This window comes from Culex pipiens, chromosome 2 (assembly GCF_016801865.2).
Source record: "Culex pipiens pallens isolate TS chromosome 2, TS_CPP_V2, whole genome shotgun sequence".
Taxonomy (NCBI): Eukaryota; Metazoa; Arthropoda; class Insecta; order Diptera; family Culicidae; genus Culex; species Culex pipiens.
The window spans coordinates 133,417,650-133,701,469 of NC_068938.1; the positions used below are offsets into that span (position 1 = coordinate 133,417,650).

The following is a 283,820-nucleotide window of genomic DNA, read 5'->3' on the forward strand; positions in this document are numbered from 1 at the left end:
TATCGACCATTGTTGCGAATCGAGGATCTACTGGAATTCTGACGATCAAATGGTCGTCTCTTTTTCAATTCACGACTTGTAAAATATGAAATGTTAATCTATTTTTTTTGTTTTTTTTAAGAAGCCAGACTGGTTTTAAAAGAAACGTTCTAGATTTTTTGGCTATTAATTAAAATGTCGGGGATTTGAGATAAGAGGAGCTTTCGGATATGTTACTTTAAATCTTGTATTCAATTCAAGTTAGGTAGTTATCCGCAAATGAATATTTGGACTTATATGAATAATTGAACATTTTGGACTTATGAATAACACACAACTGTGCATTTATTCTAGAGTCAGATCCATACAGCGTCAGTGTTTATTTGGTCGAAGTGTACTAATTCATTGGCAGATCCGATTCTAGTTGTAATGTACGACAAGACTACTGACGGACGTGACAGGACGAGGGCCCAGTTTAGAGGTTTCGACATCAACGATGTGCGGCTGGATCACCCTCCCAAAAAAAAAAAAAAAAAAAAAAAAAAACTATTTGTTGAGGCATGTTTTCAGAATTCTGATGGCGGCTGTTGAATTTTTCTACATGTATGCAACCCCTTAAATGGGGGGAGGTGTCCACGTGCTTCCATCCCGCCAGTTCATATGTGTATAGCCTTAGTGTTGTGTTAACTGGATTTGATATTTTGTGAACCACACCGTATGCTGTACTCGACAGATATGGACTGGTTCCCGGCCGGGCTGATGGGTCTCGCAGCTGGCTAGTTGAACGTACCTGTTAGAACATCAAATCATGATGTTTTATCCTTTTGTTTCCTTAGTAACAGGAGAATAGTTAGTTCAGCAAGGGAAGCAACAGTTTGATCCGTTCAGCTGTTGAAGCAATTGCTTTCGATTCAAACTTGTGCTGAACATTGTTGGACTACCTAGACTACGGTTGAAAGGAAACAAACACGAGGGTACAAAGGGATAAGCTCCCCCCGGATGGGGCTAAATTGTGGAACGCTCCCAGTGAGTTTTGCTGAGCTGCTTTGGACATTTTAGGTAATAGTAGTATGAAAATATGTAAAGCTCGGTATTAATTCACTGGGAGGTCGTGTGCAAATTCCCGTGCTTGTGAAGTTCTGTTTCTGTGTCACTGTTGTGTTAGCTTGTAACATGTTCGACATGACACTAATAACCAGTAGTGATTGCGGAAATTTCCAAGTACGGGAACACGACGAAAATCAGACGACCCGAAGAAATAGTGAAAGTGATAGTGAAAGCAAAATAAATAAAGTGTCTATAAAGAATCATGAAGTGAAAATATTATTATAATTATTTATATTTAATATGATATTACACTTTACAGCTGAGTTGAAACTCACTATCAGAATCTAATGTTTTCTTGTGTTCTCTTTTGTTCTTTTCGTTTCAAACTGAATGAGCGAGCATCTGACTTGCTAAGCAGCCGCAGGATACAACAGACGACGGAGGAGCAAAAAAACACCAGCTGTGATCAATACCACACCGACTGACGAAGATTGATACCAAGCTTGGTGTTCACGGCTGGATGTCCAACCGAGAGACCTCAAATGTCGCAGGGAAGTATTAATTAGTATCGTCTTTTTATGTTTGATCCTTTTGTTAATACAAATTTCTTTGCAGATACAAACCACTTTAAAAGTATGCCTCGCGGCCTGCTTTGATCTTTTGCTTATTCTATCCGCTTTCTACCCCCAATGTGTCCTGCACGGAGAACCTGGGGTAGCTTATGGTTGACCTGGGGAGCCCGAGGAATTATGCCGTAGGTGGCTCGTATAGTCTTACTCACCTATCCTCGCGGCAAGGTCTTCCGTAGGTCTACACCCGAACATGCGACGTGGGACTGCATGAATCTTCAGCTGCTGCCGGAAGGGTGTATTCCGAAATTACCGAATTACCGTATGCAACCCCTTAAATACTTATTCTAACCCCATAGTATTTGGAAAAAAAATCACAGCAAAGTTTACCCTATATGGCAACAATAGCTTTATTTATTCAAGTATAGACCTAAATATACTCAAAAACATGCAACAAAAAATAGTATAATGATTAACAACAATAATCTCCAGTTCGCCGAATGTTCGTATCACCCACCAATCGTTACAACCAGCCCTTTTCCCCATATTCTAATCCACCGGGGCTAGCACGATGGCAACACGCGACGGAATATACACGTGCATAGAGTTCCGGCGACCGTTCCAGCCCTCCGGGAATGTAAGATGCTCTACGTTTTTGTCGATCCGGTCGAACCCACCAAACTCCTTGTCGTCGGTGCTCAGAATCACCTTGTACTTGCCGGGCCGTTCCACCCCGATGCGGTAATCGGTGAAGCTCTTGTTGCAGTGGAAGTTGAACACGAACAGCAGATTGTTCCGCTCGGCCGCGATCGTTTTGTCGTCCTCGTGCTTGCAGCTTACGTACGCCGGGTTGCAGTTCAGCCAGTGGTGCTGCTCCTCGGTCATGTTCATGACACGATCAAACTCGTTCAAGAAGCGATACTTGAGATTTTGATCATCGATCAAGTGCCACTGACGGCGGGCGTAGTGGAATGATTCGTTGTTGCCGATACGCGGAAAGTCCAGCCACTCCGGATGGCCAAACTCGTTGCCCATAAAGTTCAAGTACGCTTCGCCGCCCAAACTGTGCGTAATCAGACGAATCATCTTGTGCAGTGACAAGCCACGATCGATGATCAAGTTCGCGTCAGACATTATCGACATGTGGGTGTACATCTCCTTGTCCATCAGCCAGAAGGCGATCGTTTTATCACCCACCAGGGCCTGATCGTGGGACTCGGCGTAAGCGACCGTAGTTTCCTTGTACCGGCGATTCGTCAGCGTATGCACAAGATTTCCGATGTTCCACGCCTCGTCCGACGTACCCTTCAGCAGTTCAATCCACTTATCTGGGATTGCCATTCCCAAGCGTGCATCGAATCCGATGCCACACTCGGCCGTGGGACGACACAGCGTTGGCATGCCACTAACGTCCTCTGCGATGGTAACCACGTTCGGATCCAACTTGTGTAAGAAAAAGTTTGCAATGCCCAAATAGATCAACGCCTCCGTGTCCACGTTCAGCCCAAAGTACTCGTTGTAATCCCCGGAGAAACCTTCGCCAATACCACGCGAATGATACAACATGGACGTAACTCCGTCGAAGCGATACCCATCGAAGCCGTACTCGTCACGCCACCAACGCAGGTTCGACAGCAGAAAACGTAAAACTTCAAATCTGAAACAAAACCAAACGGATTAGAATCACAACGTTGTACAAAATCTTCAAATCTCACTCTGAATAGTTGAACAAGCGGCTGTCCCACAGCGAGTGCTCTCCGCGCGATCCATCGTGGAAATAGCAGGCATTCGTCCCGTCAAACTGGTTCAAACCGTCCTGCGTGTTCTTACTGGCATGCGAGTGGACCACATCCAGCAGCACAAACATGCCCAGCTCGTGCGCCTTGTCCACCATGTACTTCAACTCCTCCGGCGTCCCGAACCGGCTCGACGCCGCGTAGAAGCTCGTAATCTGATAGCCAAAACTGGCGTAGTACGCGTGCTCCATAATGGCCATCACCTGGATCGTGTTGTACCCGACGTGCTTGATCCGCGGCAGCACATTGTCGGCAAAGTTCTTGTACGTACCGACGCCCAACTCCTCCGTCGCAATGCCCACGTGGCACTCGTAGATGCGCATGGCGCGGGGCCGTGCCGGCTTGCGGTGGCGGAACATGTACTTCTCGTGAGCCGGAGGGTGCCAAACGCGCTGCTGGTAGTTGACGCCCAGCGACTTTGGCGGCGGGACCACGTATTTGGCCCACGGCGAGAGGCGATCGACCAGCTGGCCGTCCTGCTTGCGCACAATCACCTTGATCTCAGACAGATGCTTGATTGGGCAGGAACCGTCCTGGTTCGGGGGAATCTTCAGTTCCCACTTGCCGTAGGGCAGCTGCTTGTACGGGGTGGCCTCCCATTGCCAGTTGTCTGAAAGTAGATAGTGAGAAAAGATATTGATAAAAAGGATTCTAAAATTCATTATGTGATAAATGATGTATTATGACAAGGCTGTACGGATTTTTTCCTTGCCATACGGAATTTTTGTACGGAATTTTTCGCATGATACGGATTTGTACGTAATTTGAACAAATTTTTAAAAATTGTTTGTCTTTTTTTATTTGGCCAAAGCTTTTGCTAATAAGAAAGTTTTATTTAACAGTCAGTTTGATTTTCAAGGGACTTGGATAGTTTACGAGGTTTCTTCAGTCCAAAGTTGATTATCAATAATTCTACTTTATCAATACACTCAAACCCCGATGGTTTGACACCAACTGTTGTCAAACGAACGGGGTCACGTTTTAGTTTGACACCCCTTTTACACGGAGTTCACACACACTACTAAACGTCTGTTTTGAAAGTGTGCGTGAGCGCCGTGTAAAAAGTGACAGTTCGTTACTTTTTAGTTTGACTTTGACCAACCAACGGGGTACAAACTAAAAAAGTGTCAAACGAAAAAGTGACCAACCACCGGGGGTTGAGTGTACAACCAATGCGCCATGGGTTTCCTATGTACATTGGTCCTTTTGAAAAAGTAAGCGAGAATTCTCAGGTGAGTTTTCAAAAAGCCGTAAGAGCCACCGTGACCTCTTACACTAATTTTTGTTTTTCTCGAAAATGAGACAAAATTTCATTTATTTTTAGTTTGGGGCACTTGAAGGACGTGTAGATGAACAATCTCGAGCGTTTTGACGTAGACTACGTCTTTGTCGAAGGTACTGGGGTGCCATTCCAAAAAACCCGGGCCGAAAGCCCTGGATTACTGCGTCATCCGTCAAACGCTTATATCTTCCTTCCCTCTAATCGAATCGACACGATTTATGTTCCATTCGATTCGAAAATTATTCAGCAATTTGCTATAAAACTTTCATTGTTGGCAAAATAGTTTAACTATTAAAACAATTGAATGTTTTAAAATGTTTTCAAAATGCAGAGATTTTGCAAGCAAAATGAGCGCTTCCCACTCACGGACGGGAATGTCAAGTACCTATTTTGAGGGGAAAATCACCCGAGCAACGCGACCGAGTGTCGGTCGCGAAAAAGGAGGGGAAGTAGCGGAACGAAACCATATATAAGAACGCGCGCTCAGCCCATTCTATCATTCACGTCTCAGACGTCGGACCGGCAGCAGCAGCAGGAAAGCTCAGCCCAGAGCAGCAGCAGCAGGAGAGAGACCAGAGCAGCAGCAGCAGGAGAGAGAGGGACCAGAACTGCAAAAGAAGCGCGCCATCGCCTTCTCGTCGTCACCGTCAGCCAGTTGCCTCTCGATGGCCGGACCGTTTGGATCGTCCCACCCGGGACGAGGCAGCAACAAGATGAGGCGCGCGCCTGCGGCCTTCTCGCCGAAAAGTTGCCTCTCGTGGGTCAAGCCGTGGTTGTGAAACTTCCAAATTCTAGTTGTTAAACTTCCCAACTCTTCGGAGTTGCCTCACTCCCCGTCCCTCGTCCCACCCGGGGCGAGGCAGCGCAATGAATAATTACAGTTTAAATTTCAGGAACAAAATTTGGTTTTCGGGGGCGACGGACTGCACAGCTTTCTGAGGCTGCTCTCGCCCCCAACCCCTCTCCCTCCCCCTCATTCTGCTACCAAACATTCATTCGGTTCACAAAAAAAATTGTTTTTCGTTCTTCTCTTTCCTTCCTCCATTCGATGTTGTCTAGTCAAAGATTTATCAACACATTCAAAGTATGTTTACATGGTAGCTGCGGTTTTGTTCGCATTAGATTTGCCATCTCTTTCTAGTAACGTCATGATTCGAATTCCCGGACGCTTCGAAACCCGGACACTTCATCTTGTTTCATGAATTATTTGGATATAAGTTCACATTATGAATGTCAAAACTGTGTTATTTGATGAATTCCAACATTAACTTTCATTTAAAGTTTGTTTGAACGCTGTAACAAACGCCAAAACAATTAAATACAATAAAATTATAAGTTTACCAAAAATGCGAAACATTTCAACTGAAATATTTCATAGGCGTTCGAAGCACCGGGAAGGCAAAGCAGAAATTTATGGTTTCGATTTTCTTAAATTCTAGCAAATTTTTATATAAACTATCGATTGTTTTGATGTTAACAGCTTATTTGAGACCTAAAGAATGACATTCACTAACATTTCAGTCCAAATTTGTGCGATTCATAAGTAAAATCGAGTGTCCGGAATTCGAAGCAAAAGTGTCCGGATTTCGAATCAGCTTTTATCAGTGTCCGGGATTCGAAGCACAACAAGTCATTTTAATTTTAAAATTCTGATGAAAAATTGTTACAAAATACATATTTTGCATGCTTTTTCTTGAAACTGACTGTTTATACTACATCCTGATGATATTTCTACATTTCCAACTTATTACATGATTTTTTGCCAGCTATAACAAAAATAATATGCTACTAAGTGTCCGGATTTCGAATCATGACGTTAAAAGTCAACTCGAGCCAAACATTTCATTAGGGCACAAAACCAAAAACCGCGATTCGAGAAAATCGCTTGCAAAAAATGGACAACTTGTTTCAATTCCTACTGATGATACGACAAAACACATCATTATCCTCAACTCTGCTTAAATGCTTCTTAATTTTTGTTGATTTTCGCAATAAAACTCATAATTTAAGAAAATCTCGCTATTAGGCCCTTTTAACTTTTCAACTGTTGTTCATAATGGGCCCTTTCTAAATGCAATTTCGAAGAGAGCTGAAAAGGCACTAAAGCGCTGTCACCGCATTGTTGATTAGAATGATGTTTAGAAATAATGAGGAATTCAGTAGAAATTTTGATAATTGGTGAAGTTTTGTGATTGAATAGTGTAAATAAGGTACGTGAAACATAACAATTTTTCTAAAGTGTACTGAACAGCAGCCGCGGGACCGTATTAAATATTGTTTTTTGACGAAGTTTTTCTCTGCAGAAATCCTTGGTGAAAAGTTAACCAAACTTTTTTTTCAGGTGAATTAGTGTCAATGCATGAAAAGTTCACTTTATAACACAAAAAGTTCCTCAAGTACGAGAAACTAACGAAAAATAAAAGGGCACATTTGAACTTTTTTTTTTGGTTTGCAGTGAAAATGGTTATGTGCCCTTTTGTGTTTTTGATTTTTTCAATAGGAAATTGTTTGTTATCAATCTGATTCTTGGAGGGCATGTAGGGAGTGTACTAATGAATGGAATAGTGGAATAATCCCGAATGTTTACGTTTTGGTTTTGTGCCCTAATTAAATGTTTGGCTCGAACTCTATCGGAATTCAATTCGAATCGTATATAAATTCCGTTTCAACAACCGGTACGTACACGGTCCGATTGGATTTAATAGGTGTCGGGGGGTCCATCTCGCATTCACGATCTTATTCGTTAATGTATTTCAAGTATCTAGCTAATTCATCAAAATTAAAAAATGGAAAACTCTGTGTCCACATATCAAAACTTTACGTAGTCTACGCCATTCCGGTTATGTCTGTGACATAACTACTTTGACTTTTTGATATTAATTTTTCATAAGTAGGTCGAATACCGATGCAAAAAGGACTTTGTTTACCAATGGCTCTTACGACTTTTTGAATATTAATCCGAGAATTATTCTTTTCAAATTCCATACAAAACAATGATTTTCCAATGTATCCAATAAAAGGTTCAAAGGCTTTCTAAAGCTTGTTAAACCATTTGAATTAAAAAAACCTAGAGTTTTGTTTAAAAGGTCCTATAACACCAACCAACAAAATTTCTGCGCAGGCTCAACTCGAGGGGAAGCATGAAGTTTGGGGTCCCCAGAATCACGTGCACTTTGAAGTTTGTATGGAGAATTAGTGCTGTTCGCTACTCCCACATATTGCATGCAATTTTTGGATTGTATGCAACAGCGACGAACCGCCCTAATTCTCCATATTTTTTTTTGGAGAAAAACCATTCGGCCCTGCCTAAATATTTTTGAAATATTCAAAGTGCACGTGATTCTGAAGACCCAAAATTTTCCCTCGAGTTGAGCCTGCGCAGTCATTTTTTTTTCAATTTTTGAATTTTTTTCTTAAAAGAAAACTTGACATTTCAAAAACTTTCAAACTTTCAACAAAAAATGGAAGAACATGAAGATTTGATTCTGCAAATCACAGTTTATTTTGTGAATATTTTATAATATGCATATCATAAGCACTCTGATACAAAGTTAAATTTGTGAGCTGCATAAACGACACAATTTTATATTTTAAATCAACATGTTCCAAATTTATCTAAATATATGACACTTTTTGTCATATCATGGTTTCATATCGGCAAATGGACCGCAGTAAGCCGGGCGTGCGGACAGACGTGTTTTTTCTGCTGTCGTTTTTTCTACAATCGGTTTTTAGAAAGAACGCGAAAAACGTGATTGAAATTCTTCGACCGTTTTTTGTGTTTGTACCAGGGGGGCGACATCTATATCTCACTACAGGCAGCTCACCCGTAGCCAACACAAGCTGTCAACTTCGGCACCAGAACAAAAGAACAGAGGGCTTTTGGTAATTTGATTTGGTTAACCGCGGTGGATTTTCTTGAAATAATTCGAACTGTCAAAAATCCACCAAAGGATCTACCGGTGGATACTTTTCTACCACAGTTTTTTGTGTGATCAATGTGGTAGATGTTTTGGTGGATTTTTGACAGCTCGAATTATTTCAAGAAAATCCACCGCGGTTAACCAAATCAAATTAACAAAAGCCCTCAGCTGTTCGTTACGGAACCAAAACAAAGCAACTGCGCACTGTAAAAAAAAAGTACAAAAACTGCAGGCATAAAATGGAAACAAAGTAATTATTGTTTTTATGTAAAATTTTACCGCAATGTACGTTTAAAAGTTAGTGAATGTTTGTGAGGTGATTTTTATCAATTTATTAGCAAAATAAACTACTAAAGTAGGGATTGTTAAGAACACATCGGGCCGATGACCTCATTTAAAGTTGTACTTTTATCACATGAAACGTCTGTGTAATTTGACTTTTACTACAGTAATTTTTATAACAAAAATTGAATTATTAATAATGATTTTGTGAGAGAAAATACTGGGTGGGACAATTATGCGTAGAAGTACGATGGGACAAACAGACTTGATGTTGTTTTTTATAAGTTTTATAAGATTTTCCGGAATCGGTTCCAGAGTGGCTAATGTTGTCACTTTTTGGCGTAAGAACCTTCCTTGGACTTATACGAACCCAACGCAACAAAGAGCACCTCGATCCGACGCTCCGTACTGAACTGATTTGCGTTCGAACAAAACCGGCGATTTTTTATATATATACATAGATTTATAATTTTTAAACATAATTAAAACTTTTTTATATAGACAATCAATAAAGCCGTACTATGGAGTCTCGTCGTTGCTTTTTGCGAGGCAAGGCCTGCTTCGATCGTGTTTGGCCTGCGTCGTTGTTTCGCGCGGGAAAAGAGGAAGAAAAAGTGTTTTTACCCAAATGCCACTTATTCATCATTATATACACGCTGATCCCTGTTTTGCCTGATGGGATTGGAAGTTTACAGATAGTTCGAGGATCCGTCTGGTTCTTGTTCTATGTTTAGGCGGGGCCAGACAATGCCCAATGACCTCGGAATTGGGCCGCTAGGATCTCTGCCATTCTGAAATGGGTCATTGGAAGCAGCGCGAGGGCTGTCACCACCTAATACCCGGGACCCAACCCAAGTCTGATACAAATTATACTTTCCCATAATTTCGCTGCCGGCCAGCGGGTATTGGATTGGACCACACACACACACACACACACACACACACACACACACACACACACACACACACACACAATCAATAAAGCCGTACTATGCAAGAAATACTGTAACATGCGAAAAGCGCACACACTGTCACAGTTAGTAGAAGTGTCAAATGGACTATAAATACAGCCATGGATGGACGTTTCCGCAATTGGATTGAGCAACTCATCAACAAAAACAAATTGCAGCTGTTTGGAGATTCGGAGAAAGGCTCTCATTCGTGTGTCGTGCGATAAAAGCCTTGACGCTGAGTGTCAAAAAAGCGGTGAAATGTTTGGCCCTAATGGGCAACTAGCAATTTGCAAAACGGGAAGAGTGATATATTTCTGGAGTTTTTTTTTAAGCGAAAATTTAGTTTATTGGACCTTTAAAAGAACTCCAGATTAATTCCTTTATTTCTTATTCAAGAGGAAAAAGTGAATTATTCTTGTCCACCAAAATTGTAGATAATGACAGCATATATCATTCTCAAGTGGCAGATTCCTACCAGATTGGGTGAAATGCACAATTTCCATAAATTGGGTACTAAAGCCCTATGTTAAATTTTTATGTACAACGGTAAAAAACACGATTAAAACCCAATTCTGATCACTTTTTTTCATTTTGATGCAACAAAAATTATTGACAAGCCAACATTTCTTCGATGGATCAACTATGGTCCCCTTAGAATGAGCTGTCAAGTAGGACATTTACTGTCAAGAAGAGCCGAGAAGTTTATTTTTAAAAATTGAATTTAAAATCCATTTTAAATCCATTGCGGCCGTTCAAAGCGTCATTGTACTCAGAAAAATAAGGTTTATCGTTGTGAACAATAATATCACAAATTTTAGCTGAATTTTAGGACCCAATTAAGTTTGGTAGACCCAATTTAGGTACTAGGACCAATATAGGGACATTAGGGTGGTCCAAATTAGGGCTTGCTCGGGGCTATTCCCTGAAGTTTTTTACCTGTGGAAAGCGCAATTACTATCCAATTCATACCAATTCTAGGGACTAAGATCTTCATAAAATTTGGAAAACCATTGGAAAAGCCTAGCCTCTGCCTCGATTTTTTAGGTCAAAATAAGTATCTGTACCAATTTTGATCCAATTTAGGGGTTGATGGTGAGCGCTGTAGTTTTTATTGAAGAAATTGAGAAAATGTTTGGGGAAAACATCGCTTCAGATTTTTTCTGGCAGTTGAAGCTAGTTCCGCCAAAATTCATCCAAGGGTAAGATTCTTGTAGGAAAATCTATTCCCTAAAGGTCTAAAACATTGTCGAAGGGTGCAAGAAAATTCGAGTTGACTTTCCAGTTTAACCTTGTTAAATCAATTGTTTCTGCTTAGAATGTCAAGAAATAAGAAACGTTTACTAACATACACCCTTTTATTGACCGAGCAAACTAATCTCTTGATAGGAGTGCTGTCATGTCGATTGCTTCCTTGATAAAAGATTATGTCTTAATTGCTTGCGTTTTCTTATCAATGACTTTGACAATGTGAAACGTTGGCACAGTAGAGACAAGTAGGACAGATGGCTGATTGTCGCTTTATTTTGCAAACAATTGTGCATTTGTTTATGCATTATTTTATAGGAAGTGTCGTAATTAACTGATCACTAGATTGAGCTCCTTTATAATAAGGACGTCATAATTAATTCATGAACTAATCTGTTACATGCTGACATGAGTGGATAATCAAGTCATGTTTTAAGGTTTATGTCGTATCTTCCATCATTTGATCGGGCAGAACACCTTTGAAATTAATTTGATTAAACGATTAACTAAATTCAATTAAGATCTCTCTACTCACTGAAATCCCCGGTCAGGTACAGCTGCTTCGCTCCGGGTGCCCACTCGCGAGCTGTAACACTGTTGTCCGCACCGATGTGCAGCCCGTAGTACTTGTATCCCTGGGTGAACTCCTCCAGTCCACCCTCCATCTGCTCGAAGCGGGCAATCCAGTTCTTGAGCTCATTATTTCTAAAAATAAGAGAGAAAAAACGGCTTCGTTAGCGTCCTGTTTGTTTGAGTTTTCGCAGATGCTCTCAACGGTGCGGCCGGTCATATGCGTTTCGACGCCGGTTATTGCATAACGAAGTCAACAACAAGACAACAACAATTCTTCTTCCAAGTCGCCGGAGTTGGTGCGATAATTGGTGGCCCCACACAAGTCTTATCAACACTTTCAACATACGGGTGACGACGACGCTGTGCAAATTAAAACATTGTTCACAGCCAGGATGATGATCTTCACTCGGGGTGCCCTTCTTTCTTTTTTCTAACCCGGCGCGACCTTGAATTGACATTGGCAGTGCGTTTCTTCAATTATTATTTCTTTCCCCGATTACATTGCTTGCTCCAGGCGACTCAAACGTGCGGTCTCCCTAATGGGAAAGGTGACTGCGTGGACCACCTCACGGTGGTGGCCTGCACCAGTCTGGCAAGGTCTCAAGTTACAGTAATTCGACTCCACACAATACCTCTCACAAGATTTGAGGTTATTCCAACGAAAGTTCGTCTTACCTCCGGCGGATTTCCGTCTCGTGAAGCCGCAGATAGCCATCAAGGTCCAGCAGCTTCTCGATGCCGGGGTTGGCCGGATCGACCGGGAGTTGCTGCGACATTCTGGATTTTCAAAGAACTTCACTTGCACCACTGCTCTGAACTGACCACGGCAACGACTGGCACTACACTGAGATGATGGTGATGATGATGATGGCGGCAGTGTGTTTTGGATGAGCCGGGCCGGGGACTTGCACTTGCGGGGTACGACCTTCGAAACCTGCGGGCAGAAACACGATCCGATCGTTGCGAGGGCTAATCCTCGACTGACGAGCGGACCGAATGCACTCAACGAAGTGCACTGCGCTCGGTTTGTTGGTCGTGCCGAAGGGAATTGTTTACATTTGGATTGTGCATAAAACTGCAAGCTGATAACAGAACCGCTGCTCTCCGTGTCGAGCTTCGCGGGTGTACACGTTGGGCGTATAAACAAAAGATGCACCTGCTCCCTTCCTCCCACTGTAGTTATTTCACCCCCTTTGCCGGTGTTGTTTCGGGGGTGGTGGGTGGCGACGTCGCGACGCCCGACTGTTTTGACACACCCTTACCAAAAATCATGATTTTTTGAGTTCCAAATCCCACTTTTCATACGATTTTTTGAGTTCAGGTACTACAACCATAAAAATGGTTATATGGGTTGAACTGAAAAATTCGTATGAAAAGTGGGATTTGGAACTCAAAAAATCATGATTTTTGGTAAGGGTGCATTTCGATGTGCAGCGATCACTCATTTTAGATAAACAAGGAGGCACTCACTTGTAATAGGGTGGTTCCTCGAACAATCAGTTTTTACCCTCTAATGGCTACACTGAAACCCCGATGGGTTGACACCAACTGTTGTCAAACGAACGGGGTCACTTTTTAGTTTGACACCCCTTTTACACGGAATTTACACACACTATCAAACGTTTGGTTTGATAATGTGCGTAAGCGCCGTGTAAAAAGTGACAGTTCGTCACTTTTTAGTTTGACTTTGACCAACCAACGGGGTACAAACTAAAAAAGTGTCAAACGAAAAAGTGACCAACCACCGGGGGTTGAGTGTAGCGAATTTTGGGTTGCCAGTTCAGTAAAATAAATAACTGAACTCGATTCAGTAATCATCACATTTAAGGCTGGTATGCAGATCGGAAGGAAAGGGGTCAAGAAACAACTTTACGAACAGCAGAACAAACGAGAAGGAATGATTTCTTGGGGCTTTTCTTCACCCTCTCTGGCTTGCTTTCGCTGCCGCTGCTGCCCATTTGAATTTTTTCTTGACCGGTTCCTTCCAAAGTGCGTATACCGCTTTACTGAAATAAACGGTACGGTAATAAACTTTACGGTAATAAACAAAAACATTGCTGAAAAATCAGCAACTGCATATCTGTCAAACTGAAATGTCACTTCTGACTTATTGTTTGGATGCTGCCGAGAGAAAATCCTCTTTAAAATGTGTGTGTTTTTTTTAATTTTGTATTGTGATCTTTAGAAACAAAGGTAAGAAAAATGTTAATAACAAATGCCTCGATACTAACCACCTGTTTTTGAGGTTTGGACGATTGATGAAATAAATGATTTAATGCTGAAATTTCAGTTGTTTTGACAACCATTTTACTGAAATTTCAGTAAATCATCTGTCAAAGTGACAAATATCAGTATACTGAGAATTGGGTACTAAAGCCCTATGTAAATTTTTATGTACAACGGTAAAAAACACGATTAAAAACCATTTCTGATCACTTTTTTTCATTTTAATACAAAAAAAAATTTGTGTGAGCTGTCAAGTAGGAGCTTTTTCTGTCAAGAAGGACCGCGAGGTTAATTTTTCAAAATTGATCTAAAAATTAATTTTAAACTCTTTGTGGTCGTACAAAGGGTCATTGTACTCAGAAAAATTAGCTTTATCGCTGTTAACAATAATATCAACAATCTAAGCTTCATTTTAGGACCCAATTCAGTAAAATCTAAATTACTGAATCGTTTACTGAAATTTCAGTAGATAAAAATTCAGTAAAAGTTTATTTATTTTACTGAAAATTTGGTGTGTGGAGATCAGAAGGAAAGGGGTCAAGAAATAGCTTTACGAACAGCAGAACAAAGGAGAGGGAGCCTTTTTCTTGGGGCTTTTCTTCACCCTCTCTGGTTTGCTTTCGCTGCCGCTGCTGCCCATTTGAATTTTTTCTTGACCGATTCCTTCCGAAGTGGGGCCGAACAATGCCCAGCGACCTTGGACTTGGACCGCAAGGAGCTCTGTCATTCTGAAATGGGTCGTTGGAAGCAGCGCGAGGGCTATCACCTAGAGATCCTAAATAGGGAGACTGGTCGAAGTGAATTTGACGTACCCAAACAGACACGAGTTTGACGTATCCAAACGAGCATTTGCCTTTACGCCAAGCAAAACTTATGATATATCAGTGTTGCCAAGCTCAAAACATACGTTGCCAGATCGATTTAACAAACTTAGACCAGTTTCCCTATTTAGGGTCTCTACTATCACCACCTAATACCCGGGACTGAGATGAGCTGTATCAGCATTCGGCATATACAAAGTCTGATACAAATTATACTTTCCCATAATATCGCTACCGGTTAGCGGGTATTGGATTGGACCACACACACACACACACACACACACACACACACATAACTTTTGAACTGTTTTTCTAAACTTCATAATATTAACTAGGGTCTTATGGGACCCCAAGACGGATCGAATGAGGCCAAAACGGTCTAAATCGGTTCAGCCAGTCCAGAGATAATCGTGACACACAGACATTTGTTCAGAATTTGATTCTGAGTCAATAGGTATACGTGAAGGTGGGTCTACGAGGTCGATATAAGAAGTTCATTTCTCGAGTGATTTTATAGCCTTTCCTCAGTAAGGTGAGGAAGGCAAAAATCCGGGGAATCGATTGGTGATGGCTTCATCCACCGCAAAGGCAAAGGGTCCTTTTTGCCTCAATTCCCCATTTTTCAAAAAAAAAATCTTCAAAATCGCTCTGTATTTAGAAAGGAGGCTTTGTGATGCCATCCAAAATACACTTATGTTATGTGAAAATGTCCCAGGAATCCAGTAAAAATTGTACCACCGACTTGAAGCAGTGCACATATAGTCGCTCTGGCACCAATCGAAACGAGCGATTTCCACTCTCGCCGCACTTTTTCTCTCCGCCTTTTTCTGCCAAGCTTTATTTGGTATTACATACTCGATCATGTTGTTTTGATCGACGATTTTTTTTTGTAGAGGGATGAGCACATTTTTTGTTTATTTAATTAAAAAAAAACATAAATAAAATATAATATTTTAATCTGCAGAAACGGCTATCATCATCATCATCCAAAACCTCCGAGGGCAACACGCAAGCGCTGATGCTATTTAGTTTGACAGAAAATGCGGAGAGAAAAAATTCGGCAAGAGTGGAAATCGTTCGTTTCGATTTGGTGCCAGAGCGACAAAATGTTATCAGTGGCGTTTATCCTCGCGTTCAACAAAACATGTCGTTACACTCAGAATTAAAGTTGATATGTTTGCGAAGCCGGTTCCTTCCTATGTGCGTATATGCACTTCGGAAGGAATCTGTCAAGAAAAAATTCAAATGGGCAGCAGCGGCAGCGAAAGCAAGCCAGAGAGAGTGAAGAAAAGCCCCAAGAAATCGTTCTCTCTCCTTTGTTCTGCTGTTCGTAAAGCCATTTCTTGACCCCTTTTCTTGGGAGATGCGTATTGGCCCTAACCAGAGAGAAGTTAAAAACAATACTCTTTGGTCTAATACCTCCTTAACAGGCTATCGTAACCAATAAAACAACAAAATACAATTCTGATTCACTAAATCGTTGTAGTTTCATTAAAATTATTTATTACTTAGCGAATCCGCAATGGATTTTTATTCGGATTTGGGGCACCCTATTGCGATTCCATCAAATTCACCACGGTAACTCACGGCCAGTGTGGTGAGTTTGCGATTTTGACATTTTAGGTCTATTCCCGTACCTGCAGAATTGCAGAATTTCTGCAGCTTCTGCAGAATTCTGCAGCCAGCATAAGTCACTTTTTTGCAGCACGTTCCCGTACTTTTCAGCTCGTTCTCTTCATCTCTCTCTTTTGCAGAAGTTCTGCAAGGAGAGAAGCCGCAAAACTTTTGCCTGGGTAGCGCGTTCCAGTACTTTTTCTGCAATATTGTACACAGTTGAGTGGATTTACTCAAATTGGGTATTAAAGTTTTTTTATTGTTAAAAAAAGGGATTGACAAAAATTGAATTGAAGGAAGTTTCCCTCTAGAACGGGGACTTATTGTTTTATGCAACTCAACATTTTATTTAAAAGATGCTTATGCGACGACTTATGCTTAGGTAGAAATTATACATTGGAAACAATTCAAAACTTTTACATTAGGTAAAAAAATAGAAATGAGAGTTGCAGGTAAGTTCAACAAATCTAATTTAAAAAAAATGACAAACAAAGGTTTAATATAGAAGGGATCATAAATACATGTTTTGATAACAGACCATTTGAAGGATTTTTTATTCAGGATAACATAAATAAATTATGGATGTCACATGGAAGAACAACGGTGACGCAGCAAAATTGAAAAATATTAGAAAGTATATGAATCACAAACTCAAAAATATGGAAACACATAAATTTAAAAACTCGGAAATTAAGAAATTCATAAATAAAAATATTAAAAAAAACTAAGAATTTTTTATTGAGAAACTAAAAAAACATTAAATCAGGTATTTGAGAAATTTGAAATGCAAATATTTATATCAGAAAAATAAAAAAAAAATCACAGATTCAAAGCTTAAAAAATTCAAATAATTAAAAATTAAGTAATTCAAAATGTTAAAATTAAAAAAAAGCTTAGTTTAAAAAAAACAAAATATAAAAAAATAAGGTTGAAAAATATAAAAGTTCAGACCCTAGTTCAGATCTCAAAAATTCAAATATTTTTAATTCGAAATAAAAAATCAAAAGTTTGAATATTTAAGAGTTTAGAACATCAAAATTCAAAATCTACAGTTAAAAAATTCAAAGAAATTATAATTTAAAAAAAAGTAAAATTTGAAAATTTTGTATAAAAAACAAATTAAAAAATCAATTATAAAAAAAGATTCAGTTGGTACTCTGTTATCCGAAGACCTCTTCAAAATTTCTAATCTCTAAATTCTCTAAATATGCGTTTCTAACCTAGAATATGACTCCAAAATATGTGTATTTTTTATGATTCAAGATGGCGGCAAATTAAGAATTTAAGAATTCAAGTATTTAAGAATTTAAGAATTTAAGAATTTAAGAATTTAAGAATTTAAGAATTTAAGAATTTAAGAATTTAAGAATTTAAGAATTTAAGAATTTAAGAATTTAAGAATTTAAGAATTTAAGAATTTAAGAATTTAAGAATTTAAGAATTTAAGAATTTAAGAATTTAAGAATTTAAGAATTTAAGAATTTAAGAATTTAAGAATTTAAGAATTTAAGAATTTAAGAATTTAAGAATTTAAGAATTTAAGAATTTAAGAATTTAAGAATTTAAGAATTTAAGAATTTAAGAATTTAAGAATTTAAGAATTTAAGAATTTAAGAATTTAAGAATTTAAGAATTTAAAAATTTAAAAATTTAAGAATTTAGGAATTTAAGAATTTAAGAATTTAAGAATTTAAGAATTTAAGAATTTAAGAATTTAAGAATTTAAGAATTTAAGAATTTACGTTGCAAAGTAACCGCCGACAATACAAGTCGCATTCTCAACACCAGTCCGCAGTTTGTGTGCGCGTCGCCGCTTTTTCAAAATGTGCACCGTAGACAAAAACAGTGTGGTTCTGGATTTTTGTCAACTCCAAAACCAACCAAGCCCAAAGCTTGTAAAAAAACTTCTCGCTGACCTTCAAATAAACCAAGAAAACTTGCGAGCATTGCAATTATGCAATAGAAGAAGAATAGCCGTGCTGCAGTTCGCCGATTCAGCAATGGCCTCGTCCATCATCGACAAACCTCTGGTATATCAGGGTTGCAAAATCCCGATTTACCTGGACAACAACGCTACGGAAGTTCGTGTGCTTGACCTACCTCTAGGCATAAGCAATGATGACGTAGTCAAAGTGATGAGTAAATACGGCGAAATTTTAACCATCACCAACGACCGCTGGATTAACTTCTTCCCAGGGATCCCAAATGGAGTTCGGACCCTGCGGATGTTGCTGAAACAGCCAACGCCGAAATCAATCACTGTAAACAACGCTGCTGCAGCAGTGACGATTATAGGCAAAAAATCGCTTTGCAAACTCAAAGCAAAGAACAAAAAATGTGGGGATTCGAGTAAAAAGGTGAACCAAAAAAGCAGTAAACCACCGAATGAACCTGAGCCAAGCAGCAGCAGCAGCAGAAAAAGCAACAACAGTAAACCAGACCAAAATGCAATGGAAACAAGTGAAATTGCCGAAGAATCTAACGATGGATTCGAGACCGTGCTTTCTAAGCACACTCGCAAATCCCGGAAGCGCTTGCAAGCATATTTGGACGCGGATTACGACTTAAGAACAAAACGAAGAGAGATGGCTAAAGAAGAAACAACAGATGAAGAAGATGAAGATGCCATACAAGCAAAATATTATTACAATAAGTGTTATGAGTTAACGGTTAAATCCTCGAAGGAAGAGGACGAAGAAAAAAGTAAAGAACTTGATAATTTAAGATCCAAATTTGCCCGTAAATATTTGAAACTAAGACAGAAATCGTTAGAAAAAAGGCATGGTATCAATCATTGAAATATAGCCAGACAAGTGATCAAAAACTTTGTAAACTTTCCTCTTCTACTATCCACCTTGAAGAGACGAATGCACAATGGTGTAAAATCTCTATAATAAAAAAAAAAAAAAATTTAAGAATTTAAGAATTTAAGAATTTTAGAATTTAAGAATTTAAGAATTTAAGAATTTAAGAATTTAAGAATTTAAGAATTTAAGAATTTAAGAATTTAAAAATTGAAGAATTGTGGTGCAGAGTATCGAGCAATTAAATGTGAGAGTGTGTGCGTGCAACATGGAGTTAAACTTTTCAAAAGGCCATGGTAACCTTCACAGCAACTTCACAGAAAGTTTAACTCCATGTTGCACACACTCTCACTTTTAATTTCTCGATACCGTATATTTTTTAATAAAATGTATATCAATTTTAAATAATATAAAATATGATGTGTAAACAACGTAACATATGTTTCAGCAAAAATTGTATGGTCATCAATTATATAATCAATTATATTTATTATTTGTTTGGTATAGTTTATGATTCCTTCATTGAAAGTTCAACAAAATACATTGAACATTTTGGTTCATATAAGAATACAAATTGGTAGCACCATCACAGGTACAATTTATTATTTGCCAATTAAATTTACCTAGTATTTTAACACACATATTTAGTCTGTTCAAAAACAATTTAAGATCAAAAATCAATCCTTAAACAATAAAACCAGACATTAAAAAAATACCCCAACATCCATCAATTCCAAATATACATACGTCCCTTCAAAAAGACTACTTAAATTTAGTAATAATAAAACATAAAATTTATTACAACTACATAATAATAAAATGCTTGATTTAACCCAACTTGCAAATTTTATGCAAGCGTGTACTCACACCAACTTGCAGTTACTTTTCAACACGAAAGAGAAGAGAGAGCTTGCAGAAAAGTACGGGAACGGTTTTGCTGCAACTTCAGCCTCTCTCATTGCAGAAATTCTGCCTGGGATAAAAGTTACTTTTGTTGCAGAAAAGTACGGGAACGCTCTGCTGCCGTTTTTGTGCAGAATTGCAGAATTCTGCAGTACGGGAATAGACCTTTTGTCTGTCACATTTTTCGCTAGCGGCCACGGAAAGCTCGCGAGTTGAGTTGAGATTTTCAGTCTACAACACACGCGATTCGCACTTGTGCGCGGCGTTTGGTCGTGGGCAGATTAATTTTAGAGGATTTCTCTCTTCTCCCCCCTCGACTCGACTCGACTCTTCCCTTCACCGTGGGTCGAGTTGTGTGAAAATCTCGTGATCGTCGTCGATTTCGCTAGTGGTGCTGCTGCCGTGGGTTTTAAAACTGTGCTGTGGTCGGTGTGACACCGGAAAATGAGCGGAATGTTACGTCTACCGTCGCTGCTGGCCAAGAGCGCCCTGTCCGCGGTAAGTGCCCCGTGGGGGGAAAAACGGAACTGATAGCAACGCCTGCTGTTGCGCGTACCTTGCCAAGGAGTTTGGTGGCGTAGCCAAAACTTCCGACGTTCTCTTTTTTTGTTATGTAATCTTCCGATTATTTGCAGCAAAAATTAACGAATTTTCGCCTGATAATTGAAACATTCAACGGAAACGAGCGAACTGAAGCGTAGCGAGAAATTATTTGCAGTGAAAACTTATCAAAACTATGATAAATTTAATTGCTTGAAGCTTCCAGAAGCCAGGTGAAAAACGCGTCAGAAAAAGTGCCACCCAAAACAAGCCTCTTTGGAGAGAGAGGTTATGTTATGTCAATGATTGCGAAATTCAGTTTTCCGAATGAAATTATGTTGCGTTTTTCCGATAACCGATTTTCCAGAAAAAAAAACAGTTCGTAAACTCTAGATTAAATTTTCAAAACAACCTATCCCTCATGGGTTTCCTATGCAGATAGGGCCTTTTGAAAATTTAATCGAGAACTAATGTTTATCAGAATCGAGAATGGAATTCAATGAAAAGCATGTTGTGCTAAATATAGATTATTTTTATCATGATAGACGATAGTATTATCGAGAATTTGAAGTAATCAGAAATCAATCAAATAATATCTTTAAAAGCGCAGTAATTCCCAATATTTTAATTTTCCTTATTTATAAAAGTATTAACGTTTCTTGGGTTACTACAAATTACAGTATGATTTTTTAACAAAAATGTTGCATAACTAGTTCATAAATAATAAGATTTTTTCCTTAAGTTGTTAATCCATAGTTGAAAAGAATCAATGATAAATAAGGAATTATGTTTAAATTGATTTGTATGTTGTCAACAACACTATTGCGTGACGCACTTAAAAAACGCCGAATTCAATGAACACAAGCTCTGTGTTTAATATCATGCCAATCAAAAAAGATCCACTGCGGAATGAAAATAATTTCCTCGGCGCTTGACTTGCGTGACATACGCCGCCAATTATTTCCACCAAATTAATACTTATTTGACAATGTGATTCAATTTTGAGCTTGAAATTGACACGAAACCTTGGGCGTCGGAGAAGATAATAGTTGTTAATGTACACTGCCGTTCTACGCATAATTGTCCCATGTTCAAAAAAGTGCATTTAAGAAAAACGCGATTGAAATTTTTCGTCCGATTTCTGTGTTTCTACGTATAATTGTCACGTGGGTTCCTATTCGCCCTATGTGTCCCTAATCGCCCAAGTTAGCAGTTTATCATCCTTATTTGTGATTCTTTTGCTATACAACAGGTAAACAAGACATAATGCTTAGTATAACTAATGATTCCGTGTAAGAAAATATCTGGGTGGACAATTATGCGTAGAAGTGCAACGATGGGACAAACAGACTTGGTATTGTTTTTTATGAGTTTCCGAACAAAGTACCAGATTTTATGTGTTTTTCTTAAAGTACACATCAGACTAAACTTAAAAATGTTATAAAGTTAAAATCGTCCAAAACTGACATGGGACAATTATGCGTAGAACGGCACTCGAACAATGAAATTCTTTATTCGACCTCGTAGACCCACCTTCATGTATACCTATCGACTCAGAATCAAATTCTTAACAAATGTCTGTGCGTGTGAATGTCTGTAAGTCCGTGCACCGAACAATATGCACACGTTTATCTCCGGACTGGCAGAACCGATTTGGACCGTTCTGGTCTCATTCGATCCGTCTCGGGGTCCCACAAGACCCTGGTCAATATTATGAAGTTTAGAAAAGTACTTCAAAAGTTATGCTAAAAAAACGTTTTTGGCTACACTTCGGAAGATTGTAAAAAGGGTGTTTTTTGTAAGAAAACCCGTCATGCTATATATTCTTATAAAGGTGTTTGAAAGACCGTTCCAACGCTTTCAAAAGATTAAAGATCTGACTACCCCATCAAAAGTTATGAGCACTTAAGTGATATTTATATACTTTTTTGAGGACGGATCTCAAATATTTTAATGATAAAGTTGTCCGGTTCTATCATGCGACCCATCATTTGATTGGTAATCAAAAGACTTTTTCAATAAGCCCAAAAGTTTGAAGATCTGTAAACCCTATCAAAAGTTATAAGTACTTAAGTGGATTAAGTAACGTTTTTGTCATGAGTGTTTAGTATTTCTACACGCAGAAAAACAAGGCATATTTGAATCAACAGAACATTTTGTTGATTTGAAAATTAAGATTTTTGTTGAATCAACGCTAAACGTCAAAGCAACTTTTTCAAAACAACAAAAGATTTTTGTGGAATTGAGAAAATCAAGGTTTGTTTTTAATGGTTGTTTCAGGCCTATTGTACAACCCTAACTATTATGCTTTGACAATTTGCATTTTTTAAATGTAAACTTGAACCATTAAGTCGCAACAAAGCGTGTCAAATCATAATTTGAGACAGAAGGAAAATTTAAAAATGTAGGATGAATTAAATTAGAGAAAATTTACAACAAATGCTCAAAATTGCCAATAAAAAGAGCAGTATTTCGGAAACTTTTCCAGTAGCCTTTGAGAATAAGAAGGGGTTGCCGATTGTCCACGCTTCATACAAAAACTTTTTCTTTTTTTTTCATGGAAAATTGTCCACATCCAAAATAGTGTTCACCTGGGTGCTGAATAGTGGTTCGCAAAACGGCCTCAAATTTGAACTGTCAAAGTGGAACCAATTTACTGTTCGCGAAAAGTGGAGAGTATTGTTATCGATCAAAAATTGTTTTTTTTTTCAAGAATGATTTTTTTTTTTTGGCTTTTGTGGAAGAAGTCTTAAGAATCTTAAGAACATTGAAGGCGAGATCGTATTTTTTTTATAATAATGAATGGAAGTTGTTTATAGAGTCGATGCGGTTGTACCATACAGAAGCTGTCTTAGTTGTTTGATTCCGTTTTCAAACCTACTGATTTAGTGAAAATCTTTTCTGTTTGTTGGGTCAGCTTTGCTAGAATTAGCGATGATTCTTCGCTGGACCAGGAAGAGCTGCAGGATTCCAAAATAAGCCAAGGTATTTATCTTCGACATTGCAAAATGATGCTCTCGTCGCAGTTCTTTCCAGCAAAATTATGTAGAAAACAAGACAAAATAAAACGCATACCACTGATTTTAAAACAACTCATCTACCAGTATGAAAATAGTCATGCTTGTGCTTGAACAGCTTCCTAGTTTGTAGATGTAAACAAAGTGGGATCATTCGAAAATCACGTTACAAATTCTCTCTATTCATTACCCAGGGCCAGTACAGATTGTCTAGGGAAACAGATTGGCCAATGTTTCTGGACACCAAACGCGCTGGACACCAAACGCCGCGCGCGGAGCTTGAATGAAATATTTGCAAATATCTCGGCTTTGCGTGGACATAAATTGAATATTAAAAAAAGCAAAATGATCTCCGTAAAATTTTCTATAAGCATAATGCATTAGTTTTGGGTCCAAAATTGCTTGGCTCGTTTTGGGGAGTGATTTTTGATTTTTTTTAGCTAAAAAATATAATTTTTTCTCCCTGAAACGCCCTGCCATGCCCAAACACAAGCTTTTTTGGACTAGGTAAGTGATAATGTTCAACAAACAAAAAATGTCTTCATTCATTTCGGGTCTCCTACGAAAAGCAGAATCTCAAAAGGCCGAATCCCGTAAGGCCGAAATTCAAAAGGCCAAATTACTCGAAAGGCAGAATTCTCATAAGGCCGAATCCCAAAGGGCCGAATGCTCAAAAGGCCGAATCTCATAAGGCAAACCGCGCCCAAAAAGGCGGAAACGCATTCCAAACTTCGTTTGTAATGCGTTTCCGCCTTTTTGTGCGCGGTTTGCTATTATTATTATTTTAAACCATAGTTATGTAATAAACATTGCACAGTGGTCCGAAACCGAAATCTAGCGTGACAAAATTGATAGCGGCCACACGTTAAGATTTAGAGCTTTGGTGTCTTCGGGACAAATGATCAGGGTCAATAGGGGCATCTTTTGGTATGGTGGACATTAGGGTGGTCCAAATTTTAGGGTGGTTCAGAATTTTTATTTGGCGGGATGACGAAATAGCGCTTTGGTGTCTTCGGAGGAGTTGTAGGGAACACCATTCTGAGCAACTTTGCTGAAGGGCACAAAGCTCTATCTTCAAACGGGAAGTTCCTAGAGCCATTTTTGTAATTTAGGTTGAGGTGTTTATGACAAAATGAGTTTTTTGAATTTATCAACTTAGGCTTATGTCGTAGCGAGTTGGTGCCTTCTAAACATTTGAAGAGCTTATAAAAACACACATTTATCTTCCAAGAGAGCGAAAATCGAACCTTTTAAACGAAAGTTATAGCCAAAATGTGAATAACTCGAAAAGGTGGTGGAGTTTGACCTTGCTCTTAGAAGCATCTGAAAGTACACATTCTACAGTACATTTGCTGAAAATATCTCGGAGGTCTTTTTTGTTTAACTCATTTAATCTTAATTTGAAAATGAGCATTTTTAAATCGTTTTTTGCCCATAACTTTTGATAGAATTGGCCGAAATTCGTTTTTCAAGAACAAAAATGTTCATTTTGACAAGCTCTACAATTGTCTAGAAGGGCCCAAAAATTTACAAGTTGATCTAGTGGTTGTAAAAGAAGAAACAAGTTTTTACTGAAATATTTCAGGAATCAACAAAATAATTAAATTTATTCCTGAAATATTTCAGTAAAAACTTGTTTCTTCTTTCCAAAGCGCTATTTCGTCATCCCGCCAAAATAAAAATTCTGAACCACCCTAAAATTTGGACCACCCTAATGTCCACCATACCAAAAGATGCCCCTATTGACCCTGATCATTTGTCCCGAAGACACCAAAGCTCTAAATCTTAACGTGAGGCCGCTATCAATTTTGTCACGCTAGATTTCGGTTTCGGACCACTGTGCATTGGTTTCGAAAAAAAGAAGGCTGCTAACAAAATTTTAAAATATTCTATTTATTTGCCGCAAAACAATAATTTTAATTGTTTGAATTATTTGAACTTGGTGACGAATGATCAAATTTCGGTTACCGTCACCATAATTCAATCAACAACAAGATTGAAACACTTTTGAAATGTTTTAATTCATTCTACGCTACTCATTTGTATGCATGGTAACAATATGATCGGTAAAGATAAACAGAATGTACTCATTATGTACTTATTTTGCATAAAATTATAAAAAAGAACACAGTTCAGTTCAGTTCAGTTTACTGTATCTTTGAACATCATAATTAGGCTTAGTGATTTTTCACGCTCGAAAACTGCAAATTTCACAGGGACCTAAATTTGAAAACACCAAATTTCACTCAAATTTTGCGGAACTTAACAAATGTTAAAATAACTCTGAAATCCTATGTTTGAATCACAGAAACTACTTGTTATGCTTCATTATATATTATTCTTCAATAAACTAAAAAAAATCTTTTCTAAATTTGAAGACGACTCAAAAAAAATTTCTTAATTTTCAAAAAAAATCCTCCTGGTTTATGGATGGGCTCTATATATATTTTGAAACAAAATGTAGGGCACGCGTATTTTCAAGCTAAAATGTTTTCGCTAATTTGCTTCTAGTATATCATTTTACATTTTATTGAATTTCATATCAAAGCAACATTTAACAATCTTGTCCAGTCAAAATGAGTTTAAGGGTTTTAACTCACGTTTCAAAAACTAAATTTAATATCAATTTGCAAAAATAATATAATTTTTAACAATATCAAAATTACTATTCTAAATGAGTCTTTTATCAAACAAAAAGTAGTATTTTTCAACTTTCAAGGGAATCATCCACCCAAATAAACAAATATCGTTAAAATTAAACAGGCCCAAAACATAATTTAAGTGTTTTTAAAAAGTGAATCCAAAGATAAAAATACTCTTGATTTTATTTTGAATAAAACAAAGCTTGAATCTATAAATTTCTTTCAAAACTATACATTTTAAATAAAAGAGCAGTAATTTTTTTAACCAAGAATAAAGTTGATGAAAAAAATGTGTTTCATACAAAAATGACTATTTTAAATCGCTAATAACTTTTCGAGTTTTACGGCTTTGGTATGTTCTATAAAGTTGTAGAGTATTAAATTTCCTATGAGAATCTCACTTTTGAGAATATTTGGATGGCAGTAGGGCACCCTGCAGACAACCCCGTTAGAAAGCTGGGGTTTTATTTTTTTCCCATACAAACTTCACTTTCGAGTATCAACGGGTAAATGTTGCCCAATTTTGCTCATATTTGGCCCAGAGTCCTAAAATAGCTCAAGGAACAATATTCAGCTTGTGGAGCGAGGTTTTGAGAAAAAGTCCCATATGCTGGGCACCCTAATATATATTCAAGCTTTTTAGTTTAAAACTAATAAAATTTAATTAAATAGTCTTTTTGGATGAAATATTTATTAAGTTGTTATTTCAAAAAATGATTTGAGAAAATTTATAAATTTTACGACTTTTACGCCGTTTACGAAATCGTCAAAAATCACTAACCCAATGTTGTTGTTGTTGAAGATTTTATTAGGGGAACTTTAACTCTATGGTTCATGCGCTCCCGTAAACTAACCCTATATTACTAATTAAATCAGGGTATTCACTCGCTTTATTTTACAGTAATTCATAAGATTATTTCTATTCCTTTTTGAGTTTGATAAATTATTTTGAGAAAAATAGTTACATTTTCACACAAACATAACATTTCACGGAATTTCGCGGAAAAAAACAAATTTCGCGGATTTCACGCTGTCCGCGAAATCGTGAAATTTCACTAACCCTAATCATAATCAATGAAAATCGTGAAAATGTGAATTAAATTCTGAATTCCGTAATCATTCTGCCTTTCGAGACATTCGGCCTTTTGAGACGTTCTGCCTTCTGGGCAAAAGACAAAATTCGGCCTCTTGTATTTCGGCCTTCCGAGATTCTGCCTTTTGAGTTTCGGCCTTTTGAGGCAATCCCTTCATTTCATCGTATGATGAAATTGTCGTTTTCTCACTCTTGGAATTAAGTCACCACTTTTAGCATTACTACTATGTACTATGAATTGTTAGTAATGCTTTTGCAAAAAAATATCAATTTTTTAAAGTGTTCTGCGATAAAATTACTCTTCAAGCTAGATTAATTTATTGTTATCTTCAGGTTGATAAGACCAACAGCAAACAAGCGGAGATATAAATTGCGTATTCTGATGTTTGATGTTCCCTTTGCAGTTGTTGCCTTTGGGCACGTGTAAACGATTACAAGACTGATACTGACCGAAAAAAATCTCTCTCCTATTCCAGACTCGTGGCCTGGCGGCGCCTTCCGCCCAGCGAGGAGTGCATTTCACCGTGGGCCAGAACAACGCCAAGTCGAACGCGGACGCCATCTCGAAGGAGTACCCGGTGGTGGACCACACGTACGATGCCGTCGTGGTCGGTGCCGGTGGAGCGGGTCTCCGGGCTGCGTTCGGTCTGGTGGCCGAGGGCTTCAAGACGGCCGTCATCACGAAGCTGTTCCCGACGCGTTCGCACACCGTTGCGGCCCAGGGCGGAATCAACGCCGCGCTCGGCAACATGGAGGAGGACGACTGGAAGTGGCACATGTACGACACGGTGAAGGGATCCGATTGGCTTGGAGATCAGGATGCGATTCACTATATGACGAGGGAGGCACCGAAGGCCGTCATTGAGTTGGAGAACTATGGCATGCCGTTTTCGCGTACTCCGGACGGCAAGATCTACCAGCGTGCATTTGGTGGTCAGAGTTTGAAGTTTGGCAAGGGTGGTCAGGCGCATCGATGCTGTTGCGTTGCGGATCGTACCGGCCATTCGCTGCTGCACACGCTGTACGGCCAGTCGCTGAGCTACGATTGCAACTACTTTATCGAGTACTTTGCGATGGATCTGCTGATGGAGAATGGCCAGTGCGTGGGTGTGATTGCGCTGAACCTGGAGGACGGTAGCATTCATCGCTTCCGGTCGAAGAACACCGTGCTGGCTACGGGAGGTTACGGTCGTGCGTACTTCTCGTGCACATCGGCGCACACCTGTACCGGAGACGGAACTGCGATGGTTGCCCGTGCTGGATTGCCCTCGGAGGACTTGGAGTTTGTGCAGTTCCACCCGACGGGTATTTACGGTGCCGGTTGTCTGATCACCGAGGGATGCCGAGGAGAGGGTGGTTACCTGATCAACTCTCAGGGTGAACGCTTCATGGAGCGATATGCACCGGTGGCGAAGGATTTGGCCTCCCGTGACGTCGTGTCCCGTTCGATGACCATCGAAATCCGCGAGGGTCGCGGTTGTGGCCCTGAGAAGGATCACGTTTACCTGCAGCTGCACCATCTGCCCCCAGAGCAGCTGGCCCAGCGTCTGCCCGGAATTTCCGAAACCGCTATGATCTTTGCCGGCGTTGATGTGACCCGCGAACCTATTCCAGTACTGCCAACTGTCCATTATAACATGGGCGGCGTTCCAACTAACTACAAGGGCCAGGTGCTGACCGTCGACGCCAGCGGCAACGACCATGTCGTGCCCGGACTGTACGCCTGCGGAGAATCCGCCTGCTCGTCGGTTCACGGTGCTAACCGCCTCGGAGCCAACTCGCTGCTGGATTTGGTCGTGTTTGGCCGTGCCTGCGCCAAGACCATTGCTGCCGAACATCGCCCGGGTGAGAAAATCGCCGACATCAAGTCGAACGCCGGCGAAGAGTCCGTCGCGAATCTGGACTGGGTGCGCAATGCAAACGGTGCCATTCCTACCTCAGAGCTGCGACTCAACATGCAAAAGACTATGCAGACGCATGCGGCCGTGTTCCGTGAGGAGAAGACCCTGCAGGAGGGCGTCCGCAAAATGGGCGAAATCTACAAGACGATCAAGGACGTCAAGGTGTCGGATCGGTCGCTGGTGTGGAACTCGGACCTGGTCGAAACGCTGGAGCTGCAGAATCTGCTGCTGAACGCCAACATGACCATCACCGCCGCCGAAAACCGAAAGGAGTCACGTGGTGCCCATGCGCGCGAAGACTACAAGACCCGCGTCGACGAATACGTAAGTTGTGGTAGTGTTCGTTCCATTCTAGTTCCGCTTCTAACCCGACTTTCTCCCCCACAGGACTACAGCAAGCCCCTGGAGGGCCAGCAGAAGAAGCCCGTTGAGGAGCACTGGCGCAAGCACACCCTCACCTGGATCGACCCGGCCACCGGCGCCGTCAAGATCGATTACCGCCCGGTCATCGACCAAACCCTCAGCGAGGAGTGCAACACCGTTCCGCCGGCGATCCGTTCGTACTAAGCGGCGCTTCTCTTCATCCGTTTGCTTCATTACAACTCAAGCCCAAGCTGCATCACAACGGGTGTGATCGTGACTGGTTCGCACAGCGAGAGAGAGAGAGAACGTAGAAACCGGCAAAGTGATAGAGTATTACTTCTAAACTGTAAGTAATTGAGCGAGAAATGTTTAATTTTTCACGGTCACCGATTAAGATGGAGGTGTGTGTGTTTTGCTATCTGCTGATCTCGCGGGTCAATCCGAAGCTGATATGGCTAATCTTGCGCACGCGCCATCCCACACATGACAGCGTTGCTGATTGCCTTTTCGTTTTGATTTCCCCCTAGGTCCAACCAACCAATCACAACGATAGCGCGCGCATCAAAAGCCTCGAACAGCAGCGTACTCTTCATTGCAAACATCAGCCTCAACATCGCTTCGTAGTACCCAGGGATAACAATAGTTACGAACAAGCTACACCAACACCAGCTGTGTTTAAAAAAAACGAACGAATTCGAAATTGTGCTTAAATTAAAGTAGAATGGAACATGAGAGGAAAAAGTGGACATTGCGTGTGTTTTGATGAAAATTATTTATTGTAACACTAGACAGACGGTCGTACTTGTACGAACCAGTAGTGAGAAAGAAATGAAAAAAAAACTTCAAACTAATCGTAGCTTAGTTTTGATTTTTGGATTTGACTGAATCCGGTACTTATTCATGGTTTGGATTAAAAGTTGATGCTGAAGTGTTTCCGCGAAGTTATTGTGTATTCCTGGCTACGTACGCACCTTTTGACCTTTTTTTCTGTTCCTTGATAGATCTTTCCGTTTACAATTAGGTTGGAAGGCAACAACAACTACTACAACAAATAAACACTAACGTACACAAATAAAACGTTATTTATTGTAAGCGCTGGGTTGTGTTGGTTTCTGTGAAAGAAAGTCCTGATCGAAATTGAAATTTGATTGAAAAAGACTGCGTTCCTGACCGAATGCGTTCTTATCTAGGTTTATGATTCTCTTAGAAAAACGGTACTTAATCTACCCTAAGGTGGTTGAAGCCTTCCTCACATTGATATAGTTATATTTTTCATTTGATAGGGTTGTTAGATTTTCAATCTTTTGGGGTGTTTGGGAGATCTTCTGATTACCCACCAATGATGGGCCGAAAGTGCCCGTAACTTTTGATAGGGTTGCCAGGTCTTCAATCTTTTGGGCGCGTTGAGGATTTTTTTTTACCTATTTAACGATGTGTCACATGATAGATCCGGACAACGTTTTCATCAAAATATTTGAGACCCGGCCTAAAAAAAAAGTGTATAAATAACACTTAAATGTTTATGACTTTTGATAGGGTTGTCAGATCTTCAATGTTTTGGACTCGTTAGAAAGGTCTTTTAAATACCTTTCTAAAAATGTATAACATGACGGGGTTTCTTACAAAAACCACTCTTTTACAATCTTTCGGACTTTTGTTAAAACCGTTTTGCCTTCCTCACCTTATCGCTTATAAAATCACTCGAAAAATAAACTTTTTAATTATACCTCCTAGACCTACCGTCATTTATACATATCTACTTGGAATCACCAGCTGAGAAAATGTCTGTGTGTTTAGCTGTATGTAGACATGTGTACCGAATCAATTTCACTGGAATATCTCGTCACTGACTGAGCCGATTTTGACCGTATTGGCCTCATTCGATTCGTCTCGGGATCCCATAAGTCCCTATTGGAATTCATAAGATTTAGTAAACTACATCAAAAGTTATGCCTGAGAAACTGCTGCATATTAATTTTACAATTTGCAAAAAAGGGTGGTTTTGCATGAAAACCTGCCATATCATATATTTTTAGAAAGGTTCTGAAATGACATTTCTTGTGTGTTGAGAATTTTCAAGATCTGACTCTAAAATTACAAGCAGTTTAAAAAATACTCTGAGTTTACATAACTTCAATCTATTTCCCCACGGCGGTGTATGTAAAAACTTGACAAGAAGTCTGTAGGCAGTCTGTTTTTTTTACTCATCACTTATTTTTATTAGGACCTCTTTGGTGCTACGATCACGTTAGGGGCGATCCATAAACCATGTGGACACTCTATAAATTGACCGAGCCACGTAGCCCAGTGGTAACGCTTCCGCCTCGTAAGCGGTAGATCGGGGTTCAAATCCCGGCTCGGACCAACACAACTGGTGATCTTTTCCCTTCTGGAATCGATAGCTCAGTAAAGGGAAGGCAGTGTATCGTCACTGGGAAAGATTTACTTTACTTTACACTCTATAAATGAGAAGAAGGCACCAACCACCTAAAGGTGGATTAAGTAACGTGTTTTAGCATATCTTTTGAAGTACTTTACAAAACTTCATAATATTAACTAGGGTCTTGTGGGACCCCAAAACGGATCGAATGAGACCAGAACGGTTTAAATCGGTCCAGCCAGTCCGAAGATAATCGAGTGCATTTTTTTCGGTGCACGGACTTACAGACATACACACACACACACAGACATTTCGACGGTAACATTTCAAAAGGCATCATGTACATTTTGACACTTTCTGGGTTATTGCATATTCTGAAAGCACTCCTAATAAGCTACCTCTCCACCAAAAATGAGCAAAAGTTACTTCAGTAAAGTCTGTTTAATCATGATTTTAAATAAAGTAACATAAACAAAATCTCTGCCATCAGCAGTTCCTGTTTATATAGCCCTGTCAACCTGTCAAACAAAAGACTACTTCTAGAGTTTTTTTTTATTAGGTCCTATAAACATATGAAAGACAATAGTTTATTGGTCCTTTTCAAAAAAAACTCTGGACTTGAACCTCGTGACGAAAAAAAAGCATCATGAAAAAAGCGCCATGTACATTCGGCGAAGAAAAACGAATCATAACAAAGCGTCCCTCTCAATGACAGCAGGGTGATATAGACGTTGTCACCAAAAAAGTTATGTTTGATTTTCTCAAATAAAATTACGGAAATAATGTTTTATTGAATCTGGATGATCAAGTATCAATAAAAGCAAGGCTTTTCATCGCGTGTTATCATTAGAACATCTTATTTTTATATTAAAATTGGAATTGAAAATGGATGCTCAACATTCAAATGCGTTTTTCTCAAAAAGGATGGTGTGTACATGATGCTTTTTGAAATGTTGGCATCGATTTGTTCAGAATTTTATACTGAGTCGATATTTATACGTGAAGGTGGGTCTTGGAGGTCGAATTAATAAGTTCGAGTGAGGAAGGCAAAAATTGCAGGGTGGCCACTCAAATTTAATTTCTGTAGTCCCGAATTTTTCAGAACCCCAAATACAGAGTACAGTGTATCATGGTTTCGCAAATTGATTGTTTTTTGTATTTTTTATTTGGATGAAACTTTGTCCATGCATTTCCTATGTCAAAAGAAGTCATTTTGCATCATTGCTTTTTCCATACAAGCACGGGTATGAATCTTCAAGCAATTTCAATATGGCGACTTGTATCAGAAGATTGTGAGGCATTTTCGCTAGTTCTCACTGTTCTGTGTTCTGCGTGCACGTCCGCAAATATCGACCACACACATACTAACACAAAGCGCCACCCCAAGAGGCAAAAGGTAGTTACAAATATTTTTGGCACTTTTGTTAAAAAATATGCGGTTTTGCAAAAACAAACAACAAAACCAACTTTTAAGGGTAGATCAACTATCAAACTTGTAATTCGTTGCTGATTTGTTAGGATTTTTTTTTTTAAATAAAAAGTTTTTTGCAGCACCCCTTTTGGGCGGACATTTCTGTCACCTTTTGATTCCTTGGATTAGCCATGAATAATTTCACAGTGTAATAAACAGGGCAGCTACCACCACGCGGCGCCACCGTTTCGATTGAGAAAATGATACAGGTTTTTTCAGACGAGTTTCAATCCCGTGTTTTGGGGCATTTTGGGTATGTAAATGTATGAAATTTTGTATCTTGAGAAGGGATTTTCTGCTCGATTCAGTGTCTTCGGCAAAGTTGTAAGTTTTTAAATCATATGATTTGCCTTTGAATTTGTCGATTGTTCCTGACCCTTTTTTCTCCTTGATTCTTTGGTATTGTTACAAGGACTTTTCTTTCTCCAAAATAAATCCAAACGTCCAAACGCGCCGGTTGCTGCTACTGTGTTAAATCGAAATTTTATTCCTTTCTTTCATTCCTTGTTTAAACTAAAATCTACAAAGTGAGAGTATGCTCTTGCCGTATTTTTATTTTGTTTATCTGTCTCAAGCAAACTCGATGCAGCGCAGTGAAGAAGAAGCGTAGACTTACTCGTAGATGTCCTCCTTGTCGGCAATGTACTGCACAATGTCGGCCGGTTTGAACAGCTTCTCCGCGTCGCCGTCCGGAATTTCAAACCCGAACTCATCCTCCATCGCCATGATCACCTCGACGTGGTCCAGCGAGTCCAGGCCCAGATCGTTGATGAAATGCGACTCCAGGGACAGCTGTTGGTTGAGTGGGTGGGTGGGTGTTGGAGAGAAACGAACGAGATAGAGAGAAAATTAGGGTTAGGTGTTGAATTTGCTGTTGAAAAAAGCGGTCTTGGGGTAGAAGTGTATCCTCGAAAAGCAAGCGACTAGTAGGAGGACATCGAATTCTGTGGCAAAATTGAGTAGGGGCAGACCGAAAACGACGTTTGAATTCATTGTATTTTTCGAATTATGAGCAACAATGTAATACATAACCATCGTTAATAAAGACAACTCACTAACAAACATTTTGTTTAATTTTAGGTTCTCAACCCTTTCAAGTCTGATTAAAAAAAAATGGTTAATGATGGGAAAATGGTTCTTACGACCACACAAAAATTATAGGCTTAATTCGGAAATTTTCATTTTCCACGCAATGGGGTCCTAAAATTAGACTTAGATTTGTGATATTATTGTTCACAACGATAATGCTTATTTTTCTGTGTACAACAACCCTTTATACGACCCTAAAGGATTTAAAATTGATTTTTAAATCAATATTCAAATATTACCCTTGCGACCCTTTTGACAGAAAAGGTTCTACTTGACAGCTCGTTCCAAGAAGTGAACCATCAAAAAATGTTGTCTTGTTAATATTTTTGTTTGTATTAAAATGAAAAACCCGATTTAATATCACCAGAGGTGAAATAGAGCCCTTCTTACAAAATTATGAAACTCCGACAAATATATTGGTGCAATTATTTTTTCAGAAACAAAATGATACCACCCAGTGAGAATTTGACCTAAAGCTTCAATTATTTTTAGGCTAAACCTCAAATGCCATTTTTTTAAATTTCAGAGGTACATTATGGATCGCAAGATATTTAAATTTAATTAAGAAAAACATATTGGATTGACATTATTAGAAAAAAATAAAGGGTACTCAGTCTCTAATTTTAGTCTATGATTAACTTAAAAAAATATGTATCGCTATGGTACTTTGTCGATCTATTATGAGAAGCCAGAAAGAACATTTTCACGCGCAGCGTTAAACGCGCAAGCGTAAATGTGCTGGCGTTTATGCTTCGACTTGACGACTTGTCGATCTTTCGAGCGAGAATGGGCTGGGACTTTGAATTTGATGTTCAGTATATGATTCTGTATAAACCAAAAATGTAATGGGTAAAAATAAGACGAAAAACACTAATATGGCTATATGTCTGGAAATACATTTTGGAAAAGCTTCAAAAATTTGGGCCCAAACATTTTATGGCGCATGTTTTCAATGGATTTTTGTTTGAAACTGAATTCTTTTAATTTGATAGTATTATCTGTAAAATTGTTTTTTTTTATTTTTTTTATTTTTTTTTTTATTTTTTTTTTTATTTATTTATTTATTTATTTATTTATTTTTTTTTGGGATGGTGATCCAGCCGCACATCGTTGATGTCGAAACCTCTAAACTGGGCCCTCGTCCTGTCACGTCCGTCAGTAGTCTTGTCGTACATTACAACTAGAATCAGATCTGCCAATGAATTAGTACACTTCGACCAAATAAACACTGACGCTGTATGGATCTTACTCTAGAATAAATGCACAGCTGTGTGTTATTCATAAGTCCAAAATGTTCAATTATTCATATAAGTCCAAATATTCCTTTTGCGGATAACTACCTAACTTGAATTGAATACAAGATTTAAAGCAAGCTATCCGAAAGCTACTCTTATCTCAAAACCCCGACATTTTAATTAATAGCCAAAAAAACGGTACTTGTAAAACCTGTCTGGCTTCTTTAAAAAAAAAAACAAAAAACAAAATGAATAACAGTTCATATTTTACAAGTCGTGAATTGAAATAGAGACGACCATTTGATCGTCAGAATTCCAGTAGATCCTCGATTCGCAACAATGGTCGATGCAATCATAATCCGGCAACCGTTAGTTCAACAGATCAACGAACATAGTCCGATATCATTTCACTATTGATTGATCGAGACTCTATGGAAATTTTGACAAATCATAATGGTTTTTATGCTACTTGAATGAAAATCGCCGATTCTGATAGAATTACTAAATTCACTGTTACTAATTTTGTCCCTATATAACTAAAGGCAAAGTATTAAAAGTTGATATTTATAGTTAAAATCCTAAATTCTACAAAAACTAAATTTTTAAAAACCCGCATCCTAACCTGACACCCACATTAAGATTAGAGAGCCTGGAGCTTATTAGAGAACGGACATCTCAAACCAAAAGTACCAATCGAAGCACGAGAACTGTCAAACGGAGGTACCAATCGAGCATAAGACAAAGGATTTTGCTCGATTGGTACCTCCGTTTGACAGTTCTCGTGCTTCGATTGGTACTTTTGGTTTGAGATGTCCGTTCTCTAATAAGCTCCAGGCTCTCTAATTAAGATAGGGAAAAATCACATATGTAGCGGTTCATTGTACAAATGTGATATTTCCACTATCGGAGAACCTCCTTGTCTCGATGACAGCTTACCGGCCATCGATTAAGCCCTGAGACTGCGCCAAAGTGGGTTCTCGCAGCATGAAGTGGTGTCCATGTGTAAAAATGGAAAAGTAAAAAAAGTAGTGCCAAACAAGCATCAAACCTATGACACTCATTATGACAAAGCCCAGGGAATGTTATCTGTAAAATTGTCCAAAAAATACCTCTAAAAATGGCTTTGACCACATTTATTGGTCGAAAATTGTGAATCGAAAAATAAAATGTTCGTCTCCGACCCCACGGCTACAAATCTGACTTATAAAAATTGTGGGTTTTACGAGCGGTTTTCCAATGATGGAAGACACAAATTTTTAGGAGCGGATACAGACATCGCTCAAGTATTTCAGAAAAAGAGCTCTCAAAAATCAGACTTTGAGTTCCGGGTTTCGGGCCAAAATTCAATCGAAAGAGCGCATCTAAACTTTCAATTTAGTAATAGGATTTTTTCCTAAGACTATTCCTCGCCGTGCACGATTTTTTTAAGATTTCTGAGAAAAGCGTTTTCCCAAAAGCAAACCTTAAACCTTTCTTTTGTAAGAAAGGCAAAAAGTTATCAGAAATTATTTTTAATCGTGTTTTTTACCGTTGTACATAAAAATTTACATAGGGTTTTAGGACCCTTTATTGTTGTTTATTTCGAGGTTCTTGAATAAGATTTCTGAAAATTTAGATAGGTTGAAAAAGTTTGATCAACGTTTAGAATGTTACCAGGAGCTATTACGAAGGTAATCAAACAACAAAGGAACCTTCAAATCATTTAGAGGCTTGGTGGTGGAAGTGTTAAATAAAAATCCACTTGGGGCAGAATGGGTCACCCTTTTCTTGCCTTACCAAAACAATCAAAATTAATTAAATTTGAATTAAATGAATTCTTTTACTCCTGGTAGCTTCACAAATCACGGTTAATGCAACATGAGTTGATTTTTTAGTTGTTTTCATGATTATTTGTAAAAAAATAGTGTCTTATTTTAACATATTTACAATATTTAAAAAAAAGTTTTGTTATTTTTATGAAAATGATCAAACTTCATAGAAACTATGTTGGAAAGGTTACTTAATTCATTTCTTATCACCCTTCAACGTTGTTATAGACGAAACTTATTTTCTAAGGTGGTCCATTTGCCCCGCACCCTGGAAAGTTAGTCGAAAAAACATATTTTTTAAAGTGCATCAAAAGTAGTTTTAAGTCGTCTATTTCATCAACCAAGTATATAACATTCTAAAGCATTAAGCCTACTACACTAGATTCATAAATTTGTATGTTTTTGTAAGGTTTTCGGTACATTTTTCATAGGCGGACCCCTGCTCCTTACCCAAAACAAACGAAAAGAAAGATTATTGAAAATCATATTTGAAAAGAATGAAAGAAACCCTTGGATTATCGGAAGGCCTTCTTCTAGGCTGGTACCCCCTGCCAACCCCCGTTGAGAACCACTGCCTTAGATTAAGGAATAACAAATGATTATACTTTGGATAGTGTTGCTGTCTGAAATACTGAGAATTTATCCAACCCATCAAATTTGCCACATGAATCCGAGTGTCGTAAATTGCGTTCCTACCTTCTCCGGGTTGACCTTGTCGTAAAGCTTGAGCACCAGCAGCACGCGCTCCTTGATCAGCTGCAGCGTCAGCGGTTCCTTGGCGCTGTAGCTTCTGGTGATGGCCAGTTGCCAACGGCCGGTTTGCTTTTCGAGGATCAATCAATCAACCAACCGCGCAGAGGAAAACAGAGACCAGACAGAGAGAGGGGGGAGAAGAAAAAAAAAACAAAACATTAGCGCACCTTATCGGCAGTGACTTTGTCGTAGGCGGCCACAACTTTGAGGACCCGATCCCGGACCTCGGCCAGCTTCGGCTTCGACGAGTAGTCCCGCTGGGACCAGCACTGGGGAGCATACTGCGTGGAAATAAGAACCAAGTTATGTTAGGCATATGACTCGATATTACATAAACAGTTTGCCCCACGGGCGCAGTTTCGGCCTTTTTTCCTCAACTTTGCATGATTTCTAACCTCAAAGTTTGACAGAAGCTGCTGCGACTGGGGCAGAATCCTCTGATTACAGCTCTTTTGCTGGGGCAGGATCGAAGACGACGACGACGACGAGACGGTGCGGATGGCGAGCGAACGGAAAAGCTGCGAGTTCCGGCAGACCAGCCCGCGGACACTGTGCACTAACGATGCCATCTCTTACGTCACTTGCGCGCACGGAACGAAAACCGGACCGGAATTGTCGGATTACGGGCTGTTTTTCCGGAGAGACCGACGAAAAAGTTGGCGATTCTTCGCGAAACGTTCCTCTGGAAAGTGCCGATCGAACTGGTCTAGATCGGTTATGTAATAGAGCTATCTAAGCCCGATCTCACGCACACTAGCTTACCATTTGTTTTTGCTGGCGGGTACAAATTTTAACCTAGAAATCCATCGTGTACGTACACGCAATACATGCGCACGTAGATAACTCTATTGTGACAGAGAGCGAGCAGTGACAGCGGCGGGGGCTAACTTCCGCGAGGGTGGCTGCGTGCTTTGCGAGAGATGATGGTTTGTCAATTTGTGGAGTGGTCGTCTTTTTGAATGATCCCTCTTTTGACGTAGGACTACGAAGTTGTCAATAAAAGTCGCTGGTTGGCAGCTGGACTCACAATACAAACGTCCTCAGTTCAAATCCCGGGGTGGATGGGAGCTTAGATGTAACAAGAGGTTTGAATTGCCTCACCGTTCAAGCCATCGGACACCTAGTTTTGAGTAGGAATCTGTATACCTATCTCAATAGAGCCAAAGTAATGAAGAGCGAACAATTTGATTTGTGTGAATACAAAGAGACGAGTTGTTCCTTTTAATTCCGCTATATATTTTTAATATCTTGACAGATACGTATTTCGTCTACTACTTGCAGACTTCATCAGTGTTCTGTTCTCGACTTGATTTGATTATTTTTTTTAGGAATCAACTGAGTCCTAAAATTAAGCTTAAATTTGTGATATTATTGTTAACAACGATAAAGCTTATTTTCCTGGGTAAAATGACCCTTTCCACACCCACAAAGGATTTAAAATAGATTTTTAATCAATTTAAAAAAAAACTTCGCGGCTCTTCTTGACAGAAAAATTTCTACTTGACAGCTCGTTCCAAGGGGACCATAGTTAATCCATCGAAAAAATGTTGTTTTGTCATTTTTGTTTTTGCATTGAAATAAAAAAAGAGATCACAAATGGTTTTTAATCGTGTTTTTTACCGTTGTACATAAAAATTTTCATAGGGCTTTAGGACCCTATTAAAATCGCAGAAAATCAGAAAATATGAACACAACAAAAGTATCTTTTATATTCATTGAACCATTTAAAAAAATTACATCCAGACTTCCTTTACTCATCTCTTTACCTTTGTCTTTACCGAAGTGAAGGACGTATTAGACTACGGCAAACAAACAAACAAACTCGCACTTTTTGACAGTTTTGTTTGTAGAGAAGACAGTCTGCATATATTTTGCCTTGTTTGTGAGTTATGGCAAACTGTCAAACACGCAAACAAGGCAAAATATTTGTTTGTTTGTTTGCCGTAGTCTAATACGTCCTTGACAGTGTTTGCGTGCAACATGGAGTTAAACTTGCTGAAGTGCCATCGTAAACATCACAGCAACTGGATAGAAAGTTGAACTACCTACATGTTGCAGATTCAGTTGCCGTCACAAAATGAAAAGGAAAAATTCGTTAACGGTTCAAAAGAACTATGTTTATTTTACTTTCTTGCCCTTCTTCTTGTTGACCTTCACCTTGTTGTCTTCCAGAGCATCGTCGTTGGCTTTTCGCTTTTTCGATGCGGATTTTTCACTGAAAAGGAATTTAAAATGTTTAAAATAACTTACAAGCTTTGTGAACAACACTGTCTTACCTAACGGTTTGCATTTTTGCAAACAGGTCCTCATACTCCGAATCGACGTCTCCCTCGCTCTCATCACCCTCTTCCTTCTCATCCTCCACCAGAATCAAATCGTCGTCGTCATCTTCCTCAACGGGCTTTTCCTTGTAATCGGCACACAGAATTTGCGTTGGCTTCGACTTGGCGTAGCACTGGTACACCATGGCCGTCTTCTGCGCGTTGTGCACCCGCACGTACCGATCCAGACACGAGCTGAACAGATAACTTCCGGTCGAGTCCACCCCGACGCCGGTAACCGTTCCGGTGAATCCTTTGTACACGTGTACGTGATTCTTCATCTTCCTACGATCGAACGCACGCGCCCCCACGCTGGTCGTTCCTGCGTACAGCAGATCACCGTGGCTCGCAAGACACGTAAAGGACAACTGATCGTCCGGCGGAGCGAACGCCTGCACCGGGCGACGCTGCACGGCTCGCAGATCGTACACACGCACGTACCCGTACCGCGAGCACGACGCCACGGTGTTACGATCCACAAACAGGACGTCATTCTCCCAGACAGGTTTCTCCAGCTCCAGCTCCTTCTTTACGTTCTTCGCCGTAAAGGTCACCTGTTGCGTTTCCAGGTCCCACACTTTGACGATCTGCTTGAGCTGTTTGCCACCGGTCACCATCTGGTTCGGATCTTCGGCGCAGATGCGCAGCTTGGCCAGGTTGTCCCCGACGGAGAACTCTACGGTTTCCGGGTATTTTATGATCTTGACCGTGCCCTTGTCGGTGCCGGCAATGATGCAGCTGAAAGTTTGAATGAGATAATCGTTAGCGTGTCAAGAATCTGAGACGACTCAACTCACCCATTGGACCGTCCCAACCCGACGACCTCCCCGACCTCGCCAACCTCCAGGCTCGAGGTGTTGTCCTCGCTGTTGCAGTCGAACACCTTAACGAACCCATTGGCACGACCCACCAGAATCTCGGTGCGATCTTCGTTGCCGAACGCCAAACACGTCACCTTGGACGTTTTGTTCAGCACATTGATCTGCTGCAGGTTCTTCTGGCTGTACGGCTCCTCCTGGAAGGGTTCCAGCTCTGCGAAAGAGGCATCCGATTAGCAACGAAGCGCACGTGGTTTGTTTACCTGCATTTTACAACGCACTTTTGAACGATCCCGTGTGTGTTCCGACGTAAATCAGGTGCTTCCCGTCGTACGACGAGCACTTGGCGTTGGTGGTGGAGAATTTCATCGCGGTTTTGCGCACTATTTCACCAGTAAAAACTAAATTTTTAAATCGGACCGGCTGTGCAGCGAGCCGTTTGCGACCGCGAATTTGTAAACATTCAAGCAGCAACAACACAACGTGCTCGCGCGAGAGAGAACTGTCATTCAATGGTCAGGACGCAGCCGCGCGTGCCCGCGCGCATTGTTAGCCCCTCGAACTGTCAAACTCGCGATGCGCTGATGACGCGCGATGAAATCCGCTGGTCGGGAATCGCGTAAAGTTTGTAAATAGTCCGTGTTTTTTTCGACGGAGCTTCTACCGGATTAAGGATTACCATGTCGGAACCGCGCAAGAAGAGCAAGAAATCGGTGAGTTGAATTTGTGGTAGCGGATGGGTTCAGTAACGCAAAATGTTTTGGTCTTTTTGCAGAAGGAGGAAATTGCCAAGGAGTTTGACCTTCCGGAGCGGAAAAGCAAGATCGCCACGATTCTCAAGCAGGATGGTCAGGCGTATTGCATCTGCCGGTCGTCGGATTCGTCCCGGTTTATGATGTAAGTCGCGAAGGGTTGTCTATGGTTCGGATGATTGACGTGATGTTTCTTCTACAGAGGTTGCGACGCCTGCGAGGAATGGTATCACGGAGATTGCATCAACGTAACGGAGAAGGAGGCCAAACACATCAAGCACTACTACTGCCAGCGATGCAAGGAGGAGGATCCCACGCTGCAGACGGTGTTTCGGCTCGTGCCGGTGCAGGGTCCGACGCCGAATCCCGAGGAGAAGAAACCGCCGAAAAAGACCAAGGAGAAGGGCGCGTCGAGCAAGTCGGACAAACGATGCGGCCAGTGCGAGGGCTGCAAGGCGCAGAGTTGTGGCAACTGCGACGCCTGTCTGGGGCAGCACGAGAGCGGCCGCAAGCAGCGTTGCGAGATGCGCGTTTGCACCAACACGGTCAGCAGAAAGAAGGATCGTGAAGCCAAGTCTGCTGCGAGACCAAAAAAGAGGAAACGATCGCTCACACCGGAGATATTGCTGAATCCAGCGTTGGAAGGCGATCGTCAATGCTACGGACCAGGCTGCATCATGACGGCGAGGCCACAGTCCAAGTATTGTTCGGACACCTGCGGAATGAAGCTGGCGACGAGCAGAATCTACCAGGTACTTCCGCAGCGCATCCAAGAGTGGTCACTGAGTCCGGCAATTTGCGAGGAGCAGAACAAGAAAGCCCTGGAAGCGATCCGCCAGAAGCAGACCGTCGTTCGGGCCACCCTGGCCGAGCTGGACAAACGGCACGCCGAACTGGACCTGTTGGTTGACCGCGCGAAGCGTTGCACCCTGGATCCGAACGCCCTCGACAACAACGACGCCGAGGACGAAATGTCCATGTACTGCATCACCTGCGGGCACGAAATCCACTCCAAGACCGCCATCCGGCACATGGAGAAGTGCTTCAACAAGTACGAAAGCCAGGCCAGCTTCGGCAGCATCTTCAAGACCCGCATCGAGGGCAACTCGATGTTTTGCGACTTTTACAACCCGGCCAGCAAGACGTACTGCAAGCGGCTGCGGGTACTCTGCCCCGAGCACAGCAAGGACCCCAAGGTGAACGACACGGACGTGTGCGGGTGCCCGCTGGTGCGGAACGTGTTCCAGCTGACGGGCGAGTTTTGCAGGTGAGCCAAGTTGTGCATTTTTCCCCAATTTACGTGGCGAATATAGCACTCGAATCACGATCGAGATTTCTCAATCGAGAAATTACAATCAAAATTAGTAGCAATTTCAAAAATATAAAAAAATCAAGACATCCAAAATATAAAAAAACATAAAATAAAACATAAAAACAAACAATTAAGGATGTTTCTAGGTCTTGAATAAATTAAAAAATTTATAAGCTTCAAAAAATTTCAAATTAAGGGTGCACAGCAACGAAGGAAGTTGTTGTCTTCTTATTCCAAAATTGTCAAACTTACGGACCCAATCCTGCAACAACGTGATTGTAAAAATAGTCAAACTTTTTTGTAAATTACTTTGTGGACAGTACCTGGGTGCTGAATAGTGGTTCGCAAAACGGCCTCAATTTTTAACTGAGCAACTCTCTACGAAATCGGCCGATTTCGACCATTTTTATTTTTTGTCTTTTTTGATTTGACTCAAACTTTGTGGGGGCCTTCCCTATTACCAAATAAGCTATTTTGTGTCATTGGTTCACCCATACAAGTCTCCATACAATTTTGGCTGCTGTCCATACAAAAATGGTATGTAAATATTCAAACAGCTGTAACTTTTGAGTGAATTTTCTGATCAATTTGGTGTCTTCGGCAAAGTTGTAGGTATTGTTGAGGACAATTGAGAAAAAAAATAGGTACACGGAAAAAAAATTGCAGATTTTTTTATCAACTTTTTTTTTCACTAAAACTCAATTTCCCAAAACACGTATTTTTTGATTTTCAAGATTTTTTGATATGATTTAGGGGACTAAAATCCGCAACTTTTGAGCTATAGAGAAACATGGTCAAAAAATCTGCCGCCAAGTTATGAATTTTTGAAAAATAGTGATTTTTGGAAAAAAAAAATCCCAATTTCATGCAAAAACAAATTTGAAGATATTTTTTAATGCAAAATTGAATTTGCAATCGAAAACTACTTTACAATTTTTTTGATAAAGGGCTTCGTTTTCAAGATATAGCCACCGAAAGTTTGATTTTAGCAAAATATTTGCAGTTTTTCGATTTTTAAAAATAGTGACCATGAGCGACCATTTCTAAAAATATTTTTTTTGAAAAGTTCAGAAAATTTGATAAATGGTCGCTCATGGTCACTATTTTTAAAAATCGAAAAACTGCAAATATTTTGCTAAAATCAAACTTTCGGTGGCTATATCTTGAAAACAAAGCCCTTTATCAAAAAAATTGTAAAGTAGTTTTCGATTGCAAATTCAATTTTGCATTAAAAAATTACTTCAAATTTGTTTTTGCATGAAATTTGGATTTTTTTCCAAAAATCACTATTTTTCAAAAATTCATAACTTGGCGGCAGATTTTTTGACCATGTTTCTCTATAGCTCTATAGCGGATTTTAGTGCCCTAAATCATATCAAAAAATCTCGAAAATCAAAAAATACGTATTTTGGGAAATTGAGTTTCAGTGAAAAAAAAGTTGATAAAAAAATCTGCAAATTTTTTTTTCCGTGTACCTATTTTTTTCTCAATTGTCCTCAACAATACCTACAACTTTGCCGAAGACACCAAATTGATCAGAAAATTCACTCAAAAGTTACAGCTGTTTGAATATTTACATACCATTTTTGTATGGACAGCAGCCAAAATTGTATGGAGACTTGTATGGGTGAACCAATGACACAAAATAGCTTATTTGGTCACAGGGAAGGCCCCCACAAAGTTTGAGCCAAATAAAAAAATACAAATAAAATCCATTTCCGGTTTTGGTAGAGAATTGCTCAACTGTCAAAGTGGAACCAATTTACTGTTACTGTTCGCCAAACTTAGAGAGTATTGTTATCGATCATTAAAAATTGTTTTGTTTTGTGAAAAATTTGCGGCTTTTGAGGACCTGAAGTTGAAATCAAGAAATCTTAAGAAAGTCGAAGGCGAGATTGACATTTTCTATATTATCAATGAAAGTTGTTTATGGAGTCGATGCAACATCCAGAAGCTGTCGTAATTGTTTGATTCCGTTTAGTGAAAATCTTCTCTGTTTGTTGGATTAACGATGTTTTTTCGCTGGACCAAGAGCTACATGATTCCAAAATCAGCCAGGGAATTTTTCTGTGACATCGCAGAATGACACTCTCGCCGCAGTTCGTCGTTACCCAGGGCCCCGGCGATGGCCTGATATGAGCTACCGAACAACATTGGCAATATGGCGTCGTTTGTTTACAAACATGAGATTGTTTGTGGACGAACCGAAAAATCTACTTTTTTGTAAAAAAAATTCTATAACCATAACATTAAGTTTTACAAAACAGACAAAATTTCGTTAAATTGTAAACCAGAATTTGTTTAATTATTATTTTTCAATTTAAACCTCTTTTATTGCGATTCTGATCAAGATTGCACATCAAATCATTGTGCCTTTAGTGTATCTTTAATTTTCACATCGATTCGCTGTAGATTCGTGTTTAAATTTTGAAATTTAGCATAAATTAAAATAAGTTGCAAAATTGCAAACTTCAGCCATGTGCAACAATTTCCACATCACCCATGCGGGAAACCGATAATGGGGTAATTCATGCGTTCCAAACTGTCAAAATTCCAAAACGTCATTGCCAATCTTCGGTTCGCTGCTTTTGTTCGTGTTTGAAGTTTCGGGCCGAGACTCTGTCGTTACCCGTAAAAAAACATCTTCCAACCGATCTAAACTTAAAAACACACACAATTTTACAGCAAAAAATAAAATAAAAACTAGACAAAATAGAACACATACCACCTATTATAAAACAGCTCATTTACCAGTAAAAGTCATGCTTGTGCTTGAACTGCCTCCTACTTTGTAGATATAAACAAAGTGGGATCATTCGAAAATCACGTTACAAATTCTCTCTTTTCATCACCCAGGTTTAAACCTTTATTTTTTTTAAATTTAAGAATTTTTGAACTTCTGGTTTTTTTTAAGAATTTTAGAATTGATTAAATTTTAGAGTTTCAAAATGTAAAAATTTAAGAAATTTCAAAAAAACCAAAAAGAAATTCAAAAAATTCAACAAAAAACATAAAAACCTCAAAATTAAAAAAAGAACTCAAAACTTAAAAAAAAATATTTTTTTTTAATTTTAGAGTTTATGAAAATATTTAAATTAAGTAATTTGGAAAATTAAAAATAAATCATTAAAAATTGTTAATACTGGAATTTTTAAATTTTGTAATGTTTGAGTTAAAGATTTTTAAATTTTTATAATTTTTTGAATTCCTAATTTTCGGAATTTTTGAGATTTTTAATTCTAGAAATTTAATTTTTTTTGGATGTTTTGAATTTTTAATCCTTTTTTGTATTTTGACGTTTTGAAAATTTGGAATTTTCGTGTTTTAAAATTTTTGAACTTTATTTTTTTTTATTTTGAAATTTATATTTTTTTTTTTATTTTAGAAGTTGAGAATTTAGAATTTAATTTTAAAATTTTTGATTTTGTTTATTTTTGAGCCATTGAATGTTAGACTTTTTTTCATAAAGAAAATATAATTTTAGATTTTATAAATTTGAAAATATGTTAATTTTTGAAAATTTCAATTCAAGAATATTAAAATTTAAGAGTTTTAGAATTCTAGAAATTTAGAATTTCTTATATTTTAATGTTTGAATTTAGAAATTTTCAATTTTTTTTAATTTTTTGGGTATTGGATTTAAGAATTTTTGAAATATGAATTTTATAGTTTAAGAATGTAAAAATTTAAGTAAAAGTAAATCTTTGCTTGTTCCTGAGGGGAACACCTTTGCAAAGCGGATTCAGTGACAGTTTATTAATCAACTCAATGTTAACATGTTAAGCAAGGTTAATGTTAACATTCCATAGGAAGCGCTGCCAAAAATTTCGGTCTAAAATTTAAAAATTGTTTTAAAAACAAAAAGAAATTCTAACAATCCAACAGTTTTTAAAAAAAGCTCAATAAATTAAATTATACCAAAACTTTTAGAAACATCTATTTTAAAAATTTAGAGATCTCAAGCAATTAAAATTTTAGTAATTTGGAATGTTAAAAAAAACATAATTTAAAATTTTGAATAGAATATTTTAGAATGTTTTAATGTATGAAATTCCTCCGTGTACGCACGAGTGCAAGCAGCAGTCAAGTGCTCAGTGCTCCATCGTTTTTTCGAAATTTTTCGCCGTAATTTACCGTGATTAGCCGCGAGTTTGCTCCACCAGCATGCCAAGGGCCGGCCGTGGCCGTGGCAGTTCGAGTGCGGCCTCGAAAAACCCGCGAAGTTCGTCTACCGGCCGTGTGCAAAAAGGTAAACAAAACAACGCCGTGTCGACCGCCATCGCGCAGGGGAGAGTGAGCGCAGAAGGAATCGACAAAAAGTTACTACATCCCGGATATGTTCCGAGATCACCAGTGCGAACCCGTTCCGGTACCTCCGGTGCCACGACCAGTGGCACATCATCATCCGCCAACATCCCCATCAGGAACGAGTTCCAGATGCTGAGCGACGATGAAGAAAACAACAACAACAACACCGACGGTAGCAGCACTACCGACGACGACGACGATGATGGTCGTGCACGGAAAAAAGTGCCGACGTCAAAAAAGAACAACTCTCCAGCGGAACGTAGACCACCTCCAATTTTTGTTTTGGACACGTTGGCGGACGATGTTGACGAGTTGCTGCACGCTTACCAGGGGAACTCAAATTTGAGTGGATCCAATCAAAACGGCGCAAACCGTAGCCATACAAATTTGACATCGAGTACCCGAACTTAATTTTAACATGGTGAAGCCGATGTCAAATTTGACATGCGCTGGGTACCGGAAAAATCCTCCAGGAAAGCAGAAAAATGGTTCCGGGGGACGGATATCGGTTCGGAATGATAGTGAAAAGGAAATTGTCATCCTGGGCTAGTTTTTTGTTGATTTTATTTGAATTTTAATTGCGTTAAATTATAATTTTCAGCATTAGGAGCAACGGTTCCTCCTACCGGAGGATTGCCACCCGGGACATCTTGTTTGGCGGAATTCAACGGAATTGACTACGGATGGACGAGGACTAGCGAGTGACACTTGTCGACATCGTTGGAGAGTTCGGTGGCAAGGTTGCGCGGGCTATCGGTTCGGACGATTAGAATAACGATTACGTTCCAGCGGCCGGATGACGATGCTCTTATCGAGCGGATCACCGGGGACGATCTGCCAGTGGTGAAAGACGGACAGGCAGAAGGCTTGGCCTTGGGTGTGCGTTCGCAGGTCGGTGTCGAAGCCGAACGAATCGATGGCGGGGAACCGGAGGCGGGTGCATCCTGGGTGGCGTGGCCACGTCGCCGGGCAAGGACGGTGTTCACGGAGGAAACGCAATCGGCGGGGGCTTGCACTTAGACGAAGAGATACGGTTCCATGAGGCGGGGTGTGGCCATGAGGAAGGAACGTTCCGAATGGGTTCTTCGCAGAGCGGTCCATCATGAGAGCCCAACCGGAAGCCTTGCACGATGGAGTCTTTGACGGAGCAGAGCTGGTGACGCGAGCATATCCCAGTCGTAGTTGACCTGGAAAAACTCGCCTCGTCCTCGACCAGACCCTTCTCCAGCGGTTCTGTAATCATCGTTCTTTTTGTTGAACGCCTCGGTGAACCACTTGAGCGAACTCGTCTCGACGACACTCTCGCAAAGGCCACCACCTCTCGGAATCTCGGAACACATTGCACAGGTGCATCACGCAGTCCAGGTAGAGTTCACCGGTGCCGAGATCACGTGCTCGCCGGATTCATACAATCGAGTCGAGAGTAATGGGTAAGATTTGTTGACCTTGCGCAGGCCGTCCATTATTTTCGGGTGTTCCGACGGGTTGACCGGTTCGATGGCGATCTTGATGATGGACTGGGTGTTTAACTTGAGCGGCCGGTAGATAAACACGTCCTCGTTCATGTTGACATGGATGATAGTCGAGGTTTTTAAGATGCACAGGTTGATTCTGGCGATGATCATCTAATTCCCTGGACGCGGTTGAACTCGACCTTATAACGCGCCTCGTAGATCAACAACAGCCCGACCTACAGCATATAGGAATCTTTCTCGTCCACGAACGAGTAGTTTTCACCAAGCACTCGAACCTCCTGCCCGGCGTGCAACGTCCCGCTCATAATCCGCTCCAACACCTGGACAAACGTACAATCTTCGAGCTGTGCACCATCAACTGCGCGTTCTGGTCACAGCTCAGCATGTCCTGGCAGATTCCGTGTAAATTTGGCCAATCTTCGTGTTCAACGCACATGTCCACAAACTTATAAAAATCACCAATGAACCGAATATAAATCAACCTCAACAGCGACCTTATGTTGTACTTGATCTCCTCCTTTGTCACGAGAATTTTCAGCATTGGCCAGGGTATCCACATCCTCGACGACCTGCATCAACAGCTTGCTCAGCGGTTCCAAAATAAATTTCACAATGCTCTTCTGCGCGGCTTCTTCGTAAACTTCAGGTTCTAATTGTGCTGGCGTGCTGCTTCAGGATACTCTTGCCACGGTCGTAGCTATCGTTGATGTCGGGGCGCGAAAGCTTAGAAGACTTGATTTTTCGCAGGCCAACTTGCTTGACCATGCCCCACTCACGGACCACGTGCGATGCGATCAGCGTAGCCTGCCTCGGATCACTGCTTGTACCTAGAATCAAGAAAAAAAAAACATTAAAATGACCTAACAAATCATTGTACCACCTACCGGAAGTTATCTGGTCATCGTGTCCATTGTGGCCAGCAGCTAGTGTTTGGTAACAAGGTACCAATTCCAAGGGCAATTCAGTGAGCAAAAGAGTTCCTCAATTTTGCCCAGAGTAACGAGAGTTTCTCAATGTTCCTCCGAGTTACTCCGGTTGATTTTCACTGTTCCCACCTACATAGTTGAACCTTGTGTTTGGAAAAAAATAACAAGAGGCCGTTGCTAGGGTTTGTTTGTTTTGGTAACTGACTTTTCGAAAGAATATTCCCGTATTCCATACGATTCAAAATCCATAAATGGCCGGAAAAGGGCTTTTTCACGCGCTTTGTGAAGACAGGCCATGAGTGGATGACCAGGGGTGACCGGTTTACCGTTGCACCAAGGAATTCGTAGAAACCAGATGGTAGAAGCGCGCAAAGGTTAAGACCGTTCGTAGCCTGTCCGTTTTTGACCGGTTTAAGCTGTTCCTGATGCCGCTGCCCTATCAGATCCCGACCCCAAAAAAAATGCCATGTCTAGAGTGGAAGGAGGAACAGAAACTACAATCATGTGCCCGGCAATTTAGGCTTCCGGAATGACCAGGCCACCGTCCAGAACCATCGGCACTCCCAGCTCCTCGTTTCTTCAAATAGGCAGTTCAAAGCCAGACCTAGACATCATGAAATCAAGATCTTCCAGGCCACCAAAGGAGCCACACCAAGAGCATTTTCTAAAATTGTGAAGTTGTTAAATACATTTTATAAAATCCTTCATTTTGTAGTTTATTTTGAAGTTGAATCTGGATTGGTAATAATAAAGCAAAATATTTTCGTTTCGATTGTTGAAGCTGGAGGTCTTTTGGGGACAACGCCAAGATCTCCTCATGCAGCGTTAATTCTGGAAAAATGTAGAGGCCCATCGGGGAAAAGTTGTTATAGAGAGGGGCCGGTAGGTGGAACTCAGCCCTTGTGTGGCGATTATCCAGATCGATTATGGGAAGAAATCTATCGCTTTTTAATGTCGCTGTTGGGCACGAGTTGTTACGGAGAAGAATCGGTGGATTTAGTTTAGCTACTGATAGATGTTCCATCAACTCTTGCACGGCATCTGGTGCAGTGTTACTCCGCTCTAGAGAGAACCAGGCTGCAACTCCTCCAGCTCAGTCAGGGCCACGTTTTCCAGCGGGGAACCAATAAGTTGCCGAACTACATTTACCGATTACTCCTCATTACAACTCGGACCTCACAGCGGCTTCCAGAAGAGAGGAAATAGCTTCCCACAACCGATTCGTCTGCAAACGAATTGCCAAAATTTGCTGCTGACTGCCTTTCATTTCTTTTATTGTTTGCAAACATTTCCTGACAGTGACTTTTCTAAAATCAAGGTATGGTATTCAGGTGGGAATGCAATTTTCTCTGGAGGAAGCTGAGAAACTCGGAGTTACTCCCAGAGTTTCTCACTGAAATGCCCTTGACCAATTCTGTTCCGGTATGTAGGTGGAGTGGCCAAAAGATAGCCCATGTGGATCCTGCTCAGAATGTGCAGATGCCTTCCACCCGGTAAAGTCCGGCGTCGGAACAATCACCTCCACGTAAATGCGTCTCTGTTTGTGCAGTGCCTGGTCCTGATCGTCACACCGATTGCTGGCACTGTGCACGCTGTTATTTTACTGAAACCCATCCGTCCTGTCGAGCACTTGGTTTGGTTGGCGTACGAAAACGCTTCGCTCCGCTCCGAGTCGATCTCGCACCCCCGTCGCCGCCGGCAAACCACGCGCCCGAGATAGTCGCGGTTGCTTGAGAGCAGGGTGGTAGCTAGGCGAGCGAGCTTGTTCAAGGTTTGGATCGTAAAGTTCCGACGGCCAGTGGTGACCGTTACCATCAATGGATTCGCTTAGAACACCAAGAAGTAACCGTAAGAAATCAGCTTTTCCTCCAAGTAGCCGTTCAACTCTCCGGTCGGGTCGCGACGAGCTTCCGTGTTTTGCAGAATTCTGAACAGCTCACGTCGGTCCAGGTTGCTGTAATTCAACTCGAACCGGTTCAGCTCTGCACCCTAGGCTTCCCCTCGCAGAACCGCTTCAGCTCGGCCAAATTGTCATCGAACAGAGAAAGACCGTAGAAAAACAGACGCGGAGTGCTCAGCAGATTAAAGTTGAAAAAATTGCGCAGCTTCGTGGCCACGAATTGATGCCACAGCTTCCAGCTATTCTGCCGACACTCCTCGCCGCAGTACATGGAAAAGACGCAGCCCGGGAAAGGAATCAAGCTGTTGCTGAACTTGACTCCGCAGTGGCTGCAGTTTTCGTAGCACAGGTTGAAATCAATCGCCGTCAGCAGCTGTTCCGCATCCATAATCACGTCCCCCGGATTAAAGTCCTTTTCGGCGACCAGGATTCGCCGGTGATCAACCCTCATTCCCTTTGCCAGAAAGGGAATGTTCGGGTTGGTGTCCAAATTAATTACGATCCGCGGACTTGGAACCATGCCCTTCAAACGGCCAGCGGCAATCTGCTGCTTGCAGTTCAACTCCCTGACCCGCAGCTTCGGCATCAATTTTCCGGTTTTTTGGCCAGATCGATGTTGTACAGTGCAAACTCGTACTCGCCGTGCTCGAAGTAAACCGCCGACCTTCAAATTCAAAAAAACATACATCAAAACCTAACCTCAATCAAACAACACACGCCTCCCGCTCTACCGATTCCCGTATCCCTTGGCCAGCTGGGACGTATCCTTCTCCGCAAATCACCATACCAAAGCTTCCCCAGATAGAGCCGGTTGCCAGTGTTGCGAAAGCGGGACGCGTCGGCGTCGCACTTGCCTTGTTCCGGAACCAGCGGCAGATCCCGACGCTGGTCCATAAAGTCCTGGTACAGCGAAAAGTCGGCCCGGATGGCCCCACGCTCGAGGAGCATCTCCTGCAGTAGGTCGATGGCACCGGTCGCCAGGGGTGGTGGAAGCAGATTCGGATTCATGGTTCGGGCAAGATTACTCCCTCTCAATCACAATCCGGTTCGATTACAAACGGATTGGCAGCCGCGAACCTCCCGTCCCAACCTTTAAGGTTTCTTAATATTCTTCCGGAGCAACACCTTTTCCGGCTGCGCCATGTGGCAAAGACCGTAATCGAGCAGAGAATTTGCAGGGCGGCAGATTACACCTAACCGGAATGGTCATCCGGGACGTGAACTAGCGGTCATCCGGGACGTGAACCGCGGCCGGGATTATTAAGGGAACAAGTAGTCGCCCAGATTGTTGCCGAACTTTTGTGGCGAAACTGGTGTGGAGTTGTTGTGCAGGAGAACGCGCTGAATCTGCGGCCTGAACCGGCGATGCCGTCAGCGGTCGCTTTCGACTGCTTTCGGCGGTCCTTTTACCGGCGAACATTTTGATGGGTGATGGTTCCGGCGGGACGGTCGTCTTCCAGGAGGGTCATCGACGAGTATCAAGTGCTAAATATGGAGAAACAAAAATATAAAAAGATGATAAAACTGCGAAAATTCCGGAAGTATTTGTTGATTTTACTCTTGTATGGCAACGCCCCGTAAAACAAATTTTGTTGCTTCTTGGCTTTCGGTTCCTCTCGAGTGTTAATCAACTCGGTGCGACATGAATGATGCTGTAAAATATACAAATAAGAGATATTTTCAATAAAAGATTCAATTTAACAAACTTACCAGAACACCCACTTTGAAAACGCTAAGTCCCCAGAACTGTCACTTTTTAAATTTCAGCAAAGTCACCAAGCAAAATGAAGTTCGGTTCAGTGATCTCAAATTTGCGAAATAAAATCAAAACAAACCCATCTTAAATTTGACATCGCTGAACCGAACTTCATTTTGCTTGAACGAACTTAAAAATTGAGTTCCCCCAGTAAGCGTGTGGAAGGCCTCGGATATTGTCTCAAAATCGGTAAGTCGACAGTGCAAGTGATTACACTGAGCAAAAAGGATTTCGACCTGGTGTTTGAAGAATTGAAGCGTAGCAACTTCAACTTCTACACATTCAACCCCGAGAAGCCCCCTGTTAAGGTCGTCTTGCAGGGTTATCAAGACCGTCCGGTCACCGACCTGAAGAAACACCTTTCGGACGCCGGAATAAAGCCACGGGAGATAAAAGTGCTCTCGCGCAAGACAACGGTCACGGGTGTGCACACTCTGTACCTGTTGTACTTCGACCGCGGCACCGTCAAGATCCAAGACCTGCGGCGGACTAAGACATTGGACGGTTTTTGGGTAAACTGGCGGTTTTACTCAAGGGCATTTCAGTGAGAAACTCTGGGAGTAACTCCGAGTTTCTCAGCTTCCTCCAGAGAAAATTGCATTCCCACCTGAAAACCATACCTTGGTTTCAGAAAAGTCACTGTCAGGAAATGTTTGCAAACAATAAAGAAATGACAGGCAGTCAGCAGCAAATTTTGGCAATTCGTTTGCAGACGAATCGGTTGTGGGAAGCTATTTCCTCTCTTCTGGAAGCCGCTGTGAGGTCCGAGTTGTAATGAGGAGTAATCGGTAAATGTAGTTCGGCAACTTATTGGTTCCCCGCTGGAAAACGTGGCCCTGACTGAGCTGGAGGAGTTGCAGCCTGGTTCTCTCTAGAGCGGAGTAACACTGCACCAGATGCCGTGCAAGAGTTGATGGAACATCTATCAGTAGCTAAACTAAATCCACCGATTCTTCTCCGTAACAACTCGTGCCCAACAGCGACATTAAAAAGCGATAGATTTCTTCCCATAATCGATCTGGATAATCGCCACACAAGGGCTGAGTTCCACCTACCGATTCCTTCCCCGATGGGCCTCTACATTTTTCCAGAATTAACGCTGCATGAGGAGATCTTGGCGTTGTCCCCAAAAGACCTCCAGCTTCAACAATCGAAACGAAAATATTTTGCTTTATTATTACCAATCCAGATTCAACTTCAAAATAAACTACAAAATGAAGGATTTTATAAAATGTATTTAACAACTTCACAATTTTAGAAAATGCTCTTGGTGTGGCTCCTTTGGTGGCCTGGAAGATCTTGATTTCATGATGTCTAGGTCTGGCTTTGAACTGCCTATTTGAAGAAACGAGGAGCTGGGAGTGCCGATGGTTCTGGACGGTGGCCTGGTCATTCCGGAAGCCTAAATTGCCGGGCACATGATTGTAGTTTCTGTTCCTCCTTCCACTCTAGACATGGCATTTTTTTTGGGGTCGGGATCTGATAGGGCAGCGGCATCAGGAACAGCTTAAACCGGTCAAAAACGGACAGGCTACGAACGGTCTTAACCTTTGCGCGCTTCTACCATCTGGTTTCTACGAATTCCTTGGTGCAACGGTAAACCGGTCACCCCTGGTCATCCACTCATGGCCTGTCTTCACAAAGCGCGTGAAAAAGCCCTTTTCCGGCCATTTATGGATTTTGAATCGTATGGAATACGGGAATATTCTTTCGAAAAGTCAGTTACCAAAACAAACAAACCCTAGCAACGGCCTCTTGTTATTTTTTTCCAAACACAAGGTTCAACTATGTAGGTGGGAACAGTGAAAATCAACCGGAGTAACTCGGAGGAACATTGAGAAACTCTCGTTACTCTGGGCAAAATTGAGGAACTCTTTTGCTCACTGAATTGCCCTTGGTTTTACTCCAAGAACCCGACGGACGTAGCGCAATGCCACCGTTGCCAGAAATTCGGCCACGGCTCGTGGAACTGCAACCTCCGGCCCCGCTGCGTGAAGTGCGGTGAATCACACCTCTCCGAGGCGTGCGCACTGCCACGAAAAGCGGACTTGGGGGACAAGGCAGAACAAACCAAGCCGCGCGTAAAGTGCGCGAACTGTGACGGCAACCATACCGGCAATTACCGCGGATGCGTCGCGCGCAAGGCCTACCTCGAGGAGCAGGAAAAGAGGAAGAAGAAAGCCCACCCTCCTCAGCGAAGTACGAGCGCAGCCGTTCCTGCAGCTGGACAGCCTACGGTTCCAGCGGACAACCCAGCGATCCCTCCTGGATGGGGGCGTTCGTTTGCCAGCGTGGTCGCTGCCGGTAGCGGCGATGCGGCCCAGCAAGGAGTCACCGGGGAAGATCTCTTTACCCTGCCGGAGTTCTTTGCTCTCGCGGGGGAGATGATGACGCGGTTTCGGAGCTGCCGTAACAAGGCGGAGCAATTTCTGGCCCTCGGGGAGCTGATGATCAAGCACATCTATAACTGATTATTTTTGTCTGTGATCTAGTTTTAAGCTTTCTCTTTATCTATCCTTTTCCCATTGCACTTTCTGTAAGTTTTTTGAAAACTTTTTCTTACTCTTGTCTATTCCATAGTTATAAGCAATAATTTTTCGATTGAATTACGATGTAAAACACAGCTGAAAGGAACACCAAAACTCTGTTATATACCTAAATGAACTCATTGTAACTTGGATTATTCACAAATAAAACCGAATTGAAATTGAAATAATGTATGAAATTTAGCTTTTTTTCAATTTCAGATTTTTTTTATATTTTTATTTTATTTTAGAATTTTATAATTTTTAAAACTTTGCTCTTTTAAACATTAAATTTTTGAACTTTTGAATTAAATTTTAGAAATTTTTATTTATTTATTTTATTTATTGAATTTTTGTTTTTATTTTATTTTAGAATTTAGAGTTTTGAAAGTTAAGAATTTTTAAATTTTAGATTTTAAACCTATTAATTTCGGATTTTTTGAAGTTTTTTTTATGTTTTTTTTTGAATTACTGATTTTTTTAATTTTGAATTACGTTTATTACATTTTTTGAAATTATTTATTGAATTTTAGTGTTTTAGAATTTAGAACCCTTAAAAAAAAGAAATTCTAGAATTTTTAAATTTTAGAATTTTTGAGTTTTTGAATTTATAAATTGTTGAATTTTAGATGTTTAAAATTTAAAGAATTTTTTAAATTTAATTTTTTGAATTTTAATAAGAACACCATTAATTAGTTGCTTATTTCCCTTCTTCCAGAGCACCCAAAAAGTCCTGCTTCAAGCACTACGTGTGGGAGAAGATTCGCCGGGCCGAAATTGACCTGGAGCGCGTCCGGCAATGGATCAAAATGGACGAACTGGTCGACCAGGAGCGGCAGGTACGCCAGGCGATGGCCTCCCGGGCGGGCGTCCTCGGCCTGATGCTCCACTCGACGTACAACCACGAAATCATGGAGAAGCTGTGCAGCGGTAAGCTGCAGTGAGACATCATCGTGAATCCCAACAGAACAACATTTTTTTTTTCATTTTCAACTCATTTTATTCTTTAAGAATTTTTCTTACCCAATAAATATATTAGCCCTTAAACTAGAAACGAGAACTTGTGTCACGTGGTGTTAAAAATGGGCTCCACCATTTCGTCCAGCTTGGTTTCGGTGTGGTTGTGGATCAGCTTGAACAGACCGGTGCCGATGGCGGCCGGCATGCCCAGGATGATCCGCTCCGAGACGCCGTCGATCGAGTCCGTCTGGCCGTAGTAAGCCGCGTCGAACAGGTGGTCGGCCGTTTTCTCAAACTGAAAAGAAATTCCTTGAAGAATTACGGCATTCCAACTAAGAACAACCAAAACTTACCGAAGCCAAATTAAACACCGACTCCCGCATCTTGGCCAACCCGTGCCGCGTGATGCCCAGAACCTCCCCGCGCGACGTCATCTGACTGGCCAGCAGCATAATGTGCCGATGATCGACGCTCATGCCGTGACCCTCCATGACGTCGGTAATTTCGTTCATGATCGTCGTCCGCGCGGCTTCGATGCCCAACGTTACGTACACCTCCAGGATGTTGTTGCTCTTGGTGCGCGCTCCGACGACCCCGTACGTGGCCATCACATCGCGCAGTCCGTACCCTTCGACGCACAGCTTGTACGTGGGCGGACCATGGGCATCGTCCACGGCAATGACGGCGCGAGAAACCTGCGGCAACCCGGCTACGACCACGTTCGGAATCGCCGACAGCAAACGCTGCAGCTCGGCGTTCAGCGCGTGGCTGTGCTTGGTCGGATCCGGACGGATGATGATGAGCGAGGGTCCGTACACTTCAACGTTTTCCTGCTTGAGTTTGAGCTTTGATGTGCAAATTCTGGAAGACAAATCAGATTTCAAATTTGTTATTTTAGAAGACATTCCGAAAATACTCACGAATATCTTATAGTTTCCGCGTTGACTTCCAGCCCGAGCACCCGGATTCTGTCCAGATCAAGCTTGATCAGCAGGAAGCAATCGTCCGACTTGTACACTTCTTCAATGTACGACGAAATCTCCCCCAGAGTCGTCTTCTCGATCCTAGCCTTCACCTTCCTGGCAAACTCCATGCTAGTATTATCGGCAATCTCCGCCGTAATGATCGGCGTCGAAATCGCCTTCGTAGCGTTGATAATCTCCACAATACGGGGCACACCCTGCGTAATGTTCATCGAGGCGACACCCGCAAAATGGAACGTCTTTAGCGTCATCTGCGTGCCAGGCTCGCCGATACTCTGAGCGGCCAGCGCTCCCACCGCCGTACCGGGCTCTGTAATGGCCTTGTTGTACTTGTCCCGCACCTGCATCAGGAACTTCTCCAACTGACCCGGCGTGGTCCGCTCGACCTCTAAGCTAACCTTCGCATCCGTATTATAGCGGCTCTGAACGGAGTGCAGTCGTTCGCCAAACTTCTTCAGGAACTCTCTGCAAGAAAAAAAAACCCCGTATCAAAAAACCAAACTCTCTTCAACCCGACCTACTCCAACTCACAAACACTCCTTCCTAAAATCCGCCCGACACCCGTCAAACTCGGCCGTCTGCAGTATCTTATCCCCCGTCTCCAGAATCTCCGCGCCCCTCAGCGGCGCCTCATCCCGGCACGGGAACATGTTCCGCACGTGCATAAACTGCCGCTCAATATCCACCGGCTTGTTCTTCACCTCCATAAACACCGGATCCAACCCATCGGCCCCATACGTAAACTCAACCACCTCACCGATGGCGTTCCGCACCGTTCCGTCGTACTGCACCACCAAATCCTCCAAACACTTGACCAGCCGCCGCTGCAGGTAGCCCGTTTCGGCCGTCTTGACCGCCGTATCGACCAGACCCTCGCGACCGGCCATCGTGTGGAAGAAGAACTCGGTCGGCGTCAACCCCGAGTAGAAGCTGTTCTGGACGAAGCCGCGGGCGGCCGGGATTTTCGCTGGAAATAGATTAAACAGAAATTTAAGTGCTTATAACTTTTGATAGGGTTGTCAGCAGATCTTAATTTTTGGACGTGCTGGGAAAGTCTTACAAATGTCTTTTTAAAAATATATAATATTAAGGGCTTTTTCTTTTTTTCAAAAACCACTTTTTTACAAATTTCCGGACATAGGCAAAATCGTTTTTAAAATAACTTTTGAAGTATTTAATTAAACTATATCATTTTCAATTGGGACTTAATATTGGACAGATCGAATGAGACCAAAACGGTCAAAATCGGTTCAGCCAGTACCGTGGTAGTCGAGTGCAAATTTTTGCTAGAATTTTATTCTGAGTCGATATGTATAAGTGAAGGTGGGTCTAGGAAGTCTACCCCCCAGACCCAATGTCACCCCTGTTGACGTTAGTTCATTTTTCGAGTGAAAAATGAAGGCAAAAAAGTTGAGTTTGGAAGAATGTTGATTTTTCAACAAGTTTTGATGTGATTCCAACAAAAATAATTAATAATGTTGATTTGAAGCATTTCCCTGCTCTTTAACTTAAAAAATATTCGTAGAAGTTTATGTAATAAGTTGCAAAATGATGGTGAAGTTGTACATTATTCCAATGAGCCTCTGTTGAGTTTAATAAATGCGATGAGTGTAGAAAAAATCGAGTGAGCAACAAGATGCATTCAACTTTTTCTGCATTTGAAAATAACACTTTTGCATAGGAATTTTCAGTGCTATAATGAACTTTTCAGCACTGCTATTTCTGGTGAGTGTAGAATAACAGGAAGAGTATGTTATTTGAAATCAGATTTGCAAAAAAAATCTTATTCCTCCAGCTCGTTGAAAACGACATGAAATTACTTTCCAACGTACCGTCATCAGAGGTGACATTGGGTCTGGGGGGTGAGATTGGGTCATACAAATTTCTTCATTTTTGTATGACCCAATCTCACCCCCCAGATTCAATGTCACCCCTGATGACGGTATTTTAAATTGTTTCTGCTTTTATAAGGCAATTAATTTCCAAGAAACATCATCAAATTCATTTCATATCAAATGCGATTATTAATAATTTCGAGAAAAATTAGAATCTTGCGCTCCAATTAATCGCCGCAGAAAGATATCGTCGCAATGTGAAAACCCTGGGAAACCTAGAGAGTGCAGGAGAGTAGGCCTAGACAATTTTTTAAAATTATTGTTAACTGTCAATCTGAGATATTCGTAGGGACTTTTACTGCTGGCTGACGATTGCTCGTTGGTTTTGGCTGCGGTTGTCTGGTTTCTGGTGGGGGAATCTACGGTTCTGAGACCTTTGTGGCCAGCTTGATGGAACCGGGTTCCTGGTCGGCACAGCGGGCATTGCTGGCTCTGTCGGGCATGCTTCCCCATCGTTGGAGCACTTGACGCCCAGCTATATGCTAACCCGGGCATGCTCAGAGGGGACATTACCTGACGGTTAAGGTCAGTTGCGTGAGGGCTATCGGCCCTGATTTTGATTACGCTAAATGACACGAGACGATGGTTAAGTGTGAGAAAATGACGAAACATGTAACAAAACATGGTTCCACCAAAAATTACTTCTCTTTGGTTCCAAGAAACCCATGTTTAAGTATCTGATAAGAATCTTATAAAAAATTACCCCACAGACCGGTGGCCGGGGTACGGTCCATCGATAGATCCAGTTTTGTCAAGAATTTTGATTCCATTGCTTTTTCCATGCAAAACAATACTCGAACAGCAAAAAAAAATCCATGAGACGGAACATCGAAACCGGTTCCACTTTCTTCGGTGGCCACATCCAGAACCGTATTTAGGAAACAGCGTTAACTCGTTGGTTAACTGACCATGCGACGTATGAAACTTTTTAATTTTGAATGGAGAGCGTCTTCAGTGTATTAGTGTATGTATTAATTTGTCTGCTGGGCGGTCTGCGGTTCCCATGTTCCCCGGTGGTCACAACCGGAATCCGTTTTTGGCAAAACATCCCCCTTACTGCGTTACACAATAAAAGAACGCAGTTGCGAAAAAGCCCCAGGATTGATACATTTTTCAAATCAAACATGATCCCTGCAATAGAAGGAAGGAGTTTTATTTTTAATATTAAATATTATTTCCATCTGAAAAAAGACTTTCGAAACGAAAAAATAGCATAAATTGCTGATCTGCACTGACAGCAATGTAAAGTGAAAATCAAGCCGATTGCTGCGATCAATTGAAAAACTCCTTGCGCTCCTATGTTTGGGACCCCTTCAAGATAATCACCAAAACTGATTATTTCTCAATACGCGCAATAATTTATCTGCTATCAATGATTTTGTTAGTATCATTTATTTTATACTTGATTTATTTGACTCATTATTTGTGAATAATGTGTTAACGTTTCTCGTAGATAAAGAAATCAAATTAAAAATAATATTTTTACTAATGAGCAACTGTTCGAGATTTCGGTCATTCGATTTTTTTTTTGTATTTTTTAATCCGGCCGAAACTTTTTTGATTCTTTCGGTATGCCCAAAAAAAGTCATTTTGCATTATTAGTTTGTCCATATAATTTTCCATACAAATTTGGCAGCTGTCCATGCAAAAATGAAGTATGAAAATTCAAAAATCTGTATTTTTTGAAGGAATTTTTTGATCGATTTGGTGTCTTCGGCAAAGTTGTAGGTATGGATAAGGACTACACTGTAAAAAAACGATACACAGTAAAACAAGTTTTTGGTGATTTTTAATTTCAATTTTTGTCGCTAAAACTTAATTGGCAAAAAAAACACTATTTATATATTTTTTAAATTGTTTGATATGTTTTAGGGTTGATGTGCCAATTTTTCAGAAATTTCCAGGTTGTGCAAAAAATCTTTGACCGAGTTATGAATTTTTTAATCAACGCTACTTTTTTTCAAAAAAAAATCGAAATATTGGTCGCAAAAATTTTTCAACTTCATTTAAAAATCAAAATTAAATCAAAATCAAATTATTCGCTCTACAGCATTGCCTTGGCGTTCTCGATTGCGAGATTCCTACTCGAAACTAGGTGTTCGAAGGCTTGATTGTTGAGGCAATTGCAAACCTCTTTTTACACCTTAGCTTCCATCCACCCCGGGATTCGAACTGATGACCTTTGGACAAGGGTCCTGATTGTTCAAAATCAACCACTCCATTCGCGAGCACAAAAAGCAGGCGACGCGATACTGCCCTGATGAATTCCTACTGTTTGTCACTTTCTCACCATTCGCTCCCGAACACTCTCGCTTCTACTCTCCTTCTCTCTCTGATCGGCTCAGTCTCCGAACGGCTCAGGCAGGCCGAACGTCACCGATCACTCTGAACTGAAAACATTTTTTCTCTGATGCGCTGCGTTATACTCATTCATTTGGGTTGCCTAGAATCAATGTTATCAATTAAATTGTGCATTTATTTTGATTTCATAACATTATAGACACCATTCAAAGAAACTTCCACCAAGAAAAAATCAAATTGATGACAAACTGAGGGCGTGAAGACAAAAAGACTGCCGCGCTGGCATTTTGTGAGAATGGCTCTTCGCTGAGCATGGTAGTGTGTGAGTGTCGTCGAGCGACGGAGTAGGCAAAAATTTTCACGATGTATTTGTTCGCTGAGTGAACAGTTCGGGCCACTCGCTGGCTGCTTGCGAGTATCATTCGCTCATGAATGCTAGCGGGTTAGAATAGGCGACGACTGGATAGGCGATGAGTGAGTGGTTTCTGTTCATTGAACCGAAAATCAGGACCCTTGTTTGGATTGTGAGTCCAACAGCCTACCAGCGACTCCACCGAGACAGGACCCAGGGAGACGAATCCTGCACCTGGACTGAGCTAACGACCTAACCTTTTTAGGTTAGTCCGGGGCCAACATTTACTTCCCTTCCGACGGAAGGCGTGATCAGACAAATCTCGTCTCGAAAAATGCCACCGGGACCGTCTGGGATCGAACCCAGGCCGACTGGGTGAGAGGCAATCACGCTTACCCCTACACCACGGTCCCGGCTTTAAAATGTAAAATCAAAAAGAACTTCAGTGCAATTTTAATAAAGTGCAGTGTTTTCAAGTTAAACTCATTTTTAGGTATTTTTTTTTTGAAAATAGCCGCAGTTTTTCATTTTTAAAATCTAGTACACCTTTTTTGCCCAGTCTCGAACAAAATATTTTTGAAACGCTGAGAAAATTCTCTATATTTTGCTTTTATGAACTTTATTGATACGACTCTTAGTTGTTGAGATATTGCCATGCAAAGGAAAACAGGAAAATTGATGTTTTCAAAGTCTCACCCAAACAACCCACCATCTTCTAATGTCGATATCTCAGCAACTAATGGTCCAATTTACAATCTTAACATTCGTGAAATTTTCCGTTCATTTCGAAAACAATATCGAAAACTAACATTCAATATTACGCTTTTTTGAAATCTTAGTCTTGATTAAAAAAAAATATTGTTTTCGAAAAGATCGGAAAATTTCCCGAATGTTTCAACCAACTCTGGAGGCAGCTGCAACGCTTTTTTCTTTTGACAAATCCCGCCAAGCGATAACCATGTTTCATTGTGATCATATTTCTTGAAAGCCTAAAATTCAGATGACGATGAGATACTTACAGAACTTCTCAAAGTGCGGCAGCGCCCGATCCTCGAACCCGTTCGGCACCCGCTTGCCGTTGATGGCCTGCTGGCCGACGCAGGCAATCATCTGCGAGATGTTGATGTTCGAACCCTTCGAGCCGGACTGTGCCATGATGAGGGCGCTGTTCGTGGGGTGCAACTCGCGGAAGCAAGCTTTCGCAGCCAACTCTCGAATGCTGGACAGTTCCTTCAGCATGACCGCTTCGAGCGTTTGTTCCGCGGTGCAACCGGGTTGACACTGGAGCGTTCCCTTCTTCATTTCTGCGATGTACTCGTCACACCGGCTGTAACCGTTTTCGAGGAGTTTTTGCTTTTCTTCGAGTAGTTTGCGGCTGGGTGTCACGTCACCGATGCCGAACGAAAAGCCGTGGTTCATCATGAAGTAGGAGGCCATTCGGGCTAGGCGCCACATCGAACGGATGGCGTGTTCTTCGCCGAAATCTCGCAGTATCACGTAGAAGATGCAGTTTTTGGTGCCTGAGCCCATCGTGCCCTTGTCCATGGCACCGCACATGACCTGCGAGTTGCGGACGACGACCCACGAGTCTTTGACGCACATGTCCTTGCCGGTGGTGTAGTTTCGACCTTTGGTTGACAGGTTGGCGTTTACGACGCTGTGTCGGTTGGGTTTGAGGATCAGGCTGAAGATTTGTTTGCCCGTCCAGAGTTTGCGCGGTTTGATGATGGCTGGTTTGGGCAAGTCGATTTCCATGTTGGCATCTGGGCCGGACAGCATGCACGCCGCAAGTTGCATAACCTGTTCCCGCGTGAGGAACTGGTCCTTTTGCGTGAGTAAATATCCTCCGGTGATGAAATCCTGTGTGGCCGCAATCAGCAACTCTCCGTTACGCGGCGTAACGAGGTTTGATTTGTTGCCCATTAGGACCAGCGCTTCGGCGCGAGCTTCTTCGGTCTGGGGCAAGTGCAGATTCATTTCGTCCCCGTCGAAATCGGCGTTGTACGGTGTGCAGGCGCACTCGTTGAAGCGGAACGTCCTCTGGGGTTGAACCTTCGCCACGTGACACATGATACTGAGCTTGTGCAAGCTGGGCTGTCGGTTGAACAGCACCACGTCGCCGTCCATTAGGTGGCGTTCCACGATATCACCGCATTTTAGGTCTTGCGCGACTTTGTCACGATTACCGTAGGCAAGATATTTCTTGAAGGCGCTGCCCTTTTGCTGGACGTAGTTTGCGCCGGGATGCTTTTCCGTGCCGTTCTTGATCAGTTGGCGCATTCTGTTGATGTTTGCGGTATTGACGCGCTCTGGGAAGGTTAGGATTTTTGCAACTCGATCCGGGACTCCAACTTGGTGAATCATGAGGTTGGGGTCGGGGGAAATTACGGTACGAGCGGAAAAGTCCACTCGCTTGCCGGAGAGGTTACCACGGAAGCGACCTTGTTTTCCCTTTAGTCGCTGCACGATTCCTCTTGTGGGCTTTTTGGGCATCAACGACAGCGGGATTCCGGACAGTTCGCTGTTGAAGTACAGCGCACAGTGCAACTGCAGGTAGTCCCAATCCTCCTGGATCAGTTCAATTTTGCCTCCGGACATCATGTGCTTCGTGATCACGTCGCTGATCAGGAGGATTTCACTCTGTTTCATCGTAAGATCGTCCTCGGTCGTACCGGCCTTCACCTCGGAAACCACCGAAGGACGGATGCAAACCGGTGGAACAAACACTCTGGTAACGATTAAATCCGCCGGATTGGACTCGGGCGAGGTCATTCCCAGCAGCGGAATGTCACTTTTGGGAATGTTCTTGAACAGATCCAGCACCTCGAGCGGGTTCAACTCTTTAATCAGCGAGGAAGGCCCAACGGTTTGCGAAAGTTCCCGATTGCCTTCGATGGCCCCGAGCATTTCGTCGAGCGCGCTCGTGACCAGCGGATCGGTGGCCTTCTTCCCGCGGAACGGCTCGTGCACGATCTTCATCAACCCGGCTCCCTTCTTAACCGGACCATTCAAGCAGCCACAGCACGGACATTTCGTGTTCTTCTTCGCCTTCTTCAGCACCTGACTGTGGATCGACTTCTTCGCCAGGTACGACAGGTTCGGATTCGTCAACCGGGCGCTAAACTGCTTCTTTTCGTCCTCCTTCAGCATTACGCGCGAGCAAATCTTACAGATCGACTGCAGAATCGTGATCGTCGCGCGGAAGTGGCCGACGTGGAAAACCGGCAGCGCCAGATTGATGTACCCGAAGTGGCCCACACAATCGTTGAGGCCCTTCTTGCAGGTGTCGCACGTTGCGTCCTTCTGGCTGACGCCCATCCGCCGGTCCAGCACGCCGTACGACACCGGCGTCCGGTTCGCATCCTGGTTGTACAGGTTCTTCGCGACAACGTGCAGATGGGACTCCTGCTGGATCAGCTCGGCACTATCGATGCCGAACGAAACGTGCGAGCTGCAAAAGGGCGATTAGTTAAGACTTTCTCACAACTTCACTGTTAAAACTTACATCTTTTTGATGACATCCGCTTCGCGGAACTGCTCTTTCGGCATATTTGAAGCGCTTTTGCAAAAAATTCACTTTTAAACTTTAAAAATTAAGGGAAAAAGTTTCTTTCATCACCCGGCTGAGAGCGAAAACACACCTCACGTCGCATCAACACCGAATCGTCGCGCGTGTGAGAAAAGTCAAAAGCTGGGCTGCGTACTTGACTGTACGGTGGGCGTGAAGTTGGCCCCATTTGTTTTGGTTTATTACCGACAGACTGGCACCACTGTTCGGCATAAAGAAAAATCTACCAAGAAGAGAATCACGGCAAACTTCAAAGTTGGTGAAAAATCGAATATTTTACTGTTTAAAGTAGTTGAAATCGATTAAAAGCTAGTGCAAGTAGTAAAACTAAGTCGAGTGCATAGTTTGCAAATATTTTCCGGCGTTGATCGTTCCAAATCGGACGGAAATCGACATTTTTCACTTCGCGTACCTTCTACCAAGAACAATAACACCAGTAAGAGCGACAAGAAGAAGCCATGGTGGACGTCGCGAGACAGCTGCTGGACGAGCTGATGGGAAGGTATTTTGGGAAGTTTTCGTATTTAGCCCAAGATTCTTGAATCAGGTTTAGGCAAGGCTTACCTGGTTTGAACCATTTAAAAGTGGTGATGTGAACCCGAACCAGAAAAATGAACCGAGCCTAGCCCTAAGAGCAAGAGAAGTCAATCAGCTAACCGATGTAGAGCCAGATTTGGAACCAGCGACATCCGCCCAGTCAACTCAAACGGAATTCAATTCGAATCGTTTACGTATTCCGTTTCAAACGCAACAACCGATTCCGTGTACGTACTGGTTGTTGCGTTTGAAACGGAATACGTAAACGATTCGAATTGAATTCCGTTTCAGAATTCCTGATTGAGTTGACTGGGCGATTGCTCTGAGCAAAAGAGCGAGCGATATAGCATGAGCAAAACAAATTCTAATGCTAATTAATTGCAGGAACCGCAACCTGGATCCCTCCGTGAAAGGCAAGGCACTGAACTGGGAGGATGAAGAGTTCTGCACGTTTTTCATGGTCAAGTTCTGCCCGCACGACCTGTTCGTCAACACGCGGGCGGACCTCGGCCAGTGCGGCAAGCTCCACGACGAGGAGGCCAAGCGGCTGTTCGAGCAGTCCAAACCGACCCGCAAGAAGATCCAGTACGAGGACGACTTCCTGCGCTTCTGCAGCAACATGATCAACGAGGTGGACCGCAAGATCATGAAGGGCAAGCAGCGGCTGCTGCTGATGAACAGCAAGCTGGAGGGCCGGCCCGTGTCCAAGCAGCAGGAGCAGGTCAACACGATGACCGAGAAGATCAACAAGCTGCTGCGCGAAGCCGAGGAGGCCGGAATCCGGGGGGACGTCGACCAGGCCCAGAGCCTGATGCAGATGAGCGACCAGCTGAAGGAGGAAAAGGACGAGCTGGTGAAGCAGGCGGAAACGAACGGCTGGTCGGTGACGGCGGAAATTGCCGCCGCGCAGGAGAAGCAGATGGAGGTGTGCGAGGTTTGCGGGGCGTTTTTGATTGTGGGCGATGCCCAGCAACGAATCGATGACCATTTGACGGGCAAGCAGCATTTGGGGTAGGTTTTTGGGGAATGTTTAGTTTGATGGGGCAATCTCTGAGCTATCTTCTTGTTGCAGCTACTCGAAATTGAGACAGGCCGTCGAAGAAATGGAAGCTAAACGGCACAGCCCGGTTAAAGTGGAGGAACGCCGACGGGATGATGATCGGAAGGATCGTAGGGATAGACGGCGTGATGAACCGAGATCGAGGTAAAATTTCAAATTTCTTAAAAAAGAGTTGTTGGTTATTATGATCCTTTAGGGAACGCGACGACCGGTTCCACCGCGGCGGTGGCGGTGGCTTTGGAGACGATAATAGACGACGCGATAACCGACGAGACCACCGCGATCGCGATTACGAGCGCTACGGACGAGGACGCGGGGGCGGCCATGGAAGTGGTGGTCACGAAGGCCGCGAACGCGAACGTCACCACAAGCGTTGTAAGTGTCCCGCCTTGTTGGCAGCAATCGGCCCGAGTTCCACTAAATATCGCGTTTCTTTTCCAGCTGAACGCCACCGCAGCAGAAGCCGCAGTCACTAAGAGGAACTTCAAGCCATACTCCTGTTTTCGTTTCCCGTTTTGTCGTGCCGCCGAGTGTGTGTTGTGCTGCATCGTTTCCCGCTTGTTCGTTCTATTGAGAGGTATCCCAAGCTACGCAATTAAAAATCTAAACATAATTCCGCCCCTGCCCAAGGTAAGTCGTCCCATTCCGTGCCAAGTTTCTAACCGATTTCGTTCTTTATTTTCTTTCATTGTCGAATGTGTCTTACCGTGTGTGTGTTTGGGTGTGAGAGCGCGTAAAATCGGGTAAGACGCGACCAGAACAAACAGAATCATTCACACTCAGGCACATTACTTCTAACATAAATGCGGAGGGTTAGTGTCTTTGGATGCCGAGCCGGAAAATCCGTTCGCCACTGTTCTTGTAGGGAAGTCGCGGGGATCGTCCCACAAACAGGTATAACTCACTTTAAGATTGCACGACAAGTGCACTAAAATTGTAAATCTTGAGTATTTTGCAGTTCTTGAGTTTTGATCGAGCTCGCGGGGACATTTTCCCTTGATTTTGGGAAGTTGACAAGGTATTTCCGATATCTTAAAGCTTCTCTGCCGTAGACATACACCGTGTTATTTATAGATTTCCACTTGATTCGATCAGGAAAAGTTGATGCGTCCAGAGTGCGAGATTGAAGGATTGCAAGTTAAAAGAGGTACATTTTTAAAGCGTAAAACTTTTTCAAACACTCATACTTAGGGACAAATTGGAACAAGTCGGCTGATCGGTTGCGTTGCAGAACGTCAGTAGAGATCAACGAGCACACACTATCTAGCAGGTATTCCAAATTTGATTGTGGCCGATTGTGCCGTTTGGGGTGGGGTGATGATTTCGCGAGATTGCGAATCGTCCCCCTTTTCTTGGGTTGTTGTCCGTAGGTTTCACCTTGTTTGTGTCGGAATCGGGCCCGGAAGAGAGATAAATTGCTGCGCAGAATTGATTGAACGATGCACGGAGGTAATTGCTTCTTGATCGTACCCTAAATCCAACTTTCATTCAGGCAGAGAGAAAGTGCTTCTTTGTTGGCAGGCACGATTTGAACAAGATTTATTGCTGATTCAAACATTGAAAGGTAAATTAACATTACACAAAGCTGTAACTTGCTGTTCAACCGTGTTCGCGCCGTCGTACCCGCCGCAACTTGTCTGATCACCAGACACGGTCTCGAGTTGACCGCAAACTTCTGCTTTGCCCTCCCCCTGTGTGTACGCAAACGAAAAAAGGTATTTGACAAACATACTTTAAGACCTAATCTCTAGCAGCGGTAAAACGTGAAAATTCGCGTCGTAATTTAGTTCGTCACATAGAAAAAAAGAAAACACTTCGCCAAAGACACTTCATTATGTACGGTAAACTCTTCTATCAAGGTATTTATTATATACTAAAAGCAACAGACAGTAAATCATATCGTGTAATGCTTATCTGAAGTAAACTTTGGTCGATCAATTGAGAACTACAAAATGTAAAAAAAGAGTTTAAATCAGCAGCAAAGTTCTCAATTTATTCGATCAAAGCTAATTAAACTCTAGAAAAATCTACAATCATCATACCAAAACCTCAAAATTATCATGGAAATGTTTTTCTTTCTCATTTCATTCGTTTCAGAAACTGTTCCCAAAATCCACAATACCGGCGATTGGCGCAATCACCCATGTAGGCGTTTCTTATCACGTTTGATAATCATATGAATTAAACAAAAACAAACTAGTTTAAAAAGCTACTTATTCAACGATCTGAGCAAAACTATTCTGCACCACCACCACCACCACCATCATACCGAGCGACGTTTAATTTGCAGGTACCGTACGTTTCCTTTTTTTCTGTTTCACTTTACCATACAATATCATGTGTAAAAATAGTATTGTAAGCCCCAAGAAAAAAACACAACAACAATTGAAATATCCTCCAACTGGCTCTGTCCACCCATCATCGGACGGGAAGAAGAAGGTATCTCCCTATTGGTATCCAATAAAAGCAACTTCTCACGATTCAATCTCTCTGTGTAACGCTTGATATCTTCTCGATTTTGCCCGCTTCTTAATATATTTAATGTTTAGTTTACTTTTCGCCCCTTTCCCCAACAAAAATTAAAAAAAAAAACGAGCATAAGGGTGTGTTCTCATAACTCCTGAATTCACGTCGTTGAATTGACGTTACCGGTTCATCTGTAGACGTAAATAGTTTTTCACCAATTCACGCATGTTTTTCATCCAAAATCTTTGTCAACATGCTTGCTTACTTTGAAAAAGATATTTGAAGTTGTTTTTGTAAGGATTTTCCCGGAAAAACTTGAAAATTTCCACCTCAAACTTTCCAGGTGGAAGAACCGCTTCAGGTCTAAAAACGTCTTTCACTTGAATTGACGTCGTGACGTGAATGATTTAACGTCGGACGTAAATTGCATGCAAGTCTCCATTATGGAAGTCGCAAATATAGTTTGCCATAAAAAAATCGACTTTGCCGAATAAAGTGTATTTTTTTTATCAAATCGTCAGCAAATGTAGCTAAGTTAACATCAACAAGTTTGCAATTTTAATTTGCATTTAAAATCATATAGCAAGGGTGTCCAACCTTTGGCCATGCGGGCCGGATAGTTTTTTTTTACAATGAAAATACACCAATTAACATATGTTTGGCCTGGATTCAGGGAATTTTAACAAATGTTTACTGCAAAGAAAATCGTTCGAGAGAATATTTTCACACAATTTTAAAATATAGATCATTGGTAAATGAAACATAGTATTTTTGAAAAACAAATGAATAACTTTTACCGTCCTTGGGGTAAATTTTTATAGCTGTTTCATATACGTTTTTGCCAATAATTCGGTGCTTTTGTATTGAAAATTGATGAAATATAATAAATATATGCCTCTTAAAATTCAAAAAGCTTGTCTCAGAACTCATATCTACCGAAATGCGAAAAAAGAAAATATATATATATCATTTATTTAGCCTGTGCAATGGTGCAATCAAATACATATTCAACAAAGGAACTGACTCACTCTGAACCTATGCTTTATCATAAAAACACATTATTTATACAGAAACTTTGTGAAAATAACAAAATCATTTAGAAATCAACTGAAAATGGAGTTCGCATACCAAAAATGCTTTTTAGACAAAAAAAAACTCATTGACGGGAAATTAATGTTGGCTCCGGTCTCACCCAGAGTTCTTTGATACTTACTAACATCAGTTTGGCAAAAACCACCCCATCAGTCAAAACTTAGACTTGAATTGAAAATCGTTGGTCGATGATCCTTGTTTGAACGATTGATTAACGGAACATTCATGGTTATGGAAAATCTAAACGCAAATTAAGCAGTCGGAATAACACCCCAAACACCCGGATCAGTTAAATTGTCATTTTTATTAAAAATATAAGTCACTTTCAAAAATTATTCCAGATTTTCGTCGTTTTCAAAAGCTAAGCATTTACAGAAAATGTGCGATCACTGCCATCTGGCGGAGTTTCCGCTATAAAAAACGTTAGCGGTTTACTTTTTCCGAAGACACAAACCAATCGGTTCGACGTTAATTCAAAGACGTCTTTTGCGAATTTACGTCAATTCTGGAGTTATGAGAACACACCCTAACGGGGTTGAAATTAAGTGTAAAAAAAACTCTAGTTTTAAACAGTTGCAAACGGATTAAATAAACCAAAATCATACAGCAAAAAAAAAGTAGTGAAGCAAGTGACACTAAGTTACGCGTAGCTTTTAGAGATGGTGTTGTGCGCCACCAGCTCGTCATCGCGACACTAGGTGGGCGTCCAAAGCCGCATCCAGTTTCATCTGTTTCAATAAAAGTACAATCGTATAAAGAGAATAAAATCAACATGTTTGTGTGCGTTGAAACGTCTCCGAAAAGGCCATGTGCAGGAATTATGTATCTCTGAGCCTATTGGTGTCCAATAAATAAATTTCCGTGTTCCAGAGTGGTCAAAAGGGTCAGAGAACAACGGCATGACCGTAGATTGTCATATATTTTAATTTCATGATGTTTAATGTGCAACATGATAAGGTTTCATGAAAAAAATCAAGTCGGCTATCCTTCGGGTATAGGAATCCGAAGGCTTGAATTGACCTCTTTTTACTCCAAGGAACCTTCCACCCCAGGATTCGAATTGGATTGCGTGTCCAACCGCCGATCAGCGACTTTACCGGAGCAGGCTTGGTTTGTTGTGTTATTTGTACTTTTACCAGGGAGACGACTTCAACTGGAATTACTTAGTTAACATCAACTAAAACCGTGACTGACATTTTACTTCTTACTTACTAATCTAAGCTTTTTTTAATTCTACAGGCAAAGGTGTGCCTGTCAAGGTAATAAACCGAGTGCTGGAATGCTTTCAAAATGAACAACAGCAAACACTGTGGTAAGGACAACTTGCTCGTGCCATGTTGCGTAAACGTAGAATAAAACAAGGATGCCCCCTTTCCACCCTACATTTTCAATTTGATTATGGAGGCAGTTTTGGAGTAGGTGAAGGATGTTGTTCCTGGACCGTAACTGAACCAAGAAGATTACTTCAGCTTTCCTATGCTGCTCGCGTTTGACGATGACCTCATCGTTATCTCCCGGACGAAGCAAGATGTCGAGCTGGTATTGACAAATCTCATAGAGTTTCTGTCGTATGTCGAAGAACACGAGGATGAGTGCAAAGTTCTGATGCGTCAGCCGACAGGAGACGCTTTTATTTAAAATAAAATTACAAACAATAGCAAATGATGGATTCGGAGCCAGCAACTGAAGCAACACAATCATCGGTCATGGTACAGCAATAAAAATGTCGCCGTGATGGAATTAGTTTGTTTTCCCCCTTTATTTGATAAACACAACACATTATTTATTGATTGCATTGAACTTCACTGCCCCTGATCGCATAAATGTCCCATATGCATTTTCATCGTTTTTGAGTTATTGATGCAGTTTTGTTCAGAATCGCGAGATCTTTCAGAAAAGCCTATAACATCCAGTACTTTGTTCTAGAAATCAGGAGGAAATCCAGTTTTTTCGTGAAAACTTAACACGTAACCTTATGTGTGGGACAAACTTCAAATGCGTTTTTCTCAGCTTGCTGTTTTTGCATATGGGACATTTATGTGAACATGGGTAGTTCAGGACTGTTAAAAAGTCGGGCCCATCTCGATGCAATATGTGGAAAACAAGCAAATCTGTTCGAACTGGAACAAGAAAGAACTCGACTTGTTGCCGCTCTGTTTGCAATCCTCGATTCTGTAATTCCGCCTGTCAAGCAGCAAGGGTTCGTTCAAAAATTACGTCCATGAACAGGGGGAGGGGGGGGTCTTGGGTTTGTGACAGCCCATGTTAAAGGTATAGGAAAAGTGCGTGACAGGGGGGAGGGGGGGGTCTGAAATCCCGAAAATCTCTGGACGTAATATTTGAACAAACCCCAAGTGGAAAGACCACCAAGACGCAAGTGGATTGTGTGGCCGGATACAAGTAGTCAACGACGTCGACTAAACGGGAAAATCTTGACTCCAAGAGCGTCGTAAGAATGTGTACAAACAAAAATGACGATTCCCATTTAGATACTTGAAGTTGTCGTCCGTGTTTGGGAAGTGGTCTACAATATGAGTTTTGGCAATATGGGTACTAGAATGTAACAACACGGGTTAATTTTGCGGACATTTCAGGGCATAATATGATATATTTTTGCGCTCCACGTTTTTCGTTTTCCCTTGTCAGAAATATTCACTTTTTGTGATTTTTCGGTTCGGATTTTTAGTGATTTTCACGGTCGGGTTTATTCCGCGAGTTACGTTTGTTGGCGAGATTGCGCGAAAACAAATTTTTGACGAATTTCGAAGAAATTGCTGTGAAAGTGAGGGAGAGTTGATGGGAAGTTAAGTGTTTGTTCGGTGTAATCCTGGTTTGAAGGAAAATTTACTGAAGTCCAATTGATTTTGCCCTAATTTGACTGGTGGTTCACTGAATCTGGAAGTTGCTTTAGGAACATGTTAATGATGTTAGGGTTGGCATAATTGGGTACTAAAGCCCTATGTAAATTTTTATGTACAACGGTAAAAAACACGATTAAAAACCATTCCTGATCACTTTTTTTCATTTTAATGCAAAAAAAAAATGGACAAGACAACATTTTTTCGATTGATTAACTATGGTCCCCTTGGAACGAGCTGTCAAGTAGGAGCTTTTCTGTCAAGAAGGACCGCGAGGTTAATTTTTCAAATTGATTTAAAAATCCATTTTAAACTCTTTGTGGTCGTATAAATGGTCATTGTACTCAGAAAAATAATCTTTATCGCTGTAAACAATAATATCAGCAATCTAAGCTTCATTTTAGGACCCAATTCTGATTCCGACGAAAACGATCAAGCCGTTTGATTGGTGATTGAGGATTTTCTGGACTCCAAAACATTTTCCCGGTGAGGACTTTCCTTTTTACTTATGTTATTTTTTTATTTTGATCCATGAGAAACATCATGAAAAAAACAGTTTAACATTGCGCTTTTGTTTTTCGTGGCTACCTTGTTTTTTATCACGTTGAAACTTGTTAGGAGTATTTATCAGTTTGTTCCAGTATTTAAAAAAAATAAACTGGCAGGAATTAAATCGTATCATTATAACAATAGCCTTCTTGCCGTGATAAAAAGTCTTATTAAAAATTTATTTTATGAAATTATTGATCAATCTTATAAATTTAAGTGGTTGTTTTTGATGGACTTCTTCCAATGAAATCGATCAAAGAATAATGTCACTTATTTCCTTTACAAAATGTTATTTTTCTTAAAATCTTTTTTGTTTGATGATGATTTCTATCCGTTTTAGCAACTCAAGAACTCAAGTTTACAAAAGTATTTTCACTGCTATGAGTTTCAACAAGATTTGAAGTTGAATTAAACCTCAAGACTACATCATTTGGTGAGAGCTTTCCTTTTTAATACAGGCAACCCATTCATTTATTCTGACATATTTACAACTCATTAAAGACAAACCACGCAAATTTCACTATATACGCGGTAGGGTGTTCATTTGGTCGTTCGCTGTGAGTTGTGGATTGCCTGCTTCTCTAATGAAAGTTCGACTGAGGGGGCATGCTTATTAATTTCTCGTCGCTCCATACCCTCAATGACGTGATTGGAGCAAGGGCGTCTATGCGAAGTGTCCCTACACCCGCTACAAATTTCTGGCGCTTAGGGAGGGAAGAGGGTAACAATTTTGATCTATGCGCCGGTATTTGAAGCATTAAGCAAAAAAAACTTATGCACGTGGGTGTACAGATTATGGGTATGGGGATCATACATATATACATACATACATTTCAGGGCATAATCCCCTAGGTTTACTGAGCCCGAATTCCAAATATGAGCTTGATTGGTTGCGCCAGGACCTGGCGCTTTGATTTGAATTTTAAATGGGATTCAACCCGTAAATCGGTGAGTTTTGTTTTTTGGCAGTTTTGAGCCTCCTAACGATTTTTGCATTTTTCAAAAACCTCATAAGCTTATAGTCCGTGTTCCAGGGGACAACTTTGCCAAAGAATGCGAAAAGATTCATACAGTATTTAAAATGTTACAGAATTTATAACGACGCCGCTGAAAACTTCAACTTTTTCTTCAAGCTCTACTGGCAACCTTCAGCATGCTTGATCGTCGCGACGCCTACCTTCAATATTTTCTGCAGTAGCAGCAAGTGCTGCCAGAAAAGCTTGAAGGAAAAGTTTTCAGCGGGCAGAAGCATGCAGAAACCTCCCTCCAAGCGGCTTTTCGAAGATTTTTCAAAATAAAACCCAAATTCGAATTAATTTTACTATTTTTTTATTGATAGGTTTTTGAGTTTTTGTTGTTGTTTTTATTTCATAATGGTTCAGTTTCGCTGGCGCAATTTGCTCATGTTTATGCGATTCTTTTTGAAATATCTTGTGTTTCAATTTTGCTGATGTTATTCGTGTGTTTTTCTTGTTTTTGTTTTAAAGATAATAATCATACTCGGTACTAATGTACCCGCTAGCTGTAGCCTTAGTAATTCATTCCCATTGTTCTTGTGTATCCCTCGTTTCTCTTTGTTTACTTACTTTTCTGTTCCATAATAAAGCGAGCAAATACAACTACATTCAATTGATGGATTATTATTTTTGTTTGCTAGTGTGTTGTGTCGTGTGTCTTAAAAGTATATCATTTTGTTTGTTTCCATTGATTCACATTAGTCACGTGATGATTTTCCTTTCTTTTTATTATTTTGCGTTACATGTTGTTCCACAAAGTACTGAGAAATGTTGTTTGCTATCTGCATTCTAATTTGTTCTGACGGCTAGACCTCGAAAAATAATGTCGGAAATGGAAACTATGGCGGCAACACGGGGGAGCGTTGGTGATCCCACCTTTATGCGGCGAATGTTCCACCGGAAGTTGCAATCATTGTGATTGCATTGCTTCGGCCACCACTAAAATATATCGCCCTATTCTTGTTAATCGCTAAACTTATGGAAAACGAAAAAGCTACCATTTGACTTTGTACACAATTGCATGTGTTTTGATTTAATTGTTCTTTGTATCGTACATGTGTGATGTTCTTGTGGGAAAGGTGGACGTAATTTAATTTAAAAATTGGTTTGAATTTTTTTATTCGTGTCGAAGGATTAACGCAAAATCAAAATCATTTATGGCACTTTGGACGTGTACTAACACTGCCGAGCGGTGTAGATTTTGGTTTTGGAAAATTAAGGCAAACGCACGAATCTTTAGAGCAGTGAATTTTGACTAGAATGCGTTGATCTGTTTGAACGCTGAGATGGTTAGCAAGCAAAAACGCAAACGAGCAGTGGTAAAGATTTTTTCTTTTGCGGAAAAAGATTATTCGTACTTTAAATTCTGGTGGTTTCAATCGACAAGGTGGTGTAAATTATAGCTGTGTAAGCTCTGTTACTTGAATTTCTTAGTACCAAAGGGCTTTTGTGTTTGATTTTAGTTTTGTGTTATGTCTTCCAAACTTGTTTTTTTGGTTTACTTTAGACTTCAACTTTCTGTTTATAATTTTGTAACCGTTTAATTAACATTGTATTTTGTTTAAGATATATTCAGTAACTTTACTATAGGTGGAAAAAACACTGCACGTTAATGTTGCTGGTTGACAATTTCGTCTTGTTTTGGATGAGTGCCAGATGTGTAGGTATCTTTTATAATTACGTTATAGATGCAGCATTATGCTATAATTTTACTCGCATTAGTCTTCAGTTTCCTTTTTTATTTTATTAAATATTTTGCTCAATCACGTGCTGTTTTCAGATCTTTTTTCTTTTGTTCGCTTACCCAAGTTTTACTTTGACGAAAATAGCTTTTTTTTTTGATTGAAAAATTTAATTTATACAAGAAGTAATCGTGTAAACTCAAAATACGAGTACATAGTAGGGACCGAAAATGTTTCATCACACAGTATAAAAATTTGTTCCTATTTACTTACTTGACTATATTCAATAAATTACAAAAGTGATTCATTATTATATGTTTCGTAATATAACTGAGTCCAAGAGCTTGATTTATGCGTTATTATTATAGTTAGTGGTTACTTGTGAGGAAGTATATTTTATGATCGTTTACAGTATCTTATAGTTTTAGTAATATATATAAACATACCTAGCAAAAAGGATATTCCTATTTATATAAATGCTTTTTTTGTTTTCACATTCTTTCCCAAATATCTACGATCCTAGTATCTCTTGGCAGATGGTACACGAAAAGTAATCTATAGGTGTCTCGAGAGAAAATTGAAATAAAAAGCGTCGCAACATTCTACAACTTGATAAGAAAATCGGAATTTTTGAGAGAAAAAGGTGATTTCAAAGTTTAAGAAAACATATTCGTCACAACCGTTAGTGTTTGGTTTGTTATGTTTGTAATTATAATTGGTTAATGAATTTGATAACTTGATGTTTGAAAACAAATCAGATATTCTTCATAAATTGCACAATTAGAGATGCCAACAAACGTTATCACCAATACATCTTTACTTTTGACGCAAAAGGTCGAAAGTGGGCAAAACGTGTGTGTTTTTTAATTTAAAAAATCACATAAAACTCTTGAAAGAACTGAACATTAAAAAAATAATACACTTACAGAAATATCACAGAAACAAGATAAATCATTTAAAAATGAAGCATACAATCTTTAAAATTTATTTGAGTTTAGCCTTTTTTTCATAAAACTTTCCAAAGAACTGATTATGCTTGAAATAATGAAAAATTAATGTTTTAATAAGATTGAATCAAGATTTTTCTAATTTTCACACACTTTTGGGATTCGACCTTATGCCTCTCGACCCTTTGTCCAACATCCAAAAAGAATCACCAGAAGGACAATTTATGATGAATATTGATTGTAGGTGAACCGCTTGTTATTTGTTGCTATTTAAAAATTTAGGAGAGTCAGTTAAAGTTGTAAATTTAATATTAGAAGTTTGAATAAAAAGTACTTATAACAATCCGAAGCAGAAAATTGTTTTGCAAAAAATTAAATATAAAAATCTTACAACAAACAAAAAATAAACACAAAAAGAGAACATTCCCACTACGAAAGCCAAACATCACTACTGCCGGGTGCTTTTCACACAGTGATCCTTTTTTTCCTCATCTTTAAAAACATCCCAAAATTTCGTAGAAAGAACACCTCGGTACCAAAAATTGAGCAATCGTCGTTCAGTTGTTTTTTTTTTGTTTGTGTCTGCGTGTTTTTGGTATTTCAATTTGTTGTTACAAGCTATCCTATGCGATTTTGTTGGTGCTTGATGTGCTTAATAAATAAAAACTACAAAACGAAAAGCTGCCTTACACACTAAAGATATGCTCACCCACTGGAAGCAAAATTAAAGCTCTTGTTTTAGTTATAACGTTAAATAATGTACAATCTCGATCTCTCGAGTTAAAAGTTAGTTTAAAAAATAAATTCGTTATGATTAGAGAAGACAAAAAACGCAAAACACTCCTCGAGACAACCCTCGTGCACCGTTTGTTTCTCTAAACTGGTGATGATCGCGCACTCTGCTACAGACGTTTCTTGTTTGGGACGAAGAAAATTACACAGTTTGTTTTTTAGCTTTGTTATCCATTACACTGATTAATTACGTTTACGATCTTTGCTTTATCCATTTTCCTCATCTGCTCTTTACTGTCTGCAAAATTTTAGTTTTTTGTTGTTGTTTTGTTTAATAATTTCATGTGGGATCACTTCTATCTGCATTTTTGTTATTTTTTAATATTTGATTGATTTTTGTGTGTGTTACTATCATAGTCCGACCATACTTTGCAGCTTTTGTAGTCTTCGGAATATTTAAATGGTATGAGTTTGTGGATGCATGGTACCTAGCTGTCGGTAGTAGTAGTGTTTGTATTGGAGTAGTGTAATAGTAGTTGCTAGTATACTAAATACTAGATAGTTATGGTTTCGTATGCTAGTGATTCACCTAGGTGTAGTGTGTCACGGTAATAAAATTGGTAATTGGTGTAATTCAAAAGTTCGTTACATGTGAGAATGTGTATTTTTATACATTGGCGTAACAGCGTAACTCCACCCCTCAGGACTTGGTCAAATCCACATCACACAAAAATTTGGCAAACAAATTAAACCCAACGAAAAACGTACGATAGACACCGATTCAAGTCAACACAAGCGACGAACCTGCGATGTTTGGATTTGACCATTCTTTTTCTTCTTTTAGAGATAGCTCGACTGTTGCTTCCTTCGCCACAGCGACAACGTCGAGAAGGTCCTTCGGCCAGATCCTCCTCGCTGTGGGCTGCCATTGCAATGTGGAGTCACGCTTAAGATTACTCATTAGAGCTTAATTTTGACAGAAAAAGAACCGATGATGGGAAGTGTGTGGGGGCGCGGGAAGTTGAGAATGAGTTTGTTTGATTCTAGCAAAACTGTGTGATATTGGCTGGAGTTGCTGCTGTCGCTGTGGGTTCAGCTGGTTCAGCGCCTTACAGATTACACTGCCATAGTATCGTAGGCTGTGAGTCCTGAACCGGCGGGGGCTGCTGCTTGTTTGGCGTACTTGGGTTTGATTTCGTTTCTACGAGCGATTGCAGAAGGGGAGCAGTAGAGCACGTAATAGAGGGAGAGAGAGAAATGGAAAGTGGAGCACGATTAGAGTACGTTCTGAGCACGGTGGGATAGCTCTGCTAGGTTTTAAGGATAGAAGTGGGGTTATTAGGGACATTACGGGTAGGGTGCGAGGATTGTTAAGTTTGTGGGGAGTAAAACTGGTTTTGTTATTAATCCATTTAGGCTGGGTTAGGTTGCATAACTTTTTGTGTAAAGCTGCGTGATAAATGAACTTGTAACTCTTCTCGATATGATGGGAAAGAAAATGATTTTTGAACATAGTTTAAATAACTGAGGATGCATCATAGTGGAACACGAGTAAATATATCTGTAAACTGTGGGTGAAGTCATCAAGTTTATTTTATATTTCAATTACATCTAGAATTATTCACAGTTGACATCGAGCGAAAATTCGATGTTTTCGATATAATTAAGATTTTTACAAAAAAATGCCAACGCTGCCAAATATTGAAATAGTGTTTTCGCGTAAATTGCTTTTTGTATTAAAAAGTGAAACAAAAAAAAATCAGAAGTTCCGTTTTAAGTATACAGATTTTCTAATATTTAGATACCATATTGGTACGGGCAGCTGCATAATTTGTATGGAAACATGCATGGATGAACCAATGACACTGGGCAAATGCTGCAAATTGTCTGGACTTTAACAGAAATGCAATGAAAATATTGATAAAAATAAAATTTACCCATTTTTAAAAACAATGTACACTGAAAAAATCTGACATAGCAAACTCAAGTACTGTTTCACGTGAGCTGCTCCAAAAATCATCACGATAATTTCACATGCTTATCCAATGACTTCGATAGTTTGTTTATGTTCCATTGATGTGAAAATCATTTGAAATCAGCTGATCCCAACCGAAACCCGCTTCACTCTTTTATCACATGGTGTTCACTGCGGATTCAAGTGAATTCCACTTCGATTTGCCCCATTTGACTTTTCCTTTGATAGTGAAGGGAAATTCACGTTAAAACCAGATGTTTTGAATTTGAATGTCGAGTGTTGCAAATTTGTTCCGAAAATCAATAAGCAAGATGGCGAGAAGGAAAAATGCACGATTTGAGCTCGTCTTTTAAATCAGTTTTTTATTTCAATTATTTAAGGAATTCATCTGAATTTTCACAAAGAATCGTTATTTTGATGATGGTAAGTAATTATGCAATTATAAAGTAATGCTTTGCTAAGAAGTTTCTAAATACTTTTTGTTTTCAGGAAACCAAGTTCGTAAGTCTTTTTTCAAGTGCAAAATATCCTGCAGATTGCTGTGAACCGGATTGGGATGCGGCTTTAGGAGCGTTCAGTGCTGGTTTTCGAGGACTCCGAAAGTGCAAAATTGTCCTCGAAAGAGTATTTGCGGACAGTACGATGTGTACCTTAGTGACCAGTGAATGAGGACGACCAAGAGTGTGTTGTTGGTAATGAAATATATGCGTGAAATAAAATGTGAAACAAAAAAAAACAATTTTTAGATTTCTTTACCGTTATTTAACAGCAACAAAAGAAAAAAATAGTACGTGATTCCCATTTCATATTCACAAGGATTTCACGTGACAATCATGTGCGATGACACTTGAAGCTAACGTGTTTTTCATTCAATTATGATGAGAATTTCACTTGAATTTACCGCATCGCATTTTGAACCATTTCGATATGATTTTCACATGACATTCACATGCGAAGTCGAATGGGGCAGATTCATGTGTAAAACATGTGACATTACTATGTGCCTTTCTTTCAGTGTACCGAACAAGTACACTGAAAGAAACCAGCATAGTAATCTCAAGTGATTTTTCACGTGAGAGTCTCCAAAAATCAACACGATAAATTCACGTGCTTTTCCCATGGCCCTCACATGTTTTACATTTCAAATGGATGTGAAAATAATTTAAAGCCAGCTGATCGTTAGCGAGAAAACTTCCACTCTTTTTTCGCATGAATTTCACTTCAGATTCAAATAAATTTTACATCGATTGGCCCCATTCGACATTTCCTTTGATTTCGAAGTGAAAAACACGTTAGATTGAAATGCTTTGGTTTTAAAATGTGTTTGGGGAAAAAATCTTCATTAGTAAGATGGCCACGGACGATGGCGGTGCAAAATTTGCACAAATTTCCTGAATTAGTTCAAATATTGTATCTTCAGGTTCGGAACAAGAAGAATAACAAAATGCTTTGCATCATCATTCCTATTATGGTACTACATATCAAAAATTTGCAAAATGACAGCCCCAACCAGTCTGGCAACGACAAATCGGTTTATCCCTTAAACTGCTGCAAAGCTTCCGCCCTGTTTGTGACTCTGTAAAATTAAGCGGCTCACCCCTTTAAAAAGAAAGAAAGAAAAACCACCAACCGAAAGCACTAAGTACGCGTTAGTTACTGCGATGGGAGGAAGGAAAAATTGTAAAAGCTCGCGGAAAAAACCAACTTCGTTCGACGCCCAGCGGAACAAAAAGTAAAACTATCGACCAAATATTGGCGGTTTTCAATTTGGATTCTAGCCCCGTTGGTTGGCACGGTTTCCCAGGGTGACGGCTTCTTCTACTTCTTGGTCTTTTAGCTGCACCTTCCCTTTCCCACACATCCACTGCCCACTCGGTCAGAGGGATCGAAGCAAGCCGCGCGCGCGTCGTGACGTTTTGAAATTTTGCTCCGCGGATTTTTCCTTTCTCATTTTAATATTTTTAGTATTTTTAGTGAAATTTTAGTTAAAAATGTGAATAATCCGGGAAGCTGAGAGTCGGGTTTTGAATGCTGGATTGAAGAGCTACGGAATATCAAATTGGTGGTGGAGAAAAGTGTAGTTTCCGACTGATGAGCGTCGTCTTTGGCGTTGGAATTACGGTGGCAGCTTTGGGCACATCTTCGGTTTTCGGCTCGGAGTGTTTCTGGGGCTCAGGGTTTTTGTGCTGGAACACATCTAGGTTCCATAAAAGTGGAAATTGTGATTTTGTGAATTAGAGTTATTTGATGAAGCTTTGCCTCAACGCAAGGAAAACAGAAGAAAATGACCTCTACTAAGAAGCAGAGCCTTTAGAAGCTGTTGGTGGAAATTCTGGAGCGGTAGAGCGGCTGTTTTGGGTCGTGTTGTCCTATCCCGGTGAGCTCTTTCCATTTTGGGTCCTTATTTAGTGTTCATGTATTAATTACATAACAGAAAAAAAATATTTGAAGTTGCTGCTGTCAATGTCATGGCAACGTACTTTTTCCCGAAACTCATGGCTACCTTGTTATTCATTGAAATAATTATTTCACTTTTCAGTGATTTTTTACGTTCCTAAATCTAATTTGTGCAAGAAATAGCTTAAGTTCTCTCTAAAATGACAGAGCATTTTAAGCCCACACTTAATTCAGTGCTGCTACACCCTTTCAAAGAAAAATATGCCTTTTTTTTAGTTTCATAGATTTTCTAAATTGAAAAATGACATTTACACAATCAATATAGATTTAAGAATATTAGTGACAGTAGAAAAAACATGATTACTTCGATTTGGTTTTTTTATATTAAAATAAATATTAAAAATGCACCGAGTAATTAATTCAGAAACTGTATGCTGCTTGATGAATTCATCAAATATTTAAGAATTAATTGAGGTATTGTAAATGTGTTTTATGTTTGATGATTTTTATGGTTTTAATAAAAAATCTGTTCAAAGTTTCTGATTATAAAACTTTGAAAACTTCTGCGATTCCTTTTTGTAAATAATTTCTTTTCCTATCCATCTTTGTACCGAGCCACGTAGCCCAGTGGTAACGCTTCCGCCTCGTAAGCGGTAGATCGGGGTTCAAATCCCGGCTCGGACCAACACAACTGGTGATCTTTTCCCTTCTGGATTCGATTGCTTAGTAAAGGGAAGGTAGTGTATCGTCACAAACTGGACCTTATCACGACACCTTAGGGAGGCGACCTATGGAATGTTAACATTAACCTTAACATGTTAACATTAAGTTGAGAATGAAACTGCCACTGAATCCGCTTTGTAAATGCCGGCCCCGATACTCTTCAAGGGTGTTCCCCTCAGGAACTGGGAAAGATTTACTTTACTTTTGTACTAATGAACGACTAAAAAAAATCTTCATTTTGCTTAAATTATTATATCCTTTTTGTATCATATTATTTTATTAATTTTTATGATGATACTTGAGTATTTCAGTCTATTCTACTTAGGAATTAAGTATGCTGTCATATTTTTATATTTTTTTGTGTACCAAATGTTGATTTCCTCAAAATGTTCATTCTCTATTATGTGCAAAACTATGCCTTCCTGCTTCATTTTATTTTATTTTTTGTTGTTTTTGATGCTGTTTTCTATCCATTTTAGCAACTCAAGAAAACAAGTTTGCAGATGTTTTTTCGGTGCACTAAGTTTTAGCAAGATTCGATGTTCAGCAAAACATGAAGACTATTTCACTTGGTGAGAGCTTTCCATTTTAATACAGGCAACTCTTCATATATTCTAACATATTTACAACTCATTAAAGACCAACCACGCCAATCTTACTATATACGCGGTAAGGTGTTCCCTTGGTCGTTCGCTGTGAGTTGTGGATTGCCTGCTTCTCTAATGAAGGTTCGACTAGGGGGGCATGCTTATTAATTTCTCGTCGCTCCATACCCTCAGTGACGTGATGGGAGCAAGGGCGTCTATGCAAAGTGTCCCTACACCCGCTACAAATTTTCGGCGCTTGGGGAGGGAAAAGGGAAACCATTTTGATCTATGCGCCGGTATTTGTAGCATTAAAATTCGTGCAAAAAAACTTATGCACGTGGGTGTACAGATTACGGAGTAAAAGATGATCGAATTGTTCACCTAGCGCTCACATGTGTTCCAGGACCAAGTTGCCTGCGGGTATGGGGATCATACATACATACATACATACATACATATCAAAAATTTGCAAAATAATAATAAATTTACGAAAATACATTTTCCAAAGCTTTAACTTCTTTTAGTTATCTGCGGTCCAATAATTCGAAATAAAAATTGCAATGGCCTGCAATAAGTAGGTGGTCTGAAATCCCGAAAATCTTTGGCCATAATATTTGAACAACATTGCTCCGGCAGAAGTCTCAGCGGTTAGTCGTGTTTTTTCGCGGTGTGTTTGGCGCGTTTTTCACGGCGATTCCGAGGCGTGTGCGAGCGGACAAGCCCGTTCCGGTGGTCAGAGAGGCCACAATCTGGTCGTCGTGGACACGGCGGCGGTGCAGCAGCGGAAGAGGAACGAGTTCCTGCATCCGAGCAGCAGCAGCAGGAGGAGTGAGCAGCAGCGGCCGCGGAGGCAGCTGAGGCGAGAGACGGTCGTTGGTCGGTGGAATCGGCCCCGGAGAGTCGACTGCGGTCGGCGGACCAGTTTTCGGCCAGGCCAGGTCGGAGACAACCCCGTTGTTTACGTGGCTGGCAGCAGGCAGCACAACAACAACAACAAGCGCGCGAAAACGAGCTTCCCGCGCATCCCGCTGCGGGCGGCAGCCAGTGCGGCCAATTCGGCGGTGAGTGCGAAAGGCGAGTTTTTTGTTAGCGTTTAGTTTTTTTTTTTTTTTTCTCATAGTTTTTTTTTCGGTTAGTTTTTTTTTTCTTTCTCCTTTTTTATTTTTGCGATTAGTTTCATCACTTTCATTTTCGTTTAGTTTATCGCGTTTCTTCGCAAACATGGATCCGACCGAGTCGGACCATGAGGAATTCGACTCCGATTCAACCCTTGAGGGTGACGAGGACGTGGAAATGGAGGACTCTGTTTTGGGAGTTCCTTCAAACACCACCAACAGGGACCTCTTCCTGAAGGATAAGGATCCTGGCGGTAAAGGGGGATCCTCGGACGGGTCTAAGAGGACGAAGCGAAAGCGTTCTAAATCAGATCCGAATCCGGTTCCCCCTCAACCACCGATTCCTCCCTTTAATCCAGACCCGATTCCTCCCAATCCAGATCCACTTCCTCCCAATCCAGATCCAATTCCTCCTAAAACACCGGTGCCGAATCCGGATCCAAATCCCCCCCCGCCCCTGAATCCTCATTCCCAAAAACCGAATCCTCGTCCTCGTCAGTATCAAGAGGGATCGCAAACGGAATGGGTGGTCTTCTTCCGGCCCAAACAGAAGCCGTTAAACTTTGTACAGATCACCAAGGATTTGCAGAAGCACTATCCTGGGGTGGTCGAATGTACCAAGCTGAACAAGAGCAAGCTCCGCGTGATCGTGAACTCCGCGGTGCAAGCTAATCAGATCGTAACTGATCTGCGGTTCAGCATTGAGTACCGTGTTTGGATTCCGGCCCACAAAGTCGAGATCGACGGCGTGGTGACCGATGACAGTCTGTCGCTTGTCGACCTCTCAAGGGCGGTGGGACGCTTCAAGAACCCTAAACTTCCAGCTGTGGAGGTACTCGAGTGCCGGCAACTGGGCAACGTCACCACCGAGGGTGGCCAGAAGAAGTTCATTCCTTCTGCCTCGTTCCGGGTGACTTTTGCAGGGTCAGCTCTGCCGGACTACATTGAGCTGTACAAGCTTCGGCTTCCAGTTCGATTGTACGTTCCGCGAGTGATGTGCTGCGAAAACTGCCAGCAGTTGGGACACACCAAGACCTACTGCAGCAACAAGAGCAAGTGCTCAAAGTGCGCCGGCCCCCACAAGGACGTGGATTGCCAAAAGCAGGCTGAAAAATGCCTACTTTGTGGCGGGGAACCGCACAAAACTCGACAGTGCCCAAAGTACAAGGAGCGCGAGGACAAGATGAAGCGATCCTTGAGGGAACGCTCCAAGAAGTCCTTCGCGGAAATCCTTAGTCAGGTGACCCACCCCAATCGCTTCGCTCCTTTGGCGGACGAAGATTCGGGGGACGAAGATTCCGATGTGGAGGTCCTCTTCCAGAGAGACGAGGAAAGTGACTCTTCCGGGCCAAACCCGAAGCGCAACAAGGCTTCCAAGTCCAAAAAAGCCGCTGGCGGCAAGGGTAAGGAAAGTGACTCGTTGAACTTCGAGGAGGATTTTCCTTTCGGTCCGTCGGGTAAGCCCGCTCCGAAGCCGGCACCGAAGCCCGTTCCCAAGCCGCTGAAGCCCGTTCCCAAGCTGCCAAAGATCCCCCTGAAACCGGTTCCTCAACCGAATCCGATCACCGATGCCTTCAAAGGAGTCCTTCCTTTTTCCACAATCGTGGAATGGCTGTGCTCTTTTGTGAGTGAACCGACGCGTTTAATCATAAAGCGGTTTGAGCCTCTCGCTAGACACATCGGGAAACAGCTTGCTAGCACGATGCCCCTCTTGTCGTTCATTTCCTTTGATGGGTAATACACCAAAAACGAAAAACGGCATCTCCTTTCTACAATGGAATTGTAGAAGTTTAACCCCCAAGTTAAACGATTTTCAACAATTCGCATTCGAACGGGACTGTGATGTGTTTGCGCTGAGCGAAACGTTTCTTATCGGAGATGAGACGCCAGCTTTCCGGGGGTACAACATCATCACAGAGAGCAGGGCAGGACCAAATAGAGGTGGAGGCGTACTGATTGGGATCAGGAAATGCCACACTTTTAGAAAGGTCACGCTCCCGAAGCTAGGAGGAATCGAAGCAGTCGCAGTACAGGCCAGGATCAGAGGACTGGACATTTGCATTGTGTCCGTCTACGTTCCTCCACAGGTGTCGTTAACTCGACAAAAGTTGTGGGGTATGCTTGAGCTGTTGCAGGCACCGCGACTGGTTCTGGGTGACTTTAATCTTCACAGCACCGAGTGGGGAAGTCACAAGACAGACCCTCAAGCATATCTGATTCATGAACTGTGCGACGACTTCCAGATGACCCTCCTAAACAGGGACAAGCAAGTTACGCGGATCGCAACACCACCAACGCCAACCACGTCCGGTACGAAGGCGAGTGCCATCGACTTGTCGCTCTGTTCCAACAGTCTGGCAGTTCTCTGTGACTGGAACGTGCTCCAAGATCCTCGTGGCAGTGATCATTTGCCGATCGCTATTCTGGTTAGCCATGGCCCACAGCATTCGACAACGGTGGAGATGCCTTACGATCTGACGCGAAATATCGACTGGAAACAGTACGCGGAGGCAGTCTCCATTGGAGTTGAGTTGCGAGCAGGGTTGGCACCGCTTGAAGAATATGCGTTTTTGGCTAATTTGATCTATGACAGTGCGTTACAAGCTCAGACGAAACCCGTCCCGGGACCATACATCCGAACGCGCCCTCCACTTCCCTGGTGGGACAAGGAGTGTACGGATCTCTCGGCGGCCAGGTCAGAAGCTTATGTGGACTTCTGCAAGTGTGGAATCCGAGCGAACTTCCAAAAGTACAGAGCTCTTGATCGCAGGTACAGTAATACTCTGAAGCGAAAGAAGCGAATGTACTGGCGGGAGTTCGTTGAAGGACTACCAGCAGATACGTCCATGAGCACTCTGTGGCGCGTTGCGAGGGCCATGCGTAGAGGTTCCGTTCCGAACGAGAGTGTGGAAAAATCGGACAAGTGGATATTGGATTTCGCCAAGAAGGTGTGCCCGGACTCGGTGCCGACACAACCATCATTCGACGTTGTTGATGGGAGCGATTCTAATCCTCCCTTCTCGATGGTAGAGCTCTCCATAGCACTATTGACGGGCAACAACACTGCTCCTGGTCCGGACAAGATCAAGTTCAGCTTGCTGAAGAATCTTCCGGACATCGCCAAGCAGCGTCTGTTGAATCTGTTCAACACGTTCGTGGAGCAGAACGTAATTCCACACGAATGGCGACAGGTCCGGGTGGTTGCCATTCAAAAGCCCGGTAAGCCGGCGTCCGACCACAACTCGTATCGTCCAATCAGCTTGCTGTCATGTCTACGAAAGTTGCTGGAGAAGATGATCCTCGACCGCCTCGAACCATGGATGGAACGAGAGCACTTGCTGTCAGACACGCAGTATGGCTTCCGGAGAGGCAAGGGAACAAGCGACTGTCTAGCCTTGCTGGCCACAGGAATCGACATAGCCCGTGGTAAAAAACAGCAAATGGCTTCTGTCTTCCTAGACATCAAGGGTGCATTCGATTCAGTCTCCATCGAGGTGTTGGGAGTAAAGCTGCGGCGGAGCGGTCTCAATCCGGCGATGTGCAACTTCCTCATCAACCTGTTGTCTGAAAAACACATGCACTTTGTGCAAGGTGATCTGGCAATCACCCGGATAAGTTACATGGGTTTGGCACAAGGCTCACGCCTTAGTCCATCCATGTATAACTTCTACGTCAGCGATATCGATGATTGCTTGACCGGAGACTGCACCCTTATACAGTACGCAGATGACGCAGTGGTTTCAATCGCTGCCAAGAAGGAAGTCGATCTGCTAGAACCCTTGCAAGATACCCTGAACAACTTGGCCCATTGGGCAGTTGAAAAGGGTATTGAATTCTCTCCGGAGAAGACGGAACTGGTCGTTTTTACGGGGAAGCATGAACCGCCGCAGCTCAATCTTTCTCTTTCGGGAAAGACTATCGAGCAGTCGGACCACTTCATGTACATGGGTACCATCTTTGATCAAAAGGGAACATGGGGGAAGCACATTAACTACCTGAAGCAAAAGTGCCTGCAAAGAACTAATTTTCTGCGCAGCGTCTCTGGCAACCGGTGGGGTGCTCATCCTTCTGACCTGCTTCGACTGTACAAGACAACGATACTCTCGGTGCTGGAATATGGCAATTTCTGCTTCCAAACAGCTGCGAAATCACGCTTGTTGGTTCTCCAGCGGATACAGTACCGAAGTCTTCGCATTGTCTTGGGATGCATGCACTCAACTCACAACATGACCCTCGAGGTCTTGGCGGGAGTGTTGCCTCTGCGAACTCGTTACTACGAACTGTCTTACCGGTTCCTGATCCGGTGTGATTACAGGAATAAACTGGTAATTGACAATTTTGAAACGTTGCTAAACCTTCACGTTGAGTCTCGGCGCATGCTTCTATATTATGACTTTATGTCATCGTGGGAGCGGAGCCCGAGCACAACGGTACAGCGCACGCCTCCGTTAACCAGCAGCACCCTGATTGGCTTTGACACGTCCATGAAAGCCGATACTCGCGGTATCCCAAACCATCTTCTGCGGGGAGTTGTACCGTCGATCTTCGCATCAAAGTACAACCATGTTCCTCCAAACAACAGATTCTTCACCGATGGCTCCAAGCTTGACGGCTGTACGGGCTTCGGTGTATATCATGAATCTTATCAGCTGTTCTTTAAGCTGAAGGACCCGAGTTCGGTTTACGTCGCAGAGTTAGCCGCGGTTTACTGCGCACTGCGAATCATCGAGACCATGCCACCTGACCACTACTTCATCTTCACCGATAGCTTTAGCTCTGTTGAGGCTATCCGGTCTCTGAAGCCGACCAGGGAGTCTTCGTTTTTCCTCACGGAAATACGTAAGACTTTAAACAACCTGGCGGCTCAGTCCTTCAGCATCACGGTGGTGTGGGTCCGCGCTCATTGCTCGATTCCGGGTAATGAGAAAGCGGACTTGCTCGCTAAGAAGGGTGCTGAGAGTGGAGACATTTTTGAAAGGCCAATTAGCCTACAAGAATGCTACGGTTTTCCGAGGCAGCGTGCGCTTCTGGATTGGCAAACACAATGGGACGGCGACTCCAAGGGACGTTGGATGTATTCCATACGTCCTAAGGTGCAAAGAAAAGCCTGGTTCAAGGGGATGGACTTGACGCGTGGATTCATCAGAACGATGTCCCGCCTTATGTCGAACCATTACTCGTGCAAGGCTCATCTTTACCGTATCAACATGAGTGATACGAACCTTTGCGACTGTGGGCAGGGTTATCAGGACATCGACCATCTCGTATGGGCGTGTCCAGATCACCAGGCTCACAGAATTAAGTTGAAAGATACCCTCAGGGCCCGAGGAAGACCACCCGAAATCCCGATGCGAGACGCGCTATCTCAACTAGACCTTGATGTTCTCTATCCTATCTATCAGTTCCTCTCAGATTCCAAAATATCTATTTAGTTTTCTTCCAGTTAGTTTTCTTTAAGTTAGTTTTCCTTCAGTTAGAATAACTCGCCTTCACACAAAGCCGTCGTTTCTGGTTTGCACCGGATGCAAAGCAAGATCGCCCCAGCAGCTGGACACCGAGTTGCGGCTGAGGACAAAACGCAAAGGCCAGCAGAGCCAACCAAGACCCCTACACAATCCCCCTTCCCTTCCCACGCCTTGTCTTTAACATCAATCCCTTCCCTACTTACCCCGAGTAGGCCGCGGGTAATCGGCTCCCCTCCCACTAACATTTACACACAAGATCCTCTGTAATTATTAAGTCAAATGTAATTACAAAAGCCGACTCGGTCCTAACCAGGTCCCAGTACCGAAAAGGACCTAATAAAAAATAATTTTATGAAAAAAAAAAAAAAAAATATTTGAACAAACCCTAATTGTATCGAGAAATTAAAAGTGAGAGTGTGTGTGTGCAACATGGAGTTAAACTTTTCAAAGTGCCATGTTAATCTTCTCATAAAGTTTAACTCCATATTGCACACACTTTCACTTTTAATTTCTCGATACTCTAGTTATATAACGGCAAGGTGCACTATCGATACACGGAAAAAAGTAAATTCTGGAAATCGTGAATTGTTTTCATGAGTTTAGAACCACGAAGGAATATATTCACGAGTAGGGGAGAGTGGGAAGACTTGATTCCCTTTTTTTGTATCGCACATAACTCTGTCAATTTCTCACAAAACTTTGAACGTTTTGCATGAAATGAAAGCTTAAAAACATTCAACTATGTTTGGCTTACAACACAGAAAAAAAAATCATGGTAATATTACATCTGGGAAGAGGTACATCTTTTATGTCAGAAAAAATGTATAATTTTACCGCTTTTCTGGTGTAATGTCACTTTTTCAGTCTAAATTGAGGTAAAATTACATCATAAAAGAGGTAATATTTAACCTTCCAAAAATACAGCTTCAAATTTACATTATTTTTTACTGTGAAGGGTATTTAATCAGATGAACTCTGCGAATCATGCCAAGCGTTTGAAAAAAAAATTTAACCGGCATTTCCAAAATGTTAGGGGTAACTTGATCCCCCTTTCAACATTTTAAAGTAATCTTAAGCAAAATGTTTCTTATCCATCCAAACTTTTGATTATCTATAAGTTACAGCAATTTCACATAAAACTTAACGTTTGTGATTAATTAAGCTTGAGGCTGATTCCTGTGACTGTAAAAATGCAGGGACCAAGTCTCCTTAAACGCACTTTTTAAAACAATTGATTGTAAAATTAGTATGGCGAGAAATTTAACGTCAAATGCGTAAGGGTTTGGTAGTTGATAATTCATGCATAAAAAATATTTTTTGAACAAATTTTTAATGTTTTCAATACATATCAAAACATAGAAAAAAGATCTTGTGGAGTTTTTTTGGAGCACTTTTTAGAAAAATGTTTGTAACTAATTCCAAACATTTTTTCTTTGTTTTCTACAATGAGTTTGAGTCAATTTTGCACAACTTTCTAAAACAAAGCAATTTTTTTTTATCCGCATGCTGAAGAGATACAGGCTTGGGATCAAGTGTTTCCGAGGATCTAGTCTCCCCACTATCCCCTACAGTACAAATGCATCAATTCGACGTCGTCGTGCTATCTTGTCGCACCCGCCATTTCGACGTTCCGAAAAAAAAACGCGTTTTAATATTTGACCTTGAATAAACAAAAACGAGAGCACGCAATGTAAACAACAACAAACACGTTTTGTTTGGCTGACCATTCTGTGCATTGTCCCGAAGTTTGGTTGTATTTGGTTGCTGGAGTCCCGAGTTATAATTACAAATGTTTACGGTAGTCTAACTTGTACGTGCGTCAAACGCGTTCTGACCTGAAATCCCTTTGGCCAATTGTCACACTTACATCAATTTTCAGGAAGTGACAAGATAGCACGACAAGATTGAAACTACTTTCATATGGAAAGTGACAAAAATGCACGGAGTTTTTTCGGTTTTTGTTGAATATCTCAGGATTGAAATAGTGTTCGGAGCGGACTGTAGATTTGCACTTCACTGCCGGCGGGCTTGGGGAACCGGTTCTGGGAGGGTCAGAAGTATCGCAAACAAGCAAAAACACTAGAATTTTTTCTCACTAGTTCTATTTAATAACTATAACTAAACTAAGTGGATAAAACTCGTGTCTCTTCCGACGATCGCGACGCGCTCGACTTGACGTCCGACCGTTTCGGCTGCTTGCGATAGACTTGCCGCTTCCCCGAACGATCGCGCAAACTCGTCCGTTGCGCGCCAAAAAACTCTCCACTCTTCGTCGTCGTTCGGGTTTCCGCTCTCTTTCTCTCCTTCGCCATCGTCAACGGCGCGCTGTTGCCACGCACGTCGTTTCGCGCGCTCTTTGTGCGCGTTTCCTTCGTTGTTTACAACGGCGTAGGCATGGTTGCCAACATCGCTGCGACTGAGATCGAAGCAACCGCAGTGCTGTCAAAACAAAGCAAAATTGTCTTCGAGCTGAAAGGTTCAGGCTCGAACATCCTCCACCCGCGAAGAACTGCCGTTGATCTCCAGGCGATCCAAAGGTCACTCTTTCGCCTTCCACGTTTGGCCGTACGTTGGCCAGGTAAGTCTTCTTTCACTTCTTCGCCGGGAGCTCTTGGGATCCGCAAGTCGATGCGAACCCATTTCGCCCTGTTGTCCAAAACCGGGCTTAATTTCGTTGCGTTCCTACAGAATGTGCCGGTCAGCGCAGTTGACAGTCGCAGGGGCCGCCAAAAGGCCTGGCCGACTTGTGGAATGTACTCCAGGGATTGTTGGTGCTTGCCGATTGCCGAAAACCGGCATCTTGTTCTGCTTCTCCATGGACTTTCTTCTGTCCCGTCTGGTGACACTCGCTTCAGTGGATCGGCGTACACCGACCGCTCGTATGGGTGAATTCCTCGAGTGCCACTCTTCTGCCTCTTGTTCGTTGGTGCTGCAGCTGGTGGATACTTCGACCGCTCACCGATCATCAGCTGTAAGTCAACTGCAGCAGCCTTGTGCGGCGCCGAGGCCGCCCTTGTACGCACCGTTATCTGCTCCACGAGCCACAATGCGTTCGATTGCAGCAAAATGCTGCACCTCGTCACTTCCAATCTCGTGCCTTCTAGCAGGAAACGCTCAGCTAGGAAAGCCAGCGTCGTCTTTGGTGTACGTGCTACTGCATGGAACGACAGGTAATCTTTATTCGCATTCGTTGGATCGCTCACCTCACTCGCTTCCTTGTAGGGTGGTCCACCTTCATGTTCTTCGATGTGCTGCTTCAACTTGGGTTCGTCCTCAAACGCCGTGGCTTGAGCCCGAACCGCTTCTTCACGTGCTGCACCGCGTCCCGTCGTGCCATCCATGACCTGGCTGAACCTCATCTCGCGCAGAGCCACCAAGTTGACTCTGACGGCGAGTTGGAATTCCGCAGGAGTAGCCGAGGTGGTGGAACGTGGCTGCATCTCTTCGACGCCAGCCAACTCGTTCGCGTTGTGTTTGTCCAGGATGTCTTTCGTCAAATGTGTCTTGCTTGTGATCAATAAACCATGGCAGGGGTTTGGGCTGCAGGGTTTATTCTGAGAGTCCGCGACGGCTGACAGCGCGTCCGGCGCTAGTTGTCCTTGTCCAGAGGAGCTGGCCTCTGACGTCACTGTACTCGTGTCGGCTTGTTGTGGAGCACCAGGTTGCTCCACCTTCGTTTGTGTTGTCGATTGCTTTGAGTTTCTCTGGTACTCGGCGTGCAGCAGGGTGTGATGCCGCTCCTCTCACGTCGCGCGCTCTCCGTCGTCTTTGACAGCAAAGCAGGCTGTGCAGCCATCGTCGCTACGACTGTCATCGCAGCAAGCGCAGGGCTGCCAAAACCACTCCAAATTTTCTTCGAGCTGTTCCTGTCAGGCTCGAACATCCTCCACCCACGAAGAATTGCGTGCATTCTCCAGGCGATCCAAAGCTCACACTTCTGCCTTCCAGTTTCGGTCGGAACTCCAACACGTGGGTTGGCCAGCGTTCCGGCTCCCGTATGTTGTCCAAGAGGATCAGGCAAGTCTTGAGTTGTTTCTTCAGGGGGTTTCGTTGGCTTCGACCAGTTGCGTACTTGTATCATCATGTTGCTTAACTTCGTGCCGTACTTACAGGTCGTGTTGTTTCGTACAGACGCAGTTGACAGTCGCAGGGGCTGCCAAAAGGACTGGACGACTCGAGGGATGAACTTCAGTACTTCCTGTTTCATGCCGATTGTCGGAAACCGGCATCTTGTTCTGCTTCTCCATGAACTTTCTCCAGGCCCGTCAGGTGTCACTCGCTTCAGTGGGTCGGCATACACCGACCGCTCGTGTGGATGGGATCTTACAATGCAGCTCATCTGCCTCGCTTTCGCTGGTGCTGCAACTCCTGGAAACATCAACCGCTCACCCACCATCAGCTGCATGCAAGCGGTAGCAGCTGTTAACGGCGCCGAGGTCGTCCTTGTACGCACCAACGCCGGCATCGTCTTCGTTGAATGTACCTCCGCGTGGAGCGGCAGGTAAAACTTTATTTGCTGCGTTTGATCACTCACTAAACTTGTTGTCTTGTAGGCTTTAACTTCACGCTCTTCGGTGTGCTGCTCCAACTCGGGTTCGTCCTCAAACGCCGTGGCTTGAGCCCGAACCGCTACTTTGCGCGCTACGCTGCTTCCAGTGGTGCTGTCCGTGTCCTGACTGAGCCCCACCTCGCGCAAAGCCACCAAGTTGGCTCTGTCAGCGAGTTGGACTCCCGCAGGAATCACCGAGATGGTGGAACGTGGCTGCATCCTTTCGACGCCAGCCAACTCGTTCGCGTTGTGTATGTCCAGAGTGTTCTTCGTCAAGTGTGTGTCGAACTTACTTGTGATCAATAAATCACGCCAGGGGTTTGAGCTGCAGGGTTCGTCTCGAAAGTCCGCGACGGCTGACAGCGCGTCCGGCGCTAGTTGTCCAGAGGAGCTGGCCTCTGGCGTCACTTGATCCGTTTCGGCTTGTTGTGGAGCACCAGGTTGCTCCACCTTCGTTTGTGTTGTCGGTTGCTTTGGGTTTTTCCGGTACTCGGCGTGCAGCAGGGTGTGGTGCCGCTTCTTGCACGTCGCGCACGCTCCGTTGGACACACACTGCACTGAGATATGTTCCGTCCGGAGGCAGTTGAAGCAGAGCTGCTTCTCCTTAACCTTGATCAGCCGCTGGGGGACTGCCATCTCCAGGAACTGCGGACATTTCCAGCTCTTGTGCTGGCCTAGTTCGCACACGTCGCACTTCTGTGCCGGCTCACTTCCGGCGGTCGAGACCATCTTCTGCTGACCCGGATCATCCGTAGCGTTCTGTCCGGGTGGCTTCTTGGTGGGTTGTGACGAGTCCCTCTCGTCAGCGATCTTGCATGTGTCGATGATTGTCTTGGGCTTCTCGATCTTGTGGTTGTTCTCGGACCGTTCACCATGCGGAATGGTAAACTCCGGTCGTACCCGATCTTCCGTGTCCAGCTGCTCTGCCAGCAGCTCCCCGGAACGCTTCGGGGGTTCGTCGATGGTCGTCTCGTTGGCGCATCCGACGATCTTAGCGGTTGTTGGGTTCGTTGTCTCGTCCACCCATTGTGGTACACCAGGCGTGTACGCGATTCTTCGTCGTGTGGGCTGGCCTACTTCTAGCAGCTTCTCTTCGATGACCGTCAGGACCTCTGTGTGCAGGTCGTCGAAGGCGTCGTAGAGGGCATCTTGCTCGTCCCGTGATGTTGACGGAACCATGCCAAGGATCTGCCCGTACGCCGTGTGGTACGCATCGTACGCGGCTTCTACCTCCTTCTGACACGTCTTCAACGCTGCCCATGTGAGCGTCGTGGCATCTTCCAAGCTGTCAAGAATTGTAACAAGCTTACCTTGAGCCAGATCACGCTGGTGGACGACGTCGCTGAACCGCTCCATCTCCGCCAGCTTCTTGACACTGCTCGCTCCGCAGGGGATCACTCAGTGCACTTAGTGACCGGACTTGCCGCCGGTCTTCTTCTTCGGTGTGGCCGCCTTCTCCGAGTTCACCAGCCTCTCCGGTGACTTCCTCGGGCGAAGCGCTTTGGCCACCGATGCTACAGTGGCGGAGCACTGAGCTCGGAACGGCTGCTGGAACCGTTCGCTTTCACTTCACTTTGCGTCGAACATCCGGAACCACTTTCCAGAACGTTCTTCGCGTTTTCCGGAACCACTTTCGCGGAAGTCTTCTCACTTCGAGCGTCTTCACTTCCGGACCAAGTTTTTCGTTCCTCTTCTTCAGCGTTCACTTACAGGACCAATTCCCGAAAGCTTTTTCCGACTCTGCCTGCAACTTCCGCTTCTTCTTCTCTGGAGTCGACGCGTCCTTGCTCAGCGCCGCTCCCGGGAATTATTGCAGGCACTTTATGGCAGTTTCCGGCACAAGAGGGACACCAACGATCGGACCCAGTGTCCGAACCAAGCACGGAAATCAGCCAAGTCTGAAATCACGGTACTTGGGGGAACTTTGTGTCCTCTTGGCCGGAACTTCACTTCACTTGAACCTTCTTTCCGGAACCTTTTTCCGGCTTCAGAAGGTTCTGGACGCATCCAAGATGGCGTCACTTAGCACTTAGCACTTGCTCTTCGGACGCATTCTGGTCGATTCCAAAATGGCGTCGCCTTTTTTCACTGAGCTGTTTTGCCAAGATGGCGTCTTTTTCACTTTCTTCGCAGCGTCTTTTTCTTCTCTGTGGGCTTTGTGCCCACTTGCCGCGATAGAAACGACCCTCCGCCGTTTGTCCTTTACTTTCCCCGCAAATCCCGGCACTTCTGGTTCAATTTATCCGGGTCGTTTGGACCATGTTCGGAGCGGACTGTAGATTTGCACTTCAAACTTCCGGCGGACTTGGGGAACCGGTTCTGGGAGGGTCAGAAGTATCGCAAACAAGCAAAAACACTAGAATTTTTTCTCACTAGTTCTATTTAATAACTATAACTAAACTAAGTGGATAAAACTCGTGTCTCTTCCGACGATCGCGACGCGCTCGACTTGACGTCCGACCGGTTCGGCTGCTTGCGATAGACTTGCCGCTTCCCCGAACGATCGCGCAAACTCGTCCGTTGCGCGCCAAAAAACTCTCCACTCTTCGTCGTCGTTCGGGTTTCCGCTCTCTTTCTCTCCTTCGCCATCGTCAACGGCGCGCTGTTGCCACGCACGTCGTTTCGCGCGCTCTTTGTGCGCGTTTCCTTCGTTGTTTACAACGGCGTAGGCATGGTTGCCAACATCGCTGCGACTGAGATCGAAGCAACCGCAGTGCTGTCAAAACAAAGCAAAATTGTCTTCGAGCTGAAAGGTTCAGGCTCGAACAAATAGAATTTTGGGGATCTGTGAAGGTCAAAAGGTGAGGCATTGTGAGCTGTACAAAATGGCGTTCTTAACTCAATTTGGCCCAAAATGCACGTACGACAAGTTAGCACGACGGCGACGAATTCACGATTTCGGGAATTGTTTTTTTGTGTACATTGCTTTTTTGAGATGATAAATAAACTAGCATTTCATCCTTGATTTTTTTCTTTTTTTTACAGTCCAGTCTCGATAATCCGAAGGCCTTGGCAAAATTTCACTTCGGATAATCGAAACTTCGGATATTCGAGTCACCAATATTATAATTTTTTTCGTTGTTTTATTTTTGATTATCGAGACTAAGTATGACCCCTGAACTACCAGAGTGATTTAGATTTTTTTTAAATCCAAGATGGCGGCCAAAATAGAGGTAATGGAATATTGAAAAATGCATTGTTATCAGTTTAATAGGCAATTAACCATTCAAATTTGACTAAAATGGGGTCGCAGAACTCGATTTGATGTTAAAAGTAAGAAAATAAAAAAAACACGTGATTCGATTATCCTAAGTCCCATACAAACCTTCGGATAATCGAAACTTCGGATAGTGGAGGCTCCGGATAATAGAGTCTGGACTGCACTTGATTAAGAGCTAAATGTATTTTTGAAAATCATATAAAAGTTAATCAGATATGTTTGAACATCTTTGATAAAATGAGATAAAAAGAATAAAAACTGATTGTTCTCTTTTGACATTTCGGTATTGTTCATGCTCGATATCAAAAATTTAAATCATTATAACATTAAAAATAAAAATAAAAAAACGAAACCAATAAAATAGAAAAAAAATCGCTCCTCCAACCTTAAGTATAGCAAAATAGGACCGAACACCAATCCATGTTTAATCACACAAAAGTTTAAAAAAAACCAAACGCAGACAGTTACTTACACTCTACCCTCCCCACTCGCAACTGTTAGTGAGACATGTTAGTGAATTTGTTTCAAGTGTGTGTGTTAGTGAAAAGCGAGGGTGGTTCAGGCGCACTAAGCTCGTTCTGTTTCTCTCTCCTGTGAGCTTGCTGGGTGGAACTTTGCACGAATGGCACAGTAAATGGTGCTAGTAGTGTGTTAAATATGGGTGCAAATCTACACTACTTTGCTGAGAGCGGTGCTGTTTGGTGAGGTTCACACTAGTGAGCATGCAGAGAGGAAGAAGAGTTGATGGTTTAGAATAAAGAATTACCTTTTCAGCAGTTTCTCTGTTTCTTCTGCTGCGAGCGCATCAGCAGACTTGGCCGTCGGTGCTGTGGAGTTGGAGTTGGTTGGATTTTGATTGATTTACAAAGGAGAAAGAAAAATGATAAAGAAAGAGTCGGTTTTTGGAGCGGTGGGATGAGCGGTATGATGAAATGATAAACTATGATGAGAATTGGGAGGTCTTGGGGAGATGGTTTGGGCATTCGATGATTAAGAGGCCAATTTTCCATAACTTAAACAATAAATTAGAAGGTAGACAAACTTAACATCTAGACATTTAGAAGACAAACCATGCTTTTTCTTTGTTTTTGATAAGGATGCTATTAATCGACAATCACATAAACACACACACATAAAATATAAATGATTAGAACATAAACAAATAAACAGTAATATTTTTGAAAAATATATTCAAAGGGAGTCATGATTGTACTTATCGTGGGATAGTACATCAGTGACCACAGGTGAGATTACATGAACACGTAACAAAATCGTATGCAATGCAAGGAACTTTTCAGTGAGAATCGATGTTATGGTTGTGAGGGATCATCGAAATACCGCACGAAATGTGAATATGCATAACTCTATTCTAGTTGTTGCATTCCAAATCAAACTGTGATCGTTATCGAGAAAAACACAGATGAATGGGAAGGATCATCATGAGAGAGAAATTATGGGATGACTACTATACGCAGTTCTAGTTGCGGAACGTTCCAGCATATCAAGCTTCCCTGCACCGTGCGGTACACACGGTACACTTGCACCTCGGGTTTGCTTTGCGCCTGCTTTCTTCGGTTTACACCCGTACCCGACTCACACGAACCGAGGGTATTTTGGTTCATCGTACCAGCGCACCACGACACTCACGGTTCGCCGCGTCGGTTTTGTGTCTGGCACTCACCCATGGCATGAACCCGGTATATGAGCCAAGGTGCTTCACTCGTTACGAGCCGAGGTACGTGCCGTGGTATGCGCTGGCGGTACAAAACGGGTTCAATACCACGACACGTACCACGGCACGCTGGGTTCATGCCATGGGTGAGTGCCAGACACAAAACCGATGGGGCGAGCCGAGAGTGTCGTGGTGCGCTGGTACGATGTACCAAGATACCAATACAAAAATGGGTTCAGGCACGTACCGAAGCTAGAAAACCAAACCCGCGGTGTGCGTTGGCACTGGCGCATGGGAAGCTTGCAGCATATCCGTTAGAGGTCTAACTTTCGACAACTCACCCTCAGCTGGTTCTGGTGGGTTATCGGTTCGGTTGAGTTTTGATTTTGGAAGTTTGTCAAGATATTACGGGAGATTTCGCATTGTTTATCGGGAATTCAATTAGAAAAAACGGAATTTTGAAAACAGGAAACATTTGATTAGGAAGGCAAATTTCGAAATGATCGAAATGGATGAGTCTGATTTTCTGGTGAACGATTTGGGTGAGGAACCGGAATGGAGAAAGTACTTTCAAACTTACCACCGTAGTTGCCCCGCGGACCGTTATCTCGATCGCATTCAGCCTCGGAAATTTCGTTACTCTCCTTCGAGTCGTTGAAAGACGAGTTGCTGGTGTCGTGGTTACGTGGTGGTGGTGGCGGAGGTTCGGGCGATCCTGCGAAGAAAAAACGTCGTTCAATACGCGGTTGCTATAGTAACAGACTCCCTCAGAATTACTCACCCACGCTGCGCCGTCCCACGGATCCCCGCGATCCGTAGTGATCGTACGGCGTGCCGTAGTTTCCGCCGTACTGCGATCCGTACTGATCCTCTTCGGGCGCACAGTTGGCGGGATCGTCGTATTCGGGGCCAGGTCCGCAGTACAGAGATCCTCCCTGGGAACCGATGCGGGTGTATCGTCTCTGCAAAATAGAGTTCATCGGTCAAGAGTTCCAGCTATAAGTCATCAATCCCTCGCTTACATATTGATCCTCCTCGGCGCAGTTCGCCGGGTCGTCGTACTCGGGCGCCGGCGTGTAGATACTGCTCTGTCCTCCCTGGCTGTTCTTGCGTGCATACCGGTTCTGGCGTGGCTAGAAACAGGTAAGAATCATTATTCATAAAAGGTGCGCAACGACGAGGGGGCGCGATTTGGCGATTTTGTTTGGCTTTGCGTAGGGAAAATGGTCGGCGATCGCGCCCATACTGTACCATTGACTGTGATCCGGAGCGCGAGTGCACGTGGTTCGGCACCTGCATCGCCATGCTCGAGCCCATCGTGCCCATGTGGCCTGGGCCGCCCATGCCGTTCTGGTGCGGGAACGTCTGGAAGTTCATCGCCTTGGTGGGGTCCATCTCCTCGCGGAAGCCCAGCAGGTGGAAGGTCGCGTACGGGCAGATCTCGTCCTCCATGCCTTTTTGGGTTTTAGGTGATTTAAAGAAGAAAACAAAACAGTCAATATACACCAAACCCCCAACACATCTCGCGGTGATCACTCGTTTCAAATGTTAGTATCAATCTTACCGTTGTCTAAGATGGGTTATACGTGAACCGTATTTGGGAGGGTTAGTTTCGCGAGGGAGAGAATTAAGCGCGCAACAATTTCGACAAAGTACAAAACCAGTTCGAAAAACAGAAAATAAATGTTAAGTTCAAACGTTAGACCAAATCGATGTGCTACTGCTAATGTGGATTACGTGCAGAATCGCTACTCTAGTGGGTGGGGGAGCTTGTAGTGTGGAACACTTTACCGTAACACGCCGGCGGATGGTTGCATCGTCTCGGGAGGGTTGGGGCAACATTTTTCAGCTCCTCGTACAGTGGTCGACGAGGATCCCAGGTCGAGTGGTTGGATTTATTGGTAGGATTATGGCCTAATTGATGGTACAAATAATAATCAATTTTGATGAGATGAGGGGTGACATGTGGTGAGGATAAGGGCTCAACGACGCTTTCCGGATCAACGGCTTTAGTCTTATTTTAATGTCTGAATCTTCGTTTGCATACACTCAAATAAAACCCTCTGACATCTAACGTGGCTATCGAATCATAGCATTACCTAGCACACAATGCGAACACTAAACTAGTTAAGTACTAATAACTAAACTAGTTGGCCAGTACACTGCCAAGAAATATATATTTATCCCGCTAGACTAAACTGCCCATATGCAAAAATAGCATGCTGAGAAAAACGCAAGGCAAGTTTGTCCCACACATAAGGCTCTAGGCAAAAAAATGGTGTTTCTTCAGATTTCCAGAACAAAGTACTGGATATTTTTTTTCTGGAAGAGCACGCGATTTTGAACCAAACTGAAAATTAACTCAAAATACAGCTATTCCACGTCAAACAGGAAGTCTCCACATCGAAAGTGCTCCGATTTGGTTGAAATTTGGAGTGGAGGTTCTTTGACCCAAATAATTAGACCTTTATTTTTTTGTTTGGCGGTTTGGGTGCTCCTATCCAAAATAAGGTGGTCCAAAAATGTTTTTTTTTCGTCGATTTTTGCAAAATGCACATTTTTCACAAAATCATATCTCGGGAACGGCTGAACCAATTTTAGAGCGCCGCATTTCAAAAAAAAGGTTATTGGGCTTTTATGAAAAAATATGTGAAGGTTCGAAACACTTAGCTGAATATTTGAAAAGGTCCTATGTGTTACTTGCACGATGGCAAGTGCGCACCTTATCATCAACCTCACTTGGCCACGCACACTGAGACACGAACGGTGAAGGCACCTCGACGTGATTGCCTAACATCTTTTGTTCAGTGACAGTCATTGCCCGCGTGAAAACTTGTAACCTATCGCTTGTACGTAGTACAATCTCTGGTCACAATGCTTCGCATCATCCTGTCAAACTGAACCGTAGGGACAAGTTAGGATATTGTAATCAACCATTACACTTAAACAACATACAAAACATGGTATCCCTATTCCTAAAACGGTTAGCACGACTCACATCTCTTTGAGCAATTTTCGAAACACGCAAGAACAAAGACTTAAAATTAATAAAAGGGACTTCGTCATTTTGAATCGTCCTCATTTGCCGCTACCGACCAGAGTCCGTTACACATACTCTGGTCAAACAAAGAAATTGTGAACGTTTTGTAATTTAAAGTGCTGTGAATATCTGTTATTTGTACCCAGCATTCCTGTAGCCGGCGAAATGGTAAAATTAGTTCTTGTATTTTATTGAGTCGTGTCTAATTAGTGTCTTAATTGTTATTGTAGTGTCAGGGAGTTGGTCCCAACCCGCACCATCCAAACTAACCGTCAAGGACCGCGCTCTACGTCAAAAGTGGTCGTTTGGTTGGTGGTGCAAGGAGGTAACAAAAATGTGGTAAATATCCAAAATCAAAACGTTAAAGCTAGAACAAGTTATTAGAGATGAACTCCTTTCTCAGAACCTCCAAGTTGGCAGAGCGCGCCAACCCGAGAATCTGTTAGAGCGCAATGGCGGAGGCCGGTGAGTTCATTGTTACCACTGTTACACAAAGCACAAGTACTTAAACAAGCCTTAAACACTGTACAGGTTTTTATCCAAGACATAGACACAAAACCAAAGACACCAAAACCGTTGCTGCGCCAGGCCTGGCCGGAGGAAGATCCTCCGACTTGACTCGACCACCGCGGGATACATTAGAACACACGAACACACACACACATGGTTAGGTTAGTTTTAAAAAGACGAAAAATCAATAAATTAGGACAGTTAAACGCAATAAACTTGACTTTCTCCATATCCCAAAGCGACGATCTTTTGTGATTCTTTTTGCCAGGACAGTGCGATTAGCTGAATCGAACCAGGATTGTGAAAGGGTAGGTACAATTCTCCTTCCTCACGTAAAATGTGAGCAGTTGCAGATCTCTACATCTCTCGCTCATCTCCAAGAGTCTCAAGATATGGTCTTTATTTAATTTTTAATTAATGAACTAGTGGTGGTAATTGCCCCCTAGTTCGTTATTACAAACTCTTCGCATTTTTTCGTTACTGCGATTCTTATTGCTATCAATTTTAATTAAGCTAGTACCAGGCCTACGAAACGGGACTAAACGTAAGTTAGTAGAATCATTGTAGTTATTTAAGTTTAGATATAATTGGGATTTCATTTGTAAACATTTTGTGGCTTTCCTTGCAGGAAATTTATAATCTACCTTAATCAATACAATTGAATTCGCCAACCCTGCGTGTGTTTGATCGAGATTATAAATCCAAAAAATTCCCGTTGCATCCACTTGTAACACCTATGAAAATCGCATTTGTTAATTTAAAGGACTCGGGACCAAAGAGTTCATATTTGAAAGTATTTTTCCCTGATTCCTTGTAATATTTTACAGAACATATCCAAAAATTACGAATATCCATTAACACGATTAGGAGATTGGAAACGAAAACGGTTAAAAATCAACTTTTTCCACTAAAACTGCGATAACTTGAAAATTTCAGCGATGACCTATACTGCCGTTCTACGCATAATTGTCCCATGTTAAAAAAAAGTGCAACTGAGAAAAACGCGATTGAAATTTTTCGATCGATTTCTGTGTTTCTACGCATAATTGTCCCGTGGGTTCTTATTCGTCCTTTGTGTCCCCAATCGCCCCAGTTAGTAGTTTATCACTCTTATTTATGATCCTCTTGCTATACAGTATGTAAACAAGACTCAATTCTCCGTATAAATAATGATTTCGTGAGAGAAAATACTTGGCGGGACAATTATGCGTAGAAGTCTAACGATGGGACAAACAGACTTGGTGTTGTTTTTGATGAGTTTCCGAACAAAGTACTAGATTTTATGAGTTTTTCGAAAAGTATACGACAAACTAAACATAAAAATGTCAAAAGGTTAAAATCGTCAAAAAATTACATGGGACAATTATGCTTAGAACGGCAGTATACATGTTATGATACCAAAATTTGCATCTTTCAATAACGAAAATGTCTAATAACCTTTCTTTTGAAACGTGGCGCTCTGCAATTGGTTCAGCCGTTCCGGAGAAATGATTTTTTGAAAAATGTGCTTTTTGCGAAAATCTAAAAATGCCATTTTTTGGACCACCCTATTTTGGATAGGAGCACCCTAATCGCAAAACAAAAAAAACGGGTCTTAATTGTTTATCGTCTTTTGGACCCTGGAGAATATTAGGTTTTACACCGTGACGTCATTTGACAGCTCGTGTGCACTGTTTACATGGTCTTCGTCGATTGTCGACGAATTTCCCCGAACAAAATCGACGACCGCATCGAACTGTGCTAAGTCCATGTAAACAGTGCACTCCTTCCTAACCTCCAAATCGAGTCGGCGTAAAACCTAATTGGTAGCAGGTTATGGCGAAGGTAGTATTTTTCCGTAAAAGAGTCGTTTTGTTCAACACAATTTCCAAATCTGCAAAAAACAGCCGTTTAAATTTTACGTTTTAAAGACTTATTTAATTTGTACACGTGAACCTACCCACTGAGAATTTTAGCTCGAGCCTCGAGTCGATCTGGTTCGAGATCGAGCCTGAATCGAGTCGAACTTCAAGCCAAAATTCTCAGTGTTTAAAACTTAAAAATCAGAAAATCTCATAGAAATGGCGTGTTTTTTTCTTTCAGTGTATTTTTTTCGAAAAGCCCTTCAAATTTCCTTTAAGTCAAGGCAACTTTGACCACTTTTTGATACGATGCAACGGCTTCGAGATACAGCAATATTTAAATTACGAAATACAAAAATATTTAAAACACTTACGCCCTTCTCAAATGTCATTATCGAGTGAAACTGGCTCCATATACACAAAAATGGCTTACATAAGCGTAGGATAACATGTCTACAAAGTTTCATTGAAATCGGAGAGGGTACAACCGATTCCCTATTTGGCATGGAATTGCTCGTATGGGTTTATAGCGATGCTTAAAACATGTTGAAATCAGCGTCATTTGATGTCAGAGATACCGGCTCTCTTTAGAGTGTAGATCACTGATAAAGTAAAAACAAAAATAGATCATGGAAAATGCCGTTGAGTTTAAGTAACTAAATAACATGAGTTGTGTACTGTTGTATGATGACATTGAATTATAAATGAATTGTTTATATGAGTGATTACTACATTTTGAAAGGATTTAAAAAGGTTTTGCGATACAACCAAATGTATAGTTTAACAATAGTTGTAAAAAGGAACATCTAAAACAATACTAATAACTTCTCGTACCACGTTGTACTTACTCAAGCTTAAATTTTCATCAAACTCCTGTCAAAAAAATCCGAAAAAGCAATCTGATCAAACCTTTCCCCACACTTACTTATCACGGTTCCCCGCTTGACGCGATCGCAGGTGTTGTAGTTGGATCCGGGCACCGGGGGCAGCTTCCGGTTCGGTGGCGCAATGTAGCCCAGCTCGTCGCGAATGTCCGGACGGCGTTTGTCCAGCGTGGCGGCTCCGGCCGGTCCCATCGATTGGTTGTACACCACGTCGTCTGGGGGTTTTGGCAAGTTTCGAAAGTCAGAAAGTGTTAGTGGTTGAGGGGCTTTTTTGTTTGGGGTTCAGCGAAGTCGAGCTGTTGGTGTTTTTTATTGCTTTTGAATGTCTTATCAAACTTTTGATGTTTACAATTTACTTCAATCAACATTTTACCAAAAGCAGATTTGTTTGTATTTCAAGTATTCTATTACAATTGACTAGATCGGTTAATACACGCGGTAACGTAATAGCAGAACAGAATCTCTCTCAGCTTTTTTAGCACAATGACAGAGAGCGAAAGAGAGACTCTCTCTTTTCGTTAGGAACAGAAATGTAATTCTGCTGAGAGTGAGAGACTTTCTCAAACTAAAAAAAAGTTATGATGATGCGGCCAATTCTGTACAGACTTATTGAATTCTGCAAACTTAAAAATAAGTTACAGTTAAACTAGTAATACTTTAAATTCACATATTTACAGAGATTATTTTGAAACTACTTCCAAACAGTTCGACTTCGGTGTAAGGATATGCTATCTACGGAAACACAATAGGTATCGCAGTCCAATATTATACACATTCTGTCTGATTCGTTGAGTTTAGCAGTTCTAGATAGAGTGTTTTAAAATGTACATAATCAGACATGGGAGGGACGGGCGCGGTTTTCACAAAAACACACGATTACGTTGTTTTGTTATGGAGGGGGCGGTAAACCTAACTGAATTTAACATTTTGCGCTGTTTTTTCCTTTTGAGGTGCTCACTCATGGACACACGTGCGTTTTGCAGATGTGATCTTTTTCTGTTTGTTTTTTTTTGGTGTATGTAATCACGTGTTTTGAAGTAACCAAATCTCTAACATAAAGGTAAAACTTGTGGCAATAGAATAGTGCACTAAATAAAACAATAAAACCAATCGTGTGTGTATTTTGAGAAGCGCTTAGAATGGACTTTTTGTATTTTACACGCGCCGGATTTGAAGAGAGATAAACCGCGAAGGATTTTTTGTAGTCAGGATTATACAAACTAAAGTACGGAAAAAAGTAAAAAACAGTGAAGCGGAAAGAAAATACCAAACCATGGAACCAAAACCTACAATAAACATCCTTGGGTCCGCAGCGTGGATCGTCGTCTCTTCTGCTTCTTGCAACGCAAATCACTAGGACACCTACCGCCACTACGATAATGGTCGCGATCAGCGGTACCATTACGTTCAGGTCGATCCAATGGGGGATCCAGGGCGGGTACACGACCCCCGGCTGAATGGAGCCCAAATTGGGTGCGATCGTACCTGATTATGGTCGTGGTTTTGCACGGGTCGGAATCGTGTGTCATACGCATGTGTTTTTTTTGTATTTGTGTATGTGTGATTTGCCCGCGATACCAGTAGTATGAGTAGGTAGGTAGAGAGTTGTTTTTTTTGTGAGAATAGAAAGAAAGAAAAGAATAAATATACCTTTATTATTGTTGCCTTTGTTACGGAGCACACAAATAACAATAATTGCTATGATAATAACGAGTAAAGCGGCTACGACTGGTACTACAAGGTTCAAATTAGAGAGGATGATACGGATCGTGTCCTCGGCCGTTAACTCAGGTATATCGCGAGTGGGTGCGATTGTCCCTGAAACAACCAATCAGAAAGAGAGAAAAAGTGAAGAAGGGATATTATTCGTTAGTCGCTTTGGCTGCCTTAATTTTTTTTCGGGGGGTTGCACTTGATGCATTCAATTTTGATTTTCACTACAACAAACAGTTCATTGAGTTCGCTTAACAAACAGTTGAGACATAAAAAACAACGCCGTATATTAATTTTGAAAGTAATCTTCGGGTTAATTAGTATAATGTTCAATTTTGAACAATTACGATGAGAGTCAAAAACACTAATAATTATAACAAAGTATTAAAAATTAGCACGGTGGAGAGTAGTGAGACATGGAATTGTCCAAAAGACAGTTTAAGCTGCTACTAACAATACATCTAGCGTTAAAACATAACCGAAACGATAAAATCTATAGAAATACAAGTGTTGGAAAATCTATCAACAAAACAATAAATGATTCACTTGCAATGAAACTCACAACAAGGATAATAACTGTATGAATGAGATGTGTTTGAAAAGAAAAGATTGTTGAAGAAGCAATTTTTTTAGGAAAACAGTTTTGTAGCTTGAACATAACTTAAGTATTTTATTATTTTGAAGAATAGTGAGCAACTCTCGGAAGTTTCAACAAAATTTTGAATGCTAACCATACAAAAGTGCTACAAAAATGTTCAAAACTCTTAATCTTGAGAACAGATTGATTTAGTGTCTTCGACAAAGTATTTGATTTAAATTATATAATTGATTACAATAGTTACACTCTAGATATGTCAAATTATAAGTCCTAAGTTGATCCAATCGTAAGATGTTAAATCATCAAAACAATATTTCTCAATCCAGATCGAATAACACGGTCGAGCCAGTTCCAAGAAAATCGAGTGAGAAACAATTTTCTACGTTAGTCCACACAAGCATTTTCTCAGAATTTGATTTTCAATCATTGTTAGCTCAAAATGGTGATTAGTTAAAGGAAATTTTAAGTTAAATAAAAAAACATATTTTTCTTCAACACAATTACAAAATATGTAGTTTAAAAAAAGTCCGCCATTTTTTGTAACTCAACCGTTAAAAAAGTACATAAAATTAGCATTTACAATAATCAGGGCCCCGGCGATGGCCTGATATGCGCTACCGAACAACATTGACAATATGGTTTCGTTTGTTTTGCAGACGAATTTAATTATTAACTTTGTTAGTTATTATTGCGTCCTAGTCCGTTTGAAGTCTGCTGAAATACGTTAAAGTTCGCAAATGTTACGAAAATTGGGCTCTGTTATTTCAACAACTAATTTATCCATCTCAAAAAAAAAACGAAGTATTAAGGCCTTCTTGAGAGCCATAACACATAAATTAGTTTTTAAAATAAATTATACCGAAACCTTAATTTTGTAATTTCTTAGAGTGCAACATTTTTTTTAGCAATCTTTAAAAATCATCCCAAGATACAGACTTTTTAAACATTTTTATAGTAAGTTTCTCCAAGCAGCTGGAAAAATTGGCTGGCTATCAATCTTTACATAGTTAAAATAGCACAACCACGATGAATTAAAAAAAAAGTGAATTAACAAGAACAAAACTGTTTTTTCCAAATGCGACAACTGAAAAATTAGCCAATTTGCTTACATTTGCGTGGTTATCAAATGAAACGTAACTTTTGGATGTTTGCAAATAAATCAAAATAAACACAACTAACTGAAAAGTTATAAGTAGACTAGCGATCTCTGCTCGCGTATTCTTAGAGGAGGTAATATTTCGCATTTAACAGATGAATGAGATTTCTTTTTGCATTACTCGATCCAATTGGGTGAATTTTTGGATATTTCCTGTGTTGTTGTTATCTTCTGTTCTGTAGCCAGCTCAAGCGATTGCTTTTTTTAAGTTTATGTACAGATTTGCACGATTCGGAAAGGGGGGGAGTTTCCGCAGATGTTTTCCTTGGTATTGTTCTTCACGCATTTTTTTTTGTTACGCCAATCCGAAATAATCGCATTTCAACGAGTGATGTATCTAATTTTGGCTTTCAAGGTTGTTTCAGAGACAAGGAGATTCGGTTTGATCTTTTAAAAAGTAGGAAGTTTGAAAATAAAACTGGGAAAAACCACAGTCGATGCCTGACACAAAACTATGCAACTTAAAAGATGATGATCGTTTGATGGTGTGGATGATGGAACTTAAAGGTGTTAACGATTAAAAATAACGCGCCAAATCATAGTAAAGCAAACACAAAAATGCTCGATACAACGATCCGATGATTTCTTTAACTTGAAAAACTAAGAACCGGTCATAACAAGAACAAGATGATTGATCATAAGAAGCAATTCTTAAAGGAGACAGAACGCGTCCTACTTACCTCCGGTGATGGTTAGGGTGGCGAATTCGTACTCGGCAACGGTGAAGCCGGCGTTGTTGTGGGCCGTTACGCGCAGATTGTACCAGGTGGCGGGTTCGAGATCCAGCACGACAAAGTTACCGCCGGGCTTTACGTTGTTCGAGATCTGGTTCCAGTCGATCTGATCTCTGCGAAATGGTCAAGCAATCATGAGGGTTAAATCGTACATCTTTAAAAGCTGATTCGAAACATACTTCTTCTTGTGTTCCACGACAAAGTGCGACATACGGCAGCCGCCGTCCTTCCAGGCGGGCAGATGCAGCGTGATCGAGTTGGACGAAACTTCGATGAAGCGTGACTTTTCCGGCAGCAGTGGTTTCGATCCCTTGGTGCGAGTGTTGAGAATGTCTGACGGTTCTCCGGCTCCGATCATGTTGTAGGCGGTCGAGTACACCTGATAGCGCGATCCGCAGTACAGATTTTCAATGGTGTATTTGGGCGCGTCCAGTGCGACGTCGATGGTTTCCCACTCGCCGAATTCGGGCTTGTAGTGCAGCGTGTATCCCTGCAGCGGGGCAGTGTCCGATTCGTGGGGCTTTAGCTTGACGGCGAGCGAGTCGGTGGTGGTGGCGGTGAGTGTTAGCTGAGGAGATTGCGGTGGGGCAAGCACGATCAGTCGGTGGGTAATTGAGTCCTTGGCGATCGAGTTTTCGGCGGTGCAAGTGTAGTCTCCGGCGTCCTGGCGGATAACGTCCTTGATGAAGAGCGAACCTTCGGGCAGTTGACGGATGCGCTCGTTCGGGACAAACTCCTGGCCCTTGATCTTCCACGTGATATCGGGAGTTGGTGATCCGACGGCGAGACACGGAAGCTTCGCGTCTTCCTTGAAGGTAGCGGTGAATGTATCGTCGAACGAGGCAATCTTGGCTGGAACTTTGTCGCTTGGCATGGCGGACAACGTCTTTGAGGGTTGACCTTCTCCAATGTTTGTGCTGGCGGTTACCCAGAATTCGTACTGTTGGTTCTTCTCCAAGCCCGAGGCTTCGTAGCTCATCTGGAAGGCTGGCGCTTTATGGCTCTTGGGATCCTGATCGGCGTTCTTGATGTAGACCGTGTACTGCAGAATCACTCCGTTGGGCTGGGATGGTGGCTGCCACGAGACCAAGATGGATCCTTCCGACATAACGAGTGCCTTGACACCGGTGGGAGCTTCTGGAACGTCCTGTTCGGTCTGACAATGAATGGGAGCGCTACGAACACCGTCACCTCCCGAGGTAGTTGCCAAAACTTGCATCGTGTAGTTGGTGTACTTCTTAAGTCCGTGCAGAACAGTATCGCTGGAGGCAGTCTTCTTGTAGTCCTTGTTCTTGTCGTCATTCCACAGTTCGCTTGGCGCGTACACTACCTTGTATCCCTTGATCACACCGTTGGCAGATTCCAGCGGAGGACTGACCCACGAAACGCGGATGGTCTGCGAAGTCAACGTTGTGCAGCCAGTGTCACTTGGTGGCTGATCCGGAGTTCCTTCTGCGGTGTACTGCTTTTCTTCTTCGCTCATCGGACCTGCGCCGACCTTGTTGAACGCCTGAATCACGATCGAGTACTGCGTGTACGTCTTCAAGTTGTTAATTTCCAAGCTGTGTTCCTTTCCTTCACCACCTTCCAACGAGTAGTTGACAGTTTCGTAGATGTACGAAGAGTTGTGCGACGTCTGCTTGAATCCAACGTAGTATCCCAGGATATCTCCGTTCCATTCGGCACGCGGAGGAGCCTTCCAGCTTACTCGCAGCGTTGTCTGATTGATTGGATCCACTTTGATGGCTTGCGGCTTGCCCGAGGGAGCTTCTTCGGCCGTGATGATCGTGACAACTTCCGACGAGTCGGACACTCCAATTTCGTTTTCAGCTACAATTCGAATGTTGTATGTAATTGCCGGGCTAAGCTTCTGTACCTGAGCTTCGTTGGTATGACCGGGAACGATGACACTAAACAATAAAGTTCAATAAATAAGCAACCTAAACAACCCAACCACAACAACTTACCGATCGACGTCATTTTCCCAGGTTCCTCGCGATCGCTTGAACTCGATAATGTATCGCTTCAGTGGTGAGTTTCCGTCGTATGGCTTGGCCCAGCTCAGCTGCACGGTGCGTCCCGACTTGTCCAAAACCTTCAGCGCGTAGGGCATCTCTGGCGCTTCCTGAATGATCATGTTGATGCTCGAATCGTCACTTCCAAAAGCATTCGTAGCCATACAGGTAAACAGGGCCGAGTCACTTCGTTCGGTGCGCTTAATCGAAAGGCTCGACATGACTCCATCCGGACGGATCTCCTCTCTAAAAACAACGAATCGATTAGATCCAACACAAACACCACACAATCTCTCCTCCATTACCTGATGGTGTACCGGTTGTCGGACTTGGGGTCCAGCCGGATGTTGTTCATGTTCCACAAGATTCCAATAGGTTTCTCGCCCTTGGCCTCGCACTGCAGCACGGTCGGTTCTCCGCGGCGGGCGGTTTGATTGCGCAGCTTCTCGGTAAACTCCGGCGGTGCCTGCACGCTGATCAGAATGACCGCACTGAGGCCCGAGCCGATGCCGTTGATGGCCTCGCACAGATAGTAACCCTCGTTGGACTTTTGGATGTTGTTGATGAACAGTGATCCTTCCTCGACGCGAATGCTCGAATCGTTCGAGCGCAGATCCTTGTACTCTCCAGGGGTGTCGCCTGAGGGTAGGATCATTCGTTAGAAACCAAATTCAATCTACATGTAGGGGCAAAATCTTACCAATTGCTTTCTTCCAGCTGACCTGCGGCTTCGGGAATCCGTCGGCTTTGCATTCAACCTTTGCGTTCGAGCCTTGCGCGAATGCCTTGTCAGTGGGTTCGAGAATCCAACGTGGTGGGACTATTTAGTTGTAACGGTGGTTTTTTTTATGGAACAACGAAAATATGTTAATTTCAATCTTCTTTTGATGTTGGGCCCAACGAGAATGGTGTTACCATGCAGAGAAACTTGAAAGACTTTACATTTTTGTAATTTACATATATAAAAACTTAATAACTCTAAATTTTGAAAAACATGTTTTTCTCAGTTGATTTGTCGCCAAGCTTTGTAAGAAATAGGCACCCTGAACACATTCCAATTGACGGAAATGCATTTTAACTCATTTCCGGGCAGTACTAAACATAACAGGCCAGGCGCCTCCATGAATTCAATCTAAGAAAAAAGATGTTCTATGGAGGCGCTTGGTTTTTTAAAATGATTTCATAGCATTTAGACCCGAAATTTGTTTTGTTCAGTACTGGCCAGCAATGAACTAAAATGTAATCCTGTGGATCCCAATTGTTAAAGAACGAGACGCAAAATCAACATCAAAACACATATTTTGGAATAAGAGGTAAAATCATGCCAGACTGTGCAATTCATAACAATAGTAGTTTATGCAGGGTGGCCACTCAAATCTAATTTTCGAGATCCTGTTTTTTCTCGTCTTTTCCAGAACCTTAAATAATAGGCATTTTTACTTGATTGCAAATCAAAAACAGTTTGTAAAGCAGTAAATATAAACCATAAAAAAATTCATCCCTTTATTAAAAGGTGAAAAAAAGCTAAATTTTAAATTTAATTCCCAATTTTTTCTATCAAACAATACTTAAACATGACGCCTGTTTTTTTTCTTTCAAAACATTCAAAATATCCAGAAATATATTTTTATATTAAAATCTTAAAATCATGTTGATTTCAATGAATAATCCAGTTTAATAAGAAATTATGCTCTCATTTATTTTATAACTTTTAACAAAAAAATAAAAGTTATGGTTTTCATATTTTTGTTTGTGTTTTCATTTCCCTCCAATTAAAAACTAAAAATGATTGGAATCTTTTTGATAGTTAGGCTTATCCGATAATGAAAATTAATTGTTTACCAAAACTTATAAAAAAGTTTACGGGAATAACAAAAAATTATTAGCAATGACCTTATGAATTCAGATTATCCTTTTTTGTATATTTACCTGATTGCCACACTCCATTTTGTACCATTCGAAATATTCTCTAATATTAACCCTCTACAACCCAACCCCGCCTTTAGACGGGCTTCGATCTAAAAAATCGACAAAAAACCATTTTCAACCAATTTTTGGTCTTAAAAAAGCATTGGAAAGAAGAACTCTTAACATTTTAGAAAATTTATGGGTTGAAAGTTTCACTTGTTTTATGTGACTTTGCCAATGTTTTTAAAAATGACATTTTTTAAGGGGTCAACTTTGACTGTGTTTTTTTATTAACATTTCCTATATTCTAAGTCAAAAGAAGTATGCAGTAATTTTTGTAGTGTCCCAGACTATGCCTCTACGCATTTTTATACAATTTAAATAACAATGGTGCCATGTTTTAGCAGAAAATGTAAAAAACAAGTAAAAAATTGAAAAAAATCGACTGTAAAAACATGAAAAATTAGATAGGCAAAATGTAATGATAGGAGGTGGTAGAATAGGCCAAATACTACCAAAAACAAACATAAACTAAACAAGATAAATGCAAATTAAAATACTAAAAATGAAACAAGACAAACATAAAACAAGAGAAGTAAAGTTTTTCGTAGAACAAAAATTGCTCAAAATGACCTCCTAAACACGGGAAAAATAAAAATTGTCGAAAAAAATTTTGGCCAGAAGAGGGTTAAACAATATAACAAAATTAAACAGAATAATAAATAGAGACGTTGAAATTATTCCTGGCTTAACCGACAATAGTCTTTTCATTTTCAAACAGATTAAAACAGTGAAATGGATTTCAACAGGAATTTGATACAATTGAATTGAAAACTGTACATATATTACAAAATTATTCAAGAGTTAGAAAATATGCTTCAAACAAGTATGCTTGGGATTTCCGACTTGAGTGGCCACCCTATTCATTCAACGATTTGCAAAACGAAGCTCTTTTCAGCATGAGTAAAACAACAACATTTTACCTAGATTTTGGCCTTGAATGTTATTTTCCGTCAAAAGTATGTTAAAAGAGCTGAAATGGTAGTTTTTGCCCGTAAAACTACATACTTTTCCTGTCATTCTGATTTTTTCAGCATGAGTCGTACATTTATCCAACGAGGCTCTGCCAAAACAATAATTTTCAATACTGTTTTTGTGTTTGACACCAACCAATTCAAATGTTTTACCTGAAATTGCGTAAAATGTTGCAAAAATTGTTTTTTTTTAGCACACGCCGTATTTCTCTAACTCGGTAAACCTCGGTGGATAAGTGTACAACTCGTACTAAAAAATATTGTTTCTGCATCTGGTTTACATAGATAATATAAAATGTCATGCTGTTTAGAGCTAATATTTTCAAGTGTACAAATTTGTTTTAATTGGTTTACAGGTTTGAATATTTTATGATGTTTGAAAGGATTATAGTTGCACAGAAAATTATTTCTTATATCAACATATTTTTTACATAGTGAATCATGCATTGTTTTTAAAAATCCAAAGATATTATACGTAACACATGATTCTGGGAAATCTTTGTCAGTATTGTATTTATGTAACTTACATCTATTGCACACCACAATCTCATTCTGTACAATTTATCAGCAATGCCAATGAAATATGCTTTTCTTTCTCAAAAACGAAAAATCGTCTCAAAATTCAAACACAAAAATCTCCATCTTCAAAAAGTCTTTCAAGTTTGCCCATTTGCCGGACTTCAAAAAGAACCCACAGCACACCATTACGATCGTTGAAAACATGCATGCAGTAAGGCCCATTGAAGCACATGGTTTTAGCTTGTAAAAAACGGGGACAACTTAAAAGTGGGGACAGGAGGTGGGGGGTGTTAGTAGCATGCACTAATCTGCGTCCGTTTGGAGTAAACCTTCACCAGTTGGTGATTTTATTCGAAACCGGGAACGCCTTCGTATCTACAAACTGAAAAATTGTGGGATCGGGGGTTTTGGTTGGGCAAGGGTTAGGAGAAGAGCCCCGAGTTGACGACCTGCGCTAAGATGGTTCCAGCGAAGAAGAAGTGCTTTCTGGTTTGAGGGAAAGGGTGTGGGGTGCGCAAGGATGCAGAGTGGGAAAGGAGGTCGAAAGCACTTTTTTGTACAGCAGCCAATCACCAGTGCGTCAAAAAGTTGGGGGTGGTTCCCTAATCTTGTTTTTTTTTGCAATGAGTGTGGAATTTCTTTCAACACTTTGTAACACTAACCCACCCTTCACAACCAGCTGGCTGGTGTACTCGGTCGTTCCGGCCCGATTTTTGGCCCGGCAGGTGTAGTTGCCGGCGTCCGAAATGGTTACCAGACGGAACGACAGGAACGAGGAAAACTCGTCCAACCGTTTCGCGTACGAATCGTCCAGCCGTTGGCCGTTCTTCAGCCAGTACACGTCCATGGGCGAATCCCCGGACGTCACCGCGCACATCGTTTTGGCCGAGCTGCCACTGTTAAACCCGTGGGCGCTGAAGGAGAAGGGTTCGATGGTGGGAAGTTCTGGAACGAACGTGGGATAAGGTCGGGGGAGCGGGGTTAGGATTGTTACGCAGCAAATTCAATCATGTACCATTAACGATAAGAGTTTCTGTAAATTCTGCTGCTCCAGCCTCATTCGATGCCCGGCAGGTAAAATTGCCTGCGTGATTCCAATTGATTCCCTCGATAGTCAATGCTTTGGCGCGTTTCCCAAAACTAGTAGCCGTCAATCCGGTGAGACTATCGATCGCGCTAATGGCATTTCCGTTGAGCAACCACTCAATTTTGATTGGGAAATCTCCGGAAATCACGCTGCACTGTATCGATGCCGAATCTCCGTAGTTCATTGGGTCTACACCGAAACTAAAGGGAAGAATTTTGGGAGGAACTTAAGCAGAGAGAGGATCAGTAGGGATGGGGAGTTGAATCACGCAAACGACTAAATCTAAATCATGTCTCAAGCGGACACAGACCGTTTACGATCAGCTCGGTCGAATGGTAAGCCGTGCTAGCCTGATTCGTTGCCTTGCACATGAACACGCCGGCGTATCGTGCGTCCACGCCATCAATAGCCAAAGCCTTGGTTCGCTTGCCAAAGTCGGCAATGTTTACACTGTCGGCGAAAGCGGTCTGCGAAATGGGCGTCCCGTTGAAGAACCATTCGATCATGATCGGCATATCGCCCGAGATGACGCTGCACTGCACCGAGGCCGAATCGCCGTAATTCAACGCTTCCTCATCGAACATAAACGGAGCAATTTTGGGAGGGACTTGAACGAAAGCGAAAAGTAGAAATTAAACAGTTTTGTTACCAATCACAACCAGTTCCGCGGTGTAGCTGGTCGCACTGGCCAGATTCGATGCCCGGCACGAATAATTCCCTGCGTACTGCTCGTTTACACCCTCGATCGTCAACGATTTTGTGCGCTTGTTGATGGCTGCCACGCTGATACGCTCCATGTTGTCGATCCGCTCGATAGGAGTTCCGTTGAAGAACCACTCGATCAGAATTGGGTAATCGCCGGAAGTAATGCCGCAGTAAATCGTAACGGACTCATCGTAGTTCAATGGATCATCCCCAAAGGTAAAGGGAGATATCTTGGGAGGGACTGAAGAAATGGGAAGGCAGAGCAATTCTCTAGAATTTCGCAAATCGACTTTTCATTTTATTTTTTTTTATTTGTATAGAACATTGTCCATCGATTCACTATGTTCAAATAAACCATTTTTCATCAATAGTTTCTTCATACAAGTCTCTATAGAAATTTGGGGGCTTTGATTGATATCTTCGGCAAAGTTGTAGGTTTTGATAAGGACTTTTCAGAAAAAAAAAATAGTTACAGTTATTCTTTTAATACAGATTTCCAATTCAATTGCAAAAGTACCAAGTGTTAATCAACTTTACCCCGCGAAAAACAACGAAGTTGACTTTACAGCTGTCGGCCGCTTTTGCTAGTACCAACAACAAGTGTCTTTCTTTTAACAAGGACTTCAGTCGAAGGCGCCGGATAGCCATATTTACACTTAGAATTTTAGAGCGCCCGCCGCAGGATTCAAACCGGCGACCACTGGATTGTAAGTTCAGTGCGCGGTCCTATTGATCCACACGGGCGAGACTTTACCCCACGGCATGGTTAACAATCTTCAGTAAATTATTTGCATTTTAGGTACTGTTAGAGAAGCGCCTTTTTAAATGTAGCGGAAAGTCTCCGGAGTAGAAGTTACATTCTATATATTCCTCTAATTGGTCGCAGAGGTATCAAGGCTCAACAAAAAAAAAGACGTTACATTGGATCAAAGCTGAACGGGAGGATTCTAGGAGGAACTGTGGGAAAGTAATTGAAGGTTGAGTATTTTTCATAAACTTTACCATTGACGAACAATTCAGCAGTAAAATGCACCACTTCAGGCTTATTTGACGCCTCGCACGAATAATTGCCGGCGTGCCACCCCGTTACCGAATCTATTGTTAGGACCTTCGAACGCTTGCCGACATTCGTCACCACTACAGACGGATCGTTGATAGTTGCCCCATTAAAGTACCACCGAATACCGATCGGCAGATCTCCAGATGGAACATTACACTGTATGGACACCGAGTCCCCGTAATTCATGGGTTCATCCCCAAAGCTGAACGGGAATATCTTTGGTGGAACTGACGGGAAATGGAAAAAGCATGCCATTAGTGAACACTTAACCTAAAAGACGAACCGTTTACGATCAATTCCGCGCTCTGTTCGCTACTTCCGGCGACATTACGTGCGAGGCAGCTGTAATTGCCCGCATTAAAATCCCGGATTGATTCCAACGTCAGTGTACTAACGCGTCGTCCCGAGTGCTGGATGATAACTCCACGATCGTTGTTCCGCGGAATCGGAACTCCGTTGTGCAGCCACTCGATGGTGATGGGCAGATCGCCGACCGTGACCGCGCACTGAACCGTGGCAAAGCTTTCGGTGAACGACGGCTCGTCACCAAAGTTGAAAGGCAGTATTCGGGGAAGGACTGCGGGAAAGATTGATTTTGGTTGTGTGGGTGTGGTTATGAAAAGGTCATGCAGGTGGATTTCCATGCAGTGATGGTGCTTGTCCTAGTGAGCAATACCGTTGACAAACAGTTCAGCCGACTGGTTGCGCACTCCAGCGATATTCTTCGCGAAGCACGTGTACACTCCCGAATGATTGGCACTGACCGAAGGGATGTTCAGTGAGCTTGAGCGCTTCCCGATTGAGGTAATTTCGACGTTTGAGCTGATGCGTAACGGTCTGTTGTTAAACTTCCAAATGATCTCCAACGGAAGATCGCCCTTTGATACGTGACAGGTAACCTGGACGCTTTCTTCGGAATCGACTTCACTTTCGAAATGGAACGGATTGATGACTGGGGGAGCTGGGGATTAAGCGCGGGACGGAAGGTTTGTAGTATGGAATCACTCGTAATGCAAACTTTGTAGTGGGACAATCTCCCCAAAAATGGTGTACCATTGATGATGAGTTCGGCGGTGGAAACCGCTTCGCCAGCTTTGTTCTTAACCCTACACTCATAGAGTCCACGATGTGTCGGATCTATCGAATCTATACTTAAAGAGCTGAGCCTTTCGGATAACTTTGTTACGAGGATCCCCTCGTTTTCGGATGATACTGGAGCTCCGTTCAAATACCAACGAATCTGGAGCGGAGAATCCCCTTTGACTACCATACATTGAACAGCTACACTATCCCCCGTGTTGAGAATCTCCTCACCGAAACTGAACTGCATTATGGTAGGGACAACTGGAAAGGTGGACAAAATACGCTTAAAATCTAAGTCTAAAGTTTGCAAACCTAAAACTGTAAGCTGCGATGTGTGTCGCGTTTCCCCGGCCTTGTTACGTGCAGAGCAGCTAAAATTTCCCATGTGCCGTGAATTGACAGACTCGATGGTCAGCACACTCACCCGGGGCCCACTTTTCATGATCGAAATCCCATCGGCGGAATGCACCGGATACCCGTTGAATAACCACATAATCTCTAGCGGCAGATCGCCCTTCGTCACGGCACAACTGACCGTAGTCATGCTCGACGTATCAAATGGTTCGTCGCCAAATTCAAACGGCATGATGTAGGGAACAACTGGAAAGTATCGAGGAAGAAGGAAAGGAATAATTTTCAAAGCAACTCGATTTCTAACCCATAACTCGCAGAACTGACGAGTGTTCCACACTTCCGGCGTGATTTTTGCTAACGCACGTGTATACTCCTGCATGGACCGGCTGCAGGGATTCAATCGACAGCAAACTGTTCCGATGGCCACTCTTTGTAATTAAAACGCTGTCGCTGTTATAAATGCGCTGCCCGTTAAAAAGCCAGAAAATCTCAATCGGAGTGTCCCCTTTCGTGACGGTGCAGCTAACGGTAGTAGCACTGTAAATGTCAAACGGTTCCTCGCCAAACTCGAACGGAAGTATGATTGGGAGCACTGGGAAGGGATTCCAAGGATTAAAATTGTGTTTGAACCATTGTTACCCATGACTTTGAGTTCAGCATCGTGGCGAGCTTCTCCGGCATGATTTTTCGCATAACAGCTGTAAACGCCAGCGTGTTTAGGCTGTACGGACTCTATCGATAGCATACTAATTCGTTGACCTCCACTGGTGATCAGAATCCCTTCACTCGTACGCAAATGATGGCCATCGAAGAGCCACTTAATTTCTATTGGAAGATCACCTTTGGTGACGGCGCAGCTCACCGTGGTAGCACTGTAGACGTCAAACGGTTCCTCCCCGAACTCGAACGGAATCACAATCGGAGATACTAATGGAAGAGCAGGGGTTAAAGAATGCAGCCATTTTTTACATGAGTCGCTTTTTTATTTCAGTTCTAAATGTTGATCCAAAATGTCACTCATCAGATTTAAAAATCTATTGTTGCCCTCTTCAATTCGAAATTTTATTCAGCAATATTTTGAACAATGAAACGTATGCCAGGTAGTTGTTACAGCTCAATGTTTAAAAAAATAAACGAGCACACTTTCAACGGCGTAAAGAATGAGTAGTAGCTAAAAAGAAGGGCAACTTTCGCTTCACCGTGAACAATTTCGGCTATAAAAAGAATGGAAATAGTTGGTCAACGCAGCTCCTTCTCTCTTTCTTAGTCTCTTTCTTTCTCTCTATCACTCTCTCTATGTCTGTATCCCTATCGCTCTTTATCGCTGTGTAACTGTTTACCTCTCTCTATCTATATACGTCTCGCTAACTCTTTATCTATCTGTAGTTCTTTATCTCTCTCAATCCATTATTCGCTGTCTATCTGATAACCTCGCTCTATTTCCTTATCTCTCCTCTCTTTACTTTTCTTTCTCTCACTTTACCTCTCTCTCGATTCACTTCTTTCTCTCTTTATCTCTCTCTCTCTCTCGCTCTCTGATTACCTCTCTATTTATCTTTCTCTACATCTTTATCTAGAGCTCTCTTTCCATATATATTTTCTTTATATTTTTCTCTACTAATTTATCTCTCTCTCTCTCTCTCTCTTTATCTCTCTCTATCTCCCACTCTCTTTCCATCTTTATCTCTTTTTAGCTCTTTCTCCTTCTTCGTTCTCCTTCTTTCTTGTCCTGTTCCTCTTTTGTATTGGTTTTGGTTTTGTTTCATAAAAATTAACGTTTATTTTGGCTTAAATGTGTAGAAAGACGTTGAGACCGGCAAATCAGACTATCGTAGAATCTTTGGCGAGGACGGGTATGTATAATTCGGTGTATCTTAATCATCATCAACCGGAGATTGCCCAAAATCGAACCGAATCAGGATTGGAGGAACATGGGGAAATTTGAGGAAATAAAAAAAAAACAAAACAATGCTATGAACTAACCAATAACCTTCAGTTCGGAACTGTGCTCCGTAAACCCTGCCTTATTACGGGCAACACAAGAATACAGGCCAGCGTGCTCCGGGCGGACGCTGTCAATGTACAGGATGCTCATCCGCGGGCCGGACTTTGTAATTGTAACTGATTCGCTGGAGTCAATCTTGGCTCCGTTAAACATCCAGTTGATCTCGATGGGAAAATCCCCCTTCGCCACCGTACAACTAACCGTCGTAGTACTCAACGTATCCGCAGGCTCATCCCCGAACTCGAACGGAAGAAGGATAGGGTAGACTGGACAGTTTTGGGTAAAGTAAGCAAAACAAAACAAACTTTAAACATCTAGAAAAGCTGCATGTACCGATAACTTTAAGTTCTGAGCTGTGATTGCTCTGTCCAGCACGATTTATCGCCACGCAGGTATAGAATCCGGCGTGGAACGCCCGGATAGTTTCAATGGTCAGTACGCTGATGCGTTGACCATTCTTGGACATTACGATACTCTCATCCGGCGGAAGTTCCGCTCCCTTGAACAGCCAGTTGAACGTGACTGGCAGATCACCTTTGGTGATTGCGCACTGCACGGTAGCCATGTCGGACTCATCGAGGGGTTCTTCACCAAATTCGAAAGGCAGGATTACTGGGAGGACTATACGGAATAAGTGGGAGTGGGAAGAAATAAGAGTTAGGAAATCAATACTTAGTTATACCCATCACTAGTAGTTCGGAACTATACTCGACTGATCCCGCCTGATTTGCCGCATGGCAAGTATACGTGCCTACGTGCCGTGAATGAACTGATTCTATCGTGAGCATGCTAACTTTATGTCCGCTTTTCGTGATCAAAACTCCATCATTTGTCACAATACGACGTCCGTTGAACGACCAACTTATATCAATCGGAATGTCTCCTTTAGTAACGATACAGCTTATGGACACCGTACTTCCGGTGTCGAAAGGTTCTTCTCCAAACTCGAATGGTAGAATTAGTGGAATAACTTTTGGAGAAAGATAATTTTAAAAAGGATTTTACACAGAGGGATTTAGGATATAGGAAATATAAATCAAGAAGCAATTTTCTAAGATTACCCATCACTTTCAGTTCAGCAGTATGCTCAGTGCTGCCAGCTTGATTACTCGCCAAGCAGGAATACTGGCCTGCATGCCTCGAATGGACGTATTCAATTGACAAAATAGAGATCTTTTGTCCGCTCTTGGATATCAACACCCCGTCGTTGGTATCGATCCGACGACCATTGAACAACCAACCAATATCGATTGGAACGTCCCCTTTGGTCACGATACAGCTCACCGAAGCCGTATTACCACTGTCGAATGGTTCTTCTCCGAAATCGAAAGGCAGGATTAGGGGCAGGACTTGAGGAAATAAATTTAAAAAATAAACCAATTTAATTACCCATAACTTGCAGATTCGCTGAGTGCTCAACACTTCCAGCATTATTTCGCGCATGGCACGTAAAAATGCCCGAATGCCTCGAGTGAACCGATTCAATCGAAAGCATACTGATCTTCCCACCTCCTCGCGTAATCAGGATACCATCGTTTGTGTCAATCCGTCTTCCGTTGAACATCCAGCTTATATCAATCGGAACATCTCCTTTGGTTACGATACAGCTAACCGACGCCGTACTCCCACTATCGAATGCTTCCTCGCCAAACTCAAAGGGTAGAATGATGGGAATGACTTGGGATGGATGGAGGAAGGAGGAAACAAAACAAAATCAAACCAATGATCATTACCAATAACTCTCAGTTCCGAGCTATGCTCGACACTTCCAGCGGAATTACTTGCACGACAAGAATAAATTCCCGCGTGCCTAGACCGTATCGACTCGATGTACAAAGTACTCATCTTTTGACCCATCTTCGAGATCACTATCCCGTCGTTGGAGTCAATCCTGCGGTTGTTGAACAACCACCCAATATCGATGGGCGTGTCACCTTTGGTAATTACACACTGGACCGACACCGTACTGGACGAATCGAATGGTTCTTCCCCAAATTCGAAAGGATTTATCAGGGGAACAGCTAGGGTAGAGGAAATGGGAGATAAACATAAAGATTTGAGATTTCTATACCAATGACTTTCAATTCCGAAGAATGCTGCATTTCTCCAGCTCTATTTCGCGCGATGCACGTAAAAATCCCAGAATGTTCCGGACGTACAGATTCAATCGCCAACATACTAATTCGTTGTCCGCTTTTCGTCACCATTACGCTGTCGTAACCACTTTGAACAGGTTCTCCGTTAAACAACCAGCTGATCGAAATAGGCGTATCACCTTTCGTAACTGCGCAGTTGATCGTGGCCATAGTTCCAGTATCCACGGACTCTTCGCCAAAATCGAACGGGAAAATTGTCGGTGGAACTAAACGGGGAAGTAATGGGAGCTTTACAAATGGATATTCCTTACAGCAGCATGATATATTTACAAAGCGAAGCGAAGCCAACCACACCAAGCACTGCATCTGTTACCAATCACTTTGAGCTGCGAGCTGTGTTCGACCGATCCGGCCTTGTTTTGCGCCCTGCAGCTGAACACCCCTGCGTGCCGGGGACGTATGGACTCTATGTAAAGTGTGCTCATCTTGGGACCCATCTTGCTAATCGTGATTCCGTCGTTGGACGAGATTCGCTCTCCGTCCATAAGCCAAACGATCTTGATCGGCAAGTCTCCTTTCGATACGACGCAGTTGATCGACACCGTATCCAGCGTATCGACAGGATCCTCACCAAAGTCAAAGGGGAAAATCATCGGTAGAACTTCGGAAGGGGATTTGGGAGTAAAAGATCAAACAAAAACATCAAACAATTACCAATAACTTTCAATTCCGACGAGTGTTCCGCACTGCCAGCCTTGTTACGTCCGATGCAGGAATAAATACCGGCATGCGCTGGCTGCACGGAATCGATCGTGAGCATGCTGATTCGTTGACCACTTTTACTGACGGTTATCCCATTCAGCGAATTGAGTATTTCTACATTGTTATAGATCCAGCTAATGTCGATGGGAAGGTCACCCTTGGTTACGGCACAACTGACCATCGTTGTACTAAACAGATCAAACGGCTCTTCACCGAACTCAAAGGGCATGATGACGGGGAGGACTGCACGGTAGATCGAAGAAGAGATTTAGGGAAAATAATCGGCCAAACTGCCGAACACCAAACGGCAGAAAATGTCAATCGGCAAAAAATAAGGCCGATTATTAAATTAGTATTCATCAAAACCGTTGGTTCTTTACAAAATTCAAACGGGGAAACGGAAGGTTGGACTTGGAGGGACAAAACAAAATCAAAAATAATAACAGCTAACCATTCACCAGCAATTCCGCAGTTTGCTGCATGGACCCAGCGGCATTCGTTGCGGTGCAGCTGAAATTCCCGCTGTGCCGATCTCGCACAGACTCAATACTGACTACGCTCAACCTTTGGTTCAGGCGATTGATCGAGATGCCGTCGTTTGTCGATAGGCGACGCCCGTTCAAGAACCACTCGATCTCAATGGGCAGATCACCTTTGCTGACGGTGCAGTACGCCGAAACCGTATCCATTGCGTTGATCGATTCACTGCCAAAGTCGAACGGGGAAATGTGGGGCAAAACTGGATGGAGAGGAAAGGGGCAAGTTATAGCTACGTCAAATTTTAACCATTAACTTCCAGCGTAGCCATCTGCTCGACCTGTCCGGCCTTATTTTTGGCGACGCAGGTATACTGGCCAGAGTCTCGATCACGTACGGATTCAATCGTGAGAACGCTCATCCGCTGGTTGGTGCGACTGATTGTGATACCGCCTTCCGACGCGATCCTTCGTTCGTTGAACTTCCAGTAGATGTCGATCGGGAAGTCTCCTTTGTTCACCGTGCAAGAGGATGTGACCATGTCTTTCGCGAAGATCGTATCGCTGCCAAAGTCGAACGGGAGGATTTGGGGAAGGACTGTTGAGAGGGGAACATTGAGATTACACAAAAAGGAGTTTTCGAACCGCTAACAAAAAGTTCCGCAGATTGGATGGTCTCCCCGGCAGCATTTTTCGCGGCGCAGCTGTAGTTACCACTGTGCCGATCACGGACCGATTCTATCGTTAGGAAGCTGGTTCGTTGAGTTTGTCGCGTGATCAGCACTCCATCATTCGAACCCACCCGATTACCGTTGAAGAGCCAGTAAATGTTCACGGGGATGTCCCCTTTGGTGACCGTGCAAGAAGCGGACACCGTATCCATCTGGAAGACCTCGTCCTGCCCGAAGTCGAAGGGAACAATCTGGGGAATTACTAGGACACGTGTGGTAGGGAAAAATGTTAGTATCTGGGTTGAGGTCTAACCGTTTACTAGTAGAGGCGCGGCATATTCTACGCTTCCAGCAGGATTATTCGCACGGCAGGTATAATTGCCACTGTGCCTGTCCCGGACAGACTCGATGCTCAATGTACTGAGGCGTTGATTCGGTCTACTGACAGAGATTCCATCGTTAGAGTAGATTCGCTTCCCGTTCAGCAGCCAGGTAATTTCGATGGGAAGATCCCCTTTGTTGACTGTGCACGTCGCCGATACCATATCCATAGCGAAAACTGCTTCGTCCCCGAAGTAGAATGGAACTATCTGAGGAGCAACTGTTGTATGGATAGACTGTTAGAGGATCCGAAGTCGGGCAGAATTGGATCATCATTAGGATAAACAAGGAAGGGACTAAACGTTAGTAGTTGTATTGAAAGCGAACCATTGACTAGTAGAGGTGCGGTATGTTCTACGCTTCCTGCGGGATTTTTCGCACGGCAGGTAAAATTTCCACTGTGCCTATCTCGGACCGATTCAATGCTCAATGTACTCATACGTTGGTTTGGTCTACTGACAGATATTCCATCGTTAGAATAGATCCGCTTCCCGTTCAGCAGCCAAGTTATTTCAATGGGCAGATCTCCCTTGTTGATTGCGCACATCGCTGATACCGTCTCCATAGCGAATACCGCTTCTTCGCCAAAGTCAAAGGGAACTATCTGAGGAACAACTGTTGTATAGATAGACTGTTAAAGTATCTGAATTTGGGCAGACTGAAATCACGATTCATCAGGATTAGGAAATACAAGGAAGTTACTAAAAATAGAAGTTGATTTGAATGCGAACCATTAACCAGTAGAGGTGCCGTATGTTCTACGCTTCCTGCGGGATTCTTCGCACGGCAGGTATAATTGCCACTGTGCCTATCTCGGACCGATTCAATGCTCAATGTACTCATACGTTGGTTTGGTCTACTGACAGATATTCCATCGTTAGAATAGATCCGCTTTCCGTTCAGCAGCCAAGTGATTTCGATTGGTAAGTCTCCTTTGTTGATTGTGCACATAGCTGATACCATATCCATAGCAAATACTGATTCTTCACCAAAGTCAAAGGCAACAATCTGAAGAGGAACTATAAAGTGGACAAGTTTTATGATGATCCAAGCTGGAGAAGACTACGAGCAAGAGGATTTGGGGAGACAATGAAAAGCATTGATCATATGAGTAACATCAATCACCATTCACGAATAGTGTCGTAGTAAATTCCACCGATCCAGCCTGATTTTTCGCGCGACACGTAAAATTTCCACTGTGGCGATCCCTTACCGAGTCGATACTCAGCATACTAATCCGCGCACTACTTCGGCTCAAAAGAACTCCATCGCTAGTTTGCAGCTTCCGGGTGGTTCGCGGTTCCAGCAACGAAGGACTAAACTCCCAGCTGATGTCGATCGGCATGTCGCCCTTGTTCACGGTGCACATCGTTGAAACCATGTCGTACTGATTGACCTGCTCCTCGCCGAAGCTAAACGGCACGATCTGCGGTAACACTGAGCTGGCCCCAGGTCGGTGGCGCACGTGTTTTTATTTCCGACCATTATATCTTCTCTTAAAACTAGTTTTGCTGCGTGCTGTGCTGAACGATTCTTTTGACGATCATTTCAACACTGCATCGCGTATGGTTCACGTAATCAAAGCTCAACTTACCCATTACAGCGACCTCGAGCGTTCCTCGAGCGGTGTAGCCTTCGGAGTTCTTGGCGACGCAAGTGTAAGTAGCCTGATCGGAATTTCTCTCGACGTTCTCGATGATCAGCGTTCCGTTGGGGAATACCTTCTGCTTGCGGTTGATGGGCAGCTGTCGGTTGTCTAAAACAAAGTACGATTGTTAAAAGGCAGCTCAAAATTCGAGACATTTCAGCTTACCTCGTTCCCACACGATCGAGTCAATTGGATATCCAGCAACCGGGCACGTCACGATCAGCGTTTCTCCAGCCACGATCGATTTCTTCTCCATGGTGCGCACATACGGCAGACCGTACACGTTGAGCTTGGCCGAATGTTCCGCGACGCCCACCTTGCTGCTGGCAATACACTTGTACAGACCACCATCGTTCGAGTGGATCGAGCTAATGTTCAGATGGGAAACCACATCTCCGTTCACCGTCACGTACTGTCCGACCTGGTACCGCTCGCTGTTGGTGATCTTCTTTCCGTCCAGCTCCCAGGAGATTTCGGGCGTCGGGTTACCTCCGGCGATACACTTCAGAAAGACGGATGGTCCGGGGTGGCGAGTTTCTTCGGGGAAAGCTTCACGGATCACCGGTGGGTCAACTGAAAGGAAACAAAAAAAAAACGATCACTTGCCACATCCCCTGCATTTTCTCAACCCAGCATCGTCCTTACATCGTCCTCCCAGCTTCAGTTCAGCGCTGGCCTGGGCACTTTCCTGGTCGTTACGGATGAAGCACTGGTACATGCCCTTGTCTTCCTTCTTGACGGACTCTATCCGCAGCACGGCATCGCTGTGTCCCAGCGACTTTCCGTCCTTGGTCCACGAGACGGTCTTGATCGGGTTGCCGGAGAACTTGCACGTGAACACGGCCGGTCGTCCAAAGTCCACCGTCTGGGTGCGCGGTTCGATTTTGGCCGCCAACGGAGCGGTAACGGTCAGCACGGTTTCCACACTTTCTCCGCCGACCGAGTTGTTGACCACGCACAGGTACTTGCCGGAGTCGTCCACCACGGCGTCCTTGATGATCAGCGTGCCCGACACCTGCTTGACGCGATCGTTCAGCACGACGGCCTGCTTACGAGTCGTTCCCTCGATGTACTTGTACCACCTGGAAGTAAAGAGCGGAGAGTGGAGGGGGGTTAACGAATGTTCTTCCCCGGGGTTCGGTGCTTCCATAATGCAATATGTTTTTGTGTGAACTGTTTCAAAGCGTAGATGATGGTTGAAAGCTTTTGATGAATGAACATAAATCAAACAAGTCTGTTACTGAGAGAATAGTAAAGAAAGCAATATATAACAGAAGAAATTAAGTGATTTAACAAACAACACATCAACATATTAGATCATAGAAGTCATCGAAAGGCGATTTGCAACATTGATTGTCGAAATCTAATAGAAACTGATCTGTTTTTTGTTTATCTTACCTGTTTATGAACGAAACGGAAACAGTGATTAAAAAAAAATAAAATTTGTTATAAAAAATATATTTATTAACAAAATACCCATTGGCGTGCCTTCCCAGCTATGAAGTTATGAGAAGGTTTTTCCGATCGTGGACGACTCCGAAAACGACCAACGAGTTGTTGAATAAAATGCAAATTTAGAAACTTTACAGTGAAATTTACGCAATTACTCGTCGGCGTGCCTACCGAGCAGCGATGCTATAGGAAGGACTTATTTAATCGACACAATCAAAAAGCATCAGAAATGCTTTTTCGTGCAATTTCACGTTTGTTACGAAAAAGACCAAAAATATTACGTTAAATCCGCGCCTTCCTCAAACCTAATCCGCGCAAAAATTGCACCGAATTAAAAATGAATTCTAGCCAGATACGTGCGAGAGCTTTTTTAGAATAACATTTTAAACCTATCCAGTTTTTTTCCTACAAATTAAGTTGAAAAATAAAATAAGGATGTAAAAATATCCAATTTACTTGAAATACGATAATTACAAAACTTTTGGTAATCTTGCTTATATTTTGCCATTTTTCTGGAAATTTAAGAAAAAATGTTTCATCAGCGTCATTGGGATGAACACAAAAAAAAACAAAATTTGTGAAAAAGATTCCCTATTGAAAAAAGAGGTTTTGTGAAGATAAAACTTAGGAAAACTGAAATTTTAACCTAATAAAAAATCTTTTGTACTGGAATAGAAGTATGATCCAACTTTTTGTTCCTTCTGATTTCATTCACAGTCTAGTGAAAAATTACCATAATTCGGATAAAATCACCTTAATTTAAAATTCCAACAACTACATTTTACCAGAAAATTTTTTTGTTTGGATTTAATTTTTAAATCAAATTTGTATCAAAATGCTTTTATATCTTGAAATTTTTAACACTTATTAACTGCACCTGATCGCATAAATGTCCCATATGCATTTTCATCGATTTCGAGTTATTGATGCAGTTTAGTTCAAAATTGTGTGCTCTTTCGAAAGAGCCTATAACATCCAGTACTTTGTTCTAGAAATCAGGAGGAAATCCAGTTTTTTAGCGAAAACTTAACACGTAGCCTTATGTATGGGACAAACTTCAAATGCGTTTTTCTCAGCTTGCTGTTTATGCATATGGGACATTTATGCGAACATGGGCAGTTAAGTACTTAGAAAAATTAAATTTAGTAAATTAGTAAATTTTAAATAGAGATAGCCAAGTTTCAACATTTCAATAAAAAAAACTTTTTTTGAATTGCATTTACACCAGTAAAAAGTTGATCCAGCCACCGGCTAAAACCTCTACAATAAAGGAATTAAAAAATATATACAGTCATCCCACATATACGGAACGGTTTACAGATCGGCCAATGCTCAAAAAATCATAGCAAATCGATCATTGAACTTAATGATTTGCTTTTACCTTCATTTGAAAGCTTTTCATGAGATCTTTCGAATGATGTATCGAACAACAGCAAATTTAAACTTTTATATCAAGTTTTTGAAGAAAAACTTTGACCCTTGAAATCCACATATTCGGAACACTTTTTTCTTACCGATGTAAACAAACTTTGATTCTCTCCATGAGTACACATTTTTTACAAAATAATGACTTCTCGCACTGAAACCAACGAAACTCAAGTTAAGTTATGTTTTATAAGTGGTCTGATAACTTTTTTTGTTAAAATAGCTGTTAAATTCAGGTGTTCCACAATTGTGGGAGGCACAATAACATCCCACAATCATGGAACAGGCAATTTGGAGGCAGTGTTTTGCTGCTCTGGATAAAATAGTCTTGAAATGAGGTTTTTTGTTCAAAAAGTACTACCTTTACTAGTGAAATAGCAAGAGAATGTCCAAATGAAGGTCTTAAAAATACTAGGGTCGACAGAAAAGCTGCATTTGTCATGTTATTGATAAATTATCACGAAAGTGTTCCGAATTTGTGGGTGTTCCGAATATGTGGGATGACTGTACGCCATCATTTTTTATCGGATACATCTTTTTGCCGCACTGTGCATCTCAATTTTACGAATGTCCAACACATTTTAAAAATGAGTTTTAAAATGCTAAACATAATGATCAATTCAGAACAATACCATTTCAAAATGTTTCCAGTTGAATGCACTTCTCTTCTCGTTGAAATTTAAAGCTTAACAAATTCTGTCCCTTGATTTGATAAGGCCAACTTTGAGCTAAACTCTGACATAAACTTTGAAATTTTTTTGCATCGGCTTAAATACCTACATAAAAAATATTTGTTGTTTGTAAAAGATAAGTTGCTTACAAGAACAATTATCTGTCCTTAAAATGACATGTCTTTATTTATTCCGTAACTCAAAGATTAAATTCGCAATTGAAGAATTTTTTGTATGATACGGGATATCTATGGAAAAATAATATTTATAAGATGCAAATAAATATAAAATCAAAGTGTAAACAGCACTGAATAAATAATAAATAAATCTATGTAATTTGATTCCGTTTCGCTCATATCACATAGTTTAAATAAACAGTCCAAGAACATTGTGTTTATTTATATTATGTGTATTAATTAAACTTACCTTGGATTCTGAAAATAACAAAAATTATAAACCCCTATTTTGACTCAGATATTCTACTAACTTTTTCCAAACAATGTGGAGTGAGCTACTCAAAATATTTTTGAGTTATACTGATTGTTTCAATTCATGTCCCATCAAGAATAAATTCTCAAAATTTACCTAAAATTTGGCATCGGGTACGACTGTCCAAGACAGAGAATGGCAAAGTCGTGGCCCAGTTGAACCTTCATTTCCTGCAGCAGCCCACCGGATATCTTCGGAGCGACGCTTCCAATTGGTTCTGTTGTTACAATTTCGAAACAATACTTTGAAAGTTGAACCAGTTTTCAACCAAAACAAAATTGCCTAAATGTTGCGCAAAGAGCCCCTATTCGTTACCTGAAAGCTGGCGTAGGATACGCCTGTCCAAGGCAAAGGATGGCAAAATCAGCGTTCGATTTCACGTTCAAATCTTGCAGATGATGTCCGGAAATTTTCGGAGCAACGCTACCGACGGGTTCTACGCAAGTGTGCTTTGTTTTAGTTGATATTTTTTTTAAGGAAAGAAACTTCAACTGCCCGAATGTTGGTCTAAGATAGTTGACGGAAGCGAGTTTACCTAAAGACGGGCACCGGAAACGACTGGGCAGGACACAGCATGGCAAAGCTGGTGTTCGCTTGGACTATAAGCTCCTGCAGACGACCTCCGGAGATCTTGGGGGCTACGCTGCCAACGGGTTCTGTGCGTGACATTTTATTTTGAAAACAATTGTATGAGGTTTAGGATGAAAGTGTGCTTTTTTTCTAAAAGTTTCGACAAACAAAACTGCACTGATTGTTGGGATGAGTTTGGAGGGGGTGAGTTGAGATGTGATGCGTGTTCTTGAAAATAGCCAATTATGCAAAATAATCGAAACAAATTCACATAAAAGTGGCATCAATCAATCATGGCAGGTACTCGGGAGGCCGACTCGCTTAGAATGTCCTTTTGGTGACTAAATTTTGGAGCGGGGAAATCTTAGCCAAAGTTTTCGAAATTGCGTCAGGACAAGGAAATTCTACAGCCGGATCACTCTCTACCGTAGCTCATGATTGGTTTGATTGAGATTTTTTTGGGTTGATTTCAATGTAAGAAGCACAATCGACAATCACCTGAAGGCCGGTGTTGGATAGGCTTGACCAAGACAGAGTATTGCGAAATCCTGCGCATTTGTTACACTCATTTCCTGAAGACGGTCTCCGGAAATTTTCGGTGCAACACTGCCGACAGGTTCTGAGTAAAAAAGAAGAAAAAGAGAAAGAAATATCGCATTTTAGATTAAACAGGTTCGTATAACGGGTACACAATGTGGAGATCAATGACTGGCAAGGAAGAGTTTCACTTCCGTAATTGATATCTTTTTCACAGTTTACATTAGTCTGTCTGGGACACATCCTATCCAATTGTGGCCTCTTCCGTGATGTGATCTTCTGCTTTCGATTTTGAGTGACAAATCTCGAATGTAACACCATGACAGCCTAGTGGGAACTGCTTACCTCATGATTGGCACGGGAAAGGCCTGGGCCTGACAGAGCAGGGCAAAGCTACTGTTGGCCGGCTTCTCAAAGATACTGCCCTTGGATTCGGACGAAAATGTCGGCGGTTTCGATCCGACTGGTTCTATTCACAATTGTATTGGGGGGTATTAGACACTTGGTTAAATATGGGACAGTTCACCCGAATGTTGGGACAGTTGCCAACCCTTTGCGTTATGTTTCAAGTTACGGAACAAACCTGGTTATCGGCACTGGGAATGCTTGAGCCTGACCAAGGGTTTCCAGCAAGGCCACAGACTGGCAAGTAATTAATAATTACTTTGATTTTTAGCTGGTAATTAGGTAATTCTTTAATTACTTAGTAATTCACGGTAATTAGCGTAATTTAAAGTAATTAATTGGTAATTAAAGTAATTTTTGAGTAATTACAGTAATTGATTTTTTTTAAATTGTACTTTTTCAACAAAACTATTTACTTTTACATATAATCTATTATAACAGAATCTTATTGATTTCAAATAAGAGTGAAACACAAAGATTACAAAAAACTGATTCTGTATGAGAAGGCCTTATTCACCACACAGAAAAAAAGTGTGAATTTACTCGACACGGAAAAGATGAATCACATTTAAACTCAGTTGATGTAAACTTGAGATTTGATGTAAACAGTTGAATCACACGTGAAATCATGTTTTTACGTATAATTTGTTGCAAATTTACATCAAATTCCATTTAAATTTAAATGTTTAATGACGTGCAAAAGTGTTACATCATAAATGATGTAACATTCGGAAATATTTTTTTGTGTGCATAGTTCTCTACTAAAACTTTCCTAAAATTTATTTTTATCATGTTGTTTATCAAACTGATTAACAACGAAAGGCCATGATATATTACCCAGTGAAAAATGTTTTGTGAATCTAAAATCTATTTATTTTTATTAAGTTATTATAAAAATATGTTTTTTTTTGCAAGAACTACATTAGAATCGATTATTTTTTTATGCTTTTTCTTCTAATAGGCAGTCAAAATAATTTGAAGTTTTTGTGGATCAAATATTTAAAACCAAAATGTACTTAATTATCATTGAAATAAACAAAGTTTTCAAGTGATGGCCATTTAAAAATCAATAATAATAAAAATATGTTTTTTTTTAATATTTTTTCATCATCTGCAGAAATTGACAGTCCTGTAATATCTCTCTATTAAGAGATCAGTAATTTTCCCGAAAAATTTCCAAATATTTCTGAGACAAATGTTTCAATGGTAAAAATCAAACTCAGTGAAATTAAAATCAACTAATATTCAGATGCAATTGAATCCAATGTTAATGTCACGTTCCACATAATCTGTATTTTCAGTAACAGATTTTTTAAATTTGCTTGAGAAAAAAAATGCAAAGTAATGTCAAACCAATGTTTGAAAAGCGTTTTGAAACTTAACGTTATTTTGATAAATTTCACAATTCTCAAGAAAAGCCGCTGCAAATATTTGTCAAAGTTTTTGTTTAGCTCAAATAATCAGGGGGCCTTTTTTACATCAAATTCTATATATTAATGGCATTCGACTTTGGAAGCTGAAAATATTATTAATTTCATATATTTAAGTAAAGTAGTACATTTTTTTTTGCTTTTATGGCAAACATGACTTCAAAAAACGTAAGTCAACTTAAATAATCTTCATTTGCAATTGATTGATAAGGGTTCGGTTGATTGAAACGTGAAACATAATAAAATTTCGAATCAAATAATGAACAGGTTAAATTGGCCATGAAACAATTATTATTGGTCATTTCCAGATATTTTTTTTAAAGGTCCTTTAAGCTATTGTGTTTTATATGTTTATAAGACTTTTAAAAAAATTCTAGATATCAATTGAGCTACTTATTTTTTACCGAAAAATTGTGTAATTAAATACGAATGTCAATTTTATAATAAAATAAAAAATTCCAAATTTCAAACCAACTCGCTGTAGGATATCATGTAAACATCACTCAAAGTTTCAGCGCCCTCTAGTTGGGGGCATTTTTGACGTTTAATCGCCTATATCTATTATCAATAAAAATTATACGTGAAAAAACAAAGTAAACAGAAAAATTTTTGAAAGAGTTATCGAATGATCTATTTATCTATAATTTAGTTAAGAACCGTAGAAATGAATACTTAAATATAAATAAAATGTTTTTATCGTAGTGAAAAGTAATTAAGTAATTTGTGTAATTAATCATTTTGGACCAGTAATTCGAGTAATTAATTGGCAGACTGGCATGTAATGAACGCTTCTGGAAACCCTTGAGCCTGACAAAACAGTGCAAAACTGCTGTTGCTGGGTCGACGGAATATGCTCCCCATCGAGTCCGACGAAAATGTAGGAGCTTTCGATCCAATTGGTTCTGGATAGAGTTTGAAAGGTTTTAAGTACGTCTTCTTAGCATACGAAATTAATCAACAAATTGCCCGAATGTGGTTCGTATCAACGTTGATTACCTGGTTATCGGTACCGGGTAGGCCTGTGCCTGACAAAGTAGGGCCAAGCTGGAGTTGCTTGGCTTCATGAACATGCTTATCTTAGAATCGGTCGAGAAAGTCGGTGGCTTCGAGCCAATAGGTTCTGCGAACAAGTACCCGGTGTTACTGAACTATAGCTACTAAGTCTTTAAATTGCCTGAATGTTTGAAAATTTCCCCAAAGCAGATTTACCGAAAGATTGGAACCGGAAATGCCTGTGCCTGACAGAATAGGGCCATCGTTCTGTTGCTGGCTTCAACGAAGGAACTGCTACGGGCAGCCGACGAAAACGATGGAGCCTTCAGTCCAATTGGTTCTGTTTGTATTAGGAATATTTACAATTCATGTTTCAATATTCTAACGAATTCTGCTTTATATAGAACAAATTGCCTGAACTGTTGCCCACATCTAAAAAGGGAATCTTAAAATAGAGTACCTAGTGATCGGAACTGGAAACGCTTGCGCTTGACAGAACAGGGCAAACGTCGTGTTGCTGGGATATTTAAACGATCCACTCAGCAGGGCCGAAGCGAATGTTGGCGGTTTGAAGCCAATTGGTTCTGTTTGGACAAAATGTCTAGCTTCAGTATATTGAACAATATTAAGACGATGAAACAAACTGCCTGAATTTTTCCGCTTAAAAGTAAAATAAGAATAGAGTACCTCGTAATCGGAACTGGAAAGGCCTGTGCTTGACAAAAGAGGGCAAAGGTCGTGTTGCTTGGGTACTTGAATGATCCGCTTAGCTGCGCTGACGGAAACGTTGGACCTTTCAATCCAATGGGTTCTGAAAATTTTGTTGGGGAATGAATCTAAGAAAGCTTCTCATGGATAATCTAGTGACCGAATGTTGGGATAAGATGCTAACTCAGTGCCTAGTGATGATTTCGTACGAATTTAGGATTACCTTGTGATAGGAACTGGAAATCCTTGTGCCTGACAGAGCAACGCAGCGCTTGAATTGGTTGGTTCCTCGAAAGAGCTTATTCTGGATGAGCTTGAGAAACTAGGAGCTTTGGATCCAATTGGTTCTGAAATTGCATTGTGCATATGTTTACCTTTTTGTTATAGGGTAGACATCTTTCTCTAACAAACTGCCTGAATGCTGTTAACTTTAAAAGTTTCATACAAATTTTGCGATCGAGATTTTTAATTTTGTACTTTTGCTTTCCTCACTGAGGAACGGCTATAATCCTGCTCTAACAATGAACTTTTTACATAAAGATCATAGACCCACCTTCGCGTATACCTATCGTCCAGACCTTTCAAACGAGTCCAAAAAATCGAAGATCTGGCAACCCTGTCTCAATTTGTAACCACTTAAGTGATTTTAATGTACTTTTTTGAGGCCGGATCGAACTTATTTGTACGAAAACTGTATCCGGATCCATCATCCGACCTATTGTTGGATAGGTAATCGAAATACCTTTCAAACGAGTCCAAAACATTAAAGATCTGGTAACCCTATCTCATGTAATGACCACTTAGTGATATTTGTGTACATTTTATTCCGAATTTAAGAAAATTAGTTGAAATTGTCTCCAAACCCATCATACCACACATTGTTGGTAAAGAGTGAGAGTGAGGAAGTTAGTTTTTTGAATTCAAATCGATATAAAACGGGGATGAGAATAGTTTCTGCAAATACCTTGTAATAGGAACCGGGAATGCTTGTGCCTGACAGAGTAACGCAACACTTGAGTTGGTTGGTTCGTCAAATGAACTGGTTTTAGATGAGCTAGAGAAACTTGGTGCTTTGGATCCAATCGGTTCTGAAAATGGATTTTGTCGTATATGCTGTGCTATTTTAGAAACTAATCATTTTAAAGCTCAAACTGCCTGAATGCTGATTTTTGTTGTATAAGAATACCAGGACAAAATACGCGTCACGAGAAAAAGTGGCCAGACCTACTAACGTAATGTTTACCGCAGAGATAATTCATCGCAATACCTTGTAATCGGCACCGGAAATCCCTGAGCTTGACAGAGCAACGCCAGGCTCGAGTTGGTAGGTTCCATGAAGGAACTACTTCTGGAAGCACTCGAGAAGCTAGGCGCTTTCGAGCCAATCGGTTCTGTGAACATCACAAGATTGCTTTAGAATAAATTTTGATTCTAAACTTTTGATAAACAAAGTGCCTGGATATTTGGGGGTTTGACGTTTACCTTGTGATCGGAACTGGGAAGCCCTGAGCTTGGCAAAGCAGCGCAAACGTGGAGTTGCTAGGCTTTTTGAACGAGCTAGTGCTCGAATCAGACGGGAATGTTGGAGCTTTTGATCCGATCGGTTCTGAGGAATTGAAACGATGCACTTGAGCTATGGATTCTACCTTTGAAATTGATCACAAAGTGCCTGAACGGGGTTGAGTCGGTTGCTTAGCTAAATGACCTAAAAGGGAACATGTACCTGGTGATCGGAACCGGAAATGCCTGAGCCTGACAGAACAGTGCAAGGTTAGTGTTGCTCTGCTTCACGAAAGTGAAGGTCTTCGAATCGAAGTTAAATGTGGGAGCCTTCGAGCCAATTGGTTCTGCAGGAAGGGGGATCAAATAAGTAAAACTTCGCATTTCATGGTGTGCGACAAAATGCCTGAATGTTAAGTGATCCCAGCTCATGTAGTACTGAAAGTAAGCTTGATGTAATACCTTGTAATTGGAACTGGAAACGCCTGAGCCTGGCAAAACAAAGCTAAGCTAGTATTGCTCTGCTTCACGAATGAAAACATCTTGTAGTCAAAGTTGAAAGTCGGAGCCTTCGAGCCGATTGGTTCTAGTGGGGGAAAACATTGGAATTTGATTCGATCTCAACTAGAAGGAACCTCTGTAATACTAATGCCTGAATGCTGGACCAGTAGGGGAAGGTGGGGCAAGACGACCATATGGGGCAAGAGGAACAATCGCTCGTACGGCCGTAATTTTTACAATTTTGATTATTTCCAGTATGAGGAATTGTTGCTAACAAAGCAATTAGCTGATTCTACTACCACATAACCGCCAAAACGACGTAAACGCCACGGAGCATAAGATTTAATGAAGTTTTTTTCAAACCCTTTGTTTTCTTATAATATTTGGAAAGTACAAAATAAGGCTTAGGGTTCGTTTTAAGGCTCATTTTATCAAAATGCAATTTTTCCTAGATCAGTAGTGTCCCTACCAATGACTTGCACCTATTTTAAAGTATGATTTAACTTTTGGTTATTTTTGTTGAGAGTTTTTAAAAAATCTTGTTCAGGTGGGGCAAGTGTACCATATGCATTTTTAGTATGGAAAAAAATACGAATTGCTGCAACAACATATTTTATTGGAAAATAAATACAAAAACATACTTAAAAACTGGTAAACAATTGTTAAAAAAATTGTCCATGCAAAATATAGTGATATTATGAAAATTTCCCTTTATTCATCAAAGTAATTTTTTTTTCGTAAAAGCGATCAAATTTTTAGTAACATACTATTATTTAATCTAAAAATGAAAGAAATGTTTCAAATACATCCTAATCTGATGTATCTAAGTGATAACAGTTCAATTGTTAGCAAATTAACATGTTTTTTCATGCATTGTTCCTCTTGCCCCAACGGGTTGTTCGTCTTGCCCCACTAGTTGAGTAGAACGTACGGAAAATCATTTTTTTTAAATCATTTTTTTGCATTAAAAAACAGGATTTTTTTTAAACTTGTTCTATCAAAGTCTTAGCCAAGACCTGAAATAAGATGATAATTAAAAAATCCGACAGATTTTTAACGTTTTTGATGGGTTACAACGATCATTTCCTTAGCTTGTTACACTTGCCCCACTTTCCCCTACTGTGTTCATGAAACATTTTGAAAGTTTCAACCACCCGGAAATGATTACCTCGTGATTGGAACTGGAAATGCCTGTGCCTGACAAAACAACGCTAAACTGGTGTTGCTCTGTTTGACGTAGGTTGAACTTCTAGCTTCTGACGTGAAAGTTGGCGCTTTAGATCCAATTGGTTCTATAAATGGACATATCCTTATAATACGCTTACAGATAAAGCATTTCAAATTGATCGAATCCTGGGATAGGTACCTTGTGTTGGAAAACTACCATTAATCAGAAATGATATCTAATTCTCACCTAGTAATCGGAACTGGAAATGCCTGAGCCTGACAAAATAACGCTAAGCTAGTGTTGCTCTGCCTGACGTATGTAATGCTCCTAGCATCCGATGGGAATGTTGGAGCTTTTGATCCGATTGGTTCTAAAAATGGCACGATTTCTATATAATTTCTCACAAATTTCGATGACTGAATGTCATACAGATCTAGAGGTACCTTGTGTTGGTATAACCCAAAATTTAATACAAGAAAAGCAAAATGTAGCGAATCTCACCTAGTAATTGGAACTGGGAATGCCTGAGCTTGGCAAAACAGCGCCAAACTTGTCTTACTAGCTTTCGTATAGGATCTACTGTTTTCATCCGAAGGAAATGTAGGTGCTTTCGATCCAATAGGTTCTGAATAAAATGTTGTTTAAAGCAGTACTTAATGTTGAATGCTGAATAAGGATGATGTCGTGTTGGGGTAGGGTACCATAATACGAAGCCGTTTACTCAAATAGTAAGAAAACATATTCAATATTTTACAGATAGAACTAACCTGTAGATTGGTACAGGAAAAGCCTGAGCATTACACAGCAGCGTAATTTGTGAGCCTTGTTCACGAAAGGCAACAAACTGTGATGCATCGTTGTTAAAAGCTGGCGCTTTCGATCCAATTGGTTCTGGGGACATGAGTTTTGTTAATTCAACTTGAAGATTTCTTACAAGAAACATACCAATTTGTTGGTTAGGGTTCCCCTATGTTGTTAGGCACAGAATTATGCCTGATGAATTGTGGTTATAATTTTAAAGTTCCAGCAGCGGACTTTACCTGAAAATCGGCACAGGAAAGGCCTGAGCGTTGCACAGCAACGTCACGTGCGAGGCTTGTTCGCAAAAGGCAGCAAACTGTGTTGCATCGTTATTGAAGGCCGGTGCCTTCGATCCGATAGGTTCTACGGAAAACATTCAACATTCGTCAGCTTAAATATCCCAAAACAAATCTACGCCCAATTTGTTGAGATTCCTCAGGGTTACCCTGCGCTACACTACCTGAATATTGGAACCGGATAGGCCTGAGCTTGGCAAAGAAGCGCCACAGTACTGTTGATCGACACGTCCACGTAGTTCATCGAATTGGTCGCGAATGATGGTGCCTTACTCCCGATAGGTTCTACAAAAGGGGAGGGCATTGGTTGAGCAAAGGTCCTCGAGTATTTGCACAACAACCTGCCTGAATGCTTGGGAATACCCTGCTAAGCTAACCTAGTCATGCCCGAACTGCATTTCCGCCATCAAAGCGGTCAGGCCTACTGCGTTGATTTAACTGAAGAGAGGATTATGTGAACGCATCACATTTCACATAATCTTCAGGGGAAGAAGGATGCGTGGATATACCGCATCAAACGCTAATTGGGAACTGGGTATCTACCCTGCGAAACTACTTACTTAAAGATCGGAACTGGATAAGCCTGAGCCTGGCAGAGTAAGGCAATGCTCGAGTTGATACTTGTGTCCAGAAAGGTCATTATGTTGGAACCAAACGAGGGTGCTTTGCTGCCGATTGGCTCTGTTGCGTTGAAATGACGAATAAACGTTACCAAAATGTGCGCCTCGTAACAACTTGGAATGATCTGAGCTAGGGTACCCCCGGTCGAGTTACCAACTTACTTGAAAATTGGAACTGGAAAAGCCTGTGCCTGACAGAGGAGGGCCAGTGTACCGTTGAGTCCGGTCCTGACAAATGCCATCGAGTCCGTCGAAAAGGACGGAGATTTGCTCCCGATTGGTTCTACCAAGGGAACGTAAAATTAGGATCGATTCTAATTAAAATCTTAAATAACCTGAACGCTGAAGATAGGGTAATTGTGTAGATTCACTGTCCTTCAAACGTACCTGAAGACCGGTGTCGGATATCCTTGAGCCTGGCAAAGTAAGGCAATGTTTGTATTGATAGGAGCAACCATGATCGTTATAACCGTAGTCGAAAACGATGGTGCCTTGCTACCAATGGGTTCTGAAACGTAATATTTATCCCATTGTAACAAATGCTTCTCACACCCGATTTTATTTGGGATAAGGTACCCCCTGGAGGTCGTGTGGATATCCTACCTAAACACCGGCACCGGGAATGCCTGAGCCTGACAAGTTAGCGCAATCGTTGAGTTGAATCCAACGCGCAGTACTGCGATAGCCTCCGATGAAAAGGACGGGGCTTTGCTACCAATCGGTTCTGAAAGCGGAATTCCGGACTTAAAACGACTTGACCTTCACAAGCTGAACATTGAAATGAGTACCCCGGGCATGTTTCAAAACTTTGTACCAACCAAAATCTATCGTACCTGAAGATCGGAACCGGATATGCCTGTGCCTGGCAGGTCAAAGCCGTACTAGCTCCGCCATGGGTTCTTACAGCAACCGTTACGGCATCATTCGAGAAGGAAGGCGATTTGCTACCAATGGGTTCTAGAAATGTTTAAACGCGATCAGTGCTACCCCCATTACGATCACTGAATTTGGAACAGGGTCACCGTTGGGCGTGTATTTGCATGAAATTAAAGAACTCCGTACCTGAAGATCGGAACTGGATATGCCTGTGCCTGGCAGGTCAGAACCGTGCTGGTGTTGCTGGCCGTTCGAACTCCCATCATCATGGCTTCGGTAGCGAATGACGGGGCTTTGCTACCGATTGGTTCTGGAGTGGGAACCAAGTCGTTGCGTTAATGTTTTATTACCAAACAATCAAACACCCAGTATGAAGGGGAGAGAGGTACCCTATGTCTTGTTACCTAAACGAAGCTACCGGGTAGGACTGCGCCGGGCAGAAGAACACTACGCTGGTGTTCTGCTTTCGTTCCATCCATGTCTTTTTGCTATCGCTCGACAACACAGGTGGTTTCGCACCGATTGGTTCTGTAGAAAGGAGCCGCGTTGTATTCCGACGATATAGCTAATCTACCCCCAACATAATACCAAATTGACTGAATGTTGCGTTTCTCACCTAAAGTTTGGCGCTGGAAAACCCTGTGCCAGACACAACAGTGCAAGATCTTCGTTGGGATCCGCAAAGATAGGTTTCTGCATCAACGCAGGTGTCTTCGGAGGAGTACTCGAGATTGGTTCTAGAACAATTTAGAGGGGCACAAACTTAGGATGCACTACTCTTACTATCAAATTTACCCATTTAAAAACAAATTACCTGAACACAGGGACCGGGAAGGATTGCGCCGGACAGAGCATAGTGACATTGTCGTGTGATTTGACCAAAAGTTTTCGACTTTCGTCCCCGGACGTGAGACGGGGTGCTACACTGCCAACGGGTTCTATTTTAGGGGAAACAAAAATCGAATATCATGAAATATTACCGGACACGAGACTTTGCCCTGAATGCTGGAGTATGGAACGTGTTCAGCGAAGGCATGAAATGGTTGCTGATGGATCAAGATTACCTTATTGAATAATTCAATTTCATATGCTTAGTTTAAAAAGCTGACCCAAATTGTAAACAAATCCGTTTTTTGATCAGCTTTCGAAAAAAATAACAGCAATAATACATTTTTTAAAGCAGCTTTCCATATAACGAGATATCGAAAACGGTCTTGGATTCGTTATCAAGGATCAATATTATCATCTAGGACTAAATTTAACTAATTAAAAAAAAACTAAAATTAAAAGCCATTTCAACTAAAATTATTAGCTTCAAAAAATACAAATTTGGTGGTCATTATTTGTGACAGGGTTGCAAGATCTTAATTTTTTATTTTTTTAATCGTCAGGAATGTCTTCGATTGTATCCAACGATGGATCCGGAGAACATTTTCATTCAAACAAATGATATGCGATAAATTATGCGGTCATAAATTTAGATAGGGTTTCCAGAGCATGTTTTTAAAGACAACGAGAAGGGGTTTTCGAAACAATTTCAAAGATAAAAAAAATCTGGAAGTAAATTTCACCAGTTTATCAATTAAAACGGTCTTTTGCTATACCAACCTATGGTTGATCTAAATTTATTGTCCGGACAATAACAACAATTTATGAGATTCAGCTAAAATATTGTGTTAATTTCACAAATTTGTATAATGTTTGAGATAAAATTGTCAAATCTTTGGTTTTTTTTAACTCAATCAAATCCTTTTTTTGATATCTCAACCTATGAAAGATCAAACATAAGATCTGAGATCTATTTTGATAACATTTGCTGGGCTTAAAAAATTCAAGAAATTTCTGAAATGTGCATGTTTGCACTTTAAAAAACACATTCGGCATTTCGCCCTTTTAACCTTTTGTTCACATTAGACCTTTTGTCTTTCTGCCTTTTAGTATTCGACCATTTGTCCATTTGACCTTATGTTGGATCTGATAATCAGATCAAACATATTTGAATATTATTTCAAAAGGTTTTTTATTTTTCTTAAAAGAGTTTTTTTTTTGTGGAAAGTCTAAACTCTAACATGTTTTTAAGAATTTCAATTTTTTTTTCCTGTTTCTATGAGTTTTTCCATTCCGTAAAAATAATTTATTCTTGTGTCAGCTTTTTTGTATTTTTTTTTTCATTCGTCCAGACATGGTTCTTCAATAAGCTGAGAAAAGTCTAAATTCGAACATAATTCAAGAAATTTTATTTATTTTTTGTGTCTGTAACATTTCTGTGGGTTTTTTCTGCTATTTTTTCAAAAACCAATTTTTTTATTCGATACTTCGGTGCCCTCTTATGCTAACTGGATAGAAATCACAGCAAGCTTAGTAGAAGAGATCACAGAGGTATCGATTTATAGCTCATTGGAAAGGTCATTTGAAAACCCAAAATAAAGTTGAATATGCCAAAGGAAAGGAAAATTCTTTCAAACATAAGCATTTTTATCAATATTTTAAGAGGAAAAGTTTAAATTGGAACATAATTGTATTTTTGTTTCGATAATATTTATGGTAGTTTTTCCTTTCTTTCAAATACGAACAGTTTTAATTCAAGCATGTTTAATAAATAGACAAAGCAATAATTAATTAATATTGTTTCAAAATTATTCTTTTTTCTGTATTATTTCCGCGAGTTTTTACATTCTCTAAAAAAAATATTCTTGTTTTAGTTATATTTATGTGAGTATCTCTATTCTGTCAAACATGAGCACCAAGCAAAATAATAGAATAGAAATAGTCTCAATTCTGTAATCTTGTTTCTACAACAATTTTTCTGAGATTCGCCTTCTTTAAACATGCGCAGTTAAAAAAAAGTTTTTTAAGAAAAAAATTCAGTTCCAACATATTTCGAAGAATTTCGTATTCTATCAAAATAATTTATTCTAATTTAGAAATTTTTAATTTTGATCATTAAAACCAGAACAAGGTTTTTTCCGGAGCTTTTTGAGCTTCAAAACAACTCCCTTAAATTTTGAAATCGATTGGTTGCGTCCTCACTTTGGGCATTTAATTTTTAATTTTGTATGGAAACCTCCTATTTTACATTTTGATTCATATAATTTTTATTTTCCACTATTATTTTCAAATCAAAACCCAACAGCGTTGAAATTGAGAAAATTCTCTAAAACTTTCCCGAAGAAAGTATGATGTTATCATACTCTTGTCAAAAGATATAGCATCCTCAAAACTGGTCTAAAACGCGTATCTGCTCGAAAATCGGCAAAACTTCGTAATTCATCAGATTATTGCTCAACTCCTTGTCCTTAGTCTTACCTAAACGCCGGAATTGGAAACGACTGTGCCGGGCACAGAAGCGTAAAGTTGTCGGCAGTATTAACCAGCAATACACGCAATGTATCGCCAGAAGTTAGTCGAGGGGCAACACTAGCGACAGGTTCTTAGAAGATGGAAGGTTAAAAAAACGGTAACAGAAGAACAGGTGATTCGTCAAGTCGAGGGGGTTATCTTACAGATTCTGGTGGGCATAGGGTACCGTATGGTTAAGCATCCCGGACTATGTTTTAAAAGCAAACTGAGTGAAACACAATCTACCTATCTAGAAGAATGACTAGAGGATGACAAAAAAAAATCTCACCTAAACGCCGGCACCGGATAGGACTGGGCCGGGCAGAGCAGCGTAATGTTATCTTGACTTTTAACCTCCAGGTTGCGGCTCTTGTCGCCGGACGTCAGCCGAGGTGCAATGCTTGCCAGCGGTTCTGAGTCCGCCGCGCAAAACGAGGAGGAGGAGCAGCATGAGAAGGAACGAGCAATTAGTAACCCATCTTAGGATTGATCGTGTAGCTTTGTTAGAATGCAAATTTGCATGTTTGCTTTTGGGATAGAGCGTGTCTTGCATTTGGTCACCTTAAATCTAGAGAGGGGCACACTTTACCTAAAAACGGGCACCGGAAATGCCTGGGCGGAGCAGAACAGGGCTATTGTCTTTTTACGCTTCGTTTCCGCCGTGAGAATCTTCGAGGCGGCGGAAAGCTTTGGGGCCACTCTACCGAGGGGTTCTAGAAAGTAAAACAAGGAGGAGGGTGGGTGTAATTGCATGAGCATGACTTTTACCATGTTTCAAAACCCAGTGATGATAAGCATCAAATGTGTCAGCGGCAGTAGCAGGTGCTCGAGTTTGGAGGCGATCATTGGAATGATCACTTCCGGAATGAGTGCGCGATGACGTGATGAGGAGGTTCCATGAGACAGCATTAGGTACACAGGTCATTGTTAGTTACTTCGACTTGAAAACAAGGTGAATCACTCACACGGGGTCTTAGTCAAAACAAATCGACAAATCACCAAGTGCAGATACTTCTTTCTCCGGAAATCAAATTCAAACGATTTTGAGTCGTTAGTGGCGTTATGCACTGGCATGCGTCAAAAATCTTTCGAGAATTTTGAGACGTATGAAATAATCAAAATTGAATCATCAGGCACAGTTCCCGCGCGCGCGCTTTTATAGCTTTTTGATTACGCTTTGTTTTATTCTCGACAAATTCGACCGCGATTCTTGAAATTTTGCAAATTTGGAAACACGCAACACAGGGTACCCTATCCCAACATTCAGGCAATTTGTTTTGATAATGCGATTCAAAGGTTTTCTATTGAAAATTCAAAAACAGCTTTGTCTGATTAGGGGCAAAACTGTTTTTAAAATATTCAAGGAAAAAAACATTACGGGATAGTATGGAAAGGGAAACAATATTCACGGTTTTTGGAAGATTAACAAATTTATTCAAATGTCGTGTATGAAAAGTTGATTTCTCCTTCAAATCGATCTAGTTGGGTCATTCGTCATCTGTTAATCACAATATGGTTAAGCAAAACGCACAATTTTCAAGCGGGCGTGAAATGACTCGTTTTTAATTATTTTACAACATGATGCCTCGAGTGTCGCCAGGGAATGAGAGCAACGCAAATATTGTTTTCTTCTCCGTTCGATACTATCTGCAATAAGTTTTTTTTTTTCCTTCCGTTCTAGCAAGTGACTGGCAAAGTTACTGTTTTAAAGCTAGCTGGTATGTCTATGAAGGCCGACGCGCGAATGGTTCACAGAAAGCGTTTATTTACGATCGAATGATTAATATGAAATGCGTGGTGGTGGTGCTGTAATTAAAAGCATCGAGTAATCTGTTTTTGCTCAGCTTAAATGCCGTCCGGTAGCGTTCATTGCTGGCCCAGCACTTTTTCCAGTCACTTGCGACATTTGGACGGTTACGGGTTGGTTGGTTTCAGTGTGTGTGGGCATTCGAGAGCTCTTGTACGTTCTTTTTATTGAGTTGTAATATATTCGGTTTGTAAAGATTTTACTTCAAAAATTTTATTTTACAAAAAAAATATGCTTGTTTTATTATTTGTCGTTTTCTCGTTTTAATCTGAACATCATATATTTCGAATATTAGATTGTGTATCAATAACTTAAAAAATATGGTCTGAATGTTTTTATTCATATCCAATTGTTGAAAAGGAGTTAAGGATTTTTTGAAACTAAACAAAAAAAAAACCCTAAAAGAGCACTTAGCTAGCAAAATCTAAACGTAGAAATATGTACCTTCCCTGCAAAGGCTTATGAATTGATCTCAGTTGAAAGGTTTTCCAAATCTCTGAATTGCAAATGTAACATCCTGGAACAGAACTGCTAAATTCTAATAAAAACACAAAGTGAAAAAAATAAACAAAAAAAAATGTCACGTAGTTTATGGATGGCCTCATTTTATTATACGAAATTGAAAAAAAAATGTATTACCACAAAATATATCCTTCAGTGACTAAGTCTGAGTTCATTTTTTAAATCCTAAAAATCACTTATTTTTTAAATTTTAACTCTGAAATAGTGTTCAAAAAATATAGTGTTAAAAAATATGTTCTGAGAGATGAATTTATGAGTAATATAAAAACATTTTTTCAGTACCAGGGAAAAATGTTCGGCTTCTGGCGGAAGGAATTATTTTTTCCGATATTTTTGGAATTCTACTGATCAATGATTAACTGATGTTTCAGTGATATAAAGCATTATTTTAAATTCATTTTGTAGAGTTTTTATTTTATGTCATAAACATAAAATTAACAATACCTAATCGTAATTGATTTATGTTCCACAATTCTGAGACATTTGGTTTTAATTATTATCGGTAGAATATAGCCGCTGTATTTATATTATCCTCCCCTCTTCCTTCAAAATTAGTCCAGGGGGCAAAAAAAATGTTTTTCAAAAAACTTAAAAATTTCAATGGGAATAGAAGTCTATTCAACTGAAAACAATCTCAAATTGAGTTTATGCAACAAGTTACAAAAAGATGCTTTTTTCAGCACGTACAGCCGTACAGTCGTACAACGAGGATAACCGAGTTGGAAAAATACGACGAGTGCTGAAAAAATCGAAAAAACATGTTTTGCAACGAGTAGCTTACAACATTTTTTGCACTTCCGAAAAACGGTTTATTTAAGATATCTAATCGTAATGTATTAGGTCTGAGGCATTCAAAACTGGAAATAGCTCATGCTTATTTGTTTGGCAACAGAAATTTCGATATTATGGAATAAGAATAATCTATTACATTTTTGGTATGCTTTTCAAAGAATAATTTAGTGTTATATCACATTTAAGCTAAATTATATTGCTCATTACTGAAAATAGGATATTATTTTTCAGTGTAGTTCAGTGGTCAAAGACTTATGAGAAATTGGACGAGCTTTCCGGTTAAAATATTTCCGAGACTGAAAAATCAAGTCTGTCATATAGAAATGGCCAAAAACCAAAAAAATTGCCAATACCCCTGTTTTTCAGCATTTTTATTTCTAAAACCACTGTATCTTCACAAGGATTGGACTCAAGACTATGGATGACTTGTTTGACTTTTTGTCTGAAGTACCGACTCCCGCTATCCAGGTTCTTAAGCGAAGATGGCGTTGGAATGGTGAACGTCCGAAATGTCAAATTCGCGCAGTAGCACCAACATTAGAAAAAAATGTGGCTATCATGCCTTGGCACACTTTTTTCGTGATGTTGGTACCACTGCGTGATTTTGACATTTCGGGCGTTCACCTTTCGAACGCCATTTTCGCTTAAAAACTTGGATTGATTTTTGAAAATTTTGACGGTAAATGTTCCTGCATTTTTCGTGATTCTTTTTGTAACATCTTAGGCTATTTCCTCAAAAAATTTGAACGAATAGAAATAGTGACATCATCGAAGGATTAAACTTTTAAACTTGAAAATCAAAAAAATTCATAGAAGTAGCGTGTATTTTTTTTTTTTTGATACTATGCAATGGCTTCGAGATACAGTAATTGGCTCCATATACACAAAAATGGCTTATATAAGCCCAGGATAACATGTCTACAAAGTTGCATTAGAATCGGAGAGGATAGGGTACAAAAGTACGAGAATTGCTCTATAAATAAGTTGCATTTTGTCGTATTTTGCAGTTCAAACCAGTTTAAACATTAAAACTTCCGGAACTCGATCACATTAAAAGATCTCAGCGGTTACATAATTACTACACGATAGTTTCACTTTAGTCAATGGTATTCATTGACAAACGGAAGCCTTGTTTTTTACTATTTGTATGATGTAAAAACACTTGAAACCATTTAGCCCGAAGCTCATCATCGTTACGGCTATCGAGTTTCATCACAATCAACCCTGATGGTTAGTACGGAATATGAGGTGTAACACGAGCTCTCGAATGACAACACTGAATTGTGCAAAACGTTACATACAGAGTGCAACCTTGGGGACCTTCACCACACAAGATGAAGCCAACATAATCGGATACCTTAAGTGGAACAATTAAGTCCCGAGTCCAGACCATATGTAAGGCAACACACATTTTACCCAACTGCAACCAACAACCGTCCAAAAACCTTTGAATCTGATGAAGACGCAGCGAGTGCGATGGTTTGTCACAACCAAATTACCTGTGATCACGAGTCGTCCCTTCGTGGCCGAGAGGCGCGTTTCGCCGGTAAGCCGGTGCTTCGTTCGGCACTGGTAGCTCTTGTAGCCATCCTCGGGACCGACCTCGCGGATATGCAGCTCGCCAGAGGGCAGGACCATGTATTTGCCATCTAGTGGTTGTGGGGGTTCGGATTCGTTGGATTCGTTTTAAATAGTTAGAACGGGGGGTAAGGGAAGACAAAGAAAAAATATGTTAATAAATTTGTTGGTTTTATGTAATGTTGTTACGGCTTAACCTCTAATTTCCGAACGTGTCGATGCCACAGTTCTGATAAGGCAAATATTTGAAAACGTAAGATAATCAAATTTGAGGTATTAGGAATCATGTGACCAGAAACTCAATTCTTCGAAAATATTTGTTTTGAAAAATGCCCCTTGCACCGGGCTCCGCAAAGGCAAACAGACAAAGAGTTCAGTTCATAAATATTCGACTTTGTGCTTTTTATCGGAATGTGACATCAACACGTTGAATAAATTAAAACGGCGTTTCAACGCGGCTTCGACGACACACAGGGGGAGGCTCCATTTGTACAGTAGTATCCCAGGGACTCACGTCCAGTATGGAACGATAATAAGGGGCATTTTTGGGCCCAAATCTTGCTGTCCTTAGTCACTTAATTAAGAAACGTCTCAAAAATGAGGCCGTTACAGGTTGGGGCGTCCACGTCAAACTCTGGGAGGCAATTCATTATCTTTCTACGGTAGGGTACTTTTTTGGAAATGTTGTCACCTGTATATGGTCCACTATAATGGTGTGACGAGACTGACGAGTGCGACGCGCGTAAAGTGTTGAAATTAACCATTGCGCGATCCGACGCTGCTGGTAGTCCCGGGAGGGTGCTGGTACAAACGGAGCGCTTCCCTTGTATGTAAATTAAGCCGGCATAAACAGTCACATAAACATTCCAGTTTTTTGGTTCTTCCTCTCTTGTGTATTCTCGTTTTTCACACTAGGGTAAAGCTATGTTATTACGATTATGTTAGTTGTCTAAATTTATTAAGGACCTTTTAACTATGAGATTTAAAACTTGAAGTAAAAAAATAAAAAATCTACTTTCTATTTTCCCTGGTCTTTCCCAACTATCCAAAATTTCGGCCATCAATTATTTTTTATTCCTTTGTACTTTTGCGTCATTGGTTTGTCCATGCAAGTTTCCATACAAAATGAGAAATAAATATTCTACAATCTGTTATTCTACAAAGGGGTTTTTTGGGTGTTCCTATCATTTCTCAAATTGTCCTTACCTATAATTAAAACTTTGCAGAAGACACAATCCAATTGATCAGAAGATCCGTTTTAAAACTACAGATTCTAGAATATTTAGATACCATTTATGCATGGAGAGCTGCCAAATTTGTATTGAAACTTGTACACAAAGAACATAAAAAAATACAAAAAAAAAAACGGAAAAGTTCTGTTTTCTGAGAGAAAAATTGATAAATCAAATTTATTGCATACTTTAAATATACGGGTCAAATGTCATTGAATGGACGCACTTTTTTTTGTTAAGGGGCCATTTTTGTATTTAAAGGGCCAAACATTCAATATTACGCCCTTTTGAAATGTTAGTCTTGATTTATTTTTTTTGAAAATATTGTTTTCAAAAAGATCGGAAAATTTCACGAATGTTTCATATTTTAACATTGTAAATCAGACTAATAGTTGCTAATATATCGACATTAGAAAATGGTGGGTTGTTTGGATGAGATTTAAAAAACATCAATTTTCCTGTTTTTTAACCTTTGCATGGCAATATCTCAGCAACTAAGGGTCGTATCAACAAAGTTCAAAAAAGCAAAGTATAGAGAATTTTCTCAGCTTTTCAAAAATATGATTTTAAAAAGTTGGCAAACATGTGCACTTTTTGAAAAAAAGGATAAACTGCGACTATTTTCAAAAAGTTACCTAAAAATGGCTATAACTTGAAAACGGTGCACTTTATCAAAATTTCACTAAAGTACTTTTTGATTGCAAATTCGATTTTACATCGAAAAATGAAGTTGAAAATTTTTTGCGACCAATGTTTCGATTTTTTTAAATCAGTATTGATTCAAAAATTCATAACTCAGTCAATGATTTTTTGAACAACCTGGAAATTTCTGAAAAGTTGGCATTTGATTTCCTCTAAAACATATCAGAAAAAAATAGTGTTTTTTTTTGTAAATCAAGTAAAAGTTACAAAAAGTTAAATTAAAAATCACCTTTTTTCAGTATAGTCCTTATTCATACCTACAACTTTGCCGAAGACACCAAATCGATCAAAAAATTCCTTCAAAAGATACAAATTTTTGAATTTTCATACATCATTTTTGTATGGACAGCTGTCAAATTTGTAAGGAAAATTATATGGACAAACTAATGATGCAAAATGGCTTCTTTGGGCATACCGAAGGCACCAAAAAAGTTTCAGCCGGATTAAAAAATACAAAAATAATCGAATGACCAAAATCTGAGAGAATTGCTCAAAAACTTTTGATCCTGCACACAAAAAAATAATTCCGAATGTTACATCATTTATGATGTAACACTTTTGCACGTCATTAAACATTTAAATTTAAATGCAATTTGATGTAAATTTGCAACAAATTATACGTAAAAACATGATTTTACGTGTGATTCAACCGTTTACGTCGAATCTCAAATTTACATCAACTTAGTTTACATGTGATTCATTTTTTCCGTGTCGAGTAAATTCACATATTTTTTTCTGTGTGGATTCAGGTTCTACGTGATTTCGATTCAAATTGTATGAGCCTTGTATAAAAATTGGCATTTTTTGATAGGTACGCTTTGAATTCAAAATCACTTCAGAAATTAAGAATCTATATTATGACACTCTACCCTATTTATTCACAACTCTCCCTTATGCAGAAAGAACAGTGCAGATGCCCACGAGAGACCAATTAAGCATACGGGTGCTGAAGCATGAAATATAGGAAGTGCTTATGTGCGTTTATTTAGATTTGCATTTCACTGCTCGGTAGACGACTTGAATGTATAATATTGGCGAAATCCTCGGAACATGAAATGCAAATGTTGTATGTGACTGTTTAGTATTTGAAACGGAGTTTTTTTGGTTTTATGAAGATTGGTGTTTTTTTTCAGATTTAATACCTGAGTATAATCACTATTAACCCAAATCAATGCAATAAAATTCTTGACGTAACACTATTAACTGCTCAAAAGTAAATAAATAACACCATTCTCCAGAGCCACCCTTCTAGACTCGTTCAATGTTTGTGCATATGCGGGACCTGTATAAAGTTTCGACAAAAAAAAAGCGACCACTATCGTATTATTAAAACACAATCTCTCTATCACACAACAACCCTTGGTGCGCAGTGTAGCGTATTATATACGAAACAACCTTCTTATGACAGAACACAACAACAGGTTTGTTTGTAAACAAACACCACCAACCGGCCTAGGCCGGCGATCATCGTTTCAGACAGTGGGCAGCAGCACCAGAGTAGGTGGGATTTGTTGAATGGGTGAACCGAAAGTGCATCCAACACATCATATGGAGCATCGGCAAACAACGGCGTGTTAGATAGTTGGCCCGGTTTCGAAACATCCACGCAATAAAAAGACATGACAAGTTGGGAGACTTGACTGGAATGTGTAGGGGAAATTTGTTTTTATTGATACCCAAGTATATATTTTTATCAACTATTTTTCAAACATTTCAATTTCGATACCACGATTCACGACTACAAAGTTCACAACCCGAATTAACACCCCAAATCCACTACTCGTGCTGTACACAAAACACAAGCAAAACGTGCAGACGTAAAATATTCCGAGCGCACGTGGGCAGACGACTCTATGTAGTACACGACACGAGGAGCAACCGACAGTCAGCCGGTCGTCGCGACGCCGCCGTATCGTACATTGACCAACAATTCTGCCTTCGCGCCCCCACAAACATGAATCGCATGAATGAAGCAGAGCTGTGTGCGTGTACGAGAGCAGCGCCGTAGTAGTGATAGTAGTGGAAAGTGGTCCACTTGTTGCTACTCGGAATCAGTTGGTTTTCACGAAGTGTGTCACGGTTCGTCCTTGTTCGTCGGATTCCCGGTTGGCATGGTGACGACGGGGTTTTTGTTGTTATGAGATGAACCCTTGTTTGGGTGGTTCATTCGTGAACTGATAACAATGTTCACTGCGTTTTCTCTAGTCGGGAATTCACTGTGTTTCTCGGGTCTCTTTAAATTATGTAAGATTTTATTGCGTAAATTTGTAAACATTTTTTGCAAATTTTTTGTTAAAAATTATGACTAGACTGATTCTTAGCGAAGCTAAACCAAAATGTCACTTTTTTCAATTTTCAATGTGATTTTTTAAATGAAAGATTTAATTTTTATTATGATTCAATAAATTCAATGAGCTTTAAATGCGTTTTCATACCTCAAAAGCCAAAAAATATGACCAAATAAGGTCTACTAGCCCTTGAATGGGAGAGGTCCCGTCACGCAAAGAAATGGCTTCAAAAACTCAAATTTCAATCAATTCGTTCAGTACAAGGAGCAAAAGATTTTTCAATTTTGCGATAATGTGTAGAGTAGCATAAGTTTTTAAAAATCAAACTGGCAAAACTGTAGCAATTGTTTAGGTGTGCCTTTTAAAATACCAGTTTTACGATGTTGTCCCGTCACGCTACATTTTCATTTCAGAAGAAGAACAGGTACAATCTTGTTTATTCTGCACGACATTTCTTTGTAGGAAATTCAATTATCTTCCCAAAACGCCGAAAAAAAAACTTGGGATTTTTTTAAAGGAGTTGAAGAATCGGTCACCAGAGATTTATTCAACCTAGATGATTAATAAAAAAAAATAACGTTTTCCATCGTTTGTATCATACTTTGGTTTTTTTCTTAAACGGGAATTAAATTATTTAGTTACATAACAATGCGAAGTTGTAGGCTATTCTATGCTAAATTAATTTGAACGAAGCGTTTCGAGCTCAGGTCAAGATTTGAATAATTATGTCCACACAAAATCTTGGATTGCCATTTTTGGAAAATAAATAACTGTATGCGATTCCTTAACACTGGAACGCCCAACGCATGTCCAACTTACACGGACGCCCAAGCCTCCCAAAAAAGGTGGAACGGTAACTTCAACTCGCTGGTTCTCGGGCATTACTCAACCAATCGGAACGATTCTTGTTTCCAGTGATTTGTAAGAATGTCTAGATGATCCTAAAATTTTGCAGAACTTGATTTGAACAAATCTGTAATTTCTGCGACCGAAAACATCGTTCCACCTTTTTTTAAAACGACTACCTCCGCGGAATTTTTGGCGAATTTTTTTTTACTCGCGAAAAAAAAATTGGAACGATCGCAAAAATTACAGATTTGATGAAATTAAATTCTGCAAAGTTCTAGAATCATCTAGACATCCTAAAAAATCACTGGAAAGAAGAATCATCTTGATTGGTTGAGTTATGCCCGGGAACCAGTGAGTTGATGTTACCGTTCCAATTTTTTTGGAGCCTTGGGCGTTGGAATGTTAATCATAACTTTTACTAAAATTCTGCAATTAACAAAACCATTGCTTCAAAAATCAATAACACTAAATCGGTCATACTGAACTATCCTCAAAATCTACTTTCAAATGTGTTGTGTAACAGATGTGGGTGAGAAAAGAATTGGAAACATTATATTTTATTAAGGCCGTTGCAAATATTTTTTGAAGTTTATGTCCCTCAGCTCTGACCAAAGTCGAGGGGGGCAAAAAAAATATAAAAATTTAAATTACAAGCCTAGGTTTCAACGTGTTGATGGAAAAAGTGTTTTAAAATGCATTTTACACGCGTCCAGTTACTTTCCAATCATTAGTTTTCGAAATATCGATGTATTGATGGAAATTTTTTTTTTCGCTAAAAAAAAAACTTTTTGTGGGACTGTACATTGGTGTTTTTAAAATTTTAAATATTTTCAAAGGAGTTCAAACATGCAAAATATGATTATAAACGCAGGAAAATGCATTTAAACTGTATTTCGGTTGATTAAACATTAAAATTTATAAAATTTTTTAAGTTTTTCGAAAAAAAAATTGTTTGCCCCCTGATTATCCAGGCCGACTTCGAAGGGGAGGGGGCGACATAAACTTTGAAAAATATTTGCAACGGCCTTAAAGGCAAGAAAAATAAAACTCGAACTGAAACAAATACCAGCAACGATTGCAGAATCTTCTGCAAATCATTTGTCAAACTGACAACATTAAGCAGATATTAGACTACGACAAACAAACTTTTTGACAGTTTTCCTGCTTTGTTTGTTTGCCTGCATTTGTTTGCAGAAACGTCAGCCTTAGAGAATGACGATTTTCGGGATTTTAAATTTCCCGGGAATCGAGAGCTGAATTTTGCAATTTACCTGAAATTCCCGGGACTCGGGAGTTTTAGCCTTTTCAGCAAAATTATTGATTTGTTGCCAACTCACACAACAGATGCCCCTCTTCGATTTTCGTGAAAGTTTGCTCTAAGAAGTAATATTGGTCCCTGATCACGAATTCGAGGTCCATTATTCGTTATCCTAACAATGCTTTAAATATTTGATTTGCAAGATCGGGATTTTAGCTATAAAACAAATAAGGATTCTAAGCAACATCTGAATGTTTTTTTTAATTTAATTTTGCATTGGAATTTCCTTTAGTAAATCATTCAGACAAGATATTTTTGATCGTCCAACCACAATCCGATTTCTCAGCTCAAATAATTTGAAAGTTGGTTTTTCGTGCTCAACTGTTAATTAAATCAAAGGAATAATTACAGTTACAAGGAAACTGAACTGAATATAACCAATTGCCAATATTACGTTTCTAAAAATTATTGAAAATCCCAGAGTTTATCTTATACATTTCAGGCCTGATGGGTCTTATATGACTTAAAAATCAAAATTTCCAAAACCAGCTTCAATTTTTTTTTTATGGTCATAAGAATTATTTTCCTATCATAAACTATTTGTTATTTTAATTCTGGCCTGAAAGTGTTAAATAACTATTGATTTTTGGTGCCTTTTCGAAATCGAAAGTTAGCCAAATTTTGAAGTAACATTGGACAAGAGAATTCTATTTACCCTCTACAGCCCAATTTTTTTCCGAAATTTTTTATTTTTCCCATGTTTAGGAGGTAATTTTGAGCAACTTTTGTTCTACGAAAAACTTTACTTCTCTTGTTTTATGGTTTTCTCGTTTCATTTTTAGTATTTTAATTTGCATTTATCTTGTTTAGTTTATGTTTGTTTTTGGTAGTATTTGGCCTATTCTACCCCCTGCTATCATTACATTTTGCCTATCTATTTTTTTCATATTTTTACAGTCACTTTTTCAATTTTTTGCATGTTTTTCTCATTTTCTGCTATAAAATGGCACCATTATCATTTAAGTTGTAAAAAAAATGCTTAGAGGTATAGTCTGGGACACTACAAAAATTACTGCATACTTCTTTTTACTTAAAACATAGGAAATGTTAGTAAAAAAAAAAACATAGCCAAAGTTAACCCCAAAAAATGACATTTTTAAAAACATTGGCAAAGTCACATAAAACAAGTAAAACTTCCAACCCATAAATTTTCTAAAATTTTAAGAGTTCTTCTTTCCAATGCTTTTTACAGATTAAAAATTGGTTGAAAAATGGATTCTTGGCGATTTTTTAAATCGAAGCCCGTCTAGAGGCGGTGTTGGGTTGTAGAGGGTTAATATTTAAGCGGTGACTGCTAGTTTTTTAAGTAATCGTTTGGGCCCCCAACTTTGTGGTACTGCCTCTACTGAATTTTCAGCAAAACAATATGACATTTCTTTTGCTAAAATTTCAGTAAATCAGTGTGGTAAATATCAAATACCGGAGAATTCAGTAAAATCAAAATTACTGAATCGTATACTGTAATTTTAGTTGATAACAGCTCAACTCAAAATTACTGAAATTCATTGAAAAAAAAAAACTGTGCAAATTGAAGAATATAAAAAAATCTCCAGAATTATTCAAAAAATATTATGCTCTGCATAAAAAACTATTGAATTTGCTAAACACAGCTTTTGTTTTGTTTTCGAATGCATAGAGCAATATGGTCAACCCAGCTAATTTTTTAAGGAAAATTTGGTTTTTGAAAATGTTTGAGGTAAATTTGGTTTTGGAAAATGATTCACTAAGTAACAAACACTCTAGCATTCTTTTAATTTGATTAAAAATGTCTAAATTACCTTGCAAAGCTTGTAATCTTCTCTATTAGTTAGTGCCAACATTTTGATATTTTTTTCAAGTTGCAATTTTGTTTATCAAAATCTATCCTTCCAAACTGCTCAAAGCACGACTGTAACTCGCCATTCATCCGTCAAGGACCCGTTCATTAGCTGCGCATCCTTTCGTTATGCGCAGTAGGAATGAATTTTGCATTTTAGCGGGAATCTAAAAGGACCCTCCGAAAAACTTTTATCCGCAAGCAATCCACCAACAGCAGCAAAAGAACGCTGACAGCCACCACCACCAAAACTTTCAACAGTGTGTGCGCGCGTCCCGCATATGAATGGAACTCGTTCATTGAAGGTCTGGGACACGACTCTCGGTTGTATATCTAAAAATCGAGCGGCCGTTTTTTTTGTGACTCTAAAACCGACTATATTCAGTGACCAACGGTTTTACGTGAATTAAGAAACTGTCACAATCGGCCATGAACTTATACTTTTGGTTATGTGTTGATATATAGCGACTGATGTTTTGAGGTCTGCAAAAAGACTTTATAGTTAGAGATTTACGTGCTGATTGCTATCGGTAGCAATTTTGCAACCTGTAAAATTTAGTTTTCAGCAAATCCCTCAGAATACGAGGTAAATCCAAACAATTCCAGCTGACTTTTTTGGGGCTGAAACCATAACAAAGATGAAATATAGCCGCGATTCTCGAAATTTCTCCCAATAAGCAATCTTCCCTGGCAAAAAAAAAACGCCAGGCCCACGATGATCTACCGCAGAGATAGTTCCCGCGACCATATGTTTACCAAATGATCCCCGTTTTGCTACATTCAGTCCGCGCGTCAGTGGTTGTGCCTTTAGATCTGGTACAGTAACGTGAAAGATAGACGCGATGACTTTTTTTTTGCGTGACATAAGGCGAAATCAGTAGCGACCTACCGACAAACCGACCGTTGGCAAATTCAAATTCTGAACCCAAGCACTAAATTAGACTCAAGTGAATAAATGGGAATGCAATCAGGACGGTGGGTATTTTAGATTTCTGACTGGAGAAGATGGTTTTGTTTCATCCCGAGCATGGGTAAATAACAAGGGAAATGCGTAATAATACCTTTCTCTGGTATCAATATCAAATTTTGGTATTCCTGGACCCTTTATGCAAGAGCAAAATGTGGTATCATACCAATTTAAGGTATTGTTTTGATCATGCAAAATTGCAGAATTTGTCAATGGTCGAACACCACATTTTGGTATTCTTTTGGTATTACAGTATTACAGTAATTCCTCTGAAACTATGGGAAAATTTTGACCAATTTTGACAAAATAATTAATTTTGCGCTAAAATGATGTCTCAAAACGAATGTCTTCATTGAAAACCGGAAATTTCAAACTTGATTTTAAACATTTTTGATACACCCCCTAAAGAAATGACTTGAAATTGTGAAAAAAAATCTAAGTCAGGATGGCACATTTTGGTATTATTTTGGTATTAAAGTGTTTTATTAAATTCATCTGAAACTATGGGAATTTATTTTATAAATTTTGGCGAGATAATTAATTTTGCGCAAAAATGACTTTTTATATACCCACTAAGATTTTTTTTTTTAAATCGTTGAAATTTCTCTAATTCGGGATAACCAAATACTTTGAAAAACGAGTCAATCGACAGATTATTGAATTCTGGTGGAATTCAATCCAGTTTCATTTTAATAACACTCATATTTCAATCTTGTTATTTTTCAGAAGCTTCAAAAACTTCAAGCACAGGCCGTTCATCAATGACAAATGCATTCGATGTGGTGAAGAATATCACTAAGAACAACATGGAATCATCAGGTGAGTAGATTTGGCTGTTGCATATGGATCATTTCCGTGTTTTTACTAACTGCAACTGCTGCACTAAAAATGGTATGAACATGAGTAATTCTCTACGAAATCGGTCTTTTTTCTTCAATTTTAATTTTTGTATTTTTTAATCCGGCTGAAACTTTTTTGGTGCCTTCGGTATGCCCAAAGAAGCCATTTTGCATCATTAGTTTGTCCATATAATTTTCCATACAAATTTGGCAGCTGTCCATACAAAAATGATATGTAAAAATTCAAAAATCTGTATCTTTCGAAAGAATTTTTTGATCGATTTGGTGTCTTCGGCAAAGTTGTAGGTATGGATACGGACCACACTGAAAAAAAATGTTACACGGTAAAAAAAAATGTTGGTGATTTTTTATTTAACTTTTTGTCACTAAAACTTGATTTGCAAAAAAACACTATTTTTAATTTTTTTCATTTTTTTATATGTTTTAGAGGACATCAAATGCCAACTTTTCAGAAATTTCCAGGTTGTGCAAAAAATCTTTGACTAAGTTATGAATTTTTGAATCAATACTGATTTTTTCAAAAAATCGAAATATTGGTCGCAAAAATTTTTCAACTTCATTTTTCGATGTAAAATCAAATTTGCAATCAAAAAGTACTTTAGTGAAATTTTGATAAAGTGCACCGTTTTCAAGTTATAGCCATTTTTAGGCGACTTTTTTTGAAAATAGTCGCAGTTTTTATTTTTTTTTTAAATTAGTGCACATGTTTGCCCACTTTTGAAAAAAATATTTTTAATAGCTGAGAAAATTCTCTATATTTTGCTTTTTTGAACTTTGTTGATAAGTCCCTTAGTTGCTGAGATATTGCCATGTTTTCTAAGTCACACCCAAACAACCCACCATTTTCTAACGTCGATATCTCAGCAACTAATGGTCCGATTTACAATGTTAAAATATGAAACATTCGTGAAATTTTTCGATCTTTTCGAAAAAAATATTTTCAATTTTTTTAAACCAAGACTTACATTTTAAAAGAGCCAAACATTCAATATTACGCACTTTTAAAATGTTAGTTATGATTTGAAAATTTTAAAAATATTTTTTTCGAAAAGATCGGTAAATTTCATAAATGTTTCATATTTTAACATTGTAAATCGGACCATTAGTTGCTGAGATATCGACGTTAGAAAATGGTGGGTTGTTTGGGTGTGACTTAGAAAACATGGCAATATCTCAGCAACTAAGGGACTTATCAACAAAGTTCAAAAAAGCAAAATATAGAGAATTTTCTCAGCTTTTCAAAAATATTTTTTTCAAAAGTGGGCAAACATGTGCACTAGGGTGGTCCAAATCCGGACTTTTTTGGGGCTACCCCCTGAAATCAAAGATTGACCCATCACTAGGCTAAATTCCAAATTTGAGCTCATTCTGACCACGGGAACCCCTCCCTCCAATCGCTTAAAGTTTGTATGGGAAAAATCGTCAAAATGTATGGAGAAAAGCAACTGTTTTACTTTTTTACCTGTGGAAGGCGCCATAATTATCCGATTCTTACCATTTCTCAAATGTAGAACCTTCATTAAATTTAGAACAACTTTCCCGAAGACACAATATTTTTAGGATTTGTTCCCGCGAAGTTATTAGCGCCCAAAACTGGCCATTTTTGCGCGACCAGCTGTAAGGGGCTACCTAACAACGATGTTTATTTCCAATTCGTACACGCACGTGCTCTCTCTCAGGTTCAAACTCTCTCACGAGCTTGCTCGCCTGCCTGCCTGCCTGTTTACCTACAAGCGCGCGCTGTTTCTCTGCTTGGACTTTTGTCGTCGCCGTCGTTTTCGTTTGCTATCCGCTGCGCTGTTTTAAGCTGTCTTTTCTTTAAACTATTTTTTTCAGCGCAATTTTTTTATTTTTGACATAATTTAAGAAATTATATGCTAAATATATCTCAAAACAATCCTGCTATTTTAGTTGAAAATTATAATAAACATGCCAGGAACGCAGCGTAGCGGATATCAAACGAAAACGACGACGACGACAAAAGTCCAAGCAGAGAAACAGCGCGCGCTTGTAGGTAAACAGGCAGGCAGGCAGGCGAGCAAACTCGTGAGAGAGTTTGAACCTGAGAGAGAGCACGTGCGTGTACGAATTGGAAATAAACATCGTTGTTAGGTAGCCCCTTACAGCTGGCCGCGCAAAAATGGCCAGTTTTGGGGGCTAATAACTTCGCGGGAAAAAATCCTAAAAATATTGTGTCTTCGGGAAAGTTGTTCTAAATTTAATGAAGGTTCTACATTTGAGAAATGGTAAGAATCGGATAATTATGGCGCCTTCCACAGGTAAAAAAGTAAAACAGTTGCTTTTCTCCATACATTTTGACGATTTTTCCCATACAAACTTTAAGCGATTGGAGGGAGGGGTTCCCGTGGTCAGAATGAGCTCAAATTTGGAATTTAGCCTAGTGATGGGTCAATCTTTGATTTCAGGGGGTAGCCCCAAAAAAGTCCGGATTTGGACCACCCTAATGTGCACTAATTTTAAAAAATGAAAAACTGCGACTATTTTCAAAAAAGTCACCTTAAAATGGCTATAACTTGAAAACGGTGCACTTTATCAAAATTTCACTAAAGTACTTTTTGATTGCAAATTTAATTTTACATCGAAAAATGAAGTTGAAAAATTTTTGCGACCAATATTTCGATTTTTTGAAAAAAAATAGTATTGATTCAAAAATTCATAACTCGGTCAATGATTTTTTGCACAACCTGGAAATTTCTGAAAAGTTGGCATTTGATGTCCTCTAAAACATATCAAAAAATGAAAAAAATTAAAAATAGTTTTTTTTTGCAAATCATGTTTAGTTAAATAAAAAATTACCAACATTTTTTTTACCGTGTGACATTTTTTTTCAGTGTGGTCCGTATCCATACCTACAACTTTGCCGAAGATACCAAATCGATCAAAAAATTCCTTCAAAAGATACAGATTTTTGAATTTTAATACATCATTTTTGTATGGACAGCTGCCAAATTTGTATGGAAAATTATATGGACAAACTAATGATGCAAAATGGCTTCTTTGGGCATACCGAAGGCACCAAAAAAGTTTCAGTCGGATTAAAAAATACAAATAAAAATCGAATGACCGAAATCTGAGAGAATTGCTCACATACCAAATTTTGGTATTACTTGTGCAAATACCAGCGACCAAAATGTGCTCTTGGTTGCCCAGTAATAGATGGTAAAATACCATGAAAGCATACCAAAATCATGTATGTGGAAGACCACAGGAATACCAAATTCTGATTTTCCAAGGGCACGGGAATACCTAAAAATAAAACAATGACACACAAGTTTTGGTATTCAAGCATTGTTCCAAAATCCAGAAGACCTCAACCTTTTTTTTTTTTTTTGGGAGGTTGATTCAGCCGCACATTGTTGATGTCGAAACCTCTAAACTGGGCCCTCGTCCTGTCACGTCCGTCAGTAGTCTTGTCGTACATTACAACTAGAACCAGATCTGCTAATGAATTAGTACACTTCGACCAAATAAACACTGACGCTGTATGGATCTGACTCTAGAATAAATGCACAGCTGTGTGTTATTCATAAGTCCAAAATGTTCAATTATTCATATAAGTCCTAATATTCATTTGCGGATAACTACCTAACTTGAATTGAATACTAGATTTAAAGTAACCTATCCGAAAGTTACTCTTATCTCAAATCCCCGAACTTTTAATTAATAGCGAAAAATTCTAGTACGTTTCTTTTAAAACCTATCTAGCTTCTTTTAAAAACAAAAAAAAAATAGATTAACAGTTCATATTTTACAAGTCGTGAATGGAAATAGAGACGACCATTTGATCGTCAGAATTCCAGTAGATCCTCGATTCGCAACAATGGTCGATACAATCATAATCCGACAACCGTTAGTTCAACAGATCAACGAACATAGTCCGATATAATTTCACTATTGATTGATCGAGACTCTACGGAAATTTTGACAAATCATAATGGTTTTTTTGCTACTTGAATGAAAATCACCGATTCTGAAGAATTACTAAATTCACTGTTACTAATTTTGTCCCTAAATAACTAAAGGCAAAGTATTAAAAGTTGATATTTATAGTTAAAATCCTAAATTCTACAAAAACTAAATTTTTAAAAACCCGCATGCTAACCTGACACCCACATTAAGATAGGGAAAAATCACATATGTAGCGGTTCATTGTACAAATGTGATATTTCCACTATCAGAGAACCTCCTTGTCTCGATGACAGCTTACCGGCCATCGATTAAGCCCTGAGACTGCGCCAAAGTGGGTTCTCGCAGCATGAAGTGGTGTCCATGTGTAAAAATGGAAGCTTCAGCAATATACTGAACACTTCGATTTTAATTCCACATCGAATCAAATCATACTCTTTGCCAAACAAGCATCAAACCTATGATACTCATTATGACAAAGCCCAGGGAAAAATCCAGAAGACCTCAACTTGGTATTTAAATGGTTTTATTTTGAGCTATTATTTTACCCTTGGAATAACATGGTTTGGTATTGTTGTGCCCTTCCACACACAAGACTTTGGTATGATTTTTTGGTATTTTACCATCTATTACTGGGCAACCAAGGGCACATTTTGGTCTCTGTTATTTGCCCAAGTAATACCAAAATTTGGTATTCCCGTGTTATTTACCCCTGCTCGGGATTTTAAGCTATGCTGGAGGAAATTTATTAAATCAGCGTAGAGAAGATTGTTGCTAGCTAGAGCAAGGTGGCAGTAGGTATTTGTTACATAATTTCAAATATGCTTATGGATGTATTCTGAATTACTTTTTTTCAAACAACAAAGCGCCATGGAGTTTCTAAGTACATAGAACCTTTTGAAAAAATAAGAAACTAAACATTGACAAATTAAATGCAAGATTAGTCTAAGAATACATAATTCCTCCGGCTGCCGGAACAAGCTGCAATTCACGCAAAAAAGAAAGCAACGATCCTGCGCGACTGTTTCCGCCCCAATTAATCAACATCCTTTCGTCGAACGCCCCGAGATGAGACATGCTAACCGGAGGAATTTGCTCCGTTCAGCTGCCCGTCCGATTACAGCTGCCTTCATTCAAGGCCCAATGGGCTCCCCCTTAATAAAACAGTAAATTACGGCGCGATCAAGCGCGCGCGACATCATCATCAACTTCGCTCAAAATGCATAAAAAACAAAACAGGGAATTTTCATCGTGCGACGAATTCTTGCGGTTTTAGCCCTTTCTTTTTATCCCGAGAGTCTCAAGAGTACACTGTTGATGCCGGTGATCATCTGTTGCACCTTGTACCGATGATGCTGCCGGTTGTCTGCCGAACCAGTTTTGTACTTCTACATGCTACAAGAAATTGGGTAGAAACGCTGAAAACATCGAAAACACACACCTGCCGTTTGAATGTCGTCGAAAGTGATCGCTTTTGTTGTCGAAGTATGTGCACATGAAGAGCAGAACATTGAACGAGTGCTAGGAACCTTAACCTATCTTACGAGCTAAGGGAAGGGAGGATCTTCGGGATGGGTAGGCCGTTAGACCCGTGGAGGTTGTGGATGGGATTGAAACAAACTTAAAAATAATAAAAACGGACAGGATTACTTGGGGATAGGATGAAACAAAAAATATACAAAATAATAAATAAAAACTGCAAACCAAAACTACCAGTCAAACCGTCCCGAACCGAAGGAGAGAGAGAGTGCATACTAAACACGGTGGATGTTCTGATTTTGGGGGAAATATTGACGCCTACCGAAACTATCGTCTAGCCCGTACGTTTGCCCATCGGTCGTAACCCACTCGATAATCTCCACGTGATCCGCCACGAACGACGGAATCTGACACTTGAACAGGGCCGTATTTCCCTTAATGACAAACACGTCGTACACTTGGGCCTCGTAGTACTGGTTCACAACTGCGGGAGAGAGATAGAAGGACAACGGAAACCAAGATCAAGGATTCGGATCGGGACAAGGAACACGTATGAGCGAGTTGTTCCGCGGACTACCGGTATCGTCGTTCATCTCGATCTCGGCGCCATCGTCCGCGACCCAGGAAGTGACCGTGATAAAGTCAGCGATGAACGAAGGGATAAGACACTTGAGGAGAGCGGAATTCCCGTTCAGCACGTACTCGTCGATGACGCGCGTTTTGTAGAACTGGTGGACCACTGCAAGAAGGATTCAGCGATAACTACTTTGGGAGTTGGGATCAAACTAAACGAGTGGGATTTGGGATTGGAGTAAGGTTTCTGTACGGATCAAGCAGTCACCGATATCAGCGTTGTCGGCGTAATACTCTTCGCCATCGTCCGAGATCCACGCGTCCACGAAGACAAAGTCCGAAATGAAGGATGGGATCAGACACTTCAGCAGGGCGGAATTCCCGTTCAGGACAAACTCGTCCGTGAGTCGCGTTTGGTAGAACTGGTGAACAACTGAAGAAATGATATCTTGTTGTAGAAATTAAGCTAATTCCTTGAGATTCGACCTGACTACTGCTTTTAAGTTGAAGGGATCAAACAAAACCATGGGATAAGGACAAGGATTCACTAAAGTAACACGATATCAACCTAACGATTCCATATCAACGGTAACAACTTCGTCGTCAATTTCCCAGGAATCAATCGTGATGAAATCTTGCAAAAACGACGGAACCAAACACTTCATAATGGCAGCGTTCCCGTTCAGGATGAACTCATCGTTGACCCTAATCTGGTATACCTGCTGGACAACTGAAAGTACCAAAATAACCAAACAGAACTGAATCAACAAGGAGTAGGGATCCCGGGAATCTTCAAACAACCCCCAACCCCACCTAAGCTACTCTCATCCCCGGGGTAGAACTCGTTCCCGTCGGAGTCGGACCACACATCAACCGCCACGAAATCCGACACAAACGAGGGAATCTCACACTTCATGATGGCCGAATTGCCCCGAATTACGTACTCATTGTCCGCCTCGGCTTCGTAGCTCTGGATAACGACTGTAAGGATCAATACGCGAAAGGATGAGATTCAAATAATAAACGGGACTTGAAGGAATCGGGACTCTAGAGAAATTGTTGCTACTCCCTAACCCCCATCGTCGTCGTTGGTGGACAGTTGGTACTCTACGCCGGAATCATCGATCCAGGCGTCGATGAAGACGAAATCGGCAATGAAGGACGGAATTTTACACTTCAGAATGGCAGAGTTGCCCCGAATAATGTACTCGTTCTCGGCTTCGGTAATGTAGTGCTGGTTGACCACTATTTCAGGAGGATCAAAAACAAACAATATATGTGAAAAATAGAATCATGGAAAAATCATAAATGGGGATCCAGGAAGCAAGTTTTCGCGAACAAAGCCAAACCAATCACCGAATTCATGCTCTTGGTGGTGGTACTCGTTGCCATCGCTGTCGATCCAAGCCTCAACAAACACGAAATCCGCAATGAATGACGGAACCTTGCACTTCAAGATAGCGGAATTGCCCCTGATAACGTACTCGTTCTCACCGTCCGTCTGGTAGAACTGATTCACCACTGTGCGTTGGTAGAAGAACAGAAGAAGAAACTATTCTTAGGGAAGGGTGGACAAAATCAAAGATTTAAGGGAATCGGGATTCTTCCGGGACGAGCCTAGCGCGCATTCACCCGAACTTTCGTCCTCGTGGTAGTGGTACTCGTTTCCGTCACTATCCAACCAGGTCTCGACAAAGACAAAGTCCGCGATAAAGGACGGAATTTTGCACTTTAAAATGGCAGAGTTGCCTCGGATGATGTACTCGTCCTCCGAACCAGTTTGATAGTATTGGTTTACCACTAAAATTAGCAAGAAATAAAGCAAATCGTGAAGAAACTAAAGATTTAGGAAATGAAAAATGAGGATTTCTTTCAATTTGAGATGCTTATGAAAGCCTAACCATAATCCTCCGAAGAAGACAGTTCAGTTCCTTCCTCATCGATCCACGACTCTACTCGCACGAAATCGGACACGAACGAAGGGATCGAACACTTGAGAATACCGGAGTTGCCCCGGATAACGTACTCGGTGAGGATTTCCGGCTGATAGTGCTGGTTTATAACTGATAAGAACGAAATTGAGGTTAGAATCAAACGAAAGAACTGGATAAGCGTGGAAAATTGGGGACTCAAAATCAATCAAATATCAACCGTAGTCTTCCGAAGGAAGCAACTCTTTGTTCTCCTCGTCGATCCAAGCCTCAACGCGGACAAAATCCGACACAAACGATGGGATCGAACACTTTAGAATGGCGGAGTTACCCCGGATTACGTACTCCATAAGGATATCAGCACCGTAGTGTTGGTTGATGACTGTGCAAATGAACGAATTCAATATATAACTATCGAGGAAAAGATCAAATAAAAAGTTCTGGAAGGAGATTCAGGGATTACATTCTAAGGATTCTGAATACCGGTATCAAAAGAGGACGAGTTGTACAAGGATCCGTCGCTACCAATCCACGCATCTACCCTAACGAAATCCGTCACGAAGCTGGGAATGTTACACTTGAGCACGGCTGTGTTCCCCCGAATGACATACTCTGAGACTACCTCCGCTTCGTAATACTGGTTTACAACTGCAAATTAAGGAACAATAGCTTAAGAAAGAGCGAAGAAAAATCATACAAATTAGGAGGGGAAAAGGGCGGTCCAAATGATTCCATAAGATCCGAACCAGTTTCAAAATCATCCATGTGACTGTTATTCCCCAGATACTGATACACATTGCCGGAATCGTCGTTCCACGACACTACGGTCACGAAATCGGCCACAAACGACGGAATCGAACACTTGAGAATGGCGGCGTTCCCCCGGATCACGTACGCGTTATTCACCTCGGACTCGTAGTACTGTTGGACAACTGTCGGGAGCGAAAATTTGGCAGCAATTAGGAAATCGATAAAAAAAAAGAGCAAGGACGAAACTAAAGAATCAGGAAGGCGGGAATGTACGGACGAGTCCTCCGAGTGCGGACCAACCTTCCTCGTCGTTTTCGGTGGAGTTTAGGTAAAAGCTTTGGTTCTGGTCGGTGTGCCAGGACTCTATGCGCACGAAATCGGCCACGTACGAGGGAATCTGGCACTTCATCAGGATCGAGTTGCCCCGGATGGCGTACTCTTTGTTAACGTCGACGTCGTAATACTGGGCGATTACTGGAAGGGTGCAGAAGTGAATATGCATTGATCGCGGATCGAGATAGTGGAAAAAAGTTTCGCGATATAGGGATTCTAGACGTAAGGACCTCCATAAGATATACGAAGAACTGCATATGAATTATATGGTAGAGGATTAGTCAACTTAAACACATCAGGGAAACCTCATAAACCTCTGATAGAATGAAGTTTACAATCGATTTTTGAAGTAATCAACTTGCTATCGATGACGAACCACTCGAAATAATCATTACGTGTAAACAACTTTTTTTTTAATTTGTAGAAGTGAAGTGGGACCAGAGTTTGAAGAATATGGGATAGAATCTGTCTTCTATCCACTGAGTGTTCCACTGAAAAAGAAATAACATTCTAAAATTTCAAAAATTGCAATTCTTCAAAAATAATTATTCTTAAGTCTAAAATTTAAAAAATCTTATGTCTAAAATTCAAAAAAGCTATGATGCAAACTTTTAAAGATTCTAAAGAATTATAAAATTTTGAAAATTCCAAAATCTAAAATGTCAACTTTTTGGTCAAATTCTCAAATTCCAATTCTTAAGCCTAAAAATTTAAAATTCTTAAGTTCAAAATTATGAAAATCTTCAAAACAAATTTTTAAATAATCTTAAGGCCCTGGAAGGAATCATTCCCAACCGGCTATTTGGCGGCCATCTTTGTTTTAGAAAAACATTCAAATCTTGAATCAGAATGTATCAACCAAAAAAATGGGTTTCTTTGTGTTGTTTTTAGAAGCGTTTTACATATAGGAGTGATTTTTTTTTTCATTTTTATTTACTATTTCATTACCCTGAATTCAGAATCATCATTGCCTCAAGATTGGAAGACTCCATCTACGACCTTAAGTCCAGAATTCGAAAAGTCAGAAAATCTAAAATACCAAAATTAAAAAATATAGGTTTCTCAAATTCGAAAATTCCATAACTGTGGGGTGAAATTGGTTCAAACAAATTCCGACAATATTCTATGACCCAAAATTCGAAAAATCTAAAATTGCAAAATACTTAAATTATTTAAACCTTATATTCTAAAATTTTGCAATTCTTAGATTTAAAAATTTTAAAATTTTAAAATTCTGTGATTTAAATTTTTGTTTTTTTTTTAATTCCAAAATTTTAACTTTTTCAAATTCAATTTTTTTCTAAAATTTCTAAAATTGAGCACAATAACTAGGGGAAATATACCATTCCATATACCATTTCTATTATCGACCTATCAGCACTTTGGTCATGAATTGGGTCCTAAAATGAAGCTTAGATTGCTGATATTATTGTTCACAGCGATAAAGCTTATTTTTCTGAGTACAATGACCCTTTGTACGACCATAAAGAGCTTATAATGGATTTTTAAATCAATTTTGAAAAATTAACCTCGCGGTCCTTCTTGACAGAAAAGCTCCTACTTGACAGGTCGTTCCAAGGGGACCATAGTTGATCCATCGAAAAAATGTTGTCTTGTCAAAAAAAAAATTTTGCATTAAAATGAAAAAAAGTGATCAGAAATGGTTTTTAATCGTGTTTTTTACCGTTGTACATAAAAATTGGCATAGGGCTTTAGTACCCAATTACAGCTTTCATTAAGTGTTTTTGACTGTTCTAAAGTAATAAATAGAAGCAACTCTCCATTGTTGATGTATCTGAAAATTTTGATTTAATAGCGGAAAACTTTAAAAGTGATGAGAATTGGTCAAACGGCTTAGACTAATTAAAATGGGTAAATTTCCCCTAGATGACTTTAAAATTCAAAATTCTAAAATTTTGAAAAAAAAACAATATAAAAATTCTAAAATTCGAAAATTTTTATTTTCTAAAATTTTGATATTCTAAGATAGAAAAATTTTAAATTAATAAATTTTCAAATTTGAGCTTTTTTTTTTTTTTTTTTTTTTGGGAGGGTGATCCAGCCGCACATCGTTGATGTCGAAACCTCTAAACTGGGCCCTCGTCCTGTCACGTCCGTCAGTAGTCTTGTCGTACATTACAACTAGAATCAGATCTGCCAATGAATTAGTACACTTCGACCAAATAAACACTGACGCTGTATGGATCTGACTCTAGAATAAATGCACAGTTGTGTGTTATTCATAAGTCCAAAATGTTCAATTATTCATATAAGTCCAAATATTCATTTGCGGATAACTACCTAACTTGAATTGAATACAAGATTTAAAGCAACCTATCCGAAAGCTACTCTTATCTCAAATCCCCGACATTTTAATTATTAACCAAAAAAACGTTTCTTTTAAAACCTGTCTGGCTTCTTAAAAAAAAAACAAAAAAAAAAAATAACAGTTGATATTTTACAAGTCGTCAATTGAAAAAGAGACGACCATTTGTTCGTCAGAATTCCAGTAGATCCTCGATTCGCAACAATGGTCGATACAATCATAATCCGACAACCGTTAGTTCAACAGATCAACGAATTTAGTCCGATATCATTTCACTATTGATTGATCGAGACTCTATGAAAATTTTGACAAATTAGAATGGTTTTTATGCTACTTGAATGAAAATCACCGATTCTGATAGAATTACTAAATTCACTGTTACTAATTTTGTCCCTAAATAACTAAAGGCAAAGTATAAAAAGTTGATATTTATAGTTAAAATCCTAAATTCTACAATCACTATTTTTTTAAACCCGCATCCTAACCTGACACCCACATTAAGATAGGGAAAAATCACATATGTAGCGGTTCATTGTACAAATGTGATATTCCCACTATCAGAGAACCTCCTTGTCTCGATGACAGCTTACCGGCCATCGATTAAGCCCTGAGACTACGCCAAAGTGGGTTCTCGCAGCATGAAGTGGTGTCCATGTGTAAAAATGGAAGCTTCAGCAATATACTGAACACTTCGATTTTAATTCCACATCGAATCAAATCATACTCTTTGCCAAACAAGCATCAAACCTATGACACTCATTATGACAAAGCCCAGGGAATAAATTTTCAAATTTGAGCTTAAAAACTAAATTCTACAATTTTAAAATTCAAAAAAAATTCAAATTCTACAATTCTAAAATTCTAAGATTTTTAAATTGTATGATTTCAAAATTCTAAAAAAAAAAACATTTTTTTATTATAATATTCAGAAATTCTAAAATAATAAAATTTCTAAAATTTCAAAATTCGGAAATTTAAAGATCGTAAAATTTTTAAATTTTCAAGCTTCAAAATTTAAAAAAAAAAGTTCTTAAATTAAAAATTTTAAACTCTAGAACTACAATTTTCAAATTGTAAGAATTTCAATTCAAGGAGTCAAAATTCAAATTATAGATTTTACAAATTTAAAAAATAAATATAATAATCAGCAATTCCATTTGAAAAGAGCCTAAACCGAAAAAAAGTTCTCCGATCGGGCTCAAAATTTTTCTGGGGTTCCTTGGCCAAAATAATTAGACCCGTATTTTTTTGTTTGGCTATTAGGGTGACCTACATCGTGCTAGGGTGGTTCAAAAAATGGAAATTTTCGTTATTTTTCGCAAAAACCTCTTTTTTCAAAAAATCATATCTCCGCGTCATTTCATCCGATTTTAGCTATCTTAGACGCAAAGAAAGGTGATTAGTTTGGCTATTTGAGAAAAATAGTAAGAAGTTTCAAAAATCTAGCTTAACATTTGAAAAAGTCATATGAAAACTTAAAATGGCGTTTTGACGCGCAAAAACAATCGGCAAAAAAATCAACTTTTTTCACTAAAACTGCGATAACTTAAAAATTTCAGCGATGACCTATACCTGTTGAAGTACCAAAATTTTCGTAATTAAAATACGCAACTTGTATTTATAAATTTTGGAGTTTTAAATTTAGAATTTTTTTAAATTTTTGATTCAATTTTTGTTTTACGAAACTGGTTCATAAAGGCAATTAATTTAATTATTTCGAGTGGCCCGTTTGAAATAGAACAGTACAAAACGAAACATAAAAGAGGGACAGAAAACATAAAATTAGTAGGAAGCAATTTTCTCCGCTGGGACACCCCCTCCAAACCAACCGATGGCGTCAGCGGAGTAGATGTACGTGTTCTCCTCGTCGGTCCACGACACCACGTCGACGAAATCGGCCACAAACGACGGAATGCCACACTTGAAGATGGCCGGATTGCCCAGTATGACGTGCTCTTTGTTGACATCCGCCTCGTAGTACTGCTGGACGACTGTATTTTTTTTTCGAGGGGGGTTGAGAATTACGGAGAAAGTGGTATGAGTTGGAGAAGTGACTGGACCTAAACCGAGCCTAGCCAAAAAGCAACGACCGAAAGAATCTGGATTTGGGCCCTAATCTGCGATCGAGAGGGAACTTTACCGGCAAACGAGACCGCTGAAACAGGGGCTTAAAAATGGTTAGCTGGACGAATACGAAACAGTCTGTGCTTGGTTATGATGAATCGTTGCTGCGATGACTCTCGTTCGGGGTAATCCTTTGGGCACGTTTCGCTTCCGTAAGCACATGACAAAACGTGCTGGTGGCACTATTCAGCAAGATCAGACCAATAAAAACACTCCCCTTCGTACACTTGTTATCTTCATCTCGAGCCATTTTCCCCTCATCCTTGTATGGTGATGAGCTGTTTGGCGCACCCTTGCGGTTTTTAATTTGAAATTTCCATGCATTATCTTCTCACATTCTCAGGAACGTAATTACGAGAAATTAAATTTCCTCGTTTTCCACCATTTCCTCTGCATCAGCTGAGTTGCTTCCGTGACTTCTCTTCCCCCAGCACTTTGAACGCTGGTGTTATTTTTGAAGCAAAATGCATTCACTCTCTTCACACCACCACCACAACTCCCCATTCTTCCAAAGCATTCGATTTTGCTTTATTTATTTTTACACATTTTTATTCCTTTCTTCATTCTTCGGCAACTTCCATAGCCGAGTCGACACACAAACACTCTTGCAACGTTGCAACAAGGCCATTCTTCTAGATTTCATTCTCTTCATGCAGAGAAATGCACCAAATCTTCACTTTTGCATCCCACAATCACTGCTTTGCTTCGTAATCCTCTTCGAGCTGCTCCTTCGTCGAACCCACAGCCAGCACAGATGTTTCGTATTCCGTTCTTTTCTACCAGAGGCAACTACCTGCCCCGCGCACAAACTTACCGGCTCTAACGTTGACGTCGCGCGAGATGACCGACCCGAACTGGTTCTTGGCCATGCAGGCGTACACCTGGGCGTGCACGTCCTGGCGGTAGTCCTCGGCGCGGAACGGCGGAAAGACGAGGTTTCCGTTCGACAGGATCTGGCGCAGGCCGGGCACCTCGCCGACGGCCGTTCCATCGCTGCGGATCCAGATCATCTCGGGCGGGGGGTTTCCGGTGGCGCTGCACTCGACGACGGCGCCCGTCGAGTTGGAGAAGTCGATACGGTTGGTGGGTTCCTTCAGGAAGACCGGCCCCTTGGAGTCGTCCACCTTGGTGGCGGCGTGGGCGCCTTTTTTGTTCGCGTGGTGGGAAGAAAGGGAGTGGAAAAAAAAATGTTTTAAAATTGGTGTTTAAAAATAGAATGAACAAGTTTGGTATAGTATGAAAACGAGGAAAATATCATAATTGGTATCGTATGATTTGATCTGCATCTAGAATTGAACAAAGTTTCGCCAAATTACATATCCTGATTATGATTCATTTTGAACCAATTTTCAATAAATTTATTAAAAAATTAAGTACTGAAACAGGATTAGTGCGCTGACCACGGGGACGCGCTGTCTTGTTTTTGCATGCTCATTTTCATTTCTTTTGTGTCGCTGTTTGTGTGCTTGGGTGCATGTTATTATATATAGGTGATGGGATTTTATTAAATGATCATTATATTGCATTATTATATTTAATTGATTATATAACCACACTATTTTTTACACTTAACACATTATACAAAACACATATGAAACTGTAAACAGGAGTGTTTGGTACGGTATGTCCACGCATCCTTCCTCCCCTGTAGGTTCTGTGAAATGTGATCCGTTCTCAGAATCCTCTCTGCGGTAAACACAACGTAGTAGGGCTGGCCGCTTTAATTTTTGCAATACATTTTCGGGTGTTCTCGGATGTACTGCAATTATTAATAATGACAAGAAAAGTGCTTGGGGCGTAATCTAATCACAAGACTTTCCAGCATGCTTTCATCGGACTGGCTGCGTTTGTGTTAGATTAGATTAGATTAGATTAAAAAATTAAGTATTGAAACAGTTACAAATATCCATTTCGATGTGATGTGATTTTCGTTAGGTATTCAATTTGTGACGAAATGTTACAGAACATGAGCGATAAGAAATCAAACCGTCTAAACTTCAACGTTTCCTAGTAAGTGGTTTGAAAAAGTATAATTATGCAATATTTGTAGTTTTTATATGGTAAATGAAACAAAAAAAAACAAAAATTTTCACAGTTTGACATTTCATGACAAGATGCCCAGATTTTTCAAACTAATCTACTCAAAAAGGTTTTAAAATTAACAAATCTCTATTTAAATAAAAATATACTTATTCCCATCACTCTAAGCGGTGATGTCTGAAAGATGCTCGATAATCCGGGGAGTTCCTTGAAATTTACTGAAACCGAGAACACCAACCAGTAGAGAAACTTTTTGTAAACATTTATGTTGATTGAAATTCTACCAACAGTTATTCCTATTTCTTTTACAAGCATTTTACAAAAATATTTTCAAAGCCTATTCCCGTCTGACAAGAATGCCTTGTTGCCCACGCAACTTCTACTATCGGCCTACATTGTGCGCTGTGAAAACGTTAGGGTGTGCAATCAAAGTAACGAGTAATGGTGCCGCAGAATAAAAAAATGATCAAAAGAGCATTACATTTGATCTTGATTTGATCCAGTAGATGTCATACTTTTATATGATTGCTTGGGAAATTAATTTTCCGAAAAATGATGCAACTTTTGAGCTTCTGAAGAGTTGTTGCAAATAAAAAGGGGTAACTTTTGGCTTGGTTGAAAATAAGAATGGTTCACCTTTAGGGTGTTTGAGAAAATCTAACTTTCGAGAATTATTTCCAACCAACTTTATCAAAGATTTCAAAAAAAACATTGTGCGTAGCAATTCAGGGTTACGTGTTAGAGAAGCTGATGTTCTGAGCACGTTGACTGCCCATGTTCGCAGAAATGTCCCATATGCAAAAACAGCAAGCTGATAAAACCGCAAAGAAAGTTTGTCCCACACATAAGGCATAATTCATCCAGAATTCTAGAACAAGGTACTGGATGTAATCAAACTGCATCAATAACTCAAAAGCGATGAAAATACATATAGGACATTTATGCGAACAGGTGAGTTTGGAGCTAAAAAAAACAACATTGTCGCCGTTTTTTAAATTTTGCGGTAGAAAAAAATAATAATTTTGAAACTCAAATGTCTCGAAAAATTTGGACAAAAATATAGTAAAATCTAGAAGGATAACTCTACTAAGCACACAGTGTAAAACTCATGTTCTTATTCAATTTTGTGTTGTTTCAATAAAATTAATTTATGTATTTCTTTTTAGCAAACAAAGTTTTCCTTTGAAAAAATATTTTGAGTAGTTCTAAGAAAATAGTTCATATACAAAGCCATTCTTAAATCAATCCAGTTTTTCTTTGCTACGCCTTGTTTTCTCAGGCAAGCTTTTAAAAAGAAAGCCCTGAGCAAACAAGTAATAAAATTATGTTTTCGTCCCCTTTTCTTCGCACACCATGCCATATTTTCCCAAACCATCTTCCGCCTTTGATTCTTTCTGGGCCCCGTTTTACGCCTCAACCCGGCAAAATAAACCAACAATAACATCCACACGCTGCCGGTCTCCACTCGCTCGCTTGCAACACTCACCATTTAAGCAATTGAAGCCACTTAGCAGCAGCATAGCAGATAGTGCGAACATTGTGGACGCCGCTTGCCGTCCTCGGTCAAGAGTCATTGCGGACTCGGGTTTGGTCGCCAACACCTCCTCACACGCCCAGGGGCTTGGTTCAATTAAATTATCAACGACGAACTACCCTTTCTCTCTTTAAGCCAACACACACTAAATCACACGGCGCTGATCGGATCAAAATCCTATTTTCTTCACTTGCACTTTACAAAAATCTTCCTTCTGCTCCGAGAAGCAATTTCTTCACAATGTGAAATCCACCCAGAAGGACACGGACGACGGAAAACCCAGGTTCTTCAGACAGGACTAAAACACGCGACGACGACGACGTTTGCGCGATACACGCGACGGACGTACGCGGCCGGGTGGGGTGGGTTTTGCCTTCGACAAGGGGTGTCTTTATCCTTGCTGGCTGACAGATAAGGGTGCTACCGCGAGGCCACCCCCCAATTCCGGATTGGGGCGCGCGCTGCACTCGGCTAAAACCTGTGAAAAAACGACAAAAACGGACAAATTAGTCATCAGCTCCACGCTCCAAACGTCTGGGGCGTGCTCAATTTCGTCCAGCTTCCCGGCACGAGGCGCATTTCGGTCTGGAAAACCCATTTCTAATTTATTGATCGAGGGAGGAAAATTTTCACTCCTCCATGTCGGGACGCAGGAAGATTTGCACACGCCAAAAGCAGCGACGGAAAATCGCATTTTTCCACCCCAAAACTCACCGTTCGCGACCGCTGTTGGCGCAGAATCGCTTCCGCCGGGGTTAATCTATCGAACGGGACACACCTGGCCGGAAACGGCACTACTTTTCACAGGAAATTACCGATTCGAAAACGGCGACACGACGGACCTCGACGCGAACTCCAAACACCTCAGACTCGACTGGCTTGTGTATTTACGAGAGTCGCAAGCAAAAGGATATCCAAGATGACAGCGAAATAAGCTGGTGTGCGTGCAATGTTTTGGAGTTTGACTGGAGGGCCGAGGGACTGGACAATGGTGAAACACTGAAGTTGTTGCAGAGCGGTTGTTATGTTGCAGTTGCATTCGCTGGAGCAACAAAAAATGGCAACAAAGACAAACAGAAGTGACTCTCGAGCGTGCTGTTCAGCCTGCAGTGCCAGCGTCCGGTGGGTGCGGCCAAAAAGCAGAATGATTGCCTGACCCACATGGCAGGGGGTACCAGCCTAGAAGAAGGTTGAGCATCGCTGCTCTAGACTGAACTACACCAGTTCCTCGTCAAGGCCCTTTCCAAGCGAAGGGAGACCCGAGGGGGATGACACTCCCGAGATGAGCTCGCGATTCAACTGCGATGACCCTCGATGAAAGCGATCTGCCACGATTGCCAAGAATGAGCGCGATTTGGCACGATTTCATCGCGATGTGAGCGCGATGTAGAAAAATCGCGCGATGTCAGCTGCAAGGGTTTCCAGCAAGGCCACAGACTGGCAAGTAATTAATAATTACTTTGATTTTTAGCTGGTAATTAGGTAATTCTTTAATTACTTAGTAATTCACGGTAATTAGCGTAATTTAAAGTAATTAATTGGTAATTAAAGTAATTTTTGAGTAATTACAGTAATTGATTTTTTTTAAATTGTACTTTTTCAACAAAACTATTTACTTTTACATATAATCTATTATAACAGAATCTTATTGATTTCAAATAAGAGTGAAACACAAAGATTACAAAAAACTGATTCTGTATGAGAAGGCCTTATTCACCACACAGAAAAAAAGTGTGAATTTACTCGACACGGAAAAGATGAATCACATTTAAACTCAGTTGATGTAAACTTGAGATTTGATGTAAACAGTTGAATCACACGTGAAATCATGTTTTTACGTATAATTTGTTGCAAATTTACATCAAATTCCATTTAAATTTAAATGTTTAATGACGTGCAAAAGTGTTACATCATAAATGATGTAACATTCGGAAATATTTTTTTGTGTGCATAGTTCTCTACTAAAACTTTCCTAAAATTTATTTTTATCATGTTGTTTATCAAACTGATTAACAACGAAAGGCCATGATATATTACCCAGTGAAAAATGTTTTGTGAATCTAAAATCTATTTATTTTTATTAAGTTATTATAAAAATATGTTTTTTTTTGCAAGAACTACATTAGAATCGATTATTTTTTTATGCTTTTTCTTCTAATAGGCAGTCAAAATAATTTGAAGTTTTTGTGGATCAAATATTTAAAACCAAAATGTACTTAATTATCATTGAAATAAACAAAGTTTTCAAGTGATGGCCATTTAAAAATCAATAATAATAAAAATATGTTTTTTTTAATATTTTTTCATCATCTGCAGAAATTGACAGTCCTGTAATATCTCTCTATTAAGAGATCAGTAATTTTCCCGAAAAATTTCCAAATATTTCTGAGACAAATGTTTCAATGGTAAAAATCAAACTCAGTGAAATTAAAATCAACTAATATTCAGATGCAATTGAATCCAATGTTAATGTCACGTTCCACATAATCTGTATTTTCAGTAACAGATTTTTTAAATTTGCTTGAGAAAAAAAATGCAAAGTAATGTCAAACCAATGTTTGAAAAGCGTTTTGAAACTTAACGTTATTTTGATAAATTTCACAATTCTCAAGAAAAGCCGCTGCAAATATTTGTCAAAGTTTTTGTTTAGCTCAAATAATCAGGGGGCCTTTTTTACATCAAATTCTATATATTAATGGCATTCGACTTTGGAAGCTGAAAATATTATTAATTTCATATATTTAAGTAAAGTAGTACAATTTTTTTTGCTTTTATGGCAAACATGACTTCAAAAAACGTAAGTCAACTTAAATAATCTTCATTTGCAATTGATTGATAAGGGTTCGGTTGATTGAAACGTGAAACATAATAAAATTTCGAATCAAATAATGAACAGGTTAAATTGGCCATGAAACAATTATTATTGGTCATTTCCAGATATTTTTTTTAAAGGTCCTTTAAGCTATTGTGTTTTATATGTTTATAAGACTTTTAAAAAAATTCTAGATATCAATTGAGCTACTTATTTTTTACCGAAAAATTGTGTAATTAAATACGAATGTCAATTTTATAATAAAATAAAAAATTCCAAATTTCAAACCAACTCGCTGTAGGATATCATGTAAACATCACTCAAAGTTTCAGCGCCCTCTAGTTGGGGGCATTTTTGACGTTTAATCGCCTATATCTATTATCAATAAAAATTATACGTGAAAAAACAAAGTAAACAGAAAAATTTTTGAAAGAGTTATCGAATGATCTATTTATCTATAATTTAGTTAAGAACCGTAGAAATGAATACTTAAATATAAATAAAATGTTTTTATCGTAGTGAAAAGTAATTAAGTAATTTGTGTAATTAATCATTTTGGACCAGTAATTCGAGTAATTAATTGGCAGACTGGCATGTAATGAACGCTTCTGGAAACCCTTGGTCAGCTGTTCACTGCTCGAATGAGTTTGACAGCTACTAAATGACAGGTGTTGCTGAAATTCGATTCGAGCAGTGGAAGAGGAAAACATAACCAAATAAACACGTGGGAAAAGTGACTGTTGGAGAACGGATTTTCTACCGGATTATCATAACCTTCCATAACCAGACTCACGGAATTCCGTCGGCTGTGTAGGCCAAGTTCTCCATCGATCGCGATCAAGGTCTAAAAAAATGGTCCTTCCAAAGTTTCTCGTTCAGGAAGGATAACTAAAAGCCGCCATGAAGGAGAAGGACGGCGGCTGCGAGAAAGTTCCTGAAGAGCCAACCGATGATGTTGCCGCCACGACGAGCGCCACCGAAGACGACCATTCAAGCCGGAGTGACTCCTGTAAAAGGCGAGGAAGCTGCAAGGAAGTCGTAGCTGTTGATTTGCCAGCCCAAGCGACACCCTCTGTCGCCGCCCCAGTTCCCATGGCCGAGAAGGCCGAAAGAAGGTCCCAGAACACTAGAAGGAGGAAGTGGTTGCAGCGTCCGGAGGATAAGAAAAATGAGGTCCCTGTCCTGGTCGCTGAAGTTTAGGGAAACAAACCTAATCAAAGAGCCTGTGGCTGCGGCGCAGGTTGTGCCGGAAGTCGTCGTGGAACGAAGTTGAGTTTCTAGTAAAAATTCCGGTGGCGGGTGGACGCTTGGTAAATTTGATGGTCTGCGGTTGAATTTGGTTCCGTGCGCTGATTTAGTTTTTTTCCAGTCTCTGATTCCAACGTCCGAACAGATCGTGTAGGTCCAGCAGCAGTCGCTCTCGAATCTTAGCCTGGCGGGAGGAAATCAAGGCTCAAGTCTACTCTTCCAACAACAACACCACTGGCAAAAGTTTCTTGGAGGCGGCGCTCAACTCTACTGTAGCGGCAGCGGCCAACAATACGGTTCCTATGTAGTCCTCGTCCAACCCGCCGACGGTCATCAACATCGGTGACGGCGAACGTCATCCAGACCAGGAACAACCTTATCAGTTAGCTGGACGCACGATCGCTCGAGCTGGCCGGTTGAGTTGGTAGTTCTGGATCCACGGCCATGAGCAATGCCGTGAGGAGCCAGATCAGAAGTATTTCGGTGGAAGTAGCAGTGGAAGCTCGTGAAGTAGCAGCTCGGCCAGATGCAGCTCAAGCTCGATTTCGAGTGGAAGAAGCACCACGACAACAACCAGTAGCAACAACAGAAGTGGTCTGGTTGTATCGATTGCAGCAGCTGTAACGGTGGCCACGGCTGGTTTAAGTATCAGCAGCATCAGTTCCGAGCACGAGAACCTGCTCAACCAGCAGGCTCTGAACACGCTTTGCAACCAGAATTTCCTGCAGTGGATCAACGGTTCATGATGAACCCGCCCAACTCCTTGCCGAATACGCCGCCGATCAGCTGCTCGGCCACCAATCCGGACGGATCGTCGTCGCCACCGCCCAGTGGGTAAGGACTGCCCAACGGCGAGGACTCACGCGTACACTGTCGTTGCGAGCCCGGCGCAACTCGATAGCCGTAACTCACATTCTTGATCTTCTTGTTCGGCATCTGAAAAGTGTGCAATTTTAGACGCCGAACTGGCCGATTTGTCGTGGGTTTTCTGCGAGGTCTTGCACGACTTCTGGTCGAACCTACTGCCCGCGTGTACAAGTACACCAGCACCTGTCCAATATCATTCAGCACAAGCCTGGAGCACACGACATGGAAAACGGCTCGGACGAGCATCTGCAGATGTTCAACATTGAAGACTCGGAGAACAAAACCATGTGCGTCGGCGGAATCTACCCCACGTTGGCACAGTCGCTCGGGACGTTCAACCCGAAGGACGGTTTGGTGGTGGCCGTGGACGGTTCGCGGGTAGCAATTTACAATTACGAGTGGGTCGAGTGTATCGATGAGCTAATCCACGCGCTCAACGGCTGCACGGACATCCCGATTGCCCTGCAGGTAAGCAAGCCAACACTGTACAAATCTTGCTTAATCTGATAACAGTTTTTTCAGTCATCAGGAAATAGCGGCCATTCTCAGCTGCCAGGACATTGACGCGTACGTGAACGTAATCGGCATAAACTCGTTCTGCAAGACGCGCTGGGCCGACCACCGAAACCAGCTGGTGACGTCCGGTAAGTCGTCGCCGATCGAGGACGACGCGGTTGGTATCCTTAATATAGCCGCCGCCAAGCAGTGTGGCTTTCAGCTTGCCAGCTGACGACGTTAGACCCGTAGAGGTGAGACTGATGAAGAAATCGTCCGCTTCGCTGCTGTTCTGCAGTTCTGATGAAAAAAAAACTCCCAGATTTCAAGGACGTCCAAAAGTGCAGTTCGAGCGGCAGATAGCAGTGCAGTGCTGGTGCATCCGTTTAAACAAATCTGATCGGTCAAGCAGCAGCTCGATCTAAAAATCTAAACAACTACTAAAACGTGAAATATTTCGCTTTTAATTTTGTGAAAATGCAATTCGAATAAAGAATTTCGTGAATATTAAATTTGTTAATTTTTGTAAGTAACACTGTCACAATATCACACACACATATTCCTTATATTAACTGGCCGAGTTTAGTCCCGAAATGGTTGGCAACACCTTCGACGGACGGACCTCCGCCAATTCACTGGATCGGAAGTGCACGTCTGGGATGATTCGCTACAGCTGGCGCACGTCGCTAGTGCCGTCAAGATTGCGGCTGGATCGACCAGGACAATGTTACGCTGATGATTCCCAACACGCTAATCAGCTCGTGGGATCGCTCATAGGATGGTGGCGCCAACAACGCATCAAAGCTCGCCGAGGAAAATCTGTGCCACAGCTCCCAGTTGTTCAGCAAGGACAGGACAGGACAAGGACACCGGGGCATCTTCTTCATGTACGATCCGCTATAGTACGATGACACGGTGTTTGACCTGCAAAACAAGCCTGCAGAAATGCATTGGTTATCGACAGCGAAGTTGACCAAACCTGCGAATAACGAACATGGTGCTGCCGCTGGACGGCTCGACGCCGTTTTGCGAGGACATTAACCGCCAGATCCTGTGCGCCTGTGTCCGCCGGATTCCGCTGCACGAGTTGGAGAGGCGCAACGACAACGTCAACGCCCAGAACGTGCGCGATGTCGCAATGTTTCTTCGACCGCTGCCCGGCCATGTACTTGGTCCACTGGGTCCGAGTGAGAAATCCTGCCTTCTTTGGATGACAACCATCTGAAACCGGTTTCTGCATTTACGGAGGGTTTTCGAAAAGTGCACCCGCCCAAAAAGTGCGCACCTTTTCCAGGGACATGCCCAAATAAGAAGCATGTACTTGATGTGGCCGGCTCTTGGCTCATGCGTATGGTTGATCAGAAACGTCAGCTTGGTCCAGTAATCAACCGGATTAGAAGCATCAAGTGAACGTGCAGTTGACCTCCAGTTCGTGTTCCGTCTCCGAAGAAAAAATTTATCAAATCTACGAATATAAAAATTGTTTTAGTAAATTAGCTTTTGAAAGCATGCAAGAGAAGTCTTTACACGCGATCGCCTACTCTCGGAAACATCATTCCTGGGTCGACCAAGAACATCTTATTGATTGGCAAGGCTGCCCTGCAGGCTTTCATTGATTCGCTCTAAAGGCCCCCTGAATTGGGCTAGCCGCGGCCCGTTCCGTCAAGCCCGAAGTGCTGGTCAATCCGGCCGAGTCTAGCAGCAGTGGTGGCCGAGTGGTTGGCAACACCTTCGACGGAAAGGCCCCCGTCGATTCACCGGTCCGGAAGTGCGCATCTGCAATGATTCTCTACCGATGGCACTCATCGCCATTGCCGTCGAGGGTTGTGACACGATGACCAGCGCGTGGCATCGCTCGGTGGGACTCCGGCGAAGAGGCGTGTGTAGCCAACCTGCTCACTCCTGCTGAACTGACTACAGTTGTTGCTTGTCCTCAAAAGTTTTCCTAACCACAATCGTCCTCTTCGTTCCGGTGAATCTGTCTCTCGCTTCCGAAACCTGTTTCCGGCTTTTGGCTCGTGCGTATGGCCCTGCAAAAACACCGGTCCAGAGTTCTATCGGCTCGTTAGCAGTAGCAGTTAGGCGTGCAGTTGCAGTCCCCCGAAAACGAAAAAAATGAATCTACGAAAATAATCATTGTTTTAATCAAATTAGCTTATTAGCTTTTTATGTAAATAATAAACAAATACCGAAATTGGCAGGCTTCAGCACAAACTCAACGAAAAACTTCCGGCAGAAAACATTTTCCGGTTCTGGTTCACGGGACGCGGGAATAAAGATTCAACACAGGCAGCGGCGGCAATCCGTCCCGAAAAAATATTGTGTTTATTTACCTTTTTGGACTGCTCGAAATCATAAAAACAAACATTTCAACAGTGCGGCCAGTTTCATGGAAAACTGCTGGAACGAATATTTTATGGCAACCCTGACTGCATGAATGAAAAATTTCATTCGAGCACGATCTGAGCACGATGTACACGATGAGCGCGATCTGGCGCGATTTGGGCGCGATGAGCAAAAAAGACCGCGATGAAGGTAAGATGAGCAAGGATGAAGGAATGTGGTGCGATTTGGCACGATTTCGTTCAAATCGCGAAGTGTCATCCCCCTCGGGGAGACCAAACTATACAGCCACAGCAAACCTTCAAGCAATTTCCCCGATGTGAATCTCACAAGCAAGTACGTGAATGAACCTCCGGCCAAATCTCGGGAAAATTTAGTTTATTGGACCTTTTTGAAAAAAAAAAAACTCCAGAAATGCACTCGGCAAGCTATATCTTGAGCTATATCGCAATGGTATTCATGGAAACGCGACCAAAGCTGGTTCAGCTCGGTTTGCTGCCTGCTACGATCAAAGCAAGCAAGGCCCATTCCAAGTAGGTCGCGGCACGCAAGTACGAAATCTTCTCCAACCATCAACATCAGGCCAATGATGCTGCGTTCATCAGCTCCTCTGGGTGTTCTGTGTTTGTCCCGTTAGTTAGTAAAAGTGATAAAAAAAAGAAAAAAAAATAAGTGACGAACTGTCCCTTTTTACACGGCGCTCACGCACAGTATCAAAGAACCGTTTGGTAGTGTGTGTGTGTGAACTCCGTGTAAAAGGGGTGTCAAACTAAAAAGTGACCCGGAAGAGAGATATCCACGCGCGAGAGTGTGTTAGTTTGTAACAAAATTTACACGCAGACATAGGCAAATCGAGTAGAATGATTCGTCTGTCAAAATCAGCTGTGTCCTTTGTTATACCACGAGCACGTGGTAAACAGCTGGTTTTTACAGACGATTGGTCTACTCGATTTGCCTATGTATGCGTAAAAAAAGTGTAAACAAAACCAGCTGCTTGGAATTCAACCAATCACAATCGTTCAAAACCAAAACAATACTTCAAATACAAATACTAACACAGAATGATGGTGTGCGTGAGAGAAACCGTGGAGATCTCTAGTTTGACAACAGTTCAAGCAAAACATTGTAAAACGGCCATTGTCATTTTTCAAAACATTGAGAAAAACGAAAATGAAATTTGCAACTAGTAATTCAATTCCTATTTTAAGAAAAATGAGCAATTTACTATGATTATTCACTCAAATAGCGTAAAACTAGTGTGCTTATGCTTCGCTAAATTCAAATTCACGGGAAAAGTTTTTTTCCCCAAGAAAATCAATGAAAAAAATAATTAGGCCTCGTGCGAAAGTTTTACCAGTGCGGGATCGAGCTGGGCCCTTTGCGTGATAGCACCTTTGTAAACAGTGACAGTTTCGTTTTCCAGTTGGACCCTAGGCCAAACACGATGACGGTTTGTTTATGTTGTTCTTTTGTTTTGGCCTGGCAGGCCAAACCAAAACAGAGTCTGCTTTCGTGTTGGGGCCTTTTCAATCAAACTTTTGTTTTAATTTTGAAAGGGGTTTTTTATTTTATTTTCGCGGCCAATTCGATAGAATTCTGAGTAATTGAGGGCAAATCGTGATATTGTGATGTGAAAAATAGAATTTTACAGTGGAAAAAGTTGTTTATTCTGCAATAAGGTTGGGAAGTTGCCGTGGCTGCCGTGTTATGTTCCTTCTGCATTTGTCAAGGTCAGTAACTTTTTAAGGTTTTTAAAATGATAATACTTAGATAAGTTTCTATTTTACAGACAAATTCCTTTAGTGTTCATAATCCAGATGATCGCTTCGGCTGGTGCTTCTAGCATTCTCTGGATTTTCATATACTTATAATGGACGAACTTGTGTGAATCAAGCTGCTGAAATTGTCGCTGAAACCAGGTCACAATATCGCTAGGCCGTTCGTAAAAAGCTACTGGGTCGGTGGACGGTCATTAGCAACTCCCAAGAAAAAAGCGGAGCACTAGCAACGGAGAGTTTCATCGGAACGAGATGGCGACGGTAAGACACGGGAATGCAAACTAATGTGAGAAATGGCTTCAGGAAAGATCGAAAATCCGATAGCCAATGTTCCACGATGGAGTTTCTATCATTATCCAACCGAAGATTGGATCCGAAGACTGCCGATCGAAGGAAAAATGAAGTTACAGAATAAATAAAATCTATTTGCAAACATTGTTGGGTTACATTTATTTCAGTTGTGACGAATATTACTATTATCACGTCTTATGTTGTATGAAGTGTCTCTTCCGCGAATGGCCATTTACCAAGCCGCTCCCTTTCCTGGAGCGGACACTCCCGACACAGGTACCAATGAGCTCGTTCCTACAGCAGACTTCTCACCGCCGCCGAACGCTCTCCGCCACTTTATCGCTGCAAGTTGCATCACGTCGGAGCTGCTTCGTACCGTGTAAATTAACGAGATTTGTAAAAATGACCGGGATTTTCTTTTATTTGAAGCAGAAATCGATATAAAAAACATAATTTGAAGCAAAGGGCCAAATTGATTTCAATTTTGTTTATAAACAACATCTTGTTTGTCCCTTGAGCTAACACGATTTCAAAACAAAACATCTCCAGTTTTCACATTGGTCCTTTATAGTAAAGGGGCTATGTGGATGTTGAAAACAAACCCAATCTAAATTACTTTGGCCCTTAGTAAAATTAGGATTTATTAATAAAAAAATCAACTTTTTGAACTTTTCTCGATATATAGCGATAGTTGAAGACTTAGTGCATCATTTGCATGAAAAATCTCGTTTGTTTTGATTTTCGACTTAGGTCCTTTTACATTGTTTTGCTTGAGTTGGTGCCAAACCTTAGGGAAGTTTCATCCAATTTGGGTTCAAATCCTTGGCTCCCCCTGCCCGTCTTTTCATATGTCTTTTGAATGCAATTAATCGCCTAGCATTGAAAATTTACGTGACGTTACAGCGCTAGAAAAACACCTTTTTAAATTTCTGCATTGTAACGTCACGTAATGTAAAGTGGGTGCATGAAAGCAGCAAAATTTATTTAATAATCAACCTTTTGTGGTCGTTCAAGTGCCTTGCATTGTGCTCAGAAAAATAAGCATTATCGAGGAATTAAAAGTGAAGAGTGTGTGCGTGCAACATGGAGTTAAACTTTTCGAAATGCAATGGTAAACTTCATAGCAACTTCACAGAAAGTTTAACTCCATGTTGCAGATTTGACAGCTCGATTGTAGTGTGAAAAAAAATCTGCAATCTAAGGTCCTAAAGACCAGATTTCAGAATTTTAAAATTAGATTTTTGATTTTTTATTTTTTGGTTTTTTTTATTGGAAAGAGAAGTTTTTTTTGTAAAGGTCCTATAAGCTATTGTGTTTCATATGTTTAAAGGACCTTAAAAAATAGAGTTCAATATTTTAGTTTTCAGTGCAGATAAGTGCCACCGGGGCCACCCGAGGAGCCACCAGCGATGCAACACTAAATGCCACATCAATTATGTTACGAGTGATTGTCGCGTATCTCCTTTTATGAACGGTCCCACGTGTAAGACAGCTGGAAAAAATCTGACAGTCGCACAGCAAGAACAACAACAACAAGCCAATATTTTGCACGATTCGCGTTCCCGTGTTAAAAATGGTAACATTTTTGTAAATTTACCCATTAAAACGGCTCTAAATCGTTAAATTTCCCAGCACAAATCATAATGGACATCCCACTGAAGGTGGTGGTGCGATTTTCGCCACTGGCGAAGCAAACTCCAGTGGCCACGCCAAAAGAGAAGCTGCACCTGCAAAATCCACCAACAACAGCAACATCAGCGGACCACCAGGAAGGCGAAGCTGCGGACCACCAACAGACTGCTGCTGCTGAACCGGACGAACTGGTAACGGTAGATGGCGGTAGAGCGTTTCGCTTCTCGCGAGTTTTTCGCGCCGACGAGGGGGCGGACTTGCAGTTTATTTACGCGGAATCGATCGCCGGGATTACGGAATCGGTGCTGGAGGGGTACGACTTCTCGGTGGTTTCTTACGGCGAGAAAGGGGTTGGGAAGAGTTACACACTGTACGGGAATGCGGCGAGCGAGGGGATCGTGCTGTGCTTTGTGAAAGATTTGTTCTGTCAGCTGGCGGCGCATCCGGAGCGGATGTACTCCGTTGGGGTGGCCTGGACGGAGATTACCGCTGAGGGGGACGTGATAGATGTGCTGGGGTCGGCGCTGATGCAGTGCTTTACGATCGAGGAGATTTACAGTTTGCTGAGCTTGGGCTTGCACAGTAAGAACCCGGACAATCACAACATTTTGAGTTTGATTTTGGAGCAGCAGTGGACGTCGCTGAACGGGCTCAACCAGCATAGGCAGTCGACGATAAGTTTCTGCGACCTTTCGGGCACGGAACGGGAAGTGATTGAGGGGAAGAGTGTTCTTAAAGATTCGGGTTTGCGGCGGTTGGAGGATATTGTGCTTAAACGAAGTGATGATTTCAATGAGTCAATTTTGACGGCTTTCCTGAAGGATTCCTTTGGAGGTCGAGCTCAGACGTTGATATTTCTTTGCATGGGTTCGCTGGAGAGCGAAGATGCGCTGATAAATCTTGAATTTGGTGAAAAGGCGCAAGAAATACTAAATCATGTCGTTATGAACACGTTTTCGGACAACAACGTTCCGATAATTGCGTTGAACGATGATATTCATGCTGCGATGCCACCGGCAAACTACGAAGGCCTGTACTTTGCATCTCAGCAGTGGTCCAAGCTACTTAAGAACGCCGAAAGTCTATTCAACAAGTTGTTCAGCGCTGGCGAGTTGAACCAGCAGGAGCGTGGACAAATCGAAGAATGGCTCTACCTAAAGGCGGAATGTGACGAATGCTTCAGTTCGACGGAAATCAGTATTAACGCTGGAAATCAACCTGCGCGTGTGTGCCTCGGACCGATTGAGGAGATTGACGAAGGGGACGACACGCTGCAAACCAGCGGCAAAGTAAACAACAGCGACCAGTGCAATTCGGACAATGAAAGCGACTCGGACATTTGCACTCACCTGACCGACATGACCGACCGCATCCAGGGCTACATGCGGACGTTTCAGCTCAAAACAAACAATCTGATAAATGAAAAGTATAAAGACTTTTTCCAAGCTCACCCCAAGATGATAGACGATCTCAACGAAGAAATTCGCCAGCAACAGCAAAAGAAGCAGCAGCAGCAGCCAGCGTCGACGCACAATCCCGCGAGAAGAAAGTCCATTTTCGACGCGGAATCCATCAGCAGCAACGAGCTTTCGCTCATGTCCCAGCTGCGAAGTGACTCGACAACGTCGCTCGCGCCGATCCCCGTCATCAACAGTAAAAGGTTGGACGCCCTCAACAATAATCTTCGCATCACGGTCGCCGGAATCGAATCGCTGAACGTTCAAATCGAAGTGATTCGCTGTACGATCGCACTCAAACAGGAATACATAAAAGAACTGATCGAAAACAGCGAACCCCGGTCGGTCGCCAAGTTGCGCTTCAACAACAAGAAACGCAGTCTGGAGGACGAGTACGAAAAGACTAAGAAGCAGCTCGCGAATGCGGTCGTTAAGAAGGTCAACAAAAAGGAAATCAGTCTGATTGAAAGGAAAACTTCCCAGCTGGAGCAGCGGATGGAAGTGCTGGAGGTGATCCGACGCATCGCCGGGGAATCGGGACTTAAGAAAAAGAAGCTGCAGCAGTCGGTGAAGGATTCGCAGAAGCAGCTGGAAGTGTTGCAGAAAATGCTCAAGAAAGAGCTGGAGAAAAAGGACGCTTACGAGAGGGAGATTGAGGTGGTCAAGAAGGAGAAAACATCCAAACTGAGTGCCATCCAGGAACTGGGGGATGGTCGAAGCAAAATCAAAAATATGAACGAACGGATTTCACACATCGAGCACGTCCTGAAGGAAAAGTCAAGCAATCTTAAAAAGTACGTCAATAAGAAGGGAACCGAGAAGGATTCCCTGCGGCAAGAGATCATAAACCTGCGTCGAACGCGAGATCATCTGCTGGAGCAGCGTTGCGCATTGGACAGAAAGATCCGGGAGGAGAAAATGCCCACGTTTGACGAGGAACGCAAACTCGTGGAGTGTGATGAGGCGATCGAAGCGATTGACGCCGCGATCGAAATGAAAAACGAGCTAATCTGCGGCCGCAAAAGCATCGACACCGACGAAAGTCTGCAGCGTGAAAAGGGCGAACAAATGCTGATGGCTCGGCTGAACAAACTTTCCTCCGACGAGATGAGAACCTTGCTGTACAAGTACTTCCAGAAGGTGGTCGACCTCAAAGAAAACAGTCGCAAACTGGAGCTGCAGTTCATCAGCCTGGAACGAGAACGAGACGCGTGGGCCTGGCAGGAAAAGATCCTCACCAACACGATCCGCCAAACACGGCTCGAAAAAGAACGCACAATAACCGCCCTCAAGAAGCAGCACGACATGACGGTCAACCTGATGATGAGACACTGCGCCGCCGATACGTCCGCCTCCATCAGCAGCTCCCTGCCGGAAAATGCTCTCCACCCGTACGCACCGACACCCTCGGCCGACCTGGTCATCGCACCAAGCTCCAGCCGCTACCACCACCACCACCATCACCAACTGGCCCGCCTCGACTCGGACAGCGAAGCACCCCCCACAAACCATCATCATCACAGCAAGCACCTCACCCACTTCAAAACCACCGCCGGAGTGGCCGCGACCGTGCTCGGCCAACCGCTCGCGGAAAAGGACCGCAAGAACAAGCTCTTCTCGAAGCTGCAGATGTTCGCGCGCATCCAGAACGGGGACAAGCGCAAGGTGTTCCAGTCGGACATTCCCCAGCAGAACCTGAAGCAGCTCGAGAACTCGTCCCGGCCCTCGCTGACGAAGGTGACGCGCGAAAAGAACAAAATTATCATTCAGCACGATGGCAAAAAGTAGGTTGCGCGTTGGAAATTTCAGTACCTTTAAAAAGAACACAAAACAAAATCCTCCGTAGAATCTCCTGCAAGCGTTTTTTGCAAGTCCGACGAAATTTAGAGTTTAGAGAGTTTATTGGAAGTTAAAGAAAGGCGAAATATTGTGGCCAACAAAAGAAGAACAAAAAACAATGTGTAGCTGTTATTACTACCCACTGTGTATTAGTGTACGTGACAAATTGCATTTAATAAATGTATTACTCGTGGTAATTATTTAGCATCCCCAACTGAAACGTGTTTTACTCTATCGCCCTAAACTGTCCATACAAACTTTGTTGAAAAATTCTTCTTTTTATCTTTTTAAGGGAAAAGTGAAATTTATTTTCCGTCAGTCTATTTCATTAAAAATCACATGATTAAAAAAAAATATTATTACAAATTAAAAATTTCTAAATTAAAAAAATTTGATGCAAAGAGTAACTAAAACCTTGTTTTTTTTTGCTCGTGTTCAAGTGTTCATTTTGAGCATCTTTTGTTTTACGTACCGAGTAATTATTGCACACGAAAAATTACGACTGTCGATCGAGAAAATCTGTGTGTTCGAAAATTCCAGAGTTGAAAACTCATGACTCATATGTTGTTCTGAAAATTTATTCTAGAATTCTAAACTAAAACATAAACTAAAAAAAATCTTAATTACAACAATTCAACCAACTTAAAAAGAAAAAAAAAATCTTAAATTAAAAAATAAATCAAATTATTTTGTTAAGAAATATTTTACTAATCATAAAATTTTAAAATTCCGAAAATCTTCTATTCCAAAATTTTACAATTGGGTCCTAAAATGAAGCTTAGATTGCTGATATTATTGTTTGCAGCGATAAAGCTTATTTTTCTGAGTACAATGACCCTTTGTAAGACCACAAAGAGTTTAAAATGGATTTTTAAATCAATTTTGAACAATTAATCTCGTGGTCCTTCTTGACAGAAAAGCTCCTACTTGACAGCTCGTTCCAAGGGGACCATAGTTGATCCATCGAAAAAATGTTGTCTTGTCAAAAAATGTTTTTGCATTAAAATGAAAAAAAGTGATCCGAAATGGGTTTTGATCGTGTTTTTTACCGTTGTACATAAAAATTTACATAGGCAGGGTGACCACTCAAATTCCATTTTCAAATTCCCGACTTTTTCCTGACTTTACCAGAATGCTCAAATAATAGGCATTTCTAAAGAATGATTTCAAACAAAAAACTTTCTATAAGAACAGTCAATATTAACCAGCGAAAAAAAAATCACAATGACTTTAAAAAAAATCCAAATAAAGGCATTTTTTGTAAATAAAAAAACTAAACAATAAATAAAAAAACTAAACAATAAATAAAAAAACACTTCAAAATGGAATTTCATTATTATGATTCAGAGTAGAAACACAAACAATTAGTCTTTGAAAAAATAATCAAAAGTTCAAAAATACTTATAACTTCCATGTTATTTTTTTAAATTGGAAAACGTATAGTTTTTGATACTTCGTTTCAACTGAAAATGATAAAAAGTTAAAGATAACTGAACTTAAAATAGCGTTCCTATTTTTTCAAAACTTCATCATCATTTTAAATCAAAGAATGATTGAAACATAATTGCTGTTATTATTCATTCAAAGAATTAGAAAAATTTCAAGGAATTCATAAAATTTAATTTTAATTTTGGAATTTTTGATATTAAATTTTCTAATCAATTTTAATTTATCTAGTGGTATTTAACTTTTTTTTAATGCAAATTAAGTTTGATATATTATTTTATGTTTTCCCACATATTTTAAGCAAAATAATTGAAGAATTAATTTTATTAAACAATTTTGCAATAACTTAAAATTTCTTGGATTATTTTTTTGCAATTTCAATATTTTCTTTATGTTTCCAAAACGTAAAAAAGTTTTTCAATTTTGGATTTTATTCGATATTTAGGTTTTCCGAAAACTGAAAATCAAGCTTTATCTATGGTAGGTAATTTAGCCATACTCACAAAAAAAAGTTCAAGGGCAACATTTGGAAAAAATATATTTTAAATTACTAAATGAATTTAGTTAAACAATTAAAAATATTCACCAAAAAAAAACCCCATTGCCAAACTCAAGTTGGAATCTGTTAAAAAATATCCAATTATGTGACAAAATGAAATAGAATCATAATTCTAAGCTGGCCATTGTGCTCTATTTTTATATTAGTTTTTCATTGACTTTACCTCTTGTTTGATGAACAGAAATTAAAGCGATCATTTGATTCATAAAAAAATATTATGAAAATCTGTGTCAAAGCCTCCAATATTCACTAAGATTTTGAATGCCTTTTAACAGCTTTTCTATGCTCAAATATATTGAAATAGTGAAAAGAACCCTCAATTTAAAGTAAGTTACTAAAGCTGCAATGAGTGAATTTCAATTTGAAAATTTTACAAAATATTACAAAATTATTCAAGAGTTAAAAAATAATTTTCAATCAAATATGCTCAGAATTCCCGACTTTTCCTGACTTTTTGACAAAAAATCATAAATTCCCGACATTTTCCCGATTTTTGGCGGATTTTGGCGAATTCCCGACTTTTTCCCGACTTTCCCGAATTCCCGACTTGAGTGGCCACCCTGCATAGGGCTTTAGTACCCAATTCAAAATCTAAATTTAAAAATTCTAAAACTGAGAAATTTCAAAAGATGTCAAACCGGGAATTCAAAAACTTTAAGATTCAAAATTTCTGATTTTTTTTGTTTCCAAATTATTATATTATTATTTTTTTGAGATATATTTTTTTATGAAATGTTTAAGATTTTAAATTGTTTTTTTTTTTAATTTTGCAATGATTTTTTTTTATTTTGGTAGACTTTTTTAAATTTTGAATATTTTATTTGTTTTTTTTTTAAATGCTTTTATTTTTCTAAATTTATGCATCCTTTGAACTTTTTCTTGTAACTGTTTTTTTTAAATATATTTTTTATGCTGGAAATTAAGGAATAAATATTTCTTTTATTCACGGTGTATTTTTTAAAATACATTAAGATTTAAAAAAATCGGCTATTTTGACAATTGGAACCTTAAAAGAAGGGCTCTTTACCGGCATTTTAACCCCTAAACAGCTCCTGTTCGCATAAATCGACGGTAACATTTCAAAAGGCATCATGTACATTTTGACACTTTCTGGGCTATTGTATATTCTGAAAGTACTTCTAATAAGCTACCTCTCCACCAAAAATGAGCAAAAGTTACTTCAGTAAAGTCTGTTTAATCATGATTTTAAATAAAGTAACATAAACAAAATCTCTGCCATCAGCAGTCCTTGTTTATATAGCCCTGTCAACCTGTCAAACAAAAGGCTACATAAACCTCGTGACGAAAAAAAAGCAACATGAAAAAAGCGCCATGTACATTCGGCGAAGAAAAACGAATCATAACAAAGCGCCCCCTTCAGTGACAGCAGGGTGATATCGACGTTGGTGATTTCAAAAGAAGTTATGTTTGTTTTTCTCAAATAAAATTACGGAAATAATGTTTTATTGAATATGGATGATCAAGTATCAACAAAAGCAACGTTTTTCATCGTTTGTTATCATTAGAACATCTTATTTTGCTTTTATATAAAAATGGTAATTGAAAATGGATGCTCAACATTCAAATGCGTTTTTCTCAAAACGCATGGTTTGTACATGATGCTTTTTGAAATGTTGGCATCGAAATGTCCCATATGCACTTACATCTTTTTTGAATGATTAATGCAGTTTGATTCGAAATCACGTGCTCTTTCAGAAAAAAATAGCCAGGACTCTGTTTTAGAAATCTGGGGAGCGTTAACGAATTTTTTGGGTACACTCAACCCCCGGTGGTTGGTCAGTTTTTCGTTTGACACCTTTTTAGTTTGTACCCCGTTGGTTGGTCAAAGTAAAACTAAAAAGTGACAAACTGTCACTTTTTACACGGCGCTCACGCACACTATCAAAACAAACGTTTGGTAGTCGGGGCCTGTTTTTTTTTAAATTTAGATTAAAACTGAAATTTATTTTATTTTTTTAGCTGTAAATTTATAAACATTGTAAACATCTTAGTAATTTTAAATTTTATATTTTTTTGTCCTGAATAAAAAAGTTTTATCAACTCAATTCAATTTGTGTTTAGCAGTTCTGTTCCAGGATGTCACATTTGCAATTCAGAAATTTGGAGAACCTTTCAACTGAGATCAATTCACAAGCCTTTGGAGGGAGGGTATATTTCTACGTTTGGATTTTGCAAGCTGGGTGCTCTTTTAGGGAAAATATTTTTTTAGAAAAACCCCTAAATCTATGAAAAAATAGTTTTAGATTTTTTTTAAATAATAACATTTCTTTTAATTAAAATAAGTTTTTTTTTATTTTTGATTTTTTTAAAGTTAAGAAATGTTTGATGTTTTGAAAAAGGTTTGATACTTTAGATTTTTTTTAAATTGAGTCATATAATTAAGCCTAAATTGTTGATACTATTGTTCACAGCGTTTGGGCTTATTTTTCTGACTACAATGACACTTTGTATGATCGCAATGCAATTTTTCAGTGTAAGAACGGGCCTTGACCGATCTTATGCACCAGGTTCCCGACGAACACGCACTGCCCTTACACCTACATCTCACCCTTGCTCTGAGTCAGTACGAGCAGCACGCTAGAACACGCTTTGAGTGTTCGTGCCAGGCATGCACACCTTCTTTTCCGGTTACGCATTTTAACTCGGCCGGGGGTGGTACATTACGTAGGGTTTGATGTAAGTATAAGCGCCTAACCATTTATAGTGTGCCTGTCAATTTTCATTAAAGCAAAAAACTGTTTTATTTTTAGTTTGAATTCAAAAACTAATTGTTATTTACTGTGTATTGTTTTCTCCTGAAATCTTCCCTATTGTTGAGTCGTGTTTATCTGTTGCTATTTCTTTTGTCGCGGTGTTTTGTTACAATATTTTGGTCCTAAGCATTTTATAAAAGTTTTTCAAAAGTACAATAGTAATATTTGTGTTAATCCTTTAATCATTTCATAAATTGAGTCAGGGCTCGAACCTCACTTGCTTAAGAAAAAGGTGAAGTTTCAAAAGAAATATACTATGTAAAGAATCAATAGTAAAAGAAAGATAGTAATTTATGAAGAAGATAAAGAAATTAACAATAGTTAATGAAAAGAGATAACAAACAAGCTTAGATTATTGTTATGATGGGCAATTTACAGGGAAGATGAGAAATTATTTAAATAGATAAATAAAGAAAAGGCACATGATAAACAAAATTGACATCGCTGCCAAATTAAGGGAAAGCAGACAGTTTGTTGCAGCAGCATCAATTAGTAAAATAGAGTAGAAAAGCGTTGAGAAATAAGAGAATCAAATAAGTAAAATCGAAATCAAATGGAGGATAGTAAACAGAAGCTGCTTTAGAGAATCAGTGAAACAAAATTAACAGAATATAGATGATAGATAAAAACGGAAAGAAGAGAAACCCCGTTGTGTGATGTTTCAGGTACATCCACAGCAGTTGACTCAACATACTGCGAATCAAAACAATACCGTCTACAATCACAAATTACTTCCCTTTCCCACATTGTCGCGCCCCTTTCTTCTAGCCGTCTCGACTCTGACCCTCGCTGGTCAAAGGTTTACGATCCGTTTCCACAGGCCACCAGCTAGGTCATCATGAAAACCAAGCCAACGTGGAGGTAAGAAAATAGGACACTTGCAAGGAACCAGAGCTATACTGTCCTGATCAAGAAAGATCTAACAGGACTACGGACGTAGTCAGTGACGCTCCTTCCAGGATGTTCCTCGCCTGAGCGTCAACTGAAGGGATATCCATCAGAATCATTCGCACTTGGCCTGCAATGACACTTTGTATGATCATACACTTTGTATGATCGCAATGGATAAAAAACTAATTTTTAATTCAATTTTTAAAATTAAATTCGCTGCCCTTCTTGACAGAAAGCATTCTACTTGACAGCTCGACAGATCAAGAATGCATTTTTTTTTTAATTTATGTGTTACTGTTTTAATTTTATTTTTAAATTGGGAGCATTATTTTATTGCGTAACGTAAAACTAAATAATTATAGAATTTTGATAAATAAATTTTGCACTGGGTTCCCGACGAACACGCACTGCCCTTACACCTACATCTCACCCTTGCTCTGAGTCAGTACGAGCAACACGCTAGAACATGCTTTGATAGCGTCGTGCCAGGCATTCGCACCTTCTTTTCCGGTTACGGTTGGATATTAAATGGAAGAATCAGTGAAGAAGTGAGAATCAGTAGAGCAAAAAAAAAAAGGAGATAGATGGTAGCTGAGAATGAAGAGAAGAGAAACCCCGTTGTGCGATTTTTCAAGTACATCCACAGCACTTGACTCAACATACTGCGAATCCATACAATACCGTCTACAATCACAAATTACTTCCCTTTCCCACATTGTCACGCCCCTTTCTTTTAGCCGTCTCGATTCTGACCCGCACTGTCACCACTTTCCATACAAAAACGGTACGTAAATATTCGAAAATCTGTATCTTTTAGAGGAATTTGATTTGGAATCATGCGAAAAATTTAAGGTATTGCTGCGAACTATTTAGAAAAAAATGGTTCACGGATAAAGGCGGCATTCTATAAAAATAATAATTTTTTAGCATTTGAAACATTGGTATTAATTACACAATTACGTTTATTTTCAGAAATATAACTTAGTTTACGTTATAAGAGATATTATAGAGTTTACAAAGATTCATCATTTCCCTTCCCTACGCCAAGCCACTTTATACACAGTTCACATTTTAAATGTATGTTCTCACTGTAAATGCTGCTGCTGGGGCGCCCCAAGCGGAATCTGCGGCGGTGGCGAATGCATCATCATCGACGGATGGTGAAGCTGAGTTTGCTGCTGCTGCTGCTGCGGATCAAGCGCCAGCTGGGGTGCAATTTGCGGCCCAACCGAAGGCGACTGCTGTTGCTGCATCGATTGCTGTTGCTGCTGTTGATGCTTCCGGTGCGTTTTCATGTGCGTTTGCAGCGCCACCGACTGGATGAAGCGCCGGCCGCATATCTTGCACTCGTGCGGTTTCTCTCCCGTGTGGATCATGACGTGATGCTTGAGCGTTTCGGCCTTGCCAAAGGAGCGCTCGCAGTACGTGCACGAGTACTTCTTGATGCCACAGTGGACGATGCGGATGTGGCGGCTCATGTTGCCTGGGTTTGAGGGGAGAAGGATCGGAATTGAGAAGATTGTTGATGTCGTGCATCAAGGGTAATTTACCAATGTTGGAAAAGACTTGTGCGCACACGTGACACGTGAATTGCTTCTCACGGGTGTGATAGTTCATGTGAACCTTTAGCTCGTGACGAGTCGTCTTCTTCATTCCACAGTACGGGCAAACGTGATTTTTGACTCCCTATAAAAATTTCCAAAAAATAAATGGGTGAAAACTCAAGGTTAATTCGATCTTACCTCATGTCTCATTGTGTGTTCCTTCAGCTTGTGAGCCGTTGGAAGCTTTTTATTACAGACTGTGCACTGGAAAGGCATATCGCCAGTATGAATGTAACTATGTTTCTGAAACGAGCAGCAAAATTTAAGTTCTCCTTCAAAATTACGACCCATCCACCTTACCTTTAGCGCCCCGGTCGTCGAGAACGTCTTGCCGCACTGATCGCAAACGGACCGCTTCTGCTCCGGCGTCACGTAGTTCGGGTCGTGCTTCTTCCGGTGCTGCTGCATCGTTTGCTTCGTCGAGTAGACGTGCTCGCAGCCCGGAAAGTCGCACGGATACTTGACCTTGTTCTCCGAGTGCTTCTGGTTGATGTGCAGCTTCAGACTGTTGTACTTGGCGAACGATTTGCCGCAGGTCGTGCAGAGTGCCGGTTTGAGACCCTCGTGCATCCGCATGTGGCCCTGGAAGCGCGTCTCGCTGCGGAACTTTTTGTTACACTCCGTACAGGGATAAATCTGCTCCTTGCTGTCGTCCACCGGTTTGGACTTGGCGCTCTGCTTCTGCTTATTTTTCCGCCGACTGGCGATCGGTCGTTCGTCCTCCGATTCACTCTCGCTGCTGGAATTCGAGCTGGAATCTCCCTGGAACGAATTGTCATCCTCGGAGTGCTCTTCTTCTTTTCCCGCATTCCGTCCGTCATCTTCCGCCAAGTCGTTGTCAGAGAAATCAAACTGCTCAATCTTCAGCGCGTCGACGTTTGGCTTGCACTCCAAGTCCACGACATCTCCCTGGTCTGGTTCAATTTCCTTTTTCTGCAAATGAAAATCAAGCAATCTTAACGAGTTCAAAATTTTACCAATTTCGCACTCACAATAGCCGATAGCTTGTAATGAACCTGCAAGCAAACCGTCCGGAATCGGTTGTACTCCAACAGCTTCAGGTGACATCCCTCGCAGATCCGCTGCCGGTCCGAATCTTCCCCTGGAGGCAGCTAAAAGACCAAAAAAACAAAATTAAATTCCCCCTCAAACCCCTTTCCAAAACAATGCTCACCTTAATCGATGTCAGATTGAAGTAAATGTCGGAATACTTTTCCAAGTACTCCGACAGCTGGTTGGTCCCGTCGGGGAACTCCCCGCAGGCCCGGCACATGTCCATCTTGTTGAGCACTATTCTTCAAACCGAAAAACTATTGTAAATAATTCACGTCGAAAAAACGGTAAACTCTTCAAAGGGAGGAAGAAAGCCACCGATGCAGCTGCATCAAAAATATCAATACGTCAGAATCTGTCACAATGCACGGTTAGCTGAAAGCGTGGAGAATTTTATTCACACACGTTTATGAGCACTACTCGATTTGGTTAATTTTCACACTTGAATCGAACTTGATAATTTTTAAACATATTTAATTTCCCAACAAATAATATTTAATATTGGTATATTTTAATCGCTCTTATTTACAGCAATGTAATCGTATGTTTGGCATATTGTGAAGACTTAACTTGTATTGACTTCCGGAAGAGCTGATTCCTGGAGCAGTGCAACCTTTGACAGGGTATCGGTCATGGTGTACTTCACCTCCAAACTGTCCAGGCGCAGCTCCTCGATGTGCCGGTCCTCGAGCATGACGTCCAGTTCGTAGATCTTTATTTTGCCTGCAGGAATAGATGGGAAAATTTAGATTTTAGATTAAGATATATTGGAAGAACACGTCTTGCAGGGGCAACGAACAGAACAAGAATGATTTATTCAACAAATTACATCAAGCCAACATCAAGCTTCGGGCTTCGATTTTGCGAGTTCCAGTGGTCAGGATCTCCATCTCCTCCTGAATCCTGGACACTTTGTTCTCGACACTCCACTCCTTTCTTTTGGTTCGACAACTCACACGCCGTTTGGATAATGCTCGAAAGAAGTAAACCGGTTGTACCACATCCTCGTGATACTGGACAGGATCCTTCATTTTACGTTGATCTTGACCCAAATTTGGAACACCGCTCAATGTATACTCAAATACATCCCTTATCTTCGTCTTCTTGCTTCGACGTTTGCTTTCGATCAGGACTCCCACAAACTGCGTACCCACCACCGCTGCTGTCTCTCCTCGTGACATTATCCGGCAGCCTTGTTTGCCGAACTGGATTTCCGCTACCTTCACTATCAGCTTAGCCACCGAAATGAGGTTCATCTCGAGTCCCTGAATGTACAACACATCCGTCAGCTTGATCAATCTCTTGGACATTCCTTACCTCCTTACCGTTCGCCAATATATTTATAAATCATTCTTGCTCTGTTGGTTGTCCCTGCAAGTCGTGTTCTGCCAATAGAGATATCCACGCGCGAGAGTGTGTTAGTTCGTAACAAAATTTACACGCATACATAGGCAAATCGAGTAGAATGATTCGTCTGTCAAAGTCAGCTGTGTCCTTTGTTATTTTTTTCATTTTAATTTTTTTTAATTTTTAGAATTTGTATTTTTTTTATTTAAAAATATAAATTATTTGAATTTTTGCATTTTTAGAATTTACAATTTTGGAATTTTAGAACTTATAATGTTTAGAATTTTCGAATTCAAAATTCTAACTCGGGCGACTAACGTTTTAGGAATTTAAGAACTTTATAATGTTAGATTTTTTGTATTTATGAATTGTAGAATTTTAGTATTTAGTTATTAGGGAATTTTAAATTCAAGAAATTTGAGAATTTTAACAATTTGCACAATATCAAGAAATTAAATAAATTTAGAATTTTCAAATTCTTGCATTCTTAAGTTCTGGAATGCTAGAATTTTAAATAAGAAAGAAAAACTTTATAATTTAATTTTACAATTATCAAATCAAATCAGCGTTGAAGTTTTTTAAACTTTAGTATTTTAGATTTTTTTATTTTTCAGTTTGGAATTATTGGACTGAAAAGTTTAGAATTTGCGATGTTCCATTCATCCTATTTTTAATTTCGATCGTCCAATCGCACTTCCAGCACACCTCCGTCATCGTTTCTAAAACATGACTCACCAACCGCTTCCTCGATCGCAACTGATCAGCTCGTCGAGGAGTAAAAGTCCAACACGACAAAGATGCTGCCACAGCCGCCTCAGAAGAACACCAACATCCAAGCCGGAAGCTGCGGTCAAGGCAAATCCCGAAGGAAGCCAAGTTGGAGAAGAATCAGCAAAACGCAAGTGAAATTAGGTGAACAAGTGAATATTTTTTGTAAATTTTTGACAGCTTGAATAAAAAAAAACAATAAAAACAAAACAAACAGTTTTTCAACTGCAACATAACCTAAAAAACCGAAATGACAGCACACGACAATAGCACGACATTCTAAATAACAAAACCGTACGACGTCGGTCGAATGTCGTACGACAATGTCGTACAATTTCGATCATCGATCGCACGACAAATACGACATTTTGGTGCAAAAACGTATGACATTCGTGCGAAAGTCGCACGACATTGTCGTGCGACGTCGTTCGATTGCACGGACGACAAACGACGGACGTCTGACGGACTTTTCAGTCAGGGCGAGTCCGAACAAGATCAACTGAAGAGAACTGTCAAACTGTTTGCGTCGACGATAATTGACGTTAATCGATGGAAAAAACAATGTCGGGCAGGTCGAGTGTTTGTCGTACGTTTGTCGTCCTTTCGACCAATCGATATCGAAACGGTAAAATCAAAACCGTGCGACAACTCGTACGACGTGCGACATTTTTCAAACAGCCCTGACTGAAAAGTCCGTCAGACGTCTGTCGTTTGTCGTCCGTGCAATTGTACGACGTCGCTCGACAATGTCGTGCGACTTTCGCGCGAATGTCATACGTTTTTGCACCAAAATGTCGTATTTGTCGTGCGATCGATGATCGAAATTGTACGACATTGTCGTACGACATTCGACCGACGTCGCACGGTTTTGTTATTTAGAATGTCGTGCTATTGTCGTGTGCTGTCATTTCGGATTTTTAGGTTTTGTTGCAGTTGAAAAAAACTTTTGTTTTGTTTTTATTGTTTTTTTTTATTTCAACTGTCAACTTGTTCACTTAATTTCACTTGCGGATCGCCGATTCTTCTCCAACTTTGCTTCCTTCGGGATTTGCCTTGACCGCAGCTTCCGGCTTGGATGTTGGAGGCGGCCGTGGCAGCATCTTGGCCGTGTTGGACTTTTGCTCCTCGACGCGCTGATCAAAACCCGGATGCGACACCTTGGCGACGATCTTGAACCTCCGACGGATTGATGTTTACCGGAGTTCGAGAGGCTGCTTCCTTGGGTTCTACGGAAGCCACGCGGGACCACACGGGGACGCATGGTTTCCGGCAGGATCAGATCAGAATATGTTTGTTGCCTGAAAAAATATAACATCAATCAACAATTGGCAAGAATTCATAAATTAAATTCAGAATTCAATAATAATAATAATAAAATTTCAAAACAATACAATTTCAAATATGTAATATTCAAATATTTTGTAACCATAAAAGAAAAACTAAATTTATTTATTCTCGCTTACTTTTACAAAATGTCCTATGTACATAGAAAACCCATGGCGCATTGGTTTTTTTAAAAAGAATTCTAATTGAAGACATCTTAAAAATTTAAATTTAAAAACGTATAAAACTCAAATTACTGCAAATAATTAAAAAATCCGACAATATTATTATTATTTAAAAATTGTACCAAATTTGAGAATTCTAAAAATATTTAATGATCAAACGTTTACAAATTTCAGCATCATCATCTCATCATCAAATTCTAAAATTCTAAAATTCTAAAATTCTAAAATTCTAAAATTCTAAAATTCTAAAATTCTAAAATTCTAAAATTCTAATTTTCTGAATATTAAAATTGGAGAGTACCTCAATACCAAAATCATTTACTTCAATTCGTGATATTTTTAACTCCTATTTTTCATTAGACCAAAAAAAATTTCAAAAGTTAATAGATTTAAAATTTTTCCAATTTTAAAATTGAGGAATTTTTAGATTTTTTTAAAAGAATTTTTAAAAGTTTAAAATATTTAAAAGAAATAAAAACTTTAACATTTTTAAAATTTAAAAAATATATTTTGTAAAATTTTTGTATTTTTTTTATTTTTTTTTAATTTTTAGAATTTTTTAAATTTGTTTTATTTAAAATTATCAAAAATTTAAGATGTGCAAAAAAAAGAGATTTTTTTAATTTTTAGAATTTTAAGAAACTTACTAATTTTTAAAATGCGTAGAATTTATAACAAATAGAATTTTTGATAATTTTTATTTAAAAATATAAATTATTTGAATTTTAGCATTTTTAGAATTTACAATTTTGGAATTTTAGAACATATAATTTTTAGAATTTTAGAATTCAAAATTTCAACTCGTGCGACTAACGTTTTGGGAATTTATGAACTTTATAATGTTAGATTTTTAGTATTTATGAATTGAAAAATTTTGTATTTAAGAATTAGGGAAATTATTAGGAAATTTTCATATTTTAGAGTTTATTTTTTTTAATATTTGAAGACTTTGAGAATTTTAAATTAATGAATTGTATAATTTAAGAATATTAACAATTTGCACAATATCAAGAAATTAAATGAATTTAGAATTTTCAATTTCTTGCATTCTTAAGTTCTGGAATGCTAGAATTTTAAATTAAGAATGAAAAACTTTATAATTTAATTTTACAATTATCAAATCAAATCAGCGTTGAAGTTTTTTTTAAGCATTATTGGATTAAAAAGTTAAGAATTTGTGATGTTCATCTAATTTTTAATTTCGATCGTCCAATCGCACTCCCAGCACACCTCCTCCATCGTTTCTAAAACATGACTCACCAGTTCCATTAGATATGGAGGCAACCTCCCGCGGAAAGTAAAAAACCAAACACTAACGGCTTCCTCGATCGCAAACTGGTTCCTTCCCGTCCCGTCTTCCGGAATGGCTCGCCGAGTAATCCATATTTCCCGTCCTCCTCTTCCTCCTATACCGCCACGAAGACCGCAATCTGGAATACAAGACAATTTGATTCGGTTGTCGCCCACTCCGGCCGGAACTTTCCGGCAGAAAAAGTAATTCAATCTAGAACACAACTTACCTTTAAACTGGCCAAAATCCTCCCAAAGCCTAAAACCAACAACAATTTGTTCGACTCGGTTGCAATCAAGTCCGAACAAGTTCAACTGAAGAGAACTGTCAAACTGTTTGCGTCGACGATAATCGACGTCGAATTGAAGGTAAATCGATGGAAAAAACAACGTCGGGCATGTCGAGTGTTTGTCGTACGTTTGTCGTCCTTTCGACCAATCGATATCGAAACGGTAAAATCAAAACCGTGCGACAACTCGTACGACGTGCGACATTTTTCAAACAGGGAAACAGCTGGTATTTACCGTATTTACAGGCGAGTTTAGCTACTCGATTTGCCAGTGTCTGCGTAAAAGTATTATAAACACAGCATCATAGTGTGCGTGTCAGAAACCGTGGATATCTCTATAGGTTATGGGCCCAGTAACCAAGGCGACAACGTAATCAGAATCTGCAGTTTGAAGAAAGTCGAGGAAAGTGGAAGCGAAGTTTAGAGCAGAGACGCATCGAGCTCTACAGGCTCAATAAAAACTCCTTACCTGCTCTGTATGGTAGAACAGAGCTAAGCCGGCTAAGCTCTGTATGCAGCGAACAGAGCCAGCTCTGTATGGGGAAAAATAATATTGATTTGCATATATCTCAAAAACGATAAGTTTTAGAAAGTTGACATGTTCTAGAAAGTTGCTGGTACCAAAAGGTTCTATATTATTGCCTCAGACGTAATTACAATTTGGTTGATTTTAGTTGTGCAAAACAAGAAAAAACTATTTATTTTCTAAGATACAAGGTATAGAATATTTTTGTTTTCGACAAAGTTGCTCAACTACCAAAAATGAACAACTCTCTCGAAGACACCAAAGCTCTATCTTCAATAGATACCGAAATAAAAAATAAAAACTATTTTTATAATAAATACTGCTTGCGACAAACACAAAGCGACCGCGTCGTAGGCACAGGTAATATGAGGCATGTTTGGTAGAGATCGTCTGAAGTGAAAACTAGTATAGCAGAGTGTTCATAGAGAGTTTTTATGTTAAATGCTCTCGTCTGGATGGTTGAAAGAAATTTCAGATAAAATTATACAAATTTATAAAATTATATTCTTTTTATTGTACTGGTAAGTAATTAAGATTAGAAACAACAAAATTATTGCACAGCTATTTTTATGTTTGTCTTGACAAAACAAATGTTTAACAAAATTACAAGTTTTGTACAACAAATTAAGATAAAAAACAATTTCAAATACGCAAGTTAAAAAAATAAAAACTAAATCTTCTAAAAATTATTTTAATTTTATAAAAAGAAAATCAGTTAACATAAGTTTAACCTTATAAAGATTTCAGGAAACTTTTCTATTTTATTTAATTCAACAGAAAAAACTATATTTTTCAAGCAAGATAACCATAAGAAAGTTTCAAGCTCTAAATAATCTCTATGATATTTTTTTTACATTTTGTCACCTTTTTTAAATAAAATAAGAAAATGAAATTAAATAGCAAGAACCATTTTTTCTTTATTTCTCAAGCCAGGAAATCAGTGAAGAGTTTCAAGCTCTAAATGCTCTCTATGGAAATTTGCCATTTTATTACCTGTATTCTAATTTTTTTTTATTTTTCAAACATAGGAAAGCAGTGAAGAGTTTTTAGCTCTAAATGCTCTCTATGGAAATTTGCCATTGTATTAACTGTATTCCAAATATTTTTTTTTTATTTTTCAAACAAAGGAAAGCAGTGAAGAGTTTTTAGCTCTAAATGCTCTCTCTATGGAAATTTGCCATTTTATTACCTGTATTCTAAATATTTTTTTATTTTTCAAATAAAGGAAAGCAGTGAAGAGTTTCTAGCTCTAAATGCTCTCTATGGAAATTTGCCATTTTATTACCTGTATTCTAAATATTTTTTTATTTTTCAAATAAAGGAAAGCAGTGAAGAGTTTTTAGCTCTAAATGCTCTCTCTATGGAAATTTGCCATTTTATTACCTGTTTTCTAAATATTTTTTTTTATTTTTCAAATAAAGGAAAGCAGTGAAGAGTTTTTAGCTCTAAATGCTCTCTCTATGGAAATTTGCCATTTTATTACCTGTATTCTAAATATTTTTTTATTTTTCAAATAAAGGAAAGCAGTGAAGAGTTTTTAGCTCTAAATGCTCTCTATGGAAATTTGCCATTTTATTACCTGTTTTCTAAATATTTTTTTTTATTTTTCAAACAAAGGAAAGCAGTGAAGAGTTTTTAGCTCTAAATGCTCTCTATGGAAATTTGCCATTTTATTACATGTATTCTATTTTTTTCAGGAAATCAGTGAAGAGTTTTTTGTTCTAAATGCTCTTTATGGAAATTTTGCTATTTTTTTTTCTCGCTACAAGATTTTAACATCAAATGAGTTGAAAAATGTAATTAAATTTAAGTTGGACAAAATAAATCGATAATATATTTTATTGTCGATTATGTTTTTACTAAATTTCCATTAGAGCTAAAAACTCTTCACTGCTTTCCTTTATTTGAAAAAAAAAAATAGAATACTGGTAATAAAATGGCAAATTTCCATAGAGAGCATTTAGAGCTAAAAACTCTTCACTGCTTTCCTTTGTTTGAAAAATAAAAAATATTTAGAATACAGGTAATAAAATGGCAAATTTCCATAGAGAGCATTTAGAGCTTGAAACGTCGTCGTTGAAACTCTTCACTGATTTCCTGACTTGAGAAATAAAGAAAAAATGGTTCTTGCTATTTAATTTCATTTTCTTATTTTATTTAAAAAAGGTGACAAAATGTAAAAAAATATCATAGAGATTATTTAGAGCTTGAAACTTTCTTATGGTTATCTTGCTTGAAAAATATAGTTTTTTCTGTTGAATTAAATAAAATAGAAAAGTTTCCTGAAATCTTTATAAGGTTAAACTTATGTTAACTGATTTTCTTTTTATAAAATTAAAATAATTTTTAGAAGATTTATTTTTTATTTTTTTAACTTGCGTATTTGAAATTGTTTTTTATCTTAATTTGTTGTACAAAACTTGTAATATTGTTAAACATTTGTTTTGTCAAGACAAACATAAAAATAGCTGTGCAATAATTTTGTTGTTTCTAATCTTAATTACTTACCAGTACAATTATCTTAATTTGTTGTACAAAACTTGTAATATTGTTAAACATTTGTTTTGTCAAGACAAACATAAAAATAGCTGTGCAATAATTTTGTTGTTTCTAATCTTAATTACTTACCAGTACAATAAAAAGAATATAATTTTATAAATTTGTATAATTTTATCTGAAATTTCTTTCAACCATCCAGACGAGAGCATTTAACATAAAAACTCTCTATGAACACTCTGCTATACTAGTTTTCACTTCAGACGATCTCTACCAAACATGCCTCATATTACCTGTGCCTACGACGCGGTCGCTTTGTGTTTGTCGCAAGCAGTATTTATTATAAAAATAGTTTTTATTTTTTATTTCGGTATCTATTGAAGATAGAGCTTTGGTTTCTTTGAGAGAGTTGTTCATTTTTGGTAGTTGAGCAACTTTGTCGAAAACAAAAATATTCTGTACCTTGTATCTTAGAAAATAAATAGTTTTTTCTTGTTTTGCACAACTAAAATCAACCAAATTGTAATTACGTCTGAGGCAATAATATAAAACCTTTTGGTACCAGCAACTTTCTAGAACATGTCAACTTTCTAAAACTTATCGTTTTTGAGATATATGCAAATCAATATTATTTTTCCCCATACAGAGCTGGCTCTGTTCGCTGCATACAAAGCTTAGCTCTGTTCTACCATACAGAGCAGGTAAGGAGTTTTTATTGAGCCTGTAGAGCTCGATTCGTCTCTGGTTTAGAGCCTCTTAGGTTTAGAGTAGAGAAGCTGAACAACGAAAACAATGCGCAATAGAGATCTCCACGGTTTCTCTCACGCACACCATAATTCTGTGTTAGTATTTGTATTTAAAGCATTGTTTTGGTTTTGATCGATTGTGATTGCCTGAATTCCAAGCAGCTGATTTTGTTTACACTATTTTCACGCAGACATAGGCAAATCGAGTAGCCGAACTGGCCTTTAAAAACCAGCTGTTTACCACGTGCTCATGGTATAACATAGGACACAGCTGATTTTGACAGACGAATTATTCTACTCGATTTGCCTATGTCTGTATGTAATTTTGTTAAACACTAACACACTATCGCGCGTGGATATCTCTATGGGCGTTCGAAACGGAAATGCTGCTAATCCGGATGAGGATGTCCAGTTTGCGATGCTCTTGCGAAGCTTACTGATGAGCTACAATTAAGTCCGGACTGATTTGCTGATCATTAAGGACGAGGATCTTAAGCTGGATTACGTGAAAAGGAAAATTCTTGACCAGGAGCGCAAGATGAACGAAGGTGAAGCTAGAAACACGACAGTTGCGTTACGCAACTTGGGTACAAAGTGGCATTCAAGAGGAAGCTGATCTGCTACAGATACGGTAAGGAAGGCCATAATAAAGTGGATTGCCCAGATGAGTGATTACGACGTGGAAGTCAACGACAACGCTAGCGTCAAGAAATCGTATGCTTTTTTATTGGACAACAGCAAACGGCAAGAATCGATCGTGGATTCGGGAGCAAGCTCCCATGAGTGCTATAGAGGAGAAAAGCAACTCACGACAAAATTTTGAGGCTAGAAATTTTGACAGGTATGATTTTCATAAAGTATTCGCCTCCTTTTCTCTCCCACAGAAAACTGGGGACAATGTAGCTGAGACGTCAGAAATGAACTCAAATCACTCAAAGTTCATTTTGTGAGTGACTTTAACATTTTGGCCTAGTTTGACAGCTACCTCGTTCCCAGGTTTTCTGTGGGAGAGAAAAGGAGGCGAATACTTTATGAAAATCATACCTGTCAAAATTCCTAGCCTCAAAATTTTGTCGTGAGTTGCTCTTCTCCTCTATTGAAACAATTCAATGTTTTAAAATATTTTCAAAATGCAGCAAGCAAAATGAGCGCTTCCCAAACACGGACGGGAATGTCAAGTACCTAACTTGGGGGAATACATACACTCCGGACCAGCCAGACTTCCAGACTGTTTTCAACATTGAATTTAGACATGTCTGTCATGTCATGGTGCACCTTAATGCTTATTATTTACGAACTAAATAGTTTTTTATTGGTAACGGAAATGATGATGTTTCTTTGATCGCCAAGTTCTTCCAGTATATCGTTAATTCTTTTATTAGAACGGAGATCAGAGCATCTTTCCTTTCGGAACTGATTTCGATCGTTTTTTTCCTGTCCGGCTGTGAATCAGCCGGATATTGTCGGATAGCTTCGGCCCTACAGGCTTCAGTTGGTTCAGAGTGTATAGCGTTGACATCCAGTTCGATGAAGTACTCGATCCCCGATGTACCACTTCTTCAAAGTCAGTGTACGTTACTGGCGGCGGCGACGATTTACGCTGCTGATGGAGTGAGCCCACCGCCATAAATGTGTGTCCTGACTCAAAGTATTTGATGTTCCGCGTTTTCGTGTCCGTTTCAGCAGAATTGTGCAACAAAATCGGGAACCCAAAAGGATCCAATTGCCCCGAACAGTTGTTCATCCAGAGCGTGATCAATGCAACGGTCTTGTGGGGCTTCAAGAACCGGATCTAAGAATGTTCCTTTTTTAAAACACCGCCAGCTCAGTTGTCGCCTTGGCATGCGTTTTGGCGTTTAGCAAAAAATCTCATCTGAGCTTGACAGCTCTGAAAGTTTGTTCGAAGCCGTGGCGCTTGCGTGTTTGATGCCAGTTTTTCAAGTGAAGTTGCCAGCTTGTGATTTCTTTGAACAAAGTCTTTTCAGAAGATTTTTTTTTCGGAATTCGCTTAGAAAAACCTTCCAACTCACCCAGCATCTCCTTGTAGCTGTCGCAGGTCACCCGGTACTGGGCGCTCACGTCCACCTGCATGCCGACCACGTCCTTGACCGATTCCTGGCGCGCCCGCCGCCCGATCCGATCGCGCACCAGCTCCTGCACCTCGTCGAGCACTTCCCGCTGGCGCGACGTCAAACTTTCGCGAAACTCCTCGTCGGCGCGGCAATCCTTGGGCGGGACCGCGCTGGCCATTTCCTTCAGCTGGCCACGGTCGAACGGTTCCGCGAGGTAGTGGTACTCCTCCAGGACTTCGACGAGGGCGTTGGTGGAGGACATTTTTTTAAAGTGAAAAATGGAAAATTTTCGCGGACGGTTTCTTGAACGAGCAAAAATGTGTTCGCGGGTATCTACCGAAAAGGTCGAAATTAAATAGATGAGGTCAACCAGGTTCGTGCACGAAAAGTGGGGAATACTCCAAGTCCAACATTAAGTGCGATTCGAAGTTACTTTTTCTGATTTTGCGTGTAACTCAAATGCACGTGTTTTTGTTTACTTCTTCAACTTCAGAAATTCGGCGGCTCGAATGAAAAATTAGTGCGGTTTAATTTCTTGAATTTAAAACGCAAAAATGGAAGAATCGACCGCAATTGAGCCGCAGACGGAACGTGGCTCGAACCACTTCAAGAATCGCAACAAAAAGAAGAAATCCGCCGGCAAGCGGTTCCTGCAGAACGCGAAGGGTTTCGGCCGGAAGAACAGCTTCGGGAGGGGGGCTGAGCTGGAGCAGGACGAGTACAACTATTTCGTCGAGATTCTGGAAGCGATGAACGGGCTGGAGGACGCGGACGAGCGGAGCACGATGGCCTGCAACGTGTACGAGCAGATCCGCGAGAAGGAGATCAAGACGTCGTCGAATCAGCTGAGCAGCCGGGTGTTGGAGAATCTGCTGGGGTTTACGGACGAGTCGACGCTGGAACATCTGATGGAGGTGTTTGTGGAGAACTTTCGGGTGGTTTGTTGCGACAAGTTTGCGTCGCACGTGCTGCAGAAGATGCTGTTTATTGCGGTCGTTCGGTGTGTTGGCGGGAGTCAGCCGGATCAGGAGGAAGACGGTCCGGCTGCTAAGAAGATGGCTAAGGGTGAGCTTGGCCGGGAGTTGGAGTACAACATGGGCCATGAGTTTGGAGAAGGGCACCGGAAGGTGTGCGGGAAGTTCGTCAAAAAGGTGGCGAAATTTTTGCTGAACAATTTGGAGGACTTTGTGTGGGATTCGTTCGGGAACTACGTGATCCGGCAGTGCATTCTGAACCTGGCTGGAATCGCGGAGCAAAAGATTAGCAAAGGGGAGTCTTCGGTCGTGAAACGGCTAACCGTGCCGGAAAAGTGGACCAAGCTGATCAACGAGTTTAGCTTGCGGCTGCTGGCGTGGCCGCAGTTTGCCGATTTGCCTTACAACGAGTTCACTTCGGTTCTGCTGCAGAACCTGCTCACTTCGCTGGCTCGAAGCGAGGACAAGTTTCAACTGGCACAAATCGGAGAGAAGCTGCTGAACGAGAGCTTCCTGAAGGAGGAACCTCCAGCAGAAGATGACGAACCAGAAGCGGTACCGCTTCCGAAGGTTTTCCAGCACGACAGCTCGATTCGACTGCTGGAAGTGCTTCTCTCCGTGTCCAGTGAAGACTTCCTAAAGGACCATCTCTTCAAGCAACTCTTCCAAGGCAAAATAGTTCTGCTGAGCAATACACGTGCCACCAACTTTGCCGTCCAAAAGTTGCTGGATAACATTGCCGACAAACACTTGCTGGAGCTTTTCTTTTCCGAACTCGACGCGGGTCTCGAAGAAGTCCTTCAACAAGGTCACACCGGAGTCGTTGCAAACCTGGCCAAAGCTTGCAACCGGCTAAGCTGCCAGCAGGGAAAGCTGATCAAACTTCTACTAGACGCCCTCCACTGCTCCGACGCCACCGGAGAAAAGCTGCTCAACTCCGTGCTCAAACTCATGCCGCCGGAAGTGCTTGCCAAGCAGGAAAACGCCCCAATCCACCTTCACGGCTCCGTCATCCTGCAAGCGATTCTGGAGTTCAACAAACCAATCAAGCTCGTGTCCGCCATTCTGGAAACCAAAAACGACTCCCTGGCCAAGATTTTCACCGACCCGCGCGGTTCCTTCGTCGTGAACGCCTTCATCACGTCCAAATTCGTGGGGGAAAAGTCCCGCGAGAAGCTGATCCGCCACCTCGAGGGATGCTACATGGACCTGGCGCTGTCCTCGCACGGATCGCGCGCCCTCGAGCTACTCTACGGCGCGGCCAGCCCCACCCAAAAAGAATCCATCGTGAAGGAACTGTCCGAACGGGTCGCCCAACTCAACAGCAAACCCTGGGGCGTCATCATCAACCGGAAGCTGGCGGTCGACAGCTACCGCAAGAATCCCACCGCGTGGAAAAACGGAACGGCGGCAGCGCCGCTCAACGATAAGGTCGGCAAGCTGTTTGACAAGGTGATTGGCGGCGCCGAGTCGCGAAAACGTAAGTAATAAACTGTTACTCGATCAAACATTTCTTTCCCTCTTGATAGAACACCACAAAAGAACTGCCTTATCCACAGTAGAGAGTACTTTATTTGGGGTGAAACGGTTTAAAATGCTTTATTTGTTAACACAATCCATGCTGTCCTCATTCTGCCTGCGCCAGCATCGGCGCCATCGGAGTGTGGGCCGCCGGTTGGGATGGCAACGTGGCCGCCGCGTCCACGACTGGAATGTGATCATCGTCTGCTTCCGTAGCTACTCCTCCTCCGCTGGGCCCCCCAGTTCGATTGTGACTCTTCATGTGGCGTTTGAGGTGGTCGGATTTGCCGAATGCGCGATCGCAAACCGTGCAGTTGTACGGCTTTACGCCCAGGTGGACAATCTTGACGTGGCGGTTGAGGTTTCCTGGAAAGAGAGCGTTTCGATGGACAGTCAAGTTCAGAATTGCTTAAGCTGTGGAAAAAGATTCAAGTTGGCAACCCCACCCCAAGACTAGGTATTCGCAGCCCCAAACCGGACGCTGGAAACTGGAAACACAGAAATTACGAACCATCAAGAAGAAATAAGGATCCGGAACAAAAGGGCATATACCTAGGCACGGAAAGGACACCGATTTGAAACACGGGTACGAGTACGCTCTGTTGAACGAGCTTCAACCCCGCAACTTCGATGTTGTAGCAAAGCCGGAAATGTGCAGGAAGAGAGCGAAAAGCGGCGGAGCCGAAATCAAGCAGGAGACCGGCTTCAAAGTGTTGGGCTATTGGGTAAGATGCGGCTTCGTGTGATAGATGCCGAGAAGAAGGAATTTTCTACGCAAAGTTGGAGCAAAAGTTCGTCAGATCTCATGGAATGGATTAGTTCATAGAAGACTACGTATTCTGGAGTCAAAAGGTTATGGGCCCAGAAAGATTTCAAAACTGAACTCTTAGAAGAATTTGTGAAGCAGTCATTATTTATTCAAAAAGTTTGTTCCGGAGCAAGATGCGAAGCCGGAAGTTTCTTATCCTTGGAACGGCTAGCTGGTCGCAAAAAATGGGCCGACTGGAAATTTGCGATGCAGACGTACCTTGAAGTCGAAGAATTTTGGACCGCTATGAAGCCGAACGCCACTTAGGGCGTCTCCACCGCAGGGACCTAATTGCGTTGCAAAGCTAATTTGGCACCCGCGTCAAGCCCACCGCGGTACTTGTGCGAGAGCTAATTTAGGTTCGAGTTTATCCGTGTTCATCCGAATCTAAACAAAACTCAGGTTAGCTCCAGGATCTACCGGGAGCAAATCGTCTGACGGATGGTTTTTTCAAGCAAAACAATGTGATTGGGCCAATGTGAGTTTGTAAACATAGAGTTTATCCTGCTCACGTCAGTAAATGTTTACATTAGGAGTGATGATTGATTTTTCGATATCAATTATTCGAGTTTGGAGATATTTTCCCTTCCGTGCTGCAAATTTACGCATGAAAAATGACTTTTGGTAATTTGGGGTGATGCAGTTTAGTTTTTTAGGTCAGATTGGGGCTGTGTTTGTTTAGCAGGCCAAGGATTGATACCTAAGAGCATGCAATGGCACTGACCTTGTTGCGTGCTCTTCGGTTGACGTCCACGTAAGGAACATCCTGGAAGGAGCGTAACTAACTACATCCGTAGTTCTGTTAGATCATCCGAATTATCTTGATCAGAACAGTATAGCTCTGGTTCCTTGCGAGTGTCCTATTTTCTTACCTCCACGTTGGCTTGGTTTTCATGATGACCTAGCTGGTGGCCTGTGGAAACGGATCGTAAACCTTTGACCACCGCGGGTCAGAGTCGAGACGGCTAAAAGAAAGGGGCGCAACAATGTGGGAAAGGGAAGTAATTTGTGATTGTAGACGGTATTGTTCTGATTCGCAGTATGTTGAGTCAACTGCTGTGGATGTACCTGAAGCATCGCACAACGGGGTTTCTCTTCTCTTCATTCTCAGCTACCACCTATCTCCTATTTTTATTTTGCTCTTCTGATTCCCAATTCTTCACTGATTCTTCTATTTAATATCCAACATTTGATTTTAATTTTACTAACTTTTGATTCTCTTATCTCTCAAAGCTTTTCCACTCTTTTCTATCAATTGATACTGCTGTAACAAACTTTGTTTTGTTTTTTTTTCTTTTTTTTTCCTTAAAAATATACTTTTCCTTAATGTACTAGTAATATCAAGTCTATTTATCATTCGCCTAATCTTTTTTGATTTTATAGCGAATTTATTTATTTGAGTAATTCTTTATCTGTCCTATAAATTATCATTACTATCATCTAAGCTTGTTTTGTATCTCTATTTATTAACTATTGTCTAATTTTACATCTAATACATCTAGCTTCTCATTTGTATTCTTCAAAATACGCTCATCATTCTCTTACTATTGATACTTGATTTTTAAAAAATAAATTCTCTTTTACTGTCAATTGTTTTCAATCTTCACCCTTTTTTCAAACAAGTGAGGTTTGAGCCCTTACTCAATTTATGGAATGGTTAAAGGATTAACACAAATATTACTATTGTATTTTTGGTAAACTTTTATAACATGCTTAGGACCTAAAATTGTAACAAAACACCGCGACAAAAGAAATAGCAACAGATAAACAGACTCAACAATAGGGAAGATTTCAGGAGAAAACAATACACAGTAAAATAACAACTAGTTTTTGAATTCAAACTAAAAATAAAACAGTTTTTGCTTTAATAAAAGTTGATAGGCACACTATAAATGGTTAGGCGCTTATACTTACATCAAACCCTACGTAATGTACCACCCCCGGCCGAGTTAAAATGCGTAACCGGAAAAGAAGGTGTGCATGCCTGGCACGAACACTCAAAGCGTGTTCTAGCGTGCTGCTCGTACTGACTCAGAGCAAGGGTGAGATGTAGGTGTAAGGGCAGTGCGTGTTCGTCGGGAACCTAGTGCATAAGTTCGGTCAAGGCCCGTTCTTACACTGAAAATTGCGAATTGCGAATTGCAGATTGGGGCTGTGTTTGTTTAATTTTGGTCAACGCATTATCGATCTACTACCGGACATGCAAGAGACAAGTCATTTGTATTGAGTAAAAAGCAAAATTCAAGCATAACATTTTAAATAAGCCAATACGGATTTGAAAACAAGCATTCCAAGCAATCCCAGCAATCCTGTTCTTAAATTCTTAAATTCTTAAATTCTTAAATTCTTAAATTCTTAAATTCTTAAATTCTTAAATTCTTAAATTCTTAAATTCATAAATTCTTAAATTCTTAAGTTCTTAAATTCTTAAATTCTTAAATTCATACATTTTTGAAAGCCTGATTTTGAATTCAATTTTTGATAAAAAAAATGTGTTTTTGAATATTAGAATTTCGGGTTTTCGTAAATTTATATTTTGGAATTTCTTAATTTCAGATTTTGTAGCATTTGTTATTTCGACATGTCATTTCTGAATAAATTAAATACTTTCATATTAAAATTATTATTCAATTCTGCATACTTTTTATTTAGAATTTCCAAATTATTTTTTTTACTATTGAGTTTTTCAGTCAGTTAATAGATATTTGTATGATAACTTTTAAGTTTGTTTTCACTCTGGTTTACTTCATTTCGATCCGTGTGGATCAATTGGACAGCACACTGGACCCACAATCCAGAGGTTGCTGGTTGGTACTAGAAATAGTGGCCGACAGCTATAAAGACAACTTCTGTTTTTACTCATTTCGACCAAAAAACTATATCTGTCCATTTAATTTCAAAATTCTGCATGAGATTCGGCGGGGATTTTCAATATTATTATATCGAATACAATATTATTAAAACGTTTGTGAGTTTCAGTCGCATACAAAAAGGAAAATTCTTGAAATATATTTGAATTTTAATACATAATTCAAAAATGTTTAAATTTTCTGTGATGATTTGCTTATATCAAATATAGGTGGTTGATTATTTTTTATTTATAAAATACTAAAAAATGGTAAATATCACAATTTTTCAATTTAATAAAGTCGTTTTGAACCAAATTACTGATTTCTTCAATATCCATTCAAATTTGATAATCAAAATAAATTCAACTTCAACCAAACAGAGACAAATAATTCTAAAATCTCTGAAAACATTAGCCACCGGCAGCTCGGGGACTTCTCGAGCACCTATCTTGGCTACTCGACGGATCCCCGATGAACTTTTTCTTCGCTGAATGAACTCGAAGGCTAATTTAGCTTTAGCTTTGCTACCCGTGGTGCGAAAGATGGGGTGCAAACATGTCGGGAGCAAATCGGATGAACTCTTTTAAAAATTTGAAAATGATATTTTATTGATGTACGCAACCAATTTGGACATATAATGCAATTAGAAGCATGTTCTATCATGCTAGAATGTAGTTTTATTGATTTCGATCAACAAAACGGCTAGAATTTGAAAATAAATAAATTAGATCCCCGCGGTGGGCTTGATTCGGTAGCCAAATTAGCTCCCAGCGGTGCGAAAACGTGTATTAGCTACGGAGCAAAGCTAAAAATGGGGATCCAACCGATAGGTTTGCCACGCAATTAGATCTCTGCGGTGGAGATGCCCTTACTGCATTCATTTCTTTTGGAAATCTTTCTTACTAAAAGAGGGAGGAGTTATAACGAATTCGTTCGCTGTACAGTAGTTGTTCGGTAACTGGGCTGAGAACGTAGCCCAGTCACCGAATGCTGCTCGCTAACTGGGCTGAACGAAAAATAACGAGGGGACCACCGATGCATAATATTTTCCTGATGAAAAATAAAAATTAAAAATACTCAAATTTATTTACAATGCTTACTTTTCATATTTCTTTAATTGTGACTTGAAATGTAATACATGTTTGAAAAAAGTTTTTTTTATTTGTTGAAAAGGCTTTTGGCATCCATTAACCCCTCGTTCATTTCGGTTTGTTTTGGTTTTTTGACGTTTGTCTGCTTTTTAACTGGGCTACAGCCCAGTTATCGAGCGCCCAGTTAAAAAGCAGCCCAGTTAAATAACGCCCAGTTACCGAACAACTACTGTACTTAAATGTAACGCAATAATGACAAACGCGGAGCGTAACGCTCTGATGCAACTTCGCCGGCCGATTGAATGAATCGTTCTCTTTTATCATCTGGAACTCGACTTGTGCACACCTTTTCTCAGCATCCAAACGCCACAATGTCTGTCACGTGAAAGATTTGAAGAACGTCTAGAAGGTCGACGGCGTGAGACGTTTGAAAAAATGAATAGTCTCCTAAGCCCACTACAAACAACGAGTCCGCTGTTGTAAAGTGCAAGATTTGCGCCATGAGAAAGCAGATACGTCTTCCGTTAAGCAAGGCAGGCCCGCGCGCAAGCGTTCCTGTTACGAGCTGCGACATCTGTGGATCCATGGAGGCTCAATCCCTCGGAGGTAGTCGGTACTATCCGAGTTGACGATAAGTTACGGCGGATCGCTGTGTACTTTTTGAAGTAGCTGGCGGACAATGTCTACGATGCGTATTCTAGATATGACAAGGTCGTTTTGGACTCTGAAACTAGTGGAGACGAGAACTCGGATGATACAATAGTGGGACATCAGTCAACAAACGGTGGATATACCGTTACACCGGCAGAGACGATGAAACGTGGTGATGCGAAGCTGTGGAAAAAAAAGGACGAAAAGGGCAACATCGTGTGGCACAAGGCCAGACTCATGGCTTCACCCAGAAGTTTTGCGTGGACTTCGACGAAATTTTAGCTCCTTTGGTGAGACAAGCAACGTTCCGAATCCTACTGACGATCGTGGACGTCAAGACAGCGTACCTTCGTGGCAACATAGAGGAGATCATCTAGCTGGGCCTGTCTGCTGGATACACAACCGGACATGTCAACACTGTGTGTCGATTGAAGAAGAGTTTGTACGGAAGACCGGAAAGTCGACTGCGTAAATTTTCATGTACGTGGACGACATGGTGGTCGCTGCCGAGACTGAGGAGAAGTTTGATGCGATATTCAACGACCTGCATTTCCTGGAAATGTAGGTTGAGTGAGCAGCCGATGGATTCAAGCTGAACCAGCATAAGTACAGTGAGTCAAATATTTATCAACCGAACTGTACCGATCTACGTGGACAATCAAAACTGCAACAAGATCGAGAAGCGGACGAAACACATCGGAACCCGATACTTCTACATTCGTGGTCTGAAGAAGAAGAAGTTGCTCGATCTGCAGTACTGCCCGACTGGGAAGATGGGTGGGCCGGCCACGTCAGCTGCAACAAAAAGAAAAATATCAAAGCTTTCTTACCAATGTTGGCAAACATCGTGGTGCAGAAATCGCACGGAATCGTCCGCGACTTGGAGTGTACGTTCTTCATGTGCGTCCTCAGCTCATGCATGGTCGTTTTCCGCAAGCCGCAGCACGGGCAAGTGTGATTCTTTACGCCCTCGTGTCGCATCGTGTGCTGATAGAGTGCAAAAGAGAATTAATTTTATTTCCTTCTTTAAAAGCGTTATAAAGAGTACCCACCTCGTGCAATTTGTGCTTGGTGGGGAACTTTTTGTCGCAGATTTGACACACAAACGGCATCTCGTTGGGCGTGTGGATGTACTTGTGCTTCTTGAGCGTTCCGTTGGTGGTGAACGTCTTGCCGCACGTGTCACACATGAACGAAATCGGCTCCGGTGCGACGTAGTTGGGGTCGTGGTTGCGCTCCCGGTGTCGCTTCAAGCCCTGCTTGGTAGCGAACGTTTGGCCACACTCCATGCACGGCATGGCGATTTTGTTGTCCGAGTGCTTCTGGATGCGATGCGTTTTCAGGTTGTTCCACTTGGCAAAGTCCTTTCCGCAGAGCTCGCAAACGAACGGTTTCAAACCTTCGTGGGTTCGTTTGTGGGCGTTCAATCGCATCAGGACGCGGAACTTCTTCGGACATTGGTCGCACTCGTAAACCTGCATTGGTTCCTTGCGCTCCTTTTTCAAACTGCCCCACTTGGCTCGTTTCTTCTTAGGCTTGGGCTCATCCTCCGAGTCAGAATCGCCGGACTCTGTTTTGGGAAACAACGGAAGTTCGTCTGCAACCTAAAGACAATTCATTACTGTTAATAAACCTTAATCCCTCAACATTGCCCTAACTTACGATATCATCATCCATGTAATCGTCGTCTTCATCGTCCGAGTCTGAGTCATTCCCGTCCAAATTGCCATCATCGTCCTCCTCTTCATCGCTGGATTCCACCTCGTTCTTCTCCTTAATCACACTCCGGATCAGCTCAAAATCTTCCTGAAATTCGGTCTTGCACTCCACCTGAACCGTCTCCTCGTGCGCATCCTCATCTATCGGTTCAAATTTCACTTTGCTCAGCCGCCAGTGCACCTCCAGGCACACCTTCCGGAAGCGGTCAAAGTCCTCCAGCTTCTCGATGCACAGCCCGCAGATCTTGCACTGGGCGGGATCTTCGTGGTCCGCCAGCTGGATCGCGGTCAGGTGGAAGTAAATGCCCGTGTACCTGTCCAAGCTCTGGGGCTGGCTTTGCGCTAGCAACGATTCGCCACAAACGCGGCAGATTCGCATCGTCAGGCTGGTGCGCCGAAACTTTTGGTAATCACGATATCGCTAAAAAAAAATGGAAATTTTTGGCACGATTCAGAAAAAACTTGTTGTAAACAACGCACTATTTTACAAACTTTCGGGGGAGAAAGTTTGAGTGACAGCGCAGCTGTCAAAAAAAACCAAGGGGATTTTGCCGGCAGGTCGAAATCTGTTTAGGTCAACGCAGAAATGATCAAGTTTTGTGTTTAGGTCAACTGGCAAGAAACATCAAACATATGGATACACGCAAAATTTAGACTACACAGCATTCGTGTTAATTTTTTACACATTGAAAATAGTCTTGCTTAGGGGTGTTCCGATAGGGGGACATTTGCTGAATCATATTGTGAACTCGCATAATCAAATACCAAAGGTGAAACTGTCTCGGGACCACCGTCCCGTCACTGTCGTTCCTTCAATTGCGGCTGCATTTAACCAGCTCAATGAGGGCCAGTTTGCGCTATTTTTTCACTCCCGAGTCGTGAGGGAAATTCGGTTGATTTCACCTCGATTCCTATTTTAGCTCGGCTTGCATAGAAGTTTCCGTCCCCTTCGTTCGGTAGGAAGTTGATACAGTAGTTTTTCGGTAACTGGGCGTTGTTTAACTGGGCGCTCGAAAACTGGGCCGTTGCCCAATGGAGCACCCGCAGTCGAGCAGTTTTTGACAGTTCGCTCCATGAGAAATACAATCAAACCCCGATGGTTTGACACCAACTGTTGTCAAACGAACGGGGTCACTTTTTAGTTTGACACCCTTTTTACATGGAGTTCACATACACTACCAAACGCTTGTTTTAATAGTGTGCGTGAGCGCCGTGTAAAAAGTGACAGTTCGTCACTTTTTAGTTTGACTTTGACCAACCAACGGGGTACAAACTAAAAAAGTGTCAAACGAAAAAGTGACCAACCACCGGGGGTTGAGTGTACATTGTAGAAAAAAGCAAAAACTGCTCGAATGGAAGTGCTCCATTAAAAAGCTGATAAACGTAAAAAAAACCAAAACAAACTGAAATCACCGAGGGGTTAATGGATGCAAAAATCATGTTAAAAAAAACACTTTTTTAAACTTTTACCTAATAACAAGTGACAATTCGATGCCAACATTTCAAAAAGCATCATGTACAAACTATGCGTTTTGAGAAAAACGCATTTGAATGTTGAGCATCCATTTTCAATTCCCATTTTAATATAAAAGCAAAAATAAAATGTTCTAATGATAAAAAAACGATGAAAAACGTTGCTTTTATTGATACTTGATCATCCAAATTCAATAAAACATCATTTCCGTAATTTTATTTTAGAAAAACAAACATAACTTCTTTTGAAATCACCAACGTCTATATCACCCTGCTGTCATTGAGGGGGACGCTTTGTTATGATTCGTTTTTCTTCGCCGAATGTACATGGCGCTTTGTTCATGTTGCTTTTTTTTTCGTCACGAGGTTCATGTAGTCTTTTGTTTGACAGGTTGACAGGGCTATATAAACAGGGACTGCTGATGGCAGAGATTTTGTTTATGTTACTTTATTTAAAATCATGATTAAACAGACTTTACTGAAGTAACTTTTGCTCATTTTTGGTGGAGAGGTAGCTTATAAGGAGTACTTTCAGAATATGCAATAACTCAGAAAGTGTCAAAATGTACATGATGCCTTTTGAAATGTTACCGTCGAATTAAAGAAATCGACGGCAACATTTCAAAAGGCATCATGTACAATTTAACACTCTAGTTTATTGCATATTCTGAAAGTACTCCTAATAAGCTACCTCTCCACCAAAAATGAGCAAAAGTTACTTCAGTAAAGTCTGATTAATAATGATTTTAAATAAAGTAACATAAACAAAATCTCTGCCATCAGCAGTCCCTGTTTATATAGCCCTGTCAACCTGTCAAACAAAAGACTACATGAACCTCGTGACGATTAAATGGCCTCAGGCCCACGAAATTGATCACAAAAGAGTTGTCTTGCCTAATTTTAAGGAAATCATGAGGAAATTTGGACCAGAAATAAGGTATTCGAACACATCGAAATGGTACGATCATAGAGTTATCTACGTGCGCATGTATTGCGTGTACGTACACGAAAAAGATTGAGGTTAAATGTTGTGGTTAAATGTTGTACCCGCCAGCAAAACAAATGGGGTGCTAGTGTGCGTGAGCTCGGGCTTAGGTAACTCTATGCACCATTGTGTGTGTGTGTGTGTGTGTGTGTGTGTGTGTGTGTGTGTGCTCCGATCAAATACCCGCTAACCAGTAGCGAATTTAAGGAAAAGTATAATTTGTATCAGACTTTGTATATGCCGAATATTGATACAAATTTCTCAGTCCCGGGTATTAGGTGGTGATAGCCCTCGCGCTGCTTCCAACGACCCATTTCAGAATGGCAGAGATCCTTGCGGTCCAATTCCGAGGTCGCCGGTCCAATTCATGCACCATTATAATCGAAAATTTACCAGAATTACCACCTGCACCTTTTTGTTTACCAATCCTAAGGACGTTGGTTCGAACCCCGCCTCGAGTGAGTTTGATTTTTTGTTCGTATTCAGCATTCCAAGTTTGAGATTAGCCAAAACAGCTTCTACCCTAGATTGACTTGACTTCCAGAGCAACATTTGAAAGGGGCGGTACGACATTGCTCTTACGGCTTTTCATTACAATCGTTTAAATGGGACGAAAGGCCGTAAGAGCAATGTCGTACCGCCCCTTTCAAATGTTGCTCCAGACTTGTTTCGAATAATATATGAGAGTTTGTGTTAAACTAGAGGTGGGCAAAAAAAGAGCGAGCCGCTCAAAGAGCCGGTTCACTGAAAAGAGCGAATGAACCGTGGCTCACAAAAAAAGAACCACGGTTCTTTTTTAATCTCCGGTCTTTTGAAAGAACCGTTTCAAGATGGCATGATTTTTGATAAAAATATAATTGATTTAATTTCCAAAAAAAATAGTATTAAATTTGTTTTTGAGAATTGGAAATGCAATTTCAAAAATTTCAATGCTGCAAAAGTAAATGATTTGTTAAAATCTTACCAAACTTTACTAAATACTGAATATTTTATCGATTCAATCAGAATGTAGAAAAAGTATTTTTTTCCAAATAAAATATTAGCATTATTTCAATTCATGTAGAAATAAATAAAATTTTAAAATTACAAGCAATTTTTCCGGCATCCTAGATTTAAGTTTGGTAGCCATTCTATTACTCGAATGTGTAGGTTCGAGTAGAAATCTTGACATGAAGACCACCAAGACCTATGGTTTTCAAGGGCATATTCTCGTTTTCAGTTTTATTTATTTTTATCAAATAATTTATAAAAGTCCAATGTGAAATAACTTATAAAATCACACGATTCTTAAAAAAAACCTTTTCATCCAAATTTTGAAAAAGAGCGAACGTTCAAAAGAGCGGCTCTTTTTAATGAGCGAACGAAAATGAGCGGCTCCTAAAGAAGAGCGATTTTGCCCACCTCTATGTTAAACAAATAAATATCAACGTGTACGAAAAGATAAATAAAAAGCTGACAGAAGTATTTTTATTTGAGTTGCTGCTAAAACATATATATCAATATTGATCTTCAGTAACTGTTTAACTTTTATTGACTAAGTTTTCTAAGTTGATAGAGTGTTAAATGATTAAATGAATCGAAGAATAATTAGCTGAAGTTAGCCAAAACACGATGAACGTTTGTAGAATTTGTTTGTGCGACGAAAGCGAAGCTTTCGATCGAATTCTCGTGGACATTTTCCAGCAGAGCAGTGAAGCACAGAACCGCAAGTTCTGCATCCCGGCCGCTCTACAAGCAATATGTGGAATAGAGGTAGTTCTTCCCGGTACTTTAAAGATCTGTTTTCATAAATTTTTCTGTTTAACTGCAGCTCTCAGAATCGGACACCAGTCCAAGACTAGTCTGCTTGGAGTGCCGATCTCGGCTCGAGGAAGCCTTCAACCTTAGGCAGCTTGCCCGGCGTTCTCACGAAACGCTGGCCGCCAAAAGCTTGATCGCGGAGGATGAAGCGGTCAAGGCAAAGCCGGAAGTCCCCGAGGTAAAGCTGGATCTGAGCGACGTGGACGATGAAGAGGAAGCTTCCCCGGATGAGGTGCTCATCTGCTGCGGCTGCAATTTTACGTGCGTTGACGAGCGGGAACTAATGGACCACTCGAAGCAGGTTCATTTCCCGGGGGCGCCCGTTGATCCACCGCGCAACAAAGCGTTGTGCATGGTTTGCTATTCGCTGTTTGCGAGCGAGCAGATTTTGGAAGCCCACTGGAGTGGGAAGATTGGGGGACGGGTGGTTCGGATTTGTCCCCGGTGCGAGTGCCGATTTGGGAGCAAGGAGCGCTATGAGGAGCACACGTGTAAGGGTGAGACGAGGGATTTGTTTCGGTGCTGTGGATGTGAGTTCCAAACCGGAAAAGAGAACAAGTACAAGTGGCACACCAAGGGCCACCGGGACGTCGAGCGGAAAACTCGGAACGAGGAGCTGGTGAAGTCGCATCCGATTCGGTGTTCCGTTTGTGCTGGGCGATTCAAGACGAAGGAGGAACTTACGAGGCATCGGGAGGATCATCGAAATCAAACGAAGAAAAGATCGAAAGTGGTTGTTGAGGAATCGGTGGATTTGGAGCTTGCGTGCTGTGGGTGCTTCAAGGTTTACAAGACTGTTGAGGAGGTGAAGGAACATCAGCAGCAAGTTCACGCACCGGAACGGGAAGCGGCGAGTGCAAATGGGTCTGAATGCGGAAACTGTTACAAGCGCTTCTTAAACGTGAGTCAACTCAAGAAACACACTATCGAATTGAGACGGAGATTTGCGTGCAGCAAGTGTCCGGCAATGCGCAATTCGATTCAGGACATGCTCCAGCATTTGGCTTCTCACGATGGGCCAAAGTCGTACTGGTGCTGTGGGTGTCGGTTGCACCGAGAGCGGTTCGATACGCCGGAAGAGCTTGAACGACACAGCCAGGAGATTCACGCCAACCAGCCCAGGTTTTACCACAAGGTGGACAACGTTGAGGAGGCGCGTCCGTTCGAGTGCAAGACCTGCTACCGGAGGTACCCGAGCGAAATGCGTCTGCGAGTGCACATGGTCGCAACGTACGAAGAGGAGAGTTTTGTGTGTGACACGTGCGGAAAGGCATTTTCCCGATTTCCAGCATTTGACACACACTTGGCCTTGCACAAAGAAGCTACCGATTATCCCTGCCCGATTTGTTCGAAAGCGTACAAGCACGAAAGACAGGCCCGAGGCTGTGAGCTGCGACACATAAAGCAAGCCACCGCGGAGTACGTGTGCAAGATTTGCGGCGGTAAATTTGCCAACAGTTCCAACCTGTACTCGCACATGATCTCCCACACGGAAGCAACCCGGTTCAGCTGCTCCATCTGCGGAATGCGTTTCAAGCGAAAAATGGGCCTCCGCTCGCACATGGTTTTACACGGAAGTACGCGTAACTTTGCCTGCCAGTACTGTCCGTCCCGGTTCCACACGGCAAGCACGCTGGAAAAACATATGATCCAACACACCGGCATCTTTCCGTACGAGTGCGATTTCCCGGGTTGTGGTCAGAAGATCCGCGCACGACTAAAATACATCCAACACATTGAGTCGCACGTGGACGATTCCGAGCGGCTGTTTGGCTGCCACCTGTGTGAGCAACGTTACAGCCGGGACCACTTTTTGTCCCAACACTTGAAGTACGCGCACCAGATCGAACCGCAGGACAAAAGTTGGAAGGCCAAATTCAATCGCCAAAGCCAGCCGGGGATTCGACGCACTTCGGGGCAGATTGAGGACGGAGAAGACGACGAGGAAATGACAGTTGAGTACATCGAGCAGGATATGGAATAAATTTGAACTCTGATTTAAACCTAAATGTTTTATTACTTCCGAAAGTGGTTATTACACATCCCCCGTAGAATCTTCTTCACCTGTGACTTCCTGCTGGATGAACTTTTTCTTCCACGTTCCGTCGTCCGCGGACCTGACGCGATGCACAAAGTACAGATGGTTCGCCAAAAAGTGGTCCCGGCTGAAGCGTAGCTCGCACATGGTGCACGCGTGAATTTGTTCCGCGGCGGTCGCGTGAGTCGTCTCGTAATGTTGCACGTACGATTGGCGTTTATTGTTCGGTTTGCCGCACGCCTCGCATCGGTACGTTGCCTGGCCGGTGTGCCGTACCTCGTGGTTATCCCGGCCCGTCTCTCGCATGAACGTGGCCGAGCAATACCGGCAAGGATAGCTCTGGTTGGGGGCGTGCGTCAGCATGTGCTTTCGAAGACTGGACGGATTTTTGAAGAACTCGTAACAGAGGTTGCACTGGTGCTGCTCTCTTCCTGGCGCCGATGAGGGTCGTGGATTGCGGGGGTTCTTTTTCCTTGCCACGCTGACCTCGCACTTGTGCGTTTCCAAAGTCTTTTTGTTTATAAACTTTTTAGGACAATATGGACATTCGTGAACGACGATGCATTGATGGCTCTCGAGCGCTTTGTTGTCGGGGAATTTTGCGGAACATTTGTCGCACGTTTTAGCGGCGTCAATCCGTTGGCGTTTACGCTCCGGTGGTCCAGGGAGCTTCCTGGGTTGATTCGTCGCCACAGGCGTAGTATCATCCTTCTGATAGGGAAGTCGTTCGTGGTGCTGCCTCTTTCGCAGCGTTTCAAACCGGGCGTAGCAAACGGCACACTGATAACCGCCCTCCCCAGGAGGTCCCTCCTCACGTGCAGCATGTTTATGGAACAATGTGTGCGTGGCCAACTCAATCTGGCTATCCGACCGGAACTCGCAACCGCAACACCTGTACTGTCGATCCTTGTGAAACTGCCCAATGTGCACCTCCAGCGTATCCTCGCTGAAGAAGTTACACCGGCAGTAGCTACAACCCCGCAGCGTCCTCACGTGAGGGAACTTCTCCCGATGCTCCATAACTTCAGCTTCTTCTGCAAAAACAACCCAGCACACGCTGCACCGCGTCTTCCCGCTCATCATAACATCCAGCTTCTTTGGACAATGCACCTGAATCGAGTGCTTCTTCAGCGCCACTTCACTCTCAAATTCCCCCTCGTCGTCGCACCCGCAGCACCGAAACACGGTGGCGGATACCTCGCACGAAACAGAGTCCTCGTCCTCCGGCTTTACATCCGAACGCATCTCCGAGAACTCGATGTACTCGAACGGCGGAACCGTTGGGAGTTCCTTTGGTGGGGTGACCTGATGCCTCCTGGAGCTACTAAGCGTTTGCTGGGATCGTAGGGACAGCAACCGTAGGAAGAATGCATTCCGGAGCCGGGGAAGGCACACCGTGCAGATCAGTTGGGGGAAGTTGTCATTCGTTGAAACCTGAATTGAGCAAATTTGTTGGAGACTCTCGACGATTGAAAACTGCAAAAGAAAATAAAAATTAAAAACACTATTTAAAAAATTCAAACGAATAAACTCACCCCTCTTTCTTCGCTGAAAATGTCGATAAGCGCACGGTCAAGCTCGGAATCTTCCGCTTGAAGGCAAACGCGACAAATTTGGCTAACATTCAAGTCGCTTCCGGCGTTGTCCATTGTATTTTACAGCCGGGATTACCGGTTAGAACTTCCCAAATTGTTAAACTGAAAAAATAATCAGAAGCTCTCGTTAATGTGAATTCTAGAGTAAATTTTCAAAAGGTCCTATGTGCAAAAACCTCAATCTAAGTAAATTGATGTCAAAGTTTTGCTGGACAGTTTTAAATCCCATTTAAACAAGGTTGGGTATTTTTCAATTCTAAAAACGCACAAATGGACCTAGAATGATGCTTTTTAAGTGTACTTAACGGGAACTATCAAAAATTTAGTTTAAACTTATTTCTGAATAACTTTGTTTCATACGACCTTTTAGTGCACATAGGACACGCTTCATAGAACTTTTTTTGCAGATAGGATCAACCACATTGGAGCAAATATGTGCAGCATTGCACATAGGATCTTTCTGAACTTAATTTAAATCTTTATTTAAAAAGAACAACTTTTTCATGATAATTATGATTACCCAATCCTCGCGCAACGTGTAGGCAACAGCTGATCGAGACCATGAAATGTTTCAATGCTTTCCAGCGCGAGAGAGAGAAACCGTTACGAGAACAAATCGACCAATCACAGAACTCGTCGGCATCTGCCGGATAGGTGCTTACAAAACATCCTATCCGACAATGTAAACAAAGTTTAACTGAGTGCGCATAGAACTTTTCTGGTTTTTTTTTAATTTTCAATTGTTTTTTTGCTTTTTTGCGTTTTTGATTCAATCCTGTCGTAAGCGGTTCAGGTGAGTTTTTTCAAGTATGCAGTACAGTGGCAGCTTATAATTTGTGTGTTTTTTTGCGTTTAATTTGTATTACAGATCTGGTCAGAAAACAAGCAAGCGTAAATCTTCACCGGAAGAAACCGGCCTACCTGGAAGCGGGCCAGCGCGGATTCCTTGTGACGTGCAACATGATCGAGCAAAACTAAACCCGGGACACGTACCGATCACAAACGAGTACGCCAACGATCTGTACGGGAAGGTGTGTGATTCTCCGCCTCCGACCAACGAACAACCTGTCGAAAAGGCCGCGGCAGAGCAAAAAAAAGACGAGGAGGGGGAGGACATTTCATTGCTTGTGGGAAAACAAGCCGAATCTGCCAAAATGGAGAAGAAAAAGTACCGGTTTGAGTCGGTAGTCATCGGGGCGAAAAAACATCTGCTTCATTAAGACGGGCTGAAAATTCGACGGAATTGGCGCTCAAGATTCTGCAGGACGCGGCCGGAACCAAGAAATATTGTGCGGCTAGTTTCAATCACCAAGGCCAACCTGAAGGACATTATGGACGGCGCCGGCAAGCTGTCCTGTACTTGTGAAGGAACCGAAAACGTTCGCGGTCACTTTCAACCGATGATCAACAACGGACTGGAACGCGAGATCGTTACCAACGCGCTCGGGGATCGTAGAAGTGACCAAACGGTTGATGCTGATTAGCATTGTGCCGCAGTATTCGAACTGATAGAAATTTGCACCCGACAGGACGAGGACGCCAAGTCGCAGGAATCGACCGAGGAGCAGAATGGATAGGAGTCTGGCGAGAAGGTCGCTGGCGATGAGGAGATAAAGGTTGAAGAGAAGCAAAGTGCAACTAACGGCAAGGAAGGTACGCAGAAGGAAGCGGAAGCGGCTGTACTAGCAGAGGATGTCCAAAAGCCAGAAGATGTTGCCCGAGGGAAGAGGAGGAAGATTGATGATTTTTTGACCGTATTATTCATACCGTTTGGATTTGCAAAATAAAAAACTGAATTCGTTGACTCTAACTACTTTAAATATATTTTTCAATTTTCGTGTTGTCGCATATTGGACAAGTCGAGGAAATTCTGGAGCAACATTTGAAAAGGGCGCATAAGCATTTTGACAGCCAGGACGGTTTTGCAAATTCTGAGCCAACAGGTAACTATTTAACAAAACTGGTAGTGTTGAAAGGTAGCTGGGAAGGCCAGCTACCGTTTTTCATTTCGAGTTTTGTGAAAAAGTTATTTGTTGGCTCGGAATTTGCAAAATTGTTCCAGCTGTCAAAATGCTTATCCGCCCTTTTCTCGTGTTGCTCCAGAAATATTATTTTACGTGGAAGCCGTGTGTGCCTACTTTTTCCGCGGATGACTAGATCAAAAGCAATGAGCTAGGGGTCAAATGGTAGCTCATGGTCATCAAGAGATCAGAATTCATCAGTTCGACGAACCGGGTTCAGTGTATCGGATCCGCCCGCAATTGGTCATCAGCTGTTACAACTTGTCGCTGAATGCTGCCAATTTACACATAGAACGTTCTGCAGTGTTCGTTGACGCAAAAGTTAGAATTTAGAAGGAGCGTTTTCAGCAGGGTGATCTGCTGTACGTTACTCAGCTGGTCTGGTTGGCGTTCCCCTGGAAGATAGAACACCAGCGCTTGAAACACGCGTGGCAAAAGCTAGACGACGGACATGACCGCGCATGTGTGTGTGGGTTCAACTTACACGCGATTGCTGCCTAAATGAAGTACTAAACATACAGGATTTTCTCAAACCAAATTTATTTATATTCTTGGTTTTGTTTTATTCAACACTCTCCCTCAACGCGCTATGTATCACTTAAACCATATGCTTGATCAGCTGATTGATCTTTTCCTTGCGGTTGCCAAAGTCTCCGTCTTCGACGTAGTGGTTGTACTTGCGCCATTCACCGGTCGGGGTGTTGAGGCTTGTACGCGGCACGCAGCTTCAGTCGATTACGAAGAAGTCCGTAGTTGGGATTCGGTTTTGTCGGTGCTTGACGAACTTAAGCAAGGGATAGCCCTAGGTGATGTCGGGGCGGTGATACGCAGCAAGTTCTTGGTGACTTTGTTCAGCTTGATAATGATACCACAGATACGCATGACGAAGGCAACCTTCGGCTCGCCCGGAATGTAGATGTTTCCGGCCTTCTTAACCTCGCGTGCCTTGTCCACCACCTCATGCTCCATCCGGGCATACTTCTTGGTGTACTTGGCCGCGCGCAGCAGGTTCTACCTAACGCGAAGTAGCTTGACGGCCTGCAGCTGGCGGCGCAGATTTTCCGGGTGGGCCAACAACTTAGCCTTCGTTGCCTTCAGCTTGGATTCTGGCACCGCCGGGAGTTTTAGGGATTCCTTGGAACGTAGACGATTGCCCGCTTCCAACACTTCGGTCACCGTGAAAGGCGGAAATTTCGTTCGGAATGTGCTGTCTTTGGAGGTGTGAGTTTAGCAATTGTTCACAGTAGGAAAATATCGAGGAACTTACCAACTAGCGGTACGATCAGCGTAACATCAAGAATGAAAGTCGGTCTGACAGCGGACGCAAAACACACGTAGTCCAAACTGATGAATGATGTCACTAAACTCCGCCAGCAACACTGCTGAGTGCAGTGAAACATCAGCAGGTAATTTCGCACCTGTACAGCACCCGCGAACAAAAGCTGGAGACGGCAACTTCCGGATAAGTATCTTGTTCGAGTTATGCTTGTGTTGGGATTTAAAACTAGGCTACGGTTCCGTGCCGAACATAATGAGGCGATTTAAAAACCCCCGGTGGAGCACACCTCGACACTTCTGAGAAAAAATAAACAAACAGAAAATAATGATCACTCTCACTTTACAACCTGTTAAAACTCTCTCCAAATCACTCCACTCCTTCAAAAAAAAAAAAATGACTTATCTATTTTATGAAGACTTACCTCCATCAATGGAAAATCGCATTTAAAAACAACAAAAAACTAAACCGTGCAAAACGACCTATATGCACAAATGTTATGATTTTTTATGCTGCCTTGTTGGTGTTATGCTCCCAAGTTTTTGGGTGGCGTATCTGTCAAATTCGAGAGAGTGCAGATAGGTTGAATTGAACTTCTCTCTTTTGCTTTGACAGCATTGAAACATTTCATGCTCTCTCCCAGCTGATGACTACACGTTGTGCGTGGATTGTACAAACATGAAGATTGTAAAATATTTATGTTTTAGAATTTTATTAAAAAACGACTTATACATATTTTCAAATAAACTCAATAAACATGTACATAGGTCATTTTGATATGAGCGTATGTGCATCAGCATTAAAAAATTATATTAATGTTCCATAGGTTGATTTGCTACGGTTCTATGTGCACGTTTCACTCGATTGCACATAGGACTCCCGTGTGGTAAAACGACCTATATTTATTTGGTGTAGAATTTATTAAGAATGCTTTTAGGTTGTTTTGTATTTTATCAATAACTTTAAAAATAAAAGGCTTTGAAGAAATTGGATCAGCAGTGAGTGTAGTTTCCAGCTTGCAGAATGTAATGCAATAAATAACTCAGTTTGTTTACTTTTGTCGCATAGGACCTTTTGAAAATTTACTCTAGAATTTTAGTATTTTTAATGTTGTTTTGTTTGACGTTTATCAAAAAGCGCTAATTCAAGCAAAACAATATAAAAGGACCAAAGTCAAAAATGTAAACAAACCAGATTTTCCGGCGTTGTCCATGGTATTTACCGGTTAGAACTTCCCAAATTGGGTACTAAAGTCCTATGTAAATTTTTATGTACAACGGTAAAAAACACAATTGGGTACTAAAGCCCTATGTCAATTTTTATGTACAACGGTAAAAAACACGATTAAAAACCATTTCTGATCACTTTTTTTCATTTTAATGCAAAAATTTTTTTTGACAAGACAACATTTTTTCGATGGATCAACTATGGTCCCCTTGGAACGAACTGTCAAGTAGGAGCTTTTCTGTCAAGAAGGACCGCGAGGTTAATTTTTCAAAATTAATTTAAAAATCCATTTTAAACTCTTTGTGGTCGTACAAAGGGTCATTGTACTCAGAAAAATAAGCTTTATCGCTGTAAACAATAATATCAGCAATCTAAGCTTCATTTTAGGACCCAATTGAAAACCATTTCTGATCACTTTTTTTCATTTTAATGCAAAAATTTTTTTTGACAAGACAACATTTTTTCGATGGATCAACTATGGTCCCCTTGGAACGAACTGTCAAGTAGGAGCTTTTCTGTCAAGAAGGACCGCGAGGTTAATTTTTCAAAATTGATTTAAAAATCCATTTTAAACTCTTTGTGGTCGTACAAAGGGTCATTGCACTCAGAAAAATAAGCTTTATCGCTGTAAACAATAATATCAGCAATCTAAGCTTCATTTTAGGACCCAATTGTTAAACTTAAAAAAAATAATCAGAGGCTCTCGTTATTTGATTCAGCTGTTAGCCAAACAAATTTTGGTATTTTTAACGTTGTTTTGTTTGACGTTTATCAGCGCCGATTGGGTTACAGGTGACTTGCTTTGAACATTTTCAAGCAATTTTGTCAACACGAAACATCATTTTACAAAAGTTATACTAAAAAGTATTTAAATTTAGTAAAATCCATATATTTTACCAAATAACTTTATATTTTGGTTAAATGAAGTTCAAACTCAATAATAGGGAGCGGCCGTGGCTGACTGGTTACGGTGTTCGCTTTGTAAGCGAATGGTTCTGGGTTCGATTCCCATCTGCTCCCAACGAGAAAGTTAAGAACACATAAATTTGAAATGTTGAATATGAACGAAAAATCAAAGTCGCTCGAGGCGGGGTTCGATCCGCCGTCCTTTGGATTGGTAAGCAAAAATGCTAACCATTAGGCCATGACGACTTGGTGAGCTTAGACTGGAATGAGGAATACTGTTACAGAGAGCGAGTTGTGGCGCTATAACCACGGCAATTAGTGTCCAGGGCATTCGTGGAAATACCATGTCCCATCCCAAAGGGTCCCGGAGTACCAAACCTTCTTAGCATGGTGCTCCCAACGAATACAACCAAATCTCGGAGCGTATGGTGGTGTGTCCCCACGCTTCTTCCTCCCCTGTCGATTTAGAATTGTGTTGTTGTTCGAACACTCAGTGCTCAAACTCAACCCAATTACGAGTCATCTCTGCGATACGGCTTTACGCAGTAGGCCTGGCCGCTTTAACGCTTGTGATGTTTCAATGCATTCTAATGCAATGGCGCACTGAAAATGTTAATAAATGACAAGAAGAGTGCTAGGCGTCATCTAACCTAAGGCACTCTCCAGGATCCCTTCGAAAGATTGGCTGCGCTAGGGTCTGATTAGATTAGATTAGATTAGACGACCGTTAGTTGCTGAGATATTGCCATGCAAAGGTTTAAAAACAGGAAAATTGATGTTTTCCAAGTCTAACCCACATAGCCCATCATTTTCTAATGTTGATATCTCAGCAACCCACCGCCACCGTGACCTCCGGCACTAATTTTCGTTTTTCTACAAATTGAAAACAATATTAATCATTTCGAGAAAAATTAGAATCCTGCGCTCCAATTAATCGCCGCAGAAAGATATCGTCGCAATGGAAAATCTATAGAGAAGGCAAGAGAGTAGGCTTCGACAAAAAATTTAAAAACATGTTGATTGTCAATCTGAAAAAAAAAATCGTTGGGACTTTTGGTGATGGCTGTCGGTTTTAACTGACTGATCTTTGGTTACGGAATCTGCGGTTCTGTGACCTTTGCGGCCGGCTTGTTGGCATCCGTACAAGTGCCGGAATCTGCGACTTTCGCAACAAGCTGTATCGTTCCGTCGAACGGAGGCTCAGCGGGCGTTGTTGGTTTCGTCGGGCAGGTTTCCTCCTCGTTGGTGAACCAGCTGCCCAGGCATACGCTAATCGTGGCATGCCCCGAGGAGAACCTCCATGAAGGTTACCCGGGCATGGCCTTCGTTTCATGCATACACTTATGGTTCTGGGGTCTATATGACCCAGAAATGTTTTTGGCTTCCAAAATTCGGAATCTCAACCGATTTTGGATGTCTTGGCCGCAAATGAAAGGTTAGGATGTCTTCTTTGCGATTCTGACTGGCAGAACCGGTTTTGGTCAATGTGGCCACCGGGAACCTACTACAACCGAAAAAAGTCATTTTTGAGGACCCGAATTTGAGGACCTGTATCTCCGAAACGATAACACCTAGCAGATTGCTTCCAGTTGCATTTGACGGGTTATTACCTCAACTTTAAGCTCCCGTATAGATAATTTTTTCCAAAGTGGAACCCGTGGAATATACTAAACATGATTTTTACAGCTTTTGTTACAAAATCAACAGTGGGCCCATTTTTTCAACCGGAATTTTTCTGTAAATCATCACATAGGTACACAACATACAGCTCCTGCTAGTTTGAAATCGGTTCCAGCCAACTGTGGCCAATCCGGAACCGGAACCGGTACCGCAAAAACGGTTCCAATAATGTTCTAGCTAGAAACTCGTCATGTTGGATATTAAGCTCCGGAACCGATTACCCGTGGCCACTGGAGGACACTTCCGGAATGTGCGACAAATCTAACATTATGGAATTGCAAAATATAATCATCTGTAATAATGCCGATATCCTCTAACCCAGGCTGGTCACTCCGGAACCGGAAACAGGTGACCACTGGTGAACACGCTCGCGTTCTGCCCCCACCTGACCTGGTACGGAAACCGACATTTAACTTAACATTTGTAAAAATGTGACAGCAATTGAATGTTGAAATCTACACGGTTGCTGCGATGAATTTGAAATACGCTTGCGCTCCTATCTTTGAGACCCCTACAAGAAAATCACCAAAACTGATTTTTTCTCAATAGAGTTATCTACGTGCGCATGTATTGCGTGTACGTACACGAAAAAGATTGAGGTTAAATTTTGTCCGCCCAGCAAAATCAAATGGTGCGCTAGTGTGTGTACGCGAAACGTCATAAAGCTCTATACGCGCAATATTTCATTTGTTTTAAGTTAGGGGAGCTGGGGGTAAGACGGCCAGGCGGGGTAAGACGGCCACCCCACTGTTTTAATAAGTATACTAATGAATATTACTAAAATGTTCAGCAATACTGTTCCTCATGCTAAATAATGCATATGGAGTCACCTTTGCCAGAAATATTGTTTGAAATAGTATAAAAATAGCTCAAAATAAACAAATAATTTTTGAACCTGAAACTGGATGTAATATTCATGAATTACAACTTAGGCATTTTTGTTAAATAACAATATGTTTTTCTGTCTTCAAATATTTTTTCATGTTAAATTAAAGTTTTCCCTAGATTTTGTCCCTCGAAAAAGTTCAAAAAATGCGATGAACTGTTTACAATTTAAAAAAAAAAAAATTTATTTGAGGGCAAGACGGCCACCTTCTCCGGGGGTAAGACGGCCACCCGTAATTTGTAGATTTTATTTGATATAGGTTATATTTTTGACGGTTTTGACTATTAAGACATATTTGTAGACAAAGGAAAAGCATTTTCAATAAAACTTTCCATTTTTAATCAAAATGCTGTTAACTATCGTTTCGACAACATTTTTTACTGTGATATAGCAAAACTCCTGAAATCCTATCAAACTTTTCATAAAAATCGCTAATTTAATATTGTTTACATAATTTTGATTTACTTATTCTAATCGAATTACACAAACTATTTTTTTTTTGTATCAAATTGTGTTTGTTTTGTAGTAAAAATTCATAGTTTTTCATAAAATGTGGTCGCAATAATATGAAATTCACTGAGCCAAAATATGAAATTTTTTAAACAGCATTTTTCTTCACATTTGAAACCTGATTTTTTTCAACCAAAATAGTTATGATGTTCAGAGAAGTCTGTTGAACCAACCATGTAGGTGTTTGGGTGGATTTAGCAAAGTTATTAAGTTAATTTATAGCATTGGCCGTCTTACCCCACATGGCTGGCCGTCTTACCCCGCGTATTTCATATATATACGATTTAAATTACTTTTTTTAAAATTGCTGAAAAGTATTGAAAATTGGTTTTTAGACCAACTAATTTATGTCATTTCTATAATGAACTAGTAGTAGAACAATATGTACGTAATTTGAGATCAAAATAATCTGTTGTGTAAATTTTATTAGACTTCTCCCTTAGGGTGGCCGTCTTACCCCCATCTCCCCTAAGGGCGATTGAAGGACGTGTAGATGAACAATCTCAAGCATTTTTGAAATTGGTTTTTCGTAAGTACAGTGAGTCAAATATTTGTCCGTACCCACCCGTATAGAAAATGTTTGTGATATAAAAGTACATAAAATTCGACTAAAGTGCCATGTTTTGTACATCAATCGACGCGGCAGAATGTCCTCTTTAAGACACTGTCATTGGATTTGCAAAAAACTTTTTCTTGAAAAATACAAAAATTGTTTACTGAAAAAAGTCAAAAAAAAGAGGTCAAATAATTGTCCGTACCCCTAGTAAAAGTACAAAATCTGATCGATTTAAGTGAATTCATTTATGAAATGTTGTTTCAGTGTCAAATACTAGTACCTTTAGCCAGTTTGTGACAACTTTGAACTTTTGATAACTTTGTTTAGTTAGTTTATATTAAAAATTGGTTTAAATTTAGTATTTTTAAGTAAAACTTATCAAAACATAAGTTTATAAACAACTATTTTTATAAAATTGCTATTTTATGTTGTAAGAGTCTCTATTGAACAAGTTTCAACAATATTTGTTCAAAATATACATTGTTTTCATCTTTTTTATTGACATTTTTCGATCAAAAATACTGTTTCGGAACAATACCGTTAAACAATCCGGATTGTCCCGGAACCGGTATAACCCCTCGGGGGGAAATTTTGTGGTGGTCAGATAGAGGACAAAAAAACCCACCTCTTGCAATTTGAAACATCCAATTTCGTCCACTACAGCCCGATTACGAGTCCCTAGTCTGAAATTTGAAATTTTCGAATTCCCCAAGCAAAACATTCTGACCCAGAACGGTACAGAAATTCTCAGCACGGAAAGTGAAAATTTCAAATTTCAGACTAGGGACTCGTAATCGGGCTGTAGTGGACGAAATTGGATGCTTCAAATTGCAAGAGGTGGGTTTTTTTGTCCTCTATCTGATCACCACAAAATTTCCCTCCGAGGGGTTGAACCGGTTCCGGGACAATCCGGATTGTTTAACGGTATTGTTCCGAAACAGTATTTTTGGTCGAAAAATGTCAATAAAAAAGATGAAATCAATGTATATTTTGAACAAATATTGTTGAAACTTGTTCAATAGAGACTCTTACAACACAAAATAGCAATTTTATAAAAATAGTTGTTTATAAACTAATGTTTTGACAAGTTTTTCTTTAAAAAACTAAATTTAATCCAATTTTTAATATAAATTAACTAAACAAACTTATCAGAAGTTCAAAGTTGTCACAAACTGGCTAAAGGTACTAGTATTTGACACTGAAACAACATTTCATAAATGAATTCACTTAAATCGATCAGATTTTGTACTTTTACTAGGGGGTACGGACAATTATTTGACCTCTTTTATTAACTTTTTTCAGTAAACAATTTTTGTATTTTTCAAGAAAAAGTTTTTTGCAAATCCAATGACAATGTCTTAAAGAGGACATTTTGCCGCGTCGATTGATGTACAAAACATGGCACTTTAGTCGAATTTTATGTACTTTTATATCACAAACATTTCCCGTACGGGGGGGGACACTTCGTCACTTTTTAGTATGACTTTGACCAACCAGCGGGGTATACAAACTAAAAAAAGTGTCAAACGAAAAAGTGACCAACCACAGGGGGTTGAGTGTATCTTGTCCAAAGGTTAACAAACGTTGTATGGAGAATAGGCTGTAACAAAACGGGTAATTTTATTGTTGTTGTTAGTTACCTAGTTTATTTCCGGCAGCTTTAACCTTTCGGTCATTCGCTGCCCAGGTAGAGCCCCTTAACGATTTTTGCCCCATGATGTTTTTATAAAATGCAAAAATCGTTAAGGGGCCCAATACCAACCGTACCCTGAGATGACGGTTTTCGTAAGTTACGCGTATCCACCGACAGATGGCAAGTGGGCTTCGTCGGAGTCCGTCCATTAAAACGCAACTCAAAATTAGGATGGGAAACTTTTTTCCGTGATGGCTTTCGCGGCACGCTCCGTCCAACTGTTCTAGACTAATATTTGGACGTGGCGTATCTCTAAACAAGTTTTTCAAGAATGTGATTCCAGAATGCTTATTTTGTCGTTTTGAACAGAAACAAGGCAAAAACTATGTTAATTTAAACTATTAGCCATTTACAAATTTTTGGGAGTGCGCTGACCACGAGGACGCGCTGTCTTGTTTTTGCATGCTCATTTTCATTTCTTTTGTGCCGCTGTTTGTATGCTTGGGTGCTAGGTTATTATATATAGGTGAAGGGATTTTATTAAATGATCATTATATTGCATTATTATATTTATTTGATTATATAACCACACTATATTTTACACTTAACTCATCATACAAAACACATATGAAACTGTAAACAGGAGCGTTTGGTACGGTATGTCCACGCATCCTTCCTCCCCTGTAGATTCTGTGAAATGTGATCCGTTCTCAGAATCCTCTCTGCGGTAAACACAACGTAGTAGGGCTGGCCGCTTTAATTTTTGCAATACATTTTCGGGTGTTCTCGGATGTACTGCAATTATTAATAATGACAAGAAAAGTGCTTGGGGCGTAATCTAATCACAAGACTTTCCAGCATGCTTTCATCGGACTGGCTGCGTTTGTGTTAGATTAGATTAGATTAGATTAGACAAACATTTCCCGTACGGGGGGGTACGGACAAATATTTGACTCACTGTAGGTCGAATACCGATGCAAAAAGGACTTTGTTTATCAATGGCTCTTACGTCTTTTTGAAAACTAATCCGATAATTGCTTTCTAGTGAAATCTGGATCAAATTCAAACTGAAAACTTTTTCTTTCATTCTATTTAGAATGATAACGACATAGTTCAATAGATTAAAAATCAAATTATTATTTCTACTATACAAATCCGACGGCCAACCACGCCCCGATACTCACCCCGACTATCTCCGGAACACCTTCAAGCTGTTTTCGCACTTGAAAACGGACAAACGCAGAAAGGACAATCCCAACAGAACCGCCTGGCCCAGAAACTCCCGTTCGGCGTTATCGTTCTCCTCATAGATCACTTTAAGCCCAGAAGGAATCGTCAGCTTGGACTGAGTCTGCTCGATGTCGGGTTCCTCACTCGGTCCCACCTGGCGTTCCATCAGCGACCGGACCACGCTATCCGCCGAAACGCGCTCATTTCCGACGAATATTCCAAACAGCCGCGCCGAGGCGTACTGCTTGAAGAATAAAACGTTGCTGCCGGCAATTTCCGGATCTTCGACCGGGCGACTCGACAGCGACAGCATGATCATCGCGATGAGCTGCGATCGTTGGACGTTGATGTTGGTCTGGACGGCACTTCCCATGGCTACGGTTTGCGCAACGGCGGGATTTTCCACGACGTATACGTCCGCCTCCGGAATCAGCTGGTTCAGCTGGGTGACGTTGCGAATCAGCTCGCTCACGTGCAACTTTCGGTCCACGATTTGGAAGCTGTTCCAGCCGGCCAGGACCGTCGGCTGATCCTTCACTACTTTGAACTTTGCCCACGTTACAAAATCAAGTCCCACGTAAAGTGAAACGCAAGATTGAACTTTGGGAATCAGGTTCGCGGAAAAGACCGGGGTCGTAAACTTGATGTCCTTCTTGGCGACCTTTTGCACCAGCTCCTCGCTGGTGGCCGGAGTCTGGACGATCGAATCGTAAAACTTACGCAAAACGGTGATTCCAAAACCGTCCAGTTCCAGGACCTGGTCCAGCGACATGAAGCGGCCAAACTTTTTACGCCATCCCTCGATTCTCTTCAAGCGGTACTTGGTAATGTTGTATCTGGAAACAATATCAGATTAATGAACAAAATTAATTAAATTTAATAACAAAAACAATGAACTTACTTGTACAGCTGCTCGACATCGTTTTCGTTGATAGTTTCGAGAATCTTTTGAGTTTCCTCCTCGGTGTAGGTGCAAGGAAAGCCAAGATTTGTGGAGCTTTTCACGTTGAAATTTCTGCCGACAATCGAACCAAGCCAGTTGTTTTGGATACGAACGAGCGGAAGTCGCGCGAACATTTTGGATACTTTTTCAATAGCTTTTTTGCATTTAAATTAGCTAGAAATACATTTTAATTTGAAATTTTCAGAGAAGATCCGAATCAAAAAAAAGCAATGCTCACACAATCAAAACAAGTTTTTTTTTACAAACGTCAAAATGTTCAACCCTGTGACTGAAAACTCGGCAAACGAGCAACGAGTTTTATGAACACGTTTATTGTGTTTAGCGCAACTTTACACATGATTTACACTTGAACATAATTAAAAAAACATATTGAGCTGGTACAAATTTTATTTAAAGTTTTTGTCTCCCCCCCCCCCTCTTCAAAGCTGGCCCGAAAAATCAAGGGGCAACATTTTTTTGTTTTTTCAAAAAACTACAAAATTTCAATGATAATTGAACTACGCAATCAGCTGAAATCAATTTAAAATGCATTCCCCTGCGTTCAGAATCATTTTCAACATGTTTGGGTTGATTTAAAGTTTTCTTGAATTTTAGAAAATGTTCGATGTTTATTATCGCAAAATGTTTTTTTTTTGCTAAAATTTATGTTTTCGTCAAATCTTACAATTTTTGAAAACTAATGATTGCAAAACAACTAAACTAGTATAAAATGCATTAAAAATCCATGTAATGTAAGGTACGCACTTCGGAAGGAATCGGTCAAGAAAAATTTCAAATGGGCAGCAGCGGTAGCGAAAGCAAGTCAGAGAGGGTGAAGAAAAGCCCCAAGAAAACATTTCCTCTCTTTTGTTCTGCCGTTCGTTAAGCTGTTTCTTGACCCCCTTTCTTTTGAAGAGCATACCAGCCCTAAATGTTGAAAGTATGGCTTGTTATTTCAATATTTATATTTTTTAATCTTTACGATGGTGATTTCTATCACTACAAAATTGAAAAAAAAATCCAAACGCAACCAGTAAAGATGAAAAACTTTTAATTCCGAATTTAAAAATAATCCTTTTTATAAATCATTCTAAAATTGTAAAAAAAAAACAAGACAGTAAGGTGTGGTAATCACCACCACTACATTTCCAAGTTACATGCTAAACAGAACGACCGTTGGGTCTCTGTTTTGTATCGTCCTTGGCTACACGCACTTAATGCGTGTAGACGATGCGCATGAGCATATGGCTTGGGAATGCAGGATGTAACCGTAATAAAGTTTTATTACGGTTCGTCTAGGTCAGCATGGGAATAGGACTCCCGCCAACATGTAGGTTTTTTTACGTTTCGTCTAGCGTCAGCGTGGGATTAGGACTCCCGCCGACATTTAGGGTTAGAAGTCGGTTCTCGGGTAGCAGGTAGAGAACCGACTCTAGAAACGTAAGTTACAAGGAAATAAACGACAGTCTATAGTCAGAATCCAAAGAGTAGACATCATCTGAATATCATAGCCGTAAAGGACTGGCCATGCCGGCCGGTCCTAGCCTCCACAAAGGGGAGGGGGTCAGACAAAACGTGACATACTTTTTGAAGGGGGATCAGAGCCAGCGTGACAAAGTGTGACAAAAAGGGGAGGGGGGTTAATTTTGGCAGATGGATTTTATGGATAGCACCTTATCAACCACACGGTTTTCAAAAAAAAAAAAAATAAAATAGAAATGGTCATTCATGCTTACTAGTTTTTTAAATCGGAAAACTGCACATATTTCGCTAAAATCAAACTTTCGGTGGCTATATCTTGAAGAGCCCTTCATCAAAAAATCTGTAAAGTACTTTTCGATTGCAAATTTAATTTTACATTAAAAAATTACGTCAAATTTGTTTTTGCATGAAATTTTGATTTTTTCCAAGAATCACTATTTTTTTCAAATGACCATGTTTCTCTATGGCTCAAAAGTTGCGGATTTTTTCCCCTAAAACATATAAAAAAAAATCTCGAAAAACAAAAAACACGTATTTTGGTAAATTGAGTTTTTGTGAAAAAAAGCTGATTAAAAAATCTACAATTTGTTTCCGTGTACCTATTTTTTCTCAATAGTCCTCAACAATACCTACAACTTTGCCGAATACAGCTTTGCGAAGTTACAGCTGTATGAATATTTACGTACCATTTTTGTATGGACAGCAGCCAAAATTGTATGGAGAGTTGTATGGGTGAACCAATGACACAAAATAGCAAGCTTCCCTGCACCGTGCGGTACACGCGGTTCACTTGTACCTCGGTTTGCTTTGCGCCTGCTTTGTTCGGTTTACACCCGTACCCGACTCTCTCGAGCCGAGGGTATTTTGGTTCAACACGCAGAAAAATCCGATTGTACACCCAGCAAAATGTTGGGTGTACTCCACAAACATGATAGTCATCTCAGGGCCCGCAAACATGTTTGTCCAATTCAAACCAACAATTTTGTGGATTCAACAAACATGTTTGTTATGACCCCAAAATGACATTTTCAATCGAACAGCTATCATGAGGGATGGTTCAACAAACATGTTTACCGAATGAATAAACTATATTATGGAACTGATAATCTGGTTTAACAGGTTATTCTTCTTGTCTTCTTTTTCTTTATTTTCAAAGTCAGTATTGTTTGTTTATATTTTATTTATATTTCCAAGACTTCATTTACTTTAAAATTTAACTGATAAATCACTCAAAATTTCACTAATAACATTCTGTTGTCCTGAAACTGGAGCCAGGAAAAACCTCTGCTGACTTAGTTGTGGATCCAGTGCGGGAAAAAACACTGAAAAAATGCAATAGTTTTAGAATATTTATCTTTGGGAACAGTTCATTGAGGCATTATTTGTACCTAATGGAACAACATTGTTAAAAAGAAATAGAGACCTCTCACCTGATAACAGCAGGAATCCAGGAATCTTGGCCGGAACTGGACCAGCAATTCTACGTTGGATTCGCGACCATCACTGATTGAATTAAAAAGAAAAAAAAATATTGTATTCAAAATTCAATACTGAAGATTATGAATACCATCTTTATAGTTTAGTGAAGGTGAAAATAATACACTCAAAATTTTCAGTACACGTTAAAAAAAATCGAATCGGAGACAACAAACATGTTTGCCAAACTGACAAAATGTTTGTGAGATTGATAATATGCAAGGGGAAAACCACTCTCATCTAAGAGCCCTGGGCACCATCGGGCACGTTCTCGGGCACTCTCGGGCACCTTTGGGCACCTTCGGGCACCTTTGGGCAAATGTTCGGGCACCTTTCTTTCTGACTTTGACAATTGGAAAATTCCAAATCAAAATATCAAAGTCATCAGGATTCTGTCCAAAACATTTAAAGTTTTTAAAAGTACTTTTCCTGGTTTTTGCATTTTGTTCATTAAAATGATTTGTGTAATAAACCATTGTATTTTGTCGTGAAATCTTTATGTTAACGTTTTTTAGATCATGTGTAATGTGTAATGAAAACATTTATTCTTCAGCTGAGGAAAATTACACAACAAATCTTCAAGATGAATTACTTATCTGGACAATCTTTTTTAAGACCAATTTTTGAAACTTATTTTATGTAAGTGCAAAGGAAAGTAATTTTAAACCATTACTTTATAAATATTAAACCCGCATATCTTTTCTAGACGCAGGAAAACAACTCGGTCCTGAGGATCGATTGAAGCCAAATTTCAAGATTTCTGAACTCGGCTTTGGAAGAGCTTCATTTTGAAATTTTACTTTTTTTGTACTTCAATAAAATTAATGGCATATTTCTGACGTAGTTTTCTAAAGAAAAAGAAAAATAGTACGAACGAGGTTAGAGGTCTAGAAATTGTTTATGTCGAAGTGAAGCGTTTCACCCTGTTGCGTTGCGTAACCCTGTTAATTGCAACGGGTTTCCGTATCGGATTGGTGAAAATTGGGACCATCCATAAACCACGTGGACACTTTTTTGGAATTCTCAACCCCCCCCGCCCCCTTCGTGGACAATTGTCCATACAAAAAAAATCTTTTTTGTATGGAGCGTGGACAATCGCCATACCCCCCCCCCCCTCTAAAGTGTCCACGTGATTTATGGATGGTCCCATTAGAGAATTCATCATTAAACCATTATAAAAACAAGTTTTTTTTTTATTTTCCGTAATATCATATTGAATTGATATTTATCGATAGGTGATCATTTTGTCGAAACACCCAATAAACAGGGCGTGTTTTCGGCCACATCGAACAACTCTTGAACCAGCCAGGGTCATCGCCGAGTTATTTGTAAACAGGATGAGCTGGGTGCTTGGCTGATCGGGACCTAAGAGGATCCTAGGGCGGGACCGGAATAACTTCCTTCGGGGGATTGGTTTCCTCGCTTCAAATATAATTGCAAACTTTTCCAGTGGGTTTGGTTTTACGAGATTTATTTTATCTTTTTCCTGAAAGGGAAAAGTACTTTATTAAATAACATTCTATAGTTCATTAAATGCTTCTTACCAATAAAGTAATGTGCAAATTCTGCAGCACTAGTACCTTTACGTGCAAATTAAATTAAATGAAATTGATTTACTCGTTTACGCTGACAGGATTGTAAAAACTATAAACAAATATTGTAACACGGTTGCTATGCACCGTCTTGTTTTTTTCTTGGCTTCAGGGCTCTATCGGGCACCTTCGGGCACGTTTGGGCAACTTTAGGGCACAGCCTACTCGAGGGCAATGAGCAGAGTGGTTTTCCCCTTGATAATATGTGATTATTAAGTTCATAAAATAGGTTTGTTGATTTCATAAAGCAAGATATTTGTTTTAAACAAACAGGAGTTTTGATTCAAACTCACTTAATTTTTGTGCGTGAACGTACCAGCGCACCACGACAATCTCGGCTCGTCGCCTCGGTTGTGTGTCTGGCACTCACCCGAGGCATGAACCCAGCGTATGAACCAAGGTGCTTCACTCGGTACGAGCCGAGGTACGTGCGCTGCACACAAAAAAATATTATGGTAATGACAAAAGTAACTTACTTTGGAATTGAAAAGTGGTTAAAATTTGCTACATTAAAAGTGTTTTTCTTGTTTTGAAAATGAAAACTTTTACTGCTACAGTTTTTCCAAATCTCCTTGCTAATGATTTTAAAGTTTTAACTTTTAATTCGACTGTATAATTTCTTTCATTTTGTCGTTCTCGTGAAACCCTGTACGTCTAAGTCCAAAATGTAAACAAACGTTTAGGTGATTCCGGTGGTGGTCCACGACGTCAATCAAAACAGAACGCGTCCGCAGCCAGGACTTGAACGCGGATACCTTCGAAGGAGGATGGTGCGGAACAAGGTTGGGGGATTAGGAGAAAGTTGGTTTTCAAAAGGATAAGGCCAGCTTCCTGCCGGATCTGCAGCTGTTTCACGACCGAAATGGGTAAGAAGGAAGCTTGGGTGTTTTATGGCGTTTGTGTTTGATGTTGTTTGTTTTTGTAGGACGCCGTGTATGCGGATGTGAATTTGCACCGGTTGTATTCGGTGGTGGTGGCCCGGGTTGGGTAGACGAGATTGAAGTTGGAGCAGATTAATACATCCGCTTTCTGAACAAGTACGATAAAGTAAATTTTATCGGTGAGGAGAAGGATCCGACGGAAGAGAGAAGCGATCGGAGGTGGTCAGCGCGGATGTTGCACTCGGTGCCGGCGGTTTACGACCACCAGCAGCATTATGTGCCGGAAGTGATGACGGGACACTGTGGGATGTCCTGAGGGTCCGCAGTCTATTTCTCGGTACGGGACATGTTTGACGAGTATTACCGAGTAAAGCCGCAGGTCCTGAAGCGGATTACTTCTAGAGGTTGGAGCGATATCCGACGAACCAGATCAAGAACATCTATCTGGAATACCGAAGAATTCACCGGTGAGTATTGAGAATGTATTCAGTGTCTAGCCAATTTAATTTACTTTAAAACTCTTTCAGCAACTCCCGCCCGCAAACGCTCAACTCGCGACGGCGCAGCTTCGGCCGGATGAACTGGCAACATCTGTGTCATTCTCGAAGGATGACCAAGTGATCTGGAACTATCGGTTCAGGCGCTTCACTTCCCAGTCGGAAAACGTCGACTTCCTTTCCTGAATCAACACCCAATGGCCAACTCCTCCAAGCCTGTCCTGATGATGGCCGGCAACGAGACCACCCTGTCCTCTACATAGCTGTCGTGCTCCAAAATGAAGGCCACGATGTTAAGCAGCATAAGTAGCAGTTTTAATATTAAAATAAAAAAAAATCCATCAAATTTTTCGAAAATCATCACTGTAATGTTAAATGTTATTTATTGTTGCCATAAAAAGTTTCTTCTTATAATAAAAGTAAAAAACTTTTACCGATACAACGATTTTGTTCCAGAAATGCATGGTAGTATCAAAAACTTTCCAACTTTTAAATTAAAAAGTTTGAACTTTGTACGAATATTCACCAACGCGAACTTTTAATCCAACGAACGATCTTTTTAAATTTGCAGTATTTTTTTTTTGTGTGTGGTGGTACAAACCGATTTCAATACCACGGCACGCTGGGTTCATGCCTCGGGTGAGTGCCAGACACACAACCGAGGCGACGAGCCGAGATTGTCGTGGTGTGCTGGTACGATGAACCAAAATACCAACACACAATGGGTTCAGGCTCGTACCGAAGCTAGAAAGCCAAACCCGTGGTGTGCGTTGGCACTGGCGCATGGGAAGCTTGCAAAATAGCTTCTTTGGTCATAGGGAAGGCCCCCACAAAGCTTGAGCCAAATAAAAAAATACAAATAAAATCCATTTCCGGTATTGGTAGAGAATTGCTCATACGGTAGTCGAGCTCGTACTTGTGTCAAACTCGTTCTGAACTGAAATCCCTTTGCCCTTTTTCGTGACAGCTCATTCCCACCAAACCAGTCGACTACAGATTGTCAAGAGAAACAGATTGGTCGATGCAAAATAAATCGGCACTGGCAACGTATGTTTAGCGCTTGCAACACTGCCAGTTTTTCTGGGCGCAAAGATCGGTTGGTATCCAGCGCGTTCGGATCTGTCAATCATCGACCAATCTGTTTCCCTTGACAATCTGTACTCGAATCCCGTCTCAATTCATTGGACTCAATTTTGGGTAAAGTTAGTAAATTATAGAAATTGCTGGCAACCCTAAATCGATTTGTTGACGCGCTGTCAAAAAACATCGCGCCTCCCCAGTCGCAGGGAGTGGCGTAGTAGCTGCAGCTGTCAAACGCCGCGATCTGCGTGTGCGTGTGTATGCGTGTGTCAAGTCCGTCGTCGTCCATTGTGTCAAAAGTTGTCCGAGTTTTTGCGTAGAAATTTCATTTTCCGACGCAAGAATGTAATTTGGCGTGCTAATTCTATTTCTTAGTTGCTTTTAACGTGGTAAGTGCAATGGCGGAGGTTCGGGGCACGCGGCGGTCCCGTTGGTGGCGCCGGGGAACCGGTTTTAGTGGGCGAAAAGTGCATTTTTCCGGGGGTCCATTTTCGCCATTTGGAGATCGTCAGTCACCATCACTTTTTTTTTCTTCTCTTCTTTTGCAGGGATTGAAGAAAAAACGAGATCCGGCGTACGCAGCACGTAAAAGTACCGTGGGAACAGTGTGCGTGAGTGGTTCTATTGCGTAAAATTGGGGATTTGGTGTTGATTTTGGGGTTTGATTTTGATTTCCCACAGGAATTAAGGTGGCCGCTGAGAGTTGGTCTTCCGGACTGGCGATACGAATGGTGGCCGCTGTGACGTTAGGAGAGCTGGAGAACGTCCACGGGGACGCAACGCGGCCACGGCTGAAGAAGCAACGATACAATGAGCGAGAGTCAAGCCAGTGAGCATCTCCGGAACCGACAGTGGCAACAGGCGAAAGATATCTACGATCAGCTTCTGAGCGAGTCTTCGCCGGGCAGCTTCAAGCTTCCGAAGGAGCGTACGATCGCATGTCTGTACGGTCGCACCGAGTGCTGTCTGGAGTTGAAGGAGTACGAGTCCGTTGCCCACGATTGTCACTGTTTGCTGAAGCTTCTGGCGAACAACAATGAAAGCCGTGCTTCGGGTTCTACGAGTCCCGTTCCGTCTTCAGCGTCATCGACATCTTCGACCAGCAGTTCCTCGACGGCCAATCAACAAAATCCGACGGCCACGACAGAGTCGAAGGTCCGCAAGCGTCTCATCCATTCGCTTTACAAACAGCAAAAGTATGCCGAAGCGGAAGTAATTCTGCAGGAGTGGGCCGCCAACCATAACTACCATCAGGACATCAATCGCTACTTGGAGCGCTTAAAATCCGTGCTACAAATGGCATCGGCCAACTCGTCACCTACGCCCGCTCTCGACGGATCTGCTTCGGCAGCACCTCCCGCTGCTACGGCAGATTCCGACACGTCGTCGTTGTCGCAGGGACCGTCGACGACGCCCACTTCGACCATCTCTTCACTGTCTTCGCTCAACGAAGAGTACGAACAGATCGAGACGAAGCTGGAAAATCTCATCATCAACAATCTGCCGCCCGATCGGTACACCAAGCAGTTGAGTCAGCTGAACAACAACGGCAGCAGCGATTCGTCGAGTCCGACGCGGGAGAACAACAAGTCGAGCAGCGAACGGGAAGCGGAAGCCGGTGAAACCACGGTTAGCAATGGCAATGCGGAAGTCGACGTCGCTTCGACAACGGCCGCGGACACGAACGAACAGGAAGCTGTGAAGCCGGAAGAAGGTGAAACGAGCGAATCCGCGGCTCCAGCGACGAGCAGCGCCAACAGCAGCAGTTCCTCGGTCAACAACTTTCAGAAGCAGCTAGATAAGATCAGCAACATTAGCTGCGTCTATTGTACGATGAACTTTAGCGACCGGTCCGAGTTGCGGGCGCATTGCCAGACGCAGAGCCACCAGAACATTATCATGTCGGACGAAGGTCGTGACTGGATGTGGCGTCCGCCGCCGCGTGGCTTCATCGCCGAGTCGTACAGCCTGTGCGAGAACTTCGTGGACAACCAGAGCTGCCACTACGGCAATCAGTGCGTCGAAGCGCATGGTATCGACGAGCTGAACGAGTGGAAGGAACGGTTCGAGTACCGGAAGAAGAAGCTGCAGCGCGCCCGGGACAAGGAACTGTACGGCAAAAGCTACACCGAGCAGCTGCTGGAACGCTGGGTGTTGGCACCAAGCCCGGACAAGGTGATGAAGGAGAAGGTGGAGGGGGTTGAGGAGTCGTGCTCGCAGGATCTCGTCACGACGGTCAGCTCCAAGGTGAGCAAACGCGAGTGGACATTTGTACTGAAAACGAGGAGACTGTTGAAGGCGGTAGCATTGCTGCAGGACGCGCATCGCAATCATTTTCTTATCAAGCAAATCTATCCGGGCGAGCCGAGAAGTGGCCGTCCCGCGGGCAACAAAGTGGTGGAAGCCGAGTTGACGTCCGACCAGGAGTGGGTCGCACCGATGGACGCACCAAAGGTTGAGGCGATTGAACCGAGCAGTCCCATGCTGGAGCACCGGGTCAAGGTGGTGTTCAACACGGACATTTACGGTACGTTCCGCCAGGCGGTGGTCTTCGACTTTGGCAGTGAACCGGTGCTGGTGAAGCACATCTGCGTCGACGTGGTCCCCGTTACGGAGGTCGACAAGATTCAGGAGATCCGTAAGGACATTGTGATGTCAACGTCGGAACGGTGGGACGAAACCAACTCGGAGATAATCGAATTCACCACCACCATAATTCCGCACATGCAAACTCCGGCTTATGCCGCGGACGCCGAGCGCGAAAAGGAACTGCTTGCGAGATATCCACTGCCGAAGGCATCGTCCTTTGTGCTGACGCAATCCACGATCACGGAGAAGAAGCTGACGAAGAACAACTACCGAAATCGGATCCACGAGCTGCTGTACGTGGAGGAGATTGCCCGTTACGAGCAAATTGCCCGCTACAACTTGACCACCCGATTGACGATCGCGACCAACTATCTGTTGACGCCCAGCGGAATGGCCACCAGCACGGCCAAGTATTCCCACTCTGGTGAGCTGTTTGCGCTGATGAAGCTCGGCAAGGACGTCTCCGAGGACACTTCGGCCGGTCGGCTCATCCTGAACAACTGTCAAGCCGTGCTGATTGCTTCGAAAGACCCGGCTCCCACGGGTGAAAAGCGCAAGGTGTACGAAGCCGTGATCGAGGACAAAGGGAAGAACATGATCTATCTGAAGATTTCGGCAAAGGCCGTGGCCGGGCTCGGACTGAAGGCGGAAACCGAGTTCATCTCGGACATCCAGTTTCAACCGAACCGACTGACGTACTGCGAGTGGCACCACGCGATCGACAAAATCGCCGACTTCCGGATCATCTTCCCGGACATCTACCTGGAACCGAGCATCCCGTGGACTCCGCAGCGCCAATGGGACGCGTCACTCGATCCGAAGCTCAACTCGAAGCAAAAGGAAGCGGTCGTTGCCATCACAACACCCATTACGGTCGCGCTGCCTCCGATCCTGCTGATTGGACCCTTTGGCACCGGCAAGACGTACACGCTGGCGCAGGCCATCAAACAGCTGCTGCTGCAGCCGGAGTCGAAGATTCTCATCTGCACCCACTCGAATTCGGCCGCCGATTTGTACATCAAGGACTACCTGCACCCGTGGGTCGAGGAGGGCATGGAGGAGGCCAAACCGTTGCGCGTTTACTACCACAAGCGATGGGTCGCCACCGTCAACAGCATCGTCCAGAAGGTAAAAGGTTTTGAGTTGTGTGTGTTTTTTACAATATTAACCCGAACTTTATCTTTCAGTACTGTCTGATCGACCTGAACATCAACGTGCGCAACTTCCGGCGGCCAACCGTGGAGGACATCCTCAAGTACCGCATCGTGGTGGTCACGCTGAACATTTCGATGGAGCTGGCTTCGCTGGATCTGCCCAAGGGACACTTTACGCACATCTTCCTGGACGAAGCGGCCCAGGCCATGGAGTGCGAGGCGATCATGCCGTTGGCGCTGGCGACGGAGAAGACGCGCATCGTGCTGGCCGGTGACCACATGCAAATGTCCCCGGAGCTGTTTTCGAACTTTGCCAAGGAGCGCAAGTTGCACATTTCGCTGCTGGAGCGGCTGTACGATCACTACCCGAACGATTTCCCGTGCAAGATCTTGCTGTGCGAAAACTACCGAGCGCACGAGGCGATCATCAAGTTTACGTCGGAGCTGTTCTACGAGCAGAAGCTGATCGCGTCCGGCAAGCAGCCGAGGCATGAAAAGTTCTACCCGTTGACGTTCTTCACGACGCGTGGCGAGGACGTGCAGGACAAGAACTCGACGGCGTTCTACAACAACTCGGAGGTGTACGAGGTGGTGGAGCGGGTGTGCGAGCTGCGCAAGAAGTGGCCCAGTTCGTGGGGGAAGATTAACGACCAGAGCATTGGAATCATGACGCCGTACGCGGATCAGGTGTTTCGGATTCGGTCCGAGTTGAGGAAACGTCGCATGGGTGGAATCAGCGTGGAGCGAGTGCTGAACGTGCAGGGTAAGCAGTTCCGGGCGATCTTTCTGTCCACGGTGAGAACGAGACGCACCTGCAACACGAACGCCAACGAGAACAGCAGCAGCAGCTCTTCGGAGGACGTGGACTATGGCTTTCTCAGCAATTCCAAGCTGCTGAACACGGCCATCACTCGTGCCCAGAGTCTGGTCGCCGTTGTTGGAGATCCGGTTGCGCTGTGTTCGATTGGACGGTGTCGAAAGGTGTGGGAACGGTTCATCGAGATCTGCTACCAGAACAAGAGTCTGTTTGGCATCACTTGGTCCTTGCTGAGATCGCAGCTGGATGGGGTTGAGCTGAAGAAGACGTACGTGCTTAACCCCCTCGCGCCGGAATTTATTCCCCGTGCCCTGCAAGCCGAGGCGTACCTGCGGGAACAGGCGGCAAACGTGACCGGGCAGTATCTCCAGCAACCACCGCACCAGGCCGGACCACACTCGACCGGATTCCATCACCAATCGAACGCGAACTACTCCGGCGGAGGACATCCGTCACTGCCGGCGGCAGGACTCATGCGACAAATCGTGCCCCAGCAACCGATGCCGACGCCGCAGGCTCCCTTCATGGGACACGGACCCGGTCCCGGTGGTGGCCACGGTGGTCATCCGCCGATTCCGCCCCAAACGCAGCAACAGTTCCCGCCCTACCAGAGTCCGATGTTCTTTGCGGCGCAGCAACCGCCGATGCGGGGTCCACCGCCACCGCATCCGAACGCCCTCGGGCCACCGGTTCCGCCGAACATTGCCGCCCAGGCTGGTCCCGCCAATTTCCCCCAGAACAACCCGGCGAACCTGTGGAACCCCGCTGGGAGTGGTCATTTTCCCAACAGGTTAGTTTGAAATCATTATTTTTGTAAGAGTAGTTCTCTACAGATTCGCATTTTTTCGGATTTTTTTAAATTTAATTTTTTGGGTTGGATGAAAAAAAAAGTCATTTTGCATCATTAGTTTTTCCATGCAAGTTTCGATACAATTTTCGGGGCTGGTCTTCCAAATTGGGTATGTGAATTCTGTATCTTGAGAAGAGATTTTCTAATCGATTTGGTGTCTTCGGCGAAAATGTTGGTTATGATTAGCGTTGTGATTATTGCACTCGATTGTAAATTTTCGACTCACGATCGAGATTTCTCGTTAGTAAGATTACGACTTACCATCGAGGGGTAGGCGTGGCTGAATGGTTACGCTGTTCGCTTTGAAAGCGGAAGGTTCTGGGTTCGATTCCCATCTGCCCCTATCGAGAAATTATGGAAAGAAGGAATAATTCTGAACACTTGAATATGAACGAAAAATTCATTAGCTCGCGGCGGGGTTCGATCCCCCGTCCTTTGGGTCAGCAGACAAAAATGCTAACCACCAGACCATCGAGGCTTAGTTGATAGAAGGATTAAGAATGCTATAAGAATCCAAGAAACTTGATTGGAATCTGTGTGAACCTAAGAACAGGAAAATGCAATATTGAATGCAAGTTGAATTCAAGGACACTGGTTGCATAATTGTTAGGCGAATATTGAACTTTCAACACGACCAGAATTCACCACAAAAAGCTTGGTGAACCGAATTGGAAAGCTTCCAAAAATGAATCCAAGAACATACGAAGAATTAAGGACTATAGATAGATTTGACCGGCCGCATCACTTACCACGGTGAATCCTGGCTTCACACCCATCTTACTAACACCCTCAAACCTCACGTGATACTTTGTCGAAGACGCAGCTGATTTAGCGGTCTTCATCACTCAAGTATCGGACTAAAATTCCTATCCACTTCCCCCGTGTCTTACCACTGGTCGTGGCCGGCGCTGTGATTGGCTAGCATGATAGGGACATTTGAAAGTTGCGAAGTGGTGATGATTGGTTCCTACTCTTCATCTGTGGTCCACGGAGCAATTCTTGGAGGTCCTGGTCAATAACAGAGTAGCAACTACGGGTAGACACCAATGCTATGCTATGCTAGTAAGATTACGACTTACCATCGACAAATTACGATCGAAATTTTACTACCATCAATGGGGGTGACATTGGGTCTGGGGGGTGAGATTGGGTCAAAGTATTCTTTTACGGATTTTACCATTTCTCAGGTATTTCTCAATGAAACTAAATTCTGTTAAAATTGTTGTGCAAGGGACATCTTAAGATGACTTTGCTGAAAAAATCTCGTTCCTAGAACAAATCTTGTCATTTCAGCAGCTGTCTAAAGTTAAGGTACGTTTTTGGCCAAAAATTACCTCTCGAAAAATCAACTTTTTAAATTTTTTGTTGGAATTGATCAAAAAGTACCCAAATGTTTGAAAATCTCTACTTCAAACATTTTAGCATGTCAATACGATTCCCTCGAACAAGAAACACTGTTGGATGACTTGTTTTTACTATATCTTTGTATTTGAGCATCATTTTAGTTTCATTTGACCCAATGTCACCCCCTCAAAGGGGTGAGATTGGGTCATTTTTAAAACGATTGCCATTTAAGGTAGAGTACATCAAATTACACCATATTTTGGGAAAATGTTAGTAAACTATCTAAGAACAATTCTACGATAAAAGATTTTCGATGTTATTCAAATTGTTTTTGTTATTAAGAAATTACGAGAGGTGTATCGTTTTTTGACCCATAGTCACCCCACTGACGGTATTTAAAGATTTCGATCGTGGATCGAGAAATTACAGTCAAATTTGGAAAAGCATTTTTTTCAAATATTTTTTATTTGAAAGAAATATTTGAAAAAAATATTAAGTCTAAACATATTATTTTAATATTAAAAAAAATATTTTTTAAATGTAATTTTCAAGATTTTTTTTATGATTTTTTAAATTTTAATTTCGTTTTAGAAATTGTTAGTTTTTTTAATATATTTTTTTCAAATTCTATTGTACTGATTTTTTTAAATTTCATGCTTATTTAAGCTTTTTATTTTTTTAGATTGTAATTTTTATTTCAAATTTATTTTATTAAACTTTTTATCACTGAAATATGAATTCCCAAAATACGTACTTTTTAATTTTCGGATTTTTTTACATGTTTTAGGGGACTGATAAATACAGTTTAGGAAATATGTTTTTTGAATACTATTTTTCGGAAAATATCGAAAATCTGGACAAAAAATTACTACAGATCATTTTTAAAGCATATCTGGATATACAGTCAAAAATTACTTTATATGTTTTTTGATAATTCTTGAGGGAAAAACACCTCTGGAAATAAACATTTTTAAAATTTCCTATTATTTTCTCTCTAGAACTTTGGAAATCGAGCGATGAAGGAGCTATTAGACTATGGAAAACAAACAAACTTTCTATTTTTTTTGTGTTTGACAGTTTGCCAAACTCGCAAACAAAGCCAAATGTATGCAGGCTAACGTTACTGCAAACAAATGCAGGCAAACAAACTTCCAAACTGCCAAAAAGTTTGTTTGTTTGTTTGTCGTAGTCTAATACTTCCTTTCGTTGAAAATGAATTTCGTGAATTTACCGATTATCAAAAATATTCCAAATAATTTTTATTTTTCATAAATATTTTAGACAAGTTTTTTGAATTTTTTAAAGAATTTTGCTATAGAAAAATATTGTTTAAAATTTTTGTCAAGATTTTCGATAATACAAAAAAAAACATTATTTTTAAACCGCGAAAAAATTGTGAAATCTTAGAGAACTACCACAGGGTACAGAGTACTTTGTGGAATTATTCTGTTAGGGATATTTCTAACCCAATTTTTCCTCTTCCAGAACCCGCCAGCAGATTCGTCCCCAGATGGCACAGCACCTGACGGCCAGCGGCCGACCGTTGATTCCCCCACCGATGCGGAGTCCGGTCCAGCAGCAGCAGCAGCAGCAACAGCAACAACAACAGCAGCTGTCTGCGCCGCAAATGCCTTATCTCCAGCAGCCGAAGCCAGCCCTTCCGAACTACGGCCCATTCCCGCCCCACCACCAGCCCCAACATCCGCCCCATCAGCTGCACCAGAACCACATTCGCCCGGTGATGGGAGGGGGTGGCGGCGGCGGCGGAGGAGGCGGTCCCATCAGCCCAAGTTCGTACCAACAGCAACAGCAGCAGCAAGATCAGCAACATTACCTTTCCGGCCTGTCTACCGACTTGATGGCATCGATTACGGCCCGTGCCGCTTCGCAAATGCAAATGCCACCACAGCAGCAGCAGCAGCAGGTTGTGGCGGCGGTGCACCAACAGCAATCGCTGCTTCATCAACAGCAGAGCCAGCAAAAGTTTGGGGCGCTTCGGATGGACGACGGACGGCAGCAGCAGCAGCAGCACGGTGGGCTCGTCGACAAGGACATTCAGTTTCTGCAGAATGTGCACTTTCCGGAAAAGTACAGCCAGGTCACGCCGCCGCAGCATGTGCACCATTCCAACCCGGCCGCCGTTACGGACTTTAACCACTTGCTGCCGCCCAACATGAGCTTTCTGGACGTGTCGCTGCAGACGAAGGAGTTCCAGTATCTGTGGTTCATCAAGCTCGTCGAGACGCAGGGGTTGGAGGCGGCTAACAAGTTCACGGACATTCTGCGCCAGGTTCCGACGCTGGCGTCGACTCAGCACCCGCATCAACAGCAGCAGCAGCCGCAGCCGCAACATCACCATCAACAGGTTCACCCGCAGCAGCAGCAGCAGCAACAGTTGCAGAAGAAGATGAACCCGGTGCTGCCGTCGCACACCGACATGATCTTGGACAACTTTTTGAACCCCAGCAAGGACGTGTTGGGTTCGGTCAGTTTGCAGCCACCGGCGGCCTTGCTGCATCATCAACAGCAGCAGCAACATCAGCAGATGGCGGTGGCCTCCAGTGGAATCAGCAACGGAAATGCCCTGCTCGGAGGAGGGATGCCGGGGAAGAGCTTGCTGGAGAATGTGGAACTGTTTGGCCCCGCCAGCGAGTTGCAGTCGTTTGGTGGCTCAAGTGCACCGTTGGTCGCCGCGCCCCAGCCCCAGCAGCAGCAGTCGGTTCCGCTGTACCGTCGTCAGGCTGGCCAGAACTATCAGAGCAGCAGCAGCGGTACGCTCCCGTCGGCGTCCAACTCGTCCCAATCGATTGCCTCGTCAACGCCGGACCTGCTGGACAACCATCTGCAGCAGTCGCTGTTTGAAACGCTCGATGGACCGGGCAAGCTTCACCACAGCAACGCCATGCTGTTTGGGGGTCAGTTTGGTGGCGGCGGCTCCACAACCGACCAGTCCAACAACCTGCAGGGCTTCACCTCGATCCACAACATTGCCGCCGGTCTGATGCAGCAGCAACACAATCTCAACAACCGCGAATTCCTTCACCAGCTCCAACAACAGCAACAACAGCAGCAGCAACAACATTTGCATGACGGTCGCGGAGGTTCGTCCGTGGAAGAACTGCTCAACCGGCAGGCCGCCAACCAGACGTACGCGAGCGTGCTCAGCCAGGGCGGTGGCAAGCAAAAGGACGGAAGTGGCGGCGGCGGCCTCGGTGGGCTCGGCGACGGCAGCGGCGCGGGCTCGTCCGCCCTGGGCGATCCGTTTGCGGCTCTGCGCGATCTGGGCCGGAAAAGTAACGGCTATTACAACTACTTTCAGTAAGACGGTGGCGGAGAAGGAGGAAGAAGGTAGGTGACTTTCTCTAGTGATAAGAAATGTGTGTTTTAGAAGACGAATCCGTCGGATGCGCGGATTAAATGTGCATCAATAGGGAGAGCGAGTGACGACGATGGCAAGTAATTATATAAAATTGGCGGGAAATGGGGGGTGTAACACTTAATCATGGCACGCGAGGGAGGGAGAGGGAATCGGCAGAGATGAGTAGACTGCAGCAGCAACTGTGAGTGTGAGTGTGTGATGAAATTTTGATGATTTTTTTTTTCGAAGCCTTCGTGTTAGGCTTTTTAGTTCTTATCAAATAAATTCTGTATTATTTTGCATACAAATTAGCGAGAAACGAAAAAAAAACAAAAACTATTACAATTCTAAATTAAAACCTTAGTTAATCCGCACGTCCCCTTAAATTTCTCGAAACTCAAAAAAAAAAAAACGGTTACCTCTCGTTTGTGATGATTCCCTCTTTTTACACAGAGCAGAGTTAAAATTTCTAACCGGAAAATGAATGTGATTCATTGCGCGAAAGCGAACGATAGCAGAGGGAACGTGATGCAACGGAAGTAAGCAAGTTTGCAGTTGACAACTAGAAAAAAAATGAAAAAAAAAAAACAAAAAAAGCGAAAAAGTAAATGAAAAAATCCAAAAAGTTATGTCTACATATATTCAGCTAAACAACTTATATAACACATTAAAAGTAATAATTTATAAAAATTCAAACGTAAAGTGAAAATCAACAAAAAAAAAACCTACATTACATATTTAGAAAACTATAATGTAATATTTAAAAGCAAAACAAACATATTGATTATGAAAAAAAGTACTAATTAAACTTTCCTTTAGTTCCAGTTTTTTTTGTGATTCGAATCAGCTCATTTAAGTTTTTTCTGAGTAAAATAGTCGGTAATACTAAATGAATAAACCTTAAAAATCACAAGGCAAGCACCATCCGGTCTCCACAAATTAAAAGCAGACTCGCACTTTCGAACGTCGACTTTGGCAGATGACTGCTCGACCACACTTTCATTTACTGTCTGAAGGAGGTATTAGACTATGACAAACAAACAAACAAACTTGCACTTTTTGACAGTTTGCCTGTTTTGTTTGTTTGCAGATTCTTCAACCGGCATATATTTTGCTTTGTTTGCGAGTTTGACAAACTGTCAAACAAGAAAATTCGAGTTTGTTGTTTGATTGTCATAGTCTTATACCTCCTGATATTATTTTCCATAATCATTTTTTTTTTTTTCAAAACACAGCTGTTGACAGATGTTAAACCATTTTTTGTTTTTATAGTGCACATTTTTTCCAACGCGAAATTTTGTGGGTCGAGCGATCATGCTTTTTAAAACTGATATTTTGTTCACAACGGGTTATTTGATGTCAAGTCATTTCTTCTTTTCTTTTGGATCTACCTTTTTTTAGATGATTCTTGACATCCTTCCGGATCGAATGCAACAAGAATCATCCATATCGGTTGAGTTTTCGCCGAGATACAGCCGTTTCCAACTTGTTGAACCCTGTTGGGATTACAAGTGTTAACATACTAAAACCTCGCTGGTTTGACAGCAATTTTTTGAAAAAGAATTTTAAGACTGACATTTTATTTAAAAAGTGTTAGAATTTTACATTTGCATTTGTTTTGAGATGTTGTTTCTAAATATACATAGTTCATCAGATTTGTGAAATTTTATACAAAAAAATCCTTTGATTGTCATAATTTTTTAGGTTCAATATACCAAATTTTAATTTTTATGTTTTTTGGGTGTTTTGAATACCTCTTGAGACGGTCTCAAAAACACCCAAAAAGCAAAAAAAGAAATATTTCGTTAAAGGACCTTTAAAAAAAACTCCAGATTTTTTTTGCATTTTGCATAAAAATCGATGAATTTTTCATATTTTCAAAACAAATTGTTCATGAAAATGTTGCCAACATTTTCAATCTAAAGAAAAGCATTTTCAAAACAAAATACCTTTTTGTTTGAAACTAAGTGTAACTTGGATTATTTTCAAAAAAAACCCATTGTTTACAAGTTATCAGTTAAAAGAAATGAAAGGAAAAAAAATGCTTGCAATTTTAAATCCCGTACCTTCGCAATATTACTCACTACCATGCAGCGACACTGTACTATTAGATAACAATTGGAGTCGGCAAAAAAAACCTAAAATTGTAATTTTGAAGCGACGTTTATAAACTAATATTTATTTTCGGTCAAATTATTTGCAAACATCTACTTACGATAAAACTACAACAGCAAAAAGCGATCAAATCGCCATCAGTGATTGGGTAACGAATCAGTTGAAAACATTTCTTGATAATTTAGATGACAAATTTGAGAAATATTCTTTAAAATGATGAAAGAAACACGGTAAACATTGGACAATTTTCGAAGCATCTTTTTGGAGTAGTTTGAAAATTATTTTAAATAACAATACTAACACAATTTTCAACTGGTGAACAAAACGGAAAAACTTCAAAGGCAAGACAGTCAGTAAGAGGGTTTCTCTCGCTGCCGTTTACTCTGAAGCAAGAGAGAAATCTTTATGGAGAGTTATCTTCTTCCTCTCTCTGCCGTACTCTGGGGGCAAATCTCTTTCTGGCCGAATTAGTTTTCTTTACCGAAAAAGAGATGGCTACAAAAATGCACGGGAATGAAAAGTATTCACAAATGATTCGTTACCCTTCCGTGAAATCGCAAAAAAAAGAATCAATTAATTCGATGCGTTGCTTCTTATTTCTCCAGTGTCTGTGTTTTTTTTAAATAACATTACTTTATTAGTTAGAATTATCGATTTTGAACAAGCTCTCATTTTTTATTACAATTCGTAAGGTTATATGTAAAAACAAAAAAAAATATTGAAAAAATACAACAAAAAAAAACAGAATGAAAAATTTAAAAAGTGGCGTCTTCAAATTGATGGTAGGTTGAAGATTACTTTTCAACCGGGAAAAAATGTCACAAGGATAACTTTTGTTGGCACACATTTTTTTTAATTTTGAGCAAGCCGATCTTTAACCTACCAACAATTGGAAAACTGTCAAACATAAATGTAAAACGTATTAGAAGTTATTATATCGGCAAGTATAAACATTTTCGGTGTTTGATTCATGCGGTGAGACATCTTTCTAAAAAATTATCATCCGCTGTTCGTTTAAAAGTAAAGTTTTCGTGGAAATTTTAGTAAATCTGCAAAGAATCATCGCCTGGAGCTGAACACCGACGACGTTTATTTTCGCTGTTACACGTAGACTTTATGATGTATTAATAAATTAACACACATGATAAAAAAAGAAGAAAAATACAAAAAAAGTTTAAAAAATTCAAAAAATCGAAAAAACTATTATTGATGAAATTAGCAATTAATGTAATTGTATATGTATAAAATAAAACAGAAATATGTATTAAATACTGCATGGCAAATAACTTTATTTGCATTTATTAATTAAGCGAGTAGAACTGCGAAAAAAGAAAGCCAATCGGGGATATTACAGGGCATCACAAAACCCCTATTCGATTTGTGTGAAACTTTATCCTAAGGGGTAATTTTGGTCCCAAATCACGAATCTGGGGTTTATTTTTTGATATCTCGACCGACCCTTTTCATTTTTGAACATTAAAAAATACGTGTTTTTCAATAATTTGCAACCTGAAATGGTGAGTGCTTGTAAATTTGGTATCAAAGGTTATTTTGTGTAACGTTTTAGAACATCTTTACTCAACTTTAAAAATATTTTAACATTTCATTTTATGCAAAATTTAATGTACTTTTGAAATCTGCAATAACCCAGAAGGGTAATTTTTTTTATTTAGAACGACATGTTTCATTTTTAAATTTCGTGTTTTTCAGAATTGTACAGTAAATATTATAGTAAAACAGTTCCTAAAAACACATCATTTTTAAAAACTCGGCGGTTAAATTCTTGATCGTACTTCCCTATGGCTCAAAAGTTGCGGGGTTTTGTCCCGCAACACAAAAAAAAAAATAATTTTGAAAAATTATTTTTTGTTAAAAAAAAGTTTTAAGTCGGCCATTTTTATTCATTCTGAATAGTCCTCATCAATACCTACAACATTGCCAAAGACACCAAATCGATCAGAACATTCGTTCAAAAGTTACAGATATTTGAATATTTACGTACCATTTTTGTATCAACGGACAGCCGTCAAAATTGTATGTATGGGTGAACCAATGACACAAAATGGCTTCTTTGGTCATAGGGAAGACCCTCACAAAGTTTGAGCCGGATAAAAAAATACACAAAATCGACCAATTTTTTAGTAATTCCAGGGTGGCCACCTCGGGAAAAAACCGGGAAAAACCCGGGAATTTATTCCACCGGGAGAAAACCGGGAAAAACTCGGGAATTCGACTGACAAATCGGGAAAATATTTTAAGTTTTGTCAAAATTCAACAAATTCCTCTTAAATGACTTCAACGTATACTTTTCTCTATTAGAATATTACTCTAGTTATTGTAAATGAAGAATTCGGGAAAATAATGTTTGAACTTGTGTAATAGACTAAAGCTACTAAGCTTTGATTGTTTTTTTTTTTTTTTTGTTGAGTATTCTTTTATATATTTCTTTGGCGAGGGGGAGAAGCAACTATGATTATCACTTACACCACTGGACCCGGTTTAAAAAACAAATGTTTGATAAGTTGCAATTTTTCTGATCAAGTTTGCGGTTCAATAGAAAATTTACTCAGCGCTATGATTTTTGATGTCTTATTTCAATAATTATTGAATTTCATAAGCACAATAAACAATTTATTTTTGTTTTATAATGTATTTCAATATCAACTTGAGGGTGCACAGCAGCCAAGGAAGTTGTTGTCTTTTTATTCCAAAATTGTCAAACTTACGGATTTAACCCATCAACAATATGATTGTTAAAAGAGTCAAAATCCGCTTTATTTTTTTTTTTGTTGACAGTAACTTTAGGGAATAGATAACCGATAGTTCCCATAATTTCGAAGATACTAAAATATGCGTACCGAAAATCGTGGTGCAAAAAGCTTAGCTTGATGTGCGCCGTTAAAAATAAGAATACAGTCGATTATCCGAAGGCCTCGGGAAAAATAAAAATATATAAATAATGAAATAAAACGCCACAGTTTCAACATTTGCATGGAAAAAGTGTTTAAAATGCATTTTACACTTGTTCAGTTGTTTTGCAATCATTAGTTTTCAAATAATGTAAAATTTAACGAAAACAAAAAAAATAAAGAAAAAAAATAATAAACATAGAAAAAAATTCTAATGATTTTTAAATCAACCCAAATATGCTAAAAACGATTCTGAACGCAGGTGAATAGATCTAAAATTGATTTCAGTTGATTCCACTTAAATTTTCATTATAATTTAGAAGTTTTTTGAAAAAAAAATTGCCCCCTGATTTTTCGGGCCAATTTTTAAGGGGGGAGGCTAAAACTAAATAAAATTTGTACCAGCCTAAACTATTTTAAAATTATTTAGAAATATGAAATTCAAGATGGCGGCCAAAATGGCTGAAATGAAATATTGAAAAAATGCATTTTTAAATTGAATAGGCAATCAGCCACTCAACAGTGACAAAAATTAAGGCGCTGAACTCGAATTTGATGTTAACAGTAAGAAAATAAAAAAAAAACCAATTGTATTTTTATTGTTCAAACCTTCGGATAATCGGACGGACTGTTTACAATTTTTAATGTAAAACATTTGGTGGAATTTCAAAAATCTGTTTTCAGTAGTATTTTATAAGATGATTTTTGGCTTTCTCAGTCAAACAAATTATTAAGGACAAACTGCCATGAAACTTTGTGCTTGTGTTTTTAAATCAGATTTGAGTACCGTAATCTGGGGTGAATCGGGACTACAGTCTGAATAGGGACAGCAGTTTTTAGAGCACTTAAAGCTTTTAAATTTGGAAATGGATGTACACATTTTGTTGGCCTGAGTCTGTTCTAACCGAAACCAACCAGAAAAATCAAAATATTGAGCTCCAACATGGTTAAAACTGCTGTCCCAATTCGCCCCATGTGTCCCGATTGACCCCAGTTTACGGTACTTTTGTATAATTTTAAAATGTCGGAAATATTTGGTATTTAAGATATTTTTATATAGTTATTTGGGAATCTTTCAACAGTTAAATGCCTATCAAATTGTGTTCAAATTCAGAACATTTGGAAAATATCGTTCCTTTAAAATTTATTTTAAAATTGTAATTTAAATTTTAAATAAAATTTTCAGATATTTTAAAATTACAATATTTTCAGAGTTCAACTGCATAATAGTCATTTCAATACAAACAGTCACTTTTTATTTTTATTCAAACACAAAAACTGAGTTTTTGTTGGCTTTTATTTAATTCTCATCTGAAAATTCCGTAAAAAAAGATTAACTGACTTTTGGCTCTTTTGGTTATTTTGTTCAGAAAATCGTAGCACGGTTAATTGATTTTTATCATTCTGTGTTACTCAAAAATTTAAAAACATCCAAACATGTTTATTTTTTTCTTTTTTCAATAAATTTGGCACGGCTCATACAAAGGATGTATCGAGAATTATGTTTATGTTTGCGCGATCTGGGAGTCGCGATGAGGTGTTGAAGTACAGGCCAACCCATAGGGGTTTTTTTTGACAGTTAAATTTTTTCTAGAAATCATCTCATCAATACCTAAATGCTTGCCGAAGATACTAAATCGATCCGCCAAAAATGTTTTTAGTTACCGTTTGTTTAAATATATGGCACTTTTTCTCTGGAAGAATCGTTCTTCTTGAATTTACAAAAGCTTTTTCAAAGAAAACTGAAGAGTATTTGCATAAATGTTGTTGTCTTTTGCAAATATTTTCTACCCATACTCATACCCAACATTGTAAATGCTATTTCCTGCTTTACAGTAATAATTTATGTAATTCTTAAATTTAATACAAAACGATTTTTTATTGATTTTAAGTTAAGAAAAATGGTGGAGCATGGAGATGAAAAATCACAAGCATTATGGAAAATAAGGATTTGGACTAAAAACTTTTAAAAACGGCTTCTTACTTTTTGTACTCAATTTGAAAGCTCCCTTGAGAAATAAAAATATTGAACCAAAAGTATACGTTGTGTATGCGTTTAAAAAGTATTTTGATACTAACGTCAGTCTATAAAAAAACATTGTAATTTGATTTTAAACTATATGGAAAAATTCCTTCAGGCCTCGGGAGAAAACCGGGAAAAAACCGGGAAATTGAAAATCCAAAACTGGTGGCCACCCTGTAGTAATTCTCTTTTGTGAAATTTTCTGTTTTTTCAATGAATACTATTTCAAAATATTGAAACGGCTAAAATACATATTTTGGACATTTTTTTTGTAATGCTGGACTAAATTTCGGAGTTGGCTGTTGCAACTATTTTTTGAAGACAAAACAACTTTTAAAAATAATATCCATCGGCTTTATTTTCAATAGAAAAGAGTATTTCGGAAGGAACCGGTCAAGAAAAATGTGAAATGGGCAGCCGCGGCAGCGAAAGCAAGCCAGAGATTGTGAAGAAAAGTCCCAAGAAATCGCAAAGCCATTTCTTGACCCCTTTTCTTGGGAGGTGCGTATTGGCCCGGTAATTGATAGTTTCGGATTTCGGAAGGATCTCAACAAGGTTTTTTTTAGTAATGAAAATATTTTAATAATTAAAATATCACCCTAGCTGAATGTATAAAATTGATAATGCATAATAAGACAATATCGTTTGCCGATTTTGTGTATGAATATTGCGTTTCTATCACCATGCGATGCGCTTACAATCTAAAGAATAACAGGGTTCGTTTTTACAAGTTGGACTTCATAAACGGCTTAAGGTACATGTGGAATGATTTATTCACCGGTTCCTGCAAGCGGGTAACAGCATGGATTAATTAAATATTCAATAATACATAAGCTAAATAGCTACCTGATTCAACGGGCTCTTCTTGGCCTCCTCAAACAGTCGCTCGTACACGTTTCCGTCGTAGGCACCCAGCGCCGATCCCAGCACCATGTCGGGAATGTCGAACGAGTCCACGATGCCAACTGCGTTCGGACGGATCGCCGCCAGCGAATCCTCCAGCTTCTGCTGCAGCCTCGTCACGTCACTCTCCGACAGGGTGGTGAACTGGAAACGAGAATGAGCCCATTAGCCCTCGCTTTTAGCTAAGACCAGATCCTCAACTAGCTTACCCTCAAAAGGTCTCCAACGGCCTTGACGGCTTCGTCGTACGCGTACAGCTCGTAAATGTCTCGGATCACGCGACCCAGCTCCGGTGACAGAGTGGTGCAGGACTTTTCGATCATTTCGTAGCCGGACTGCACCAGGAAGGCTCGGCAGTGGGCATCAGCGGCACGGGAAAGTTCGATCGAGGTTAGATTGACCGCTTCCTCCTGGGTGTAGCCGGAGCGTTTGCGCTGCTCAATGTGCTCGTACGCCAGGCGAAGTTTTCTGTGAAGGAAGTCAATGCGTGAATCGAGGATTCTTGGTAAGAATACGAAGTGGGCTTACCCGGCGGCGACGGTTTGCAGGCCGCGGATGATTCCGGGCACGGAGTCGTCCCAGGCCTGACGCTGATTTTTGTTGGAAATGAAGCTCTTCAGGTACTGAACAGTTGGGACGAGTTCCTGACCCTTCATGGCTTGGGTCCACACCTTGAGCAAATATCTGAAAATAGAAGCACAAGGACTCTTAGGATGTTGACCCTACATGTGTTACCCCTCTAAATGTTGACGAGTATTGGATTGGACCACAGGAGAAGAAGAACTAGATTGTAGGCGTGGTTTGTGATCAAATCTACAACCGAACACTACTTTGGTGTCTTGGGATAAATAGAATCCCAAGGATCTCGGTGGCTTGAGGTTTGAGAGTAAAGTACCCCGCTAGGAACGTGGAAGGTACGGGTTCGAATCCCGTCTGTGATCTGGTGTTTTTTTTTCGCTTCTTAACCACTGTTTACTACCATTTGTCGTTCTACTTTGAATATCGTTCCTTGGAAATACCACTATGGAAAGACAAAACGGTTCTGTCTCTCCGCAACACTTAACGAACCTTAATAAATTCAGCAGGCATTTGTAACAACACAGCAAAAAAGCAGATGTTAAAGTCGCATGCAAAAGCATCACCTTCGTCAAAAAGACACTTAATATTACACACAGAAAAAAATCTAAATAATTCGCTCTGCAGCATTGTCTTGGCGTTCTCGATTGCGAGATACCTACTCGAAACTAGGGGTCCGAAGGCTTGATTGTTGAGGCAATTGCAAACCTCTTTTTACACCGAAGCATCCATCCACCCCGGGATTCAAACTGACGACCTTTGGATTGTTAGTCCAACTGCCTACCAGCGACTCCACAGAGACAGGACCCAGGGAGACGACTCCTACACCTGGACTTAGCTATCGACCTAACCACTAGGTTAGACCGGGGCCAACATTTACTTCCCCGTCCGACGGAAGGCATGATCAGACAAATCTCGTCTCGGAAAATGCCACCGGGACCTTTTGGGATCGAACCCAGGCCACCTGGGGTAAGAGCCAACTACGTTTACAACTACACCACGGGTCCCGGCAATATGGAAGACAATAGTTTATATTTGCAAACGACGGGATTTAATCCCAGAACCAACAGTAAGGAGCCTTAGCCCGCTCGGCCATCAGACCAATGAAAAACGGAAAGGATAAACGCATATAGGTCATTCCATCTGAAGCGGAACAGCATTTGAAAATTACCCTCTCCGATCCTGCTCAAATTTGGCAGGGCTGTTGATACTATCAAAACATGCAAGAATCCCAAATTTCGTCCAAATCGGACCACCCCCTCAATTTTGGTACCTCCAGGGTTGTTACGGACGGCGCGTTTCGCGCGGATTTGCTGGCTAATTTTGCTTAGTCGCGAATTTCGCGCGGATTTGAAATTTGGTTAATATTTAAAATAATTGAGAGATAAAATTACTTTGAAATAATAAAGAAAATTATTATCAGGGAATCAGGGATTTTTTTAATTTGCTTCGATTTCTGTTACTGAAACAAAATTGAGTTTTCTTCCGAAAATGTTTGTTTGTATTTTCTTAATAAAAAACATCAAAAAAATCTTCATGAAGAGATTATTTTTTAAATGTATTGATGAGGATTTCTTATACAAATTTATTACTACACTCAATTTTTACCGGCTTTGAATATTTTTAATATCTTTTGAGTTTTGAGTATCGTTCTTTTTAACCTTATTTATTGTTTATTTTATAAAGGATTTCAATCATGTGAATCATTTTTCAAACTTTTCTCGAAGTTATATACCAGGATGTAAGAAAAATGATTATTGGGGCTTGTTTCCGTGGCCGTACTGTGCTCAAATGCGGATGCTGGCTCTTCGCCGTTGAATTGTAGTAAAACCCATTGAAAAAAACCCCTAAATGAAAGCTACAATATTCAAAACTCGAAGATTCAGAAATTAAAAATATTTTTGATATAGTCTTTTTTACTGAAAATTTAAAAATTAGAATACAAATATTCAAATATACGAAATTTTATAAATTTATAACTAAAAAAAAATTAAATTCAAAACTAGAAAAAATTCAAACAAATTAATTCAAATTTAATTTAAGAATTTAAAAATTTAAAGAGTCAAAAATGATAAATTCTAAAAATTCAAAATTAAAAACGACCAAGAGAACAAACAATAATACATGCTCAAATTCTTAAATTATTCAATTCAATTCAATTCAATTCGGTTTTATTGGTGAATTATCAATATACAATAAGTTCTTTTGAAATATATAACAGAGTTTTGGAGTTCCTTTCAGCTGTGTGTTATATCATAATCCATTTTGGAACAATTGTTGCTTGTAGTTAAGGGGTTACCGAAAGTAAGAAAAAGATAAGAAAAAAAAAACTTACTAAAATTGCAAGGGAAAGGGGATAGAAATAGAGAAAGTTCTTAAATTATTAAATTCTTAAATTCTTAAATTCTTAAATTCTTAAATTCTTAAATTCTTAAATTCTTAAATTCTTAAATTTTTAAATTCTTAAATTCTTAAATTCTTAAATTCTTAAATTCTTAAATTCTTAAATTCTTAAATTCTTAAATTCTTAAATTCTTAAATTCTTAAATTCTTAAATTCTTAAATTCTTAAATTCTTAAATTCTTAAATTCTTAAATTCTTAAATTCTTAAATTCTTAAATTCTTAAACTCTTAAATTCTTAAATTCTTAAATTCTAAAATTCTTAAATTCTTAAATTCTTAAATTCTTAAATTCTTAAATTCTTAAATTCTTAAATTCTCAAATTCTTAAATTCTTAAATTCTTAAATTCTTGAATTCTTAAATTCTTAAATTCTTAAATTCTTAAATTCTTAAATTCTTAAATTTTTAAATTCTTAAATTCTCAAATTCTTAAATTCTTAAATTCTTAAATTCTGAAATTCTTAAATTCTTAAATTCTTAAATTCTTAAATTCTTAAATTCTTAAATTCTTAAATTCTTAAATTCTTAACTTCTTAAATTCTTAAATTCTTAAATTCTTAAATTCTTAAATTCTTAAATTCTTAAATTCTTAAATTCTTAAATTCTTAAATTCTTAAATTCTTAAATTCTTAATAAAATAATACAAATTTGGTGGTTCGATTTTTATGAGTGACTCTTTGGCGAGAATCATCAAGTACGAACTGTGTTTAAATTTTCAAATCCTTAGATTTATGAATTTTATGATCATTTTCATTCCATAAATTTTTGATTTTTTTTATTTTTCATATTTATATTTCAAAATGTTTTAATTCATATTTAGAATTTCTCTTTTTGCCAAAATTATTGTTATGGCTTTTCCCTCTGGTTTACTTCATCCTAGCAAAAATAAATTTGTCCATAAAATTTTCGGCGTTTCAAGATTCTGCGTTCTGAGATTCGGCCTCATGCGGCTATTCTTGATATAAAATTGCATTTATTGAATACAATTTTATTTAATCGTTTGTGATTGTTGTGTTCCTTTTGATGGATCTCTTGATTTTTGTTCCAAAATATTTTTTTTAATTCATAAAAAATAAACTCTCTTGTATGTTTGTCGCGAAATTATTTTTGTTAATATGGCGCGGATTGGGTTTTGGGACGGCGCGGATTTGGCGCGGATTTTTTTTCGACTTCTTCGTAACAACCCTGTACCTCCCCCAATTTATCTTATAATCCCATCTTAATGTTTATCTTTTTGACAGTACTGGCGTTGTAGGAATCGGATTACTAGACGTAATACGAATTAGAAGTCGATTAAACGTCACAATTAATTTCTGGAGTTTTTTTTTTCAATGGTCCAATAAACCAATTTTTTAGGTTTTTCTATTTTGGGTGTTTTTTAATACCCCTGACTCAAGGCAGTTTCAAAAACACCCAAAAAGCAAAAACTGGAAATTTGGTATATTGGACCTTTTCAAAAAAAAACTCCAGATTTTCACGCTGATGTTGACATTTAACCCCATTGTTCGACGATTTCCGAGCACCTGTTTCCATGCTTTTGACAGCTGTCAGTCGTCATTAGAATTAGCGAATCCGTTCTGTAATCGAACCATCGACCAAAAAAAAAACTTCTGTGATGTTGACCCTACATGCCTTACCCCTCTAACTATGTATGATAATACAGTTATAAAGGGATTAACAAGATGCCTGTAGGGTAGCTTCAAAGATATCGACGGTAACATTTCAAAAGGCATCATGTACATTTTGACACTTTCTGGGTTATTGCATATTCTGAAAGTACTCCTAATAAGCTACCTCTCCACCAAAAATGAGCAAAAGTTACTTCAGTAAAGTCTGTTTAATCATGGTTTTAAATAAAGTAACATAAACAAAATCTCTGCCATCAGCAGTCCCTGTTTATATAGCCCTGTCAAACTGTCAAACAAAAGACTACATGAACCTCGTGACGGAAAAAAGCAACATGAACAAAGCGCCATGTACATTCGGCGAAGAAAAACGAATCATAACAAAGCGTCCCCCTCAATGACAGCAGGGTGATATAGACGTTGGTGATTTCAAAAGAAGTTATGTTTGTTTTTCTCATATAAAATTACGGAAATAGTGTTTTATTGAATTTGGATGATCAAGTATCAATAAAAGCAACGTTTTCCATCGTTTGTTATTATTAGAACATCTTATTTTGCTTTTATATTAAAATGGGAATTGAAAATGGATGCTCAACATTCAAATGCGTTTTTCTCAAAACTCATGGTTTGTACACAGCGCCGTACCTAGGGGTTGGCGCAGTTGGCGAGCGCCAAGGGCGCCAGCCCTTGGGGGGCGCCGATATCGATGTTTGTACAAAATTTTCAGATCATTTATAGCATCCTCATTCGGTATTTAAAACAGAAAGGGCGCCAAATTGTAAAGTAGAACTACTAATCACTAGATTATTTGGTTTTAAAATATAAAAAAAAAAATTAGGGGCGCCAAAATCAATTGTATGATTATTTCTACCGAAGTGTTTTCGAAATTCATACCTAATGCTAAATTTATGTTTTGCTCAAGTGGCAGAAAGTTCAAGGAGTTCTCTAAGAGCTTTTCAAAATAAATACAGCATTCAAATTTGAACCGTTGTTTAATGAAGTTTAAGTCATACCTTCCAGACTAAAAAATTGTCCAACTATATATGTTATTTTCATGTTAATTTGGCCGTGAATCACAATCAGCAAAATTGTGAAAAAATATGGTCATATTTTGAGCTTCCTTGAAATAGGAATATTTTAACATTAAAAAATATAAAAAATGAAATATTGAAATATTTTCAGCACGATTTCCCCTTTTATAAACAACTTTGTGCATAGTCTATGCTTTTTCAAAATACTCAAAAATCAAATCAAAATCAAATTATTCGCTCTACAGCATTGCCTTGGCGTTCTCGATTGCGAGATTCCTACTCGAAACTAGATGTTCGGAGGGTTTGATTATTGAAGCAATTGCAAACCTCTTTTTACACCTAGCTTCCATCCACCTCGGGATTCGAACTGATGACCTTTGGATTGTAAGACTAACTGCCTACCAGCGACTTCACCGAGACAGGACCCAGGGAGACGACTCCTACACCTGGATTGAGCTAACGACCTAACCTCTAGGTTAGACCGGGGCCATCATTTACTTCCCCGTCCGACGGAAGGCGTCAAATCTCGTCTCGAAAAATGCCACCGGGACCTTCTGGGATACCATATTTACCCACACAACATGGGTCCCGAAATACTACAGTTTTGAAATAGGAAAACTGCTTTATGACTAACATTATTTTTTCAAGAAAAAAAATGTTTTTCAGAGCACACAAGCTGTTCTGAACTTTTTTAGTTTTATCGTTAGTTTTAGAAATGTTAATAAACAACAACTGGTTTCCTATTTTTTAGGATTGTTGTTGTCAAAAGTGCTATATAAAAGTGCGGGCAAAGTCTAAGGTACAGTGGTAGGATCAATATTAAATCGTCTAAAAAGCTTTGGTTATGAGAAAATATTCAAACTTATATTTTCTGCAAAATGAGTTTCAGTTTAAAACAAACAAATCATATTTTATCAAGATTTGAAAACATTTTTATAGCTTTGCAGAAAAATATATTTTTAGAATATAAAATTTAATTTTACGAATTAAAAATAAATTAAAAAAATACCGGTAAAAAATCAATCAATATATTTTACCTAATGTAATGATCTTTTTATTATCATTAAAATAAGTTTCATCACTAATTGTGCTGGATTTTTAATGATCCTTCATTGATTTTGACGAAATTCGGTTCTGCCGCTGATTGATTGAGCACTCAATTCTGTGCATTTTTCTGAAAAATAAATTTAACAAAAAACTAAACACTGCTATCGATTTTATGAAATCTGAAAAAAAATCTGAAAACTTAATTCCTACCATAAATTTTCAGTTCAACTTATCTTTTATTAATTTGAAAAATAATACATGAAAAACTGTGTCTCTGAATTTAATCATATTTAGGTCTCCAATTGCAATTATAAAATCAAAATTCATTGAAGCAATCATTGAATATTAACATCAATTTATCAAAAAAAAAAAAAATAGATTTTGGAGGGGCGCCAAATCGATGCTTTGCCAAGGGCGCCGTGGACCCAAGGTACGGCTCTGTTTGTACATGATGCTTTTTGAAATGTTGGCGTCGAATATTCTTGATCTTCAAAGAACAAGAACGTGCAAAATCTCAAGGTCAAATCAAGGAGAGTTAGAAGAGCTGTAAGTGATTATCTCGTTGACTTTTGGACCAATTCTAATCTTTATAACCTATTGAAGTGTTTCTGCACATCCAATCGCGATAACAGAAGAATTAAGATTTATACAAGGTATTGTTTTGCTAAGTCAGCGTCCAAAGTCTTATCATCACAGATCCCACCCCCACATGAACAGCTCCGTACAAATTTAGCAACTGATAAGCTCTGTCAATCACCTGGCAGTCTGCAGCAGAAGCACCGTGTTTTCTCCCTCGTAGGTACAGGCTGCGGTCACCATACCGTACGTTCCGAAAAGGTTCGAACAGGTCATGTAACCGTGGCCGCCACACGCCAGCCGGCAAGTTTCCACGGCTTGGGCAGCATCGGCCGTACAGACGGCCTTGAGGCAGCAAGCGATCGCGTGCAGTTCCGGCAACCGCTCCAGATCGCCCTTGTCCAGCTCGGACGTGACCTGGTTGTACATGTCCCACAGGTTGTCCGACGTCAGCTTGAAAATAATACTTTTGGCGATGGCTGGAAATAGCTTATACTGCTGCGTTACATGATCGATGACTTGCACCTCCGGTTGACTGTTGGAGAGAGTAAGATAAGATAAACCCGGTTATTGCGATTAGCTCGGCTGCTCAAGACGCAGAAGAAAACAACTTACTCCGGATTGATAACGCTCTGGCGACGAACGCACGAGTAGCGCGTCGCTATTGTGACTGCCTTCGAGAGGTAATTGGCCATGTCACGAACGATCACCACCCGAACGAACATCATCGTTCCGTAGGTCAGCACCGACGAGGGTGGCTTGACGAAGGTTCCATCTTCCAGCAGCTTGGCGTTCTTCATCAACATGTTGGTGCGAGGAATGCGCACCTGTTTGAACCCAAGAAATCCGTTGTTGACTCCGTTCATGCCCAGCTTGTTGCCGATCTCACCGATCGAGATACCCGGCAACGGCATGTGCGTGTCCTCGTCACGAAGCTGCACGATGAACGGATGGATGCCGTGGCACTTTCCCTTGGAGTACAGCTGGGCAATTACAACGCAATAATTGGCCGTGTGTCCCACTGGAAAGCATCAAAACCAACTTTAGTTCTCACTTCACCCTCACACCATCAACCCCCAAAGTTCAACTCACATCCCCCGGGCCACCACTTGTACGCCGTGAGGCTTGGACTGTTGAGCACAAACTCTTTGGTCTTCTCGTCGTACGTCGCCGTCGTCTCCAGGCCTCGGATGAACGTGCCGTGGCCCAGCTCGGTTTGCGCGTACGTTCCAATGATTTCGCAGTTCCACGCCTTCCCGATCCATTCCGCTTGCTGTTCGGGCGTTCCGTGGCCCATCAGCGCCGGCAGAAACATGACAAAGTGCACCCCAAGCGGATTGCCCTCCTTTATGATGCCGGAACCGAGCAGACCACCGAGAAGGGCCCTGAAATGAGGAATTATTGTATTCGCTGCTGATTGATCATACGACTACTTTACTCACATGTAGTTGTCGACACCGTCCTTGCCCTGTTCCTGCATCTGTTTCACCTTGCGGAAGATGACGGTGGCCTTGCGGACGGATTCCTCGTACACCTCCTTGTGCGAGACAAAGTGCAGCGGAACTTTGTCGAAGAACTCCGGCTCGCCCAGGAAGAATTTCTCTGTGGAAAGGGGGGAAATTTGAGTTTTTACCAGATTTTTCAACATTTATTGTGTAAACTTCTGTTAACGTAAAAAGTGGTATGTGAAAAATTCCCCTGGTTCTCCAAGATTTCATGAAAAATTTCTACAAAAAAAAAATCAAGCATGAAAGTTGTCTTCTTAAATCGGTCTTTCATAAACTCTCGTAATTTTAGGCGATGACTCACCAAATATATTTGGTTTGTATAATTAAACAGATTTGAAAATTTAGATTATTTTGTCAGCACGAGTCGTACTTTAAATACGACGAGTGCTGAAATCGATTAATCGTGTTTTGTACCGAGTTGCATTCAACATGTTGCAATTCCGGAAACAAGCTTTAATTGGATTTTCAGTGAAACAATTTCTTCCCCACATGAGTCAACTCAAACACCAGTACAGTGTCAAAAAGTATTACTTTTCGATACAAGTGCTGAAAAAAATAACTCAAACGAGAATTATAATGAATTTCTAGTTTTTTTAAAAGGACCTATATCTATTGTCTTTCATATGTTTATTGGACCTTTTCAATAAAAACTCTAGATTTTTAACACTGTCATTTCGTCACTATAGAATGACAGAAAAAGTGCGTTTTTACGAAACGGAATTGCAAAATTAAAAAATAATTGAAGGCCACGTAGCTTATGCACGATCTCTAATCACTGCTTGATCACAAAAGCTGATGAATTGACATTTCGCTTGGACGCCAATAGAAGTGTGAAGTTTTGGAGCTTTGTTGTCTTCAGAAGAGTTGCCGCAAATAGAAAGGGGCAACTTTTGGTTTGGTTGAAAATGAGGGTGGTTCACGATTAGGGTGATTTTCAAAATTTAACTTTTCAGGGATCTTTTTGCGATTTTTTTTTGTCTTCTAGAAAATTGTTGGGCTCGCCAATCCAAGTAACTTTATCGAAGATTGGTGTCTTAAATTTTATCTCGCAATTTACGCCTTCTACGACCAAATTCAGGGAGAGCATACGAGCGAACCTGAAAAAATCTTTTTTTATAAAGTAACAACTCAGGGTAAAGTTTTAGAGAAAAGTTATGTTCTGTGATGTGTTTTAGAGCTCTAAAAAACAAACATTTTTATTTTTTGACATTTCACCTTCCTAGTATCATTTGAGGGGTAGGCGTGGCTGAATGGTTAAGCTGTTCGCTTTGTAAGCGGAAGGTTTTGGGTTCGATTCCCATCTGCTCCTATCGAGAAATTATGGAAAGAAGGAATTCTGAACACTTGAATATGAACGAAAAATTCATTAGCTCGCGGCGGGGTTCGATCCCCCGTCCTTTGGGTCAGCAGACAAAAAATGCTAACCACCAGACCATCGAGACTTAGTTGTATAGAAGGATTAAGAATGCTATAAGAATCCAAGAAACTTGATTGGAATCTGTGTGAACCTAAGAACAGGAAAATGCAATATTGAATGCAAGTTGAATTCAAGGACACTGGTTGCATAATTGTTAGGCGAATATTGAACTTTCAACACGACCAGAATTCACCACAAAAAGCTTGGTGAACCGAATTGGAAAGCTTCCAATATGAATCCAAGAACATACGAAGAATTAAGGACTATAAATTGATTTGACTGCCACATCACTTACCACGGTGAATCCTGGCTTCACACCCATCTTACTAACACCCTCAAACCTCACGTGATACTTTGTCGAAGACGCAGCTGATTTAGCGGTCTTCATCACTCAAGTATCGGACTAAAATTCCTCTCCACTTCCCCCGTGTCTTACCACTGGTCGTGGCCGGCGCTGTGATTGGCTAGCATGATAGGGACATTTGAAAGTTGCGAAGTGGTGATGATTGGTTCCTACTCTTCATCTGTGGTCCACGGAGCAATTCTTGGAGGTCCTGGTCAATAACAGAGTAGCAACTACGGGTAGACACCAATGCTATGCTATGCTATTTCACCTTCCTAGTATCATTTGAAAAGCCTTTTAATTATCCAACAAACGATTAATCGGATTATCGATCCGGATATTGCTTTTATCGAAATATCTGTGATCAGTTAAGTGCTAATAACTTTTGATATGGTTATCAGATTTTCGATGTTTTGGGCTCATTAAAAAGAAATTCCTTTCTAAAAATGTGTAACACGACTTTTCTTACAAAAATCACCCTTTTTACGATCTTCTGGCAGCGATGGAATAATTATCATCAAAAGAAAATCATTGGACGTTCATCAAGAGAAAAATCTCTCGCGCACGAAAGATCGGTAAAAGGAATCTAAAAAAAATCATCATCTTGATTATTCGGCGGAACATCTTATTCACTACTACTCTTGCAAGTGTAACGTCACACGTCGAAAAACGACCTGTCACATTTTGTAGATGGGCAATGTGTGTAAACAAAGTGAAATAAATATTTTTAAGTGGTGCTGACAAGGAAATTCACAAAAAATCATCAGCAGAATGATTTTCTTGGAGAATTTCGGGAGCGATTTTCTTTTGCGTGATTTGCCTCCCCTCTCTTTCGCGGGTAAAGAAAGTTCGCTTCTGAGTCGATATGTACAGTTTAAGATCTAGGAGCTCGTATTAAGAAGTTCATTTTACAAGTGATTTTATAGCCTTTCCTCAGTACGGTGAGGAAGGCAAAAAGATGCAAATTTAAAACTTAAATATCTTGAAAAAGCACAGGCCACATTTTAAGCGCCACATTGCATTCTAAAGGGGAAAATCTCAGGGGTATGCTTCTTTAAACTTCTTAAAACATTTAAAAATTGCTAATTTTCAAGGGAATAGTGTATAGGACCACCCTAACGAAATTCAAAAATTGATTAACTATTTGTTTTTCCATGTAATTTTGCCCGCTGAATCGATATCGATATCGATTTTTGGTCCTATTTTAAGTCTAAAACAAAACGAAGTTTTATTGATTTTATGTTTGGAAAAAATTGAGGCATGGAGATGAAAAATCCCAAGCTTTATTAATATTGAAATTTTGTCTGAAAACCGATCAAAAACGGCTTTGTTTAAAACTAAATCTGGTGGTCATCCTGTTTTAACCACACACTGACGAGATACAGGCTAGGGATCAAGTGTTTCTAGGGACCAGGTCTTCTCACTATTTCCTATGAAGTATTCTGAAACATTCAAAAATTGATGAATTCTTTGGGCCATTTGAAATAATAAAGAAAAAAAACTTTCAAGTTGTGTTGTGCATTTTGGCTATAATTGAATATGAACTAAATAACGTTATTTGCAACTTTGCAAAATATTAAGAATCATTTAATTCTGGCAAAATCTTTATCACTATCAGAACGAGTTTATCATTCAATCGATCCGGTTTGCATCAATTAGCAGAACTCGATCCACGTATTCTATTTCTCTGTGTTTGATAGCGTGGGTATGAGTCACTGCTTATTTTCTTGTTTCAATCCATTTGGATAGCGCTGCTGGCTCGCAACTCCCAACCTAATCCAAGTGCCCACCCTGACCCTCATGACACTTGCCGATCAACCGACCAGCGGTGGGGCTCATTAAGGCTATACATCGTCACCAAACTAAATAATATAATATGAATAAAATTCCGTCATAAAGTGACCGTCGACCGCGGTCGTCGTCAAAAGTGCTTCATCATATTAAACGCGCGCGGCCCCATCAAGCATGTAACTTACCACGGAATCGTTTCTCCTTAAGCTTGGCCTCCCCGCCAACCCACCACAGGGTAAATTCCTCATTTTTGAAGGTGCACTTTTTGCGCTCGTTCTGCAGGTCCTTGTTCACCTCGGTGGCCGGCATCGCGATGCTTTCTTTTTTATGATGTTGCGCGAAACTGGTGAGGAAAATCAGTATAAATGATTTATGTTGACGATATTACGCGACAAGAGAGTTGGAAGTTTTCTCGCGACCTCGATCCGATTGCAACTGAGCGCGATTTATAGGCTAAGCGTAGTCCGAGTTAGTAGTTCAGAACAGCAAAACGAGAAAAAGTCCCACGATTAGAACGTTCAAGATGCACGCCTCGTCACGATTCTCAGACGACTTATTCCTCACAACAAAAAAAGCTCGCCAACTGGCCCAGATCACTCTGGAGATAATCGCTGAGTGGTAACCTACGATGAACTTACGCGCCGTACTATACTATTACTAAGTCTCGCTGTGTATCACTGCTCAGTACATATATGTATACCGTATCGCATCACACATCTTCAGTGTTTACGAGAAAGTGTTCACCGTAGTAGATTCATTACACTCGCGGCACAATACCACCACAAAAAAACGAAGTTTCACAACAGCAGCTCGCAGCTCTGGTTTCGAAGGTCTCTTGGCGCGCTGGATTGGCGATCCGCGAAGGCCTTCACGAATTTTCTTCTCGAACGCCGTCGTATTGAGGGTCAAGAACCACTGATAAGCCGCAATCTACGCCACGGAATCAAAGTACTACCGACGAACAATGGTATCTCGAGCTGCAATCGGTGGTGAAGCGTAAGATCTTTGCGCGGATCTTGGCGAGATATTTCGCAATCACAACAATCTCTCGCAGCACGTAAAGCTTTTCAGAAATGTGGTAGACAGCAGCAGCGATTACCTATTGCGAACCAACCTCTGTACGTCAGCGCGAACCGTGAATGACTGAAGGCCGTATTCGACTGCGTGCACCATTGAGGAACAAAGAGGTACAGCTGAATCGCGCAACGTAGAGGTGTGAATGAATTTCTAGTGAGTGAGTGGTTTGTAGAGTATAAATCAGATGATTTGACAGCGAGTTTTCCTAGAGAGGATCCTGGAAAGGCTTCACTTTTTCCCATAGTTTTTTTTTTCAAAATACTGTTAAAAATTTTATTTTTCAAACACCAATATCTTTTTGTAACTTTTTAATATTAAGAAAAGAGAATTATGAAAGTTTTAAGTTATACTTTTTTTAATGATTCTTTATTTTTTTTTTTTTATTTTGGAAATATAAAATTTTTGAGCTCTTAAATTTCAGTTTAAATTTTTTTTTTTGTAATTTTCCTTTTCTGTTAAATTTATTGATAGAATATCCAATAACATCAAAGTGTACTACATACTGTAAAAATCATAGTTAACTCCGAAAATCTATTAGGTTGTGTATTGATTGTGTATTGATTATTTACTAATGAAATTAATTGAATTGAAAAAAATCAAAATCATTAAATTTAGTTTTTTGGAAAATTAGTTTTTTTTATATTCTAATTAGGCCGATGCAAATATTTTTCAAAGTTTCTGTCCCTGGCTCGGACCTGGGTCGAGGGAGGCAAAAAAATAAAAAAAAAATACAAAAAATTTAATAACAATACATTTTTCTGAAATTATCACTGTAGCATACAATGTTGTTTATTTTTGCCATAAAAGGTTTCTTTTCCAATTAAAAGTAAAACACTTTTACCGATACAACAATTTTGTTCCATAAATGCATGGTAGTATCAAAAACTTTCCAACTTTTAAATTTAAAAGTTTGAACTTTCTACGAATATTCACCAACGCGAAATTTTAATCCAACGAACGATCTTTTTAAATTTACAGTATTTTTTCTTTGTGTGTAATAAACATCGACAATTTTTGAAAATTCCAAAGATGTTTAAATCAACTCAAACATGCTTAAAATGATTAAAAACGCAGGAGAATTCAGCTGATTGCACTTAAGTTCCCGTTGAAATTTTGAAGTTTTTTGAAAAAAAATTTGTTTGCCTCTTGATTTTTCCAACATTAAGGGAGGGGGGGGGGGGGGAGTGGAACGGTGTGCGTCGCGGTCATCACGCAGGATTTTCGTTGCCGTTTCCGTCTTTGTTGTCCCCCCGATTGTGTCTGTATTTTGGTCCGGGCGGTTTCGCGTTTTCGCATTTTAGTTGGTTTTATCTTTCCACAGCCGGCTGTCTAAGATTGAATCATTTATGCTAAACTCAACATCAAATAACCGGGAATAGTCTCATCCGCATCCTCCGACTGTTTGCCTTGAGAATGCATAATACATCACACCATTAAACAAAATTTATTGGGTCGCATCATCATCCTCTATGTTGAATCCTGGCCATTACCCTTACCCACTAACAAAATCCCAAGCAGAAGTAGTTTTCTGGCACACGTGGGGGTGTGGATATCGTATAGAACCCACCCTTTGTAGCAACCTGTGCTAACTAACATTCCCGTCCCAATCCCCCGAGTCTACAAACTGACATGGCGGGCGCCGTTGGTGGCCAACGACTGTTACCTATTTGCTCCAGATCTAGTTTTAATGATCTTGATGTTTTATCTTTTCAGCGCATTCATACTTGCTGTTGATAAGGGAAACACCATTAGATCGTTTAAGCGTATGGTCGGTTGTATTCTGTAATTCTGTAATTTCGGAATACATTCGTCCGGCTTCAGCTGAAGATTCATGCTGTCCCATGTTGCATGTTCGAGTGTAGACCTACGGAAAACCTTGCCGCGAGGAGAGGTGAGTGAGAAGTACACGAACCACCTACGACATAATTCCTCGGGCGGCCCA

The 283,820-nt window shown here is 40.7% G+C and overlaps 20 protein-coding genes, 1 long non-coding RNA gene and 2 pseudogenes across 76 annotated transcripts; 10 read left to right on the forward strand and 13 right to left on the reverse strand.

The window, feature by feature from the left end:
• Positions 1 to 1,975: 1,975 nt before the first annotated feature.
• On the reverse strand, positions 1,976 to 12,770 carry LOC120424388 (1,4-alpha-glucan-branching enzyme). Its single transcript, XM_039588489.2, has 4 exons — positions 12,325 to 12,770; positions 11,612 to 11,781; positions 3,311 to 4,001; positions 1,976 to 3,252 (listed from the first exon to the last, which is right to left on the reverse strand). Exons 1-4 carry the CDS (start codon positions 12,423 to 12,425, stop codon positions 2,145 to 2,147), a joined length of 2,070 nt encoding a protein of 689 aa, XP_039444423.1. The 5' UTR covers positions 12,426 to 12,770; the 3' UTR covers positions 1,976 to 2,144.
• A 7,459-nt stretch (positions 12,771 to 20,229) lies between these two features.
• LOC120424290 (succinate dehydrogenase [ubiquinone] flavoprotein subunit, mitochondrial-like) lies at positions 20,230 to 30,665 on the forward strand. 2 transcript variants are annotated; one of them, XR_005606355.2, is made up of 4 exons: positions 20,230 to 20,515; positions 27,786 to 29,534; positions 29,598 to 29,919; positions 30,101 to 30,665. XR_005606355.2 is itself a non-coding variant. In XM_039588377.2 (3 exons), exons 1-3 carry the CDS (start codon positions 20,462 to 20,464, stop codon positions 29,775 to 29,777), a joined length of 1,983 nt encoding a protein of 660 aa, XP_039444311.1. In that variant the 5' UTR covers positions 20,230 to 20,461; the 3' UTR covers positions 29,778 to 29,923. The 2 variants fall into 2 exon arrangements, 1 of the variants encoding a protein (XP_039444311.1); XM_039588377.2 differs by lacking the exon at positions 30,101 to 30,665 and having other exon boundaries at positions 29,598 to 29,923.
• Positions 30,666 to 33,888: 3,223 nt separating this feature from the next.
• Positions 33,889 to 39,024, reverse strand: LOC120425296 (acyl carrier protein, mitochondrial). 2 transcript variants are annotated; one of them, XM_039589773.2, is made up of 3 exons: positions 38,705 to 39,024; positions 38,477 to 38,590; positions 33,889 to 34,216 (listed from the first exon to the last, which is right to left on the reverse strand). In XM_039589773.2, exons 1-3 carry the CDS (start codon positions 38,876 to 38,878, stop codon positions 34,037 to 34,039), a joined length of 468 nt encoding a protein of 155 aa, XP_039445707.1. In that variant the 5' UTR covers positions 38,879 to 39,024; the 3' UTR covers positions 33,889 to 34,036. The 2 variants fall into 2 exon arrangements, with proteins under 2 accessions (XP_039445707.1, XP_039445698.1); XM_039589764.2 differs by lacking the exon at positions 38,477 to 38,590 and adding an exon at positions 38,253 to 38,378 and having other exon boundaries at positions 38,705 to 39,023.
• A 1,380-nt stretch (positions 39,025 to 40,404) lies between these two features.
• LOC120424378 (WD repeat-containing protein 74) lies at positions 40,405 to 41,904 on the reverse strand. Its single transcript, XM_039588480.2, has 4 exons — positions 41,730 to 41,904; positions 41,428 to 41,662; positions 40,586 to 41,368; positions 40,405 to 40,524 (listed from the first exon to the last, which is right to left on the reverse strand). Exons 1-4 carry the CDS (start codon positions 41,815 to 41,817, stop codon positions 40,428 to 40,430), a joined length of 1,203 nt encoding a protein of 400 aa, XP_039444414.1. The 5' UTR covers positions 41,818 to 41,904; the 3' UTR covers positions 40,405 to 40,427.
• Positions 41,905 to 42,018: 114 nt separating this feature from the next.
• LOC120424271 (CXXC-type zinc finger protein 1-like) lies at positions 42,019 to 57,456 on the forward strand. Its single transcript, XM_039588335.2, has 4 exons — positions 42,019 to 42,161; positions 42,224 to 42,345; positions 42,403 to 43,467; positions 57,121 to 57,456. The coding sequence occupies exons 1-4, from the start codon at positions 42,129 to 42,131 to the stop codon at positions 57,344 to 57,346; spliced, it is 1,446 nt and encodes a 481-aa protein (XP_039444269.1). The 5' UTR covers positions 42,019 to 42,128; the 3' UTR covers positions 57,347 to 57,456.
• LOC120424278 (uncharacterized) lies at positions 48,143 to 54,031 on the reverse strand (annotated as a pseudogene).
• On the reverse strand, positions 57,378 to 66,556 carry LOC120424259 (DNA-directed RNA polymerase III subunit RPC1). The gene is made up of 6 exons (XM_039588325.2): positions 66,399 to 66,556; positions 63,913 to 66,344; positions 58,877 to 59,312; positions 58,283 to 58,810; positions 57,716 to 58,223; positions 57,378 to 57,657 (listed from the first exon to the last, which is right to left on the reverse strand). Exons 1-6 carry the CDS (start codon positions 66,440 to 66,442, stop codon positions 57,469 to 57,471), a joined length of 4,137 nt encoding a protein of 1,378 aa, XP_039444259.1. The 5' UTR covers positions 66,443 to 66,556; the 3' UTR covers positions 57,378 to 57,468.
• A 104-nt stretch (positions 66,557 to 66,660) lies between these two features.
• LOC120424326 (luc7-like protein 3) lies at positions 66,661 to 72,383 on the forward strand. 4 transcript variants are annotated; one of them, XR_005606368.2, is made up of 7 exons: positions 66,661 to 66,963; positions 67,383 to 68,009; positions 68,071 to 68,202; positions 68,255 to 68,433; positions 68,500 to 68,952; positions 69,017 to 69,076; positions 69,133 to 72,383. XR_005606368.2 is itself a non-coding variant. In XM_039588422.2 (5 exons), the coding sequence occupies exons 1-5, from the start codon at positions 66,920 to 66,922 to the stop codon at positions 68,532 to 68,534; spliced, it is 1,017 nt and encodes a 338-aa protein (XP_039444356.1). In that variant the 5' UTR covers positions 66,661 to 66,919; the 3' UTR covers positions 68,535 to 72,383. The 4 variants fall into 4 exon arrangements, 1 of the variants encoding a protein (XP_039444356.1); XR_005606366.2 differs by having other exon boundaries at positions 68,500 to 69,076; XR_005606367.2 differs by having other exon boundaries at positions 69,017 to 72,383.
• Positions 72,384 to 80,371: 7,988 nt separating this feature from the next.
• LOC120424726 (cell adhesion molecule Dscam2) lies at positions 80,372 to 179,794 on the reverse strand. Of its 50 annotated transcripts, none has more exons than XM_039589136.2 (25): positions 179,627 to 179,794; positions 178,865 to 179,390; positions 176,153 to 176,482; positions 168,949 to 169,119; positions 151,785 to 151,934; positions 133,956 to 134,076; positions 130,029 to 130,465; positions 129,549 to 129,956; positions 129,330 to 129,491; positions 119,850 to 120,134; positions 114,295 to 114,414; positions 113,900 to 114,233; positions 113,547 to 113,840; positions 111,759 to 113,489; positions 111,526 to 111,692; positions 108,669 to 108,863; positions 107,420 to 107,593; positions 102,895 to 103,017; positions 102,355 to 102,557; positions 102,126 to 102,236; positions 101,885 to 102,065; positions 101,684 to 101,818; positions 101,445 to 101,456; positions 100,198 to 100,258; positions 80,372 to 80,601 (listed from the first exon to the last, which is right to left on the reverse strand). In XM_039589136.2, exons 2-25 carry the CDS (start codon positions 178,950 to 178,952, stop codon positions 80,517 to 80,519), a joined length of 6,078 nt encoding a protein of 2,025 aa, XP_039445070.1. In that variant the 5' UTR covers positions 178,953 to 179,390; positions 179,627 to 179,794; the 3' UTR covers positions 80,372 to 80,516. The 50 variants fall into 50 exon arrangements, with proteins under 50 accessions (XP_039445070.1, XP_039445047.1, XP_052564816.1 ...); XM_039589113.2 differs by lacking the exon at positions 119,850 to 120,134 and adding an exon at positions 126,659 to 126,946; XM_052708856.1 differs by lacking the exons at positions 108,669 to 108,863; positions 133,956 to 134,076 and adding exons at positions 109,029 to 109,196; positions 134,873 to 134,996.
• On the forward strand, positions 94,634 to 95,237 carry LOC128093117 (uncharacterized). The gene is made up of 2 exons (XM_052708858.1): positions 94,634 to 94,832; positions 94,885 to 95,237. Exons 1-2 carry the CDS (start codon positions 94,709 to 94,711, stop codon positions 95,181 to 95,183), a joined length of 423 nt encoding a protein of 140 aa, XP_052564818.1. The 5' UTR covers positions 94,634 to 94,708; the 3' UTR covers positions 95,184 to 95,237.
• On the forward strand, positions 95,563 to 96,510 carry LOC120424956 (uncharacterized). The gene is made up of 2 exons (XM_039589304.2): positions 95,563 to 96,163; positions 96,216 to 96,510. Exons 1-2 carry the CDS (start codon positions 95,745 to 95,747, stop codon positions 96,220 to 96,222), a joined length of 426 nt encoding a protein of 141 aa, XP_039445238.1. The 5' UTR covers positions 95,563 to 95,744; the 3' UTR covers positions 96,223 to 96,510.
• A 5,066-nt stretch (positions 179,795 to 184,860) lies between the features above and the next one.
• LOC120425274 (uncharacterized) lies at positions 184,861 to 186,941 on the reverse strand. 2 transcript variants are annotated; one of them, XM_039589734.2, is made up of 4 exons: positions 185,876 to 186,941; positions 185,620 to 185,799; positions 185,314 to 185,555; positions 184,861 to 185,258 (listed from the first exon to the last, which is right to left on the reverse strand). In XM_039589734.2, the coding sequence occupies exons 2-4, from the start codon at positions 185,632 to 185,634 to the stop codon at positions 185,030 to 185,032; spliced, it is 486 nt and encodes a 161-aa protein (XP_039445668.1). In that variant the 5' UTR covers positions 185,635 to 185,799; positions 185,876 to 186,941; the 3' UTR covers positions 184,861 to 185,029. The 2 variants fall into 2 exon arrangements, with proteins under 2 accessions (XP_039445668.1, XP_052564506.1); XM_052708546.1 differs by having other exon boundaries at positions 184,865 to 185,258; positions 185,314 to 185,799; positions 185,862 to 186,941.
• A 3,233-nt stretch (positions 186,942 to 190,174) lies between these two features.
• Positions 190,175 to 193,888, forward strand: LOC120424399 (kinesin-like protein costa). The gene is made up of 2 exons (XM_039588502.2): positions 190,175 to 190,322; positions 190,379 to 193,888. The coding sequence occupies exons 1-2, from the start codon at positions 190,214 to 190,216 to the stop codon at positions 193,621 to 193,623; spliced, it is 3,354 nt and encodes a 1,117-aa protein (XP_039444436.2). The 5' UTR covers positions 190,175 to 190,213; the 3' UTR covers positions 193,624 to 193,888.
• Positions 193,889 to 200,288: 6,400 nt separating this feature from the next.
• LOC120424509 (uncharacterized) lies at positions 200,289 to 223,186 on the reverse strand. The gene is made up of 13 exons (XM_052706991.1): positions 222,601 to 223,186; positions 221,991 to 222,542; positions 221,769 to 221,925; positions 215,655 to 215,905; positions 213,613 to 213,949; positions 213,003 to 213,278; positions 202,572 to 202,724; positions 202,123 to 202,247; positions 201,941 to 202,060; positions 201,249 to 201,881; positions 201,087 to 201,191; positions 200,895 to 201,030; positions 200,289 to 200,827 (listed from the first exon to the last, which is right to left on the reverse strand). Exons 1-13 carry the CDS (start codon positions 223,033 to 223,035, stop codon positions 200,430 to 200,432), a joined length of 3,678 nt encoding a protein of 1,225 aa, XP_052562951.1. The 5' UTR covers positions 223,036 to 223,186; the 3' UTR covers positions 200,289 to 200,429.
• Positions 202,517 to 213,356, reverse strand: LOC120425405 (uncharacterized). The gene is made up of 2 exons (XM_039589935.2): positions 213,003 to 213,356; positions 202,517 to 202,724 (listed from the first exon to the last, which is right to left on the reverse strand). Exons 1-2 carry the CDS (start codon positions 213,304 to 213,306, stop codon positions 202,567 to 202,569), a joined length of 462 nt encoding a protein of 153 aa, XP_039445869.1. The 5' UTR covers positions 213,307 to 213,356; the 3' UTR covers positions 202,517 to 202,566.
• On the forward strand, positions 213,534 to 215,526 carry LOC120425392 (nucleolar protein 9). The gene has a single exon (XM_039589911.2). The coding sequence runs from the start codon at positions 213,599 to 213,601 to the stop codon at positions 215,504 to 215,506; it is 1,908 nt and encodes a 635-aa protein (XP_039445845.1). The 5' UTR covers positions 213,534 to 213,598; the 3' UTR covers positions 215,507 to 215,526.
• A 3,539-nt stretch (positions 223,187 to 226,725) lies between the features above and the next one.
• Positions 226,726 to 228,917, forward strand: LOC120424500 (zinc finger protein 26-like). The gene is made up of 2 exons (XM_039588654.1): positions 226,726 to 226,866; positions 226,925 to 228,917. The coding sequence occupies exons 1-2, from the start codon at positions 226,726 to 226,728 to the stop codon at positions 228,896 to 228,898; spliced, it is 2,115 nt and encodes a 704-aa protein (XP_039444588.1). The 3' UTR covers positions 228,899 to 228,917.
• On the reverse strand, positions 228,907 to 230,668 carry LOC120425402 (zinc finger protein 574-like). Its single transcript, XM_039589920.2, has 2 exons — positions 230,488 to 230,668; positions 228,907 to 230,428 (listed from the first exon to the last, which is right to left on the reverse strand). The coding sequence occupies exons 1-2, from the start codon at positions 230,599 to 230,601 to the stop codon at positions 228,950 to 228,952; spliced, it is 1,593 nt and encodes a 530-aa protein (XP_039445854.1). The 5' UTR covers positions 230,602 to 230,668; the 3' UTR covers positions 228,907 to 228,949.
• Positions 230,669 to 233,166: 2,498 nt separating this feature from the next.
• LOC128093075 (60S ribosomal protein L7-like) lies at positions 233,167 to 233,968 on the reverse strand (annotated as a pseudogene).
• An 8,386-nt stretch (positions 233,969 to 242,354) lies between these two features.
• Positions 242,355 to 243,667, reverse strand: LOC120425213 (uncharacterized). The gene is made up of 2 exons (XM_039589646.2): positions 243,374 to 243,667; positions 242,355 to 243,308 (listed from the first exon to the last, which is right to left on the reverse strand). The coding sequence occupies exons 1-2, from the start codon at positions 243,547 to 243,549 to the stop codon at positions 242,432 to 242,434; spliced, it is 1,053 nt and encodes a 350-aa protein (XP_039445580.1). The 5' UTR covers positions 243,550 to 243,667; the 3' UTR covers positions 242,355 to 242,431.
• A 4,996-nt stretch (positions 243,668 to 248,663) lies between these two features.
• On the forward strand, positions 248,664 to 249,903 carry LOC120425110 (uncharacterized). Its single transcript, XR_005606472.2, has 3 exons — positions 248,664 to 248,831; positions 248,891 to 249,313; positions 249,374 to 249,903. It is a non-coding gene; the product is annotated as an uncharacterized LOC120425110 (long non-coding RNA).
• Positions 249,904 to 250,664: 761 nt separating this feature from the next.
• On the forward strand, positions 250,665 to 263,936 carry LOC120424156 (probable helicase with zinc finger domain). The gene is made up of 5 exons (XM_052708634.1): positions 250,665 to 250,812; positions 250,972 to 251,034; positions 251,113 to 254,140; positions 254,200 to 255,773; positions 258,663 to 263,936. The coding sequence occupies exons 3-5, from the start codon at positions 251,234 to 251,236 to the stop codon at positions 260,497 to 260,499; spliced, it is 6,318 nt and encodes a 2,105-aa protein (XP_052564594.1). The 5' UTR covers positions 250,665 to 250,812; positions 250,972 to 251,034; positions 251,113 to 251,233; the 3' UTR covers positions 260,500 to 263,936.
• A 4,202-nt stretch (positions 263,937 to 268,138) lies between these two features.
• LOC120424707 (probable peroxisomal acyl-coenzyme A oxidase 1) lies at positions 268,139 to 281,984 on the reverse strand. The gene is made up of 10 exons (XM_039588891.2): positions 281,901 to 281,984; positions 280,987 to 281,144; positions 277,185 to 277,344; positions 276,835 to 277,127; positions 276,358 to 276,763; positions 275,924 to 276,277; positions 269,014 to 269,169; positions 268,695 to 268,953; positions 268,429 to 268,629; positions 268,139 to 268,366 (listed from the first exon to the last, which is right to left on the reverse strand). The coding sequence occupies exons 1-10, from the start codon at positions 281,972 to 281,974 to the stop codon at positions 268,307 to 268,309; spliced, it is 2,121 nt and encodes a 706-aa protein (XP_039444825.1). The 5' UTR covers positions 281,975 to 281,984; the 3' UTR covers positions 268,139 to 268,306.
• Between the last annotated feature and the right edge of the window lie 1,836 nt (positions 281,985 to 283,820).

Excerpts from the sequence above, each read along its gene's own strand:
- LOC120424388 (XM_039588489.2), bottom strand. The coding sequence starts at position 12,425 with ATGTCGCAGCAACTCCCGGTCGATCCGGCCAACCCCGGCATCGAGAAG. Across the intron at positions 11,782-12,324 it reads GAGACGGAAATCCGCCGGAG|AAATAATGAGCTCAAGAACT; the intron begins GTAAGACGAACT and ends TCTTATTTTTAG. Across the intron at positions 4,002-11,611 it reads GTACCTGACCGGGGATTTCA|ACAACTGGCAATGGGAGGCC; the intron begins GTGAGTAGAGAG and ends ATCTACTTTCAG.
- LOC120424290 (XM_039588377.2), top strand. The coding sequence starts at position 20,462 with ATGAGCGGAATGTTACGTCTACCGTCGCTGCTGGCCAAGAGCGCCCTG. Across the intron at positions 20,516-27,785 it reads CCAAGAGCGCCCTGTCCGCG|ACTCGTGGCCTGGCGGCGCC; the intron begins GTAAGTGCCCCG and ends CTCCTATTCCAG. Across the intron at positions 29,535-29,597 it reads AGACCCGCGTCGACGAATAC|GACTACAGCAAGCCCCTGGA; the intron begins GTAAGTTGTGGT and ends TCTCCCCCACAG.
- LOC120425296 (XM_039589764.2), bottom strand. The coding sequence starts at position 38,878 with ATGGCATCGTTAGTGCACAGTGTCCGCGGGCTGGTCTGCCGGAACTCG. Across the intron at positions 38,379-38,704 it reads AGCTTCTGTCAAACTTTGAG|CAAACCGGCCGTTGGCAACT; the intron begins GTTAGAAATCAT and ends ATCCTCGAAAAG. Across the intron at positions 34,217-38,252 it reads ACAAGGTCAACCCGGAGAAG|CTGTCCCTGGAGTCGCATTT; the intron begins GTAGGAACGCAA and ends CTCAACCAACAG.
- LOC120424378 (XM_039588480.2), bottom strand. The coding sequence starts at position 41,817 with ATGAAATTCTCCACCACCAACGCCAAGTGCTCGTCGTACGACGGGAAG. Across the intron at positions 41,663-41,729 it reads ACACACGGGATCGTTCAAAA|AGCTGGAACCCTTCCAGGAG; the intron begins GTGCGTTGTAAA and ends CCTCTTTCGCAG. Across the intron at positions 40,525-40,585 it reads GCAAAAATGCAAACCGTTAG|TGAAAAATCCGCATCGAAAA; the intron begins GTAAGACAGTGT and ends ATTCCTTTTCAG.
- LOC120424271 (XM_039588335.2), top strand. The coding sequence starts at position 42,129 with ATGTCGGAACCGCGCAAGAAGAGCAAGAAATCG. Across the intron at positions 42,162-42,223 it reads GCAAGAAGAGCAAGAAATCG|AAGGAGGAAATTGCCAAGGA; the intron begins GTGAGTTGAATT and ends GTCTTTTTGCAG. Across the intron at positions 43,468-57,120 it reads CTGACGGGCGAGTTTTGCAG|AGCACCCAAAAAGTCCTGCT; the intron begins GTGAGCCAAGTT and ends CCCTTCTTCCAG.
- LOC120424259 (XM_039588325.2), bottom strand. The coding sequence starts at position 66,442 with ATGCCGAAAGAGCAGTTCCGCGAAGCGGATGTCATCAAAAAGAT. Across the intron at positions 59,313-63,912 it reads GCCGCACTTTGAGAAGTTCT|CGAAAATCCCGGCCGCCCGC; the intron begins GTAAGTATCTCA and ends ATCTATTTCCAG. Across the intron at positions 58,224-58,282 it reads GCGGAAACTATAAGATATTC|AATTTGCACATCAAAGCTCA; the intron begins GTGAGTATTTTC and ends TTTGTCTTCCAG.
- LOC120424326 (XM_039588422.2), top strand. The coding sequence starts at position 66,920 with ATGGTGGACGTCGCGAGACAGCTGCTGGACGAGCTGATGGGAAG. Across the intron at positions 68,010-68,070 it reads ACGGGCAAGCAGCATTTGGG|CTACTCGAAATTGAGACAGG; the intron begins GTAGGTTTTTGG and ends TTCTTGTTGCAG. Across the intron at positions 68,203-68,254 it reads CGTGATGAACCGAGATCGAG|GGAACGCGACGACCGGTTCC; the intron begins GTAAAATTTCAA and ends ATGATCCTTTAG.
- LOC128093117 (XM_052708858.1), top strand. The coding sequence starts at position 94,709 with ATGCGTTCGATTGCAGCAAAATGCTGCACCTCGTCACTTCCAATCTCG. Across the intron at positions 94,833-94,884 it reads GCTACTGCATGGAACGACAG|GGTGGTCCACCTTCATGTTC; the intron begins GTAATCTTTATT and ends GCTTCCTTGTAG.
- LOC120424956 (XM_039589304.2), top strand. The coding sequence starts at position 95,745 with ATGTTGCTTAACTTCGTGCCGTACTTACAGGTCGTGTTGTTTCGTACA.
- LOC120424726 (XM_052708842.1), bottom strand. The coding sequence starts at position 178,952 with ATGACTCTTGACCGAGGACGGCAAGCGGCGTCCACAATGTTCGCACTA. Across the intron at positions 170,738-176,152 it reads CGACGTCAACGTTAGAGCCG|TTGTCCAACAGTACTACGAG; the intron begins GTAAGTTTGTGC and ends CGCTCCCGACAG. Across the intron at positions 130,466-134,872 it reads TTTCCCGTGCCAATCATGAG|GTGGTACAAGTACATCGAGG; the intron begins GTAAGCAGTTCC and ends CTTTACTTCCAG.
- LOC120425274 (XM_052708546.1), bottom strand. The coding sequence starts at position 185,947 with ATGAAAGCCTGCAGGGCAGCCTTGCCAATCAATAAGATGTTCTTGGTC. Across the intron at positions 185,800-185,861 it reads CCGAGAGTAGGCGATCGCGT|ATTTGATAAATTTTTTCTTC; the intron begins GTAAAGACTTCT and ends TTATATTCGTAG. Across the intron at positions 185,259-185,313 it reads ACCATGTTCGTTATTCGCAG|GTCAAACACCGTGTCATCGT; the intron begins GTTTGGTCAACT and ends CTTGTTTTGCAG.
- LOC120424399 (XM_039588502.2), top strand. The coding sequence starts at position 190,214 with ATGAACGGTCCCACGTGTAAGACAGCTGGAAAAAATCTGACAGTCGCA. Across the intron at positions 190,323-190,378 it reads GCGTTCCCGTGTTAAAAATG|CACAAATCATAATGGACATC; the intron begins GTAACATTTTTG and ends TAAATTTCCCAG.
- LOC120425405 (XM_039589935.2), bottom strand. The coding sequence starts at position 213,306 with ATGTCCTCCACCAACGCCCTCGTCGAAGTCCTGGAGGAGTACCACTAC. Across the intron at positions 202,725-213,002 it reads CAGCTACAAGGAGATGCTGG|GCAAAATAAAGATCTACGAA; the intron begins GTGAGTTGGAAG and ends CTATTCCTGCAG.
- LOC120425392 (XM_039589911.2), top strand. The coding sequence starts at position 213,599 with ATGGAAGAATCGACCGCAATTGAGCCGCAGACGGAACGTGGCTCGAAC.
- LOC120424509 (XM_052706991.1), bottom strand. The coding sequence starts at position 223,035 with ATGCGAATCTGCCGCGTTTGTGGCGAATCGTTGCTAGCGCAAAGCCAG. Across the intron at positions 202,248-202,571 it reads TCTTCCGGAAGTCAATACAA|GAAGAATAGTGCTCAACAAG; the intron begins GTTAAGTCTTCA and ends GTTTTTCGGTTT. Across the intron at positions 200,828-200,894 it reads ACAAGTCTTTTCCAACATTG|GCAACATGAGCCGCCACATC; the intron begins GTAAATTACCCT and ends CCTCAAACCCAG.
- LOC120424500 (XM_039588654.1), top strand. The coding sequence starts at position 226,726 with ATGAACGTTTGTAGAATTTGTTTGTGCGACGAAAGCGAAGCTTTCGAT. Across the intron at positions 226,867-226,924 it reads AAGCAATATGTGGAATAGAG|CTCTCAGAATCGGACACCAG; the intron begins GTAGTTCTTCCC and ends GTTTAACTGCAG.
- LOC120425402 (XM_039589920.2), bottom strand. The coding sequence starts at position 230,601 with ATGGACAACGCCGGAAGCGACTTGAATGTTAGCCAAATTTGTCGCGTT. Across the intron at positions 230,429-230,487 it reads TTTTCAGCGAAGAAAGAGGG|TTTTCAATCGTCGAGAGTCT; the intron begins GTGAGTTTATTC and ends TTTCTTTTGCAG.
- LOC120425213 (XM_039589646.2), bottom strand. The coding sequence starts at position 243,549 with ATGTTCGCGCGACTTCCGCTCGTTCGTATCCAAAACAACTGGCTTGGT. Across the intron at positions 243,309-243,373 it reads GATGTCGAGCAGCTGTACAA|ATACAACATTACCAAGTACC; the intron begins GTAAGTTCATTG and ends TATTGTTTCCAG.
- LOC120424156 (XM_052708634.1), top strand. The coding sequence starts at position 251,234 with ATGAGCGAGAGTCAAGCCAGTGAGCATCTCCGGAACCGACAGTGGCAA. Across the intron at positions 254,141-254,199 it reads TCAACAGCATCGTCCAGAAG|TACTGTCTGATCGACCTGAA; the intron begins GTAAAAGGTTTT and ends TTTATCTTTCAG. Across the intron at positions 255,774-258,662 it reads AGTGGTCATTTTCCCAACAG|AACCCGCCAGCAGATTCGTC; the intron begins GTTAGTTTGAAA and ends TTCCTCTTCCAG.
- LOC120424707 (XM_039588891.2), bottom strand. The coding sequence starts at position 281,974 with ATGGTGCACGCAGTCGAATACGGCCTTCAGTCATTCACGGTTCGCGCT. Across the intron at positions 268,954-269,013 it reads CTGCAAACCGTCGCCGCCGG|AAAACTTCGCCTGGCGTACG; the intron begins GTAAGCCCACTT and ends CTTCCTTCACAG. Across the intron at positions 268,630-268,694 it reads CCGTTGGAGACCTTTTGAGG|TTCACCACCCTGTCGGAGAG; the intron begins GTAAGCTAGTTG and ends TCTCGTTTCCAG.